Source organism: Lissotriton helveticus, chromosome 7 (genome assembly GCF_964261635.1).
Source record: "Lissotriton helveticus chromosome 7, aLisHel1.1, whole genome shotgun sequence".
Lineage (NCBI taxonomy): Eukaryota > Metazoa > Chordata > Amphibia > Caudata > Salamandridae > Lissotriton > Lissotriton helveticus.
This window is the reverse complement of record NC_136068.1, coordinates 1,521,795,538-1,522,083,895: the sequence shown is the minus strand read 5'-3', so window position 1 is coordinate 1,522,083,895 and position 288,358 is coordinate 1,521,795,538. Positions and strand designations below refer to the sequence as shown.

At 45.5% G+C, this 288,358-nt stretch overlaps 1 protein-coding gene across 1 annotated transcript; it reads right to left on the bottom strand.

The window, feature by feature from the left end:
• Positions 1 to 84,295: 84,295 nt before the first annotated feature.
• On the bottom strand, positions 84,296 to 212,166 carry LOC144770445 (beta-2-glycoprotein 1-like). Its single transcript, XM_078654966.1, has 8 exons — positions 212,067 to 212,166; positions 145,779 to 145,928; positions 124,629 to 124,814; positions 124,077 to 124,188; positions 123,149 to 123,225; positions 112,767 to 112,946; positions 99,043 to 99,240; positions 84,296 to 87,173 (listed from the first exon to the last, which is right to left on the bottom strand). The coding sequence occupies exons 1-8, from the start codon at positions 212,137 to 212,139 to the stop codon at positions 87,109 to 87,111; spliced, it is 1,041 nt and encodes a 346-aa protein (XP_078511092.1). The 5' UTR covers positions 212,140 to 212,166; the 3' UTR covers positions 84,296 to 87,108.
• Positions 212,167 to 288,358: the final 76,192 nt, after the last annotated feature.

Sequence of the window (288,358 nt, the reverse complement as noted above, 5' to 3'; positions counted from 1 at the left end):
TATTCCAACAGGAAGTGTGCTTCTCTTGGGTCATTTATATGCTAAGTTTAGCTGGATCAGGACTCATCTGGTGTGCAAAGGGGCTGCACATTTCTTTCAAACACAAGCGTTCTTTATAGCTTTCAACTGTGTTGGGCCAGAGGATGCTATACTCAGCTTGTAAGTGAGAGCAATGCTCATGCTCCTCCTGTTTTATTGGGCTGCTCAAATTATTGATAAACGTCACCTGTACACACTCTGCAGTGAATGTGCTATGAATAGGCAGTGCTTTGGGTGTGAGTGAAAGAGACTGCTTATTAAAAGTTAATAGGTGGAAAGTTGTTAGAAAAACAGAACTGATGCCAAAGCAGTAAAATCAGGTCATCTTCAATTTAATGTGACTAAAGAGCACACAATGACTGCCACAGTGCCACCATATTTTTGTGGGCCCGCTGCTTCCATCTTTCCCTTAGCCTGTAAAACTACACTGCTTCAAAGTTGGCCTTGCTACAATATTTATGGTTTTGCGGTTTTGCTGGTGGGATGTGCTCACTTTTGGGGTACATCTAAGATGTAAACAAAGACGGACTGTAAAAACTGGCTGCAAGTACTTAGGCCTCAAACAGCCTGAGAGCAAGCTCCCTGCAGGAACACAATCTGCATGAGTGTGTGTGTGTGTCTGTGTGTGTGTGAGTGTGTGTGTCTGTGTGTGTCTGTGTGTGTATGCTAGATCCTTTATTTGCCTTTTCGAAAGAATAGGCATGTGTGGTAGCGAACTGGCACCTCATGTAGTGACTGTGGAGAGTGGAATCTATCTAGATATGTGTGTGTGAGCGTGTGTGTGTGTGGGGGGGTGTCTGTGTGGATTGATGTGTGGGTGTGTGTGTGAGTCTGTATGTGAAAGCGTGTCTCTGTATGTGGGCGTGTGTTTGTAATGTAATAACTGCACTTTCACAATTGCTTTATTAACCTTCCTGGTTTCTCAGATTTGCTTGAAAATGTTTTGTCTTCTCTTTTTTCAAAAATTTCCGAACCCCCCTTATGGGCAGAAAGGCACAAAAAACGAGTGGGACAGAGGGCAGAAAGGCACAAAAACGAATGGGACAGAGGGCAGAAGGGCACAAAAACGAGTGGAACAGGGGGCAGAAAGGTACAAAAAACGAGTGGGACAGAGGGCTTTGTAAAGGCTGTCTCCCAACTGCTGTGCAACTTCTTCTACTCTTAGAGCTGAGATTTTTCTTCTTTTTTTTCAAAACTTTCATGGGGGGGTTATCCCCCCAAACCCCCCCTTAAAGGGTTCGGGCTCGCTCGCTGCGCTCGCTTGCTACGGTGCTGTATGCAAATTACTTTGCGCCCCAGCACTTTCAAATGTCACCCACCGCCGGTGAGTCGCTCCCCTATGTAAGAATGTTTTGCGACCGCAATTGCGGTTGCAAAACACTGGCAAATTACCGCCCTCTTCAAGAGGGTGGTAATGGAGTCGCAGATGGGAAGGGGTCCCTTGGGAACCCCTTCCCCTTCTTGACTGGCTCCAAAAATATTTTTTAAGGGCAGGCAGTGGTCATTTTTTCTTTTTTAAATGCAGCCCATTTTCCTTTCAGGAAAACAGGCTGCATTTAAAAGAAAAAACTGTTTTATTGAAAAGCAGTTCCAGACATGGAGGTCTGGTGAGCCCAGCAGGCCCCCATCCCTGGGAGGGCCAGTCATTCCCAATGGGCTCGCAAATTGCGAGTGACTCATTAATATTCATGAGCCTTGCATTTTGCAACCTCATTGGGAATCACTAACAGTGTCTCTGACACTGTTGTACATTTGCGACTCGCAATTTTTTGCAATATGCGAGTTGCAAAAGTAATTTGTTGTACATCTGGCCCTATGTTCCTAACAGTCTGGCAGACACAAGTGTCAGAAAGCAGATTTGGACATTGACAGTTACTGGGAATATGAAGACAATCTCACAGCCAAACATGACCGCTAAGTTCCAGGCTTTAGAAGATACTAGTTGTGGGGTGGGAGCTGAAGGACTCCATCCCAGAGAATGCCACTTGTTCTGGGTTGGCTATACCCTGGAGAAGGATCTCTGTTTTCTCCCCAAGAAAAGGCAGAGGCAAATTTACTAACTTTTGGCACAAAATAGTGCAGCAAACAAAGTTGCTGTGCCACGTTGCATCAAAGAGAGAGAAAAAAACAGTGCTACATCTACCAAGATATCACACTATTTTTCTCCCCCTGCCACTGACATACTTCAGGCTACCATTCGCCAACACTCATACCCTTGCACCACAGTGCAAAAGTGTGTGCTCTGTCAAACATAGGTTTTGTACTGGAATGAGACCCTCCCAATATAAAAAGTATGGGGCAGATTTACAAGCCCCATTCCGCCAACTTGCGCCATCATTGCGCCACTTTGTTTGACGCAACGGCAGCGCAAACAATGCTGCCAATTTACAATGTGATGCATCTAGGGAGATGCGTCATGCAGTAAAGCCCTGCATCACATTATACCTGCACCAGGCATAATCTAAACAGGGTGGGCGTTCCTATGCAAAAAGCCATGTAGACCTGACGCAGTGAAATTTCACTGCGTCACTCTATGCCTTCACTGCAGCAAAGCCCTACGCCTGCTCAGACCAGGCGTAAGGAATGACGCAGGGCTTTTTGTATGGGACTCACCTATCTATTGTGGCACATTGCTGGAGTTGTGTCACTTTTATGAGCAAACTCCAGCAATGTGTCACTTTTGTGCCAACAGATGCTGCAGTATTTATGACGCATCTGTTAATCTTTGCACCATGGAGCACTGTATTGTAAATACAGCGGGCAGATTTACAAGCCCCTTGCAACACTTTTGCGCCACCATTGCGTCACTTTTGTGACACAGCAGCGGTGTAAAAAATGCAGCCAATTTACAACGTGACGCGTCTAGTTTTGCTAGTCTAGGATTGCTAGTGTGTGTGGTGTGCGCAACTGAGAATCCTGAGGCGGAAGCCGGGATTGAGAGTGTTAAACTGCTATTTGATTTTTTAATACTGCATCTGAATGTTTTTAACTTACACTTTGTAAAATCTCCCCGAATTTTCACTTACCCGATCTTATTTTGTTTGGAGACTGCCTAAATACCGCTGTGTTATAGCGGGTTACTCTCCCTTCCTAAAGACTCGTACTGAGCAAAATCGGCCCACTTTGCCCGTATTCCATCTCCGGACCGCCCCCACCACAGCCGAGTAGGTGCTGCTTGGGGTCCTGCCATCTTGGGTGAGGAGCAGGAGCAGGGCGAGCAGACTAGTGCTAGGCCCCTCCCGCCCTCACGCACTCGCCAGTATAAAAACCCCATAGACTCACACCCCCACTGATTGCTAGTGTGTGTGGTGTGCGCAACTGAGAATCCTGAGGCGGAAGCCGGGATTGAGAGTGTTAAACTGCTATTTGATTTTTTAATAGTGCATCTGAATGTTTTTAACTTACACTTTGTAAAATCTCCCAGAATTTTCACTCACCCGATCTTATTTTGTTTGGAGACTGCCTAAATACCGCTGTGTTATAGCGGGTTACTCTCCCTTCCTAAATACTCGTACTGAGCTAAATCGGCCTACTTTGCCCGTATTCCATCTCCAGACCGCCCCCACCGCAGCCGAGTAGGTTCTGCTTGGGGCCCCGCCATCTTGGGTGAGGAGCAGACTAGTGTTGGGCCCCTCCCGCCCTCATGCACTCGCCAGTATAAAATGGTGCCCTTTCCCAGGAAGCGCAGCGGACGGGCGTAGCGGGCGCGCCGGCGGGGCGCCGAAGGCGCGCCAAAGGCAAGCCCGTCCGCGACGGGCCGGGCCAAGGGCCACAACCCCTAGCCAAACACAAACCATCACCTATAGCTCTACGTCCCTACTACAGCTGCAAGGCTCCATCCCGCCCCCTGTCGCGCCTCATGGAACCCTACTGTAAAACACTTTCTCTGTCAACATTGTCCATATCGGTCCTTTTCCCAGAACCCTGTCCCGACATACCATATGCTTCTCGTAAATTGTAGATCGCTCCCTAAGCACTCCCTAGAGATCTCCCTACTCCTATCCGACATGGAACCAGACGCACTGTTCCTCACGGAAACGTGGCTTCATACAGAATCGGATCCTGATATTATCCAAGCACTATCCACAGGATACCAGATCCTTCGAGCAGATCGTCCAATCGGAAAAGGCGGCGGTCTAGCTATTATATATAAAAATTGCTATAACTTCCGCAGCTCTCCCAATCAACTGTCCAGCTGCGAAAACCTCTCCTTTTCACTAGACTTCTCCCCCACATGTACCTTTTCAGGTATCCTCGTCTACCGCCCTCCCGGCACTGCAGGTCATTTTATCAACAGCCTGCCATCCGCAATAGCTAGCGGAGCCTGCACTCTACCCAATTACACTCTACTGGGGGATCTCAATGTCCACTTGGACGACCCCTTGGATCATGTAGCTGCGGAACTGCTAAACAGTCTCGAGGCACTAGAGCTCTCCCAGCGAGTGCGGGAACCTACCCACTCTAGACCCCATTTTTAGTAATTGTACTAACCTCATTGTCGACACACCTATCCCTCTCCCTTGGTCCGATCATTCTTTGATCCCATTTACCTGGTCCCCTTTAATTTCACACCCCGCTCCACCCCCGGTATTCCGGAGAGACCGCAAGTGGTCAAAACTTAGCCACTCACAATGGGCAACTACTCTAGAAGCCTCTATTCCAGTATGTAATCCTGATCCTACTATAAACAACGACAATTTTAATAAATGGATCACCGAATCATTAGACTGCATCCTCCCAATAACAGATCTTGAACCTAAACATAGCCCAAGAAATGCGCCTTGGTACTACCAGGACTTGCGTAACATGAAGAAGGAATGCAAAAAACTTGAAAGGAAATGGCGTATCGACTATTCACAAGCAAGTAAAAACGCATATCGATCCTCCATAAAACTTTACTCATCTTTCTCTTATGTTCCGGCCCCTACTACCCAAGTGGGCCACAAAGATATAGGCTCGTCCCCATCTGTCTTCCTGGAGACTTTTCCGAAACTGGAGCCTACCACCCTTGAAACCATCATGCTCCAGGTGAAGTCCGGATCCCCCAGCGACCCAGCTCCAGTCCAGTCCCTTCGGACAGTCACCTATCCATTTTGTCCACCATCTTAGATCTGATTAACACCTCCCTATCCTCAGGCACTGTACCATCAAGCTGGAAACAGGCAACGGTGAGAGCCCTTCTGAAAAAGACCAATCTAGATCAGAATAATCCAGGGAACTATCGCCCGATCTCTTTGTTACCCTGGATAAGTAAAGTCGCGGAGAAACACGTGAACAACACCCTTACAGTATTCCTGGAAACTAATAACCTACTGGATGTATCACAGACTGGGTTTCGCCCCATGCACGGGACAGAAACCGCTCTTCTTGGAGCTAGAATGATTGCGGACCAGGGCGGCACTGCGGCCATTATTTTACTAGACCTCAGTGCCGCCTTAGATACCGTAAACCACGACATCCTCCTACACAGGATCTCAGATCTAGGAATAACTTCCAAAGTAATGGCCTGGCTCCAATCCTTCCTGGCAGACCGCTCTTTTCGAGTCTGTGAGGGCAACGTCACGTCGCCCAGCAAGTCACTCAGTTGTGGGGTTCCTCAGGGCTCCTCCCTGAGCCCCACACTGTTTAACATATATATTCGCCCCCTTGCCGAGATCGTCCACCCCTTTGGTGTGCAAATTGTGTCATATGCCGATGACACCCAGCTGGTGGTGACATTGAATCACCCCTTAACCCAGCCGAGTGACCTAAGGGACTGCATGGAAGCAGTTAGCACCTGGATGACCCAGTCTTATTTAAAGCTTAATGGAGACAAAACGGAGCTAATGGTGCTAGGTAACTCCCCGCAAATATCGATTGACTCCATATGGCCACCCTCACTGGGCCCCGCCCCTGAAGCCAAAGACACGATTAAGAGCCTGGGAATCTGGATGGATAAGACACTTACATTCAACCACCAGGCAGGCAAACATTTTTCTCGGAGAAGACCAAAGCGCTAGAGGTAGAGCTCGCAAAGGCCGCAGCTATCCTCCCGACCCAACCTCGGCCGACGAGCGAGGCCTGCATGATAACAGAGAGGGAGACAAAAAGTGAGACAAAAAATAAAGCTAACTGGGACACATTTGAACTATATGACCAGGACAAGATCGCCAAAACGCTGTCCGAAATCAGACCGAATAACCACTATCATGACCCTCTACCTGCAAAATGTGTAAGAGAAATAAGCCACATTGTGGTTCCAATCTGGACCAAAATAATAAATGCTTCACTTACACAAGGGATCCTCCCTGATTGCCTAAAAACAGGACAAGTAGTTCCAATAATCAAAAAACCGACAGCGAATGCATCAGATCCGAATAACTATAGACCAGTAACCAACATCCCTTTACTGGCCAAACTAATTGAGAAATGCGTGCAGAGCCAATTGAAGCAACACATCACCAAGTTCTCCCTACTAGACGAATGCCAATCGGGATTCAGAGCAGGGCACAGCACAGAAACAGCGATCCTGCATATTGTTGATGACGCGCTACAAGCCCTAGACCAAAATCAAGCATGCCTATTGATTCTCCTAGACCTGTCATCTGCGTTTGACACGGTAAATCACGAAGCATTACTGATCAGGCTACAGGACAGGATGGGATTATCCGGAAACGTCCTGAGATGGTTCAACTCTTTCCTAAGAAACAGATCTCAACGATTCCTGGTTAACCAAGCAATCTCACCCCCCTGTCCTAATGCAATTGGGGTCCCGCAAGGCTCAACACTATCCCCAGATCTATTCAACCTGTATGTCGAACCCCTCACAGACATTCTTCGGAAATCAAAGATATCCTACCACATGTATGCAGACGACACGCAAATATACTTAAAGATCGCCTCCCTTGATGACATAGATCTAATCAATGAGACACTAAGGATGGCTTTGCAATGGTTAACTTTGAATCATCTGAAATTAAATGCCCAGAAAACCGAATTCTTGCTTATTTCACCTCCAAGGAGCCACCCTGAAATAAAGGAATGGACCAAATTGGTGACTGCGCTAAACTGCACACCAACCCTAGTCAACTCACCCAAATCACTAGGAATCACATTAGATGAGAATCTCGACATGAAAGCCCACATTAATTCAATGGCGAAAAGTGCCCGCTTCCATCTGAGCTACTTAAGAAAATTAAAACCATTCATCTCAGAGGCAGATCTAAAATTGGCTATACAATCCCTAGTGATATCCAGGATCGAATATGGTTGCTCTACCTTAACTGGCCTACCTAAAACTTCCACAGCACCACTAAAAGCCTGTCTCAATGCTGCGGCAAGACTCATCACTGGATCTAGGAAATTTGATCATATATCTCCCCACCTGAAAGCACTAAACTGGCTACCTTATGAGGCCAGAGTTCAAATGAAGATAGCATGTATTACTCACAAAGCGGTGCACTATAACACGCCAGGATATCTAGCCAAGAAAATTAAGCTATCGGGAGGAAGCAGACCAGGGAGAAGCTCCAAGGAGCTGCTGTTGAGACCAGCCTTCTTCCGAAAGAAAAAGACTTATGACCGAGCATTCTCTGGAGCTGCCCCCAGAGTCTGGAATTCACTCCCTCCAAGCATTAGGAAGATTAAAAATATTGTACTATTCAAACGGGAAATGAAAAGCCTAATGATGAGTAAATACCTTGCCTAGGGAAGCCGACGGATCGCTGGTATAAACTTTTACATCAACTGAAGGGTGGCCTCCTCATGAATACTATCTCTGACAGGAGACTGACGCCACACACAAGCCTCGGCTGTATCCGCCAAACTATATAAACTATATAACCTCTACCTCACCTTATCGATTGATAAGGATCGTGATATAAGCTAGGCCTTTATCACCTCTTATTGCTAATTGCACATGTGTTTGGAATATATATAGTTAGACACCCTTTATAGCCATAGTCTCCGTTATCTCATATTTGTTTGTCGTATATCGATACTGTACTGTAAATGTGTAACCTTCCTCGATGTTAAGCGCTCTGATACCCACGGGTCTTGTTCGCGCTATACAAAACTCTAAATAAAATAAAATAAATAAAATAAACTATCAGCCACCTGCCTTGGTATTCTCAGGCTCATCCGTAAGATCCTCCCTCTCCTCCCCTTCAAGGCAAGACAGATTATGATCCAGGGCCTAATCCTTTCCCGGTTGGATTTAGGGAACGCTCTCTACCTGGGAGCTCCCCTATCAACACTCAAAAAACTCCAGGTAATTCAAAACTGTGCTGCCCGCACCCTCCTGTGCATCCCTCGTCGCCAACCGGTGAGATCTGAATTAAAAGACCTCCACTGGCTACATATCAGGGAAAGAATCGAGTTCAAAAGCATGTGTATTGCCCACCGTGCTTTTTGGAGAAAAGGAGTAACCCTTAATCACACCCTGATCAACCCATACCATCCTAGTAGACAGCTTAGGTCGGCGCACGCCTTCCGAGTTAGCAACCCCAGGATTCAAAGAGCGAGGTGTGGAGGCCGAACCTTCTCCATGAACTCGGCAAGACTTTGGAACTCCCTTCCCCTTTCCCTTCGCTCAGAGCCCAACCTCCTCTGCTTCCGGAAAAAATTGAAAACTCTTCTGTTTAGCAGATAATCATAGTCTCTTTCCTCACCTACACTTGTCAATCTTTAGCACTAGGATGCCTGCGGGTAGCTATCGCGCTCTACAAAAACCAAATCCAATCCAATCCAATCCAATCTAGGGAGAGGCGTCACATTGGATGTATGACGTTATAACGCATACTTTTACTCCGCAGACCATTACAACGCGACTTTTACTCCGCATACCGTTACAACGCATAGCGCCTTGGGGCGCTGGATAGTGGTAAGTATAATTTACTATTCTAACTCCAGTCCCCGTGGACCCTAGGGAAGGTGTTGGATAGTAAATTATACTTATTCCCTATCCTAGAGCGCCCCCCAGCGCAATGCGTTGTAATGGTATGCGGAGTAATGGTCGCGTTGTAATGGGTCTGCGGAGTAAAAGATCCGTTGTAATGGGTGTATACCGTCACATTGCAAAGCCCTGCATCACATTATACCTGCATCAGGTATAACGTGTGCAGGGTGGGCGTTCCCATGCAGGAATACCTCGTAAAAGTGACGCAGTGAAATCTACAAGATTTCACTGCATAAGTACGGTTGTTGTATGTATAAGGTATTCATCCATCCCAACTTATGTAATGTAATATAATTCAATACTTGTAGAGCGTGACTGTCACTCCGTGAGGAGTATCTTGGCGCTATATTGGATGTGAGTGAGAATGAACCGTCAAGATGCTAGATAAGGGAAAGACAAAGTTCATCTGGGGCAGTGAAAAACCATGTCTTCAGAGCCTTACTAAATTGAGTTAAATAGCCGTAAATGAGGTGGGAGCAAATTCCAGGCTTTAGTCCCAAGGATGGCCACTGTTTTTCCTCCTTTCAATTTATATCTAAAAGTGGGGGGTTTAAGCAGATTTGCTGATGATGACCTGAGAGACCTGGTTGTGGTGTAAGGAACACATCGTGCTGCAAGATACTTGGGTCCTAGATTAAGCCTGGCTCTATAGGTGATCAGGAGAATCTTAAAAAGGATTCTCTTGTGCACCGGAAGCCAGTGAAGGCTTTTCAATCCTGCAGATGCTGACCATCTACGTGGGAGTTTGAGCACCAATTGTGCCGCTGCATGTTGTACCACCTGTAGTTTCTTGAAAATAGCTTTATTAGCTCCTGCAAGCAGGCTATTACAGTAGTCTAAACGTAAGAGGATCAGGGCCACTGCCACTGATTTTATTGCTGCCAATTGGAGAAAATTAAAAAAATTGATATGATAGAAGTTGTTGTTGGTTTGTGGAGTATTGCTGATGTAGTTTGATGTAAAAGTGTGAATCAATGTCTGTAAATCAATCACCTCTTGCAGCATTGTCTCTGCACAACCCGTTAGCGAACTTGAGTCCCATGATGCAGCGCAAAGAACATGAAGTAGATTGTTCGCAGAACTGCTTTCCTTGTTCCTAAATGTTACTTTTGGAACAAGCGGGGTAGCAGCAATACTGCGCACTAAAAGGTTCCTATGATAAAATATATAGCTGTAAAGTTTGAGTTTACATATATGGTTGCGATAATTATGGTAAATGCATTGTACCTCTGTGTGATGATTGGCGGTCTCACATGTGCATGTTGGAAGCAGTTGTAGCGAGGAGCTAGGAAGCTAAAGCGGTACTCAGAAGGGAGGAGGTGCAAAGAGCGGCTGATGATGGAGTAGGCAAGCAGCGATGAAAGAGAGGGTGGGTGGACCAAACATGCCCCCTCGGAAAACAGCAAATGTGATGAGATAAGGACAAGATTAACAGGGCTGTTTACTGAAATGGTTCTAGGAGCATCAACACTACAAAGAAACAAAAGGGAACCCTCCCAAATTAGTGCACATATACAAACTGAATTAGACAAAAGTGAATGGTTCGTTTAATAAAATACATAGCTGTAACATTTTGGGATTGCATATATGGTTGCAATAATTTTGGTAATGCATTGTGCATCTTTATGATGTTTGGCGGTCTCACATGTGCATGCAGCTGTCGACTTGCAGCAGTTGTAATAAGGGGCCAAGAAGTCAAAGCAGGATTCAGAGGGGAGGAGATGGAAACATTACATGAAATAAATACGTTTTACTATATCGTTCAAAATTACAAGTGTTACTTGTAATACACAGCGTTCAAATGTATAGTAACAAAAATAATTATTTTTAATTCCTAAGGGACTTTAAGGTTGTAGGCAAACTGTTTTTTGTTTATTAGTATGAGGTTAGAGGAAACAGAATATTCACTCAAGGTTCAGGAAGCACTGCAGTGGGGGGATGGGGCTCTACTTGAGGTTTCCTTGTGGAAAGCGACCACCTCCATCTTGCACTCATGCTCACATACTGAAAAGGTATTTGTTATCATGAAAGGGCAACCTTAACAATAAGAGCATCCAAGGTGATAGGGATCAGTGTTCCATCTGCATTCTTTCCTATGTTCGCAACAATTTTTATCCAAACCGATGCTCACGAGGTTTGCGATCATTGATTTTCCAAAAATCATTAGTATCCTTGAATGGACTCCATGTTCTACAGGTCACTACCCTCTATTACCATGGGAATCCTAGTAGGTATCAACTCTGGGTGCAGCCACTGCACCTCCAAAACAACAAATCTGGGTAAAGGGATTGAGGCAAATAAACCCAACCGGTGAGCTGAGTTGAAAAATCTTCAGACTAAAAACTTTGTTGAATTTGTTTTCTAAACTTCACAAACTTTGTGAGGCGTGAATCTTAAAAAATTGAAAAAGTAAAGCGATAGCTGCAAGCATCCTTTGCAGCATCATGACTGTTTGTCCTGCTAAAAATGTTTTCTAGGGTGATGAGGGGGCTGGTAGCACATGGTAGCTATCCACTTCTACTAATTTACAGCTTCATGGGGCCCATAATGAATGACAGGGGCTAAGGCCCTGATCCCTTTCATCAGGGATGGAAGCCAGGAACCACAGGCACCGGCATATGCAACGTCCTCCCCACCAACAGTGCGTAGGTGAGTTCAGCTGCAGTTTGGGGGAAGATCAGACCAGGGGCCTTCCCATCTTCACTCATCAGTGCCCTGAGGAGTCCAGGCTTGCGACCAGTCTTTCATTTGGGTGTGACTGCCATTTTTAATGCCAACGTTGAGAAGAAGGCTGTTTACTTTTCAAACTGAGCATCCATCTTGACACTTACTCTCCCCAAGCAGAACTGCTGTCAATAAGTTATACCATATTTAAATATAAGGGAAATGGAAATGGAACACAAAATAACCCATCAGGAAATATGTGCGAAATGCATACTTCACTATAGATATTTCAGTTACCACTCTTGTCTAGGCTTGGGAGACATTTTAATGACGCCGGTGTAATTTCAGTAATTCTACATTACTCTTGTGTTATTAAATTACTGAAATTATGTGATTATTCCAGCTTGAGTAATTTGGGGCAAAAATCCTACCCCTGGAGCCTAGGAACAACAAATTAAGAGAGAGTGAGCTGCTGCTGGGTACTGCTATTTGTGTCCTTTAGCATTTAGGGCTATTTTCTTAGTGCAAAATGCCCCCTCTGGCCCATTTTGGACGTGAGGGTGCATTTTGGACTAAGAAAATAGTGAAAAATTCTGAATTACCCTTCTCACACAATTACACATAATTGAGAGTAAGTTTACAGTAAGTAGAAGTAATTACGCTGGAAAAATGATAGCAATTAAGCCCACCCCTACTCTTTCCTCCCTTTTCACCCGAGCTGAATTAGGTTTGCTAACCATTCGGATTTAGAGGACTGGAGCGGTCATATTTAAAATACTGATAGGATTTCAGCTCTTTGGAACGGATTATTGGCTGTCTCTTGGAACTTCAAATTCAGATTGGTGAAAGAAAGTGGAGAGTTGCAACCTATTCTGTATTTGTATCTCTTGAAAGGCAATCAGGTACGCCTTGTGTCAAGAGGTATATTAGCGCAGCTGGACACATACACGGCCAAGGCCGGCTTTCGATATTGGCAAGTTTGTGCCCACGTCCAGGGCGTCGAAATGTAGAGGGCCATGGGAGCTGCCTGAAGCAGTCTCTCCCTCAACTGGCTGCAAAGAAAACATGCATTTGCAATGCAATATGTCTCACATTTGCAAGATTTAAAGCTAATGCTTTCTTAAAACGGGCACAGTGCTCAAAACATAAAGCGCGGAGCCCATTTTGTAAATATTGAAGTTGGCGCAGTGCTAAAACATAAAGCGCAAAGCCAGTGCACAGTAATTAAAAAATAATTATGAAAGCGGTCGCCATGCAAAAATATAAAGTGTAGGCCCGTGTGTATATTTAAGTGATGTGCATGGCGACCCATAAAGCGGGTGCCATGATGATTAAAAAAAACCATTAAATCTGGCGATGTGCTAGGTGCAGTGGTGATAGACTATCAATAGCACAAAACAAAAGAAGTGGTCCCTAAACAAAACACATAACAATTTACAGTGTAACAAAACTGTAGTTAGCTGGTGCTCCTTGAGATACAGTGGAAGTAATGCATCAGGAGTGCCAACCAATAAGGAGCCAGGAAAGAAGAGCGACAAAGGAGTTAACCAATGGAAAGCAGCAGGCCGGATTGCATTCTGTATACTGCTTTCACTAGGTCATGCAGACAGCACATGCGTGCTGTCTAGGCTCGACCTAAAAAATATGTTAAACACTTACGTCCATGCTATATGTCGTCTGCTTTTCTTCTCATCGCAATCCTTTCTCTTATGCTTCTAATCTTCCATCGATTGTTCCAACATACAGACTACAGGTGGGTAGGGGCAGCAGATTTCATTTGCCCAGGATGCCAGCTGTCTAAAGAGCACCTCTGATCGTTTCCATGTGCTCTCTAACTTCTAACTGACAATGCATTTATATAGGGCTTACTACCAATGACAAACCGTTCAATGATCAAGGGGTGCACGTGTGTGTGTGCAGAGTAAGTTGAATCTGTGCAGTGTGACTTGAATCTGTGCAGTGTGCATGGCTGGCCTTTGGTATATGTGATCTGGGCCCACACCAGGACACAGACCTTTAGAGGGGAGCAGGAGCAGCCTGAAGCAGAATTCTTCCCACATGGCTCCAATGAAAAGAGCATTTCTAAACACTATTTCTGGAAGCTGCAGATTCCCCTGTCTGCATTTTGAATAGCTTTTCTTCTCATGGATCTCCTTTTTCTCATCCCCTCACCATCATCTACACTGAAGGATCCAAAATTATTCTAGCGGGCTATACTTACTAATAGCCCATATACATTTATCAGTAATAATAATTCAGTCGGCAATGGAGAAGGTTCAATCGTTTATTCTTAAAATACAAGCCCTGGCAGGGGAGCCTCAGTCTACACGTCCCTCAGAGGTGCGCAGAGGAGACTGATTACATGTTCAAAAATCAAAGCATATATACGTTTCATGCATTCAAGATGACACCCTACAAGGAAAGATGCAACTTGTCAGTATGCCAAGAGGAATACCCATATAAGGCACAAATGATTTGCTAGTAGCCTAGGCCTAAGCTATTCCGGGGGCAGGTCAGCAAGGTGCCTCCCTGTCCATCTGTGTCTCGGGGAGTACAGGAACGGGCACTGCTAGAATGTGCGCATCCCACAAGAAGGGCAGATGTGACCTTGGGTTTCCTTGAGCTACCAGCTAAAAACTATAGTAGGCGGCCTGGCTGCCCTCATAGTTTCGAGCAGAAAGCGTAATCACGTGATTTCGGGGAAACAGCGCTTGCACATAGAGAAACGAAACACAACGGTTCTGGTTATATCAATAGGAACAAATAAGTCAAAAGTTAATCATTGGTTAATAAGCGATTACACTACATTCTGACTACACGATTATATAATTACGAGGTTATATTGAATATATTAGGCCAATAATGCGTGTTATCAAATTTCAATCCCAACAGACGGCCCTTTTGGCCTACTATAGCCAATATACCTAGATTCATTCTACGAAAACTCCTTCATCGATCTGCATGAGGTCTGACACCTCCTTTTGGATCATCTGCTTCTCAACCTTGACCTGGCGAGAAAAGTTCAAAGCAGATGTTATCCTGCTTGCGCAAAACGAGCAGCAGGCCGGGCCACATTGGAGACACAAGCAGCACATAAATATTGCTCCAGCCAGCACCATGAATATCTTCCAACCCCAGGTAGCTAAAAGGCCCCAGAACCAACTGCTAAGGGACCAGGTGCCGTTATCCACATGTGCTTCACTGGCTAATCGATGTAGTTTCTGTATAGCAAGATGTATGGTGGGGGCTGAATCAGGAATAAACACGCAACCAGAGCTGCCGATCACACGACAGGCTCCTCCCCTATCTGCGAGGATGACGTCAAGAACCATCCGGTTCTGGAGCGAACAAGCCTCGTCGCTGCAAGCTCCACAGTAATATTAGTTAGGATCCCAGTAGTAGTCTGGACCACGTTCTCAACTAATCGGGACAAGCGTGTAATACCGAGACTATTGAATAAAGGTCCCCAAAAGGGGGTAAGACCTTTCGCAAAATCTTCGAATTGCTGCAGGGAGGTATCTGTTTGATCAGTACTGTCGGTGTCATAGCTCCTAATATTTCGGCCAACCACTATCCCTTTCTGAACTAACTGATGAGTTCGGTGATAGTCGGGCAGAGCAATATACACAGGAGGGTAGAGAAACGAGAGATAGCAACTTCCTGCCCATCCCCGGGGAAGCCATGTGTATGCATTCTCACCGCAGACGAAATAGACATCGGGTGGGGTAATCATAGGTGGGGTACTATATACCTGTAAAGTGTAGGTGTAATTGCATCTGCTCTTTCCTACCTTAACATGACCTCTTCCCTGAATGCAAAAGGGAGAGGTAGTATTAATGATGGGGATCGGCAAGGCTTTGTCTTTCGTAACATTTCTTTCTTTAAAATGCTGGAAGTACATAGTATCATTAAAAAGTTAAAAATCCTGCATTTCCTCCATTAACCACTTAACATTCTTATAATCTGTATATACATTCATGCAGGCATTGGGGTCCAAAGAGCCCTCTCCCCCATTTCCTGCTGCATCAAATCCTTGATGTTGTTCTATATACTTCAGAATGGCTTCATAATCTTTTTCAGTATATATTTTGGGTTCTGCAACTAGCCAAATAAGACATCGGTAAGGAGATGAATAGCTCGTGCTGGTGCATTACTGAAGGAAGTAACCCACATACCCAACAGTTCGTCTTATTTGTGGTGCTGTGTGTCTGATGCAACATTTCAATAAAAGCATTTTTCATATAGGTTTCTCTGTGTCTAGCCTTGTGAGGGGGCAAAGAATAGAAGAGATGCTCTTCCGGGGCAACAGTAGTTCCTAACAGCTTCTGTACTGGATGCTGAAACTCTAAGTATACAAATACACACATCATAATTACTGTAATGATAACAATAAAAGCAACGAATGCCACCTTCACTCTGGTGGACCATCCGGAAAATAAATGCATATTATCCACATATCGCCGGGGGGCTAGTGGCCTTTCATCCTCCATTGCGAATCGAGCAAAAGGAAACATACTCTCTATAAGTCCAGTTCTAACTCGGTCCCTCTCTATAAGTCCAAACAACTATCTTTGTATCCACAAAGCACGCACGCCACCAGAGGGGATCTTCTTCCCTGTGTCCGTTTTAGAGCCTCACAGGCAGACTCTTGTCATCCATTAAGTGAAAAGGCAAACAACTTCCTTCGTCTGTAGAACAACCGCAGCCCCCAACTTAGTATTTCTTTCTGAACAGAGCTACTCAACACAGTGTTCCAAGCTCTCAACGAGTTCAGTCCAGTGTCTTGCTCAGTACCCCAGTATGTCTATCCGATGTTTCTCAAATAAAGTCTTTCCCTAATTCCTTCCACGAGAGACTGGGGTACTGCGCTTTTTTCGGGGCCGCAGGTCGTAGTTACAGCGACCAGATTGCTCCTAGTCAGAAAACAACTCGGTTGCAGGGGCATCAGATGCATTCGAACCCTGTGATGCACTAGAAATAATGGCCTCCGCTGTTTGAGCCGCCGCCCTGTCACCTGAGGGCAACGCTTCACCTGGCCGCTCCTCCTCTCGGGCTTCTGAAAAAGGTACAAAGCTCTGCAGCGACTCTCCATCCTGGCTGGGAATTCCTTCACGGTTTTGCAAATCAAAGGGCAAAGAGACAGGGAGGCGCTTCAGATGGCTAGCATGGATCCTGTGTTTGCGTCAATGCACCTTCACAGCCGACCGCGTAGCGAGTATCATCTGGTAGGGCTCAGACCACTTCGGTTCCAAACTTGATTTCCGTTGATAGTTCCTCACCAGAACCCACTGGCCTGGTTCCAATCGATGTCCTGGACCCTCTGGTAGTGGCCGCAATGTCTCGGATACCTGTTGATGAATAGAACGCAGATCTTTAGTCAAGGCATACAAGTAGTCCGTCATCAAAGGATAATCAATATCTCTAAAGGACCTGGGCCTAGGGACTCCCCACACATTGGCCGGACGGCCAAAGATTATTTCGTAAGGTGATAACCCCGTTCTTGTGTGTGGTGTTGTTCTCAGAGACAGTAATGCTAAAGGGAGGGCATCGGGCCATTTTAATCCTGTACTAACACAAATCTTGGCCATCTTCAATTTCAATATGTCATTATATTTTTCGACCAAACTGGCTGACTGAGGATGCCTGGCTGCATGAAATTTCTGCCTAATTTGCAGACCATCACAAACACTCTGAACCAGTAAGGAATTAAAGTATGTTCCATTATCAGACCAGAAAATCCGGGGCAAACAATATCGGGGAAAATATTCTTTAACCAAAGCTTTAGCAGTTGCAACGGCGGTGGCCTCTTTGGTGGGGTAGGCTTCAACCCATTTACTGAAAACACAAACCACCACCAGTACATATTTCAAATTATTCACTCTCTCCATCTGTATGTAATCAATTTGTAAAACTTCAAATGGCAAAGATGGTGGTGCAAAATTTCCACTCAGGACAGATTCTCTACCTCCTGAATTGTAATGCAAACACACAGGGCAATACTTAACCACATATACTGCAGTTTTAGGAATATTTGGGTTATTCCAGACTGGATCTAATACTGCACAAATACCTTTTGCTCCTATGTGTGCTGGACCATGAGCCATGGTCACTATAGCATATACCAATGCATTAGGGAGTAACCAACGCTGTTTCTCAGTTCGATCTATCCAACATTCATTCTTATCCAGTTGTCCCACTTCCCGTTCCCATCTCTGTGCCTCATCTGGGGTAGCTTCTTTCTGCAACTCTTTCACGCTTTCAATGGTATTGTCAAACACAGATGTTTCCGCCACCCACCGGGCTGAAGCACTCGGGAACATGGGAGTCATCTTAGTTTGCGCTGTTCCTTTAGCTACCGAATCAGCGTAAGCGTTTCCCTTTCCTGTAGAATCAATAATTCTCTCATGAGCACTGCATTTAATGATGGCAACTTTTTCTGGTAAGGTCAAGGCACATAACAAACGATCAATTAAAGGACCGTGTTGAATTTTCTGACCATGCGTGGTAAGGAAACCCCTTTCCCTCCACAGCCTCCCAAAACTATGGGCAACGCCGAAGGCGTACTGGCTGTCTGTGTAAATATTTACTCTCAAGCCTTTGCTGATCTCACAGGCACGTAACAAAGCTATTAGTTCAGCTGCCTGGGCTGGGTGATGTGAAATCCTAGCGGTCTCCACCACTGTTTTTAGGGTCGTAATGGCATACGCAGCTGTGGCAGTACCATCTGGTAATTTAAAACAAGAACCATCAACATACAGCTCTCTTTGGGGGTCTGGTAAAGGGGTGTCGGTAAGATGTACACGGCCTTTTGTTTCTTCTTCAGTTCTAAATATACAATCATGGGTATCATCTGTTTTAGCATTGGAAGGGAGAGGCAATAATGTTGCTGGATTCAATGTAGCGCATCTTTTAATTGTAATGTGTGGTGCAAACAATGTTAGTTCGTATCCTGTTAAACGAGCACTTGTAAGGTGCTGGGTCTTAGTTCTATTTAACAGAATATCCACAGCATGCGGTACCAAGACTGTGAGTTCTGTATTCAAAACTATACCTTCTGATTGCCGGATGGCCACTGCTACTGCTGCAGTAGCCCTCAGGCAACTGGGAAGGGCTTGTGCGACCATGTCTAGTACTGATGAAAAGAAAGAACAGGGTCTCTGTTTTCCGCCAAAATCTTGTGTTAATACTGAAAGGGAACAACCGTCCACCTCATGCACATAAAGTGAAAAAGGCTTTCGGTAATCCGGGGTACCCAAGACAGGTGCAGAACACAAATCAGATTTCAAAGAGTCAAAGGCTTCTTGACATTCATCCGTCCAGGGTAGGGGTTCATGCACATCTTTGGCAGTCAAATACAACAAGGGTTTAGAGAGAAGTGAATAGTTAGGAATCCATTGGCGACAGTAAGAGGTTATGCCAAGAAAAGCACGGACATCACGTTGAGTACGGGGTACAGACATATTAGTAATTACAGATATTCGTTCTGGTGTTAGTCGTCTCCCCGCTAGTAAGTGGCCAAGGTAGGTCACTTCCTGTCGACAATATTGAAATTTGGAGAGGGAGACTTTATTTCCTTTATCAGCCAAATGATGTAACAATTTCACAGTCGCTTCTTTGCAGCCTTCCTCTGTATCGGAGGCCACCAAAATATCGTCCACATATTGGATAATTGCATTACCCGTAGGCAAAATTAATTCATCCAGGATTGCCTTCAGAGCTTGACTATAAATGCTGGGACTTTCTGTATAGCCTTGAGGTGCACGCGTAAATCTAAAGCTTCGGCCTCCTAATGAGAATCCGAAGATATGTCTGCTATCAGGGTGAATTGGAATGCTAAAGAAGGCGTTCTTTAAATCTATTACAGAAAAATATGGGGCCGTAGGGGGAATCATAGTAAGAATAGTTGTAATATCCGGCACCACTGGGTATTGAGGGACTACTATCTTATTGACCGCTCGAAGGTCAATCACAAAACGATAGGCAGTCTTATAATCAGGGGTACCATCAATTGGTGTCTTTTTCAGAATCGGCAAAATGGGACTATTACAAACATCAGCAGCTGTTTCTTCCACCACCACTCTGTCAATGAGGTCACGAATGATATACAATAAGGCCTGTTCACCTTCTGGTGAAATCTTATACTGGGGAATGCGTGGCATCTGTGCATTTGGTTTCAATGTTATTGACACCGGAGCTATTCTTAACAGACCTACATCGGTGTCCCCTGTCGCCCACAGTGTCCGAGGAATGGTGGCGAATTCAGGGGGCAAGGTCTCATTTTTAGCAAAGTATTGAGCCTCTTTCACAGGTGGTTTCTGCATTGTCAGAAAAACACCATCAGGGGAGCAATAAATACATGCATGTAATTTCTTCAAGATGTCTAACCCCAAGAGGTTTTCACCACAATTAGAAGTTAGAAGAAAGGGTGTATGCATGGAGATGGGACCTATCGTAAAAGGCAGAGGTTTTGAAACGGGGCTCACTACCGGTATTCCTGAGAATCCTACTGATACATTATTTTGGCCAGACAGAGCTGCCCCTGGGACCAGTGTCTGGGCGACTGAACTATTCATCGCCCCAGTATCCAGATGTACCCAACAGTTCTCCTTGTACATAAGGTCCCTCTTGGTCAACTGGTACTGTAATATGGCCCCCGCTCTGTCCATGGCTGTCTCATGCATAATCCCGCTCATCATACCTGTCATGCTGATAAGTCTCATTGTAGTATTGTCTGTTCTGAGGGTCATGAAAATGATTCTTACGAGAACCGTCATGCTGTGACTCCTCCCTTCTCATGCTATTGCGATCTATATTCCCTTGACCCCTTCCTCGTCCTCTACTAGGTCCGTTCCTTGTCAACAACAAAGGGCAGTCTGCCCTCCAATGTCCTTCCTCTTTACAATAGGAACATTGGTTGATCCCAATATTCGGAGGGCCTCTCCTACCTCTTCCTGTCATCTGACCTCTCTGAAATGAGCCTCGCACTCCTCGTCCTAAATTTTTCCCTCTACTGACTTGCTGCAGTAGTACCCTAGTTTTTAGATCCTTAGTCTTCTTCTCTGATTTCTCCTTACTCTCATTTTCTCGATGTTTATAATATTGGGCCATGCTAAGGATAACAGAGGGTGCAGCCGTAGTCCACGTGCTTTCAGCTGATTGAAGACGGGTCATAACCTCAGGGAGCAAATTTGTGACAAATCTATTTACAAATAATCGAATTCCTCCCTCTGTAGAGAGGTCCTGACCACTAAAATCTATGAAAACTTTCTCAAACCGAGTGAAGAAGTCAGACACACTTTCATCCTTTTTCCGTTTACATGCTGTTAATTTATCCCAATCTACTTTCCTAGGAGGGAGAAGAGTCTTCATGTATGTAACAATTTTATCTGGTACGGCTAATATTTCATCCCGGGGTTTCTCACCCGGCTTTCGTTCCTTATCCCAATTTTTCAATTGGTCCCACGTTCCTCCTAGTTCGGGGACATGGTCCGTATCATGTATCTGTCTCCAAATATCCACCGGAATCAGGAGACCAAGAAATAGCTCGATATCAGCTATAGTCATGATAGCGGAATTGGCGGCTTTGGCCAATTCCTTATAAAAAGCTGTAGGATTTTTACGGGGGTCAGGGAGCTCGGCTTTTAACGTAAGGACCTCACTTTGTTTCCAAGGGGTGTAAACCCATCGTTCCTGAAGTCTAGCGTCCACTCGCGCTCTCGTGACATTGCCCCCGTTATCTCTTATTTCAGGTAATTCCGGGAAGAAAAGAGGATGCACCTCTCTCATGGGGCCCCATTCGGCACTCTTTTGGTGCATTTGTTCCCGATAATGTAAAAGCGTCGTCACATTCTGATACACTTCCTCAATTTGGAGATTAAATTTATGAGCATGATCCCTGATATCACGCAGTATTTGAGGAGGTAATCCTTCCTCAAAACACTGTTCCCATAGTGAAATCAATCGGATGGCCATGCTTTCTAGAGCCAGCTGCTGTGCAACGGGTTCAAAGTCCTTCATGGTACTCCAAATATCCTCCAAAGTATAAATAGGATTCCGCATCCACTGGGATGCCTGAATTATAATAGCTCTCCTTTCCTCCTGTCCCAACAGTGACCGAGTGAAAGCTCGCTGATCACTCAAGTCAGACAACGGTCGCTTGGGCGTGGCACTTGGACTAATTGCATTTCCGAGATATAAAGTAGTCTGAGTCGGAGGGGAGAGAAACACTGGGTGCAAGGGAGAAGGGACAGCCGCGTCCGGCTGAAGGGATATTAGGGGTGAGGTAGTTGGTCGAAGAGAAGGAGGGGAAAACAGAGCATCAGGTCCCGATCTAACAGCGGGGGCCATGGCGATCACCCCTGTCTGTGATCAACTCGTACCACAGGCACGGCTGGATACAAGCCTTGCGGGGCGTAAGGAGGAGGGGGTCGGGCTTCCAGCAATTCTTCTAATTCATCTCCTGTCTCTGGTCTAGTCACATAGCTTTTATCGGTCTCCAACCAAAACTGCCTATCCATCCGTTCAATATTTTTTCCACCTTTTCTTTATCGTACGCTACTGCTTTCTGAATGACTGTCTGACCCGATTTCACCCTCCCCAGCTTCTCTCCTCAAATTTGTCGTCTTTTTGCCTCCTTTAACCATAGGTTCAAGGAATCAAACATTGACTGACGACGTTTCTTCATAAATAATTTATTCTGTATATAATTGATCTTTTTCTCATCAAAAGACCCTGTAAGAGGCCATTGTAAATCCGAATTATCTTGAAGCGCTTGAAATTTTATCGCTTTTGAGATAAGCGTTGCTAATAGCACGCTATCTCAGCGATAAAATTCCCCGTTACCCGGCGATAATTATCCTAGTGCTAAGTGCGCTGAGCGATAATTATCGCTGGTCCTTGATGATATGCCCCCAAATGCTTCTGATGAATCCAGAACAGCAAAGTGAGGTAGCAGCTGTCTTAATATTAAAAAAAATGCCTATTCATTGCACATTCAGTGTCATAAACTATGGCTAGGGCCATTGGAAATATGTGGAAAGGGAGGGCCAAATAATGCAAGGCTTATTAAATTATGCGGCAAGAAAAGGCAAAATATGCTGCATAATGTGACTCGTTTTGTGATGTTATTACCTTATTTGTTTGTACACATCTTAACACTATCAGGGCAAAGGTTTTACCTCATTAGAGCCAGTCTGACCGCCAAATACAGCAAAAAAGCAACAGAAAAGTGACAAGTCACTTTTGCGAATGGCCTTCCACTACTCAAGAATCTGTGTTGCCACGTTTTTAATAACTTTTGATCCTTTTGAGCTGGAAACAATTGTTTTTGTTAAAATCTGCAGATTGTGCAGCAGAAGATCGATTATGTGTCAAATGTTCCAAATCCATAATTAGGCTGAAAACGCTGCAGCACGAAAATCACATAATTCTAGTGCTCCTGACTATGGCATTGTTGTGCAGGCATGCAGGTCCTGAATTTGAGTCCAGGCAAGGCAACTTAGACATTCACCCTTCCCAATAGGTAAACTGAGAACTAATAAATTGGGTAAAAGTAATTCCTAAATATTTACATGCAATTGAAAAAAGGGGAGAGGATGTGGTGTAACAGCCAGAGCGGCCGACTTTAGATCTGGAGAACAGGTTTGAGTCCTGTCCCAGGATGATTGTCTCCATTCCAGGGAGGACCTGGCCTGGCAGTTTGGGCTGAACTGTTCCCATATGCAGCTGGGTCAAGACTGATTTGCATATGGCTGGGACTAAACTTATGGCAGTGTGGTGAGCAGAGAACAATTGGTTAAACCCAGATCTGTGACTGGGGGTGAATGTTTGATTTGTTCAGTATTCCGTCTATCATTTGTTGTTTTTGAACTTGAAAGCATAGGAATGGATCACCATTCACGTGCCTACCTACAGAATGCCATGGGCGCTATTTAAAAAAAAGATTATTATTTATTTACCTATCTAAAGTGGTGAGCCTCACTTTGGCCAATCAATTAGCAAAATTGGAAACACGCAACACACTTTTCATAAGAGGTCACAGCAATTTGCTGCCTTGCCCTCTAAAAAATGTTTTAAAAAAGAACAGGGAGGGTTTGGGGGTAATTGGAGAGCAGGTGATCGGCGTGGGCAGGGGTGTACGAGGGAGGAAGTAACACAGGGTGGTAGGAGAAGCACACAAGATAGAAAGCAATATGGGACAGAAGAAGAAGCACACGAGGAAGGCAGCAAAATGGAGCACAGGGTGGCAGGGGAGAAGTGCACTAAAGAGGGAGAGAGAGTGAGCAGCCACTAAGGAGAGAACAAAGACAGAGCATGGTGTTAGTTGGCAGGGGAGAGAAGGGAGAGAATCACGAGAAAGAGAGAGCTGAAAAACACATGCACTCTGATGGAGTGCTTAGGCAGAAAGACAAAGGATCTGATGAAGTTTGTTCTATATATTAAACGTCTTGCATTAACATGAAATTTACACGTGAAGATGCAAATGTTATTTGTAGAAGGTAACTCATACTTAATCATGTTTAGATTGACTATAGTTTATGTAGGCCTGAATTTGGAATCGACACCATTAGTTGCCATCCTTGCTGTGTAACACGTGAACATTTTACTTCTAGGTAATCTGAAATTCTAATTGTCGAACACATTGTTCTTTTTCTTTCCTTCCCATCTGAAGAAATCTTCTCTTTTCTTTTTGATAATGATGGAATATTTTAATGAATAGCTTGGTTAAGAAGACACCTGCAGAGTTCAGTTTGGTATAGTATCTCATCTTGTTACAGATAGTGTAATTCTAAAGTACGCTGAGAGAAGCCTGTCTTGTGAGGAGCCCTGAGATCCTAACAAACACATAATTGTATAATATTGTCTTAAACTGATTAGATAGTACTAATGGGAACTACGTGTATATGTGCAAAATTTGAATTGTGTGTTTTAATGCAGTATAGAGTCGAGTTTAGAGTTATTATAGGCTACTTAGAGAAGAGCATAGTAAGAAATGTAGGGGCATATGTACAAGGAGTAAACTCCGTCTTAGCGGCACTTTTTTGACATTATAGTGGCGATTTTTTCATCACCATGTGTACAAGCTCTGTTAGCAGCAGTTTTCCGGCGAAAACGTCCATAGAAAAGATTGCCACTTCTGTTGGCGATAATGATATGAAAGAGAGGTGTTCCCATGCAAATACGGCCACTAAGCCCACTCCGCTATATTTACAAGGGAATTCTTGAAGGTAGGAGGAACAAAAAAACTGCGTCTAATTGCAGTTGGAGGTAGTTTTTTTAAGACCAGAAAATAGCTGGTCTTAAAAATGGAGATAACACGTGGGGTCTCATTCCAGCAGTTTTTGGTGCTGGACAGTGCTGCAAGCAATGTTGCTGCGCTGCCCTGCGACAAAACTACAGGGCAGGAATGCGCACCATCAATAAGATAGTGCGCATTCCTGGGTCTCAGTCATGAAAAGTGTTGCAACAAGACAGCGTTGCAACACTTTTCACTACACCCTTCTTGCGACACCATGGATGTGCTGTATTCACTGGACAGCTCTCCATGATGCAAGTAATGACAGATACGTGTGGAATCCTGACGTATCTGTATGCGCTAAAGTCTCGCATTGCTGCAGTTGTGTCACAAGCATTCACAACTCCAGCAATACATGTAGCCAGCCTATCCCTGTGGTACTGCGTCACCCTTATGCCTGCCATCAGGCAGGTGTAAGGTACTGACGCTGTGCCTTCTTGAGGGGTGCCACAGTGTTGGCGCAGTTGGAGATCCATCGAGTCCGTTGCACGCTGTGGTGTCATCGTCTGTAGGCGGAGTGGTGGTGCTGAGGGAGTTGATAAAACTTTCATCGGTGGCCTTGATCCAGCTGCGAGGGAGAGCGATGATGACGGTGGTGTACTGTGGGCATGGTGAAGATGTGATGTAGACACTGCTGGTTGGTCCAGGAGAGTCTGGTGGTGTGGCTGTAGTTGAAGTTCCCGCTGGTGGAGGAGATGTGCTTGACCGTGTGTCCTGCTATATGGCTTGCTGCGGTGACTAGCTGCTTGAGTCTGATGTTGGGGAGCTTCCCCAGGAAGGGGGTGGTATTCTGGTCACTGGGGTTGTCCAGGTGGAACTTGAGTTCACCGAGTAGGATGTCGTTGGTGGATGGGAGAGCCTGGGGGTGCAATGAGGTCTACAATTGTATCAGAGAAAGCGGGTCCATGGCCCGGTGGGCCTGCAGGTGAGGCTTCCGTAGAGGATGGGCTTGGGGTTGGTCCAGATCTGGAAGTTGAGGTGTTCCATGGTCACCATTGGGTCATTAGAGTGTGTACTCAGTCGGAGTATTCTTCTGTTGGTGATGGCAATGCCTCCTCCTGGATGGTCGGGTAGTCCATGCGGGTGATTTAGTAGCTGTCAGTGATGGCGATGGCGATGTCGGGTCCAGAACAGAGGTTGCTCCTGGCAGGCGATGTGGCGTCCAATGGTTGATATCGAGGAGGGTGCTGGCGTTGTAGCGGCGGAGTAGAGAGGAAGGGTGCTTGGTGCCGAGCGCGTTCCAGGGGTAGACGCACACAAGCAAGCTTGCCTATGGCTTGCCTTTGGCATGGGAGACATCCATCACAACGCAGGCATTACATCGTAATGCCTTTACAACGCAACCCCAACAATGCAGGTGCCTTTACATCGCATTCCATTATAACTCATTGTGAGGTCAGTAATGAGATATTTTTAAGTTTTTGGGTGGGTATGGGTTTCGGTTGTCGGATATGAAAATTGGGGTGTATTATGGGTTAAAATTTGAATTTGGGGTGTGTTTGTGGGTCAATTATGAAAATTGGGGTGTGCATTTGGGTCAAATATGATTTTTAGAGTGTGTTTTTGGGGCTCAAAGATTAATTTTAGGTTTCAGGGTTTGCTTTGGGGTGCAAGGGTTAGTTTTAGGGTTGCACTCACTGAAGTGGGAATAGTAATATTTACATCTCCGCCATCCAATACCTTCGCTACTGTTGCAATACACCTAGTATTAGTATGCGTTGTAATGGAATGCGTTGTAATGGTATGCGTCGTAAGTTCAAATGTACCATTGGCACACCAGTGATACGCCCGTTGGCATGGCCGCACACCGGCCGCCATTGAGCAGTGCTATGGGGGGACTGGACAGCTGGGAGGTGGGAAACGCCGGAAAGGACACTGGATGGGGTGTGGATGTGGGAGTGTGTGTGTGAGCGGGTGTTGTAAATATTTTGATGAGAGAAATCTTACCACGAGGCCGGGTCCTGTATCTTCGTTGCTCCTGCTCTCCTGATTCTGCTTCCAGGAACAGGAAGAAGGCAGCCAGGCTTCCTCCCCATAGCCAATCACAGCGCTGCATGCGGCATTGGGATTGGTCATTTGTGCCGGGACAAGGTGTTCAGCCAGGGGCTGGAGGGGTGGGCATGTTCTCCATGCAGGCTGTAATGCAGCCTGCATTGCTTACTGGACAGTATGCATGGCAGCTTTGGGCGGCCTGAGTGGGCCGACCAGACAGTCATTGGACACTTGAGTGGGCATGCCACTCCACCCCTGCCCTGCTCTGTGAGTGGAGCAGCCCTAACCACCCTCCCGCCCGCAAAGGAAACATAGCACGATTACATCAGGAAGTTATCATCATGATTTTCCCTCTTCTTGCACTGCTTGAAAGCAGTGGGACAACGCTCTTCCGCTATATCGGATGAGCTGCCACTGCGGGTGCATCTTCTACAGGTGCTAGGCCTGAGCGACTCGACCCCAGGGCCTCCTCCTCTACGCGTCCCACCTTCTCCTTACCTGGACATTGACACTGTGGTGCAATCCGCAGCACTCTCTCCAAATCTGTGACTCAGCCAGCAGGAGCCTCAGCCAGTTGGGATTTCACAAGCCTGGGCACAGCAGTCGCCGACAAGTTCGCTGCTAAACCTCCCCTTGCAGTTGACGCAGCAGGGCCCCCTTATGCGTGAAGTTGTAGCGCTCCCAAAACACAAGTCCGGCGCAGCTCAGGGTCCATACCTCATCAGCGTCCGGCCAGCGCAACATCATCTGGCATTGTGATGCAGAGAGGCGCTGCCCACTGTTGGTAATCCCCTCCGTGCACCCCGGTGTAGTGGTGGATCATAGTATATGATGCAGACCTCCCTACATTGGTGTGCAGGAGCACCTCTACCATTCACAGCTTCAAGGGCCTCAAGGCGGTCTTCTCACACAGGTCAGCAACGTGTCTCCATGCGATCTGCCAGACTTCACCACCAGGTACGGGCAATCGCCGGGCCCTCAAATTCTACCGCCAGAGCTCATTGCCTCCACAGCTCCTCCGCATCCCACTCCAGGCTCAAGACGAGGCATCCAGGCTCCAGACGCAGGTCCAGCAAGGCATCCAGGCTCCAGACGCAGGTTCAGCGAGGCATCCAGGCTCTCATCCGGCATGTTGGGTGGCTTGAGGGGGTTGTTGATGTGTGCTGCACTTGGCCCTGGCTGCTTCATTCTGCATTTCATTCTTTTTTTGCCTATTTTCTATTGGAGGTCGACTGATAGGCTAATTTTTCTAATAGAGGCAAAAAAAAACTAACGTTGGGCTGACTAACGTGTTTTTTGCCGCTAATGGGCTTTTCATTGGTTTTCGCCCACTAACGCCGGGATTCCTATCGCCATCATGCTAATGTTAGCGACAGTTTTCGATGCCGATTTCTGAAACTATAGCCAAGTCGCGATGGCTTGTAAATACGTCGCTAAAATGGTGATAGTTTTCAGCGGTACATGGCGTTAAGAAAACTGCTGCTAACTAACGTTGGCGATAGTTTTCGCCAGTCCTTGTACATATGCCCTTTAGAGTCCTCTCCTGAGTGAGAAACTGATTTTCTTTGTCCTTTCTCTGAGGCGATGCAAAACAGGATCTTCCTCTGATTTGATATATTTTGATTTGCATATTATTGGAAGCACACACATTTTGATTGATAACTTATGCTATACTGATTTTTTTTGCCTTCAGTAAATGATTAACCTTTAATAAAATGTCATGGTTTGAAACATAATTATTCTCTGTCCTTATTGCGGTGCCTAAATGCTCCATATTTATTGAATGTTTCATTTGTTGATCAGCCCCCAGTTCTTAACCTCAATCCATCCAATAGAGCTATATGGTTCCCAAAATTATCAAATAGAAAAGCACTAACAATAGTTCCCAAAAGTGAGCAGTGGAAGGACAGAAGTCGACCAGTCAAGGGGATGGTACAGAGGCTCTAATCCAGGGGAGGGTCAAACTCAAGATGGACAAGGAAAGCCATCGAATAAAAAGCAAGAAAATGAGGGTGACAATAAAACCAAGCAATGGTAAGCAATAGTGGGATGCAAGGCCCTGTGAACTCCTGGTAAGTCCACAATAGATGTTTTTCAGCCAGACATGTTGTGCTGTCTTGCAGCATATAGACTGATATACCTTCAGCTAACATTGCTATTTAATTGAAGTGCTGCAAAGGATCATGTCATTTTCATGTGGGCGGGGCTTCAGCTCCGGATTTTGCTGGAGGGAACGGTGGAGGTCCTAAATGGAAACATTATTGGCTGCTGCCAACCTGGTTACTTATCCTGTTGGGAAGAACAATGAGATGAATCCTCAACCGGACTTCGATCCCACACAAGCCACTATTGGAGATGCTGTTTCATTTATCTCTCCAGCCACAACCCCAGGGAAACTAGTGCCCCAGGTGAAGGAGCACAAGTCAAAGGTAAAATTTTCGAAATGAAAATCATCGGGTGCAGTGGCAAATTGTAAACAAAACGAACTGGACTTTGGCAATAAAGCCATGACACCTCCATCGTGCATTCTAAAAGAGGTTGTATGGGGGAAACGTGGCAATGACATCTTCTGGTGTTAATACACAAGCTAGTCACAACCTGAATATTGTTGCCTCACAAGTGGTCTCTAATCACCATGGGCCTAATTTATGAGGCCGCGCGTCACTTTTACGCCACCGGTTCGTCACTTTTTGTGACGGAAAAAATGCGCCTTGTTGTGCCATATTTACAAAGTGACGCATCTATGCAGATGCGTCACTTTGTAAACCCCTGCGCCTCATTATACCTGCGCCAGGTATAATGTATGCAAGGGGGGCGTATTGACGCAAGGAAGGGTCGTAGAAGTGACGCAGTGAAATCTATGAGATTTCACTGCGTCACTTTTAGGACGCCGTTGCGTCAAAATCTTGCGCCTGCCTCACAGCAGGCCCTTTCACATGGGGCTTGTCCCATGTGAAAGGACGCATTGCTGGAGTTGCGTCACTTTTGTGACTCACTCCAGCAATGCGTCACTTCTGCGCTTACAGATTCGTCAGAAATACTTACATATCTTTAACTCCTTGCGACATGATGCGTCATACATTAAATATGACGCATCAGGAATGTCGCAAGGAGTGCGCACTGAGAAGTGACGCATCGCTGCTTTCACGCAGCGATGCGTAATTTCTCATAAATGAGACCCCATGTTTTAGCAGCTCCTCTTGCTCAAACGCATTTGCTTCCGTTCAGGAGTGTGCTATCACGATGTCCCAAATGATCAGAATATTGTAAATGTTTGGAAAGTTGTGAAGTGTTGCCAAAGTTGAGCAGCCCCCAGAGAATGTTTGTCTGACTCAGCAACAATGTTGTTGTGTGGATGTTTACCGAAGATAACCAATTTGTGGCAAGCTGTGAGGTCCTTAAGAGCCTAGTGGAGAAACTCAAGTGAACCCGCAGAATCCCCACTAATAATTTGGGGCGCGAGGGTGGGTCCCTCTCTCGATTAACACAGCCAGGCGCTAAGTGTGCGGAAGGCTCTGCATTATTACATGTCGTGCTATTAAAACTCTAAAACGTAAGTAAATAAACACAAGCATAGTACTGAAGGGGTGTCCCTTGCTCCGGCAGAAGGGTCTTATGTGTCTTATTGACTGACACATACCTCACATCGATGGTCACGTATGTGCATGTCAAAGGCTCTTTTGTGTGTGGTCGCACTCAAGAACGCCTCATGTTGAGTAATCTTGGGTAAACATGTGTTCTGCCGCATTATAGGTTCAAACAAGTTTTACCTTGAAAATGACGCGCTGTGTGCATTCTCGATAACGCAGCAATGATTAACAGGCAAGAAAAGCGCATTTACAGCTGCAGCGCGTAGGTTCAGCTCCTGGCACACATAGGGCAGAAACTATTAAATCACAAGAAGTTGAAATGTTTCCTGGAGTTTATTCATCTGTGGAATAGTTTCATTTTGATGCTGAAAGAGTGGGGGAATGCAGAGGGGTCTCAAACTTTTGTGGGACGAAGCAGAGGCGCAACTAGAGCCAAATTTCGGGGGGGGGGGGGCGGGGGGAGGGGTGGAGGCTAAGAAAAAATTTCGGGGGTGGGGGCGAACCATTAATCAGTAGGCAGAGTGGAGCTGCAGGGGCTCTTAGACGAGTGAAACAACTGCAAGGCCTAATTAACATTAAAATGGTCTTTTAAAGACCTGTGAAACGTTCGGGTGCGGCTCTGTGTGTGCCCGGGATCTGTCTCATCCCGGGCTGTTACACATGAGGGGGGGGGGGGGCTGAAGCCCGGTGAGTCCATTGGGTGTTGCGCGCCTGGGACGAAGAGAATAACATTCTGTGGTGGGGTTCTCCCGACCAGTTAGCAAATCAAGGGTGACAAGTAATCCGATTTTTTTTAGAATATGCTTTCTTTACCCGTATTTTAACCCTCCAATGCTCATCTCGCTCTATTCTTCTCTTCTCTCTCGATGCGCTTACATCTCTTCTATTCACTCCTCTTGCAACCCTGTTTCTGTCCTCTGCTCTTGCCCTACTCCCTTCACATTTGACCCAGCTGTCAAGGGGTCCAATGTCACGCCATTCCTGACTACTTAGTTAAACACAGGAATTTGCTGACATTGGCAGAAATGTAATGGGACCACACACGCCTTCTTCTTATCTTGAACCACCCACTGACTATGTCTCTCACCTCTTCCCTAACCACCTCCAATGACTCCTATCCGGGCGCAAATATAATAATAGACATACGCTCTTTCTCCCTTAGTGAGAGGTAGATATATTCTGCTTTGCATGGCCACACAACACCATATCATGCTTTTGGTGTCCAATATATGCTAAAGGTTACCACCTTTATGGCAGGGCTCGTATCATACCAGGGTTGGGCATCATTGTATTTTGGCTGCCCGCAATATGCCAAGATTTGCCATACTTGTTCTAGGCGGGGCCAAACTGGCCGTTGCGGGCACCGGGCAATCCCCCGGTGCGCTGCAAGGGTGGGGGCCGGTGTTGGGCTCCAGGGGGCCATTTTTGTTACAGGGTCGTTTATGCAGCAAAGCTGCAAAATCGGCCCTGCAACAAAATCGACCAAAAACTGGCCCCGGCAAAGAGCTCGGTCGCACCCCTTTGGCGCTCAAATTGTGGTGCATTTATCAAAGGCACTGCCGTGGGACCATCAAAGGACTGCCCGCCACACAACAAGAAAACTCGTAATCTGGCGGGTGGTCAGCAGTGTAAGTGTGGTCGGCAGCATGGCGGAACACGCCGCCAAATTCATAATCAGACCCTGAGTAGCAATAATGTCTTAATGTGCTTCCAAGTGTAAGGGAGTTTCTTTTAGAAGAACGGTCCCATCCGGCAGTATTAATACTGCCAGATGGGACAGTTCTTCTAAAAGAAACTCCCTTATGCTTGGAAGCACATTAAGATATTCTGACACAAGACTAAGTAGTCTAACTATCCAAGCGCAGAAATTATAGGAATTCCTTCCGGGTTGGAATTATCACAGGAACTAAGAGAATACTTGAAACTGACCTCAGCCCTGAAGAAGTCGCGGGGTAATCCCCTGTAACTGCTACGAAACACGTGTTGGGTAAGAAGGCTTAAGATCTTTAAAGACATCTGAAAATACAAAGACAAGCATCATTGTGATATTTTATGAAACTTTATGTATTTACTTTTAAATGTTTGCAGAGGATTTGTATATAAATCCAATTAGTTGAACCAGTGATATGCAATTGTAGAGCTTTACGTGAAAATAATGCCAAAAAGCACAAAGTGCCAACTGTGGCTATCTGGTTGCACTAGACTGTGGTAAAACCAGAATTTCATGACAACCATGCTGAGCACAGGCCAGCTACAGGGACCCAATTAGGCCTGTTGAACAATAGTACTTTAAATCCAGGTTGCGAAGAGTTGCAGGTCGAAGATACGTTTTGCAGCTGAGGCGTTGAGAGGTTTTTGTTGGAGATGCATTGTGCAGCATCAATTCTGAGAAGCTGTGAGGCAAGGTCTTGGGTCGTCATTGAGGCGGCCATCTAGGAGATTGTGATGTGAAGTCCTGCGTCGAGGGCACATCGTGCACTAGTTTCGAAGTAGCTTGCGATGCAGAGTCTTGCATTGTCATTGAGGCAGCCTCAACAAGAGGCTTGTGATACGAGGGCCTGTGTCGGGTATGTATTGCGCAGTAGCGGTTCTGATGGCACTGCAGGCTGAGAAGTCCTTGCGCTGAGAAAGTCTGCACAGTAGAAGCGATGCATCGTTTCTGCTCTGGATTGTGCCATGCAGCAAAGGAGATGCATCGGTTCTGCTGGGGCCACAACTTGGCTGGCAGAGCACCTTCAGGCCCCCTTCTAAAGGGCCCAGGACTAAGATGGCACCACTTGGCAGGGTAGGACTCACAGATGGCAGCACAGCACCAGAGTCCTGGTGCTGGGTTCAAGGTTGTTGTAAGCCTGTTATGTTCCTGAGGCTTCTGATCAGAAGGCCGTTCAACTCTAGCCCTTGGAGTCACTCTGTGGTCCTATGTTTAGAGATGCAGGTACAGTCCTCCCTACCCAGGCAAGGAGGCAGCAGGGTAGCAGTTCTTCACAGTAGCAGTTCCGCAGAGTGGAAGTCCTTTCAGCAGCACAGCAGTCCTTCTTCCTGGCAGAGACCACAGGCCCAGAAGTTAACTGAAGAGTTGGGTCTAATGGTCCAACATTTATCCCTGAAGCTTCTAGAGGTTCCACCCCCTTCCTGAGGTGTCAGGCATGCCCACCTGCCCTATGCTGGTCTCATCTTTTCTGGGGTCACAAAAGACTGGTGAGAAACAATTCACAAGAGTGCTCAGGCATTGCCTTTGTAATGTGCAAGTGTGGTAGGTAACAGCTCCTCGTTAACTCAGAGTGACCCATCCTGCCAACACCTATCTTCCCTTTGTCTCACTGTTTAGGAGCAATGCACAAATACAAACTGCCAGCTCCACCTAGCCATGTGACCCAGGATTAGGACGCAGGCACCAAATGGGTAGGACACGAAAATGACAACGTTCTAAATGTAGCGTTTTCAGAATTGTGATTAAAAATCTGATTTTACCATCAAAGAGGGCTTTTAATTACAATTCTTTAGAAATCAAACTCAAACTGTCCACCTGCTCCTAATTGGAAATTACAGATTTTTTAATGTAATAAGGTAACTCCAATGTTATTCTATGGGAGAAGTAGTCCTTACAGTAGGTGTTGGACTTGGCCCTTTTTGCAGGGTCATCCCACAACTTTTTGCCTTTCTCCGGTATTTTTTCTGACCCGTTGTTGGTGGATTTAGGATTTTGGGCACATTATCACTGCAGTTCAGTGTTAAAGTGCACATGCTCTCTATCGTAAACTTGGTAAGATTGGTCTACACCTGATTGGAGTAATTAATTTACCTATTAGTCCCTTCTAAAGTGGTATCTCATATACCCACGGCCAGTAAATTAAATGCTACAGGTGGGCTTGCTCTGCTTGCGACACCCACCAAAGTAGCCTTTCAAACCTGTCTCAGGCCTCTGCCATTGCAGGGCATGTGAACGCAGTTTGCTGCAGCTGGGATGTTGCACATAAAGTGGTTGCCACGTCTGTGACTCCTCTTTTACTACTTATCACTCACCCCTAAGGTAGGCCCTAGCTAGCCCTATGGGCAGGGTGCACTGTAGAAAAAAAGGTGGACATGTGCCTTAACTGTGTGGCATGTCCTGGTAGTGACAAACAACCTATTAGGTTTCTCACTACTGTGAAACTTCTCTCTCATAGGAATGCATTGGGGATTCCCTGATATGTGTTTCAGTGGTAATTCCTGATATAAGAGGAGTATCGTGATCAACTTTGGCATGTTTGGAATAGTGGTGATAAATGCTGCGTAATGGTGTTCGCAGATTTATTATCACTATTTTAGTAATGCTACTTTTAGAAGTGGGCATTCCTGTGTGCTATGATCTTCATGCCTGCCTGTTGTATACTGCATGTCTGGCTCTGGATGACAGGGGCTTGGGAGGGGCAGGACCTCCAGAGGGGCTGGGTGAGTCAGCGCTAGGAGGAATAGGTCCATCTGCATTTGGAGTAGTGGAAGGAGTAGCACCTGAACCTGAATAGGACTGTGCCTGCCTTCCACAATGTTGGCTCTGCCCCCCTGTGGTGTATCTGGGGCCAGAGCCCCCACTAACAATGGGGACTGTTGTGCACTTGTTAAGTGCCCCCAGAACTGGTTTAAACTAGGTCCAAAGCCCTGTGTCAGGGTAGAACAAAGACTTCATGGGTATAAATGTTGGGGCTGTGACCCCATGAATTTTGTGCTTACTTGGAACTTGCTTAGGACTAAGACACTGCGTGGACTGCAGTGTGTGGGGGGTACCACCACATGGACTGACCTGCTGCCTGCTGGGGGTGCTGGAAGGATTCCCCCTCTACTGGCAAGCCCTGTTTGCTGGCCTGCCTTGTGGGACACTGGATATCAAAATTACTTGTAACAAGTATTGTCCTTTATTTAACAATACCATATTTCAATCATTATGAACATTTAATAAATAATTGAATAGCCCCAGTTGGGGAAGGGAAGAAAGGGGAGGGAAGAGTGTGCTCAGGGTGGTGTAAAGTCAAAAGAGAATAAACACAGTCAGGAAGAAAGCAAATTATAACAATCTTTAAATGAGAATTGAAACAAATCAAACTACGAAAAGCCTAAACAATTAAGGCATCCATTGAAACACTGTTAAACTGGGGACATTCAACAGTCACATACATAGTTCAGAGCAATCAGGGGCATGTGCCGGAGGTCCCAAGTGAAAAAGAAGAGCCGTCGACGTTTCGACCCCTAGCTGTAGGCTACGTTAGATCCTTTAACGGGGTCTTCATCAGGACATGTTCAGGAGGAGGGAAAAACAGGAATGGGTGGGGCGGTCCTATCTGTGAAAATTAAAACCAGAGGTCAGACTCAAATATTAGTAAGACCTTATGATCGTCATCCTATTTAACAATGCTGCAGTACAATAGCTCTAATTTACCATGGAGTCCGGGCCCGAACGGGCCTCTGAACGTGGGAATTGAGAGAGACCAAACCAGGGGTTCTGGTCAAACTCAGCGATATTAAATCGCAACAACAGAGGAGGAATAACCAACGTGGAATAAAAACAAGTTGGGAGAAGAGTATTCTGTCATGCAATAATACAAACTAAGTTCAGCATTGGGATTCAACTTACATCAGCTTTAAACAATCAGCCAATTGGTGAGAGTATTGTGGGTTACAATCCCAATTTGTCGATATCCCGAAGGGACAGGCTGCCGTTAGTGTGCGCCGGCTGTGGGTTGGGAAAAGTGTGAAACTGTTTTAGTCAGGTGGTATTCATAGCAGAAGCCAACATTGTGGCGTGTAAATTACTTCGTAACTTACATCAGACAAGCAGAGGTGAGGAACGCAGACTGTTTTAGCACATCGGACGTGGTTCCTGGTATAACTCTGCAACGTTATAAGTCACTGTAGGGATACAATCAAGACCGTGTTGGTAACAAACTAGAAGAAGCTCCCAACCTAGTAAAGAGCATCAAGGCTCCGTGACATACCTTTGAAATGCGCCATTTTTTCTTTCTTTTTCCTTATATTTGGTGGTGGAGTGATATGAGGATAAAGTCACTTCGTGTAACACCACCCTGAAAATAAAGCGAGGCAAGATGGAATAGCTGTTCCGTACGCCACCGTGATTATTAAATCTGCAGGGCTGCTTCACGGAGTTAGAGCCGAATAAGTGGTTAAAACCCTCCGCGGTGATTAGATCCTACAAGGGAAGGAAACCACCAGTCAAAGAGGAAGTGTCGGGTCTCTATTAGGAGTTGAAAAAAAGACGCGATTGCTCGGCGGGAGGGAATGCGCTACTACTTACAAGCACGCGAAAGGGCCGCAGCAGTCAGACACTCGTCTCTGCGGACTCCGCAAGTCTGCTACGCGGAATTAGGGGCGGGGTCAGTACTTGACTAACGTTAAAGACATAGAAGAGTTACTGGATAATAACAGTGGAGCAGCATAGAGCGAAAGCAACTGGTGCTCGGAAGCATGGTATATGCATCAACTTCAAGAAGATTAGAATTGTTAATAAACACAATAATTTACCGGATAGGTATATTACAATCTTAGAATGTTACTCAACTCGAGTAACTCTCTCACAGGAGGTTGCACACGAGTAATTGTTGGAATAGATTAAAATTAATATATCTGAAATAGAATGATAGTTAATGTAGTGTCTAATATATTCCATTATTAGAAAAAGTACAAATAAATCCCCTAATGCAGCTCGTGCACTTCTCCAACATGAGAGTGTAGACGAGCGATATCAGGTACATTTAATGTAATACAATACATCACAAAAGTTCCCTCAAGTCCATATAGAACAACTCGTGCACTTCTCCAACATGAGAGTGTAGACAAGTACATTCGAATATATTTAGTATGGTCAGGTGCACTACCTGGTTTACTCTTGGATTTTTTCCCAAAAATTTTTTGGGGTAAGTAAACTCAGAAAAACATTGGTGCGTTAAACAAAACACAACAACAATAATCAAATACATCAACCAAGTGCTGCCAATTGTGCCAGGCTGCTATCCTGTTCATTGAGCCCATTTTTTATCGAGTCTAAAAGGGACATCCATTTGGATTCACGTGTATTGAGAACTGTCAATAGATTACCCCCTCTTCTCCCTAGGGATACTTTTTCAATGACCAACCATCTCAAGTCAGACACCAAATGTCCTGCATTTTGCCAGTGTTCTACCAAAGGCGCACCTAACACTTTGCATCGCAGTCTACTGCAATGGGAAGAGATACGGGATTTGATTTTCTGTTGGGTTTGCCCACCATATACATGATTACATGGACATTGTACAATGTAGATCACACTAGTCGAATTGCAGTTTGTGTAATGTTTTACGGTGTAAACCCGTCCACCATGGGTAAATGTCTTGGTCTGAATGGTGGTGTCACATGCAGTACATGTTCCGCATCTATAATGTCCCACCACAGGAGGCAAGTTCCATAAGGTTGTAAGAGTTGGTTGACTCACTGGTTCCAGGTATGAATAGACCACCATATCTCGTATATTTTTAGCCCTTTTAAAGGAGTGAAGGGGGAGATGCAGTTGCTTAATCTCGTCTGCTACCAGGGGCCAGTTCTTATTTATGATTTGTTTGACCTCATTGCTACGTGTCGAAAAAGTAGTAACACAGATAATACGGTCTAGCTCTGTTTGGTTGGTGATTTCTGGGTTCAGCAGACTGTCGCGTGGGTTATACCACGCCCGTTTCCTGGCACGTCTAACCATTTGGACTGGGTATCCGCGTGAGATGAGGCGCTCATTTAGGATCTCAGATTCCTTGATGTAATTCGCTCGAGTGGAGCACTTTCTCCTAATTCTGAGAAACTGCCCAACAGGCAAATTATCATTAAGACCTCTGGGGTGGTGGCTCCCATATTGCAACAAGGAATTACGTTCAGTGGGTTTCCTAAAAAGTGTCGTCTGTAAATTATCCTTATCCACATAAATGGAAATATCCAAGAACGGTATAGCCTCATTACTAGATTCCATTGTGAATTGAATATGGGGATTTCGTAGATTGAGCCAATCATGAAAGTCTTTCAGTTGTTGTTTATTGCCCTCCCAGATACATAAGACGTCATCAATATATCTGACCCATAGGGTCAACCTGGTCTGAAAAGGGTTATTGGATGAGAAGACGTGTTCTTGTTCGAAATGGTCCATGAAAACGATGGCCAGATTTGGGGCAAAAGTAGCCCCCATGGCCACCCCCTTGGTCTGCACATAGAATTCCTCTTGAAAGATAAAAAAGTTCTGCTTCATAGCAATGCTTAGCAACTCAATTCTGAAGTCCGTTGGAACTTGGACAGGAGCCGGTCTTTTATCTAAAACCTCTCGCATCACATCCAAAGCATCCTGTTGTGGGATGCTAGTGTAAAGCGATATAATGTCGCACGTCACCAAGAGTGCACTTTCTGGGTCGAAAGGTCTCTCGTCTATCAAATTTATGGTTTGTGTAGTGTCACGGAGATAGGCCCTGGTGTTAAGGGCGATGGGCTTTAGGAAAAAATCAATATATTTACATAGAGGCTCTAACATAGATCCACAGCCGCACACGATGGGGCGACCATGGGGGCTGTCCAGGTTTTTATGTACCTTTGGTAAAGTGTAAATTGTAGCCAATCTAGGGAATTTTTGATTTAGGAATTTAAATTCCTGCTCACTTAAAAATCCTTCATCCAAACCTCTCTGTGTAGTAGCCAGAATTATAAGAGCCAAATCTCTTGAAGGGTCACTTGGTAGTTGCTGGTAGCTGACACCATCTGACAATTGTCTATAGATTTCTTCCTTATATTTAGAAACATCTTGCACAACAATAGCCCCGCCTTTGCACATCAAACCCGCTTGCATTGCTATGAAGCAGAACTTTTTTTATCTTTCAAGAGGAATTCTATGTGCAGACCAAGGGGGTGGCCATGGGGGCTACTTTTGCCCCAAATCTGGCCATCATTTTCATGGACCATTTCGAACAAGAACACGTCTTCTCATCCAATAACCCTTTTCAGACCAGGTTGACCCTATGGGTCAGATATATTGACGGCGTCTTATGTATCTGGGAGGGCAATAAACAACAACTGAAAGACTTTCATGATTGGCTCAATCTACGAAATCCCCATATTCAATTCACAATGGAATCTAGTAATGAGGCTATACCGTTCTTGGATATTTCCATTTATGTGGATAAGGATCATTTACAGACGACACTTTTTAGGAAACCCACTGAACGTAATTCCTTGTTGCAATATGGGAGCCACCACCCCAGAGGTCTTAAGGATAATTTGCCTGTTGGGCAGTTTCTCAGAATTAGGAGAAACTGCTCCACTCGAGCGAATTACATCAAGGTATCTGAGATCCTAAATGAGCGCCTCATCTCACGCGGATACCCAGTCCGAATGGTTAGACGTGCCAGGAAACGGGCGTGGTATAACCCACGCGACAGTCTGCTGAACCCAGAAATCACCAACCAAACAGAGCTAGACCATATTATCTGTGTTACTACTTTTTCGACACGTAGCAATGAGGTCAAACAAATCATAAATAAGAACTGGCCCCTGGTAGCAGACGAGATTAAGCAACCGCATCTCCCCCTTCACTCCTTTAAAAGGGCTAAAAATATACGAGATATGGTGGTCCATTCATACCTGGAACCAGTGAGTCAACCAACTCTTACAACCTTATGGAACTTGCCTCCTGTGGTGGGACATTATAGATGCGGAACATGTACTGCATGTGATACCACCATTCAGACCAAGACATTTACCCATGGTGGACGGGTTTACACCTTAAAACATTACACAAACTGCAATTCGACTAGTGTGATCTACATTGTACAATGTCCATGTAATCATGTATATGGTGGGCAAACCCAACAGAAAATCAAATCCCGTATCTCTTCCCATTGCAGTAGACTGCGATGCAAAGTGTTAGGTGCGCCTTTGGTAGAACACTGGCAAAATGCAGGACATTTGGTGTCTGACTTGAGATGGTTGGTCATTGAAAAAGTATCCCTAGGGAGAAGAGGGGGTAATCTATTGACAGTTCTCAATACACGTGAATCCAAATGGATGTCCCTTTTAGACTCGATAAAAAATGGGCTCAATGAACAGGATAGCAGCCTGGCACAATTGGCAGCACTTGGTTGATGTATTTGATTATTGTTGTTGTGTTTTGTTTAACGCACCAATGTTTTTCTGAGTTTACTTACCCCAAAAAACTTTGGGGAAAAAATCCAAGAGTAAACCAGGTAGTGCACCTGACCATACTGAATATATTCGAATGTACTTGTCTACACTCTCATGTTGGAGAAGTGCACGAGTTGTTCTATATGGACTTGAGGGAACTTTTGTGATGTATTGTATTACAGTAAATGTACCTGATATCGCTCGTCTACACTCTCATGTTGGAGAAGTGCACGAGCTGCATTAGGGGATTTATTTGTACTTTTTCTAATAATGGAATATATTAGACACTATATTAACCATCATTCTATTTCAGATATATTAATTTTAATCTATTCCAACAACTACTCGTGTGCAACCTCCTGTGAGAGAGTTACTCGAGTTGAGTAACATTCTAAGATTGTAATATACCTATCCGGTAAATTATTGTGTTTATTAACAATTCTAATCTTCTTGAAGTTGATGCATATACCATGCTTCCGAGCACCAGTTGCTTTCGCTCTATGCTGCTCCACTGTTATTATCCAGTAACTCTTCTATGTCTTTAACGTTAGTCAAGTACTGACCCCGCCCCTAACTCCGCGTAGCAGCCTTGCGGGGTCCGCAGAGACGAGCGTCTGACTGCAGCGGCCCTTTCACGTGCTTGTAAGTAGTAGCGCATTCCCTCCCCCCGAGCAATCGCGTCTTTTTTTCAACTCCTAATAGAGACCCGACACTTCCTCTTTAACTGGTGGTTTCCTTCCCTTGTAGGATCTAATCACTGCGGAGGGTTTTAACCACTTATTCCGCTCTAACTCCGTGAAGCAGCCCTGCAGATTTAATAATCACGGTGGCGTACGGAACAGCTATTCCATCTTGCCTCGCTTTATTTTCGGGGTGGTGTTACACGAAGTGACTTTATCCTCATATCACTCCACCACCAAATATAAGAAAAAAGAAATAAAAAAACGGCGCATTTCAAAGGTATGTCACGGAGCCTTGATGCTCTTTACTAGGTTGGGAGCTTCTTCTAGTTTGTTACCAACACGGTCTTGATTGTATCCCTACAGTGACTTATAACGTTGCAGAGTTATACCAGGAACCACGTCCGATGTGCTAAAACAGTCAGCGTTCCTCACCTCTGCTTGTCTGATGTAATAGCGGGGCCGCTCTGGCCCCGCCCCGCTATTGTCATGGATTAAGATATGGCTTAACCCAGTTTTAACTTTAAACCACAAGATTATTGGGGATTGTATGGGGCGGGACAATGCGGTGGAGATCGGGTGGCTAACACATATTAAAAAATCTGCAGTATACTTGGGCCGTCCCGATCTATATTTTAAACCAGAGAGCTTGGTGAAAGAGGATATGAATTGGGTTAAAATCCACTATACAAAGAAAAAGGAGGCAGAAAGGGAGGCTAGAGAAATCTTGAAGCCAACTGTAAGGTCCCACTACATGACGATTACATCGCTATCTATTCAACCTTACCTGATGATAGTAAATAAACCTTTTCATCGATGGGTCCTTACAAGATTTCGCTTTAATTTAGCTCACTTTCTCTTAGGAGAATATGAGAAGTGGTGTAAGCCCCACGAAAATGCTCCCTGCAAATGTGATGTCTTTTCTGACCAGGACCTATTACATTTTGTGTTCTTCTGCTCCCTTTTTAAGAGCGGGAGGGAAAAGTTCATCAAACCAATACTGAAAAACCAAAGGTTTATGTAGGTTAAACCAGCCTTATTGTTCCTGCAGCTTATGGAATCCCCAATGGTTATGTATGGGGTAGCTAATTTTCTGATTATGTCTATTCGATCCAGACAAAATAGATTGCGGACAACTATGACCTTGAACCATTAGTAAAAATTAATTATGAACTATGTAAACTTTATACATTTTTCCTTGCACTTAGCACTTTGTATATAGAACTGTAATAACCTTAGAATCTATTAAATTCTGTAGGATTTGCACATTTTTTTCTGCAGCTGTAAAAATGGTTGCTTTCAACTCTGATCTGAAATGATGAAGATGTGTACATTGAATTCATGTTTTTTCCCTTTTTTTTGTTAAAATTTTGTAAATATAGGTTTTAAAATTGTTTGTCTAACTACTTGTGTTTGTATGATCAAAAATTAATGTATAGTATAGCATACTTTTATGATTTTAAAATAATCGAATAAAGTGTATTTGATTCTGATTCTGAATACTCTCACCAATTGGCTGATTGTTTAAAGCTGATGTAAGTTGAATCCCAATGCTGAACTTAGTTTGTATTATTGCATGACAGAATACTCTTCTCCCAACTTGTTTTTATTCCACGTTGGTTATTCCTCCTCTGTTGTTGCGATTTAATATCGCTGAGTTTGACCAGAACCCCTGGTTTGGTCTCTCTCAATTCCCACGTTCAGAGGCCCGTTCGGGCCCGGACTCCATGGTAAATTAGAGCTATTGTACTGCAGCATTGTTAAATAGGATGACGATCATAAGGTCTTACTAATATATGAGTCTGACCTCTGGTTTTAATTTTCACAGATAGGACCGCCCCACCCATTCCTGTTTTTCCCTCCTCCTGAACATGTCCTGATGAAGACCCTGTTAAAGGATCTAACGTAGCCTACAGCTAGGGGTCGAAACGTCGACGGCTCTTCTTTTTCACTTGGGACCTCCGGCACATGCCCCTGATTGCTCTGAACTATGTATGTGACCGTTGAATGTCCCCAGTTTAACAGTGTTTCAATGGATGCCTTAATTGTTTAGGCTTTTCGTAGTTTGATTTGTTTCAATTCTCATTTAAAGATTGTTATAATTTGCTTTCTTCCTGACTGTGTTTATTCTCTTTTGACTTTACACCGCCCTGAGCACACTCTTCCCTCCCCTTTCTTCCCTTCCCCAACTGGGGCTATTCAATTATTTATTAAATGTTCATAATGATTGAAATATGGTATTGTTAAATAAAGGACAATACTTGTTACAAGTAATTTTGATTAATGGTTTTTGATCAATGTTTGTTTAGTTATAATTGTGTTAGTGTGTGCTGTACACAACACGTTCTCCTTGCGGGGACCCCTTTCTCACACATACCACATAACGCCCAGGTCCCCGCGACTGCATGGGTTCAACCCCCCTTTTGTAACGTTGTGGGACACTGGAAACTTGGCACCGGGCTGAGCGCTGTGTTCTGTGATTGCCCTGGTTCGGGCCTGGAACTCGATAGGGTTCCTAAGTGTTTAGCCACTGGCGTGGGCTTGTGTCCCAGCAGCGCGTGATAGGCCCTTTTCTAAATTGCATTTCCAGAACCCAAGGAAGAGGTTCCAACTCTGCTCGTAGCAAGCGCTGTGGCCAGGAAGAAAGTCAGGCAGCATTTAGGCCTGATTGTGAACATCACTAGTTTAGTTCTGACCACTATGCAACCACATACAGTGTTTTGTTATTGGTTCTATTTTTGAGTGACCCTTAAAGTATCCAAGCATTAAGTCTCAGAAGGATAAACCAGCAAGTGAGATGGCAGAATAGGAGTTTGGTATTGAAATGTTGCATACCTACAAAGTAGATCAGCTCAAGCAATTTTGCAAAGATTGTGGCTGTCCCATGAAGAGCAGCTCCAGGAAGAAGGATCTACAGAAAGCCTTAAGGACATGGTGGGAGGCCAAAGAGGCTGGGGAGACAGGTGATGAAGAGGTGGATGAGGATGCACAAGTTAATTGTTTCAGGTCACAGGACCTTCCTGTATCAAGAGTAGCCACTAGGGCTGGCAGCAACCATTCTGCAATAAGTTTTTCCCCAGAGGAGTTGGGGGAAAACCAAAGGATTAGAGATCATGAATTAGAGATTTTAAGGTTCAAAATGAAGCAATTACAAATGGAGAACTAAAAGGCTGCCATGGAGAAGGAAAAGATGGCAGAGAAGAGCAACAACACTTGAGCTTTGGAGGAAAAGAAATTACTTTTTGCTCATGAGTTGAGCATGAGGGAACTCGACATTAAGGCCAAGCAAGTGGAGTCCAGTTCAAACGGTGGCAGTGTACAGCCAGTGCAAGGGAGTAAGGTTTACATACCCAAGGACTTAGTGCAGAATTACCAGGGGGTGAAGATATGTATGCATGGTTTATGGTGTATGAGTTAGCTTTGAGAATGAATAAATTGCCTGAGAAGCGTTTGGGGGCGAGCCTGTGGAAACACTTTGAGGTCACTAAGCGGGACACCCTGCCACCTTTGGAGTAGGCGTGTAACCTGACCTACCCCCACATGAAGCAGGCTTTGTGCTTTAGGTATGGGCTTACACTGGAGCAGTACAGGGAGAAGTTCAGGAACTTAAAGAAGCTTGATTCTCATACTTGGGTTGAATGTGTTAATATGTATAACCGTGCATTTCTAACAGTAGTGAAAAATGAACTTTAGGAGTTTTTCCCTACTTGGACATGTAAAATGTAAAAGTACATGTCCTACTTTTTAAAAACACTGCACCATGCCCTCTGGGCTGCTCAGGGCCTACAAAGGGGTGACTTATATGTCTTTGGGCCTGGCAAAAGGTTTATTTTGTCACTATCAGGTACCCTGAAGTGCACCAGACACAAGATGCACAACTCTAAGATATAGACCAACATAGTAAACAGTCTTAGTCCAGTCTCAGCCATTTTTTAACCAAGTTAATCTGTTTTTCTTTCCTTCTTTAATGTTTTACCAACATGGTAATTCCAGTGTTCAGGTTGATAAAAAATGCCAGTCCAGGCTTATTTCTGCAGCACATGGCGATTAATAATGCATCATTATTCAGCATGTTGACATAAACTCAATGCATTTCTGGAAACAATCTATTTATGTTTTCAGGTCCCTCCTTTACAACTGAGCACTAGCGCATCAGCACGTTAAAGAATGTAAATTGTGTATGTAGACAGGCTGAGTCTGTGTAGTTTTTTTTATGTCACTCTGAGAGTCTGTAGGTTTGTTGCACAACTCCACACTCAAACTTTCATTCAGCTCTTCAGGAAAACAGCACCATATACAATTGTGAGTTATTAGCAATCAAGGAAGCATTTACACATTGAACACATTATCATGAGGGCCTTCGACATACAATCACTGCCTGGACAGATCATAAAAAACTCAGCTTCTAAAGAGAATGATGTGTGCTAATGATGGCATTTCAAATGGTCCCCATGGTTTATCGTGTTTTTCGCTAGCTGGTTCAAGACAGGGAAAGGCTTGTGCCATCCAGGCAAGGGGCAAAAAAGAAAATCAAGTTGAGGATTCCACCTAAGATCCTTGCTTTGCAAACAAAATTACAATTAACCGCTCAATTATTGTTGAACTTGATTAAACTGAAATAGCAGGAATACGGGCAAGAGACTTGGTTCCTGAAGAAAAGAAACTCGAGAAAGAAAGGTCACAAATTATTGGTCAATGAAGATCAACTTTTTCACCCATTGAAGGAAATACAACAGAAAAATTATATTTACCACGAATCGCCCTGGAGAGTTTATCCTGGAGTTTGAAGAATCTAAGAAATAGTAGCCAGAGCATTTTAGTTACCCGATTGAAAGAAAATGGGGGAGGCTTCTATTCAGAACTGTGTGGTTTATGTACAGATGTAATTGACTAATTAGAGAGCCACAGGGTTATTGGCACCACTCCCTACACTGCAGACACCATGGTCTGTCATATCACTGAAGTTCATTGTAGAGTTACCAGTCTCCCAGGGAAACACAGTGCTATGAATTATTGTAGATTACTTTTCCAAACTTTTCCTTACGGCATCATTTTGATAATGTACTTGGCTAAACCTTTCCTAAAAAAAGTGGTTTGAATGAATGGGTTGCCCAAGGTTCTCATAACTGGTAGAACACAGATTACGTCAATTTTTTGGAAGTCATTGCTAAAATAACGGGGAAGGTACAATTTAAATCCTCCAGCTATCACTCCCAGACTAATGGGTAGTCAGAGAGACGCAGTCAGACTATAACCTCTTAACTGCGCTGAACGTTCTGCGCTAGTGCGGAACGTTCTATTGAGCGGGCGGGGCCGCGACAGCCAACGGACGTTCGCAGCACTACTGAGTTAGTGCACGCGACAGACGCTGACCGTCGGCAGCAGCGATGAGGTTAAAGCAGTATTTCAGTTGCTTTAGAGCATTTCATCAGGAATATTGGATTCTTTTGAACATCATTGGCAGAGTCTGTACATAGCAACTCATTGCATTGTTCCCTTGGTTTCTCCCCATTGTTCCGTACATGCTGTTTCCTTCCTTAAATATGGCCCTCCTGTTTCTCTGTGGATGAGATACCTCCTGTAAAGGCTTTATATAATCACTCCCTAATACACCTAAATCTGCAGTACAAAATCTTACAAGAGGTTTGTTTATAGGAAGAGAGTACCAGCACAAACATATTCAGAAAATCAATAAGTGTGGTTATCCATAGAACATTTAGTCATTCAAGGATCACACCCCAAGTTTATCCGCCTTTTGTAGGTCCCTTTCCCATTTTAAAGCAAATCTGTAATTCAGCAGTCAACTCAGATTACTAGACCAATGGAAGATTCACCCAGTGTTTCACAAATCCAAAATCAAACCAGATCAAGGCAGTCAAAGGACCAGGCCACTTCACATCATTACTATAAAGGGTCAACAGGAATTTGAAGTAGAGGAGGACTTAGATTCCTGAATCAGAAAATACATTTACTATACCTAATAGCCTAAAAGGTTATGGATCATGGAAGCCTGCTTCTTTTATACAAACCCACCGTCAGAAAGTTCCCTAATAAATGAGCAGCACCAAAGGGTTGGGTGGGTACTTGCTAAGGTGAGGTGGGCTATTGTCATGATTGAGGGAAAGTGAAGCGTAGGCAAGGTTTAGATACATTGGGGAGAATAATATTGGTGAAAAAGAATGTTAAGATCTTGGAAACTGTGGAAACTGAGTTATGTGAGGAGGTTAGTCTTCCAGGTCAGATAGGGAAGGACAGCCAATCAGATGTGCAATCGGACTGCATCCCGGGTAATTTAAGCAGTCAGGTGGCAGTAGCAAGGTGCTTAGCAGTATGTTTTCTGCTCGCTTAGTTCAATCCCCATTTTCATGTCTTCTTGCACCTTTGTTTTGTTTTACCTTCATCCTACATGTTTCTTCCTTGTTGTGACTTTGCCCCTGAAGCCTAGCATTCAATTTGAGTTTCATCTGCTGTAAGATATATGAGGCAATAGCCACTACTCCTGGGGCTGCAGAGCTTGGGGGAGGTTGTGGGGTACCTCCTGCATTTGGAGAAAAACTGTTGGGGACTGTTAGGTACCTGGCCTACTGAAACAACTGCTTTTGCTCACCGTATGTCTTTGTCTATAGTCACGCTTCCTGTACTAGTGATGTGTGCAATTCCTTTAAGATTTCCAAGGGAGAGACCGCAACCCTGAGCAGTAAACATTAAAGTTAAGATATGATATCTGTTCCACAGATTTATTTTTCTGTATTCTCCAATTCCCATTCCCTCCTTTTACCACTGCTTAATTAGAGCCAGTGGTTGAAGGTAGGTCCCACCAGCACTCATTCTGGGGGACTGGCACTTATTTTATTTAATCAGACATTATCCAGAACAAGAGAGGGACAAATGTACAGGGAGTAAAGATAGAGGAAGAGAAAGATGGAACAATTGTCAGAAAGGAAGAAAACAGGAACCTGCAAGAGTGAGATAAAGGGGAAGGGAGTGCCTGATAGTGGATTAAAAAGGCATCAGGTGGCTTTAGGGCTATGTGCATTCTGACATTAAATAGTATAGAGCGTGGGCTTCTGAGCATAGCTTCAGGCACTGGCACTCATTCTTTTACAAAATAAGCAATGCCTATTACAAAATAGTAGGCAGGAGATACCTTTTCCTCCATTTCCTGTTCTTTCCTGGTGGAGAGTGTTGGACTATCATCGGAATTCCCTCATCCCACACGGCTCCAAACAGAATCGTGAAAGTAGAAGGCTTGAGAGAGAGAAGTCAGGAGTGTATCATGGGAGAGGCAGGAACCATACATTCATGCATGTAACCATGTGAAAAGCTCTCGTAAAGATAGCCCTTGGACAGCTCATATTTTAGGAGGTATCTTCTTAGGCTTATCCTAAAAGAGGCCCTGAGTTCACAAAACCCCAAATGTGTTTCAGTGAACCAACACCACTTCCTCAGCAGTAATGCTGCAGAAGAGAGGGAGAACTTGAGATAAACCGTGTTTCAGGTGAATTTTCTGGATTCCACCATTGAGCAGCAGTTGGTTAACCAAGTCAAGGACTTGTTTGCCTGAATCAGTACCAGAGAACTGCCTGTAGCCCCAGAAAACAATGGGCTGGTTGAGTGTGAAGACGAGAAGAGCAGGAACTGGTAGACACAATCAGTTTGCACATTCATCGTTAGAATCGCTACTGTCTAGAGAAAAAATATGTAATCAAAGTCAAGCATGAGTGAGCACAAAAATATGAGGAGGGAAACATGTTTTTCGTAAAGCAGTGTTCTAGAAATACACTCACAAGCATTGGCAAAACCAAAAGGTTTCGCCTATGGAAATGTATTGGGCTTGTCAATGTTTTTTTACCTGTTGCACAGCAGTTGACCTGCTGCGCAACATGATTTTAACAAAAAAACGAGCTATGATGCAGTCAAAGCTGGCTTCGTCATAATGCTTTTTAGGTCGAGCCTAGCGCAGCGCGCATGCGCTGCACTAGGAAAACAACCTCTTGGAATCGCTCTGGACTTCCGGCCTATGGCTTGCAGTTACGAGCAGTGGCTCACGAGTGCGCACGCATTACTCGCAGGACGCTGCAGCTGCTTTCGCGGCCGCGCATGTTTCTAATTAGCTTTCACTGTTGTGGTTTTTGGAGAAGCCTATTTTTTCACTTTTCTTTTATAATGATGGCACCCGCGCTTAGGCTTTGAACATCTTACCCTAAAGCGCGGGTGTCGCAATAGATTTAAAAGTAAAGAAATAGAAAAAATCTTTACTTTTACAGCAATCGCAGCACCCACGCTTTAGCCTAAGATGTTTAAAGCCTAAGAGCGGGTGCCATCATTGTAACAGAAAAGTAAACAAAAAAGCATGTGGCCGCCATTTTTTTCTATTTGCTTAATTTAGTTACAGGACGAAGCTTGGCTTCTTTGCTCTGCACTGCAGTGGAAATGCGGTGCCTCTTGACAATGTGTGTGGCTTTCCTTATCCTAGATGTGCATCTGTTTGAGCTCACTGGCTCGTATTGGTGCCAGAGTTTCCAAGTGGTGATCGTTGTTTTCCCCCAGCTGTGTTCAGAGCTCATAGTGTCTCCTTCAGTGTGGCTGGTGCTTAGAATGCGATGGTCCACTTGTGTAGGCTCTCTCTGGCTTCTGTGCAGGTTGGTTATGTTGGGCACTTCGTGGCGCTAGTAGAGTCCTCCGTGTCTCACTTTATTCACCTGCTCTGTGCAGTTTGTAGATGGCACTGGTTTGTTTTGGCTTTTAAATGGGGGTCACTGGCGTTCAGTTCTCAATTGTTAGGGTTTCGATGGGCTAAGTGGCACTAGTTTAGCTCCTCAGCTGGATTCACTGGCACATATAAGTCACTCCTTAGCGCCTCGTGTCGGCTCGTTGGCCTGGTAGGCACTAGTTAGCATCTCCCTGGGGCCGCTGGCTCTGGCTGACACTAGTTTAGCACCTGGATGCCTTTAGCTGGCACACAGTTCAGGTCGGGGAGTTCCCGCTCTAAGATGCGCCACGGAGCCCCAGAGGGCAGGGATGGCGCCGGGTGAGAGTTCAAGGCAGGCTGGAGGTCGGTGCCCTCGGAGGAGGCTGTGATGCAATGTGTGATGTGAGGCAGAGGCTGGGCTGCCAGTCCCTCTCGGCCACCTGGTCACCGCATGTTCACATGGGAGCTGCACTGCTAGGGCCCCTCCCCCTGGTCTAGCTGTATGCACTGCTGGGGCCCCCTGACTCCTACCCAACCCTCACCCCAGACCCTGCTGTGTGCAAGATGCCCCCCCCCCGCAGCCCCTCCTCCAGCTAGCTCCTCCTCCCGGGAAGCTGTCAGCAGGGAACGGGAGAATGCAGATTAGGCGCTACAAAGGCCAGCCTGTCCGTTAGAGCGGGTCACAGCCTGTGGGGGAGGGGAGCAGACGGACGCACTGTGTGATCTGTGGACGGAAGCACATTCAAGGACCGGGCGTCAATGGTCACTCACACCCACGGCAGTCACCAGACTCTGCATCATCAGAAGCATATCATGAAATTCAGAATTCACGACTCCGTTGTAAGCCACTATTAATAGCAATCATGTAATGCTGTACATGTATTTGCCTCTATAGCACATAATTTTTTTTGAAGGGCGCATTTGCACTTGGCTCCGGAATTAAAGAAAGTTTGCCACAAGAGCAGAATTGTATTGATGCCCTCAACCCACGTACATTCTACCAATCACCTCCTCTTATTCATGCATTTTTCAGACCTACTATGAATGTTGCTTGGGTAGTAAGAACCGGATCTAAATATCCTTTCACTTTTTAATTGAATATGTAAGACAGTGGTGTGTGCGCATTTTGGCCATAACCTCCAGGTTACATGTCTTAATTCAGGAACGGCAAGACACAAACTTTAATCTGTCAGAGTAAAGGGAAAACAATTTGTTGAGTATTACGATGTCGGCAACGTTTCACTCGTTTTATAGGGAATATGAATGGCAATCGCACTATGCAAATATCATCACTACGCTGCAAAAATTAAAATAAATAAAAAACATTGTCATTCACAACGCCAGTAGCTCTAGCTTTCACAAAGGCGAGACCAATTGCATTGCAGTGTTTAAGCGCATGGGTGGTAACCTTTATTTATTTGTGGTCTGCAACATCACCTACACCGCTAATATGTCGCTTCAGAGCTGAAGTTGAAATTTCTTTATGTTCTTAGCTGCCTAAGCAGAAAGTACATCTGTAGCCACCTCTGAATACTAGACCACTAAAGCCGAAAGGTCACAACATGTGCCTCTGTTTACTGGCAGCTCTTCGCCATCCATAGGCATCCGGCTCACCATGACGCATTCGAAACGAACGAGTCACAACCTCACCACGTGACAAAGTGATAACAACTTCTGAAGCTAATGACACAGCTTTTCTAAAACCCACACATTATTCTGCGCTTTCATTAATCACAGAAACTGTGCGATTATCGAGTTGACACATCTCTACAACTCTGAATTCACTACCCTGCTCCGGGAAGTCGCAACCTTACCTCAAGACTAGTTGAGACAGTCAGGGCGTATTATACATTCCATTTTCATTAAGTAGCATGGGGCCATCCTTGGGTGTATGTGCCTGTTACAAGTGGCATGTGAAATAACACCCAGGATAATGTGCTGCATGGCTAAATACTTATAAAGGCCCAAAGGTGAGACCTATTGGCCATGCCAATGCTTGTTTTACTGTACCATAGCACTTTTCTTATTTTTATAATAACCCATGTTGCACAGCAGCTCAACTGCTGTGCAACATGTAAATAAAACTTTGACAAAGCCAATAGATTTCGCATACACGAAACCTTTTGACTTTGCCAATGCTTGTTAGAACCATGATAATTTTTTTCTGAGAACAACCAATTATAAATCTGCCCCTAAGGATATCAAGGGGAGATTTACTAAGATTTTACCCTGTGTTTGCTTCACAAAAGTGACGCAAAGCAGTGCAAAATCTTTTTTCTGATTTACTTTCTGGAAAAAAGGTGGTAGAAAGTAACACAAAGCAGTGCATAGCACTGCTTTGCATTACTTAGCGCCAAGGGGGCGTCCCATGGGTGGAGCATGGCATTCCCATACAGCCACCCAAGGCTTCTGACGTTACCCCCTATTTACTAAATAAAGCAGACTGGGTTTATGTTATATCTAAGGTTTCAACCTTACAAATTCCCTGTTTCTCTGCCTCTGCTGTTCAGCCAGTGAGTGTAGAATGTTAGGGTGAATGTGATGTCATTGGAATGTTTGGTATGCTGTGAGTGGACTGTCAGTTAGATCCTGGGCTGAGCAGCAGAGAGGATGTTCCTGGTGGGGCTTTGATTACATATATACTGGAAAAACCTATCTAACCATCTAAGAAGAATAAACTTATCATCTGTAACCTATCCAAGTCTTCTGGAATTCCTTACTAGGATGTAAGATGTAACAGTTTAGCATCAGAAAATTGGTCCCTTTTGAAGTAGGTGAAAAGAAGGAAAAATGCTTTGATTTCTCCTTCCTTTTAACCCTTGTGTGTGTGCTGCACTTAGCACGAATACAAAGAGGGAAAAGGTTAAAGTCAGTCTATGGATAGTATTTTGTACTGGAAGGGCAATCCTGCTGTGACTCTTTCACGTTTTTTTTTTTTTTTTTACATAGAGCGTCATTCCAGGTTGATAGTGGTGGCGCTGTCTTTGCTTTATTTGCTGAGCTAAACGCGGCAGCATGTTTCTTTTTTTTACTATGGCTACACCCCTTTTTTTAAATGAGCCAATTCTAAGGATAGGGGCGCGGCTGCCAGTAAATGAGAACACATATCTTCCAATTTTTAGGTCTTGCATAAGACAATGCATGCACTGTCTGTTGCAAGACATATTGTTATCGTATAGTTAGATTAGAGCTTGCCCATTGCTTGCCATTGGTTGGCTCTATTGTTACTCTAATTTGCTTTTTTATTATTCGTTAGCTTCCATAGGATTTGCTTCCTCTTCTTGTGTTCGCCTCTGCCTGGCGTATGGACACATTATGTGTGTCCTTCCACTGCTTGCTTTTCAGGTGCTACTTTTTTTATTTTTTGTTTATTCATTAAATCAGTTTTCCAGCTGTCTCCTGTCTCTTTCTCACTCTCCCTGAGTTTACATCCTCCTTGCACACATTCCCTTGCTGTTTTTGCTTCCCTACCACCTCTTTGTCCATTTGCTTCCCCAGGCTCACCCGCCCTCTGTTATCAATTTGTTTCCACAGCCCCTCCCGCCCACCTTCTGTTGTCTGTGTGCTTCTCAAGCACCAACTGCCCACTCTCAGTTGTCCGTGTGCTTTTCCAGCATCTGTTGTCCTTGTTCTTCTCCAACCTCAACCAACCTTGGTAACCCTACTCTTCCCTACCACCCTCAGTTGTCAGCTTTCTCCACACCCCTGCTGCCCCCTGTCCATTGCATGTGTGCTTCCCCATTTCCCTTCCGCCTTTGCTGCCCCAGACCCGCCCACCCACCATCCTCTGACAGCTTGCTTCCTCAGCCCCTCCCACCCACCATCCATTGACAGCTTGCTCCTCAATACGTCCTGCCCACCCTCCATTTTCCTTTGCTGACCCATGTCCTACCACCCACCATCTGTGGTAAATGGGCTTCCTCATCCTCTGCCACACACACTCCATTGCTAGCTTGCTCCTCAATTCCCTTCTACTGACGCTCCAGTGCCAGCTTGCTCCTCAATTCCCTTCTACGGACGCTCCATTGTCGGCTTGCTTTGCAGCCCCTCCTGTCCACCCTTCATTACCATCTTGCTTCCCCAGCCTCTCCCATCCACTCGCCATTGCCTATGTGTTCCCATTCCCTGTCCGCCCTCCATCCGCTCTGTGTGTTCCCCCAGCCCCTCCTTTGACCTTCCATTGTACATAGTCGGTTTGCTCCTTCAGCACCTCATGCCCACCCTCAGTTGTCAGCTTGCTGTCACAGCCCCTCCTGTCCACCCTCCATTGTCAACTTGCTTCTCCATCCCCTCCTACGGAACCTCCATTGTCACTGGCTTCCCAGCCCCACTCATCCATGCTCCAATGTTCGTGTGATCCCCCTGCCCCTCCCTCAATCGTTGCCTGTATCCTTCAACCCTCTGTTGTCAGCTTGCTGACCCAGATCTGTTGTGAGCTTGATGCATCAGACCCTACCACCAACCTTCTTTTGTCAGCTTGCTGCTCCATCCCCTCCTACCTACCCTCCACTGTCAGCTTGCTTCCCAGCCCCACTCTCCAATGTTCATGTGCTCCCCCTCCTCCAAGCCTTCGTTGCCTGTATCCTCCAACCCTCTGTTGTCAGCTTGTTGCCCCAGCCCCTTTGTTGTCTGTGAGCTCCCTCTGCCCTTCATGCCCACCTTCCATTGGCAGTTTTCTCCCCATCCTTTCCTGCCCTTCATCTGTAGTTCCAACTTTATGCTTTTCATCCATAGCCAGCTTGCTGCCTCAGCCCCTCCTGCCCATGGTCCTTTGTCAGCTCTCATGCTCAGGCTCTAAGCACAGCCTCAGTTGCCTGCTTCAGTCAGGTTACTTCCCCAGCCCCACCCACTCTTCATTGTCAGTTTGCTTCCTCAGTCCCTCTGCCCCTCTCTGTTGTCTGTGTACTTCATCCTTGCCCCCAACCCACTTTCTTCATTTTTTAATTAAAAAAGCTCATTGTCGCGGCCACATTATAGCTCTTTAAAAAATATATATTTTTAGCCATGCTGCACAACAGTCGCGCTGCTGTTCAACATGGCTAAACTCATTGGCAAATCCAATTGCCCCCAATGGCGAGATCAATTTCCTTTGCCACTGCTTGTGTAAGCACGGAAGTCAAAGTTTCCTGTTTGTGCAAAAAAAAGCATTAACTGATTTGCATCTCGGATGTGGATGAGCCTGCATAGGAAAGAGTTCTGCTGATGCATGATTCAGTGTTTCAGTGCTAGGTAGTCTAGGCAGCCTTTGCAGCAGAATGGGGTTGTTTACAGATTAGGAGTTTCCTCGCTCCTATTTTTAACTGATAATTTCTCGGGTTAACAGAAGTGTATTCGTACTCTCGGAACGGCTATTTCAGTGTCAGGCAGGGCTGAAGCATTGGCAATGAATGAATGAATGAACAGAGTCTTATAGCGCGCAACTTAGCCCAAGGGCATCAAGGCGCCAAAGCAGGTCATCCAACACATAGTCAGACAAAGTCGACTTGAGACCCTTACGGGTGAGTAGTCGCGCTTTAACAAACTCCTGATTGATTGATTGATTGATTGACTTTACAAGTACGCTTCAGAAAAGAGCCAAGCTTTTAAGGCCTTACGGAACAGAACGAGCGAAGGTTGCCCTAAGAGCTCAGGGGGAGAGAGTTCCACAATCTGGGTGCTATAGAGGAAAACGCTCTGCCTCCCCATTTCGCTCTTACAAACCTGGGGACCTCAAGAAAGTTTTTTATTGGAGGAACGAAGGGATCTACTAGGGGAGTAAAGATGAACGAGTGACTTGATACCCTCTGGGCCAGTGCCGTAAAAAGCTCCATGAGATAGACAAAGAATTTTAAAAGTGATCCTGGAGTGTATAGGGAGCCAATGTAAGTTCTCCCGGGCTGCCGAGGCTGAAGCAATGTCAGCAGGGAGAGTGTGTTGCTGGAGCCACCATTGAGAATTGCAAGGAATAGGAGCCATGAGTTAACCACAGGTCAGGAGTTGCCCAGGTCCACCCATAGGAGGGACCTTAAAGGAAGTCCAGCCCCTAAACTTAGTATAAGTATAGGAACCCAGTCCCTAGGACTTTAGATTACCCTGGACGAAACTTTGAAACATATATCCTGGACCTTCGACATTCCATTTCGACTGGAAGATGGATGATATCTCCCTTGTGGTCAAGGAGTGACCACCCTGTTCAAACAGGCACCAACAGCCACTTTGCCGGTCTGCATTTTCAAGGCTCTCGCCAGATCCCGAAGAATCTGCGACACAGGACATAGACTTCCAGACATCTCTGACCCCGACCTTCACTCACAGCAAAGCTGAGACCCGTGGTGGACACGAGAGATGTGGGACCAGAACTCCTGGACATCCTGCATTTTGCAAGCTGCCCCCACTTCACGAGGTAACTCGAAGTTGTGCACTGGGGTGCTTGAAGCCCCAGAACCGAGCAACATTCAATCAATAAATCAATCAATCAATTTGTAAAGCACACTATCTACCCATGGGGGTGGCGCTGTGGGAAGGGGGTGCTGCTACTGCTCGAAGAGCCAGGTCTTGAGGAGTCTTCTGAAGGTGAGCAGATCTTGGGTCTGCCGTAGGTGGGTAGGGATGGTGTTCCAGGTTTTGGCGGCGAGGAAGGAGAAGGATCTGCCACCGGAGGTCGTTCGTTGGATGCGGGGGACAGCGGCGAGGGCAAGGCTGGCGGAGCAGAGCTGGCGGGTGGGGGTGTAGAAGCTGAGTCTGCTGTTGAGGTAGGCTGGTCCGGTATTGTGGAGTGCCTTGTGTGCGTGGGTGAGGAGCTTGAAGGTGATCCCCTTGCCGACGGGGAGCCAGTGTAGGTCTTTCAGGTGAGGGGTGATGTGGCTGCAGCGAGGGACGTTGAGGATCAGTCGGGCAGAGGCGTTTTGGATGCGTTGCAGTAGTTGCAGTTGTTTGGCAGTGATTCCTGCATAGAGTGTGTCCCGTAGTCTAGCCTGCTGCTGACGAGGGCCTGTGTCACCGTTCTTCTTGTTTCGGTGGGGATCCACTTGTGGATCCTGCGGAGCATGCGGAGGGTGTTGTAGCAGGAGGAGGAGACGGTGTTGACCTGCCTTGACATGAAGAGTGGGAGGAGTCGAGGATGATCTCCAGGTTGCGTGCATGGTCAGTGGGTGTCATGCCGTTCCCAGCGCTGTCGGCCACCAGGAGTTTTCCCAGGCCGAGGGGGTCATACCGAGGATGAGGATCTCCATCTTGTCTGAGTTCAGCTTCAGTCAGTGCTCCTCATCCATTCATCGACAGCCTTCATTCCCTCATGGAGGTTGGTTTTTGCTGTGTACGGGTCCTTGGTGAGGGAGAGGATGAGCTGGGTGCCGTTGGCGAAGGAGATGATGTTGAGGTCATGCTGGTGGACAACTTGTGCGAGGGGGGCCATGTAGACGTTGAACAGTGTCGGGCTGAGGGATGAGCCTTGGGGTACGCCGCAGATGATGTAGGTGGTTTTGGATCGGAAGGGTGGGAGGCGGACGCTCTGTGTTCTGCCGGATATGAATGATGTGGTCCAGTCGAGGGCCTTCTCTTGGATTCCGGCTTCTTGGAGGCGTGTTTTTAGGGTGTGATGGCAGACCGTGTCGAAGGCCGGCTGCCAGGTCCAGGAGGATCAGGGCTGATCTTTTGCCGTTGTCTAGTTGGTGCCTGATGTCGTCTGTGGCAAGGATGAGGGCTGTCTTGGTGCCGTGGTTTCTTCTGAATCTGGACTGGGACGGGTCTAAGATGTTGTTGTCCTCGAGGTAGCAGGTCAGTTGTGTGTTGACGATTTTCTCGATGACCTTCGCTGTGAATGGGAGCAGGGAGATGGGCCAGAAGTTCTTGAGGCCCTTGGGGTCCGCCTTGGGCTTCTTAAGAAGGGCGATGATCTCGGCGTGCTTCCAGCTTTCCAGGAATGTGGCAGTCTCGAGGGAGATGTTGATGACCTTCCGTAGTTGGGGTGCGATGGCTGCATCTGCTCTGTTGAATATGTAGTGTGGGCAGGGGTCTGATGGTGATTATGATGGAGACCTTGCGTGTCTCGTCGTCGTTGACGTTGGCCCAGGAGGTCAGGCCGTTGATGCGGGTGGGGTTCGTAGGGCTAGTGGGGATTGGTGTTGTCGGGGTGGTCGAGATGTTGAAGATGCCGTGGATGTCAGTGATCATGCTGTGGAAGAAAGTAGCCAGCGAGTCGCACAGTTCCTGTGAGGGCGGGATGTCGTTGCTGTAGGCGCTGGGGTTGGAGAGTTCCTTCACGATACTGAAGAGCTCTTTGCTGTTGTGTGCGTTGTTGTCCAGGCGGGTTTTGAAGGAGGATCTCTTGGCTAATCTGATGAGGAGGTGATGCCTGTGGGTGGCGTTCTTGTGGGCTGTGTGGCTGTCTGGTTTTGGTTCCTGGAGCCATGTCTTCTCCAGCTTCCGGCATGCTTGTTTGGAGGTCAGTAGTAAGCATGGGCGTAAAATCCGCTCCGCTCGCGGATTTTTCGGATTTTCGGCAAATCCGCAATCCGCGAACGCTCGCGAATTTGTCGAAAATCCGTGAATCCGCTCGCGGCGGATTTTTTGCTTGGTTGCGGCGCGCGGCGTGGTGCACGGCGTTCACTTTCCGTCATTTTAGCGTTTGCCGAGTTGTTTTTCTTTGCGAGTGACGCGCCATTTTAGATCTTGCTGCGTGTTCCCGCGGGAGTTTGTCGCCCGCGAATACGTACTCGCGGCTTGCCACCTTGCACAGCACACCTCGCGAGAGTTCGCAATTGCGAACATGTAGTTGCGGCGGAAAGGAACAATCTCGCACTTGCAAAATAGAGATTTTGCAATTTCGCACATGAAAATCACCAGCAAACAGGATAAACCTTCAGAAAATTATGATTTTTATCAGAATCACTCCTCAGGTTGACATTTGCATGGCCTTTTTTTTTGCAAGGAGTCCATTTTGGGGGGGGGGGAGGAAGGAAGTGCCCCACAGTCTCCAACTTCCTGTTCCTGTCCAGCAGGCTCCTCCCAGTGCTTTGTCCATCTCCTGGTCACTTTCATTTGGATCTGGAGCTGGAAGGATTACTTTTTGTGGGTGCTGCTGGATATTTGGATTTGAGGCCTTTTTGACTGTCTTTGGATCCCTTTTGGATTAGAAATCAACTTTCACAAGTAAGTTTGTTTGGGGCATTACAGTTGCTGCAAGTACAATTTTGGAACTTTTTCAGAAAATTAAATAAATTATATTGTGGGTAGCCACAGTATCCAGTAGGACCAGGGTTGGTTATGGGTGCATGATACAACTGTTTTGTTGAATTTAAACACCATTGAGGCCATGGATGGGCTGGGATTGTGCAGATTTTATTGTTTTTTGTCGTTTTTTTGGGCCTGCTGGTGTGGCCCTTTGCCCAGGGGTGGTGAGTGTTGCATGGGCCTAGTCTTTCTGTGGGGTGTCTTCTTGAATTTAAACATAATTGAGGCCATGGATGGGCTGGGATTGTGCTTATTTTATTGTTTTTTGTCGTTTTTGGGGGGCTGCTGGTGTGGCCTTTTGCTTGCCCAGGGGTGGTGGTGGTGCATGGACTGAGTGTGCCTGTGGTGTTGTCTCACTCTCTTTGATGTAAACATCATGGATGGCATTGGATTGTGGTGATTTCTGGCTGTTTTTCTGTTTTTTGGGGGTGTACTGTTGATGTGGTCTGGCCATGTGGGTGGTGGTGGTGGCCATCTTGAGTGCTGGCTGGTACAGGCAACATGTGCTTGGGGTGTAAGGGGGCCATTTTGAGGAGAGGCAGTGTCTGAGGCCTGCACTTATTTTGCCTACTTTTCATCCCTTATGCCCAGGGGTAGTGAGTGTTGCATGGGCCTAGTGTTTCTGAGGGGTGTCTTCTTGAATTTAAACACCATTGAGGCCATGGATGGGCTGGGATTGTGCAGATTTTATTGTTTTTTGTCGTTTTTTTGGGCCTGCTGGTGTGGCCCTTTGCCCAGGGGTGGTGAGTGTTGCATGGGCCTAGTCTTTCTGTGGGGTGTCTTCTTGAATTTAAACACCATTGAGGCCATGGATGGGCTGGGATTGTGCAGATTTTATTGGTTTTTGTCGTTTTTTTGGTCCTGCTGGTGTGGCCCTTTGCCCAGGGGTGGTGAGTGTTGCATGGGCCTAGTCTTTCTGTGGGGTGTCTTCTTGAATTTAAACATAATTGAGGCCATGGATGGGCTGGGATTGTGCTTATTTTATTGTTTTTTGTCGTTTTTGGGGGGCTGCTGGTGTGGCCTTTTGCTTGCCCAGGGGTGGTGGTGGTGGTGCATGGACTGAGTGTGCCTGTGGTGTTGTCTCACTCTTTTTGATGTAAACATCATGGATGGCATTGGATTGTGGTGATTTCTGGCAGTTTTTCTGTTTTTTGGGGGTGTACTGTTGATGTGGACTGGCCATGTGGGTGGTGGTGGTGGCCATCTTGAGTGCTGGCTGGTACAGGCAACATGTGCTTGGGGTGTAAGGGGGCCATTTTGAGGAGAGGCAGTGTCTGAGGCCTGCACTTATTTTGCCTACTTTTCATCCCTTATGCCCAGGGGTAGTGAGTGTTGCATGGGCCTAGTGTTTCTGAGGGGTGTCTTCTTGAATTTAAACACCATTGAGGCCATGGATGGGCTGGGATTGTGCAGATTTTATTGTTTTTTGTCGTTTTTTTGGGCCTGCTGGTGTGGCCCTTTGCCCAGGGGTGGTGAGTGTTGCATGGGCCTAGTCTTTCTGTGGGGTGTCTTCTTGAATTTAAACACCATTGAGGCCATGGATGGGCTGGGATTGTGCAGATTTTATTGGTTTTTGTCGTTTTTTTGGGCCTGCTGGTGTGGCCCTTTGCCCAGGGGTGGTGAGTGTTGCATGGGCCTAGTCTTTCTGTGGGGTGTCTTCTTGAATTTAAACACCATTGAGGCCATGGATGGGCTGGGATTGTGCAGATTTTATTGTTTTTTGTCGTTTTTGGGGGGCTGCTGGTGTGGCCTTTTGCTTGCCCAGGGGTGGTGGTGGTGCATGGACTGAGTGTGCCTGTGGTGTTGTCTCACTCTTTTTGATGTAAACATCATGGATGGCATTGGATTGTGGTGATTTCTGGCAGTTTTTCTGTTTTTTGGGGGTGTACTGTTGATGTGGACTGGCCATGTGGGTGGTGGTGGTGGCCATCTTGAGTGCTGGCTGGTACAGGCAACATGTGCTTGGGGTGTAAGGGGGCCATTTTGAGGAGAGGCAGTGTCTGAGGCCTGCACTTATTTTGCCTACTTTTCATCCCTTATGCCCAGGGGTAGTGAGTGTTGCATGGGCCTAGTGTTTCTGAGGGGTGTCTTCTTGAATTTAAACACCATTGAGGCCATGGATGGGCTGGGATTGTGCAGATTTTATTGTTTTTTGTCGTTTTTTTGGGCCTGCTGGTGTGGCCCTTTGCCCAGGGGTGGTGAGTGTTGCATGGGCCTAGTCTTTCTGTGGGGTGTCTTCTTGAATTTAAACACCATTGAGGCCATGGATGGGCTGGGATTGTGCAGATTTTATTGTTTTTTGTCGTTTTTTTGGGCCTGCTGGTGTGGCCCTTTGCCCAGGGGTGGTGAGTGTTGCATGGGCCTAGTCTTTCTGTGGGGTGTCTTCTTGAATTTAAACATAATTGAGGCCATGGATGGGCTGGGATTGTGCTTATTTTATTGTTTTTTGTCGTTTTTGGGGGGCTGCTGGTGTGGCCTTTTGCTTGCCCAGGGGTGGTGGTGGTGCATGGACTGAGTGTGCCTGTGGTGTTGTCTCACTCTCTTTGATGTAAACATCATGGATGGCATTGGATTGTGGTGATTTCTGGCAGTTTTTCTGTTTTTTGGGGGTGTACTGTTGATGTGGACTGGCCATGTGGGTGGTGGTGGTGGCCATCTTGAGTGCTGGCTGGTACAGGCAACATGTGCTTGGGGTGTAAGGGGGCCATTTTGAGGAGAGGCAGTGTCTGAGGCCTGCACTTATTTTGCCTACTTTTCATCCCTTATGCCCAGGGGTAGTGAGTGTTGCATACTTGCATGTCCCTAGTCTTTCTGTGGGGTGTCTTCAATGTAAACATCATGGATGGCATGGGATTGTGCTCATTTTTCTGTGTTTTGTCGATTTTTTGGGGTGTATAACTGAACTGATGTTCCTCTGTCTTCCATTGCTTTTAGGTGCACAAGAAGACTCAATAGAACCACCAGTGCCAGGAAGAAGTCCTGCAGCGGTGTGTGCAGCATAACGTCACGCGACGTCACGTCTGGACACAGAACCCTCTGCAACTCGTGCAACTGCTGCCTGCTGACCTGCTCTGAAGAAGATGGCCCCAAAAAAAGTAACCCGTAGCTCCTCTAGCAAGAAAGGTGCCAGTAAGGAGCAGAAGAAGCAAGTTACCAAGGACACTGGTGTGCCGCCCGCCCCTTTTTTTGTGAGTAAAAAAAAAAGTATGCCTGCAGCAGCTGCAGCGGGATCTGCTGGGGACCAAGCTGGCAGCAGCACCCCCGCTCCATTGGGCTCAGTGCCACCACCACCACCACGCCAACTTAAGTCCAAGCCCTTGAGTGCTGCAGAGGCAGCCAGTATACTTCTTCAATCACCATCGACCAGTGATGTTGGCTCATCGCAAGAAAGCAGCAGCAATGTCCCTCAATCAACACAGGTTGTTGTAGCTCATCTGACGAGTGTTGAACAACCACAGCGGCAACAACAATCACATGTGCAAGTACAAGCCCAAGTACATGTGGAAGGAGAGGCAGCGCAAGGAGATGCGCATGCAGAGGTGCATGGAGGGTCACAACAAGTGCCCACAATAGTTGTTCCTCCCGAAGTAGGGGCACATCAGGAAATCGACAATCAAGGCGAGGTATCATTTGAGGAAGCCACTCCTCCTGATGATCCTTCATTGTCTTCCACAACCCTAGCAAGGAAGAGATCAAGGGTGGTGTCTACATCCTCTTCAAGCACACCTCCTTCTGATGATACGGATCAAACTTGGGAACCAGCACCACAGCCGTCTGAGAGTGAGGCACACCATGATCCAACAAAGGTACTTAAGCGTAAAAGGAAGCTCGTCCAAAGTCTCAGACTTATGGAGTGTGATGAGGCTCAACAAGAAGTGGCGGATACTGCTGCTGATGAAGACTCTGCCAACGACGACCCAGTCATCATAAAGGTCACTGCAGCCCCAGCGGGCATGCAGCAAACAGACATTTTGACCCTAGCCCGAAGAGCTGCTGCGCGTGATGATGATGATGATGATGTTGTCGATGAGGAGGCAGTGGAAACACCACAATCATTGGAGTTAAGTAGTACACCAACTCGTCCCGCTTCCATATTTCTTTCTGGCAAGAAGAGACCTGCGTCAACCTCGACCTTAATTAGTGGCGGTGAAAGTGGAAAACGTACAAAAGTTGGCCAATCCAGATCCTCCACTTCATCTGGCATTAGCTTCATGACCACCACCACCACCAGTATCGCCGCCTCCTCCAGGTCCCACAGACACTTCAAGTCCCCAGTTTGGGACTTCTTTACTGTTTGTCCCAAAAATCCAAGGTTTGCCATTTGTACCCTTTGTAAGCTTGCAGTTAGTCGTGGTAAGCCAGGTAGCAACTATGGTACCGGCGGCCAGAGTGGTCATCTTGACAGAAAGCACGGTGTCCAATGGTTTGCGCACCTAGCTGCGATCAAGAAAGGCCAAAATCAAGGAAACGTTGATGTTTCATCTGATGTTGACGAGCAGGAAGAAGACGTGTCAAACACTTCCCTTACACCCAGTACCCCTCTCAGCAGCACACCCAATGTGAGGCACACTAAGAGTGTTGGAGCGAGTGAGACACCAACGCACAAAAGTTCACCAGCGAGCAAAATTGGGTCAACGAAGTCATTATCAGCCCGTAAATGCTTGGTCCAGGGCAACATTAGAACAATGCTTACTTCAGAGGTGCCATATGAACGCAACCACCCACTGACGCGTCTGTATAACACTAAGCTGGCTAAAATGCTAGCTGTGGACCTTCTACCTTTTTCTTTTGTAGAAGCGGTAGGTTTTCTTGAATTAGTTGCAACGCTCTGCCCTAAATGGAAGGTTCCGAGCCGGTTCTATTTTGCCAGAGTTGCGGTTCCAGCACTACATGAAGATGTGCTGCAGGCGATTGGGGCAGCTTTGCAGAAGAGTGCTGTTCACACAATACATCTGACAACAGACATGTGGACCAGTGGCCCAGGCGATGATTACATGTGCATCACTGCACACTGGGTCTCTTTTTCAGGTGTTATAGCAAAGCTAAACGCAGGTGTTGACCCGGACCAAGTTTTCAAAGCTGCTCGGAAACATGCAACACTAGCCATGTTTGCCTTGGAGAAAAGTCACACAGCAGAAAACCTTTTGGAAGAGTTTGACAAAAAGGTGTTGTCAATGCTATCCCCCCTAAAACGCAAGATTGGTTATGTTTCCACGGATAATGGCGCCAATGTAGTTAAGGCCATGTCACAGGGTCACCATGTTAGAGTGCCGTGTTTGGCGCACTGTATCAACCTGGTAGTTCAAAAATTCTTGAGTGATAAAGAGAGTCCAGCGTTCGAGGTAATGGCCACCTGCCGCAAAATGTGCAACCATTTCAGCCATTCTTTTAAGGCCCGGAAGCATCTGCGGAGACTGCTACTTCAACGTGGAATGCCAGTGAAAGCACTCATCCAGGAGGTGGCAACACGTTGGAACTCAACCTTCTACATGCTTGAGCGTCTGCATGAGCAGTATACGGTACTCGATCACTATTTCTTGACAGAGGCTACATCTCAGAAGGAGGACCTGCGGATGAGTAAGGCGCAATGGGCCATAGTTAAAAGCCTGACAGACATGCTTCGTCCTTTTGAGTTCTTCACGCGTGCAGTCAGCCAGGAGGACTGTAATTTGGGAAAAGCTATCCCATTGTTGTGCATACTGGAGCACCAACTGATGGCGGTTTCTTCTGAGTTTGAAAAAGATGAAAAAAAAAAAAAACATTTCATTTTGTCTGAGAAATTATTACATCGCCTACGTGGTGATGAACGTCTTAAAAACATCAACTCAGATCAGCATTACATTTGTGCTACTATTCTGGATCCACGCTACAAAAAGGCGCTGGCAGACAACGCATTCTTTCCTTTCGCTGATGCAGATGTTCAAAAGTACAAACATTGGTTAGCCTGGTCAGCCAAGAGGTTTGAAAAAGAACGGCAGGTTATTGAAGGAGAAGCCAGTACATCAGCATCAGCATCAGCAGGCCATCCGCAGTCACAAGAATCCACTTCTGCACCTGTGGCTGGGGCACAAGTGACCTCTCAGCCGTTAAAGACACCGGCAACTGGATCATCTGCACCACACACAATGACAACACTAACAGTGGCTGGGGAGGAGGATTGGCTAAGTTTGATGGGGTATGGTTCTCTAAAAAATGTCACAGGCACAGCAAAAAGTAAGCAAAGTGGAGGAACAGTTGATGACCTTGAGTCGATGGTGCAGGACTATCTGAATGACTCAACAGTGGTCTTTCTTAATGAGGAGCCATTGCAGTATTGGCATGGCAAAAAACAATTGTGGCCACAGCTCTACAACCTGGCTATAAACTATTTGTCTTGCCCACTCGCAAGTGTGTCTTCTGAACGTGTTTTCAGTGCTGCTGGTGGCATTGTAACTGCCAAACGGAGCCGCCTATCGCCCAAAAATGTGGAGCGGCTGACAATGATCAAGATGAATCAGCACCTCATACCACCAGATTACAAAGTGCGAGAAAGCACGCCACATGAAGACGATGAGGACAGCAACGTAGATGAGGGGATTTTTTCTCTGTTCGGTGCCACTGACCTCATCCAGCCTGAATTCGCAGAGTATGATGACGAAATCTTGTTCTTATTCCCTGACACCGAGCCCTGAAAATGAGACAATCAATCAAGAACTTTCTTTTTCGTCCTTATTCACTTTTATTCCTGTGTGCTTTGTGTCTCTCTTTCTTTGTTTTGCACAGTTAATTTAATTCAAACTTTAATCACCTAATCCCAAAAACAAGACCATCATCAGAACTGTCTTCACTTGTTTGCTTATTGATTTGAAGGTACCGCAGTCTACATTCCTCAGGTTCACAAGTTCTGAAGAACATGCTCCTCTATCCTCCTCCTCCAGACTGCGATTTCCCTCCAAGCAGAGTGCTGGATTACGCACAATGAAGAAAGACTCAGCACTTGTGGGGGTGTTGTACTTCTTTGCGGGTGAGTTGACGGTTTTGGGCCCATTGCTGTGAAGCTCTAATAATGGACAAAAGTGTTTTGGACCAAATATGAGGTGGAAATTTCTTGCCGTTTTTGCTGACTTGCTTGCCTTTGAGGTGCTCTTTGGCGGGGTTCCGGGGGTTTGTGTGTAATTTTTGGTGTCTGTCGAAGCACTGCTGCGACAGTCTAATCTTGATTGCATTTGCTTTTCAGGAAATCCGTGGTGGAAAACAGGAGTTATGATGATTGATGATGACCTAGCTGCACAGCGCGTTACTTTGGACCGAAGGCCGAGAGATATTGTAAGTATGAGATTTAGCTTTTTCGCTGTTTGGGGGTGTTGTCGGGTGTTTTTTTGCGGGTGGGTTGGCGCCGGCGGGTCTTGCCTGGGGCATTCCTGGGAAGGTCTAATACCGGATACAAGTGTTTTGGACAAAATCCATAAGGAACAGCCTTTTTTTTGCCATTTCTTCAGACATCTTGCTCAATGTAGCGTTTTGGGGGGCTTCCTGCTGTTCGTGGGTGGGTTGCGGCCGGGGTCTCTGTCGAAGCACTGCTGCGACAGTCTAATCTTGATTGCATTTGCTTTTCAGGAAATCCGTGGTGGAAAACAGGAGTTATGGTGATTGATGATGATGACGACCTAGCTGCACAGCGCCGCGTTTGGACCGAAGGCCGAGAGACATTGTAAGTATGAGATTTAGCTTTTTCGCTGTTTGGTGGTGTTGTGTCGCGTGTTTTTTTGCGGGTGGGTTGGCGGGTCTTGCCTGGGGCATTCCTGGGAAGGTCTAATACCGGCTAGAAGTTTGTTGGACAAAATCCATAAGGAAACACCAGTTTTTGCACTTTTTGTAAGTTAGGGTTCGTTAGGGTTAGCCCTAGCAGCAGGATTGCATGTGTTTAGGGGGGTTCTATTGCAACGCGGTTCTGTTGTTGTAGAGCACTGTTGGAGCGATGCTGGCTATGGATACTTTTGCTTGCAGGCAAGTGGTTTGAATACAATCCACGGTCTGTATTTGGGTCTACTGTTACTTTCAAAGTACGTTTTGTAACCATTTTTCTGCTAGGCATCGTTTTTGGAGATATGATTGGGTTCTTCTACATTTTTGCGACTGGCTTTAGTAAGGGTCTTGGTGGGAGCATTGCTGGGAAGGTCAAATTTTGTTCTAAAACACAGTAGTACACCCACCTTGAGGGGAAAGATCCGCTATAATATTTTGGCCATACTTATTGATCCTTAAAAAGGTGACTCAGACAGAGCACGCAATTTCAAAAATATTGTACTGTCTATTAGGGAAATCAAAGTGTCACTTTTTGAACCACACAGCGTACATACCTTTTATTTATTTATCAGTGGTATTGTAATAGCACTTCCTGTTTTCCGTTCAATAATTACAGGCCGGGTTTCAGTCAACATCCGCCAGGCAGGCAGTGGACAGGGTGTCTCTTCTGTCAGTGGTCACCACCACATTGATGGACGAAGCGTCAGCTGGAATGGAGGAGTGCCGCCAATAAGAGGAATTGTTTGCTGCATGCAACTTACTTACCAATTTCAACAGGACAACTCCAACAACATACGCAATACAGATACAGTATCCATTGTTGTCTTTTATTCTATGAGTGTGACTGCATGTGCTTACCTTTACTTTGTAACCAAAGATTGTCTGTAAACTCTGTATCTTCAATTATTGTTTGTCCATGCTCTGCTTTTTTTTTCTTCTCTCAACAAAACCTACCCAAAAAGAAACCCCCATTCCCATCCATTTTACAAACCCTAACCCTCTTCCCCCGGGCTGTGTTGTTTTGCTTGATGTCTGACTAAAATGACATCAATAATTCCACACACTTGCTGGGGAGGATAAGGTGATAGCAGCAACAGGCTGGTGAAGGAATACGAGGATATCTTCTAGACTTACTCAGCTTCAGTACTATATCTTCTAGTAGTAGTAGCCAATGTCAAATAAATTCAACGCAAGTACTAGTTATACTTGCAATACTTTACCATTTGTTAGGCTACATTATGGCACTGTTCTAGTGTACTGTCACCTGCTATTTTCTCGATCGTACCGTAACCGTTGTAATGCTACAGTAAGGAGTACAAACAAGGTTTCGTTTTCTTTTTTTCCATAGGCATGCAACTGCCACTGTGTCACACCACTAGTAACACCGCAATGAGGAAATGTCACCCGCCCATGAATGACAACGTTAATCCCCATTTCACCTGGAGCCAGCCCTGGGCCTAGCCCTAATTTCTAACACAAATTACAGGTAAGATAAGCGTTTGGTGGGAGGTAGTATAATGGAGTATTATTTCGGAGTAGACAAGAGATTGACGGTTGTACTACTAAAGTCCTACGACTGTTCAGGAAAACAAAGTTACTGTTACACCCCCGCCCCCCACCCACCAGACTGAAAAGCAGTAAAAAACAGGTATGGTCAGATAAAGTAGTTGAAAAATATATTTATTTATCCCTAACAAAATAATCTCCCTCACCCACCCTAACCCCAACGATTGTCTCTGAAACGTCCCAAAACGATCCCAACTCCCAAATCCCACCCCCCAAAAGTCTATAAAAAAAGGGCAAGGGACACTCCACTACTGGAGGGTGCTGGTGCTGGTGCATGATGCGGCATGGGCATCATACTCCTTGCGGAGGGTGGCAAGCTCGGAGCGGAGGCCCTTAACCAAGGTCTTATACCTCAGGACCTCCTGCTCCAGGTTGGACATGCGGACTCGTAGGCGGCGTTGGCGTTCCTTGCAGCTCCTGTGGGGGGCAGCTGGTATTTCGGGTGCTTGGCGGTGGCGGTCGGCTTTCTTAGCCCGGCTCGGTCCCGCTGGTTTAGTCACGGAGGAGGATGCAGTGGTCACAGTCGAAGATGTTGCCCCGCTCGACTGCGTGTCCTCCTCCTCCTCCAGGGCCACCAGCCGCCGATACTCGGCGACTGTGGCCTCCAGCCTCCGTTGCCGGGCCAATCTAGCCTGCTCCCTCCTTGCTGTTGATTTGGAAGGAGCAACTATATGAAGAAAGAAAGACATAGTCTGTAACCAATGCTCCTTATTAATAACACAAAGTGATTGAGCCGAAAGTTGGGTCACAGAGTACAAGTAGCAAATTGAAAGCACAGTACATAACTATTGAGGACAGTATCTATGTAACCTCCCACTTCTGCATCCTTGCTCTAACAGTAGTGGTAGTTTAATGAACTAATTCTACGACCACTATGGACTTCCATTACAGTCGACTATGACAGTACACCAGTCTTATTCTTCTTCTTCTCTCTTGTTTAGGGAAATGGGTACGTTATCTTATGCAAGCCGGCAGAATGACATGGACACAGCACAGTGAAGTTGCACCCGAGAAAAAAAGTTGCACACCATGATGATGGAGACAGACTTGCGTTACTGTACCGGTCCAGTACATGCAGGTGGTGAAGCTATTACTTTTCTATTACGGGTGGCACTGAGAATACTCTGTTACAAGGGCTACTGCTTAATTAATTTACCTTTCACCCTACAGTGCAAATGAGTACTAGAAAAGGAAACTGAAGAAGCTAACTAATTTGATTATCTATCACTTCACATGGGACGTATTTAATGACAGATGAGATGACTTTAGGTGCTTTGCTTAATATTGAGTGAACACAGTGATACACCCACACATGAATGACGTACTACAAGTAAACTAAAGTTATTAAGAGAGGTACGGAGTGTCCACCGTAATAACCAGATATATGCTGTGAATGCAAACGCAATACAAAGTACTGCTACTATTCATGGTAGTATTGGACACATTTACAATTTCTTTTCCTTGCCTTCCCTGCACTGGGACGGACGTGCGGGTGCGGTGGTACATGCTCTTCAAGGTAACACTTACTTCACCTGGCGACCATCTACTCTCTCTAGATACACATTTGCTATGTAAGAGTCAGAGAATACCATGCTCCAGGGATCCATTCATTCAAAGTATACGCACACATACAGTTTCTGTTTCACCCACCCAGGCTGCTGTCCTTCCACCCATCCTTGCTTCATCATTGACCCAGCCATGCACCATACCATATTCTTTCCTTCCCAGCCACCTCTGGGTCCAAGCAAACACATATCGTTCTTCTTTGCCAGCCATCATACAAGTTCGCGTCCCACTTACTTACACCCTTCTTTCGCTTTTCGTTCATCCCATCCATCACGTTCGTCTAAGAACTTATTGGGATTCTTCTCACCAAAAACTTCACAGCTAAGTCGAAGTACATTTCGAGGAGGCTACTACCTGGTTGATTTGTAATTGTAATACACCCGTGCAGAAAGCACACTATGCAGTCTTCAATCTCAATAAGTAAGGAATATATAGCTTACCTGTTTCCGCCACCACCGTTTGATCCCCCACAGGAACGGCCACCAGCTCTTCTACCGCCGCATCCTCCCCAGAGGCCTCCGAGTCCAAGTCCAACACAGCCACCTCCGCGCTGGCCCCGTCACCAGATGTTACACCTACAAAGTACATTTAAGAAAGTTAGAATACACCACTCACTACTATATAATATTTGGTCTAGGAGAAATGTTAAAAAAACAGAATACAATGTAATAATTTGTGACTGTCTACTCCATAGTAAAAATGTCCCATTTTCCAGGGAAGGCTGTTGTCTTGCTGCACTTTTATGCACAACTGATGAATGCTTGCATTTGATTTTTAACACGCACCACTTTTTCTCCTAACAGACAGAAGCTTGACTCCTGAGTCCTAAGAACACGACCAGGATCAAGTTCAAAGTAGGTGAGAGTTCGGCTCGACCACAAGAAATGTGTCCAATTAATCGTCAGCACTAACCACTTTTCCGTTTACAGTTAAATAGTTTTATGACAAAGTAGATTTTAATAAATGTGTTTACTTTTAATAAAGCTTTTACACTTAAATAGACTCTGTGGTTTTTGTTCCTCTAGACTAGAGTGGATGAGCTAAAGGTTTTGGAATTTTTGCAAGCATGAGTGCCTCTGACACTTCTTGACTGTGCTGTGACTCCGTACTACTCTCTTGTCCTGCGTACGATAATCTAGAGATCATTGGGGATCTATAATCGGTGACTTCGGGAGCTGAATGACTCTGCCACACTATCTAGTCAGTAAGGAGACAGTGCATAGAGGTATTGCTGAATATAATGGGAGTCCAATGGAATTGCCAAATGTCCAATCTTAGTTAGCTACACAGACAGACTAATAAGAATAGTCTAGTAATACCACAGGGAGTCATATTCGAGGCAGGATAAGAATTTATATCCAGTCTAGAAGAAGATCAAAGACGATTTAGAAAAAATCGAATGAGGAACGCTAGGAAAAAATAGGTACTGTTTAGTAAAATGTAAACTTACTGGGGCCAGCAAAGGAGCCCTCGCCTGCCCGATCCTTGCCTGCATCCTCAGCACCCTCCTCCTGTGTCCTCTTGCCCTTGGGGGGAGCTGATGTACAACATGAAAGAAAGAAAAACCATAAAACATGGATGAGATTTTTCAACCAAATCAAACATTTCAAAAGAACAATAACAACATATTTTGGAAAAATAGCAAATAGATAGACAACTATTCCACGGGATCTATCTCATGTGGTATACTACGTTATTCGTATTGCCTGATTTGCGGAACGTTGACTTAGAAAGTTCCTATGTAACTCAATAAACAGACTACTAAAGAGGTTTGCCTAGGCCTGGCACTGCAGGCAGTAGTGCGCAACACGTGACAGACAAAGTCCATCCTGCTTGCAGATCAGTGAATACTCAAACTATCAATCCACCCGCCACCACCGCCACTATTTCTTCTGATAGCCATGTGACTGTCTAAAGGAAGGACACTGGACTTCAGTCTGTTGGGGCTGATTTATAAGTCCCTTGCGGAAGTTGCGGCTGATTTTCCTCCATTGTTGCGTGCCTTTTCTGACGCAGCGGCAGAACAAAAGACTCGCCATGGTGTTGGTGCGGCGTATATATTTAAAAAAAAAACACATATGGGCATATGGGCGATGCATCACGTTGTAAAGCCCTGCGATGGCGCGTTCCGGCGCAAGGGAGGGCGTACCTGCGCAGGAACGAATCCTAAAAGTGGCTGAGGGAAATCTACAAGATGTCAATCAGTCATTTTTATGACAATGATGCATGACTCAAACCCTGCGCGCTTGAAGCCGACGTACGGCTTGATGCAGCATTGGGGAGATAGGGTACCCCAGAGCATTGCTGGAGCTGCGCCATCGTTGGCACGCAACTCCAGCAATGCGCTGCCTTTACGGCACAGATGCGTAAGGCTTCTGTGACGTTTTGGGCCAATGGGTGGTGGTGGCATGGCACACAATTACTGCCGCATCCCTGCTACTTTGCAGGGATGCGCCGGTTATTGAAAATATGACCCTTACTGTCTAGCATTACGCAGTTCTTTTCTTTACAGTACACTGATACATAATTTCTCAGGCCAATGAAATGCTTCTGAACACAACATACAAAACAAAGAAGCATAGTAGCAAGCAAGGCTACTGAGAAGGAGAGCAGTGCACCTGAAAATGAAATGCATAGAAGATTTTGAAATATAATTTACCTCAATGTAATCGGCAGCATTATTGCTCTTGGTAAAGAACAAAGATTTGCAAATAACAGAGCAGGATAAAACAGAGTAGTAAATGTACTACTACTACTACTCACCAAGCCCGGGGACCTCTACGCCGAGCGCGTCCAGCAAGTCCCGCTCCCGGTCCATGACATCGGTCCAGCGGTGGGTGGCCTGGTTATATGTGCGCCGGACCCCAGAGATCTTGTACATGGCCCGGCACACCTTCTCCCACCGCTGGCGGCGCTCCCGGATGCCATAGCCGGTCGCGATCTTGCCGCCTCCCAGGATCGTCTTGGGGAGGCGGCGCTGGACATGGAAGATCAGTGCCGCCACTTCCTCCGCGCTGAAGATCTCCCTCGGGACCACTTGCTCCCCCCTTAAACGCCCGCACGGGAGCCGGGCACGGGGTGCGGGACCCTTCCCCTTCTCAGGGTGCTTCCCGGCTCCCTTTACCATGGTCTGGGCAGAAATAAACTTAAATGATAAAGAAGAAATAGAATAGTGAAGAAGAAAAGAAAAGAGTTTAAAAAAGTAGTTTAAAAGTAAATAAAAGCTGCAGAAAACACAAAAATATAGAGCTAGAAAAATAGAGGGTTAGATAATAAGTAAAATTAGATCAAAAAAACTTCAAACAAGCAAAGGATGGCAGAGATTGAGAGAGGATAGAGAAAGCATGCCCAGAACCATAGCAATGAATGAGAAACAAGATGGCCGCGCCCGTTCACGACCGCGTGGGTAAGTTCGCGCGAGATTTTCCTTGCGAGTACGCGCGAACTTGTACTCGCGAGCAGCACACTTTGCGAGATTACACATAGCGGGCGGAAACGGAATTACGTCACGCCAACAAGATGGCCACGCCCGTGTACGACCGATAGGGTAACTTGGCAAACGAATAGCTAGAAGCGCCTCGCGAACACGCGCAAGATCACGCGAATATACACGTCGCAACAAAAACAATTTTGTATTCGCACGTATTCGCGGCTTCCGAAATCGATCTCGCACGGATTCGCGCCCCAAATAACGCGCGAAATTGCAAAAAAAACGATTTTAGCTAAAATGAAAGCAATGAGCAGGTGCAAAAGTTCAAACTTAACATTAGTAACATTCAAGGTAGTGCTTCCTGATGGGCCCCTCCAGAGTTTGCAACAATTCTATGACCCTGCTATGACCCAAACAGCAGGCTCATAGAATAGCACCATAAAGGTCCTGTAAAAAAAAAATTTCACTGCAACAAAAAGCAAATTACAGATAAGGAAGGAAGCAGGTGCCAGCCAGACTGGAACTTTCAAAATTACTGACACATTAATGAAACACAAATTAATTGATGGCAGTTGAAGAAGGGCAGGTGTGCTAGCTTTTTTCAACCACCATAATCTACAGTAATAAATAAACCTAATAGGTGCCTGTGAGGATGTACTAGAGGGTGGCATGGGTGTCCCAGAGGGTGGCAGTGGTGAAACAGAGGGTGCTGTGAACCTGTGATGATAAACCAGACGTAGAAACAACATAGTCGCGGCCGTTGCAAGCCGAAAAGTAAGTTCGCAATTGCGAACTTGTCCCAAAATCGGCGCGAACACGCGCCAACACAAAAAACGGAAAAATCCGCAAATCCGCTAGAGTTCGCAGATCTTCGCGGATTGCGAATCCGTAAATACGCAAGTTCGCGGATTGCCAATCCGCAAAATCCGCCCATGCTTAGTCAGTAGCTCTTCGGTGAACCAGGAGGCTTTCTTGCTGGTGCGGCTCTATGCTGGTTTCTTGAGTGGGCGAGGGTGTTGGCCCAGTCGGTGATCCATTTCCTGAGGTTGCTTGCTGCGTCATCTGGGTCGGTGGGGTCGGTGGGAGGGTTCTGGGCGAGGGTGGTGGTCAGCTGATTCTCGGTGACTTTGTTCCAGCAGCGGCGGGGCAGCTGTTTGGTGTGGTGGGGTGTGGTGGGTTTCTTGAAGATAAAGTGGACGCAGTGGTAGTTGGTCCAGTGGAGTTCGGTGGTGTGTTCGAAGGAGACGTAGGTGCTTGTGGTGAAGATGGCGTCAAGCGTGTGGCCGGCGGTGTGGGTGGGTGCTGTGACGAGTTGTTTGAGGCTGAGGTTGGCGAGGTTGTCGATCAGGGTGATGGAGTTGGCGTCATTGTTCTTCTCGAGGTGGAAGTTCAGGTCCCCGAAGCTCAGAGGCCCCTACTCCATGAGTGACCCGTGGGCCCGCTTTTGCATTTTAGCTTGGTGCGTTTTTACGGTTCCTTGCCCATTGGCTAGTGAGCCCCCCGAAGACTTTTCTTTGAATCTTACTTGCTTTCCTGGTTGCTCCAGGTTTGCTCCAACTTCCCTACAAAGGGGAAGTTCCTCAGACCTTGCTGGTCTGCACCGAAGCCAATCTTGACTTCCTGCGTGGGTTGCGTTTACCAAGGCTTGTTGGGTCCAGTCCGGATACCGACACCGCAGTCAAGTAGATCCTTTGTGGGACAGCTCGAATCCAGCTCCTGGTCATCGTCGATGCCTCCTGGTCCTCGTGGCTGAAGAGACAAGCTTCACATCTTCACCTGAAATCACCTGACATCTGGTGGCATCTTTCTATCGCCGCCCTGGTCACTGGTAAGTGACCCAGACTCTGTCCCTTCTGCTTTCAGGTTCTACAGATCTTCGATCCACCCTTGGATCCACCCGGACACTTTTCCTCTGGTCGCCTGCAGGACTTCTTTGCAGATCTCCATTGAAATCGACGATGAAACCCGACACCAAAAGAGACCTGTGCACCCGGCTTCCGTGGGTGAGGTACCTGGTAGTCTCTGGTAGTCTTGAGGGAATTGGCCCTCCTTGTGTCTAAGTCCAAGAGGGTTCCATCGTAGTTTATTTAAAAGTGTCCTTAAATTGTAAATTTGCAACTTGTTTGTTTCCCATTGAAAGTCAAAGGTAACCCGCGGCTGTGTTTAGTCACTGTACGCGGCTCCCGTGGGCCTCCTACTTCCTAACCTTTGGTTGTTTAGAGCAGCCCCAATGATTCCACATGCCCCAGGCCTGCTTTCTAATTCTCACGTGGTTCTTATACCACTATTTTAGTATTTGGTTTGTGAGGCCCCTAGGGCATAACGTATACTGTGCAAACAACTTATCGTACGCTAATTGAGTAACTTGTATTGTGCTTTTACCTCTGACCTCATAAAGAGTGCAGAGGGGTTGTGTTTAGAATAAATACATATATATTTGATGTATACCGTACCTTGTGTGGTGTCCTTTCATTTGATACTCAAGGGATTATAATTGGTAAAACAACTTGCTTAATACGCTGAAGTCTTAGCCTAATGACTGCTGGTCCATGCTACCACTAGGATAGCTTTCTATAAGGTTGACTTTACAACCACCATCAATAAGGGTCGATTAGACTGGTGCAAGGTACCCACTAGAACTAGTGGACATCATATGCCTGTCTAACTTCTCACATTGGTGTGAAGCGGATGGGATAAAAGCTTGCATTATTTTACCAAATAATCTTGAGAATATCATTTGAAAAATCACATCAAGGTACCGGTAGGTACATATGAATCAAGTCATATAATATATAAGTTTTACTGAACTTAGCAGTTGTAGTTGGTAAGGGCTTAGCACACCCTGACTACAACTTCTAGAGAGGTTCTAGTAGGAAAACAAGTAGTGTAGGTAGGTGTACACACCACACCACACTAGCCATGTCTTTAAGAGCAGGAGGTAGTGCCTCTCTGCCAGATGTCAGTCATGTGCAGACAACTAAGTATGACACTTTCACTTTTCAAGATTTGAGAAGCTTGTGTGTTGTCAGAAAATTAAGATAAGGACAGGGTCCAACCACCCAGCACCTAGTAAATCTTTTAGTGGCAGATGACGTAGAAAAAGCATCAGACCCAGAGGCACAGGGTAGCAGGGAGGGATCCATCCCTCATCAGAAGAAGACCCTAGTGGGATTCCCAACCAGGATGATGTTGCTGATGATGAGGATGCAGACCAGGATGAGGTTGATTAACCTAACCTGGGAAACACAGGACTACCTGCGGGTGGAGAGGGCCTAGGAAGGCCTCCCTTTATCCCTCCATGTAGGCCTATAGATGTGCCCAGACGAAACACCTCTTTCAGATGAAAATGGACATTCTGACTCATCAGTAGGGTCCTCTGCCTTTGCTCAAAGGAGAATGACTTCCCCTCAGAGAAGAGAGCACAAAGCTAGAATGAAAGAGGTCAAGCTTAGGATCAGGAGGCAAGAGATTGACCTGGCCAAAGAGACCCTAACTCTTGAAAGAGAGAAGAAATTGTATGGGCTAGAGCCCACGGGTGGCAGCAATATCCCTAGTGGTAGGGAAAGGTCTCATGACCATAGAAACCTGAACAAGATTGTCCCTTCCTATCAAATTGGGGATGACATCCACAAGTGGATAACTGCTGTTGAGAGGGCCTGCGAAGTACAGCAGGTACCCCAAAGTTAGTGGGTAGCAATCTTGTGGCTCTCCTTTGCAGACAAAGGAGGAGATAAGCTCCTCACTGTTAGAGAAGAGGATGCTGAAAACTACACTGTCCTGAAGAGTGCTCTGATAGATGGGTTTGGCCTAACCACTGAACAGTACAGGTTGCTGTTCAGAGATACCCAGAAGACACAGACTCAGGACTGGACAGATTTCGTAGATTGTGCTGCTAAGGCTCTGGAAGGTTGGTTACTGGGCAGTAAAGTAAGTGACTATACAGGATTGTATAACCTTATAATGAGAGAACAGATTCTTAATAACTGTCAGAACCAGCTATTGCATCAACACCTGGTTGACTCTGATTTGACCTCTCCCCAAGAATTGGGTAAGAAGGCAGACAAATGGGTCAGAACCAAGGTGGTGACCAGAAGAAGCAAGACCAAAAGGGTGGTGAGAGACCAGAAGTCTTCTCAAGGTCCCCAAAAAGCTTCTAATGGTGGGGGGTTCCCAACAATCCAAAAAGAAAGAAGGCCAAAAGAAACCCTGGTGCAAAGTATGTAAGAGTAATACTCATTGGACCAGTGATTGTAACAATAAGGAGACAGCTCCAATCACCATTGCCCCTAAGGCAACTGTTACCCCTAGTTCAGCTCCAAGCGGTGGTTTTCAACAGAAAGGTGTAGGAGGGTTAACCATGGGAACTGATATGGACTCTGGCCTAGTCAGAGTATCAACTCAAGCTGTTTTGTTTTGTGATGGGGACATAGCCATGTCCTCTACTGTGAGTCCCAATAACTTGGGCAACTACAGACAAACTCCTTTGATTAATGAAAAAGTGGCTCAGGCCTACAGGGACAACTGTGTTAGTGTCCCAATGGTGACACCCAGCTTAATGAATCCTGAACAGATCATACTAGGTGAAAATTACCTTGTGACCAATGCTCGCAATGTCACTACCACACACAGTATGGCAGTTGTTAATTTCTCCTGGGGAGGGGTAACTGGCCTCAAGAAGGTTGTTGTTAGCTCAGACCTCAATGTAGAATGTTTGCTTGGCAATGACCTAGAGACTTCAGCCTGGTCTGAAGTGGAGTATAGGACACATGCAGAAATGCTAGGCATCTCAGCACATGTGCTTGCTGGGACTAGGTCACAGGTCAAAAATTGCAACACTCAACAGGGACTGGATTCTGGCATAATGGACCAGTTGCCTACCAGGAAAAGGAGCTGTAGCGTTAAGGTTGTGCCTTCTCCCTGCCTCAGGAAGAGGATCAGCCTTCTGAGGAAGCTGATTGTGAGACCCAAGAAGGAACTGTCCTAGAAGAACTTGAGCCTGATCAGGATGAGTTTCTTGGGACAGGGGGACCTTCCAGGGCAGATCTTAGGCAGGCACAGTTGGACTGCCCTACTCTTGAACCCCTCAGACAGGAAGCTGCTGCTGAGGCTGCAGGGAATGCTAGTGGAACCCACAAGGTTTACTGGGATGAAGGGCTCCTGTATTCAGAGGCTAGAGACCCCAAGCCTGGTGCTTCCAGGAGGCTGGCCATACCTTTGGCATTCAGGGGCTTCCTTTTAATACTAGCCCATGATATTCCCCTTGCAGGACATCTTAGCCAGAACAAGACTTGGGACAGGCTTGTCCCTAACTTTCACTGGCCCCACATGTCAGAAGACACCAATGAGTTTTGTCGCTCCTGTGTCACCTGCCAAGCCAGTGGCAAATCAGGTGGCACTACGAAAGCACCCATTATACCACTACCTGTGGTGGGGGTTTCCTTTGAAAGAGTAGGGATTGACATTGTTGGACCAATGGATCCCCAAACAGCCTCTGGGCACAGGTTTATTCTGGTGATAGTGGATCATGCCACCAGATACCCAGAAGCTATTCTCCTTAGGACCACTACAGCACCAGTTGTGGCAAGAGCACTCCTGTGAGTTTTCTCAAGAGTGGGTTTCCCTAACAAGGTTGTATCAGACAGAGGTGCAAACTTCATGTCTGGATACCTGACTGCAATTTGGAAGGAGTGTGGAGTGAACTACAAGTTCCCCATACCCTACCACCCACAATGCAATGGTCTAGTTGAAAGATTCAACAAGACCTTAAAGGGCATGATTAAGGGTCTCCCTGAAAAGCTCACTCAGAGATGGGACATCCTGCTGCCCTACCTTTTGTTTGCTTATAGAGAGGTCCCACAGAAGGGGGTTGGCTACAGCCCTTTTGAACTTTTGTTTGGGCATCCTATAAGAGGACCCCTTTGTCTGGTGAAGGAAGGATGGGAGTTACCTCTCAAACTTCCCAAACAAGACATTGTGAACTATGTACTTGGTCTCCGCTCCTGCATGGCAGAGTACATGAAAAAGGCATCCAAAAACCTTGAGGCAAGTCAGGAATTGCAAAAGGCCTGGCATGACCAGAAGGCTGTGCTGACTGTTTACCAGCCAGGACAGAAAGTGTGGGTGTTGGAGCCTGTGGCTCCAGCAGCTCTCCAGGACAAGTGGAGTGGACCCCGCACTATTGTTGAGCAGAAGGGAGAGGTAACCTATTTGGTTGATCTTGGAACTCCCAGGAGCCCCCACAGGGTGCTCCATGTCAACAGACTGAAACCATATGTTGACAGGGCAGACATGGGCTTGCTCATGGCTACTGATGAAGGACAGGAGGAAGAGAGTGACCCTCTCCCAGACCTGCTCTCTCAGAACCCTGGTGATGGTTCAGTTGATGGTGCAGCTTTGGCAGGCAGCCTCACTGATCAACAGCAGCAGGACTGCAGACAAGTTCTGCAGGCCTACAAACATATGTTTTCACTGACTCCAAGTCAGACTACCTGGTGCACTCATGAAGTGGACACTGGGGACAGTCTGCCTGTTAAAAGTAAGATTTACCGGCAACCTGATCATGTCTGGGACTGTATCAGGACAGAAGTCCAAAAGATGTTGAAATTGGGAGTCATTGAACCCTCAGAGAGCCCTTGGGCCAGTCCAGTAGTCCTTGTGCCTAAACTTCACACCCAAGATGGAAAGAGAGAGATGATGTTTTGTGTGGACCACAGAGGTTTCAATGCTGTCACTAGGACAGATTCTCATCCAATACACAGGGCAGATGAGCTCATAGACAGATTGGCATCTGCCAAGTTTTTGAGCACATTTGACCTAACAGCTGGCTACTGGCAGATCCGACTAGCTGATGATGCAAAGCCAAAGACAGCATTTTCAACCCCTGGTGGACATTATCAATTTGTGGTAATGCCCTTTGGTCTGAAAAATGCACCTGCCACATTTCAAAGGATGGTGAACCAAGTCCCTTCAGGCCTGGATGACTACTGTGCAGCTTATCTAGACGATATTGCTGTATTTAGCTCCACCTGGGAAGATCAACTGATCCACCTGAAAAATGTTTTGGAGGCCCTGCAAAAGGCAGGCCTAACTATCAAGAATACCAAGTGCCAGATAGGGCAGAGTCAGGTTGTATACCCGAGCCACCATGTAGGTGGATGTCAGGTTCAACCATTGCAGAGCAAAATCCAGACCATAAAGGACTGGACTGCTCCAACCACCTAGACTCAGGTGGGAGCTTTCTTGGGCCTGACTGGGTATTACAGGAAATTTGTGAAGGTGTATGGTTCCATAGTGACACCCCTTCATGACTTAACTTCTAAGAAAATGCCTAAGAAAGTTCAGTGGACAGTCAGCTGTCAAAAGGCATTTGATGACCCGAAGCAGGCCATGTGCACTGCACCAATTCTGCAAAGTGCAGACTACTCCAAAGAATTCATTGTTCAAACAGATGCTTCTGAGTTGGGGGTAGGGGCTGTGCTATCACAATTGAATAAAGATGGTCAAGACCAGCCAGTAGCTTTTATTAGCAGAAGGCTGACCCCTAGAGAGAAACGTTGGTCAGCTATTGAGAGGGAGGCCTTTGCTCTGGTTTGGGCCCTGAAGAAGCTGAGGCCATACTTGTTTGGTACTCACTTCAAAGTTCAGACAGACCATAAGCCCCTCTTGTGGCTAAAACAGATGAAAGGTGAAAATCCCAAACTGCTCAGGTGGTCCATTTCCCTACAGGGGATGGACTTTAGAGCACTAAAGAGTGCCGAGGGGTTGTGTTTTAGAATAAATACACATATATTTGATATATACCTTGTGTGGTGTCCTTTCATTTGGTACTCAATGGATTATAATTGGTAAAACAACTTGCTTAATACGCTCTCTGAAGTCTTACCCTGATGACTGCTGGTCCATGCTACCACTAGGATAGCTTTCTATAAGGTTGAGTTTACAACCATCATCAATAAGGGTCGATTAGACTGCTGCAAGATGCCCACTAGAACTATTGGACATCAAATGCCAGGCTAACTTCTCACACTTTGCACATTGGAAACAACCAGTATAGGCCGGTGCAGGTAAGACCTGGGGGGTGGTGTAGTGGGGCGGAGGGGAAGTCGACAGATGACGGAATAGGTTTTATTTATTGATTTAATTTTACCTATTCCGTCTGTCGACCCACCCTCCCACCCGCCCCACACCGGCACCACCACGCAACCGCGCCACTACACTTACCTGCACCGGCCGCCGATGGAAACAACTCTCCTAATAGTCATGATATTGCATGAGTGCAGACGTCTTAACAACTTACATCCTGGTGTTGATTTACCACAAATAAACAAATAACATACCATGGCATCAACCATGTGTGCAGATGCATAGTGTATAATATGGAGGGGATGAGACGGACATCATGATTCACTTGAGGCTTTGCTTCTCGCGATTCATGGCTCCTACCCAGAATCAACAATTGTATTAAATAGCATGTTGCACTTTGCCTATCTCTATATATACTAATAACCTAAGAAACGCTATTATAACACCTATATATTATGGAATAAAGAAGAGAGCAGCTGCATATTGTTTTAAATCATAAGACCAAAATGTACCAATCATAACATTTTATAAAGCGGGTTATCTCATAAATTTGAGACAGTTAATTTCTGGGAGACCAAATCCGTCAAGATCCAACCAATTGCATTAACAACTCAGAAACCTACTTTTTTAAATAGATTTTTCAATCCTTTCTTAATTTAACAAACAATTTGTTCTAAGATCTTCAATATTAATCACATACATTTCATCCACATCTCCTTATTTTGCACAACCAAGCAGATTCCTTTTTTCAAGAAAAACATTGGATTTCCTTTCTCTTTTTTTACAGCTTTTCCTCTCTTTGTAGCCCTTTTCTTTACCCTGGCATCTCTATTTCAATCTATGCAAACACTGCGTTCATCATTGCTAGGTTTTGTTTTGAAGTTCTCTCCATTCTGAGCTCTTTATAGGTCTACATTGGTTACTAATCTAGCCTCATGATTAGTCTACCACCTACCAGTTCACACGTACCTCTTTCACACACTAACTCTTTTGAAATGAGGTTTAACAAAGCCTTGTCTCACTTTCCTATAATTGCTTAACAATGAGCTAAGCATTTTAGTTAATCCTACCCAAAGTACTGTAGATAAAACTACTCAATAAATTTTATTTTAAACAAAGCCTAAAAAAATACATACATACATACATCACATAGGTGACTGAATGACTGGGAGGAGAGCTTGAGTCTCTGCCAAAGTGTTAACGTCATGGAAAGAGGGAAATAGCTTGGATGCAGCTGCCATACACTTACATTGTCCTCTCCTGCTTAAGCCTGGCAAAATACAATCTCTGCGAGATTGCATGTGTTTTTGAGCTGTTATCTTCCCTGGTTAATTGTACTTCCTCCACCTCCATTTCATTGAGTGATGCCTAGAAACCGGTGGGAATATTTACAATAAAATGTCGCAGAGCGGTATCATGCCAAAATTGGGACCGCCGTGCTCCAAACATTTTTTAATGCTGTGAAGGATTGTATTTACAAAAATACGGTGCACCTCTGCATTTCGCAAGCTCTGGTGCTAAAAAAGCTACCTAGCACCGGCACAAGCACCAGCGCAGGCACCTTTGCGTCATGGTGCAAGGGTGCCTGCTCTGCAATGGTGATTGTTTATGTGCAGGAATGGTTACCTTCCTGCCCATAAACAATCTTGAAAGGCAATTTGCTGTTTCTTTGTGTGCTGAAGAATGCAGCACACAGAGAAAGAGCAAAATACAAGGAGAAATTAAAGATTTTTCCTTGTATCGCCATCATAAGATCAGGTTTTACCTGGCTTTAGTTTTTGGAGTTGCCCCATCCTTGCAAATATGGGGAGCATAAAAAAGCAATGGATGTTGCAGTGGAACGCCCACTGCAACACCCATTGACGGCCCCTTTCACGTCAACTCAGGATCGATAACTCATTAATGGTTTCCAATTGCAGTCACAACTCACTGATAGATTTCTCTTTGATTTGGAAATAGGGGAACACCCATTTTACACCCCTTCAATTTGCAATTCAGAAAGGATAGTAAAAGTCATTTTTAGATCTTTGCACATTCTAAAAATTCCTTTTGCAGTCACAAACTTTATGACTTTGCAAATCACCGGGCTTGCGACCATAAAAGAGTGTTGCATGATATGAGTCTATGCTAATAAATAAATGCATTAATGAATATGAAAAACATTTGCTCTTTTATTGCTTCAGGGTTGTTACTCTCCCTTTTCATGAGTCATATGACCTGTGACACAGCTCACTGCCAAAGGTAATGTTTGTCTCGTGCAGCTTGTTTGATGAGCACCAGGTCACTTACCCCTAGTTCACCTTCAGAGAAGCACAGAGCAAGGTTGATGTTTGAGGACGTTCTGCGTATGTACCCTGGAAATCTAGGAACTGGAGTGCAGTCCCTCACCTCTGCCCTGTACAGAAAACCAATAGTCAGATCTGTGAAGGTTGGAAGGGCCTCTGAGGAAATGTGACTTGGTGGAACCCGGCTTAATATATGTACTCATTTATTAGAAATATTGGAAGGTGGCTCAATTAAATCTGATAAGCCCCCTGCACGAATCATGCATCTATGAAATACCAGTGACTGTAAACAATCAAAGCTCACCACACATATAGTGTTCTCATCCCCGATTTATTTGTACACAACAAAAGTCGCTCTTTGCAAGATCAAGAAAAAAATAAATACATCAATAAAAAACTCAATATATTTTACACTTTGAGCCTCCAAACAACTGCATTGATTCCTCCAGAGCACGAGAATGTGTCCTGTTTTTTCCAGTCCAGTGAACAAAAAAAGAGCTTTCACAACCTTGTACAAGATCAGTTTTAGGGTTTCAGTGCGTCTTCAAGTGCAGGATTCTTAGAGGTAGGAGGCTGAATGGCTGGGTGTATTTTGGATGAGAAGCAGATGGAATGTATCCCAAGAAGTTTCCATGGTTTGAAGAAGTGATTTACAAAAAGGTAAGAAATACATTTGTTGGTTGTGAAATACACACAGTCCATTAACAGTTAACAAGGGTTACCAACATTTTCTCTATCAAACTCAAAAATCCATTGACTACTGCTGCACAGAAGTTTTGAAATATTTCTACACAATCTCTTTCAAATATATTCTTGTATATATCCATCCTGCAAACCTTAGCTGTGAGCCTATTGGTGCAGCTGCGGCTATGAAACACTCAGCAACAAAGGATGTTTAATGAAGGTTTCATATATTTGTGACCTCCTAGCGTTGAGCAATAAAAAGTATGTGGCTCTGTTTTAAAAGAGGGCATCCTCAGTAAAAACTCACTTAAGTGTTAGGCTAGAATTTGGGCAAAATGTTCAGAAATTCTTCTACATTCAGCTTTCAGATATTTTAAATTATCATATTTTCACTAAAATGTTGCATTTGAATCCCAACCAATCAAAGTTATTGAATCTGAACAATTCTAACATTCTAATAATCGCCACTTCTACAGGAGGTTCATGTAAAACTGTGATGTGTTAGTTTTGTGTGGTTGGTTTTATTTCAAGAGCAATGTCATTCAATGTACTGAGGAATGGATAAGCCTTACTCAGTGCGTCAACATCATTACTTAACAGAAGAGCAATCTTCAGCACAACTGATTATTGTTTAATTCTTCCTACTTTCAATCAACCACAGATAAACTTTTTTAACAATACATCTGAGAATTTGGGGAGCTGAAAATGATCTAGTAATATTTTCCAAATCTGTATTAGGGCACCTCCATTTTTGTAGGCTGAGCATCCATTTCTAATATATTCGACTCATTGCACCCCGTGGCTCCTATACACTCTGAAACCTTATAGAAAAAGTATGGTACCAAAATATAACTGCAAAGAAAAGGCCCCCCCCTGGTAGTAATGTGAAGTTCACCTAGACAGGGAAATACATATGTAAATATTCTAGGGCAACTTCAAAATAATGAAAATATCAGAACATGTCGAATACAAATAGTGACACTAGTGTTTAGAAAAATACAAAACAATTTGTTCAAAATTCATACTTCGTTTCTAAATATAAAAACATAATGGATATAGACCTATAGAGACCATGATTTGTTCAACATCCTAACTACAAACATCCATAACACATTCACACTACAATCTAATACTCATGTCAATATATATAATCTGTTTGATAATAATATAATTTGCTTTAAAAAAACTCTAACTATTGACTGATGCATTTGCAGGTGATTCAGTAATTCCTCAGGAATATGTGTGTGATGTCACTGAGTAAGTTAATGGAACTGTATGATGTTGCAGAAGTGCTTGAGTGTGGCCTCCACAGACATCATCAAATGATTGATTGTACTAGAGTAACACACATTCTAGTAGTTGTTGATTGTTGCCCTTAGTGATATCATAGAGATCTTAAAAGTGTTTGATTGTGCTCAACAATGGCAGTCTAGAATGCGTTGGTTGTGATCTCAGGAGGCTGCATTGAAGTACTTGGTACTGCCCTTGATAGACAGCATGGACGTAGTTGCCTTTGCTTTTGAATGACATTATAGAACTGATTGTGTGTGTTCGTGAATGACACTGTAGAAATGGTTGACTGTGGTATTGAATGGCAGAGCAGTAGTTGGCTTGGTCCTGAGTGGCATCATGAAACCGGTTAGTGCTACTTATTGTGATGTCATAGATGTGGTTGATTGTGCTCCTAAGTGATATAACAGAAAGGGTTGGCGGTGGTGCCTAGGGACTCCACAAAAGTTGTTGGTTTTGATCTTGAGTGGCCTCTTACAAATGGTTGCCATTGGTTGAGAGTTGTATCATTGGAGTTGGTTGTAGTCGTGTGTGGCATCACTAACATAGTTGGCACTGGTCTTCAATGACATCATAGAAGTGATGGATGTTGTCTTGAGTGACACCATAGAGTGGTTTGTTAGATTTGTGGATTGTGGTCTTGGGTGACATTAATGAATATAATAATTTGTGGTCTTGACTGAAGATGCACAATATGATTCAATTGGTCATACAACTACAACAGAATACCATCTGGCTGGTTTGCAAAGCGGCATCGTAAAACGTAAGCAAGTCAACAGTAATAAACACAGTTAAGACATGAGGAATGTTGGGAACCCTGAGAAATTGTCTCTGAAACCATAAAACTAGGCTGAAATCCCTAAGACTCACTGCGGACAAAGCTTGAGAGTTCCCAGGTATGCGAATAGTCATGTTAGAAGGCAAGTTGAGGCCAGTGATGGAATGTCAGTATAACATTATGGAATGTAAAGTTTTAAGACTGCAAGCACGTTGGAACCCAGCTCAGTAGAAGGTCTTCTTGCGAGGTCTGGAACCTCAAGTTAGGCTGCCCAGTGTTGCAGGTAAACAATGGCGTAACTCTCTGAGATGGATGTGCGGTGCATGCCTCTGTTTCCATTCTTTCAGCAAGAAACTGTAATGTGCTTCATTTTTCAGCATGCAGCAATTTCTGACACCACTTTCTTTGGAAAAAAATGGTACTGCAGCACAGTGGGTTCTAAAAAAAGAATCAAGAGAAGGTTCATGAGAAAAGAGAGGTGTTTCACAGTTTCGAGGCCAGGGGAAGGCAAATACGCATGTTAGACTATATTCTGGGTTGCAGAAAGTCGTTGCACTAGAAACATTGGAACTTGCAACTAAGGGCCTTTTTTATGAGCCCTTCACGCCGCTGTTGGTTCACTTTTCGTGACACTACGGCGATGTAAAATATGCGCCACACTGTGCCAGATTTACAAATTGACGCAACTAGGTAGATGCCTCACTTTGTAAACCCCAGCGCTACATTATACCTGCTTCAGGTAGAATGTATGCAGGGTGGGCGTTCCCCCGCATCAAAACGTCGTAGATGTGACACAGTGAAATTATGAGATTTCACTATGCCACTTTTAGGACGCCACTGCGTCAACTCCTTACACCTGTTTCACAGCAGGTGTAAGGCGTGACACATGATGTGAAAGGACACATTGGTGGAGTTGCGCCTGTTTTCAGACACACCACAGCAATGAGCCACTTTTGCACCTACAGATACGTCAGGATTCCTGACGTATCTGTAAATACTTGCAACATGGAGCACAGTACAGTTAATATTGCGTATCTATGGTGTCGCAAGAAGGGCGCACTGAAAAGTGATGCATTGCTGTTTTCACGCAGTCATGCTACACTTTTCATAAATGAGGCCCTAAAAACCTAATATAATTGTAGGGAAAATATGTCTGCCTGCATCAGGCATCTTTTGAAGGTCACAAAACTTTATTTCCTGACGATATTCAACAGTGGACTCATTGGCATTTGCTTGCTGCCCCCTTATGTACTATTACAAGCAGCTAACTTCTGGGTACAGACATTGGGAACTATCCATTAAAAAATAAAAACATCCAAGTAGAGGTGGAGATTTACAGCTCCCCCTGGTCGCACTTTTATGTTTTTTCCTTCTCACCAGTACGCCTGTTAGTATCCCTGGAAAGCTGCACCTGGCACAGGTTTCCAGGCTTACTGCTGGGGGTGTCATGTGAAACTTACCAGTTTCATATGCTGTTGTGCGAAATTCTATATAACACAGCAATCCGCAGAGGAAATGGGGCCTCCTATACAAATGCATCCTTATTTTCTCTGCTGTGAAACTTTTTGCCCAATGGAGAAAGCTCTTGACCTAAACCTTCATGAGTTCTGTGGGCGATCCCTTTCTTTTCCGCTCCATACTTTAACTCCTTGCATGCTCATGACGAGCTCAGCTCGTCATGAGGCATGGTGCTCGTGTGCTCATGACGAACTCAGCTCGTCATGGGCCGTGGAACGCTCACACGTGGGGATAATTCCCCTGCTGTGCTGAACATTCCACGAAAACGGGTGTGGCCGTGACGAGCTCAGCTCGTCATGAGCACACGAGCACTGTGCCTCATGTGTTGAAAATGGCAATGTATATGCACATAAGCGGCGTTCATTTGTGTTCACTGTACCCCTTGTTGTAAGCAGAACGGATATCGCGAAACACTGACTGTGTTATCCCGCCAGCATAGACCCATGCACACACATACACGACAGCCATTTTAGGCACCATGGCCTCTCTGCCCGTTTGTTAAACCCCCGGCACCCCTCCCCGCGCGCACTGCTCATGCATCGGCCATAAGACCCTCTCCCTCTGCGTGACCCTGCTCTAGAAGTAACACTCCTGCTTGACCCACACCCCCCATTTCCTCCCAAGAACACCCTTCCCCTCAGCTGACGAGCCCCCCCCAGCTGCACTTGGCCTTTCGACCCGGTCCCAAGTCCTAAGACCAAGCCTCGTGGATGTACACCCCCCCCCCTTTTCCTGCCCAGCATAACAAAACCGTGATACACCGACCGAAGTGCCCGATCTTATCGCCTGCCCAACCTTTGATCTGATCATCCCCTCCTGCCCTCGTGTCCTGTAGGAATGTCCGGCTGAGAGATCACAATCTCTTGTTACATTCAGGAGGGGAGGATGACGTCTGAGCGACTGGTATGGGAATAGGCCTGAAGCTGGGATTCCAAGCATGCTTTTTCCTACTTCAAAGCGTCTTTATTGCAATAAGGAATGTTTGTGCATCATAAACATGTGTATAAAAGACGAAGCCTCAGAGAAACTTGTTAGAGCACCTCCGGGAGAGAGAGCACCTCCTGAAGACACTACGCGAGTGTCCGAAATGACAGGCTCTCCTCATGAGAAATAAAACTCTGTTCTTGTTTTCCTGCTTCCAGCGCCCGTCTCTTTTATTTTGTAATTGTTCAAAGATGGGAACTAAGAGGCGTCCTGCGCCAGCAGCCTGGGCATCAGGTGCGATATGGGCTGACTTTTCCACAATTGGCGTCCCAACGCGGGGTCCATCAGCGACATAAGGTCCGGTAAGAGAGGTCCAGACGATGGGGTGAACATCTAAATGATTGGAGTATACCTGCCTTGAGAGGGCCCTCGTCCGGCTGCCGATTGAATGAACTTCACCGATTCCGAAAGGACCTCTCTCAAGTGACCTACTGTCCTGACTGGAATCCCACAGGAATGCTGCGATAAAAACATGGAGAAAGAGAACAATTGGGCGCTAGAAAAGGGAAGGCGAAGAATTGCCCACACGGTCCGGTCCGGGTAAGGTTAAGTAGGACGTCTTTACGTCCGATTGGTAGGATGGCTTTATCCATCTGATTGATTGATTGATTGTACTTGAAGTATTGGTTCTCTTTGAGACATTTTCTATTTACAAACAGCGATAAATAGGAACGTTCCTCTCTCTTTGCAAATAGTGAAGGATAGGCAGACGTTTGTCCCCCATTGTAATCCGTCATGCCTATCTTTCTCCCACTGATTGTTTGTTATCGATTTTTATCGATTATTGCTCTTTGAGATATTCCCTGTCTACAAACAGGGAAGAATAGAAATATTCTGCCCCCCTTTGCAGATAGTGAAGGATAGGTAATGCAGATTTTTGTCCCCTATTGTAATCCGTCATACCTGTTTTTTCTCCCCACTGATTGATTGATTGTCTGGACATTTATTGTTCAAGGAATAGTTCTTTTGAGGCATTCCCTGTTTGCAAATAACATAGAAAAGAAATATTCTGTCTAATCTTTGCAAGTAGTGAAGGGTAGGTAATGTGGACCTTTGTCCTCCGTTGTAAATCTCTCGTGACTATCTACTCCCCACTGATTGGTAAAATAGTTCCACCCGGACCATTTATTAGAGGTAGGTCATCTGGCTCGACCGGAGGGCACCCCTAATAAATAGGATATATGCAACAATAACGAAGTAATCACCGTATCCTGTTAACAGAAACTTTAGCATGAAACACGCTAGAAAGAGAAGAAAAAAAAAAAAAAGAGGAAAAAAAAGAGAGAAAGAAATAAGAAAGCAAAATCAGTAGGCCACTGATGAGTTTTTTGATTTCGCCACAAATAGGAAAACGTTAGAAATAAGCTCACGATAAAACACATGATTTCACTAGAAATAAGAAACGGTAGAAATAAGCCCGTAATAAGAAAACATGAAAATGGTGAGAGAAGCCAGGCTTGACATCGCGACGGCCACGAGGCAACTAGGCTTCGCCACCTCTCACTGCTCCCAACATGTCTGTCCCGCCTGCCACGCCCCAATAACGGTAACATGAGATAGATACAAGTCAGCAGATACCTACCCCCATTCTGGAAACTCCCCAAGTGCAACAGGTCCGCGGCTACGCCCATCCGGAAGACGAGATCTTCGGCACGTGTAGGGCGGGTCCTGCTGCCAGCCGTCGGTCGGGGAGGTCGTCGCGTAAGGTGGGCCAGAAGAGGAGCCGAGGCCGACGGGATCCGGGCGTCCCCTCTTCTTTCTTCAATAATGGCTGCGACAACATGGGGGGGATGTCTTGCTCATGCCACCGACCCCCCCCCCTCGCATCTCCTGGTCCAGCCACGGCTTGGTAGAAGCTCCCCGTTCGGCCCTGAAGCGGCGCCTTGCAGGCCACCGGGGGGGGGATGTCTTGCCTATGCCTCCGACCCCCCCCCCTCTCATCGCCTGGTCCGGCCATCATGAATGATTAACGCCGAGAAAAACGGCGTGGGGTGCGCTGGGAGGGAGAGGCGGCGCGAACAAGCCTCTCCCACCTCCCCAGGTGGAGGCCCCCAGTGGCACCACCAACGCTCCACTCACCCGACAAGGGTTCGTCCACTCGTAAAATGGCGGTCGACCCTGCAGGAGCGGGCCCGGCGTGAAGGGATGGCCCGGTTGCTTGTTGATTAAGAAATGAGTCCCACAATCAGAAGTGTGCTCCTCGACTTTGAAGATTCTATAAGAGCCACGGGGGCCCCCGACCCCCGCAGACACCCCCGATGGGGAATGACTGCCATGATTGCCCGCGGAACGATGAAAATGTAGCCGCGAGACATCGGCGCTCCCATGCTGGCGCCAGCCTCAGTTTGAATGACTAAAATCCTGCAGACTACAGTTCGGATCAGTTCCGGTGAAAACCCAGTATGACCCGGTAGAAAAAATTGTTGCCTCCCTCCCCCTTTTGACTGATGGTTCATACCGCCGATCCTTTCTGTTGCCCTTTAACGGAACTTTTGGACTGCCGAAAGAGGCTCTGGGCCAACCACGAGTTGGTGGAGATTTTGACTATGCCTGGATCTGCCTGGCTGCCCCCAAAATGGCGCTGGTACAAATGAAACTTTCAACTCCTTGTTGTACCCCGATTGCTCAGCCTTGGTGTCATGAAATATATATGCAGTTTTTAAACACAATGAATTGATATGGGATGAGTGCTAATTATGTGTTCGGACAATGAATTGACATGAGAAGGGTACTGATTGAACATTCGGACAATGAATTGTTGTTAAGTTTTGGCGCATCATGATTATTGAAAGTCTGAATTTCAACACTTATGATACTCGCTCACACTGAAGTTTCGATATGATTTTATTGCACTTGTCGCACCTTTTATTATGAAATAAACGACCACCGACTCCATTAGGTTTTCCACTAATAAGTATCCCCACATGTACAGTTCCAGCCTGCTCCGTGGCCGGCCCATGGGGTTGTAGGCCCGTATTTGTGCACCGACATTCTTATTAAAGATTTTTGGAAAAAGCAAACGTAGTTGTCACGCGTAGATTGGTAAGTTTCGAATAAATGACCACTATTTCCGATATAACTAAAATACAGGTGAAATGGCTCAGCTCGATTAGTTAAGGGTTAAAAAGTATAGTACGCAGAAATATTGCAAACATGAACGGTCCAGGTTTTTGTTGTATGTGTTTTTCATTTTTGTACAGCCTAAAGCAACTGCTAAAGATCCTGGTATTTAGCCTATCCTTTATATGCTACCTGTATCAGGAAAGTTGTTTTAAAATGCCCCTAAGTCGCCCCGAAGGAGTGCCACCTGACCCCCCTGCACGCGATCCGTAATACCACACTTGGGCGACCTATGCTTTCCACAGGCTTCCGATAATCATCTCTCCCACACTAAACGGTCCACCTGGGCTTAAACGCCAAGTTGGCAGGGACTGCGTCCCGTGGAGATAGACCAAGTATGTAGTAAGTAAAAGCCTTTTCGGGTTTATGCGCGCTAATGTGTTTTTAAATGCTGCCCCCGCCCCCCTTCTTTTTCCCTCTTTCTGCAGGTCACATCGGAACGTCAATTAAAGTACGAAAAAAAAAAAATGGTGATCTAGCGGACGAAGAGATGGGAAAAAGGGGTTCGATTATGATGCCTACACACGACGAGCAAACGATACTATTTCTCTCCCTGAACTTAGCGCTTGGGAGGACAGCCTGAAGCGGAAACTACAAAATATGACTTCGCTTGGCACCCCGAATAATACAACCAGGAATGACGTGCACTAATGAATAAATTCCTACGTTTAACTAGATAGGGAAAGTTTAAGGAATATTCCGAGATGAGGTTTACCCAAGTACCCTCCGCTCGGAGGACTAGGAATGTTGCCAGTGTTTAAAATCTACTACCTCCTTTCGCACCCTCATAGACATGAAACTCAAAGCTGCCCCATTGTTCTCACAACTGACACCCACTGTTGCCTCAGCCTGAAAAACACATTAGCCCGACCAGGGTAGTTCTTGACCAATTGCCAAAGGCGTAAGTGTGTGTGCAACCAAAGCCACCAGTGAAGGCAGCCGACGATAAAAGAGAGGAAAAAGGTAAAAAGAGCTTAGGATGTGCAGCATACAGGAAGAGATCATTTTGGCCAATAACTGTTCTATGTTTTGTCTTGGATTTTTGTATATAATACATGTACTGTCTCCCCCGCCTGAGTTTGTGTGTACGTAATGTATGGATCTACGTCGTCCCTCTGCCTGTGTTTCCGTATTACTTGACCCCTGCTGTTCTGTGTTGTGTGCGCACTGAATGGCCCATTATTGTACACGTTTCTCTCTCTCTCTTTCTCTCTCTCTCTCTCTCTCTCTCTCTCTCTCTCTCTCTCTCTCCATGTCATACGTGTACCGAGTGGTTCGTTTAGAGTGCGGACGACTCTCTCTCTCTCTGAGGGTCCCCCTATTCCCTCCTCCCTTATGTGGTAACGTTGTGCCCCACCGGCACAAACTTAATTGGGTCTCTTCGAACACAAAGGTGTTCGGCAAAATTGACAGGAACTAAAACGATTGTAACTTGCCATATTACTACCTCTCCTTTCTGCAAAACGATAGAACCCGAGTTGGTAATGGAAGAAAGGACAGGTAAGACGACTGATGTCCCCTAATCTGGCCTTTTTATAGGGGGACTATAATGTCAATGGTCTTCTGTTTTTCAGTTCGTTAGAAATGCAATCCCCAATGCCCAGATTGCCTCACCTCTCTGCACTTAAGTGCGGATGTCCAAAGCGTCCTCGCTTCTCCCGATTGACCCCAGCTCCCTGTCCAGAGCGTCCTCGCTTCTCCCGATTGACCCCGGCTCCATATCAGCTATCCCCGAAGCGTAATTGATGACCTTGATTAGCCGTCGCTCCCCAAGAAAAGCATGTTTAACCTCTGCCCCCCTCTCATGATGATAACCCCCCTGCTTGCAAGAGTTAGCCGACCCCGAAGGGAAATGTAAGATTGTCAGTACTTGGGTTAAAAAAAAAAAGGGGCGAGTCTCTACCTAAGGACTCGATTTCGAGTTTGATAGAATACACTGTCGATGGGAGTCCGATTTCTCTCCACGTATGCCACGAATGAACGCCAAATAGGCTTACGAATACAGTGGAAATGCCCTCCTACATACTCCATAAGTGATGACTTCTGACTGTGACCGATGAACCTATCCCCCACCTACTTAGGAGTGGGGACGGAATTGAGATGTATAAATGTCTTCTCCTGCCAGTTTTCTAAAACTTGTTTTGTACCCATTCAAAGATACAATCACCGGAGGAGAGGAGCTGGACGTGACGCACAGCCTGGCCACAGATCATGAAGCACGTGTGACCGCGACCAAAGGTGGAGTCGCAGAGCAACGAGACGCGGGACGAGGCACCACTCTCAAACTCGGCAGATGAAGGAATGAAGGGCTGCCTTGAAGCCCTCGATTTGCTGACCCACTCGTGCCTGAAGTCCCCGTCCCTTTTGAGCCTGACTGATGGGCCTGCCTGCTCATCGTCCTTTGCTCCTTTGGTCCCTTGGTGTGTTCAAAGATCTGATCCCACTCCGCCCTCTCTTCCCTCGATTATTCAACAACATCACCCTTTTCGCATAACTTTTGACTCAGAAAAGAAGAGCAGCATTTAGATAGAATAAGGTTTTGCCACGGAAGAAGAAAGACACGCAGGTGCCCAGCATGAGGCACCCCTAAGAAGATCAGTTAGGAAACAGGACTGTGATCTAACAGCAGCGGACTGATCGCACCCTGCAACGCGTAAGGATGAATCCGAGCTGGACCTATAGCTCCACCGCCGGTGCTCAACAGCGCCAACGAAAGAAGACGGACTACCAGAGCCTACCAGTAATGGCTCGCTGTTAAAAAGACATTGTGACGAAGACCCCCCTTCCTGAACTTTCTACCCACCCCTTGACTAATTGCTTGTATCGAACTGAATTCCTCCCTCAACCATTTTGTATTGCTTTCAAAAATGTTTCATCGGTCACTCATGTATTTAGTTTTCCAAAAGTCTCTTATAGCACTGACAAGACCCGAAGGTATCAGAGCACTTTTTATTGTATGTTGATGTCACCGGAGAAAAAGTCAGAACGTGATTCTCTAATGTGTCGGAACCTTTTTCTTGATTGACCCCGACTAAGTATTATGCCGATCCCTAGACTTGTATGAATAACCCAACAAATGTAAAATCATATGTACCGCATTCCGCCAATCGTATCGACTGTATATGGTTACACGCAATCTGCTAGTATTGACAAACGCTATTTTATTGGCCACACATGGCTATGTGTACACTCCGTCAGTTGAGGTAAAATGAACTAGCTTATGTAAAAAAAGCGGCGACTGTTGAAAATGGCAATGTATATGCACATAAGCGACGTTCATTTGTGTTCACTGTACCCCTTGTTGTAAGCAGAACGGATATCGCGAAACACTGACTGTGTTATCCCGCCAGCATAGACCCATGCACACACATACATGACAGCCATTTTAGGCACCATGGCCTCTCTGCCCGTTTGTTAAACCCCCGGCACCCCTCCCCACGCGCACTGCTCATGCATCGGCCATAAGACCCTCTCCCTCTGCGTGACCCTGCTCTAGAAGTAACACTCTTGCTTGACCCACACCCCCCATTTCCTCCCAAGAACACCCTTCCCCTCAGCTGACGAGCCCCCCCCAGCTGCACTTGGCCTTTCGACCCGGTCCCAAGTCCTAAGACCAAGCCTCGTGGATGTACACCCCCCCCCTTTTCCTGCCCAGCATAACAAAACCGTGATACACCGACCGAAGTGCCCGATCTTATCGCCTGCCCAACCTTTGATCTGATCATCCCCTCCTGCCCTCGTGTCCTGTAGGAATGTCCGGCTGAGAGATCACAATCTCTTGTTACATTCAGGAGGGGAGGATGACGTCTGAGCGACTGGTATGGGAATAGGCCTGAAGCTGGGATTCCAAGCATGCTTTTTCCTACTTCAAAGCGTCTTTATTGCAATAAGGAATGTTTGTGCATCATAAACATGTGTATAAAAGACGAAGCCTCAGAGAAACTTGTTAGAGCACCTCCGGGAGAGAGAGCACCTCCCGAAGACACTAGGCGAGTGTCCGAAATGACAGGCTCTCCTCATGAGAAATAAAACTCTGTTCTTGTTTTCCTGCTTCCAGCGCCCGTCTCTTTTATTTTGTAATTGTTCAAAGATGGGAACTAAGAGGCGTCCTGCGCCAGCAGCCTGGGCATCAGGTGCGATATGGGCTGACTTTTCCACACATGGGGGCACTGTGGGCACCCCTCTCCCCCCAGCACAGCGGGGGAATTACCCCCCGCATCGAAGGGGTTAAAAATATGACTTCAGCCATTGGTTGGAACAAATCTCCAACAATACCCAGGGTGGAAATGGGTTGGATCAAAGTTTAGGAATGCCCACAAATGCACACGTTTCTAAACGCTCCCTAACTTTCAAGTCACATCATGCGTTAGAATGCCCCCGTACATTCCATCAGGTTGAATTTACCACTGCAGCTTTCTTCACACTTGTGATTGAGAAATCTGCACTGATAAATGCATTTATGCCCACCCGGCAGTGCTTAGTTTGTGGCGGTGTTTGCAGGTGCTCAACACCAGCACTTATGTTTTAAACGCCAACACTTTTCTGAATACACCATCTTGTGATGCACCCAACCTATTTTTGATCAATGCCCGTCAGAGAGTTTAACAATTCAATATACTGCAGACATATACAATACTATCACTAGCAGGCCTTCGCTAGAGCTTGGGGTGTTCTAGACTGCACTGGGTTAGTTCCCTACCACATGTCTGTGGTGGTTCCTGTCGCCCCTTCTAGTGGCAGGTCAGACCTCAACATAGACACCTGAGAGGCAGGTGTCATAGGTATGTGTGCTGTGTGTCAAATAGTGAGAGACAGAGAGTCTAAAATGTAGACCACATTTCTGATAGAAACTTCTCACTGCAGATTCCACACCTTGTTGTGAATTTCCCAAGGCACCAGACTTGATCGGGATACTTTAACAACAATTGTGCAATTGTCATCATCTTCATAGTGTAATAGGCCATGTTCAGAAAAGCTGTTTTCTGGGACGGGTTGGGCATGATAAAACTATCCGATCCGGGTCTGATGTCGGTGATATCAGTGCCAGTGTGGAGCTCAGACCCATGGCATCAGTATTGGTCCCGTGAAAGGCATCGGGCATTGCGCTGAAGCAGAAGCAGGTGGCAACTTTCTCAATGATGGGGGATGAGTGGGGCAGTCAGCATCGAGGATGAATCTGTCTACGGACCTCTGACAGGCTGGCAGCTGGGATCCTTGGCACCCGAAGGCGCTCCAGCTGGATCTGGTGGGTTACTAAACATTTTCTCCTGAGCCTCACTCAGCTGGTGGAGTTTGTCCGCTGTAGTTGTGCACTCAATAAAAAGTCAGAGCATAACCACTGATGAAGTCCATTCCAAAGAAATTTTTCCTGAGGGAAAAAAGTCTGTCAGAGACAGCAATGTCAGCTCTGGTACCACATCGGTAGGTGCAGATAAAAAGGAATACGATATCAATGTGAAGAATTGGCAGTCGTATAGTGGCTCCAACATCACGTCCGAAACCGACGAACCTGACACAGAGTTAGACTAAGCCATCTGTCTGTGTGTGAGGGAAATGCAATTAGAGTTTCTGGATCCAGGCTGGTGCCTGGGGAAATTAACAATGTGAGCAATCTGAAGTTAGATAGAGTCTCTACCAGGAAAGGGATTACTGAAAGAAAATAACTGGTTCTTCAGACATACTCTACTAGATTTTGAAATTGCTTGCAATGTTTTTCCATCTGGGAGAGTGGAGCAGACATGTCCATGCCACAAACTATGAAATGTAGAATGAATTTTCTGCTACACAATAGCAGGCAATGATTTAATGTTTGGGTAGTCATAGTTTAGAGCACAAAAAGCAAACTAATAAAGTACATCCATATATGTACTTAGGTGCTCCATAAACTGTGAATTATGATGTCAGAACTCATAATCAAATCAATTTGAAACTCACTATCAAATTATAGTGTGAGTTTTGATTTTCCAGTAAATATTTACTGGAGACTTCATTCCCAGGGCCCAGATGTAGGTAAAATAGATTTACCGATTTTAAATTACCGAATCATACCGATTCGGTAATTAAAAATCGGTAAATCTATGGGGTCGAGATGTAGGAACATCCAGATGTTCCTTTTACCGAATCGGTAAATATCTGTATTTACCGATTCGGTAAATACCGATCGGTAATGCCCCATTCATTCCTTGAAGCCCATAGGAATGAATGGGGCATTACCGATCGGTATTTACCGAATCGGTAAATACGGATATTGACAAGGGTGCAGGGGGTGTCACTTTGACACCCTCTAGCACCCCCAAAAAAGGTTCGGGGGCCATATGGCAGGCAGACCTGCCCTAAGGGCAGGTCTGCCTGTCATATGGCACAGGTGTGCATGCACACATGTGCATGCACACCTGAATCGGTATTTTACCATCAAAGTGAAATTGATGGTAAAATACCGATTTTGTAGGCCTTGTGGGACTCAGAAGAGTCCCACCTACATATGGGTGGCTCAGATTCGGTAATTTTACCGATTTGGTAAAATAAAGCCCCCTACATGCCAATCACCTATTTACCGATCGGTAACGGCCGAAAATACCGATTTTCGGCCGTTACCGACCGACCTACATCGGGCCCCTAGTCCTTAAAAATATGAATATCTCTTGAAGTATAAACATGTACCATACATACTCTGCGGATCTCTTACCATCATAGCATGCTGGCAAAGGGAGCTTGCCATCGAAGCACTGGGAGGGCACCTTGTAGCTGCAGCTGCTGTTCTGGCTGCGGCAGAAAAACGTGACTGTTTCCTGGTGGTGCACCAGCCCCTCTGGTACCTCACTGATCCACAGCTTCTTCCCTTTGTACAGCACCCGGCTTCGCTGAGCTGTGATCTTACACCGGTCTGTGGGCAAGGGAGAGCAGAATAAGGACAGTGTGAGCATACCTGTGAATATGTACTGCTGCCTGCACTCAGCATCCAGCCGAGCATGACTGTACAATATGACATTCTAGCTAAAGCTATAATTGGACAGCGCATCTCAATTTTATGGGGTGCTTTGTTATGCAAAGTTATGCTATGGTATGTTATGCTGTGTACATTATGTTATTCTAAATATTATGCTATGTCATGTTATGCTATGTTATATGTAAGCTGTCGGGTTTTAGGTTTACACCTATAATAACTAATAAAACCCCACCAAAAGGAAAATAGTCCTCACCAGTGTAAACACATAAGCACTGAAAAAACACCTTCGCAACCACAAACTAAATGCCATTCAAAGAAAGGAAAAGGTGAGTGAAAGAGTCATTTTTATCTCTTCCTGAAGGAGTCATTACAATGTAACTTTGTTACATTAGGTAGCAGCAAGAAAGACTGGGCTAACATTATTCTGCTTGAGTTTTGTTGTTTAGGGATGTCACTAAAATAATGTTTCTTCTTCCTTTTGTTTTTTTTTCAGTTTTGCGATCTTTGGTTTAATGATGCAGGGTTTAAAATCATGTTTTAGGTCTTATTTAATTATTTTATATTCTATAGAGAATCAGGAAATACATTTGATTCTTTCACTGCTAGGTAAAAGGTCTGGTTCATACGAATCTTTCCCAATATGTACCATTACATTTACCCACAGACAAAGAATGGGTGAAACCCTTTGATACATCAGCCCCCTTTTCTAGCGAGTCATTATTGATAGTAGGTGAATTGCCAAACTCCCTAGGCTTTAAACATTCAATGCGTGACAGGTATATGTGACAGGAGTGCTGTCATCGAGCATCTGGTATAGCTGGGAATGCTGCTGCTAAAAGTTCTTACCAAGTTCAACCAAGATTGGAGGATATTGTTTGTATGTGCAGTAAGTCAGCTACTTATATGAAAAGGTGGTGTGTGATGACCTGTCAACATCAATACCTGAGTTGAAGTTGTTTGCTGTAAGAGATCCTTTCCATTTGCAAGATGGTATGCTGAAAGCATCCTTACAATCATCAGAGTTAATGAAAAATGGCATTGACTTTGTAGTCCATTCTGGTGCACTGTTTCATTAAACGGGGGAACTAAAACGCTCATATGTCTCATTTTGTGCTTTGAGTAGCATCAATGAAAGAGTAATCCAAACTGTGTAATTTAGCCAGTGATTCTCAGTCCTAGAGGCCGTGAATGCTATATTTTCCATTTGGTGAACATTTACAGAATTTGTGCACAGTGATGAGGCAAAGGTCAAGAAATGTGAGGACCTTCTTTGGTCGCATATTTATACTGATGTGAAAAGAAGTACACTCTACTGCATTCTTAGATTTTTACAGGAAAACATGATTGCTGTAGTGAACATAATAAACAAATATAGTCTGAAAACATCCTTGTCTACTAAGCTTTCAGTTTAGTTAGTGTAGATGAGAAGCATCTCCTTGTGAGTTGGCTATGCAACACTTTTAGTGAGTTTGGCACTGCAACATGTTCCATGTTAGGATTCATGCCACTTGGTAAGCAAAGAAATGTTGAGGAGGAATTCAGGAAATTTTAATTTTACAGTACATGAGAAATGGCTGGCAATGATGAATAGAAATGTCCTTCACCAACCTTGGCATTTGAAGTCAATTAACTCTCGCTGATGTACTCTGTACAAGTTCTGGATCTTTTCTGTAAATGGGAATTTTCTCCAGACTTTGTAAAGAACTGCTTAATTTTTGACCACTTTAATAACTCGGGGCATATGCGCCCAGTTTAACGCATATTTTGCAGAACCCGTCCCAGAGAATCACAATTTCAGGATCACCAGTATTGGCAAGGAAAGCTATGTCAGTGGCCAGAGTTAGCAAATTGTTTACTGGCTGTTTAGGCATTGCCTGTCTCAAGTGGCAAGGTTGAGAGGGCCTTTTCACAGATAAATGTTTACCTGGGAAGGAAAGAGCGAGTGTGCATGACCAAAGACTCACTATATTGTATAGTACACTACAATACATTTGATTTAAGAAAAATGCATTTGAACCTCATACACCATGTATGCACACTGTCTATACACATGCACTGTCAAGAAAGCAATAATAATAAAAGCAAAACGTTCCATATACACCGTAAAAACACTATTTCTATTGTTTAAAATGGAGAGAAAATGTGTAACCACTGATAAATACTGTTTTTTAAGGTTTTGAAAACACTGAAAAAACCCCATCAGAATTGACCAAAAATAGAAACTGAAAACAGGAAAGCCTAGTGATATGTTATGTTATGTTGTGTTTTGTTATGGGTCATGTATAGAGTATAACATTCCCCACCAATGTATCCTCTTAGTGCCGGAGACTTATGCTGCCTGACCCAGCACAGCAGTATGGAGTGACATCACAACCTGGGTCTAAAGAGAAGGGTTTTCAGGGCGTATCTCAAAGAGAGATGATCACTGGTTAGTGTGCCCTGATGGGGAGAGACTTTCAGAGGTAGCACTTGCTGCCTGTACACACTTGGTTCTACCGCCAATGCTCTCATTTGTAAACCTGGGAATCAGGAATAAGAGTATTCTTATCCTGAGAGCAAAGAAGTTTAGATGGTGGAGTTGTGTTTCTGTAAGAAAGGCTAGGTCAAACATGCAGCCTTGAGAGCTGGCTCCTGTTGAACAACTGGTGCAGTGCCCAGAGGTAAGGGGACATATTTTCTCTAGAGCAAATCCAGCTTTTGTGTATCATCACCCCAGATTACTTTCTGAGCACAATTTATGTCGGCTTTGGAACTCTGTGCACTTTATCACTGCTGAACTGTAGCATAGTGAATAAGCTTCCCCTCTATAATGTGCTGTACATTGGCATTACCTCTTTCAGCTGTTAAACTTCCCAATAAGTCCATTGTAAATGGTGCCTTAAGTGAACCTATGGCATGTAAAGTTAAATGCCATATGTGGACTGCCGTGTGTACTTACACCACCCACAAGTATGACAAAAATATAATTCTGCCAGGAGCAACAATGTTCTCTGGTTAGACTACAGTTTCAATGCACTGCAGTAGCATATAGCAGGGGAAATGCCTTTGCCATTTAGCAAATGCCTATTTTTATGTATGTATGTATGTCATCCCTAAAAGGTGCCTTCTAGACCCTCAAGGAAGGATGATAATCTATATAAAGGCCAATGGGTGTTAATTGCTGACCATGTAGCAGGGACTAGCTATCTGGCTGTGACAGGAACAGTTGGAAAACCAAAGCACAGCTTCAGCATGATCTCTTTTGACTTGGTGATGCCAGGGAGGCATTTTCCTATTAATTCCCAGGACCCTCCTGCCCATCCCTAGTCACAATAGAAGAGAAACCCAGTTCTTCCACCCACCTATCACACTTTTAAAGCTGGAACATACATCTTTGGCTGGGAGAGATACAGACTCTGGCTGAGAGGACAATGACAAACCTCTGGGCCCAGGAAAGGCTAATTGGTGATATATTATGTGTATTTAGAAAGCACACTATCACTTGCTGCTGATCACTTAGAAAGGGCTATCTATTTGGGAGTGGACAGAAACAGTTGGTAGAACAAAGGGAAGATTTAGCACTATCTCTTTGGACTTGGGGATACAGAGAAGGGTTATTCCATTCATCCCTAGGACTGGACATCCTAGTCACTTAGGCTCCTGGTACAGTAAAAAGGAAAAATAGGCTCGACCCTATCAGGGAGGGGAGTCACCAAGAAGCAGAAGACAGGCCTTCCTGGTGGTACAGGAGCGTCTGAGTAATTTTAAAGTAAGATAAAGAGGAAGTGCTTCAATACACTTGTTAGGACTGGTTGGTAGAATTCCTCCAATCATTGACTAGTGCTCATGCTAAATATGGCACTTCCATGACCACCTCCTCTGAACATTTCTGGACCTGGGAAGACTCAATCTGAAGAAGAAGACACTGTTGAAAGAAGAATCCTTACTTCTGACTCTGGCTCCTGCTGAAGAAGGACTCCCACAAGGACTCAAGAACCCCTGATTAGAGATTAGAACTGCTCCCCAAAGGTCATGTGGTTCGCTTTCTGTTTGCCTTCTTCAGGGACACAAAAAGCAGAAGTACTATTGACTCCCACAGGGCACAGCTGACTAAAGAGGAAGCTAAGGGCTTGATTTATAACAATAGTATCCATCGCGCCAACATAATGGTCCGTCCGCAAACTTTAAAAGCAGGTAGACCTTTGTAAGGTGGCTGCAGAGACTACTCTATCTTCTCCGTGGTCAAACTTCTCGAACGGTCCATCAAAGTAAGGGCCGTTGGAGAATTTGCTATATGTCCACTTGACATATAGCTGTCTTTTACTGCCCTTCCCTGGCAGGAAAACCCTGGTGGTAAGTGGTAGTAAAAACTTAAAATGTCCCTCTCACTAAGCAGCTGAGTTATGTTAGGTATTATTGTCATATGTTGAGGCAGGATACGCTTCTCAACTTTCCTTCAGGTGATTTCCTGACACAGAATGTTCTCCCAAAAAGTGCCGGACATGTTGGGGCACAAAGCTATTGTCCCTCACCTCAGGTGAAAGGTTCTCGGTGTGTTGGGGTGCCACTGTTCCCCCACTGTTTCCCCACTGCCCTGTGTGGCCCTGAGGGACAGTGCCTGGCTATCTCCGAGATGAGTGAGAAAGACAACGGTACACACTAGTCCACTGGCATCATAGGATTGATCATAATGCAAACAGCTTCCAGATGAAATCCTTCTGCAAACTTTCAACTGTGGGACTCATGTCAGCAAAGTTCATCACTGCTCAAAGGTAAAACCATGATGCTCAAAAACATGGAATTGTTTGTGTGACCCTTCAGAAGATTGTAGCAAAGTACCCGAACAATTCAGGAATAAAGACAATCTCACTGACCATTTTTATTAATAGTTTGTTCCACTCAGATTGTTTCCCATCTCTAAAAAATTCCTCACTTCAAACCCATGTAAGTCTGATCTAACCTTGAGTATTCAATCTCAGCATGAGCCTGCAGCCCTTTCAAGCTGGTGTAAGAAAAGTGGTGGAGCAGCCACAACAAAAGAATTGACTGTTAGGACGAACAAATTCCATTGCACGGTAATGGACGTCTTCTCCTCCCCTGAGTGTCCCAGCTGTGGTGATATTTGGACCGTGGTATTGACTTTTGGTCATAAGCGTACACAGGTCATGCATGCGCACCATAACCTGGCCTGTCTCCTGGAATGTGTTCTACTTAGACAGGGAGGGGTGTCCAAAGTGGTGGATGGCTACAGATTCCCCGGAGTTAAGAAGCATGAGCACAGTGGTGGCAGCATACTGTGTTTTAAGTTTTCGTGATCAGTAAAGTGAACAGGTCCTTTTGACCTGTGTCTAGGGAGTGGCGCTTTCTGGCCAGCTAGTTAAAGTTCAAATGCTGTGTGCTTAACTCACCCTTGGCCCCCATTGACTTGTTTGCAGTGCTGGGAATTATGTGCGCCTGTGAGAAGGTACAGTGCATCAGTAAACAGAGCGCATGATAACGTGAATGTGCTGGGATATTGTGTGCCTTTAAAAAAGGTCAGTTCATCAGGAAATAGAGAGCATGGTTACAATTGCAATTCGGGACACATGTGCCTCTGAGAAGGTATAGTGCATGATGAAGTACCACGTGTGGTTACATGCATGCTTGGGGATATATGTGGACCTAAGAGCTGATACCGCAAGTAGGAGAAAGAGCGTGGTGTTGTGTGAGCGCGCTGGCATGCATGGATATCTATGCAAGGACACAGTACATTGGAGGCTAAGCACATGTATATGCGTGTTTGCAAATGGACATGACATATGGAAGACCCTGGGCTCTACTTTGGGAGACCCAGGGTTTCATGGAGGATCAGGGAGAGGAAGAGATTTCCTCCAGACAGACTTATAGATTGCTGCATTCCTAAGAACTGGGTAGGACACACAGAGGAGGAAGGAAAAGCCAGCCTATCTGGAGCAGATCAATAGGGGCTTTATATTATAAAAGGAGATCACTTCACAACAGGGCCTGGGCACATCTGAGGAAGGAGGTGGAGCTGATAATAGAGTCATAAAGAGGAGGCCTTGGCCCTTTAGCAACATTTTTGATGCACATATCACTGATATCCAGGTACGAAACTCTAGTCACTCCCTTGGCCTGTGCTTGGGACTATCACGATTGGACACTTTCCTGCTGTGATGGACTACCCTCTAGCGGAAGATTTGCCACAAAGAAGGGAGCACTTCAAAGTGGGCAACCCCAAGAAGACGAACTTCAAAGACACTGAACCACAATTGTGTCTGGAAATGGATTATATAGAAGGGAGCTTGAGACTCCAAAATTATCAAACTGCACCTGTATATCAGTGTGGAAAGCTTAGCACAAGTTCTGCCTGTTGTGACCAGGACTGGAGACCATGGGGTCCATTAGGATGGCGGGCGGGCTTTGCCCGCCTGCCACCCTAACGGAGAAGTGGACCGCCCGCTAACAGTGCGGGGGTCCCGAAAATGGCATTAGGATGCACCCGCCACACAGGCGGGTGCATCCTGTATGTTTACCATTGCGGCGGGCGGAGCAGGAATCTCCGCCCACCGCAATGGTAAAAGTGCACGTTGTGCTTTTCAAAGTGCAACATGACAGGCACCGCGCAGTGCCTGCCATGTTGCACTTTGAAATCCGGGTGTGGGGGTACCATAGGTACCCCCCATATGCACCCCCAAGCCACGGACTCCCAGGGGGCCCGCAAGGGGCCCCCACAGGGAGTCTCCGCATGCCTTTCCGTGGCGGCATTGCCACCACGGAAATGCATTGTGCACAGCCCATAGTAATACGGCGGGCAGTGTCTAAAAGACACCGCCACCATGTTACTGGTGTTCCGCCCCGACCGCTAGGCGACCGGGGCGGAAAACAGGCAGGCGGTATTTCACACCGCCGCAGTCCCTCCTGCCATCCAAATCTGGCCGGGGGGGAATTGGGCTGATGATGTCGGGCGGATTGCCGTCGCCAGGCTGCCGGTAGCCACCGCCAGCCTGGCGGAGGAAATCCGCCCGACATCGTAATGGACCCCTATGGGTCTGCCATGCTGCTTTAGGGGCAATCACCCAAGATTTTCAGTAACATTCGAGGCAAACACAAGGAGATGATGGATGGAGCACTGAAACCTTTCAGACACTCACCCCCAGTCACAGATCTGGGTTGAATCCATCATTGTTCATTAGCTCACTTCACCACGTCAGTTCAGACCCAGCTATATGCAAATCAGTCTCCCTATGCCTCATGGGAACAGTCCAGCCCGACTGCCAAGCCAGGTCTTCCCTGAACTGGAAACAAGTATCTTGGGATCAGTAACATTCACCTGCAGTCTGTAGCACTAGCTTCTGCCTGACCCATGACCAGTGGATCCTGTGAGGTTAAAGAGATCACTTGGATGGGGCAGGATCCTGAGGGCATTCTGTTTTGTGGATCTGTGGACCTGAGTGTAAGATTCTGGTATGTTGGGACCACCGCAGTGTTTGAGCATCCCTTGTCCAAAGTCCATAACTCACTTGCCACGTGTAGGCTGCAGAGAAAAATAAGGGTTACCGCCATTGGGGATGCAAGAGAAGGCGGGCCGGTGCCAGATATAGCGATATGACCCAAAGTGGGCCGTCACTATATTTGTGCTGCCCACAACCCCAATATGTTGGGTGTGGGCTGTGGTTGAGAGAGAGGGCTCTCACCTTGTACATGCTGCTGCGACTCTACCTGAGTATCAGGCGAAAGGAGGCCATGAAAGAGAAAGAGTGTGGTTCCCCTGAATCCACATGCAGCTGAGAAGAGACCACTGGCTTTGACCCGTGGAGAGTGAGAGCAACTGCTTCAACTCCCCTGTCTAGGAGCATCCAAGACTTGCTCCCAGGAGAGTCTTACCGCATCGTCAGAGCAGCGAGGATGGCAGCCTCTTTGACCACAGGTCCTGCCATCCGAGCACAGTCAGGATGTTGAGGTGTGCCCATGGACTCTGAACTGCCCTTCTGCAAGTACGAGTAAGATTGACAGTTGAGCCACTGGGTCCTGGTGAACTTGCCACACATGAATAGGGAATAACCATCAGCCATGTGCAGAAAAGTGGGTGACCCAGTAACACTAATGGGCTTTCCTCAAGAAGGCTAAGTATATTAGTTGCAACTTGTTGTATTGCACTTTGCATAGCAGATAAATACTCCTTTTCCATAAAATGAAGTATTTAACTTGACAATAATTTAATGGGGTGGCTGGATGCATTTCGAGTTGTGAATCTATGCCTGCCTTACACCTACCTCCTCCCTGAGAAGTCTTGGACTACTCAACCCATGCTACCACTGAGAGTCAGGTGCTGAAGGTGTACTTGGCTCAGTTGGTCAGAGCCTGTAGTAGACAGGGCCCCAGAACATTAGGACACGGTTGGACCCAGATACTCCTGCTTGCCCAGAGTTTCTCTGAAAGGGGTTTTGATAGTGACTGAGGGAAACAACCATGCTGCTTTAAGCATTGGACTCTGATATTTGCCTTCTCCTTCCTGCTGCAGTAACGTATGTTCCTCAATCTGAAATACTATGGTGGCTCTCTACTGGTGCAGCTTAAACATTGTAGAAATAACTAAGGACCTCATTTTGAGTTTGGCGGATGTGATTTACTCTGTCAGGACAACAGGGTAAAGTAGCCACCCACCAAATTTAGAGATGTCTACAGGCTCCACAGACATCTCTTGCATAGGCAGGAACCGCCATCATGGCAAAATTTCAATGGTTTTTTTTATTTTCAAAAACAAAATCCCGAAGCTGGATTTTGTTTCTGGGATTTTGATTCTGAAAATGAAAGAAAAAAAAAACCTTGCCATTGTAGTTTTTTTCCCCATGGCATTGGTGTCATTTTACAGTTTGCACTGCCACTTACCACTAGGTTTTACATGTCGGTGACGGACAGTGAAGACTTGCCCATTTGTCCGCCCACTCCAAATGGGCAGGAGGGCAAATGGAAACACCTCCAACAGCCCTTTGTCAGGCCATTGGAGGTGTATGTCAGAAGTGGAGACAGAGTATTCTATGTTGCTGATATGCTTAAGATCCGCCTGACTCTAAATGAAGTGGACGGACCTTCCTTTTGACCGGGAGGATGCTCCCTCGCCTATGCAATGTAGTACCCTGTCAGCCAAACTCGAAATATGGCCCAAAGTCCTTAGGTAATTTTACTCACTAAAGCAAAGCTCCAAGTTCTATACACTGCAAATCGGCCTAAATGTGGGGGACCTTCTTATTTGATATTTGATATTTATTGACACTTATAAAGCGCGGCTATCGCTCCGGAAGGAGCATCTTGGCGCTAAGCGATCAGAGAGCCAGCGTGGCGAGGAGTGTATCAGATGGCTGCAAGAACTGCTGAGTCGGGCTGGAGGAAAATCCAGGTCTTCAAGAGTTTCCTGAACTGGCTTTCTGAGGGGACGTGCCTAAGGTTAAAGGGAAGACTGTTCCATACCTTCGATGCCAGGAATGAAAAAGTTTTGCCACCTTTTGTTTTTCGTTTTATTCTAGGCACTACAATCAAATTTGCTTCAGCTGACCTCAAACAGCGCGATGGAATGTAGCGCTGAAAGCGCTTGGCTAGATAGAGATGGCCGGTGTTCCTAGTGGCTTTGAAGACCGTGATAAGGAGTTTAAAAAGGACTCTCTTGTGAAGGGGAAGCCAGTGCAGCGTGTTGAGGGCTGCAGAGGCCGAGGACCTTTTTGGAAGTTTAAGAACTAATCTGGCTGCAGCATGTTGAACGCTTTGTAATTTCTTTAAAGAAGACTTTTTTATTCCCGCCAGGAGGCCGTTGCAATAGTCCAGCCGGGAAAGGATTAGGGCCACCGCGACTGTTTTCCTGGCGGAGATAGGGAGGAAGTCGAAGAATTTTTTCAGCTGTCGAATGAGGTTAAAGCAGCACCCAGCTGTGATGCGTACATGGTCATCGAAACTCAAGGAGGAGTCAAATTGGACACCTAAATTGCGGGCCGAAGGTACCGCACAAGGCGGTCCTTCAGAGTTTTGAGGCCACCAGTCCTTTGGTGAGAAAAGGACGTCTTTGCCTAGTGGAATTATTTCAGTTTTTGCGCTGTTGCATTTTAGGTGGTTAAGATTGAGCCAGGAAAAGACTTGGGAGAGGCAGTTCTGGAATCTAAGAGCTGTGTCGGGGTATTTTTTATCAATGGTAACGACGAGCTGAGTGTCGTCAGCGTATGAAGTAACAAGGATGTTGTGGGATTCAATCAATGTTAGGAGGGAGGCCATATATAGATTGAAAAGGAGGGGGCTAAGTATGGATCCCTGGGGCACCCCGGATGTGACGGGTCTTTCGCTGGAAAGAAAAGGGCCAAGTGAGACTGTTTGTGTTCTATTGGATAAAAATGATGTAATCCATATTAAAGCAGTACCAGACACACCAATCTCGCGCATTCTGTTAATGAGGATAGCGTGAGAGATGGTGTCGAATGCTGCGGTTAAGTCGAGTAGGATGAGTACGGCATGTCTTCCGTCATCCTGCAGGAACTTGATGGTGTCTGATAGCTCAATCAGTGCAGTTTCTGTTGAGTGGCCAGGGCGAAAACCAGATTGCTGTGGATGCAGGATGTGATTGTTTTCCACGAAGGCTTTTAATTCCTCGTGGACCAGCCGCTCGGTGATTTTGCCTAGTACAGGAAGTAGAGAAATGGGGCGCATATTAGATAAATCTGTAGGGGATTTGTTTTGTTTTTTCAACAGGGGCTTGACTATTGCCTTCTTCCATTCAGCAGGGACAATGCCAGTGCTTAGGGAGTCATTAATAATGGCATTGATGGAAGGGTTGACGGCCTCGATGAGGTGGTGAAGAATAATCGGAGGGCAGGAGTCAGTAGGTGCTCCTGACTTGCAAGTCATGATGGCCTTCTGTGTCTGTAGCAGGGATACCGCAGTAAAGTTGTCAAGTGAAGGTAGTATGGGGCCGGCATCTTGCGTATGAATTGAGGGGGGGGGGAAAGTCTTTGTGAATGGTGTTTATTTTGTCAATAAAAAATTCAGCTATTTGATCGCAGAGTGCTTGAGATGGGGGAATTTCCGTTGTCAGGGCCTTGGGGTGGGTGAAGGACTTGACTATATTGAAAATGGTCTGTTGTTTTTGTTTAGCTTCTTCGATAGCTGAAGTAAAAAACTCCCTTTTGGCTTTTTTTATATTGGAGAGGTATTGTTTCCTCTGTAAGATGTAGAGGGATCTCGAAGTATCATCATAGGTTTTCCTCCACTCTCTTTCCAGGACCCTGCATTTAAGGTGGCATTCGGCGAGGGTCTGGGTATACCAAGGGGCATTGGGTTTTCTTACACGACGGGCTGATTTCAGGCTGGTTGGGTTGGAGAAGGATGTGACCATTTTGTCAATCCAGAAGTGAAGATTTTTAGAATCTAGAGTTACATCTCTGACAAGAGTGGGAAGAGGGGCAAGGGGCCGGGGATTTAACATAATACGTTCCGCTACTTTCTTCCAATTAGTCGGGAAGGGTGCGGGAGAGCGCATGGTGTTGGGTTGCGCTAAGTGTTGTGTTGTAATGGAAAAAGGGATAAAACAGTGGTCCGTCCATATTTGTGGGATCGGGGGCGAGACAGTTAGGGCAGTCAAGTTAGTACAGATGCCATCTAGCGTGTGGCCGGCCCGGTGTGTTGGGGGGGAAACCAGTTGGGTGAGGCCAAAAATGTCCAGGGAGTGTTGGAAACTCAGCGTGTGGGGGTCTGAAAGGGATTCCAGATGGAGATTGAAATCACCAAGAAGGGTGAAGGTGGGGTAGTGGGTCAAGAGTGTGGCAAGGGTCTCGTCCAGGGAATCCAGAAACGAAGAGGCATTCCCAGGGGGGCGATAGACGAGTCCACCTGAGAAAGAAGTGGATGGGTTGATTTGAATAACAAATCCTATACCCTCACAGTGCTTGATAAAGGTCAGATCAAATGCATGGCACGTGAGGGACGACCTGACGATAATGGCTATACCCCCACCCCTACCAGAGGGTCTGTCACGCATAAGGATGAAAAAATCAGTGGGGAGGGCGGTTGCTAAATCGGGGTTAGATGCGTCGTTTAGCCACGTTTCGGTAATGAAGATGGCGTCGAGGCCACGCGACAGTATAAGATCGTGAATTTCCTGCGCGTGGCATGTTAGGGATCTGGCATTGATCAGGCCACAGTTGAGAGTGACAGTTTTATGTGGAGGGGGGGGGGGACAGGGGAGAGATTGTGTCAGGAGGTCCTAGAGATGCCCATTTACAGAGGCGGCATGAAAAAGGGCCCCAGAGATGATCAGTTAAGAGGTGCCCCTTACAACTCCTGAGTAATATCTTCATCCAGTCCCACCGGCTAATTAGGGGTGAGACAATAAGGGAATCTTCTGTTCTCTGTATGTTAGTTCATATAGAGCATGTTTCACTTTTAATGTTTCATGGCAGTCTTGAATCTGTAACTTGCCGTAGGTTTCTTACAGAGGTTCATCTATAAAGTGTCCATCTTTGAAGCTCAGGGGTTTGCCACATTTCGGCCATGATGTGCCAGTAGGTCTTAGCAGAGGCTTTTTGGGATCAACATACGTACTGCAGGTGTTGTTGCTGCCTTGAGTCTCCTAATGCCTCCCCTGGACCCAAAAGTCAAGCCAGAAACTCTGTAATTACTGACCATCCTGATCATGCAAAGTATTCTTTACATTTACTTACCAACCTTGTAGGTAGTTTTATAATAGATCCAATTGCTTTGTCCTACAGGGGCTCGTTCTGGTTAATCTTATGTAGAAAACTCTCCTTTTTAGAGGTTAAAGTCATTAAAAGCCATACAATTATATGATGTAATTTAACTTTAAGACAGTGGGATGGAATGGGGGTGGCGGGAACGGGGGGGTGAAAAGAAAAGTATAACACTTACCTCTGCACAGCAGCCGTCTCTGACTCCTGAACACAGCAGCTGACTCCTGGAAGCAGGAAGCACACAGGCTCCTCTAAGCCAATCACAACAGTGCTGTCACCAGCATAACAGCAGCATCGTGATTGGTCGGAGCAGTCTGGTTCAGCGCTCAGACAAGGAGTGGGAGCCTGTGCATGTTCTCCACCCATTCTGTAGAATACAGCCAGGAGGAGAACATGCTATAGCGCATGACTGTTTGGCCAGCCCTAGACGGCTGGCCAAACTCATGCGCAATTAAGTGCACATATTTCCTCCTCCCCCTGCTCTGACAGCCCCGCCCTAACTTGGCTTGCACTGAAAAATAAAATGATAATAACATTGTGTTATTATAATTGTTTTTCCCTTTTTTTGCACTGCTGAAAAGCAGTGGGATGGCGCTCCTCCGCCTTAGCGCTGAGCTGTCCCTGCTGCAAAAAGTATCAGTTCTAGTGGTTGTAGACAGTTCAGAGGCCATCAGCCTGCAGAACACAAAGAATGGTCAATGTATCGCTGCAGATTTAAAATCTAAGAACCCCCCTTGCCTACACAATACCCGCTTTTACCTCTACAGGCAGGGCTCGCCGACCACTGGCCATTTGCTTGGCAGGACACTTTGTTGGCCCCGTCCAGGAAGAAGTTCCTCTTGCACAAGTAGTAGATGACTTCGTACACTCTGTACTGTGGCTTCTCAACTGCTACCAGGTACCCATTGGTGATCTCACCCGGAGGGGAGCAGAACAGCTCTGAAACAATGCGCAGAAATGTATGAGGGCGAATCTATGACACTTTCATTTGTACATCTGTGACCAACGGCATACAGTTATAAACATAGCCCTGACTCAGAGGCCAACATTTTTTGCTGCATTAGTCCACACACATATAGAGCATCCACCCTTTATACTATCTTCAAGCTTCGATCAGCCCTTTGTATTCAGTACAAGTTTGATCTATCAGCCATAGGCACTTTAGTGGTCGGGTTAGCTACTAGTGTTTATCAGAGCATAGGCAGTGCCTGATTTTGCAATATAAAAATGCCAGCACTCACCATCCCAGAGTACTAAGCTCGCCTTGATAGTATTACATCCCCTTCTTACTCATCCTTTCGAACAAAACAGTTGCAGGTACTCAGTACCTGACAGTACCAGCCCATTTAAAGCACTGGGTACAGAGTCACAAAGCATGTCACAGAATAGGGCCTCGTTACTTGTGCCTAAGATTGCATCAATTATTATGTATCGGGAGGACTGGTGCCGACATGCCAGCAGTGTGCAGTTGTTGTACAAAGTTCTTTTTTTTCTAATTGGACCACATATAATTCACATGAGGGCTAATTAGAAAAAAAGGGTCTATTTTAACACATATACTTTTGTTTATGCCGGGAAAATGAACGCTGCTAAAATAATGCCTCACAGACCACATTTATTGAATGGAAGATGTAATGGGTATTTTGAAGATGAATGAAGCAGCCATTTGCATTACAGTTTCTGTAGCTTCATCTATGGTAAACCAGCACAGGACCTTGGAAAGACAATTTAAGCAAAAAACGTTCCCTTTGCCTTGCCACCAGCCAGATGGGAGGCCCGTTCAAAGGGAAAATGAGACACAGCACGCTGGCTTCTTAGCAGCTTCCTGGGGAGATTTTGAATACCATACCCAATCACTACGATATCCAAGAACACAACTACAAGCCTGAAAAGCTTCGCATTGACATCGTTGACAGAAAGCCTGACCCTCGCCCTAAATAAGTCTGAAATCAAGATACTTCTTTTGAATTACCCAAAGCTGTGCAAATTATGTTCCAGAAAGTTCTCTTTACAAATAAGAGCTTAGAAGTCCACTTGACATGGAACTCAAAGCTGTCTCCCTCATAAAATTCACTATTATAGCCAGAGTCAATTGAACACTTGTGAATCCGGCCAATGATAGAGATAATTGTGTAATATATCAGGGACCCCCTGGAAAGGATAAAAATCCTGGGACAGGGAAATTGTTCAGTGCGAAAGTATATACCCAGGCCTACAATTGTAAGGACAACCAAGGCTATTTCAACAACAAACTTAAAAAAGGGGTGAACACACAAAAAGAGTTTTTTTCTGATATTTAAGAATTTAATTCTAGTGATAAAACAATTGATCAATAACATATAACAAAACAGATATATTCAATACACTTAATACAATATTTTCATTAATAAATTTCTTAAAAACGATATATGTTCTGGTTAATGTGCAGGTTTACGGATAAGGTCTTCCCAGATATTGTTGGGGGGCTGCTTATTTCAACGCGTTTCGACACGTGGTTGTGTCTTCATCAGGAAATTATTTATACAGCCAATTCTCTAAAAAGAACAAAACATATTTTTAAAACATTTAAGACTGTGTGTTTAAGAGACAAAGCAATATGTGGTTACATAGCCTGGTATAGTCGGAAGATAAACATTATTTTATAATGCTGAAGTATTAGTTTTCTTGCATCTGGACCTTAGTTCAAGGAAAACAGAACTCTATATGCATATATCTTCATGATAATCGATATTTCTATATACATATAATTTACACAGATACTTGATGTATTTGCTCGATACATTTCATTGCGTCTTTTAAATTTGTGCAGAAAGACTCCCTCTATGCGAATTGGAGAAAGAGGAGAAGAGGAGGGGAGAGAGAGAGAGAAGAGGAACAAGAGTGATGATTTCTACAGAATTAAAGTAGCCCTATTTAACAGAATTAGAATTGTTCTAATATTTTAAAAAATAGAGACTTTTCTTCTAAAATGATTTGTATCATACATAAACACTATATGTAGCTATTTTTGACCAATGCTTGTTCCCAAGGAGCATGCAGTTTTTGTATGCATATGTTTCAATGTGGTCTTGCTGTAAGTACTTTGAACATATATGCATAGTTGTACTTGATTTTTACTTTAGAAAAGCTAGTTTGTTTCCAATCACCTAACTATTAGTTTTGAATATCTTACCTAGACTTTCTTTTTCCGCTTTTTTAAAAATTTCAGAACGATGAGGGCGAAGAGTGAGGCACCTTTCTTTACCTTTGCAATCGAAATTGGTATGTGAAACCTATAGGAAAACCGGGTTCTGGCTTTAGATCAATCTTTCACGATGGGTTGGTCAGAAGGTTAAATTTGCATAAACTCGTTCTGAAATCTCACTCAATATTTTACATAATAACGTGTTACCTGGGTTTAGCGGTTTCACTGCATACATCCCACTCTTCTGTTCGGACAATTAAAACATACTATGCTCTTTAAAAACAAGTATTCTGAAATAAAGGTAAAAATACCAACTTTGATAACTAGTCTCTCTTTTTTTGTGACTAAATTCATTATTTTTGTACGAGCATGATCTCAAATCCCTTTTAAAAAAAACCCACATCATGTTAATTTTTCCGTTTTGTTTTAAAGAACATCCATTTGTTTGTGCATTTTATTCAAAACTAATAACAGGTAAGATCTAGTAGTAAGTCAATTCCTTATTTACCCTTACAAAGAATTACTGAAAGAAAAACATTACTCTTGGCGGTAATGAAAATATATGCGCTGTAGTTTTACCTTCTTTGATTATTATGTCAGCGTTATGGATCCTTTGCGTTATAGATCCTTAGCGTCATAGATGTTTAGCCAACTAAAAGCGCCAGCATGGGACGTCGTGTGCAAGATAAAATCCTCTCTTTGGGTAACAGTAATTCTAAGAAAACATAATCATTATGAATATACTATAATAGGGTAATTTTATGTTTCTTTTCTACATTTTACAAGGGAAAAACGAGTTTGTACCTTTTTTTAAAAAAATGGGATTTAATCAATCCTGTCTGTTCAATTTCATGAGCAGATAGATAAATGAAGCAGCATTTTCATGTTCTATTATTTCCAAATTCTTCTAAAAACTCCTGATAGATAAGCGTGTTCTTATTAGAGTAGAAGTTTTCAGCTGCAAAACAGAGGGGTACAAAAAGGTGCAGGCAAACTGTTAATTAGTTTCCCTTGTATCGGTGTTTATAAGCATTTTGAGAGGGAATGGACGCTAGAGCTCTTCCTGTTCCTAAAGTCTTACCAGTTAGGATGATGACAGACTTCTGTCTCACAATATCTATCTGCTCATGAAATTGAACAGACAGGATTGATTAAATCCCATTTTTTTAAAAAAAGGTACAAACTCGTTTTTCCCTTGTAAAATGTAGAAAAGAAACATAAAATTACCCTATTATAGTATATTCATAATGATTATGTTTTCTTAGAATTACTGTTGCCCAAAGAGACAATTTTATCTTGCACACGACATCCCATGCTGGCGCTTTTAGTTGGCTAAACATCTATGACGCTAAGGATCTATAACGCAAAGGATCCATAACGCTGACATAATAATCAAAGAAGGTAAAACTACAGCGCATATATTTTCATTACCGCCAAGAGTAATGTTTTTGTTTCAGTAATTCTTTGTAAGGGTAAATAAGGAATTGACTTACTACTAGATCTTAGCTGTTATTAGTTTTGAATAAAATGCACAAACAAATGGATGTTCTTTAAAACAAAACGGAAAAATTAACATGATGTGGGTTTTTTTAAAAAGGGATTTGAGATCATGCTCCTACAAAAATAATGAATTTAGTCACAAAAAAAGAGAGACTAATTATCAAAGTTGGTATTTTTACCTTTATTTCAGAATACTTGTTTTTAAAGAGCATAGTATGTTTTAATTGTCCGAACAGAAGAGTGGGATGTATGCAGTGAAACCGCTAAACCCAGGTAACACGTTATTATGTAAAATATTGAGTGAGATTTCAGAACGAGTTTATGCAAATTTAACCTTCTGACCAACCCATCGTGAAAGATTGATCTAAAGCCAGAACCCGGTTTTCCTATAGGTTTCACATACCAATTTCGATTGCAAAGGTAAAGAAAGGTGCCTCACTCTTCGCCCTCATCGTTCTGAAATTTTTAAAAAAGCGGAAAAAGAAAGTCTAGGTAAGATATTCAAAACTAATAGTTAGGTGATTGGAAACAAACTAGCTTTTCTAAAGTAAAAATCAAGTACAACTATGCATATATGTTTAAAGTACTTACAGCAAGACCACATTGAAACATATGCATACAAAAACTGCATGCTCATTGGGAACAAGCATTGGTCAAAAATAGCTACATATAGTGTTTAAGTATGATACAAATCATTTTAGAAGAAAAGTCTCTAATTTTTAAAATATTAGAACAATTCTAATTCTGTTAAATAGGGCTACTTTAATTCTGTAGAAATCATCACTCTTGTTCCTCTTCTCTCTCTCTCCCCCCCCCTCTTCCCCTCTTTCTCCAATTCAAATAGAGGGAGTCTTTCTGCACAAATTTAAAAGACGCAATGAAATGTATCGAGCAAATACATCAAGTATCTGTGTAAATTATATGTATATAGAAATATCGATTATCATGAAGATATATGCATATAGAGTTCTGTTTTCCTTGAACTAAGGTCAAGATGCAAGAAAACTAGTACTTCAGCATTATAAAATAATGTTTATCTTCCGACTATACCAGGCTATGTAACCACATATTGCTTTGTCTCTTAAACACACAGTCTTAAATGTTTTAAAAATATGTTTTGTTCTTTTTAGAAAATTGGCTGTATAAATAATTTCCTGATGAAGACACAACCACGTGTCGAAACGCGTTGAAATAAACAGCCCCCCAACAATATCTGGGAAGACCTTATCCGTAAACCTGCACATTAACCAGAACATATATCGTTTTTAAGAAATTTATTAATGAAAATATTGTATTAAGTGTATTGAATATATCTGTTTTGTTATATGTTATTGATCAATTGTTTTATCACTAGAATTAAATTCTTAAATATCAGAAAAAAACTCTTTTTGTGTGTTCACCCCTTTTTTAAGTTTGTTGTTGAAATAGCCTTGGTTGTCCTTACAATTGTAGGCCTGGGTATATACTTTCGCACTGAACAATGATAGAGATGTGCCAGCCCTTGAATGGACTTTCCATATTGTTAAACAAGCCAAACAAAGCACCGCTGCCTCCCTGCACCAACCTATGGATGACGTCTCGGGATGGTCGGGCACATATCACAACGATACAGGCTACATTAAAGCCACCCCAAAGCCTTCAAACTCATCCTTATATTACCCCCTGAGTCCTCTTCATGAACCACCCTCATATCAAGCTCACACTCGGCTCCCCCTAAGCATCACCTCTTATCTACATGGTAACCACACTGAAGTTCTGGAAAGACCTCAGCGATCTGATCAAGCTCAACTGTCCTCTGGAAAGCAGCCTTCACATAAAACAGGATCTCATCAACATCGTCTCTGCCCAAAAGCGCGACCTGTACCCAGTAAACAATGAGTCAAGGTTAACAGCCATACAATTGGATTTACAAGATTCAGCAATTACACTGCCATAGTTTAGGACTCCCTCCTCCACAGATCTGAAAAACATTTATAGAAAGGTTAATAGCAGTGTCTCGTTAAAACTAGTCCACACTGCCGCGTTAACCTGCAAAGAACTACCTATCCCAGTAGATTTAAGGATCAAGTATTTAGTGGCCCACACACAATCAACCATAACAACTTCTTCATCTCAGCAGAGATCGACCATCTTTATGATACACGACTACATTCTTGGTGTCAACTCCTTGTATTGACCCTCCAACTGCAGTCTGTGGCCAAAAAAACATGATCAGAGGAGACTTTCACTTTTGACTCCATGAAACGTAAACAAAATTAGCAATGGATCAAAAATATGCTGGCTCCAGAATTTTGCCAATTAAAGAGTGGCTGAAAATTCGCAATAAAGTACACTCTCACCAAAGCGCACACACACAACATACAAACCTTAACATGATGATTCAATTCCAGATATGTTTGGAACATTCGCTTATGACCATCCTCTTCTACGAGCTCCTATACTGCTCGGTACTGACAGCAGGGTGGACACACGCGTTACTCTAGTTAGATACTTTTAGAAATATCAGCTGTGTGCAGTGTGAGGAATCCTACACAGTAAGACGAAGCCAGTGATGACGCAGACTCTGCAGTCAGGCTAGAAAATCTTGACCACAATATTCACCACGCTAGCCTAGCTTACAGACAAAGAACAAGGAAACCAAGCTGAGCATCGAGGCCAATATCACACTTATTTGAAATGAACCAGTCACAACTTGGTATGCCACAAGTCAGTGACTGAATAAGAAATGACTCCCTATCAGACTCCCTATAATCTTCTTCAGGACAACAATCTGACCCAATTCTGCTCAGAAGAAACACACAATAAGGGAGCAACCTTAGATGCCATTATTGCTCAAAACGACGCAGTTATGATCGACCACGTCCTCCCCGTGGACTGGTACGACCACCACAACATCCTATTCCATATCAACCAAAAGGCTCTTCTCCAGCCCCCCCACACTAGACCCTCCAAATGGCCCCGAAATCTATTGCAGATTCCCCTAACGGTCCTAGGGGAAAGGATACGCTCGCACCTCCTTAGCTCCCCCATCACCTCTACTCAACCGAACTCACCTCGCATTACATCTCAATTATGACTGCCATTCTGGATCATATAGCCCCCTTGAAACTGAAAAAAACCCTGCGAGCACTCTATCAAGATCATGGTGTAACACCGACATCAACTCCGAAAGGAGACAACTAAGAGCCACAGAGAGACTTCGGAGAAGCAATCCTTCCAACATTCACCGCGAGCAACTCAAAGTAGCTCGCTGGAAGTATAAAAAACATATCCAGAATGAAAAAACCTAATTTTTCTGCACTGTGGTAGACAACGCAAAGAACAGTCCCAGGGAGCTCTTTAACATCATTAGACAACAAACCTCCAAGCCTGCTACCTCCTCAGTACAAGCCTCCAAAGAGCTCTGTGACAACTTCGCAAACTTCTTTGAGGTCAAAATCAACAAGATCAAGCTCTCACTGGACATCAACATCAATCCTCTCAGCAAGATCTTCTCGCCTGGGACCAAGGACTCCACATCCAAATCCCATTCAAAATCCTGGAAATCTTTCATCCCTATACAGGAAGATGAGATTGTCAACCTGATCTCCACATCTAAGCCCGCCTCTCACGCTCAAGATCCTCTTCCGCCACAACTGACCAAAAGCTTAAACTCTCCATTGCCCCGCTCTGGTGCAAGGTCATAAACAGTTCCCTGAGATCTGGAGTCGTCCCTGACTGCCTCAAAGTCGGGCAAGTCATGCCATTGCTAAAAAAAGCAGGCCTAGACAAAAATGATCTGAACAATAACAGACCAGTCTCGTACCTACCTCTTTTATCCAAAACCTTAGAAAGATGCGTGCTCCTGCAACTAACTCCACACCTGGATAGCCCAACCTCCTTGATGCCCACCAATCGGGCTTTAGAAAAGGCTGCAGCACGGAAACCGCAATCCTCAAAGTCATTGACGACATCCACAAATCACTGGATGCAGACATATGCTGCCTTCTCATTCTCCTAGATCTATCAGCAACTTTCAACACGGTCGATCACAACCTCCTCATAAAGGCACTTCAAGAAAGGGCAGGTCTAGATGAGGTGGTCTTACAATGGTTCTCCTCCTTCCTTTACATCCGCACCCAAACAATAAAAATCAAAAACTTTACGTCTGACCTATACCTGGGAGTCCCCCAAGGGTCAGTGCTCTCCCCACAACTTTTCAACATTTACATGGAACCACTCACAACCCTACTCTGAAAACCTAACATCCCCTTCCACCTGTATGCTGACGACACACCGATCTATCTGGAAACCACCTCCATTGATGACATTCAGAGACTCAACGACACGCTCAGAGAAGTCCAACACTGGTTGTCAAGCAACCACCTAAAACTTAATCAAGGCAAGATTGAAATACTCCTCATCTCAAACAAAGAAGAGAATCTACAAATTACGGAATGGCTATCTGCGATCGATACACTCAACTGATACATCACCCTGGCGGACTCTGTAAAATCATTCGGCATCACCTTAGACCCGAAACTCAAAATGACCAATCACATTAAGAACTCTGCCAAGAGTGCCTTCCTCAACCTGAAGCTACTCAACAAAATAAATCCTTTCATCCCATCCAAGGACCTTAAACAAGCTACCCAATCACTGGTAATATCTAGATTAGACTACGGGATCGCAGCCCTCTCAGGAACATCAAAGGCGCACGTCGCCCCCCCCTTAAAACAACGCTAATTGCAGCAGATAAAATGGTCACAGGAGTGAAAAAATTTGACCATATCTCATCCGCACTCAGAGAACTGGTTCCCAGTTGAACTACGTGCCAGTTTCAGAACAGCCTGCCTCACACACAAAGCGCTTCACACAGGCAAACCCGAATACCTGGCCTCCAAACTCAAAAAAGCTGGTCAGACCAGGACCCTCCGGAGCTCAAACACTCTACTACTCATCCTGTTGAAAGCACGAAACCAAAAACCGCAGCCCGGTCCTTCGCGGGCAACACACCCAAAATCTGGAACGTTATCACCCCCCACATCAGAACTATCCCCTCCTTCGCAAAATTCAAAGGACAGCTCAAAAATCTTTTCCTAGATCGGTCCCTAGCGAAGGGACATGAGACACAGAAACGCTGATGACATTACTCTCTGGATGGGTGTGTGACTCTAGACTATGACACACGGCAAAGGCACTACTATTCTTCATTGACCCTGCTTACTTACCCACTGTAACCCATCGTTCATGCCTGATACTGTCACTTGTATTGATACTTTCACTGTATCTACTGTTCTTGTATGTTTGGTCTTTTGCAATTTGACTGTTGTAAAGCGCTCCAATACACTCGGGTCTGGCCGCGCTATATAAAACTTCATAATAAATAAATAATAAGACTCACAAGAGATGGTACCAAATGTCAGCCAGGAAGGCAAAAAGGCCTACTCCTGAAAAGCATAAGAAGGGCCTCCTTTCAGATAAGGCAGACCTTTAGCAAGGATACCTCACATCATGCTTTAAAAAAGCTTAGTGCATTAAGCACTAACTCCTTAGATCTAAGTAGACCTAAAAGTCAAATGTTCAGATTCTAGCAAGGGTTATTGATTTTTTCATATTTCCCAGGTCAGTGACGTGTACCAGGTTAAGCTGAGCTTTAATAACTGCATCGCAAATGTACATCGTCAAAGAATTTGTATAAAAGAGCGTTCTAATAACGGGTATATAATATTACAAACAAATGATTCTTTCTCTTAAATGTGAACCAGGAACTATAATTCACACCCTCAACCAGGCAAAGTTAGGACCTGGGCCAATTTTTGACTGGGGGATCCAGATTTTTTGGTGATGGTGTAGTGCACCCAAACAGTGTATCAAAATGATTCAAAGATTATCTCATTACCATATGGATTAACACCTGTAAATCAGAACCACCTCAGGAGTAGGATTCTCCTTGTAGCCCGACCTATTAGGCACCCAGTTTGCTAGAGTAATTAGTACAGGAAGGTTAAATATGAGGTCAAAAAGTCCCTCATCCCATTAGAAAGCATTCTTGCTTCATGTAAGCACGAATACATCATATTGTGATAAGTTCCTCTCTATAAAGGTAAGAGTTCCAATGAGGCCTTTCCACCTGGATCCCTATAGAGAGAGATGAAGTGAATGCTGCTAAATAATATGGACCCAGTGAAAGTGTACACAACAACTTACAGCGGATAGGCATGATAGCAGTCATTGTGGAGGAGAAACAAGCGACACCACTGCTTGGCTGTCAATAAAGGGGACACGGTCCTCTCATCTCTCCGACTAGAGGGAACTGTGCCCCTCCTCCAGAAATATTAGAGGGACGGATGCTAAAATAGTGATATTTGCCATCATTTGGAAAAGGGAGGAGGCCTAAGCGTCTATGAAGCCAAACACAAGAGACTTAGAAAGACTCCTGTTTATGCAGACATGAGTGAGAATCAAAGCAACTTACGTCTACAAGTGGGTGCAGCGGGGGACCAGGCCAGGTTCTCTTGACATGTACTGACAGCAGATCCTTCCAGAGCATACCTGTGACATGTGAAAAGGGTAGCATATGTCAGTGAGTACGTTCACTTGTCGGAAGACCAGAGCTAGACATGAACTTCACGGTACACATTTGATCAATTCTTCCCCCCCATTCCCCCCACACGGTTTGTTCATGTGGGGCCTACACAAGTCCTAGCTTCCATTTCAAACTTGCCCTGTTTCACCCACCCTCCATTGACTACTTTTCAGCATTTGAGGAACAGTTTAATGTTGCACATTCGTTTGTGGCACATGCAATGTGCTGAACAACAGCTATCTGGCCTATTGTTTTTTAATGTTCAGAAAACCTCTACACCCAACTGATTACCACTACCACATAACCACATTGACATGTTCATTAATCGATCGCTGAGGAGCAAGGGAGTAGGCAGGTCAATATGTCTTCTTTTCTTTGCAGAAATGAATTGACTGTAATCTCAACTCAGATATACACCTTTAGGGTGGATTCTGTTCTGCGTTTTATCATTTATTTGGATTCTGTTTAGACCATGATCAGTTTTGGGGATTTAGACTCATCCCAACCAAATCAGGGTAAGAGTTGGGATTAAACTGAGTGTACTCCATACTAAATGCACTATATCCTGACCTCTGATTGGTTGATCCCTGTTCAACAATGTGTATAAGTTATTACTTCTGCTTAGCTCCGTTTCGACTCCAGAGAGAAGTATTAGTGAAAAACATCACAATTTTCTTTGGGCTGGTTGTCCCAATACTCTACTTCGACTTTGTTCCATCTATATGAGGTCCTCCTAATGCCCTTCTTCTTCCCTGCCCTTGAAAACAGTGTCAATGTCCATGTCTACTGTCTACTTCCTGTCGCAGAGTTCACTCACCCTTCCTTGCAGAAATATTGGACTGAACTTCCAACCCGGAATGAGGAGCCGGTGTAAAATCCACTCTCAACCCTCGCTGGAGGGTCGCAGGAGGCGGGCACATTTAGATCCTCTGTAGGAAAAAAACACACGCCATCATACATAGGACATTGAATCAAAGGACAGATTAGACATAGTTTTCCACTCTTGACAAATACATGGTCTCTTAACCTGGGAACACATGCAATGCTAGATTTGTTCCAATAATGTTTTCTAGAAGGAATTACTTTCTGGAATCTGGCACCTCCTTGAAAGTGTAAAGAAAATCTGTCTGTCCAGTAGCATGAAAAGTACCTAGGCTCTCCAATATGTAGACATTGAATCATCATACAGACATTCCAGCAACTAAAGAGATCATAGTGTGGTCATTTTGAAGTTGGGGGCAAGAGCTTTGGTCATGAAGGATGAATGTGTCATAATGTCAAGTAATATTGGCATCTACTCTGTTGAAGACAAAAAAATCTCCACTTCCCACTTGTCTATATTGAAATATGGCATCACACAAATTCGTACCTTCACAAGGCAATGCCTGACTCCATTTTCTGTCTCCTTGGCAGCGAATGAGTGCTGCTTCCTGACCGTCAGCCATCTTGAATCCCGAATGGCAAGCCACTTTCATCTGAGCTCCAAAGAACTTCGATTGGTTCACCAAACTTGTATCCGCATTGTCAAGTGTCAAGGGCCATGGGCAGCTGCGAGCTAAAAATGCAAAGAATAACACGGTAGGTGGCTCTGTTTACCAAGTGCACCTCTGCAGTGACCTTTGTGGGCCTCTTTGTTTCTGTTCAGTGCTGCACCGCCTCCAATACACATATTTAATCAATTACGCAAGCTGTCCTAGGCTGACTCTGAACCTTAAACAGCACAATTATTGCTTTATTTTGCATGTAAATAAGATCAGTGGCTGAAGTATTAATTTCTGAAGGCCTTTGAGCCACCAAAACCTCAGGCTATGAGTACCCATCTCATACATTTAAATTCGAGGGTGCCATTCATCAAAATCTTCAGAATGCGTTTTATGATTAGGGTGGTAGTACAAGTTGTAGTCCATGGCAGAGGTGGGAACTGGCCAGCTTAACTCGACTGAAACTAGTAATAGGGTGGTTGAGATATCTTGCTCAAAATTATGAGGAAACGTGCAAAAGGATGTCATAATGTAACATGACGAGGTATTAATTTGTTTGATTATTATTTAGTAATGTAATCATCGTGCACACTTAATTTAAACTCGGCATATTGCCCATAGTCAATCAAGAGAATTCATGAAGGGACACATCAAGTGAACTGTGTTGTTGAAAATGATATAGAAATGCCAATAAAAAGAGTTGACAAAAAAAATGAAGGGACACATCAAGCTTAAGGCAAGAGACATACAAATAGTAGGCCTGGGCGAAGCACTACGCTCCGCTCGCGGAGTTTGCGAAGTTTTTGCAACTTCGCACTACGCGAGCGGCACGTAGCACAGTGCGAACATGCGTAGTGCAGCGTAGCGTGGTGCAGTGCTCATTTTTTGCTTGTTCGCGGTCCTGAACGTCATGTTCGCGACCGCGAGCAAGCAAAATGACATCCCGGCGAGATTCTCAACGCGAGGAGGTCAGGTTTCTCATTGTGAGTGGTTGCGCATGCTCGCGACCGCTCTCAATGAGAAACTACCTGTTCGCGTTGAGAAAGCTGCCGCTCGAGTAATAATCTCCTCGAGCAGCAGAAAACTACAGCTCGCACTGTGCAAGATGCGTTTTCAATGCTTGCACAGTGCCGGATGCTTGTCCGCACTGTGCAATCATTGAAAACGCATCTTGCACAGTGCGAACATGCTACTACGCAGCTCGCGTAGTGCTACGTGAAGTTCGCGTAGTGCGAAGTGCACTTCGCGTAGCTTCGCGTAGCGCTACTTCGCGAACTACGCCCACCGTCAAATAGAACGATGCAGTTCATGTTTTTGACAGTCAAGTCACACGACAACCCCCCGTCTCTGGAATTCATACTGCAATGCAACTCTCAAATCAATAAACATTCCTGCAGTGCCAAAATGAGTACTAACAGTCCGTGTGGTGAGTAAGTCGTCACAATACATTCTGAAGAACAGAGCCTTTAGTTTGCTCTTAGATGGCATCAGAAATGTCTTTCTAATTCCTCCTCTGTTGATTAGAGTAAAAGACTTGAAGCACATGTTCTTGTTGAAACAATTGCTAGTAACCTGGACTGGGAACTTAGAAGGCTGTACTGACGTGTATAAGTTTGAAGGTCACCACTTATATAAGGAGAATGGCCCCATGGGACTGATTTAACGATAAAACAGAAAGTCTTAAACTCAATTTGTGGTGGTAATGCCAGCAGGTGGCCCTCCCATTGCACTAGTGCTCAAACTTTCCCAGTCCTGGATTTACCTACTGGCTGATTTTAAGATAGCTTGATGGTAATATGAAGGCCTTTAGCATGTGCGAGTGGGGCTTACGCCAAGGGCGTTCCAGTCCCCCTACGACTTAGGTTCAAAGAAAAGTGTGTTTAAACACTTTTGCACGAACACTGCTGGCATCCTTGCCTCATTTGATGTGTTTATCTTTTCATGGCTCACCTTAATCTTGCCATCACTTACCTTCCTCCTACTCCTCCAACATTTTAAGTAGATAAGTAAATAAAGTGGAGGTGGGGCCCAAAATGTGGTTTTGCACATGGCACCCGGGTAGTTTCACCAGCTAAAACGTATGCATCTGATTGAAAGCCTAAATGAAGGACCACAAGCTAGGGCAGACCATCTGAGAACAGTTTACTACTCAATGTTGTCAGATGGATGACTCTTCTTGTTTAGACAATGTATAATCAAAGACTCAGCTGGGAAAAAATATCAATACTAGAGATCTTTCTGATTTATTCCGCTAAGGAGACACTCAATTAATGGCAAAGTATTTTCGGTCATGAACGGTTTGCAAAGAGGTGGTGAAGGTGGATGACACAAACAGCAATAATTAATTCTTTGATTCATCTTCAAAGGAAATGCAAACATTTACTCTTCAATCCAGCTTTTTTAATAGTCAATCAATGCCCCTCAAGGAAGACATCCTTAGATACGATTGCAAAATCTCGCTTTATTCTACTCAAGTGACTCTCACATCCTCTAACAAGAACCGGGTCAGTGTTTCTTCTTACAAGACCTTCTTGATTTGAGCTGCACCCCCTTGGAACTCTGCCTCCTTTTTGTCAAGATACAAAAGACATGCGCCTCTTTCACAAAAATCTTAAAAACCTGGTGCCATGTACAAGAGTTTTTTTCTAATTTCTTGCCATTAGTGTTTGACCAGTCACCCATCTTACTCTAACTATGAAGATTTCTCTGCAATGTGCAACTTGCAAATCCTATAAATAAAAGCATACACATGGGTTGAGATGTCCAATAGAATTGAATGTTGGGTCCGACCCAGTATAAAGGACCCGAGCATTTCTTCTCTATGTGCAAATTAAAGATGGATAAGAAGCTCCACGTGGCCAACCATACCAAATGCAGCGGAGGGCTCCAACAGCCCAAGTGTCACAACCTTTAATGGATTTGGATCTGGCTGAGGGTGCACTGCTGATATGTTCCATAATGTACCCCAAAATAGGCCTGGGTAGTCGCCTAACATTTCACCTACATTTTCCCTGCCATTGTACTACATAACAGTTTTTGGTATTGACCTTTTACCTAGTTAAGGTGCTGCATAAAGGTTGTGTGGTTTTCCCAGAAAACTAGCCTCATATATTATGCATGAGGATTCTCTGAATCACAGCAGGATTACCATCTTCTGGATAATAACTATGTATAAGGGTCATCCTTTCTGTCATCCTCAATCGACATGACACATTAAGGTAGAACCCCTAAGGGTACCTGTTGGGTATATATACACCATATCTTTGCTGGGGCAGGTAGAGGAGAAAGACTTATATGCTGACACACTGAAGCAAGACGCAGAGGTTCCTGCACGCAGACACTCCAGCTCACAGTGGTCTGCTATCGCTCGCGGGGTGTCCATCTCGAGACCAAGACGGGGTCCCATAGTCTCTCACTTCAGGGAATAAAGTTAGCTTCAGCGTAGGGGATTCTAGGCTCTACACCTACATACATGCTAGGTTGCACATAGAAACATCTAGTTAGGGTTGCATTGTAGGAGTACACATTTTTATTGCCATGTATATATATACCTGTCGGTATTCATTGTTTTAGCACTAGGGTAGGAATCTACCATCCTTTTACTCTATTGACGCTTATAATCATTTATATCTGCTTCTGTCTTATGATTGTTTCAGTGCACCTATTTCACACCAGTAGACGCTGGTTTAATACATGCTTTTTGAGAAACGTCCCCACCGTTTATTTTGTGTATCTCTCTGAGACAAAGTGAGCACGAGTAACTGGGCGAAAAATACTGTTTTGTTTGCACGATCCCTGATGGGACAGAGTTGTCATATTCAATAGTTGCCAAGAACTATTCTCTTCTTGGTAAAAGGTGTTTATAGTGGCACTGTGAGCTAGCTAGTATATCAATCAATCAATCAATCAGTGACACTTACAGAGCGCGCTACCTACCCGTAGGGTCTCAAGGCGCTTAGGGGAGGGGGGGGTGCCGCTACTGCTCGAACAGCCAGGTCTTCAGCTTCTTCCTGAAGGAGAGGTGGTCTTGGGTCAGGCGCAGGTCGGTCGGGAGGGAGTTCCAGGTCTTGGCGGCCAGGTAGGAGAAGGACCTTCCTCCTGTAGTTGCTCTTCGGATGCGGGGGACGGCGGCGAGGGCGTGGTTGGCTGAACGGAGGTGGCGTTTGGGAGCGTAGAAGTTGATCCGGCTGTTGAGGTAGCTCGGGCCTTGGTCGTGTAGGGCTTTGTGTGCGTGGGTGAGGAGGCGGAAGGTGATTCTTTTGTTGACGGGGAGCCAGTGAAGGTCTCTCAGATGTCCGGAGATGTGGCTGTGTCGTGGGATGTCGAGGATGAGTCGTGCTGAGGCGTTCTGGATCCGCTGGAGTCTCTTCTGGAGCTTGGCGGTGGTACCGGGCGTTGCCGTAGTCCAGTCGGCTGGTGACGAGGGCCTGGGTGACGGTCTTCCTGGTCTCGGTGGGGATCCACCAGAAGATCTTCCGTAGCATGCGTAGGATGTTGAAGCACGCCGAGGAGACGTTGTTGACTTGCCTGGTCATGGAGAGGGAGGAGTCCAGGATGAAGCCCAGGTTGCGTGCATGGTCTGTCGGTTTGGGTGCGGTGCCCAGGGCAGGAGGCCACCAGGAGTCGTCCCAGGCGGAGGGTGAAGAGCCCAGGATGAGGACCTCCGTCTTGTCCGAGTTCAGTTTCAGGCGGCTGGTCGTCATCCACTCGGCTACCTCTTTCATCCCTTCGTGTAGGTTGGCTCTGGCGGCGGCGGGGTCGTTGGTCAGGGAGAGGATCAGCTGGGTGTCGTCGGCGTAGGAGATTATACTGAGGTTGTGTTGGCGTGCGATGGCCGCGAGGGGGCTCATGTAGACGTTGAAGAGAGTGGGGCTCAGAGATGATCCTTGAGGGACGCCGCAGATGACTTCGGAGGCCTCTGACTTGTACGGTGGTAGGCGGACTCTCTGTGTTCTTCCGTCGAGGAAGGAGATGATCCATTCCAGCGCCTTGTCCTGGATTCCGACGTTGCTCAGGCGCTGTACCAGGGTGCGGTGGCAGACAGTGTCGAATGCCGCGGAGAGGTCTAGGAGGATGAGGGCCGCTGTTTCTCCGTTGTCCATCAGGGCTCGGATGTCATCGGTGGCGGCGATGAGGGCGGTCTCGGTGCTGTGATTGGCTCGGAAGCCGGACTGTGAGGGGTCGAGGGATCCATTCGTCTCGAGGAAGGCGGCCAGCTGCTTGTTGACGGTCTTCTCGATGACTTTGGCTGGAAACGGGAGGAGCGAGATGGGGCGGTAGTTCTTGAGTTCGGTGGGGTCCGCTGTTGGTTTCTTGAGTAGAGCGCTGAGTTCGGCGTGCTTCCAGCTCTCAGGGAAGGTGGCGGTGTCGAAGGATGTGTTGATGATGTCTCGCAGGTGGGGTGCGATGACGGCGTCGGCCTTGTTGAAGACGTGGTGAGGGCAGGGGTCGGTCGGTGATCCGGAGTGGATGGAGTTCATCGTGCGGATGGTGTCTTCGGTGCTGATCGGGGTCCAGGCGTGGAGGGTGGTGGTGGGGGGTGGTTGTTCGGTCATGGTGTGCGTTGGTTGTTTGTTGAAGCTGTTGTGTATGTCCGCGATCTTGTTGTGGAAGTAGGAAGCGAGGGAGTCGCAGAGGTCTTGCGATGGGGTGATGTCGTTGTTTCCTGCGCTGGGCAGGCGAACATACCTTGTGAGGGTTTCTTGAATCAGTCTGGACACCTATCCCACAATCTATGTTGTCAAAATGCACAGATCCTATAAAGGTTTATAGGAACTACACAACACTGCTACCCGACTGCCAGAGCACACAATAGTACTGTGCACCCTGACAATGGCTATAGCAGAAACAAGAAAAGGAGAAACACTGGTATAGGTTCTATCACTAGACTAATGTACAGATACCACCCTACTGGTATACAGAAGGAGGACTGGCACTTAAGATTGTAAAGACATATGGAGTGGAGGTTAAGCCTACAAATCAGCAAGATTATGAGTGACCTTGAGTTGGACGACTTTCATTACATACATGGAATCAATCACCCATAAAGGACATGAGGTGAGCCATGCTCTTGATAACTTCATGAAAAGAGAAGGAGTTTGTATTTCTCAGTCTTCAAAGCACATTACATTGTAGGATGTGAATCATAGACTAGAATTTAGAATTTAGAATTTTAGTATTTATTGTAAGTTAAAAACTTACAATGTTAAAAACTTACATTTCTAAGAGAAGCCTTGTTTACATAGACTAGAATATCAACCAAAGGGGAAAACTAGAACACAGCAAATGGGCACTCGAAGAAGGAGCTGGGTGCTTTCTAGAAGAGAGTTGTGCTTGATCAGATCACTGAGGGCATTCCAAAGGGAAGGACCTACAACATGCACAGTTGCCAGGCAAGGTGTGTAAGCCTTCCAGTTCTTTCTATAATAATTCTAGTGATCACTGGAAAGCAAAAATGTTTTGTTTCCTGTTGCTATCTTGCATTAGGAACTCACTACAGGGGTAAACTGAAGACACCTCCATCTTGGAACAGTGATCATAATGACATAAATGTTTCAAACACTCAGGAATAACTGACTTCTATAATCTCCAAACTCTGCAAATGTTTTCTTCATGGTATTGATCTTAAATAATGCGGAGAGATTGGCTCAACAAAGAATACTGATCATCCATGCTACTCTATGTTTTCTTTTTTATCTTATTTTATACTGGTTAGTAGTGAAGGTGTCCCCACCCCAGGAAAGGGCCCGGGGGTTTAGAAGAGAATCAGCAGTGAAACCGGTGAATCATGAAAGGAGCATGCACAAAAGAAGGCAGGTTCCCATGATTGATCAGGAAGCCAATACCCCTTCAAATCAAGTAGATTATTATTATCAATTTGTAAAATGCAGCGTTCACCTAACAGGCATCTTGGCACTATCAGAAACCACCAGCCAACTACGAGATTGACCATTCTTATTTTTTTTTAAGATAAAAAGCTTCATAGGTTATCTTGTTTATGTTTGAAAGAGCCACGTTTTTAGGTTCTTCCTAAAGCTCAGAAGATTTCAATTTGTTCTGAGGGAGGTTGGCAGCCTGTTCCAAAGTTGCGCTGCCTTGACTTGGAAGGCTCTCCCACCTAGGTATTGTAGTCTTTTAAAGGATAAGTTGACAAATTGGCTACATTACTTGGATTCCAAATCAGTCAGAAGCGTTAGAAGCAGTAGCATTGCGTAGCAATAGCTACTACTATGAACCACAAAATGATGACCCTCTGTCTAAAAGGAGGATGTTGCTCAGTGACAAAAAAACTGCACTCTCATGGGACGTGCACGTGCTTTGATCCTGTGGCAGAAATGTTTTAAAGGAAAGCAGCTTTAAATGGGAGGAGGGAATAGTGTGGTGGGTGGGCAATTAGGGAAAATGTGGTGTTTCTACTGTCAAAAATCTGACTTTAACTATAAGGATTATGTAAAGGGCCTCGTTGGGTTCTCTCTCACACTGTAGGCGAATAACAACCTAGACCTAGAGGTATCATTTAATTAGTAATTTTATAAAGCTATGCAGGTTGCTTTGCTTCAGAGTGATGAATGTTTATATGGCAAAGAGGTTAACGTCAGGCAGGGTTTGGGTTGGAGTCTGATTGGGTAAGGTCTGGCGTACAACCCCAATCAGGTACCCTCTTCAGAATGAAGTTTACCTCTCCTGAATAAAGTTTAGTTAGAATCAAGTTTGAAGAGTTCAGTTTTCAGGTGTTTTCTGAATCACATGTAATTTATGCATCTCTCGGTTTTGAGTTTAGTTGATTTGAGTATTGACCCCGGAGCGCCCAACGATCTACCCCTATGTCCCAGATGTTTGAAGGTAGAAATATGTGACTGGTATTAACTGAAAACCCAAACCGAGTGAGTGTGGAGACTTCTATAATGTACCACACGTCTCTTGATGCTTACTTTCTGTTCTATTCTATCCCAGAGGACATTACACTGGTGGTCAGTTTATCCCTTAAGTTGGCAGGTACTGGATAAAGAGTGATTAAGTATTTTTGCGAGTATCAAGTGATTTTGATAAAGGGGAAAAGCTGGGAGCGGAGGTCTCCAGGATCAGTGGGCAGCAACCTAGGAGCCCCTTACAGACAGTACAACACACTGCTAGCATTCCTTTTCACGATTGCAATGGTTTACTTCGTGGTCACACAAAGGAGACAACGGGATCTGACATAAAGAAGGCCTTCCAATAAATGGTATGCAGCGGCCTTCTGCAGGACAGGACCCTGACAAGTGGTCACCAACACTGGCTGAGACTCTGCCATTCAAAACCCAGCGGTTTCCTCGACTAATGAAAGGATCTTGGGAACAATGGGGCATATGTACAAGAACTGCTGCTAACTAGCGTTAGATGATCAGCAAGCCCATACCCCTTCAAATCAAGTAGATTATTATTATCAATTTGTAAAATGCAGCGTTCACCTAACAGGCATCTTGGCACTATCAGAAACCACCAGCCGACTACGAGAGTGACCAGTTAGCGTCAGTTTTCTTAACGCGCCCTATCACCAAAAACAATCACCCTGGTAGCGATGTATTTACAATACTTCGCTACACTGCGATAGTATCAGCTAGCCACGGTGAAAACTGTTGCTAACACCAGTGTCAAGGCGATAAAAATGTTGACGTTAGTAAGAGAAAAGTGACGAAAGGCCCATTAGTGGCAAAAGAAAACTCAGATTAGTCAGCCCAACGTGACTTTATTTGCCTCTAGAGGCAAAAATAGCCTATACTTCCACCTCCAATGAAAGATAGGAAATATAACCAATGGAATGCAGAATAGAGCAGCCAGGGCCAAGTGCAGCACAGAGCAACAACCCCACCAAAACCCCAAACAGCCAGGAGGACCTGCCTGAGTCCCAGGGAAAGAGGAAATGCAGATTCAGGGCTACAGTTATGAAACAAGGCGCATCCCTGGGACACACCAGTGATGCATCACTTCTCATAGCGCCCTCCTAGCAACAGCACGGCAGCCATAACCTTGAAAGCAGGGACAACCTCCAGGGCCCAGAGGCCTCGCTAGGCCTGCATCTGTGACCCAGAGTGGGAGGCAAAGGTGCTGTGGAGTTGCTGTGCCGTGGCGGTAGACATTGAGGCATCGTCGATCACCTTTACCTGGTGGTGAAGTTTGGCAGGTCGCATGGAGACACGTTGCTGACCTGTGTGAGAAGACCACCTGGCGCACCTTGGAGCTGTGAATGGTACATGTGCTTCTGAGCACCAACGTAGGGAGGTCTGCATTGCAAACCAGGTTCCACCACTACACCGGGGTGCATGGAGGAGATTACCAATGGTAGGCTGCGCCTCTCTGCATCACAGGCCGGAGGATGTTGCACTGGCCGGATGCTGTGGAGGGTGAGAACCCTGAGCTGCGCCAAACTTGTGAGGTGGGAGCACTGCAACTTCATGCCTAAGGGGGTCCTGTTGCATCACCTGCATCGGGAGGTTCCCCAGCGGACTTGGCGGTGACTGCTATACCCAGGCTTGTGAAATTCCACCTGGCTGAGGCGCATGCTGGCTGAGTTACAGATTTAAAGAGAGTGTACTGAATTGATCCCCATTATCAATGTCCAGGTGAGGAGAAGTTGGGACACGTAGTGGAGGAGGCCCTGGGGTGAGTAGGGCCCAGGCCTAGCGCCAGTGGGTGACACACACCGTGCCTTGAGCAATCCCTGCACTGCGGCTAACCTACATCACCGAGGGCACTGCACAAGACTGTTGGGGGACTCCACTACCTGGCTCAAGTCGCTGAGATCAGCCATGGTGGCAGTGGGTGCTAGGGGCAAGGGGGGCTGGTGTGGCCCAGGCCCTTGGGCATGCAGCTTGATCCACCGTTACTCACTGGGGAAACTGGGGATCACATATCTGGTTGCCACCGTTAGTTCGGAAGAGGCAACTGGGTGGTGCGGCTTTCCGTGCCCCATGCTTTTGCCTGTACGGGGGACAAACGCTTAGTGGACTTCCTCTTCTCACAGCATTGCACCGTCTGGTTGCCGCTGCTGCTGTCCCAATCTGATGCTACTGGTTCCTCTGAACCGGAGGTCAGGTGTTTCAGTCCCTCCTCCACCCGCAGGCTCCTGCCTGCGCCTCATCCCTGGTGGTCCAGTTGTAGAGCATCACTGCTCTGCAGCTTGACAGCCCTCTTGTGCCTCTTTTATGCTGTTCCTGTTAATCTTGCTGCTCTTCTCCGTTGCTTTTCTACCTTTGTCTTTTTTTAATCTTTGCTTTGTTTGGCTTTGTTTTTCCTGTGCTTTTTTGCAGTTCCTTTTTCCCTATCCTTTCCTTTGTTGGCGCTGTAATCCCCGGGTCCCCGCCCCCTCCAGTGTCCTTTCCGGCGTTTCCCGCATTTCCCGCGTTTCCTACCTCCCAGCTGTCCAGCACCCCTGCAGCACTACTTAATGGCGGCCGCTGTGAGGCCATGCGCAGCGGGTGTGCCACTGGTGCGCTGAAGGCAAGAAACAGGCAATCCCGTCTCCGTCCATCTGCCCCGTACATCCCCAGCATCAGGGACCCTGCCTCTTGAACCCTCCACCACTATGACGTCAGCACCCTCATCGGCCTCAACCCTGGATGCCACGCTACCTGCCATCTCGCATCACCAAAGAATACCCTTGCACCCCGCGCCTGCCAAAACTACAAATGCACCTCCTGCCACATCCGCACACCAGCGCCTCAACTGCATCCTCCTCAATGTGCGATCCCTCCACAAATACACCACAGAAATCTGGAACCTCCTCAATGCCACCTCTTCAGACATCACCTTCTTCACTGAAACCTGGACTAACCTCTGCTCTGGACTAGACATCGCCATTGTCTACTCCAATGGCTACAAAATCACCTACAAGGACCACCCCAACTGTCAAGGAGGAGGCATTACCATCATCTACAAAAGCACACTCTGACTGACCACGCACTCTAATGACCCAATGGCGATGATGGAGCACCTCCACTTCCATATCCTACCCAACCCCAAAACCACCCTCCACAGCACCCTCGTCTACAGGCCCCCCAGGCCATGAATGCCCATTCACCGATGCCATTATACACCTCATCGCACCCCAGGCTCTCTCATCCACCACCTACATCCTACTCTGAGACCTCAAGTTCCACCTGAGCAACCCCAGTGACCAGAACACCACCCCCTCCTGGGGAACCTAGCCAACATCGGACTCAAGCAGCTAGTCACCGCACCAACTCACACAGCTAGACACACGCTTGAGCCCGTCTTCTCTGCCAGCGGGAACTTCAACTACAGCCACACCACAGAACCCTCGTGGACCGATCATCATTGTATAATTCACGCCTTCAACACGCCCACCCTACACCACCGCCATCATAGCCCCAAGTCACAGCTGGAACAAGGCCACCAAAGAACTTCTCGTCAACTCCCTCAGCGCCAACGCTTACAGACGCCAAAACCGCAGCACGCAACCTCCACCGATGGATCTCCGACTGCGCCGACACCCTAGCTTTCCTTAAGAAAAGACCAGGCAAACAGCACTCCAAGAAGCCCAACTGGTTCACTCCCACCCTCCACTAGTTCAGACGCACCTGCAGACAACTCGAATAGAGATAAAGCCACAACATCAATCAACTCCGCAACACAGTCACCCTTGCACCATGGCGCATTGGTGCATGGCAGCCATTGTGCGCCATTGTATGGGAAAAAGACAGGGGGGGGGGCTTAATCCTAAGCCCCTTCCGGCAGTTTAACGCCACAGTTGCATCATTTTCTTGACGGACTTGCAGCGTGAATCTTGCACCACATTGCAAAATTTTTCATGAATGGGTCCAGGAATGCGTCTTATCTTATTGATAGGGTGCATCCCTATCCTTTTGTTTCGGCGCAGGGCGGGGCAGCGCAGCAATGTTTCTTGCAGCACTGTCCAGCACCCAAACATCTAATATGTGGACCCAAGTGTTTGCACCAATTTTAAGACCAGCTGTTTTCTGGTCTTAAAAACTGCCTCTAACTCGACTAAACAGCAGTTTCGGGGGTTATCGCTGTATGGGAATTAAATTGTAAATAGCCCAAAGTGGGGTTAGCAGCAGTTTTTGCACCAGAACGCCCACCGTGCAACTCATTTTCGATAAGTCCTACTAACAGAAGTGGCGATCTAAAAGATTTGCGTTTATGCCAAAAATAAGGCGATAAAAGAAAGGCTGCCATAACGTCCAAAAATGATCTCTACCACAACATTAAGTTTTTGTACATATGCCCCAATGTGTGTAGTGTCATTGGACATTCTCAAATTTACAATGGAATACTGTGCTTCTGCCCCACTCTAAATTAAGCACTTAACTCCCGAGTTCGCCCGATGGGTTACTCCAACACAAAATGGTGATGCTGATTAGTGATCTTTACAGACACCTGTGATGCAACCCACGCAATAAATCTGTGGACTACATGTTGTCTATCGCTTATATTGGTGAAACCTTTATACAAGGACTTTTGAGGAGCCCGGAGGACACTTCTCATATCGAGCAGTGCTACCTTCAGCATTTTCCACTCCCTTAGTCGGGGGGAGATACTCCGGGGCACCTTACAAACTCTTACATTACCAATAACAACGCAGTGCGTCCTTCTATACCCTTTTTGAAACGTCCTACTTTTCTGACTCATTTTGGAACAGCACGCCTACAAATATGGATGAAATTATACGTTTAACAGATTCGAGAGCAGAAACTTTTGCTTACACCAATGAGGAAGCTGCCAGAATTTACGCACTCATCAATGAAGAATCCACAGAGCTATCCACTAATCGCACAAAGGAACAGAACATAAGACAATTGTTATACCTTTCTAAAAAGGAAATAAATCAACGCCTGCATGCAAGCACACTGGTCAAGTACCATAGGGCACAGAGGATTCCAAGGGGTCTCAGGATACCACTTAAACCGTCGCTATGTAAAAATGTTCAAAGATTTAAAGATAGATGGTACGCAATCCTTAACAAGTGTAGCTTGGATTTAATATTGTTGATAATCGAGGAATTATCTAGTATTTTGGAAGAAATATCCAAGGAAATATCCCTAGTTAAAACGGAATTGGAAAACAGTTACACTCCACAGGAGTTAGCTAAGATTCTCGAGGACATCAATCAACAGCTTTCTAGACACACAACGGAAGTAAGTGAACGTAAAGTGAGAAAACTAAGGCGAGATACCATTGATTATAAGATGGGAGAAGTCTACACGTGGGCAGAAATTTATGCCAAACGTCGTCAAAACAAACCCTACTCTGCCAACACAGAAACATCATCATCAGAAGATGACACACTCAATCCACAAGGGAGAAGAGGACCGTTTCCCCCTCAAAAAGCCACAACTAACATTCAAACTACCTCCACTAGCTCTGAAACCCCGTCTACCTCAACGGAGCCTTTTTTAGAGGTTGGTCCAGAACAAGAAGACCCAGGAGGGCAAAAAGAAACAAGCATTGGAAATGCAATAGGTCTCGCAGCATTAGAGTTTGTGCTTTTAGAATTGTTTATGGTTTTTTTTTTTAAATCTTTAGCATTTTTGTTTCCTGTAGGCAATGCCACATAAATACAAAATGTGTCATTTACAATACCAATAGGTCAAACTTTCCTAATGCGAGACCTATTGCATTCACCCTCAACCCCTCACCCTCACACAGTGCAATAGGTCTCGGAGCATTTGAGTTAGAGCTTTTAGATTTGTTTATGGCTTTTTTTTCTTTGTAATTCTTTAGCATTGCCTACAGGAAACAAAAATGCTAAAGATTTAAAAAAAAAAACCATAAACAATTCTAAAAGCACAAACTCTAATGCTGCGAGACCTATTGCATTTCCCTGAGTGATGCTGTGGTGGTGCGATAGATAGAGTGAGGGCAATAGATAGATAGATAAATAGATAGAGTGAGGGTGATAGATAGAGAGATAGAGATAGATAGATAGATAGATAGAAATATATAGATAGATATAGAGAGAGAGATAGATAACTAGAGTGAGGGCGATAGATAGAGTGAGGCAAATAGATCGATATATTGATAAATAGATACAGAGTGAGGGCGATAGAGTGTGGGCAATAGATAGAGTGAGTGCGATCGATAGAGTGAGTGCGACATATAGATAGATAGAGTGAGGGCGACAGATTGATGTGTGTGGTGTGTGGTGTGTGTGTGTGTGTGTGTGTGTGGTTGTGTGCGGTTGTGTGTGTGCGGTGTGCGGTTGTGTGTGTGGTTGGTTTTTTGTGTGGTTGTTTTTTTTGTGTGGTTGTGTGCGTGGTGTGGTTGTGTGTGTTTGTGTGGTTATGTGTGTGTGTGCGTGGTTGTATGTGTGTGTGTGCGTGGTTGTATGTATGTGTGTGTGCGGTAGGAGAAGGATACATGTGGAAGAGAGCAGCAGATCTGCACAGAAGAAAAGAACAGGGAGTTGGAGAAGGGGGCGGGGTGGAAGAGAGCAGCAGATCAGCCCCGGGAGAAAAGAACAGGGAGTTAAAGATGGATGCAGGGTGGAAGAGAGCAGCAGATCAGCACAGGACAAGAGAACAGGGAGTTAAATAAGGATGCGGGTGGAAGAGAACAGCAGATCGGCCCAGGAGAAGAGAACTGGGAGTTAAAGAAGGAGGCAGGTGGAAGAGAGCAGCAGATCAGCACAGGAGAAGAGAAAAGGGAGTTAAAGAAGGCGGTGGGGTGGAAGAGAGCAGCAGATCAGCACAGGAGAATAGAACAGGGAGTTAAAGAAGGAGGCGGGTGGAAGATAACAGCAGATCACCACAGGAGAAGAGAACAGGGATTTGAAAAAGGGGCGGGGTAAAAGAGAGCAGCAGATCAGCAGATCAGCACGGGAGAAAAGAACAGGGAGTTAAAGAAGGATGCAGGGTGAAAGAGAGCAGCAGATCAGCACAGGAGAAGAGAACAGGGAGTTAAAGAGGAGGTGGGATGGAAGAGAGCAGCAGATCAGCACTGAGTGGTATTTGGAGTGTATGTTGCATTGAGTGCAGTGTAATTATGTTGTAAATAATGATGTGGCACTGAGTGGTATTGTGTGGAGTGTATGTTGCATTGAGGAGAGTGTAATTATATGGTGTAGTTATGTGGCACTCAGTGGTATTATATGAAGTGTATTTATGTTGCATTGAGTAGAGTAAGTATGTGGCGTGTAATTATGTGGTACTGAGTGGTATTATGTGGAGTGTATTTATGTTGCATTGAGCGCAGTGTAATTATGTGGCTTGTAATTATGTGGCACTGAGTGGTATTTGGAGTGTAAGTTGCATGGAGTGCAGTGTAATTATGTTGCAAATAATGATGTGGCACTGCGGCAGAATGGGTAATGCTGTTACACAGCTGAGCCCATGTACAGAGCCTGGGGCACAATAAGGTGGAATGAGGCACCGTAAGGAACAGTGAGGTGGAGTGAGGCGGAATGAGGCAGAGTGGGGGATGCTGTTTCACAGCTGACCTGGGTCCCTGGTCTCTGGGATGTCAGTCTTGCCAGGACGATTGCTCCATATGGACTTGGTCAAAGATGCAACATACCAAAATGTCTCTGGTTGGATACATATAAAAACTTATTGTTGATAAAACGTTCTGCAATGACGAACAGCACAGTTTCCCTGTGTTTTATTTGGGGCATGGGAAGGAGACCGGAAATTGTGAGAAGTTTGCAAACCGTGTATGGACGCTTTTTTAACAAAATATAATATAGGAAAGTGAAAGGGCGATGTTTATTTTGACTCAGACCGCGGGCGAGGCTTCTCCAGTCACTGATGCAGTTAAAACTCGCAGAGCGGAGTGGTTGAACACGAGAAAGCTCCTCATTCTTTGGCGTCCCACCTCACACGCTGCAACCCAATCCCCGGGAAGAAAAACAACAAAAGTCTGGTTACTCGAGCCTTGGGTTCCCAAGTAGTGCAAAGCAGGCCTTCTAGCGCTTCAAAGTCTAGTCAACACTAGCCATACAATTATAAAAATAATAGCAAAATTAATAGCTTTGTCATTCACAATGCCAATAGCAAATGTGACACCTATAGTATTTGTAATGCAATATGTGTTGTATTTATGTGAGACTTGGATATATTGATATTACAAATAACAATGGCTTTTTTTAAAATAATAATAATAATACTTAAATAAAAGTTGTGTAGAGAGAGAGAGTGCGAGAGAGGTGTGTAGAGAGAGAGAGAGATAGTAAGAGTACGCGAGGTGTGTAGAGAGAGAAAGATATGCATATAGAGAGAGAGAGATGCATATAGAGAGAGAGAGGTGTGTAGAGAAAGAGAGAGAGAGAGGTGTGTGGAGAGAGAGTTAGAGAGAGCGATGTGTAGAGAGAGAGCTTGTGCTCTCCTGGCTCCTCGGGTCGGTTTAGTGTTAACACGTAATTGACAAACCCATCGTCAAGCAGGATGCCTCTGTCTATGTTGTTGCCCACTGGCGCCTGTTGTCTGTTTCAAGCAGAAGAGCTGGAGAAGGCGGATGCACATGCTGCTAAGGGAGAAGGGAGGGGGTACCCCCATAAGAATGGCTCTGTCTGCCTTGTCCCCAGTGGCGCCAGTTGTCGGTTCCAAAGTAACACTTGCTAATTAATAATTGTAGCAGAGAAAATGAAAAAAAACGACACAGATGTGTACCAACAGAGTGTAGAACCGGTATTTCTGTAACAAAATGCACAACCACGCAAATGTTTTTCCCTTCAGTAAATACTTAATGTAATAAAAGCGCTTGTTTTTTGAAAATTACCTTGCACCTCGCAAACAGAATTCCTTAATGCACGCGCTCTATATATTGTGGAACAAGCATACTAAGCCCTGTTGAGTTTTCAAACCACATGTAATATAATTGGGCATGTATGAAAATGAACTGTGCTTCCCTTGTGTACTTGTACACAAATGGAAAGGAGTAGTGCGAAATAATTCCAGGCTGTATCCTGAAAAGCGATCTTTACAGGTTATAGGTTGAATCCCTTCAATCTTGTACGTTTGTTTCGGTACGTTTGTTTCGCTACCAAGTGAAATGTTGGTGGTTTGCATGTAAGAAGGGATAGATGTTATATTTGTCTCAAAATACGTAGCAAAATAATTAGATGTATTAATTTAGTGTAAACTTTTAAAGCTTGTAGAGATTTCCCTGCATTGGGTTCTTCATTATGCGCCGTTAGTTATTGTCACACCTCTCGGTTTTAGTAAAAAAAAAAAAAATTTCATCCACCCCAGAGACTTAATTGCAATTAAATAAAACTTCTAAATTCACCGATGCACAGAGACATACAAACGCGCAAGCACAGATGAAAAAAAAACATGCAAACACAGACCAGGCACACCTTTGGAAACCCATCCACTTGCAGCCGTATACACTGATGTATGCAACTACACATGCATGCAGCGACCAGCACATACAAACTTACACACGCACATAAATATACACACAAAAAAAGCATGCACAAACATATAGGGCATTAGCAATTTACACACACATAAACAAGCACACATATGCAGGCACTCCTACATACCTACACATATTCACACTCAAACACACATGCATGGAGGCATGCTCCCGCACATATACACGCACACGCTCTTGTCTGTGAAGCGACTTTAATGAAACATTTATTTTAATCCTTCAAAAAATGCAACATTTTAAAGTGCTAATACGGTGGCAGCATGTGGGAATGCCCTCTGTGTGGGAGTACACATACTAAACGTGGTTAGTGGGCATGTGAAGCGTACGCTGTGTGGGAGGCGGGTTCAAATAAAGGCATGGACACATGCTCCCGCACATATATACAAACACTCTCTTGTCTGTCATGCGACTTTAATTAAAAATTTATTTTAGCCCTTTAATAAATGCAAACTTTTACATTGCTAAGACGGTGGCAGTGGGTGGGCATGTCCTCTGTGGGGGAGTACACAAAGTAAACGGGGCAGTGGGCGGGTGGAAGCGTCAGATGTGTGGGAGGTGGGTGCAACTAAAGGCACTAAGGCATGCTCACGCACATATACACTCACACGCTCTCGTCTAAAATGCGTCTTTAAATAAATGTTTATTTTAAGACTTTATAATTTTAAGACTTTAAAATATTTAAACTTTGACAGTGCTAAAACGGTGGCAGCGGGTGTAAATGGCCTCTGTCTGGATGGACGCAGGGGCAGTGGGCGGGTGGAAGCGTCCGCTGTGTGGGAGGCGGGTGCAAGTAAAGACAGGGCAGCTGGTGGAAATAAAACTGCTAAAATGAAATGGAAGAAGGGAGTAGGTGCATGCGAGATGGTAGCGTCCGCTGTGTGGGAGGCGGGTGCAAGTAAAGACAGGGGAGCTGGTGGAAATAAAACTGCTAAAAGGAAATGGAAGAAGGGAGTAGGTGCACGCGAGATGGAAGCGTCCGCGGTGTGGGAGGCGGGTGCGAGTAAAGACGAGAGCTGCTAAAAGGGAAACTGCTGAGAGGGATTGGGATAAAGGAGGGGGTACATGCGAAACAAGACGGAGGGAAGAGAGGGGAGGGGGGAGGAGAAATGCGAGGGGCCAGAGCGGGTAAAATAAACAAGACGGAGGGAAGAGAGGGGAGGGGGGAGGAGAAATGCGACACGGCGGGAAGGGGCAGGCAGGATGACTCAGGGGAGGGGGCGGAGCGGGGCAGAGCGGCATGTGGGTGTGAAGAAGCCGGGCCTTTGAAGTGAAGCTAAGCTTCACTTCAAAGGTGTCGGAGGAATGCGGGCGGCTGTGCACGCGCTTTTAAGCTCAATGCACATGCGCATTGAGCTTAAAAGTCACGGGCACTGCAAGGAATCGCCACGATTCCTTGCAAGTTAGATAAAGAGTCGATGAGCCCCTATAGTCTCGCTTGCTCGATGCGCATGCGCATCGACAGGCGAGACCTAAAAACCAAAGAACCTCCACAAACCCGAACTGTGAGCCGACACTGTAGCAGTGTCATAAAAGGCACAACAATCAATCATCCCATGAAAGGGCACCAAATCAAAATAAGAGCGACAGCCACTTGTGATACATCCAACGTTATATACGGATTGAAGTGCCCGTGCGACAAAATGTACGTTGGACAGACCGAGAGAAAGCTTAAAACAAGACTAACGGAGCATAAGTCTAACATAATAACCAAACAAATCAAATCCACCATAGCGCAACATTTTCTTGAAGCAGGCCATGGCATCAGCCAATTGCGCTTTTGCGCATTGGAAACCATCATCAAAGAACCAGGCAAAGACAATCACAACGAACTCCTGAGACGTGAAAATTATTGGATTTTCACATTGTCCACCATGAAACCACATGGACTTAATGACCGCGTCGAATATACTTGTTACCTATAACCCCATTTTTGGGATTTTCCTGAGTGCGACCATTGGTTAGCCCTGTATGATACATCTTATTTATGGTTCATTTATTTTTTTCATACACATTGTCATATATGTTTCACAGGTTTTATCTCCATTTAATCACGTTTATTATTACGTGTATAAATTTTTTTTCCCCACCTTATTATTTTATCAGGTTTACATATAGCCATATATTTCATGTGATTTAATGATTACTTTTGTGTATTGCCTGGGCATATTTTTGTTATTAGTCCCATTTTCAACATGCCGGCACTTTTTCCATACTTGTATCACAGCTCGTCGTGATGAGTCCTTTGTTTCTGTTTATGCACCGCACTAACACCAGCATCTTACGTAACTTAGCATCCGACAGCCTTTATCCGCTTCCGGGAATTAACTATATGCTTAAACCCGGCACCCGAACGTGGAATCTTTCTAACTCTCAACAGCACGTCACGGTAAGCCTTTTGTAAACTTGCACCCGCCGTTTCTACTTTCTGGTATCTAAAACACGCTGACGGTATTTCACCTCACCTTTTGGTGCACATTTATTACGCATGCTGCACACACGTTTTTACGCGTTCAATTCAACTTTGGGGTCAATATCCTATCACTGCCCTTACACTACGGCATGGATTAAATTCACCAGGTAGTCGGCACACGTTCTTTAGAGTAATTTCTTTCTACTTTCACTATACCTTTTCCCGAGCACTTATTTTTTCAGCCTTGCACTGTGATGATTTTTATATTAAGTTCGTTTCCTTATACATACCTCGTTTTTCTTTATTGACAGACATTTATCCCCTGGAAGAAGGCATTTATACAATGCCGAAATGCATTGGGATTTATTTGAGTGCACTTTGTAAAACTGAGAGATTCTTCTGAATTAAAGAATTCCTTGTGAATACAACAAGATGAAACAGCAACAATAAAAGCACATATGGATAAAATCACTTGAATCTATCGCTTATATTGGTTAAACCTTTATACAAGGACTTTTGAGGAGCCCGGAGGACACTTCTCATATCGAGCAGTGCTACCTTCAGCATTTTCCACTCCCTTAGTCGGGGGGAGATACTCCGGGGCACCTTACAAACTCTTACATTACCAATAACAGCGCAGTGCGTCCTTCTATACCCTTTTTGAAACGTCTTTGTGCCAAGAGCAGGACCTATTGGTCCTCGACTGTCGTCAACCTCAATTATTGTCAGACAAACATGCACTAAGGGCCATGCTTCTGTATTTTTTAAAGATGTGTGTAAAGGGTTGGAGACACTCTTGGCAATCGCCACGGAAGGCAAAAGATAAAGTCAACATGAAGATCACCACTCATTTCACAGAATAAGGTGAGTAAAATCTCTTCGATGACTAAGCAAGCATCTCCCCTATACTTCCAAGTATCTTGTCAATCCCAGAGATCTCATGGTTTCCCAGTTGGCAAGCTTTGTCCTTCGCATCCTAGGACTTGTAGCGATTGTTCTGCAAAAAGCATAATCACGTGAACGTAAAAGGTAAAGCAAGACTGGATGAGTGACGCATACTTGAAATGGGGCAACTTGGCGTTCTTTCAATCAATGACCCACTTTTAGAATTTACTTTACATTTATGTTTGTAAACAACAACAACTACCAAAGTTCTCTGGTTCATGAGAGTCAAGTTGCAGAAGTTGACCATCAGAAGAGTAGACTGAGCTGGGCATGTCCACCACTCTGGCCCTACCTGGCATAACGCAGCTCATGCCGCAGTCGCCATCGCACATGCAGCGTCTCTTCCCCGAGCAGTCTCTATCCTGGAGGCAGGACCTTAGGCACGTCTGGCCTCTCCCGGCAGTCAGGTCCTCTTCTCGAGGCGGGCATGCTTCTGGCACCTCTGTAAGGGGCAAAGAGATACCTTCGGTGAGTCCTACCATGATATACAGGAATCAGCTGGTTAAAGGCTTTGTTGTAGTTAATGTCAAATGGTCAGGTAACAATTAGAAAATGGATGATTATTTCTGCAGGTAAAATTTTGTGTAATTGACAACTGTACTTTCGTGCAATTGCAGCATTAACAAATATTGCACATTACTCCTCTGACAAAAAAATCCTAATTCAAACTGAACTAAGGTGCAAACTCTACACAAAAGCTCGATTTTGTTCTGCTAAAGGAAAACGAATTAGACCAATTTGAAAACACCCTATACTTTTTTAAAACACTAACATTAGGATCAGTGGCGGCTCGCAGAGGAAGTGCTGTGGGGCGGTGAGGCGGGCGGGGGAGGGGTAGGGTGAGGGGGTAGTGGAGTCAGACATACTACGGCAAGGAGTAAAGTAAGTAAATAAATTAAACTATTTACCTTGCTGCCGCAAACGCAAGGTAAATAGTTTTATTTATTTACTTACTTTACTACTTCCCGTCGTATGTCCAACTCCACTACCCCCTCACCCTGCCCCTCCCCCGCCCACCCCACCCCACCACCCCGCAGCACTCCCTCTGCGAGCCGCTACTGGTTAGGATATGAATAGTACAAGCGCAGGACCCTGCAGCTTTTTAAGCTGTGATTCATTGATTGACACTGTATTGTGGACAGGATGTGGTGCAGCTGCCAGAGCTGCACCACATGGGAACTGCAGAGCCTGGGTTGAATCTCGGCATGGGTGCACCATCTTGTGATTCTGGGCAAATCACAATCTCACCATACCCTCACAGGGGATAAGCCATGCTATATAAATAAACTAACAAACAAAACCAACAAAATCTAGCTCATGCTTTGTTGTCTGAGGTGACACTCAAGCTCACACTCTGGAGCATATTTACAATGGAATTGCTGAGTGTGGCATTAAACACAAAATGCTAACACCACGCTTCGCCATTCCGAAAACACAGGGATGAGCCGTATTTGCAAAGATACAGACATGCCTGAGTTTTCCCTAGAGCTGGTGCTAAATTAAGCTGCCTAGCGCCAATGCAGGTACCCATGCATCATGGTGCAAGGGTGCCTGTGATGAAGGAATGATTGTTTATGTGCAGGAAGGAAGACCTTCCTGCACATAAACAATCATTCCTTAAACACAGGCACCCTTGCACATGTGCAGGAAGACTTTCCTGCACATAAACAATCACAAATGGTGATTTCAAACTTGTATATGTACTGCTTTGTGCAGTAAACATAGAAGTTTCAAATCATCATTTTTTTAATGATTGTTTATGTGCAGGAAGGAACACCTACAGTTGTTGCTTGCCAATTTTCCCCAAATTGCCTTCTTCATATCAGCTAACTGGGTTGCAGACCTCACAGGGTACTCATTCAATTCTTCTCCCTATCAGGAGGAGCCATTGTATTCCATGGATGAGGGCCATCAATGTGGCTTAATTTTTTTAATGTCTCTGGCGCATTGGAAATAATTTATCAGAATGTTATCTTTGAAAGTCTGTCACTCTTAGCAGGTATCAGAAAAACAGCATTATCATTGTTCACCTCCTGTCTAGAAAAACACGCCCATCAGATTAAACTGGGACCATTTTTCTACATATCTTGCAGCATCACATGTTGGTACCCGTGAATCAGCTATACCCCCAACTCTATAAAGCACATACATCGTACCACCTGCTTTCATACTGGATTCCTATAGGGTCACCTGTTAAGTGTCTGCTCAGCGGGATCCTATGTCTCTTGAAAGCTCTCGGAAAGTTTCTTAAATCTGTGCTTATGCTGGTTATCTCCTGTCGTAAGTAGTGTAACAGCCTCTCAAACAAATCATCTCACGAGCTTATGCTTGGTTTGAAATAAAACAACTACAACATGCCTGCACTGGAATCTCTCCACTGGCTCCTAGTAAATTAAAGAGTGAAATTCCAGTAGTCTGTCTTGTCGAGAAATACTTACGTGATCAAGTGGCTAACCAACTGGCCATGTTTTTTGCTCCCTATCTTCTCACAAGATTCTTAACAACTGGTAAACATAGAGGCATATTTACAATTAAATGGCTCAGCCTGGTGCCGCAAGCAATTTTTCTGCACCGAGCTGCGTCATTTAAAAGATACAGGAATGTGCTGAATTTTCAAGAATACGGCACATGCCTGTTCTCTTCCCTCCGCCAGCGCACAAGCAGCAGCCGTGTGTAAACGCAGGCACTCTTACAACATGGTGCAAGGGTTTCTGTGTTGCAGGAATGATTGTGTTTGTGCAGGAAGGGACACCTTCCTACACAAAAACAATCATTAATGGCATTTTGCTCCTTCAATGTGCGATGCGGATTGCCAAACACATAGAAGGCGCAAAAAACAAAGAGAAATAAAAGTATTACCCCTCATTGTGCTACTTTAACACTTCCCCTGAAAATACATTAGTTTTTGGCGCTACCTCAGGTTTATGAATCCTTGTAAATCAGGGGCAGTGTCAAAAAGCCATCGGCGTTGCGTGGGAACACCCACAGGAACACCAATTTCACGCCCCTTTGACACGGTACTGTGTGAAAGAGGGTCATATTTGCAGGGCTGTCTAAAGCCAGCAAAGTGACTTTACATGGCCTTGTAAATGTGGGCCAGCACTTAGCGTAAAACAAAAGACACTTCGGTGGTGCTAGGGGCTTCTAAACATGCCCCATAGATTCCTGTTTATTTTGCTGACTTGCTACAAGAAGTTCCGATAAAGGACTCTGCCTTATTTACAAGAAAGTTATGCAGCGCGGCACCAAAAGTAATTTGACTGCGCCGTGCTGTGTCACTTCCAAATCACAGGTAGGTGTCACATATACAATAATATGAGGAATCACTGAGCTCTCCCCTGAGCTGCACCATGGTGTAAGGGTATCTGCGTTTTAGGGGGGATTGTTTTTGTGCAGGAAGGAAAACCTTCCTGCATAAAACCAATCACGAGATGTGTTTTCCTCGTTCACATAGAAAGAGGAAAAATTGAAGAGAAATAAAAGTATTTCTCCTCTATGCGCCTCCCTTCTCCTCCCCTTGGGAGGCGTAGGATTCTGATGCATTACTAGGCTAATGGACCATTGTAAATCTGGAATACAGCAGAATCTATAGGTGCTACTTGAAAACACGCACAGCAACACCCATGGCATGCCCCTTTCACGCAAAGTGCTGAGTGAAAAGGGTCTGTATTATTTACAAGGCCATGAAAACCTACTCTCCACATGCACTGGTTTTCTCTGTGGATGTTTCTATCGCAGTCAAACTGACATCTGATGTATTTAAGCTGAGGTGGTTGCTGAAACCCCATATCCTCGAGCAGTCGTATGATTAGACTTCCATGCGCTTGCTCCTACTTTGGACAAAGGCACCATCATTTAGGTACTAAAATCAAAATCGCCTTTAACTTCTTTTGTTCAATCGGGTTTGGTATATTTTTCTCCAAGGCTATACATCGGCGCGTTGGAATTATCAATGGATCCTACTATCTAATGTTCCCTCATTACCCAGAACTTGGTCCGATCTCCCTTTTTCACGCAACCAAGGTGCTCTGCAGCAATCGTAAAGCGGTTGCAGCGCTTCAAGACAAACTTCAGTTGAAACAAATACATACGTCGGCTGTGGGTGAATATTTTTGCTGCAGTTTCCTAAATAACCACACGGCGGCAGCAGCAGCTCTGAGCTCAGCCAGAACTGTATTTTTAGCGTGTTCATTTGTGCGGATTCCTTGGGGACACTTGGTAGATAATGAAGCGCACATTTTTTGCTGACTCTGTAGACAAACTTTGTTGAGCTGTGATCATCATTTAACAATGTTTGCCAAAGGAAACCCCGGACCAAATTGTCTGGAACAGAGGAGAGAAGGGGCTCGAAGGCAATGAAACCCCTCTTGGGTATACTGCCGAGGAGAGAGATGGGATACAAGAAAGTGGCGGTCGCACATTACAGATGTAATTACATTAGGGGAGAAGACAAAGAGGATAGATAGGGAAGGGCCATGAAATACAAGAGGGCTATGAATATAGTAGAGAGGAAGAAAGGGAAACGTGATAGAAATGTTTATATGAATGCCCACTTGGTATAATAACATCAGAGGATGGATGGGAAACATTTACAAAGGGGGGTGCATGGCCGTCATTTAGGGGGCGCCAGGAGTCACAGCTGAGACCCCTAGCTTGCGCCTTGCGACCCCAGACAGTGCCTTTGTGACCCCCAGGCCTCAGGCGTGGCAAAATCATAAACAGGAACACAAGAGCAGCTTGTTCCCATGGGCGTCGGTTGGCGTTCCACTTTCCTTATTTTCTGTCAGAATTTTATTCCACTTATAGTGAATAATACATTATTCACTATCAGTGTAATAAACAATGGAGCACAATTAGGTAGAATACGACCTTCCCTGAGATAAGTAAAATATGCTTTCAAATGTATTTTGTGTTCGTGCTTGAGGGCTGTAGCGCCTTCCTCAGGCATATAGATTACACCACACACACAGGAGCTTCATTTGAGCATTACTTTATTCTCTAGCATTCATGCACCAAGTGACCATTACGTCATACTTCCTGAACCACACCCCAACCGCCAGATTCATATCTTACGTAGTTCTTGTCCTGGAGTATGCCTTGAACCATCAGGGTCCTAGTACGCATCGTATTGATATACTACAAAAATGAATTTGTGCATGTGTGAATGTTTGTGTATGTGTATGTGTAAGCATGTGTGCGTGAATGAAAGTAAACGTCAAATGGCATGAGATGTCACTTCCACTATCCCTGGCATTTAGGTGAATTCACGCTCATGGGAGGATGAGGGGAGATGTAATAAAGAGAATCAAATAATACAGGAAAACAGGTACACTGGAGGGACAGGGCGAACATGCCAGACATATGTAGATATCAGAGTGGTATGCCTGCAGTGGAGTTGGAGGCATGAGGTATGATAAAATGGTGTGAATCCGTTCAGTAGTTGCTGAGAAAATAAAAAAATAAAAGTTTCGATATATAGAGACGCGGTGGGTCCGCGGACACTCCCGGCCACAAGCTTTATTCTAATTGGCTGTCAACACTCCAAACCAGGAAGTGTTGGCAGCCATCTTGTCCCTCGGTAACAGAGGCACAAGAAAACAGGGAAACAAAGGTGAAAAAAAAGAAAAGGAAGCAGGGTAGAAACACCCTGACCCCCTTGGCCCGCTCAGGGGTCCCACAAGGACCCCCAGGGCCAACAAAAGCATTTAAGAAAAAAAAAATAGCGAGATTCGTGCACCCAGTGCAAATTTCGGCCCAAAATAAAAAAATAACGAAGAGCGGGCTCCTGCGCTTCGTTATTATTAAGCCCCCGTGTGGGTCAAGTCCCAGGGGCATGAAATAATGTAATTGCCAGGGCCCAGAGAAGGGCTTTCCTTAAATATTTGCGGGGGAACACGGCCCCACCACAGCCCCGGGGACCGCTAACCCCCGGGGCTTGTTTTTTTATGTGTGGGGGGCCTCCAAGCCCCAGGGACCGCCACCCCCGGTGCTTTTCTTAAATATTTGTGGAAGGCACATGACCCCCCCGCAGCCCCAGGAACCGCCACCCCCGGGGCTTGTTTTAAAAAAAAAAGAACCTGTGTGGGGGGCTTGAGCCCCCCCCACACGCCCTAGGGACCACCACCTCCCTGAAGCTGTGTACATGTTGGGAGGGGGGCGACACGGCCCCCTTCCTGGAGCCCTTGATGGCCCTGGGGACTGCCACCCCCCAGGAGCAGGCTCCTGCAGTGTCCCGGGGTGCCCACGCTTGGGACACTGCTGCTTGCAATGACAGGGAAACCTGCTCTTGCTTCAATGAAGCAAAGCAGAATTGCTTTTCAATAAGGGGAGCTGAATGTTAGCAGCTCCCCTTATGGAAAAGCAATGCTGGCTCCCGCAGGAGGTGGGGAGCCGACGGGACCATGGGGGAATTGGGGTCCCCCCACGCTCTCCAACGGATAGGGCTAGAGTGGCCTCGGAGGGGACCACGCGGCCCTCCTCCAGTACAATTGTTTTTTTTTAAAAGGCAGGCCGGCCCCGGGGAATGGGGTTCATGGGGCCATAATTGGCCTGGGGAGGGGGTCCACACGAAAAAGAAATTAAAAAGCAATGGCCAGGCCCCGGGGGATAGGGTCCCCGGGCAGGAAGTGGCCCGGGTGGAGCCCCCTCTCCCAAAGAAGAAATAAATAAAAAAAAAAAGTTGGCCCGGGGGATGGGGTCACCGGGGCCAATAGAGGCCGCAGGAGGGGGGCCACGCAGCCCCCCTCCATAAAAAAATTAATAAATGTGGCCAAGCCCCAGGGGATGGGGTCCCCGGGGCCAGAAGTGGCGTGGGAGGGGGGCCACGTGGCCCCCCTCCCAAAGAACAAATAAATAAAAAATAAAAAAGGCCGGCCCTGGGGGAAAGGGTCCCCGGGGCCAATAGAGGACTCAGGAGGGGGGCCACGCACCCCCCTCCATAAAGAAATAAATATATGTGGCCATGCCCCGGGTATAGGGTCCCCGGGGTCGGATTGGCCATGGTAGGGGGGCCCACACGGCCCTCTTCCCGTTCCGATTTTAAAAACATTTTTTAAAAAGGGGTCAGGCCCTGGAGGATGGGGTCCCCAGGGCCCAAAAAAAGCAAAAAGAAGTTTTTTAGGTGGGAAAGTAATTCCTCTTCAATCCTGAGGGTCCCTGGGGGCCAACTAGCCCACCATGTACCTCCAGTAAGCGCCACTGCGCTGCTTTGCCGAGAGGTGGTTCAGGCCACGCCCCTTTTTACACCTCTCTGCAATGCACCTCTGTGGGGCTTACTGGAGGTACCTGGTGGGCTGGTTGAACCCCAGGGACCCTCATGGTTCAAGGGGACTTAATCCCCCAACTTACAACGCACCAGGGGGCACGTTTGCAGAGTGGTGGAGAAAGGGGGCATGGCCTTTGTCTACCTCTCACCATTTCCACTGCGTGAGGCTTACTGGAGGAAAAAGGTAGGCTAGTTGGCCACTGGATGATGTCATCAGTGATGTCATCAGTGATGTCACTGACCATGTCATGAGTGATGTAATATGTGACGTCATCAGCAGTGCATTGCGGGGGCAAGAGTTATAGTTACCTAAATTAACTATAATGGGGGAATTTCTCTGGTTTTGTACGAGTGAAATGTCCAACTAATAATAACTTTCCCTAAAACCTATATATATATATATGTGATCAAGCCTCCCTGGAGGCGAAACGCGTCATGGCGGCAGCGCTGGCTTCACGTTATTAAAAATCACCTTGCACCAGCACTTCTGGGTCGACTCTTTGTTGCTGGACACTGTTGGCAAACTGTTCTTTTGCCAAAGCGACAACTTTTGGAATATATATATATATATGTATATAAAAAATCGCTCCAATTCTTAGTTCCTTGAAAAGAATTACCGCACTCACAGAGGGCATTCGTGACCTTTTTTATTTTCAGCCTCTGAAGAAACGCGTTTCGGCATCAACCCTTCTTCGGTGTTCATGACACATTGAAGACGGCATGCTAATAAAGGTTTGTTGACATACATAGAAGTCAAGAAGGGACAAATACCCCATAGCTAGAATGAGCGCCATATTGGAATTCATTACTGCATATTCACGAAGCACACATGTAAATCAGAGATGAAAATTACATAGTTGTGTTTGCGCAAAATAAACATCACATTAATCATAGTGCTATACACTTTGTGCAATGTAAAGGGGGTGAACATGAGACATATATATATATATATATATATATGAAAATAATGTTCCTGTTCCACCAATGGAGGACGGAAACACACCAGGTACGGACCTCCAACCAGCCTCGTTACTGCAGCGAATAAATAATCCAATAGACGATACAGATCCTCAAATAGGTAGCAGAGTAAGTTTATTATTTTAAATTAAAGGACAAATGTCCATCCGACGACGCGTTCCACTCCTCAAGGGAGCTTGCTCATATATATATATCCTGCTGGCGATAGCCATTAAGTAGTTATAGTTAGGACCAAAGTTTTCATATCAAAAGCGTTTTTGTTTTGCCAATAACATTGGCACCGCTTGAGGAATCTTCCCAAAATTTTCACAAAACTTCCTTTTCCATTTCACCTGCTGTGTTGAAAGTTTCCGGGTGATTTGTCGAATGCGGGCCGAGAAAAGATTGGGTTATGTCTATGGGGATTTCTCCTTTTTTGAACACGACTATAGCCCGAATCGCTGAATGGCTGAATAAAATTACACAAAATTTGCCAGAAAGCGAGATGTTGGTTCAGAAAGTGTGCTTTTTGTTCAATAGTTTCAGAGACATTTAGGTTTGAAAGATATTGATATCTGAGAGCCCAAATCCCTACTGAAATTTGATTGGCTGCCAACACTTCAACCAGGAAGTGTTGGCAGTTATCTTGGCGCCAATATACATGATAGCACCTCATTGAAATACATTGTGATTGGCAGGTTTTGAGGGTCACAAAAAAGAGAACGCATAAAGGGTAATAACAGATTTTAGTTTTAATATAAATTATTTGTTGATGGTACCATACTAATTTTAGAAATTGTGGCGCGTTCTAAGGTGATTTTACCCTGTGGAAAAGCCTTCTGCAGGTATTTCAAGAATCACATTTGAGAGAAAACTGTTTTCTTATGCTGTCCCGATAGAGGTTATGGAAGGTGCTCCAAAAGCTGAAATGTGAGCATATTTTCTGTAAATTCACGCTATCTTTCTCAGCCATATGAAAATGAAGTCTGACAGTTGATTTCCTCGTGTTTTACTGTAGCATCCCAGAGTGTTCTAAAGAACAACTAGAGCACCAACGGTGTAACGCTATTTGGGGGCCCCCAAGACTACCACCAGCAAGTTACAGGTGGTGCAGAACTGTGCAGTGAGGCTCCTTTCTAACATCCCCAGAAATCTATCAGCTAAACCGGCTCTGATGGGACTGCACTGGCTGCCCATCACAGATCGAATAGAATTTAAGACGTTGTGCATAGCACACAAATCTCTGTGGGGCACTGGTCCCCAAATACATAACAATCTGTTGTCATTCTTTTGCCCACCACGGACCTTGAGATCTTCCAATCAACTCCAAGCCACAGTCCCTAAGATTAGGAGGACGAGAACTGGGCGGTCGCCTGTTCTCTTGGAACGTTTCCACTCTATGGAACTCCCTCCCCATCACAATTCGGGTAGTGACCCACCATCTCGAATTCAGGAAGAAACTAAAAACCTGCTTCTTCCAGCACTTGTAGTGAGACTGGATATATATAGTTGTAGTCTAGAGCGCTGGGACACCTTTGGGTAGCCATGCGCTATATCAAGAATGCATAATAATAATAATATGATAAAAGTATGGCACACCTGAATCCATGTTGATAGAATCAAACTGGTAAAACTACTTAAAACATTTCATTTAGAAAGGAACAAAATTAAGAGGTTCAGTTTGTCATAGAAATTACAGTTAGTGCTGTAGAAAGAAAATTATGACACATTTTAAGTGAGTTCTCAAATATCTTCCTCTTCTATTTTATTAAAACATTCTAAACATGCAGACTGAAACATGCAATTTCAACACCAGCAGCAGACTGCCCGTTAACTCCCTGGTGATCAGCAGTTTTACTGCAGTGTTCTATTGAGCAGCTAGAGTGCAAACATTCTGAATTTATGCCAAAGGTGTGGCACATATGAACATCATCTTGATGGAATCAAAGTATAAAACTAAAAGCATTTTCTACTGAGGATACTGCAGTAGATGATGAAATTAGGGAGCTTCATAACAAATAAGTCTCTCAAGATGGCCACCGGAGAAAAAAGATCCCAAATATAGCACAAATATCACTCAAATGAAGCCTAAGTGTGGATCAATAACAGAAGTGTGGAAAACCCTTAATTATTTTATTTTTTGCAGCTTTTTATAGCGCAAACTTGACCCAAAGGCAATAGAGAGCTTTACATGAGCATCAGTTATATTACACAAGGGCACATTCATTTTAGTTTTAGGCATGGGGAGATAAAGTGATTTGCCCAGAATCACAAAATGTCGAGCTGAAGCTGAAACTCGAACATGGTTCCCCAGTTGCAAAGTCTGCAGCTCTGACTGTAACAGCACATTCTCTCCCTTAAGTGTAACATATAATCAAGTGATAAACTGGATAAAAAATACATAAAGATAGTAAATTATTTACAAGTGTTTTGTTGCAATTTGAGAACTCAGAAAATATGTCTTCGTTTTAGTTGTTTAGAGCACTAACCATAATTTCTATGGGAATAAGACCCTCTCATGGAGGAGGGTGCAGAGGCAACAAGTTGACCACGTCGTGCAGGCAGGATGGGCAGTGGCAGCAAACTGGATCATGGAGGGCAGTGGCAGTACAACCAAACATACCAACAGACCCGATTCAGGCAGGGGACTCCCAACAAATTTAATCCCAAAAGACCTTTATTTTATTTATCTCCTGTCTAAAATCTCGTCTTTTTCCATGTAAGTCAATAGGGAAAATCTATTTCCCAGTTTTTTTTAATCAAAATCTTCCTTTTATCAAGTTCAAAATGTCCGCAAGTTTGGTACATTGGATCACAGTGGGCAGGAGGAATGGGGTTGGGACACGGACTCGGATAAGAGAGGGCAGGAGGGAGATAGGCAGGGGTACCAAACTAATCTTACCGAGCAGGCATCAGAGTTTGCAGCAGCACAATAAATCACACAGGGCAAGCAGGCAGCAGTGCAGCAAACAGACCATAGAAAGCAAAAGAATAGGGACGGAACAGGGCTATGCACATGGACAACAGAGAACAGAGGGGAAAGAAGCAAGGGCAGCAAGCTAACCATAGCGGACAGACAGGAGGGACAGTTGTAGCATAACGGACCATGAAGGGCAGGAGGGAGGGGGCAGGAGAATGACAGCGGGTCAAACAAGGCAGGACAGAGGCAATAGGGGTTTGCACATGGAAAAAGAAGGACAGAGGGCAAGGGGGCAGGGCAAGCTGACCATGGAGAGCTGGTGGGATGGGCACTGAAAGCATAGCACACCATTGAGGTCAACAGTGAGACTGTAACGGCATACACAGAGACAATGGAGAGAAGGTGGGAGGAGGTAAAGGACAGCAAGCTAACCACACAAGGCAGATGGGAGGGGCTGCGGCAGCAAAGAAGACTATGCATGGCAAGCGGGAGGGTTAGTGGCAGGACAACGGCCATGGTGGGCAAGAGGGCGGGGGCCGCTGCATGCACAACAGACCATGGAGGACAGAAGGGAGGTTCAGCCGTCTCACCATGCTAGGCAGGTGGGAGGGGCAGTGGCAGTTTAACAGAACACTCAGAGTAGATAGGAGGGTGGCAGGTCCATAGAATATGGTGAGCAAAAAGGAAGGGGCATGGACACAGACATCAGAGGGCATGGGAAAGTAGAGTAGGGACTGCAAGCTAAGCACAGAGGCTAAGCAGGAGGAAAATGACGATGCATAGAATTGGGGAACAGAGGGCAAGAGGAGTGGGCAGGGACATCAAGCTAAATGGAAGGCAAACGCAGCACATTAGACCATGCAGGGCAGGAGGGAGGGGCTGGTGCATGTACTCAGACAACAGCAGGTAGAGAGGAAGGATTGGGCAACAAGCTAACTGTTTAGGACAGGCAGGAAGGGCAGTGGCAGAACAACAGCCACACACTGCTCTAATGAGGGAAAAGGGTCATGGACAATTGATGGTAAAGAGGTGGGTGGGGCCAGGAGCAGTATGCAGCAGCACAATGCCAGGCCAAGACCTGCGTTCAACTTCACCCCCACTGTGCATTGCAATGGGAATTTTACTTCACTTTAAAAAGCCCTTAGAAATTCACTGAAAAATCCCACGTCACACGGTCGAAAGCTTTCTCCGCGTCGAGGAGGATCATGGCCATGTCTCCTCCCGTGGCAGCATGGGCATCGAACAATGCTATTGCTCGCCTTATATGATCCGTGGTGCCTCGACCTGGCACAAACCCATGCTGCCACGGGGAGACTAAGCGGCCAATGATCCCCCCCAATCTTTTTGCCCACACCTTGGAGTATAACTTTGTGTCCGCATTAATAAGAGAGATCGGTCGATACGAACCTGGACTATTCTTGGGTTTGCCTAAAGATAGTAAATTATTTACAAGTGTTTTGTTGCAATTTGAGAACTCAGAAAATATGTCTTCGTTTTAGTTGTTTAGAGCACTAACCATAATTTCTATGGGAATAAGACCCTCTCATGGAGGAGGGTGCAGAGGCAACAAGTTGACCACGTCGTGCAGGCAGGATGGGCAGTGGCAGCAAACTGGACCATGGAGGGCAGTGGCAGTACAACCAAACATACCAACAGACCTGATTCAGGCAGGGGACTCCCAACAAATTTAATCCCAAAAGACCTTTATTTTATTTATCTCCTGTCTAAAATCTCGTCTTTTTCCATGTAAGTCAATAGGGAAAATCTATTTCCCAGTTTTTTTTAATCAAAATCTTCCTTTTATCAAGTTCAAAATGTCCGCAAGTTTGGTACATTGGATCACAGTGGGCAGGAGGAATGGGGTGGGACACGGACTCGGATAAGAGAGGGCAGGAAGGAGATAGGCAGGGGTACCAAACTAATCTTACCGAGCAGGCATCAGAGTTTGCAGCAGCACAATAAATCACACAGGGCAAGCAGGCAGCAGTGCAGCAAACAGACCATAGAAAGCAAAAGAATAGGGACGGAACAGGGCTATGCACATGGACAACAGAGAACAGAGGGGAAAGAAGCAAGGGCAGCAAGCTAACCATAGCGGACAGACAGGAGGGACAGTTGTAGCATAACGGACCATGAAGGGCAGGAGGGAGGGGGCAGGAGAATGACAGCGGGTCAAACAAGGCAGGACAGAGGCAATAGGGGTTTGCACATGGAAAAAGAAGGACAGAGGGCAAGGGGGCAGGACAAGCTGACCATGGAGAGCTGGTGGGATGGGCACTGAAAGCATAGCACACCATTGAGGTCAACAGTGAGACTGTAACGGCATACACAGAGACAATGGAGAGAAGGTGGGAGGAGGTAAAGGACAGCAAGCTAACCACACAAGGCAGATGGGAGGGGCTGCGGCAGCAAAGAAGACTACGCATGGCAAGCGGGAGGGTTAGTGGCAGGACAACGGCCATGGTGGGCAAGAGGGCGGGGGCCGCTGCATGCACAAAAGACCATGGAGGACAGAAGGGAGGTTCAGCCGTCTCACCATGCTAGGAAGGTGGGAGGGGCAGTGGCAGTTTAACAGAACACTCAGAGTAGATAGGAGGGTGGCAGGTCCATAGAATATGGTGAGCAAAAAGGAAGGGGCATGGACACAGACATCAGAGGGCATGGGAAAGTAGAGTAGGGACTGCAAGCTAAGCACAGAGGCTAAGCAGGAGGAAAATGACGATGCATAGAATTGGGGAACAGAGGGCAAGAGGAGTGGGCAGGGACATCAAGCTAAATGGAAGGCAAACGCAGCACATTAGACCATGCAGGGCAGGAGGGAGGGGCTGGTGCATGTACTCAGACAACAGCAGGTAGAGAGGAAGGATTGGGCAACAAGCTAACTGTTTAGGACAGGCAGGAAGGGCAGTGGCAGAACAACAGCCACACACTGCTCTAATGAGGGAAAAGGGTCATGGACAATTGATGGTAAAGAGGTGGGTGGGGCCAGGAGCAGTATGCAGCAGCACAATGCCAGGCCAAGACCTGCGTTCAACTTCACCCCCACTGTGCATTGCAATGGGAATTTTACTTCACTTTAAAAAGCCCTTAGAAATTCACTGAAAAAAACAAAGGTTAAGGGGATGTTATAGTTAGATTCAAGTTTTACTTGTAAAAAAACATGTGAAATTCAGCAGTTATAGCTGAGCTAACTATAACTCGCAGCCCCGCAATGCTTAGGTAATGACCTCACATATCACATCACTCATGACATGGTTGTTGACATCACTGATGACATCACTCATGACATCTCAAATGACGTAACTAATGATATCACTGATGACATTATCCAGTGACTGTGAGTGTATTTCTTGTATTTCTTTAGCAGCAAAAGGCCATTTTAAATGTTAACATATATTCACCCGGGTTCCTAGGGATACTGGATTGCCCCATTTGTTGTTTCTATCTTAGCAGAGGTGAGCCACTTGTCAAGTCTTTGATCCAGCCCTCTTGGCCTTCAGAAGCAATAATCTGTAAGGAAACTCCATCTATGCGTGTGCCCTCAGCTGCACCCTGCTTTTCATGCTTCTGTCATGCCAACGCATGCTATTTGAGGCTGCAGCTTCGCAGAGGCCTGTACTGCTGGGCACAGTGCCTCCCCTGCAAACAGATGGGAAGAGAGGGAAAGAGAGGGACACTCTTCCTGTGCCTCTGCTGTAGCAGGGCTGGAGGCGAAGTAGCTGATGAGATGCTCTGAGTCTCCATGGAAGTGGGGGAGGGTAAGTTACTTCTAGGTGCTGGAGGGCAGATCTTACCTTCAAGAGATAAAGGTTCAATCAGGGGAGACTTGGGGTAAAAGTAAATACATCAGCAGTTATGCTCTTTAGATGATAAATCCAGAATAGGAAGCATGTCTAGCAAAGTGGTATTGTATCATGAAGCTAATTCACATATGCTTCTATTTTTTATTGTTGTTGTTATTTTCGCTTTGCAGGATGCCTATCCTGAGGTATGCTCAGAGTGACAGCTAGGGAGTACTGGACCGAAGGAAATGGGGGATAGCAACATATTTTACGTTGAGTACATTAGTCCTTTGAGAACAACAGTTGTTTGCAAAAAAAGTGACCAATTCTGGTGCAATGTGTGGTTATGCGATTAACTTTCCAGTGCAAATGCTTATTTGAGTTGATAAGTAGCACTAGTGATTTATGCTAATATGCGCAGACAGGAGTTCAGTAGGTGGAACATGGGTGTTCCAATGAAACCGCCCGTGGATTGTGAAGCAAAGCCCTACTTACTAAAACAGGAAGAAAGGGCTTTATTCCAAACATAAATACCTCCTCGAGCTCGAGGCTGGCCTGAAATTTGATAAAAATGTTCTTTCCCAAAACAATTCAATATAAAGGTATAAACCCAGGCCAAACAGAACAAAAAGGCACAAACAAGGCTATTTAAAACAACAAAATGTATAAGACCAAGCACAACAAGGTACTATACTGATGTATAAAAATGTTTTAATTATACTGATAAAAAAGGATTAAACACATACAATTATATGCATATATTTTGTTTGATACATTTGATACAATAAAAAACTTAATTGCTTTTCTTATAAAAAAAGAACATTAGTTATAATGGAAACACTGTAGTGGTGTTGTAGTTATTTCAAAAAGGAGCGTGGGAGGCTGTTTTATGTCAACGCGTTTCGACACGCATTGGTGTCTTCATCAGGACAAAATCTCATCCAGCCAAATTTCTAGAGAGAAAAATACTTTTAGATTCCTCGAATACATAGTACCATGTGTTTATAAAACCAGTTTTAAGTTTTTCTTTCTATTCTAGAGACAGCATGTTATTTAACTGAAATACATGCCTCAAACAGAACCGGTAAGCGTTTCTCTGCTAGAGCCCTAGGAGGTTTACTCCTCCAATTTTATAAAGAAATCCACTTTAACTAAGGTGTGTAACACTATGATTGCATTTTAATGTTTTGCAGTCATACGGATATTCAGACAAGAAAAAGCGGCTGTGGGGTAGTGACCTCGAGAATAGCGCGGGATGAGACGAGGTCAGCCTCATCTTTCTGCACGTCCGTGAGTGCTGAATAAATAAGATCTTTGAAGACAGATTACACAGAAAAATAAAAATACTCGCAAAGGTAAACACAAGCTACACTTCAAATAGAATTTATTAGGAATAGTATTTTAATGCTAGGATAACATGGTGGGCTCTCCCCTAAATGTAACCTTTTGCTTGCAGTTTGTTCAATTTTTAAAAGTTTACAGCTGTCAAACCTAGACGCATTTAGCTGGCGGTTTCAAGTTTCCCCGCCTCAGACGCCGAAGTCATCGGCTGCAACACACGTGTTTTTAAAGGTACATATTTTGAAATTTATCAAGTGCGGTTTAGCGCAACCGAGAACAGACAGCATAACGTGAATGCCTAACTCCTCTCTTAGCGTATATTTCCATCCGAAATAATGCATTGTGCAGTTATTTAACCTGCTGCGGCCGTTTACATAAACGAACCTCTTTTATAATCATGTAATGCTTGTGAGGAGAAGTGCCATATGTAGGTACTATCCAAACGCCCGAATATGGAAACATACCCAAAGTATCTTGATTGTGAGTAAATCGGAATAAAACATCTTTAAGCTGATAAGTGCACGTTTTTCCCACAACAGAATATTGGCTTTTAAAAGAACATATCGGGTTTTACCTGTCGCCAGAAAAAATGGGATGTGTGCAGTGAAATCGCAACTCGAAGGTAATGCGATAATATGTAAATAATATACGTGCTTATGCAAATGAGGGGTTTAAAATGAAAACTTTTAACAGCAATTCGATTAAAAGCCAGGAATCGCGTTTTTTTGCAGATTTCACATACCTATATGACAGGAAATAAAAGGTGCCCCGTTTTTTCTGTGCCTCTGATTATGAAATACACAGAATGCGACTGAAGTCATTATAGGTAAGAAATGGAACTTGCTACATATAAGTATCAGAGTCACGTTCACAATATAAGCTGGATCGTGCATTTGGTAGCATAAAAAAGCATAAAAATGGAAAGGTAGCTACGATACATCTAAGCGAGTTTCCAATACCTGGAATGTAGGCAAATAGATTGGACCTCAGTGTAGGTTTTGACTCATAAAAAGTTGTCTCCACAAAATAGTTAAAACAAAAAACACGTTTATAAGAACAAAAGCTCGATGAATAATTAGATGTTCATTTTCTGATTAGTCACTATATTGTAGGAACCCAGTAGATTAGAACATCTGGAACCTTGAAACCTTGAACATTGCCCTATAATAGTTATGGTGAAATAAGCTGGTTCCAAAAATTAGGTTGGGACCTTAGAAATAGGAACTCCCCTTTTTGTTTAATTAAAACTAACCCCAATAGTTACACCAGTTACTATAATAATAGATGGTCTGTTAACCCCTGACTACTTCATTTCACCCCTTCTTCTCTCTCTTTTCTATGATTTTGAAAATACATCGAACTAGTGCTATCATGTAACAGATTGTATTTATTAAATTTGTTAAAATTTACATCCAGGAATCAAGTGTACGATGAGACAAGATACATCATCATTTATTCTTATGTGAGACCTCAATGTGATAACTTCAACTTCAGCTTTATGACTGAATGTATTGCTCTTTACAAACCTGGCTATTTCAGTTAAATAACATGCTGTCTCTAGAATAGAAAGAAAAACTTAAAACTGGTTTTATAAACACATGGTACTATGGTACTATGTATTCGAGGAATCTAAAAGTATTTTTCTCTCTAGAAATTTGGCTGGATGAGATTTTGTACTGATGAAGACACCAATGCGTGTCGAAACGTGTTGACAGAAAACAGCCTCCCACGCTCTTTTTTGAAATAACTACCATATCATTTGTCTACTCTCTTTCTTTTCATGCAATGCAGCACAGCAACCTTTTTTGCTGCTCTGTGTTGCATGAAAACGTAGCCAATTTTCCCCAGGACCTATAACGAATATATGGCGTTACAACACATGCATTTACAATGCGGTCAGTAGAACGACTGCGTCGTTACCACTTGTACCATTACAACGCAAGTCATTACAAAGACTTGCTGCAGGAGGTGCTCTGGAGCTTGGAACAGTATAATTTACTATTCCAACTACAGTCTGTGCAACAGTAGGGAAGGTGTTGGATTTAAAATCCAACACCTAAAGCCCCCTACAGCAAGTTGTTGTAATGACTTGCGTTGTAATGGTATGCAAGGTAACAATGTGGCCGTTGTACTGATTGCATTGTTATGGCATTGTGTTGTACCGACAGCATTGTAAATGCTATTTCCCCCTTTAACTACTTCTGGAAACTAGCTGAAATCGCTGTTAGCATGAGCTGAAGCCATTTTGTTTGTGGCAGCCATTTTGCCTGAGCATTGAGCCAGAGCACTGCTCATGCTCAGAAGGGCCTGTAGCTGCTAGAATGCACCTGTTCTTAAAGTAACTGTCAGGCTATTTTAACTAATGTCAGCAACTCTGTTACTCCTCCTACTTTGTTGACTAAGTATTTTCTGTTAGTCCTTATAGGTGAAAAACTATTCTTGTGTATACTTATACCGCCTCTTTTTGAGTCCTCATGCTAACTCAGCTACAAATTGGGCATAAAAGGCCCATGGTTTCTGTACTCCATGGACTACCTCATACAGTGGCTGGAGGGTACCGTATTGACGTAGTCTCCCTCATGAGAGGTTAATAAATGTATTCTCTTTAATATTACAGCTTCCGTGCCAATCTCTTCTTTGTTGGTTTAAGGACCTGTGCATCAGTGAGCCCCTAAAAAGGCTTTTTTATTCCACATACTGGGGAGGGCATTCTCAGTCTTGACCAATACCATGTACAGTTGGCACTACATATGCACCAGGATAATAAATTGCCTTACATTAACCCAATCCCCCATCAGATGGTCAATCCGTGGTCTGGGTTCAACCTTGGTGTGGCTTATAGAAGATTTCAAATTGTCCAGTTCAACTTAGAGACATCCCTGAAGCCATATACAATTAGTGTGTGACTCAAACGGTTATGAGCTTTGAGAGGCTTGCAGCTCCCCTGTATTTTCCCCATCCTGATGTACATGATTTTTACCCATGTTGATGAACATGTTTTTTTACATTCTGATGTTCATGATTTTTGCCCATCTTGATGTGTATGATTTGTGAATTTTATCCAGAGGGCTTTGATCTATGGAGCTGTCTTGATGGCATGATGATGCAGCTCCAAAGTTATTGGAAGATGATAAATAGTGCATTACAAGACATAATAATAAAGAAAAAGTCCCATTCCCGGTAGGCCCGGGTTTTAGCTAGATTAGAGCATCCAGAGAACCCCCAAGTAAAGCAAGAAAGCATACTGAATGCCTCACTTAAAATTCTGAAGGAGCCATTGCAGCTTGGCCTTGTCTCACTAGGGTGAGCACAAGATGAATTGCTAGATGGCTGATAAAGATCAGGGGATGCATTGCTAAATGTTTGATGCAGTTTAGGGGTTCCATGTTAGAAAGCCTTATGTGCAACCCGTTGAATATTCTAAGCGTGCCAAGGTTAGTCTTGTGATAAGATGACTGAACAGCAGAGAAAGAACAGAGACCAGTCCCTTTGCCTTACAATCTTGCTGATGTTTCAAACACATCTGATCCCTATTCAAGTGAGGCAGTTGGGGATATAATGGCTTATTCTTAAACATACTTGTCAAAGATTAATTTGAAAACAGAACTTTGAACATTGCAACAGGAATTAATGAGTGCGTTTGGGACATAGCTTATTGTGGGTCAAAAAATAAAGAAACATTATGAAGTTACAGAACGGCTACGGAGTTAAAAAGAGATGCTGCTTCTGGGCTTCTCTTTCAGAGTAGCCTTCGTTCAAAAGCCCAAATACACGCGCCAGGCGCAAGATGCCTCTCGGTAGAAGAGCGCTATACAAGTTCATTTTCATTTCTTGCCTTCCCTGCCTCTTGTTCATAGCTGAACACACTTCTTAGAACCCTAAGTTTCCATTGCCAACCATGTAGGTTTTGACACAAATACTCATGTTTGTTAGAGAAGACTTTTCATTCATTGGACAGTGTCTAGAATTCGAAGTGTGGCTTCCAAGATAATAAAAAAGCATTAATTTGCATAACTAGAATCCACAGCCCTGTGGCCTGATCCCAAGCCGGCTTCATTTATCATGCAATGTGAGTGAGACAGACTGGACTTGCTGAGCATCATTGTTTGGGCTATCATTTGCCCAAAGTAATAGTTGCCCTACCTGCCATTCCCATATTGACATGTAACTGTTTTGTCCTACCATGCCAGCTTGGTTTGCAGAACTTCATTCCATAGCAGTACACATTTGTGGTGTCTTCAAAATAACCAGGACAAACAGCTAGTGTCCTGTTCATCCCGTCTGAGTAGGGACTTGCCTCCCAGAAGCGACTACTTGACAAGAGCATCACGAGACAAAAGAGCAGGTTGATTTGGCTCTGTTGCCTTCTTCACCTGCTCCTGACTTCCACAGGGCTCCTGTACAGAGCCCCTGTATAGAGTATAAGCTTTGTGTACTTGATTCAGATAAAGCACGCGCCTCACAAGCCAAAGTGTCTTCCTTGAATTTTAGCACTGGCCTTCCCCAACATTATAACTTTAAGGAGTGTATTCAGTGTTATCTTTGAAACAGATTCTGGACATATGTCCCAGGCTACCACAGGCAACTGAACTAAACCACCACAGAAACAGAAAATACAGAGGGCAATAAGTCAATCACACTAGTCGGCAAAGATGCACCGCAAACTAGGCAAGAAGGAATGCATCTCATCTGCTCTAAAGTTACTGAACTGGCTCCCAACATATCAGTAGAATCAAAAGCTATACTTTGTGTAGTCTGGATAGAGCTTTTTGGTTTAGGAGACCCAAATACCAACACCCATTATATCCCCTCCCAAAGCCTGAGATGCAGGCACACTTCCATGATTAACAACCCTAGGTTAAAATAAAAGATCTTGAGAGTACAAGGTATCTTTCTCTGGGAAACCCATCTCCAATCTGACATTTGGACCACCATATACTTGCATATACGTATTTTTATTTTTATTTAGCACAGTATTAAAAATGACTGTAGCCTGACTATGCTCAGTTTGATGGCTACCCTCACTATAAACATTTCAGTAAATACAAATCAAAATTGTTTAACCAAAGTCTAATCCGGCTTCTTCCACATTACACAAAGCTTGATGAAGACGAATGCTAGTGAATGCCATGGTTTACTATGTCCAATGTGTCTTAAACACAGATTCAGGCATTTTTGGAGTTGAGGACATTAATCATTGGGACCAAAAATTGCAAAGTATCATCCGTGGAGTCAGCCACACGGAATACCTTGGGAATTTGTTGACTCTGTCGTTTATTGAGCAGTACATGGGAGCCAAACACACAACCCTAGCCCAACGTTTAGTATCAAAAACAGTAGCAACCTTGGCCGATGCCCGGTGGAGCTGTCATATGCATCTATAGATGAGTCTGTCCTTGGTTTCACCCCCTCAGACGTCACCTACCCAGCCGGTCATCTGACACTGTTTTCCTCGTTTCCCCTTGGTGTTTCCCTTCCTCCTCCTCCCTCTGTGATTCTTTGATTTAATGATGCCAACTATGTAAAATGTAACTCTGGGCGGATACCAAAACTATTTGTACTTACCTCAGTGCACGAGCAACCTTGGCCGATGCCCGGTGGAGCTGTCATATGCAGCTATAGAGGAGTCTGTCCTATGTCTCACTCCTTCGGCCGTCACCTATCCAGCCGGTCATCTGACACTGTTTTCCTCGTTTCCCCGTTGTGTTTTCTTCCCTCCCCCTCACCTCCCTCTGTGATTTTTTGATTTATTTGAGGTAACTATGTAACCTGTAACTCGCTGACACTCATGTAAAGCGCTCTGATACCTCCGGGTCTAGCCAGCGCTATATAAAACTTTTCAAATAAAATAAATAGGTAGGTCTGTTATATGTTGCAGGTTTCCTGCACTCCTCTGGTACACACAGTACACATAGCACATTAAATGAGGGTTTGTCCTGTTGGAATGGGTTTAGTCCCATGAATGATACAAACGCATACCCATCTACAATCTGGGAAGTCATTAATCTGCTTTCGGCATAATCGCGAGTGTTAATTTTATGTGCACCATAAAAATGTGTTCATAAAACGTGAGCTGTTCTGTATTATAAAATAATATACATTACACTTGATTCTGAGTATCAAGAACTGGAATGTTGAGGAGAAAGACAAGTGGATCGAGAGTTACTTGCTCGACTACCAAGGGTGCTGCTAAGCCTCATCCGATGGGATATCACTCCTCTGATTACACATCTCTGAACTCGCGTCACTGAGGTCCCTGAGGAAGCCTTAGATAAATCAAACAAGATTACAAGTGTCTATATCCAAAATCCTTACTAGGTCCCGGTGACCATCTGGAATTAGATCAGAAATAACGCAGAACACCTGTGCAGATCCAATCTTGCCAAAATCATGATGAAGAGAGAAGCACTGGAACTGTGCTTTTAGCTAGCTGGACCTTTTCCTCAAGAGGTAGCAGCACATATAAGTTGTGATCATAGTCACTTTAGACGCATTGTCCATTAATTTGCCATTGCAGGCAGGTGAGTGCATTGACATTTAAGAACCCTAGTTTGGATGCAGCTGTGACTCCTACTCCCACTTTTGCACCCTCACTAGCATGGTCGGTTACCAAATATATTTGAGTCCAGCTATTTTGGAAGTGCGAATAAACAATCTGGGCCTGGTGATTGCACACTCTGTGGATCATTTTCATGTGCCACTCTGACTCCACAGCCACTATTTCCGGGCTTGTCTGGGTTCAATTTCAGCCATTCACCTCTATCAACAAGAGCCCTTCTGCCAAGGAGCTTTGTAAGGAAGCAATATCTGCACTGCGCATGCATGAGAATGAGACATCTTCCGTCTGCGATCAACAGCGCTGCGGTATCGATGCTTGCAGGGGCCTCTGTCAAGAGATGAAGCAGACGTTCAGCCAGGCCCATAGGAATGAATGGGGAGTCATTCCTTATTTGCGATTAGCAATTTGCTAATCGCAAATAAGGAAGCTGTAGGAATCGCAATTTGTTTTGCGATTTCTACATGAATCCCGTTTTGCGAGTCTTTAATAGCGATTCCTTAATAATCGCTATTAAGGACACGCAAAACGGGACATTGATGAATCTGGCCGATAATGCCTACCTTGGCAAAGTAGCATTTTACTTTAAAGTAAACTCTGTATTTCCCTAGACACAAAGCCATTGCCCTAAATCAAAGACATTGTGGAATGCCATTATTGTGCTAATGCCTCATGTCAGACTGGTGTTCAGACTGACATTTTTCTATGCTAGGGTTCATTTGAAGGAACTGGTAAAATGGCCATGACAGTGACATTTTGGAATGTGATGAGAAATAAAAGCTCAAATACCAGAAAGATGAGTCATCGTGATAGAAATCATCATCTTTCCAAACTGATTGAAATTGAAAATGTTTATTTCATTAAAAAAAACAATACCCCACATTATATCCCACATAATCATGTTATACAATATTCAAGCTCACTTTCAGAAAAGACTGGTAAACTCACCTTTTCAAAATAAGCAGCCAGGGCTAACTGCTTCAATAATTCAACATAAATGCTCTCTCATCAGTTGATTTAATGCATCTTTTGTTGCAGTTTATAAAGTGTATCCTCACTCATGTGGCTAATTTCACACTCAACAGCATTGGCAATGTCAATAGGCCTTGCTTTAACCCCTTGCATGCGCGCGTCGTCCAACAGCCGTCACAAGCACTACCTCAGTGGTGCTGCGCACGTCCAACGGCCGACGCGGCCCTGCTCACTCTTCAGTACTCCCGCACCGCGGCGGAATTTGGGCTGCGGTAAAGGAGTTAAATGAGCGTTGTATGGTAATGTGAAGCATTACAAGTAGTTAGCATAGGAATGGATATGTATTTGTGTGGAAGGAAATATATAAAATAATATTGTTTAAGATTAAAAGGTCTAGTGACCTTTGCAGTTTCAAGCCAGACATAAAAATCCATGTAGGTTAATGACTGCCCAACTCCCACCTGTGCTACTGCCAGACAAAAACACCATACATGTTCTAGTTAGCTAAGCATGTGAATAGTTTTGCAATGTCATTTCTGTGCCCATAAATATTCGAACTTAAGTAGCTGGATAAATAAACAAAATGATCACAGCTGCGTGGAGGGAATGCACTTTTTTTGGTGGAAGCACACAACGCCTGCCCAATTAAAAAAATATACTCCTAGATCCCAACATATGGGTGGAGCAAAAGCCCCTCTCTAGTGTGCCTCACTTAATTGTCTTGCAACAGCTATGCTGTCAAGTCAGACCATAAAATTCCACAAATATATAAATACATTTCACTAAGAAATGTTCACGAACACAATCAGTCTTCTGCAAATTTCAGTACCTTCTGCCGTCATTATCAATGCATAAGATGCTTCTAAACATTTCTGATTCCAAGAAGACCAACGTGCTGCCAACAGCTTAATACAGAATGTAAAATAATAAGGCAAATCTGTTTCATATTGCGGCCCCACACATAACATCCTTGGAAGCTACTACCACACCTCCAAGTCTCACCCTTCATAACACTAAAGCACTAACTCCAGGAAGAGTAAACACAGGTCCAGACCCCAGGGGGATACTAGCAAAAACACATAAAGATTGGGGTCGCAGTTAAATCATCTGAAGTGAGGCTAGAGCATGAGGCCGCACTCCCACCTCTTGGCCCCGGTCCCACTAGACCCCTATAGATTCTCTGACACACACATGCACACCATTTACTTTTCTATTGACACTTTCAATATTTCAACAGCTGTGCATTTCTTCTTTACTTCCTCTCCTATAGAATGCTGATTGCAATTGTCACATACAGGACCATTGCTCTATGCGCTCTGTAGAGAGGCCATGGATTGGATGAGTATATTCCGAACACTTTTATGAGCAACTGACAGGGACTGAGAGAAACTCACACAGCTTTCAGCCTCAGTGCCAGAGCACTCATTGTGCCACATCTTCAACACCCACCCACAAACTGACTCCACCCAGACACCTAGATATTGATATTGATATTATTTATGAAGCGCACAAATGCCTGAAGGCTTCTTGGCGCCTAGAGGCGACCATTGCTGGGGATCATTAAAATGTATAATATCAGTGTGATTAATTACGCCGATGACGCCCAGCTCATTGTGTCCCTGGATGGTGACCAATCAGATTCATTGGAAAGCTTTCATGCCTGCATGTCTAAAATGGCAAAATGGCTGAAGGGCAACTCGCTTCAATTCAATAGTGAAAAGACAGAGATTTTACACTGCAAAGTGGGAAAGATCTCTCAAGGATTGCGGAATGAGTTCTGGCCAACAAACACAAACGGCTCGCTAGCACCAGTAAACTCTGTACGCAATCTGGGGGTCAGCTTTAATGAGAAAATGAACTTGGAGTCCCATGTTAACAAAGTATTAGGAGCTTGTTTTACTCTTATTCGAGGACTGCGTGAAATACTACCTTTGCTGCCTATCCAGGCAAGAACCACAGTAGTCAGGAGCATTATTTTAAGCTGTCTAGATTACTGTAATGCCCTGCTTCTGGAATCCCCGGGGTATCTGATTGGCAGACTCCAGAGTGTCCAGACAACTGCAGCTAAGCTTTCGCTGAACTGCCCACGTCGCTCCTCGACAACACAGGCTTTAGCGGAGCTTCATTGGCTCCCAGTAGCGCAAAGGATCTTGTTTAAATCCTTGTGCGTAACGTTTAAAGCACTTCATGGGCAAGGACCAAAGCCGATCCAAGCCAGATTTCAATGGTACGTACCCACTCGTAACCTTCGTTCTGCATCTGCCTACTCGGTCAGGATACCAAGGACAAAGAGAGCAACCATGGGGGGAAGAGCTTTAGTGTGGCGGCTGCCCGCCTTTGGAACAGCCTTCCCTTGGAAATTAGGAGCATTCAGAACCTAATGCCGTTCCGCAAGAAAATAAAGACCTGCCTCTTTCCCAAACTCTGTTCCCTGAGTCTTTAACTCTATATCAGTGGCGCCCACCTAGCTCCTCTGTCTAGTATTCCGGTCCTTTTTGCTGTCTTAGCGCCAGGATGCCCGCAGGGTTACAGTGCACTCTATAAATGGTAAAAATAAATAAATAAAATAGAGGCAACTCAGTTTTCTGTTAACACTCAGTCGCGGCTGGTGCAGGTAAGAGTGGTGAGGCAGTGGGGCAGGGTGGGAGGGAGTGGACAGATGATGACGAGGGAAAATAAAATTTGAAAAAGAGAAAAACACTTACCTTGCAATCGCTGCATTGCCGACTCAGCAGGGGCAAGGTAGGTGTTTAAAAAAAATATATATATTTTCCTTTGTCATCTGTCGACTTCCCCCCCACCACACCCCATCCTCGCCCCACATCTCTTATCTGCACCAGCCGTGACTGTTTACACTATACAAGAGTGATGATTGAAGGAAAAATTAAAATGCGGATATCAAAATCTGGAAACAGAAAAAAAATTGAGAATGCAAGATAATGTGAAACTTTCGAAATGTAAACAGGGATTGCATCCCTGGCGAGTATTAACACTGATTTCCTGGTGTTTTCACTTCTAAAGTTAAGGACATCATTATAGGGCCCGCCCGGTAAGCACTCATGTCAAAGTCAGTTTTTAATTACTGCCGGTGTTGACACTGGCAGAACTAATCCCCTTGAAAGCTCTGACCATGCCACTCACTTGTGAACATAGGCAGTGCTTTAAATGGGCCGGTACTCACCGGTACTGAGTACCGGCACTTCTTGGATTTATCACTCTGAGTACCGGCACTTCTCTTCTGCCGAGGAGAGTACCGGTACTCATGAAAAGGTAGGCTTATTAGCTGCAGGTGCTGGTGAGCAGGAGCGGAAGGTGTCATTGGCAGTCAAGGCGCCACTTCTGTATCCCCGATCTGAGCCCCAGCTGAGCTATTCAGCAGGGCTCATTTCAATAATTGCCGGGTGCTCAAAATCACGGTGTGTTTGACAGAGCAGGGTCCGTTCAGGCCCTGTGCTGTCAATCACAGTCACACCATCCTCTGCATTTGACAAACAAATATCAGATGACAGAGATTTCCGAGGCAGTAGTGAAAAAGAGCATGATACGAGTCACAACAAGGTTTGAATGTGCAGGGTGGACAGACGGAATGGTAAAAAACTGAATGATGGGTGAAAGCCTGAATAAACGACAGAATGTAAAGATTAAATGGTGGACATCAGCAGGTAAATGGTAGGATGAAAGGATGAATGGATAGATCTATGGAAGAGACAAGAGATATCGTCTGGGGAGGGTCATGATGATTTGCTTCATTTGCTTGGTGCCGTAAGAGCTTTGGTGCAACGTGGGGGTATTTTCAGTTTCTTCCTACTCAGTGCTGAAAAATATATGGTTTTGTTACAAACAACAGCAATTAACAGTATGGCATTAAGAAGGTGCATCTATTGCAAAAAAAGGAAATGTTAACATATTATAGCATTTCTCTTTCATTCTGTGTAAGGAGTTAACTTGCTTTGTTTATATAAACAAATTTTTCATGTGTTTTATTGTGTGCTGTAAATAATATAGAAGTCATGAAGTATCATCATGTCTTGCCTTTAGCCCCGCCCCTTCACTACACCTCTAGCTCATTTTAATGAGTACCTGCACTTATTTTTTCCCATTTAAAGCACTGCATATAGGGGCCCACGCTGGCCAGGCGCCAGCACTCTCGTCAGTCACAGCTCTGCCTCATCCTCGTGGCACCGAGCCTTCCCGCGTGCTGGAGCGGCGCTGCTTTCTAATTGGATGACTGATGATGCAGTCATCCTATTATAAAGCAACTTGGCCATTGACAACCTGGAGCCCTCTCCGGCCGGGAATCCAGCCTTTGAATCCCATGCTCTGCTGGAGCCTGGCTCTGCTGCTTTTATATCCGTTCCCGGCGCCTCCCCACCTTCCACCGAGAGGAAACAGAGCAGGAACACCGGCACATTTAAAGGAAGCTGGAGCATTCTGGCTTTAAAATATCATTGCAGCATGTGAAGGCCTAAAGAGCCCCCTCACTCCTCTGGGCCCTGGCGCCTGTACACCGGTTGCACCACTTGCAGCGCCACACCCCGACATCTGACCCTGCAGAGCTGACGTAGGTTAACCCCTTACCTCCACCTGCATCAGCTGAGCCGACATAACTCCTTGACCAAGAGGCAGATTATGCACTTAACTTAATTAAGAAGGTTTATCCCTTTTACAAACAGCTCTGGTGACAGCCATAGGCCAGAGAGCCTATTCAAAGGAGCAGGTGAGTGAATACACTCATGAAAACAGAGGGCAGCTCCATTTTGAAAAGTTACTTCTATACCTCGCGACTAATGAGCTTAGTGGGTACAAATGGCCATATTTACAATGAAAGTGACTCAGTGTGTGACGCAAGTCATTTGGCTGCGCCGCACTGTCACTTTTAAAGCACTGGGATGTGATGTATTTACAACAATATGACGCATCCCTCGGCTTTCCTCTACACTGGCGCACAATCGGCTGCAATGCGCCGGCGCAGGCACCCTCGCAGCATAGTGCAAGTATGCATGCGTCGTGGGGAGATTGTTTTTGTGCAGGAAGGGATACCTTCATGCCCCTTACACCCAAAGTGTTGCGTGAAAAGGGGCAATATTTACAAGCACACGAAAAGCCACGCAGGGTGGCTTTACGTGTCCTTGTAAATATCGGGCAGCAGGTTGGGCCGCCGGTGCGCCACTCAACTTGATGTACCGGCAGCTCAAGAGGCTTGTAAATATGCCCCATACTAGTTTTCTCTAAATGTACCTTAGGTCCCTCATTTAGAGTTGGTCGGGAAGTAGGAAAAAACGTACAAAATGTCTAAGAAATATGTGTGGTTGTTTTTTGGGAGAAACCTAGTATTCTTATGATAGCCCAAAATTATTGGGCTACATTTCCCGAGGTCCACAAGGAATGATAAAACACACACACATGCATGCACACACACTGCCTTATTTTACATTGTACGGCAATTTATTAAGCACTATACATCTACATATAATGTGAATAATAATGATTGTAAATATTGTCAGGAAGTAGTATATACATTATGGCAAAGGTTAGATATGCTTCAATCAAATTGTATCACACATCTTTAATTCGCCTAATCCCTATATGAGTTATTACCAGAGTGTAACAGCATATATTTATTAGTTAATTTGCATATGCCAAGTGGTATAACGCTTCGCTGCATAACTTATCATGACATTGGAACTGAAGTCGGAACTCATATTTGAGCATCGCTCCAGCAATGTCTCTATGTGTCTACTCTGCCCCAAATACCAGTATCTTATAACTCTTTCTAATGCATGGTTCTCTATGGCGCAAGAAGGCGTCAGGCTCACGTTTAGGAAGTACACAGAAGCTTAGTGTAATACATCTCTTCTCCTTCAAGTAGGGACTTACAAGGCTAATACTACTCTCAGACACGTTCCAGTTGCTGTGATTATTAAAGAGCTTCAGAAAATGAAAAAGTTGCCTTCTCTCATCTGTTAACTTAAAGCTCAGAAATCGAACCAAATAAATGTATTTTATTCGTTGGCACAATTAGCATGACTTTGGTTAGAAAAGAAGCAAGCCTGTTTCTTAGATCTTATACTTTCACCAGGCCAGGCACTCCATGGATTCAATGCCCTGCTAACATAAAGCAAGGCCTGTAGCCTCATAGGAACACACAGAAAGTGCTGTCTCTATTAATTCATCGAAAAATATGGTAATGTCACTTCTTTGCCTTGGAAATCCATATTCATTGGCACCCATTTAGAGATGCAGGAAACATGTGCATGCACTTTCTGTGTATATTAGATCGCATTCTACTCTAAAGTTACAATAAAATCACATTTAGTGGTTATGGACATGCAATTGCTAGAAACGCAGTAGTACAAGATAGGTTCACGATACTCCTGATGAAGTCTTTGACCTCTTACACTCATAACGATCTCACCCAAGGGTTTGAGGAGCACCATGTTGTGCTCGGTTCCACAATCTAGTCTGGGCTTGTCTGGTCGACAAGTACTGGAAGGAGATGGTGAACGCGGAAACGTCAGAACCTACTTTTAGGAAGTGATTAAAAACGTTGTTATTCACCATGTAATCTGACTTGCTCTTGGATTAGCACCGGTACACTCCTAGGAGCATCTGTGCGCTTTATAAAACAGTTTAATCATGTTTCATCAACTGAACCCATCAGTTGTACCACTGCGACGTTTGATTTTTGTGCACATATAAACCCCCTGCAATATCATATACTTTTGTGCCGAATTATAGTGACCAGAAATCTACAGTGGTCCTGAATTTATAGTGCAAGAGTTCTGGCTCATAACATCACTTGTAACAACTTAAAAATGTTTATGGATTCCATGAAACCGAAGCATTGCACCCCATGGTGTCAGCACAATCTGGATAGCAATCGACCTTTGCCCACCATGACAAGACATAGCCATATGCGATGGATCTGATGGCCCAAAATAAAGTTTGTGGACCCTGGACCCAAAATAAAGTTTGTGGACCCTTGACCCTGCGCTCAGGCAGGTTGCTCCCCCAGGCCGCACAGCTCCACCAGTGTGACGGTGTGTCTACTGCTTGACACCGCCGCTGCCGCAGGTTGAAGGCCCCTCTTCCTCGGTTGGCCGGTACTACCGGTTTGTGTTCTTACTGCCCTGTGGTATTTTGCATTGCAATGCATTACTGCCATGTGTTTTTGTCTCCTTTCGTTTTTTTCCTCCATTACATGTGCCCCCTGTTTTTGCCTTCTGTGACCTTTGCCTTCACCCGTACTGTATTGCTGCCCTGTGTTTTTGTCTCCCTTCGCTTTTTTCCTCCATTACCTGTGCCCCCCTGTTCTTGCCTTCTGTGACCTCGCCTTCACCTGCTTTCCCTACACTGCATCCCCTGCGGCCCCACCCCCTGCTAGCCCAGTCACTGCCCCGCTCCCCCTCCCAGCTGCTCCTCCCTCCCACCACCCATTATATGGCGGCCGCTGAGTGGCCACGCAGCAGACGGACGGAGCGGACGCGTGCAGCGGCCGCGCCGCTGGTGCACCAAAGGCGCGCCTAAGGTAAGCCCGTCTGAGCCCATCCGCGCCTGGACCGCGCCCAGCTCCAGAACCCCTGGTCCCCACAAAAGCCACGACGCATAACACCGCTACAATGCCAGCACCCTCCACGCACTCAACGCTGGACGCTCATGCACCTGCTTCCTGGCCGCCCCAAAACGCACACAAGGACCCTTCTCCCGCCGGAACTGCAGCCTCACCTGCATCTGACCTGCAAAGCCACCCACCGGGAAAGAACGCAACCACATCAGATGCATTCTTCTCAACACCCGCTCCGCCCACAAACACGCCATTGAACTCTGGGACCTACTCGACTCACCCTCCCCAGACGTCGCCTTCCTGACGGAGACCTGGCTGAACCCCTCCTCGGCACCCGAAATCGCCGTAGCCATCCCGGACGGCTACAAGATCACCCGCAGGGACCGCACCAACGGAATAGGAGGAGAAATCGCCATCGTCCACAGGAACACTCTCAGAGTCTCGATCAACACTGACGACACGCTTAGCACCGCCAAACACCTGCACTTCCAGGTCCATACCGATCCCAACACCACTCTCAGAGGAACCCTCGTCTAAAGACCCCCCCGGACCCCGACCACAGTTCAGCGACTCCTTTGCAGACTTCATCAGTACACACAATCTCGCCTCCACAAACTACATCCTTCTCGGGGACCTGAACTTCCACCTCGAGAACAACACCAACACCAACTCCACCACCCTGATCGCCAACCTCGCCAACCTCGGGCTCAGGCAACTAGTCCCAACACCCACCCACTCTGCCGGCCACACATTTGACCCCATCTTCTCCACAAGCTCCCACGTCTCCATCAACCACACCACCGAACTCCACTGGACTGACCATCGCTGCATCCACTTCACCTTCCAGAAACCCACCACTCACCACCACACTCAACAGATTCCCCACCGCTGCTGGAGCAAAATCACCGAAGACCAGCTAACCACCACCCTCGCCCGGAGCCCACCCACCGACCCCACCGACCCTGACACCTCCGCCCGCTACCTCAGACAATGGAAACCTCCCAACAGACACACCAGCAAAAATGCCAACTGGTTCACTAAGGACCTCCAGGCCTCAAAGCAAACCTGCCAAATGCTAGAGAAGAAATGGCACCGGGAACAGACACCGGAAAACTACGCAGCCCACAAGAACACCACCCGCAGACACCATCACCTCAACAGATCCGCCAAAAGGGCCACCTTCAAAGACCGCCTAGACAATAACGCACACAACAGCAAATAGCTATTCTATATCGTGAAGGAACTCTTCAACCCCAGCTCAAACACCAATGACATCCCACTTACGCAAGACCTGTGCGACTCCCTTGCCACCTTCTCCCATCACAAGATCACAGACATCCCCGACAGCTTCAATGTCACAACCTCCTGGACAACCACTGAGACCTCCGTCCCACGGCCACCATCCGCACCGATCCCCTGGTCTCCTGGACCAACATAAACGACAACGTCACCATCAAAATCATGAACACCATCCACTCCGGATCTCAGTCAGACCTGTGCCTACACCACATCTTCAACAAAGCCAGCACCTCCATCGCACCCCATCTCCGAAAAGCCATTAACATCTCCTTCGAGACAGCGACCTTCCCGGAGAGCTGGAAGCACGCCGAGATCAACGCCTTACTCAAAAAAAAACAAGGCTGACCCCAAGGACCTAAAGAACCTCCTGCCCATCTCCCTGCTCCTGTTCCCGGCAAAGGTCATCGAGAAGACCGTCAACAGACAACTGACTTGCTACCTCGAGGAGAACAGTATCCTGGACCCATCAGAGTCCGGGTTCCGCAGCAACCACAGCACCAAAATTGCCCTCATCACCGCCACCGATGACATCAGGGCCCTGCTGGACAACGGAGAAACCTCGGCCCTCATCCTCCTGGACCTGTCAGCGGCATTCGACACTGTCTGCCACCACACCCTACGCACATGCCTCCACGACGCAGGGATCCAAGACAGAGCTCTGGACTGGACCACCTCCTTCCTCTCCAGCAGAACCCAGAGCGTCCACTTCTCCCCTTTCTGCTCCGAAGCCATCGAGATCATCTGCGGCGTACCCCAGGGCTCATCCCTCAGCCCGACATTGTTCAACATCTACATGGCACCGCTCACCCACGTTGTCCGACTGCACAACCTCAACATCATCTCCTATGCCAACGACACCCAGCTGATCCTCTCCCTCACCAACGACCCCCTCACTGCCAAAACCAACCTCCACGAAGGAATGAAAGCCGTCGCCGAGTGGATGAAGAGCAGCCGACTGAAGCTAAACTCGGACAAGACGTAATTCCTCATCCTCGGCTCCACCCCCTTGGCCTGGGACGACTTCTGGTGGCCGATCGCACTGGGAACAGCTCCAACACCCGCCGACCACACACGCAACCTTGGGTTCATCCTCGACTCTACCCTCTCCATGACAAAGCAGGTCAATGCCGTCTCGTCCTCCTGCTTCAACACCCTCCGGGAGATCTACAGGTGGATCCCCACCAAAACAAGAAGAACGATCACCCAGGCCCTCGTCAGCAGCAGTTTGGACTATGGAAAAGCCCTCTACACAGGAGCCTCGGCCAAACTCCTGAAACAACTTCAACTCATTCAAAACGCCTTTGCACGCCTAATCCTCGACATCCCTCACCGCAGCCACATCACACCCCACCTGAGGGCTACCCGTCAACAAGAAGATCACCTTCAAGCTCCTCACCCACGCACACAAGGTACTCCACAACACCGGACCAGCATACCTCAACAGACGACTCAGCATCTACACCCCCAACCGCCAGCTCCGCTACGCCGACCTCGCCCTCGCCACCGTCTCCCGCATCCGAAGAGTGACCCCCGGTGGCAGATCGTTCTCCCACCTCACCGCCAAGACCTGGAACACCCTCCCCACCCTCCTACGGCAGACCCAGGACCTTCTTACCTTCCGAAGACTCTTCAAGACCTGGCTATTCGAGCAGTAGCAGCCTTCCCCACCCCCAGCGCCTTGAGACCCTCACGGGTGAGTAGTGCGCTTTACAAATGTTCTAATTGATTGATTGGACATAGACAAGACTGGCAGGGCTATTTTAGTTCTAAAATATGTTTTTTTGAGGTAATGTTGCTTGATGAAAGGAGAACTAACTGATAAAGGTGTCCATTCGACATCTTCTGAAATAAAAAGGGATTTAAGAGAAATTGTATTACACACAAAACCACTGGTTTAGGTCATCCTAAAACTGATGCTCAAGTGGAAATATTCAACAAGGGCCTCAAGGTGTGCTTGCCACTGGGCAACTACAGTAGTGTACTTTTGAAAGATGCAATCATGGAATAAAAGTACTAAAGACACATTATAGTCATACTTTCAGCTATTAAGAGGGAGTAAGGCTGGTTCCGAATTGTTTCAGTGGCGATGCAAACCAGAAGTGTGGGTGTGCTGTCTATCATAGATTAGGAAGCAGTAAAACATAAGGCCACGTGCCATGAGAAGCAAATGAAAATTAAGGAATATAATGAAAATGAACTGTGAGCAAATGAACGAGGCTTCTGGGTTGCTGTAACGGCCATTGTTAGAAATGGGATTTCTGGTTGGCTGAGGCTTCAGACAAAGCCAGGCAGAAACCACCACTCTAGTCAGGGTAAGGGGGAAACACACACTGTTGATAACCCCTGCTCACCCCTTTGGTAGCTTGGCACGAGCAGACAGGCTTATCCCCAAGGCAATGTGTAAAGTATTTGCACCAACACCCTCAATAACACTGTGAAACACCACAAATGGACTCCACACAGGTAGCTATAAAAAAATAGATATCTTTATATGAATTTAGGCAAGACCAAAATAACGTAAATCCAACATACATAATCAGCTCTTCTTTAGGAATGTCTTTGATAAGGTTTCAATAGTAATCTGTGTTCCCTCAAGCACAGTTTCAATGTCACGTTCCTTTTCTGGATTTTATTAATAAATCAAGCTAGACGGTGATCTTAATACCGCAGCCTCTTGTAACACTTCCCACCTTCTTGTGCGGTAGAAGCAGGGACTAGGAGGCTCAAGGGGCAGGGAGCCTGCTTTGCCGATGCGCTCCTCTCAAGGACTCCCAAACCGTTTATTCCACACTTGCCACAGCTGCGCCGCTCACGGCTCCCTCTCCCCGCGTTGGCATCGATTTCCAAAACCGAAGTCAGTTACCTTGTGCATGCGCGGAAGGGAGGCCGCCACTTTGCTGGTTGCTCCGGACGGTTCAGATCCCCTGGTGTCTCCGGCTCCGATTGCAGTGCTAGGGGCTGGCCCAATCTCAGTGCAGCTCCAAGGCCCTAGTCACGAGGCACCTCTTCCTCCAGCTGGGCCAATCCCAGCGTGAACCTGCTGATCGAGCCTCAGGTTGCCAGGCACCTCTTCCTCCCTCTGGGCCAATCCCAGCGCGGTGGATAGGTGACGTCGTAAGGTTTCCGGGCCTGCCGCGGTGAACTCGGGGAAAGCTTCCTTGGTTTCCTAGCAGCCTCTACCGCTAGGACCAATTACAGTGCGGTGAGTACGATGACGTAGGCGGACTCTGGGTCCGCAGCAGTGATCTCAGGATTTCCACGGTCTCGTACCTCCCGGGCCGGCGGTGGTGATCCCAACCTTGCCACGAGGCTTTGGGCAAGACGGGTGCTGGTGAAAACAAGGTGCCGGCCCTCCACACTTCTACACTGGCACACAGATGCCCGTGCACGTCAGGCAGGCGGCACGAAGGGCCCACGCCGGCTCAGGAATTACAGTGCACGTCAAGCAGGCGGCACAAAACTGGCGAATTGTCTTCTGGGAACTTTTACAACCCTGTGTTCCCTAAACAGGAGGCCAGCTCTACTTGGGGCCTTGGAGACTTGGTTGCAGACACAGCACAAAGTCTGGTATTCAAGCAGGTGGGGGGGGGGGAACAGCACACAGCAAAGTCCCCTTTCCTCTTGATGGCAGAAGTCTTCTTCGGCAAACTTTTGTGTTCCTGAGTTTTAACAGGAGACCAGCTCTCTTCTGTCCCTTGGAGACGCTCAGGAAACAGCACACAGCAAAGTCCTTGGTTTTCAAGCAGGAGGGGGGACACAGCAAAGTCCCTTTTTCTCACCCTTAGTAGATTCAGCAAACTGCAGGTCAGCCCTAGAACACACAGCAAGGGCAGTCTTCCTTTTCCAGTCTCTTCAGTTGATCTCCTTGGGCAGAGGTTCCTCCTTGGTTCCAAAGTAGTCTAGTTTACAGGGGTTTCAGGTCTTACTTTTATACCCCAAAAGTCTTTGTTCTCCGTGTGTGAGGGGTCCAGGATCCAGTCCCAACCGGTTCTGGGTGCCCTCTGCCAGGGCAGGTCTTCTCCCTTTGGTAGTGTGGGCCAGGGCTATTAGACGCACCGCAGGAGGTGGAGCCTATTCAGGCCCAGGTGCAACTCCTCCCACAACTCTAAGTGTAGATAGGTCTATTCAGCCTAGGGCTGACCCCCCAGCCTCCTGCAGCCACCCCTAGCCCCTGTCACTCACAAACCAGACAGTCAATACACAAACAGGCAGAGGCACACAGAAAGGTTGAACAGGAAAATAGCCACTTTCTAAAAGTGCTATTTTCATACACGGAATTTTAAAACCATCTTTCCTAAAAGATGCGTTATCAAATTCTGAGTTCAGGGATACCAGACTTCAGCTACCCATCTTGCTCCTATGGGGAGATATGCAAGAACACATGGGACACAGCATTCCCCATTCTATCCTATGGGCAACGAAATTGGCAGTATTTCACTATCGGGACATGTCAATCACACTAGTACATGTCCTACTTTTCACATACACTGCACCCTGCCCGGGGGGGTACCTTGGGCCTACCATAGGGGTGTCCAATGTGTAAGAAAAGGAAAGGGTCAGGCCTGGTCAGTGTGTACACTGGTCAGGACAGTATGGCAGTTCACAGACTGCGCACAGGCACTGCAGTGGCAGGCCTGAGATACCATTTTAGGGCTACTCATGTGGGTGGCACAATCAGTGCTGCAGGCCCACTAGTAGCATTTGAATTACCAGCCCTGGCACACTCAGTGCACTTTACTAGGGACCTTACAGGTAAAACAAATATGCCAATCATGCATAGCCAATCACAATAACAATATACAAGGAGAGCATATGCACTTTAGCACTGATCTGCAGTGGTAAAGGGCCCAGAGTCCTATTGCCAACAACCACAGGTCAGGAAAAACAAGGGAGGAAGAAGCAAAAAGTTTGGGGATAACCCTGCAAAAAGGGCCATTTCCAACAGCCATGATTCAAGGTCCACTTTGTGGAATGAAAGATTTTAAGATTGCTGAAAATGGGGCAAATATTATTGGAATTCGTCATTTTGTGGAAGTGGATGTGTCAATATGTACAAAGGGGGAGATGTAAGTGTGGCCAAAAGGGCGGGTCTTGTGACCAAGCCACTGGCAGTGGAAAGCCAGACAAAAACACACACATATTCAATTGAAATAAATGGATTGTTGCCTTCCATCACAAATCATAACAGAAGGCAAAGTATATCGGTATTGATGGTGGGCTCTGACCATTTTCAGTTATTTTATACTGCTCGTGCCCCAGGTCACCTAGCCCTAAACTGCTTGGAATAATGTGAGTGTACAAATATATTGTGCTGATATGAGGCAATTGTGCCCGAGTGAAACACATGGCCTATAGTAGGTAGATCTATGTGTGCGCTATATGTGCAAACTCGTGCTACCTTGACGATTGCTAGAATTTTCAGTAAGATAGTGCAGTACAGCAATGCCTTGCACAGGTCTCTGTGAAACCTTAAGGTCATATGTTTTAACCTAGTGGATCCATTGAGCTTTGCATACTTGTGTAGTTGATAAAAAAACAGTGCTTAATTTGAACCAGTGGTTTCTGGTGCTTGGCACCAGCACGTAATTGTCAACACCAGCGCTTGTAGCAGTCTGCCACTTGGTGGCGCTGTCTACCTAATATAAAGATGAGCCCAACAACAGTCATTGATTAATTCAATATGTATTGAAAATATATATTAAAAAATGACTATTGACTGCCACACAAGCCATTTATATAGCATTGGGGGCCAGGAATAGTCTGAATTGTCACAATTGTGGGACTATGATGATTGGTAATTGTGTTGGTATTTCATGAGCATATGCCAGTTTCGAGTATGATTGCCAACTGGCTGCATAAGCATTTCTGTTCTGAATCCTTGTTACTCAGTATGTCAGTCCAACTGGTTCAACAGAGTCAACTCATGACTACAGCTCCCAGAACACAATCGGTTGTGAATTGAAAACGGAAGATTGGACTATAGTGTCCTGGTGACATGGAGAGAAATGGCCATGCTGTGCGAGTGTGAACCATACTTTTATAAATGGAAAAGGTGTTTTATTGAAAGGTACCACTCTCTTGAAACAGAGAGCACAAAAGCTGAAAGAGGATGGGATCACGTTAATCAACTAATAGCCTTCTCGCCATATCTGAGAAATGTTCACTCCTGTTAAAAACCTGAATGGACGCTTCATGCACGCTCACACGGCCTGGACTGGAGACAACAGTAGTGACAAACATTCACTTTAAACAAGATATTAAAATGAAATCAGTTTTTGTGTTGCTTCATCTAAACTTGAAACAGGAAGTAGTGACCACTGGAAGCTAGTGTAGACCTTATCTAGGGTTAGTAAGGACATGCTCACATACTTGTTATGAAGGGAAGTAGTTAGGGTGTCTTGATCTCTGGCTGGTTTGTAGAATAGTAAAAGGAATGTACATCATGTAAAACAGTCACATTTAACTACATCCCACTACTCACTTCTAGTGCTTGGAAGAAGTACCCATTTGTAAATCTGGTGTAACAGTGTGTTATGCATTAAGGAAGATGCCCCGTGGACGCTCTAACAGGCTATTGGCAGCATTAAGCACCTTTTGATGCATGGGGCATCACTGGGTCGTCTTATTGTGTCAACCATAGCCCTGTACAAACTCCTGTTTGATTCTGTGGTGCCTGCTGGAGCACGAGGTAAAGGAACCACAAGAAGTAAACAGTCTTCATTATTTCTATCCCTGCTACTTTCTAGATGCCACCACTGTCTGAGGGAGCAAAGGCAGTGTCATGGTCCAATAGGGTAGGTAAGGGGTAGCAGCTGCTACTCCTGACTACCTCCAGTTGATGTGGATGCAAAATATGTTTTACACCTTTTTTCCACTGATGTATATATCTAAAGTTTAAGGGGTTTAGGTGTAAGCCAAATGTCTAGAACTCTCCAAGGGGGTCCTAGTGTCATCCCACTTGCTCCTCATTGCCTGCAACCACTACTGGCATCACTTAGAAGGAATACATAATTTGAAAGCATTGAAAGTGTACATAAACCATAGAAACTTGCAGCTGACTTGGAAGATGGCATCCTCTTTGTTTCAGATGTTGAAGAGTCTAACCCACCGATATTAAATTCTATTGCAAGATATTCTACTGTTTCTGGTTATTCAATTAAAATAAATAACACAATTGTTAAAATAAACTGTATCAAAGCAATGATGGAAGAAAAAGCCTTGAGTTGAGCTAAAAGCCCATCAAAAGATTAACGGCCACATGCATCATTGTTGGTATTTGCGATTCCTAAATTGCAAAAATTAAGGAATCGCAATTTAGAAATCGCAAATACCTATGCATTAAAAATTCACATTTTTTTTTGCGATTCCTTATTTTTCCTTGTTTGCGATTCCCAATTTTGCGAATTGCAAATAAGGAATCCCTTTACATTGATTCCTATGGGCCTAGAGGCCCATAGGAATCAATGGGAAGGCAGTCTCATTTTGCGATTAGTAATTAAAGAATCGCAAAATGAGAATGCAATTTCTAGGGTGCGTGGGGGTCCCCCCCCTGCACCCCTGAAATGTAACATACAGTCCATTTTTCACACATACATGCCCAAGGGCATGTGTGAGTGTAAAATGAAAGTGTTAAAAATGCACTTTTGTGCATTTTTGAAATTTTTCTTAAATTAGCATGAAGGTTGACTTCATGTTAATTTAACACTTCTAATCTGCGAATTCGCAATTTTTTTAAGATGATGCATTGCATTTAAGAAATCGCAAAATTGCGATTTCTTAAATGCAATCGCAATTTAAGAAATCGCAAATAAATTGCGATTTCTTAAATTGCGAAAAAGCCAAAAAGGTTAATGCATCCCAAAACAATGAATTGCATTCGCACCGTTTGCGAATGCAATTCACTTTGATGCATTTGGGCCTTCGGGCCTTATTTCGATGCCGGTCAACTTTCTGACCGACATGGAAGGTTTACATGCCAATCACCGAATTACAATGTCGGCAGTCGGAGTGTAAATGGGTCAAGGAAACTGCCTCAGTTCCGACGATCTCAAGGAGCCTGTTGGCCAGCCGGAAACCACTCAAAATCCCTTAAGGATGACATTTCCGCCGTCGGGGTTATGATGTCGGTTTCCGACAGCCTTTCCATGTCAGCCTTTCCGACATGGAAAGACTGTCGGATAGTGACTTTGGGGGGGCCCTAGCAGGGCCCCTTTTTCCCTGGCCCTATGGTTGTGGCCATGGGGGGCACCTATGGTGTCCCACTTCATATCCCTGCAGGGATGTGGAAAAACTTCCATTCTACAATGGGAGCTTGCGCTGCGGGCAGTTTCGGACCGTCACACGAGCTCCCATTATAAAATGAAAGCTTGCAAGCACATCATGTGCGGTCGCATCCTAATTGCGGTGTCGAGACTGCCGACCGGAGGCTAGTCAGTTCCACATCCGAAGCAATGTCGGTCGGAGGCAACTCTGACCAACATCAGAATGAGGTCCTATGTTATCCTCCTTGAATCAGATGATAAAGACACAATCGGCAATAAAGCTAAACACACAACTCAATACCTTACTGTTCTGACAGAATCTTAGTGGCCAAAATATTTAATTTGGATGGGGAAGATAGAGACCTTTAAAATGACAATCACACCATCAACTATTCCTTTTCAATTCTCCATCAAAAATGTTCCCGCCTCCTCTCTGAAATCGAAAACAATTAAATATACAACTCTATATCTGCCTTTGTACACGTGAAGCAGATTACTACACATGGCATTAAATGATTTAAAAAATACCACTCTTTAGAAGGACTCCAAGGACTCCAAAAATAAGCATTACCTTTAAAAAGTTGTTATATTGGATAAACTAGATAAATAAACACATAGCTCAGTTCACTAAAATTTCCCCCACCCTCTGCGGAACAAAAACTTGTTTTTAAGGATTTAATCACATGACCATGATTGGAACAATTGATGAACTCGGACAGTGTTTATAGCAGATTTATGGGAAGATGGTAACACTTTGTCATTTGCCTAAATATGCAAAAAAGATAGTACTCTCAACTCTGAAGTGTACCATTTCTTAATGTTTATATCAAACATGGCAAAGATAAAACAGAAAAATAGCCACTCATCACTTTTAACACACTGTTAACTTGTGTTCAAGTATTTACGAATAATCTGGCAAAATCAGGATCTTTACATTTTTACAGGGAAAATATCTTCCAAACTAAAGCAGTCTCGGTATATTTACGTGCCCACCATGGGCCTTCGACAAAATGCTCAACATAGGTCTGCACAAAAATGACACTTCCTGGCACTGCAATCCAGAGCATGGAATACCATCCCATCAAATATTTAGATGATCGAAAGTATTCCAATATTGAAGTGAAACCCAAAAATGAACTAACTTTAATTTTCGAAACACTGCTACTGATCGTGGCTGCATGGTCATATGTCAACCCTAGTAGCCAAAATTAATATAAATCAGCCTACCTTATCTTGCGTTGAACATAGCGTCCAATAAATGTGTTTCAAATGGAAAAACTCTGATTAACTACCATATCACACAAGGTGGGTCAACGTATATTCCGCTAGAAGATGTAATACTATTTAGTCGGAAACTGTGAGACATGCTATATCATTACAGAAATCCAAACTACCATGAACTGAAGAATTCAGAAAGACTACCAAACATCCTATTCACCAGGGATTACACATTGCTGTCTATGTTCATCTTAACTTCCCTAATACCGAACTTTCCTTTCTTTTGTTTTTCATTCCTCTCTCTATTGCTCTTTCATCTACCAGACAGCACAAGGTGTGTGGTTGCGAAAAACCTATTATAATCTCAACAAAATCTTAGGGCCTCATGAGAAATTGACAAAGGGCAGCACCGCACGTTTTCTTGCCCCGCTGCCCTATGCCAATATGAAAAGGCAGGAATGCACTGTATTTATCAAATACGGTGCATTTCTATCCTTTCTGCCTGTGCAGCGCACAATTTGCTGGCAGCTTCAAAGTAGGCACCCTTGCAACATGGTGCAAGGGTGCCTCCGTTGCATGCAGGATTTGCTTTTGTGCAGGAAGGGGGAAGAGGAAAAAACGAGGAGAAATAAAAATATTTCTCTTCGTGACACTTGCTTTGGGGAGGCGTAAGGTTTTGGTTCTGTCCCAAGTTTATGCGATTAAGTGAATCCGGGGCAATGTCCAAATCCATGGCAGTAGCGACTCCTCGAAGGAGTTCTGCGGGTCAGTGGAGTGGGGCGGGGGAGGGGCAGAGTAGGGGGTAGTAAACTCCGGCATACAGCCAAACGGAGGTAAGTAAAGAAATAAATAAATGAAACAAATTACATTGCGCACACTGCAGCGCCAAATGGTCATGCAGCCCGCGCAATGTAATCCGTTCGGCCGTATGCCGGAGTTTACTACCTCCATCCTGACCCTTCCCTGCCTCACCACCATGCAGCACTCCCTCGAGGAGCCGCTACTGATCCATGGGTGTTGCGTGTGAAAACAAACTACAACGCTCATGGAACACATCCTTGCCGCAGAGTAAGGCAAGGCAGCGACTTGAGCTGCTTTGTCTTACTCCATATCTGGGAGGTCATGCAAAGCCATGCAGAGTGGCTGTGCGTTGCCTCTTAGATATGATTGAGAAGCCTGTGCTGATGGAGCATCAAAAAAAGTGACACTCTGGCAGCGCAATCCTCTCATTAATAATCCCCTTGCTGCACTTAGGTCCCATCCAATGCCTACCGACTTTATAGTCACCCTCATTTGCTTGCTTTTTATTCAATTGCTTGACTATATCTTCATGTGGTTGCCCTCCCCTGGAGCATGGTCTGTTTACTATCCTTTTGAATGGCTGACTTGTATCCTTCCATTATTCACATTTAGGGAACTACTTTTTTTATTTTTAGGTAAGCACTCCATGACATTGCATGTGTTTTCCAGCTCTCTCTCCCATGTGACTCTGCCACAGTCAAATATCTGGCCCCCCATGCTCCAGATTGCTCACTCTTGTGTGCTGCTTGTTCTCTAACTCGTGTGCTTAAACTACCGACAAATCCCTTGACACTCTGTGTTACCCTCTCCCTCATGTGCTGCTTTTCTCTTCTCCTCCACTCACCTTCATATTTATTTAATGTCCCCCCTCCCGCTCCATTGTGCTTCCACACTGCCACCCATTTAACCCTCCCCCGTCACTAATCCTTCTTGCCCACTCCACGTTGCATCCTGCCAGCCTCCACGCCTCTGATCAGTTTTTAAATTATTTAGTGGTCCCGGCAGCAATCCTACCACTTACAGCTCTTGTATTTACCAATCCAAGATGTGTCTGACTTTTGTTCTTTGCAAATGCTGCATAACATCGGGAATAAAGCACTGTCAAAGCCAAAAAGGTGAAAAAGAAGAGACCTATTGCCTGTGGAAATGTTTCTTTCTATCTGATGCTTCACACGAATGGTCATTTTATGATACTTGAACATTATACCTAAAACCAAAGAAACATTATGTTTTTTATAACGAAATAGTGAACGGGGACTTGGATTGCCATGGCACTCTTGATATGGCACTGTTAGTGCTATTAGGTGTGTTCAAGGTCTGACTGGGACAGAAAGTGGGGCTGGGCACCAAAATAAAAGTGACCTTGATTAATGAATGACATAGCTAAAACGAAAGTGGTCCATGTTTGCCAATTGGGGCTGTTTTGAACTTGCAAAGGCATGCTGTTTAAGTGTTGTGCAACATCTGGAAGAATGCACGGAATTACGCTTGTTGCAGGCAATGTTTGTTTTAATATCAGAGAAATCAACAGTAAAAACAGGCCCAGAAGACCATACCGGCCCACACGCTGACCTGTCAGACCAGCCCATCGGGCACTACCTAAGTGCCCTATAGGGCAGCCCGATCCTGAGTGCCTGCCATGGAGGACGAGAGCAGCCGGCTCTATCACAACTCTGCCTTGCCAGGGACAAAGAACCGAGGGGAAGTGACTTCCCTGTAGAGCTCTCCTTGCGTTTTTAATCTGTGTAATGGTGCTTCAAAGGCAAGGGAGCATTCAAAGTGCTGCAACTGGAAATAATCTGCACAGCTTGAGGGGAGCCTCAGCTTTGTTGCTGCTGTGTGGGGATCGTTTCCTGTGCATGCAGTAAAGCTGCAAGGCTATTTCGATGCACGACCGAAGCTGGGGCTGAGCTCCTGCCTGGCCTCCTATTAGGATTTTATATACAAGCATATTGCCTGACGTAAATTACATGTCCTACATGTAGGCAATCAAAATATCATCCCTTTGTGTGTAGATTATATTATTAACTACAGTGGGTTGGCATTTATGTAAAAAATATTTAAGCCACAATATTTATGCCAGACAATTGAATGACGTTGAAATGGTGGTATTACACCTCCTGGCACTCGTTTTCTGATGAAACAGCTAACTTGACCATTCCGGCCCTTTTCCTGCCCTGGGCGATTTCATACTGGCTAACGACAGGACACCGAAAGAAGTGGAAGATAGATGATGCCGGAATATTAAGCATGTCGGGAGAACTAGACCGTGCTCTTAGTCAGAGTAACAGTACGAAACTTCATTTAACCTATATCTGAATACCTAAACTGTGGTGTATGCTGTTTTCGCGTTTATTTGTATTTTTCTTTAATTTCAAAGAAGTTTTTATTAGGATTTTGTATGAGCAGGAAAGTACAGCTGAAAATATTTAGAAAAAGCAATCCATGGTGGGGTACTGTTAGACTTGGCCATTTTTGCAGGGTCATTCCAGAACTTTTTGCATACCTCCTCTATTTTTAGGTCTCGGACTAGCGTACACTGCGCAGCAGTGTCGCGCAGCCGAGATTTTATGTTTACAGTATTGGGGGCTTGAACCCACCCCTCTTCTCCTTTGGCTGGCTTCCTAAACGGAGGCCAGCCATTGGAGGAGAGGGGCATCACTCAGTTCAAGATGGCATTCGGGGGGGGTGTTTTTCGCGTTCTTTCTCTCCCTGACATTATCGTAACAAAGAACGCCCCTCATCACGCTGCCTGCACGCTCAAGTCGGCTCTCTGATTGGTGTTCCTTATTAACGAATCAGAGGGCCGACTGGCGCGTGCAGGCAGCGTGAGCAGACTCTGCCTCGCTTTTCTTGTTTTCGTTGCTTTGCCCTTCCTACTCAGACATGCACCTCTGTTCTTCCCTGCAGCGCCATCTTTTTTCCATTTCACCTATGTAAAGGACACCCATCCTCGTTGTATACCTACGTCTTGTGTTTCGTGTAGGTCCATGTATGTCCCCAATTGTAGTATTTCTTCTACAGCCTAGGTCATCGCCTCGGATATCAGGTCATACTTGACATATATAACGCTAAGAGCTTTTGTATTGCGCACTTCGAGCGTTTGAAATCTCCAGGTACCTAAAGGGCGCCGCTGATGATTCAGGCTCCGCAAGGAAAAAGGATCAAGCAAGAAAACGCATCGAGAGAGTCCATTTTGTGGATAATTGGGAGCTGTAATGCCCGAGAGATTAGGCTGTGAGAAGCGGGGACGGAGAAGGCGTCAGCGGTTCAGCTTTTATCGTCGGTGGACAGGAGCCTCGCGCCTGCAGCTTGACGCCTTTCTGTGTCACTCTGACATTCCCCGGCTGCCTCTTGCTGCACCAGCATTCGCTTTTCAGATCACTTGAATGTGCGAACAAGGCAGACACTTTTCTCTCATTACAAATGCAGCACACAGCTGTATGCTGGGACCCAGTTGTGTAGGAAGACACAGCAGTGCACTGACATTTCCCTCTAAAATAGGAAGATGCATCTCTATATAGTAGCAGCAGCTCCAACTTCTCTGGGGCGCTATCTATGCCACGCTCGTGGGCCAGTGCAAAATCAGGTAACGTGGGCAGCCTCAGGTCTATTAGGTGTCTACAGACAGCTCTGTTTTCACAGCCCTCATGCTATCAATGCTTTGCAAAGATGTAAAAAAAGTAAAGTACAAAGAGAGTGTGCTTTGCATCAGCCCCTCAGCTATTAGCTTTTTTGATGGTTTTCATTGCTTGCCAGTGCACGGAGGATCTGTCTGTTAAGGACAGGCATTTTGAGGATGCTTGCAGTGTCCCTTTTGTGTTTCCGTTTTGATCACGTGACATAAGTGACACTTCACTCTTATTGGACTCTAGATGTGTCAAGTCGCTTGTAACTGAGACTGAGAGTATGGTCTTTTACATGTTTACTTTATGTATTTGTGGTTTTATATAGCGTAGATTACTTTGCTTGAAAAATGTGAAATTACTGGTTTATGGATTTTTTTTGTTTGGAAAGTGCGTGCAGTTTGGATGTTGTACACGGTCGTAAAGAATTATTATAATTTCACTTTGGAGGTCTGAAAATATTTTGTTGAATTTATAGCTTTTGTTTTGTTCAGAGGTAAAGTTAAGCGCACAGGAAGGCTTTTTAAAGGTGCAACAGATATACCGGCTTTTAGTCAAAGTATCAGCAATGCTAATTTGTTATTTTGTTTGCATTTTAGATTCATCATTTACAATGCAACCCTAATCTTCTTACTTCTTTCCTTAACACTGTTCTTTGAGGGTGAATACTAACTCTGCTAATGGATTCTGTTCAGCAATGAGTCACCCAACTATTACCAAAGACTTCCCATAACAAAAATTCATACCGATTGGCTTTGCCAATGTTTTCATCTTCAAGTGACAACGGTGTGCCTATCTGTGGTACGTCATGAAATTTCATACTGGTCGGGCAAAAATACCAGCTCAAATTGGAGTTTGCAAGGTCAAGGACTTCCTGGAAAATTATGAGAAAATGAGACCAAATAGTACAGTTTACAGTGATGACATGTTTCAAATGGTTTGTCTAAAGTTGTAGATTTTACATACTTTTTTGAAGGAGTACACATGAAAAATGCAGATACTTAATGGTCTCCAAAGAGAGTTCGACTCTTCACAGATTGGGCTCTCTGTGTCTGTGTGTGGGGCTCTGTGTGTGTGTATGTGTGGCTCTGTGTGTGTGTGGGGGGGATCTGTGTGTGTGTGGAGGGGGCTCTGTGTGTGTGTGGGCTCTGTGTGTGTGTGGGTCTCTGTGTGTGTGTGTGTGGGGCTCTGTGTGTGTGTGTGGGGCTCTGTGTGTGTGTGGGGCTCTGTGTGTGTGGGGGGCTCTCTGTGAGTGTGTGTGTGTGGGGCTCTGTGTGTGTGTGTGTGTGTGGGGCTCTGTGTGTGTGTGGGGGGGCTCTCTGTGTGTGTGTGGGGCTCTGTGTGTGTGGGGCTCTGTGTGTGTGGGGGTGCTCTGTGTGTGTGTGGGGCTCTGTGTGTGTGTATTTGGGGGGCTCTGTGTGTGTGCGTGTGGGGCTCTGTGTGTGTGTAGGGCTCTGTGTGTGTGTGGGGCTCTGTGTGTGTGTGTGGGGGGCTCTGTGTGTGTGGGGGTCTCTGTGTGTCTGTGTGTGGGGCTCTGTGTGTGTGTGTGTGTGGCTCTGTCTGTGTGTTTGGGGCTCTCTGTGTGTGGGGGGCTCTCTGTGTGTGTGGGGCTCTCTGTGTGTGGGGCTCTGTGTGTGTGTGGGGGGGCTCTGTGTGTGTGTGCACATGCAATAGGTCTCGCATTTGCGAGAGATTAAGCTATTGGCATTGTAAATGACAATGCCATTTATTTATATGTTTTAAAAACAAAAACATAAATAAAAAGAATGTCATGAGCAATGCCATTAGCTCTAATTTTAACAATGCCGAGACCATTGCATTGTAAATGCTTGTTTCTTACCTGTTGTTGTTTATTTTATGACTCTGGGCACTTTATCACTGCTGATCAGTGTTAAAGTGCATATGCTCTCTATTGTAAACTTGGTAAGATTGGTCTACACCTATTTGGCATATTTAATTAACCTATTAGTCCCTTGTTTTGAGCAAAAAAGGGGTACCACTGAAAATGAGAATACTTATCCTAAATCAGGGCGGAAGTAACATTTGAGTGAAAAACATTTAGGAAACAGAATATTAAGTGGACCATTAAAATATCTGCAACAATATAGATAACAGATGCAATTACAGTGTACAAATATTTTTATTTTATTTAGAACTGTAAATATTTGTTCTCATTTTTTTGCCATTATTTAGTGCTGAAAAATCAATATTTATATTTCATTATTTATATACAACTTAAAATACAGTACATCTCATTTCATTTCAAAGGTACGATTCTTTAATGACCTAATCCTATTCACACTTTCCTCCACATTCAAGCACTATAGATCGATACATACCGACACATACCTAATTTTGTATAACATGTGTTCAATTTAGATTAAAGCTCTAATTATCCATTTAGTACATAGATGTCACTGATGACTAGATTTGTACATGATTTGCATCATCGCTTAATGTCAGATTTTTTAACAAAGTGCTAAGGATAGTTTTTCACAAGTGGAGATAATGTGTCTGTTTTATTCAATATCATCATGACTGAAGTCTGTAGTATCCACAATGTTGGCTAGGCATGTGCCAACTTTCACATACGGCTGCCGGTTCAGTATTTCTGTTTGGCTATAATGGTCAGTCCACAGATGGACTATAATGGTCAGTCCATCATGTGGCTGGCGGCTCAATGTTCCTGTTTGCAATGCGTAGGCATCGGGTCATATAAAACGCCGGAAGTCTGCATGCAGGTGCAGCAGAATCCACCATCGGATAGCCCCTTATCAACGCATTTTAGGGCCAAGCTGCTTTTATTTGTCAATTGTGACTGATGCCTTTCAAGAAGATTCATATTGGTGCTTTAATTACTTGCACTACGTCAAGCATTTGGTCAATCGCATCAGTCACTTCTCGATCCAAGGATTTGAATAAAACATGGCTTCCTGATGAAGGCTTAAAGTCGAAACGCACATAGGATACTACCGACTTCAGCCATGTCGATATTGAATTTAACAGGCACGATATGCCCACTGGTTAAAACCTATCCTTAGCACTTTGTTAAAAAAAAACAACATTAAGCGATGATGAAAATTATGTACAAATCTAGTCATCATTGACATCTATGTACTAAATGGATAATTAGAGCTTTATTTCAAATTGAGCACATGTTATACAACATTAGGTATATGTAGATATTTATTGATCTATAGTGCTTGAATGTGGAGGACAGTGTGAATAGGATTAGGTCATTAAAGAATCGTACCTATGGAATGAAATGAGATGTACTGTATTTTAAGTTGGATATAAATAATGAAATATAAATGTCGATTTTTCAGCACTAAATAATGGCAAAAAAATGAGAACGAATATTTACAGTGCTAAATAAATAATAAAAATATTTGTACACGGTAATTGCATCTGTTATATATATTGTTGCAGATATTTTAATGGTCCACTTAATAGCCTTTTAGTCCCTTGTACAGTGGTATCCCAAATACCCATGGCCAGTAAATTAAATGCTACTGGTGGGCTTTCAGTGCTGCTTGTGCCACCCACCTAAGTAGCCTTTCAAAGCTGTCTCAGACCTCTGCCACAGTAGGGCCTGCACTCGCAGTTTACTGCCGCTGTGACGTGGCATGTAAATTGGTTCCCACGTCTGCAACTCCCCTTTTATTACTTATCAGTCACCCTTAAGGTAGACCCTAGCAAGTCCTATGGGCAAAGTACTGTGTAGGTAAAAGGTAGGACTTGTGCCTTCACTGTTTGGCATGTCCTGGTAGTGACAAACAACCTATTTGGTTTCTTACTGCTGTGAGGCTGCCAGCCGCGGCCGGTAGTAGGTGTAACTGCAGGGCGGTGACGTGGGGAGGGGGAGGGGCAGGGTGGGGGTTAGTAATGTATGCATTACGGACTTTAACAGGTAAGTAAACATATAAATAAATAAAACGAATTTCGTTGTGTGCACTGCATCATCAAATGCGATGCAGTGTGCGCAACGAAATTCGTTTTATTTATTTATATGTTTACTTACCTGTTAAAGTCCGTAATCCATACATTACTACCCCCCCCCACGTCACCACCCTGCAGTTACACCTACTACCGGCCGTGGCTGGAGGCTGCCCTCTCATATGGATGCTTTGGGGATTCCCTGATATGTGCTTCAGTGGTAATTTCTGACATGAGGGGGGCAGTGTGACAGTGTTTGGTATGTTTGGAACAGTAGTGATAAACCCTGCTTTTTGATGCAAGCAGATTTGTTATTACTATTTTAGAAATGCCACTTTTCGAAGGGGGCATTTCTGTGTGCTACATGTCTTTGTGCCCTGCTTGGATGTGTATTGACCATCTGGTTCTGACTGACAGGGGAGAGAGGAGGTGCATTCACTCCAGCCAGTCCCTGAGGGGGTTGAGGTGTGTCCTGACCTGCCTGGGAGACTCAGCGCTAGTCTGAATAGACCGTAGCTGAATTTAGAGTAGTGGGAGGAGTTTTGCCTTACACCTGAATAGGCCTGGGCTGCATTTGGAGTGGTGGGAGGAGTAGTACCTGCCCCTGAATAGAGTTGTGTCTGCCTTCTACAATGCTGTCTCCACCCTCCTGTGGTGTATATGGGGCCAGGGCCTATACTGTGAATTGGGGTATTGTGCACTTTAAATATGTTTTAAAGTGCCCACAAAACAAAGACATGGGCACTATATGTAAAAGGGCTGTCACTCCATGTGAGGGAGAAGACACTGCATGGACTGTATCTATAGGACTGCTGTGTGCCAGGAGGAACCGCTATTTGGGACTATCTGCTTGTGAGACTGACCGTCTGCCTGCTGAGTGGCTTAAGGGACTGCCACTCTGCTGGGTGACCCCATGGGCTGGCCTGCATGTGCCCTGTTCTCTGTCCCCAGTGATCTCTTGAGGCTTACTAGCCTGCCCTGTGGGAGGGAGAAATTAGCGCCGGGCAAGCGCTTTATTTTTACAACAAGCACGTGGTGAGCGCTTCACTTCAAAAACCTGGGAGGAGTGTTTTTGACTCAGCTCCCTGATCAGCGTGTGTTGAGAGCGCTGTTGTTGTGGTTTTAAAATAGTTGCAGTGCTGGTTGCTTTTCCAGTACTATGCGGCATGTACCGATTAAAATACAGCAGGGGTCTCTGCTGAAGTGGCCCGTGCTATGAGGACCAGACAGAGGTGAGTGGTGATGGCTGGATGTGTTGAGAGAGCCCGAGAAGTGAGCTCACGCTCTAACGTGCGGCCTTAGATCCAAAGTCAGTGAAGGAACCTACCCGGCATTATTGTGCCAGAAGGAGGGCTGCTCTATACCCTCAATGGAGCTGGGAAGAGTTGCGGCTCGCTGCAGTCCAGCAGGCAGCCCCCACTGCCACCAGAAGCCAGGCAGAAAAAGCCAGCCGCATGGCTGAGCCTGGGTGTAGGCGGGGCCAAGCGGGACCGTATTCCCAAAGTAAACCAAAGACAGCAGGACCAACAGAGAGTTTTCTCCGTGCCCTTCCCCTTTCATCTCCAAAGCGGAGCAGCTGCACCACATTGTTGCGGGCCGCCCCGGGTTCAGGAGTCTGGGTGGCAGGCCCTGGCCTGCCACAGACTTTTGCCTACAGAGAAGAGCAAAGTCGACGGAGAATTCGCTGCATGTCCCACCGCAGCAGCACAGATTGGAGCCGCTGCAGCGCGAGGTTGTCGGGTGAGTGATCCGCTTCACTTGGGGTCCCTGCCAGAGGAGGCCGGTGCGGAATCCTCATCCTTCCCTGAATTTGGCAGGCAACAGCATCTCATGATCGCGGGCAGCTACCATGGGGGCGACTCTTGTTTCTTTTGACTCTGCACCATGGGGCAGATCCTCGACGGAGGCCCCGGTACTGGGACCTACCACATATGCCCGGATAGACACGCCCGACAGCTGGCGGCCTATGAGGTGGGCACAAAAGCAGAGCATCATCCTGCTTTTGGAAGGGCAGATGTGCAAGGGGGTGCCCAGGAATTACGGCATTCCCGGGTGTAGGTGGGCAGGTGGCCCAGGAGCCTACGGGTGAGAGACAAAAGTACTGCATTCCCTACTGGAGGCCCAGGAGTGAGGGGCCCTATCGCCTGAGGAGGATGGGGTAATATGCATATGGTACTGTGTCTTGGTGATTAGTGGATTTACCTATCACCTGCTTAATGTGTACTGTAATGGTGGTATGCTTGATGTGGGCATGATATTTCCATAATGTGTGCACTCTACTAATACTTACTATAGTGTACTGCTGATGATGTTGTTTATGCCTAAGGCTTTACGCTAAGTGCAATCATACCAGTAGTTACTGGTAACCCTAACTGTAATATTTATGACAGTGGCCTGATTGGCCAAGTTATTTATGTAATCCCTGTGAAGTCATGACAAGTGCCTGGTGGCTGAGTAATATATGTGGTTGTGATCTAATGTGGAACGAACAAACTCCAGCTTAACATCAGACGTTCACCTACTCTGCAATCTTTCAGGAAGAGCCTCAAGACATGGCACTTTGGGTGAGACGGGGCTGCACGATTCTCCTCTCCCCAGCGCCTTGAGGGCCTCATCGGGGAGTAGCGCGCTTCACAAATATCTGATTGATTGATTGATTGATGTGTTTTTATGAATTATACAAAGGATATTTTTTATATATCCTTGTGTGGAGTCTCTTTTGTGGTGTTCCTAGTGTGTCACTGCTGTGTGAGTGTGCTGCGCAACCGCTTTACACATTCCCTCTGGGGTAAGCCTGATTGCTCTGCCAAGCTACCAAGGGGGTGAGCAGGGGTAATCTTCGGTGTGTAACTCCCTTGCCCTGACTAGAGTAGTGGGTTCTGCCTGGCTTAGGAGCATACCCTGGCCAACCAGAAACACCATTTCTAACAGGTACCAAACGGTCATATGGATACAACAGAGTAATACATGATGAATGAGCTTCATTTAACATCGGAGGACAGGTCTAATGGAATATGTGTGGGAAAATGAAGTAATATTATCTGTTGTTTGTATGGTGAGAGAGTGAACCAGGTTAGTGAGGCAGGTGTGTGGGGTACCCTAGTTAATAGTATGATGAGTGGAGAGCAAGAGAGACAAAGATAGAGATGAAATAGAGAGCAGAAGAAGAGGAGAGATGGGGTGTTGCAGAGGAGCAGTTGGGTAGGGAACGGAGGGGGCGGGGGGGTGAATGTCTACTCTAAACACTACTGCATTTATTTGCCTTTTGATGTATTTGTGAGAGAGGAGAATGTCTCAACCTGTGCCTCCTTGTCTTGAAAGCAGGTTGGTAGCTTCATATATGGAATACTATGATGTTGTGAATCAGTGTCAGTTGGTAGTCAGTTACGGCCTAACTCCTGCTGAGTGAAGTACTGTTTATCCTGAAAACATTACTAATATAGCAATATAGCCCATTGCCAAAAATTATAACTGCTTATTAGAGTCTTTCTTTATGATTTGTAGACCTGAGCCGCAGGCAAAGACCTATAACACATGAGAGGGCGTTTGACAAGCATTATAGCCTGAGACAGAAGGGCTATAATGCTATTAAAACATTCCACTACTGAGTAAAATGTTGTAAAATCAACAGGGAGAAACAGAAATATGTCATTTGAATGTTGGAGCAGAAGGTCTGTACCAGCCATTATTAACCCTGAGCCAATCCACTGTCTTCACTGGGGCTCACAGCATTCCAATGTTCTAATATAGACTTAGAGCCTGCCATAGCGGACTCTATTGGCCATTAATGGCCCGCTCAAGTATTAAAGGCCCGAGCCGAAGACAAGGGCCGCTAACAAGGGAGCGGACCTTTAATGGCCAGTAGAGCCCACTACAGAGGGCTCTAAGGCTATTAGACATTCTCCCACTAGACACCAGAATGTTCTAATTAGCAAAACAAAGAAGTCACAGAGTCCCAGGGGGTTGAAATTCCTTTGTGCTTCCTGATAAGCATGGGCGTAAAATCCGTTCCGTTCGCGGAATTTGTGGATTTCCTGCAACCCTGTAAGTGCTTCCTGAGTGGCGCCTCCAGAGTTGTTGCCTACTTGCAACTATTCTCTGACCCTTCTCTGACCCTCGAAGCAGGGTCAGAGAATAGTTACAAGTATGGCACAATGCTCCAGGCTGTCACATAAATTAAACCACAACAGGAAGCACTTACAGATAAGGAAGAAGGTGCCGGACTTGAAGCTCAAATTCAGTAACACATTAACCAGTCCCCAGTTGAGGCTGGGCAGGTGTGGTTTCTCCCCATGATCTATAGTAGTGAACCAGAGGGTGGCAGTGGTGAACCAGAGGGTGGCAGTGGTGAACCAGAGGGTGCTGTGATGAACCAGAGACATCACAGACTTCATCAGCCCGCACGCCCTCCCCTCCACCGACTACATCCTCCTCGGGGACCTCAACTTCCACCTGGAGAACAACAAGGACCGCAACACCACCGCCCTGCTGGAAAACCTCGCCAACCTCGGACTCAAGCAACTGGTCAACACCCCCACCCACTACGCCGGCCACACGCTTGATCCCGTCTTCTTTTCCAGCAAGTACATCACCTTCAGCCACGCCACCGGACTCCACTGGACCGACCACAGCTGCGTCCACTTCAGCTTCAAAAGATCCACGACCCACCACCACCCGCAACAGGTACCTCACAGGAATTGGAGCAAGATCACCGCAGACCAGCTCACCACCTCCCTCAGCCAGAGCCCACCCGCCAACACAACGGACCCCAACGAAGCAGCCCGCAACTTCACACAGTGGCTGACCGCCTGCGCCGACGACCTCGCGCCACTAAAGAACCCTCCCAGCAGACCCAGAAGCAAGAAGGCATCCTGGTTCACCGACGACCTCAAGGACTCCAAGAAGACCTGCCGCACCCTCGAGAAAGCCTGGCTCCTCGACCGGACCACCGACAACATGACCGCCCTCAAACACGCTACTCGCAAGCACCACCAGCTCATCCGCACCACCAAGAAGAAATCCCTGAAGGAACGACTGGACAACAACGCCCACGACAGCAAAGAGCTCTTCACGATCGTCAAGGAGTTCTCCAACCCCAGCACCGGCACCAACGACATCACTCCGTCACAAGACCTCTGCGACTCCCTCGCCTCGTTCTTCCACCGCAAGATCGCCGACATCCACAACAGCTTCGGCGCCCCACCCACGCACCCAACCATCGAACCAACGCCCCCCACCGCCACCCTTCGCACCTGGACCACGGTGACCACCGAAGACACAGCCCGCACGATGAACACCATCCACTCCGGATCACCGACCGACCCATACCCACACCACGTCTTCAACAAGGCCGACTCCACCATCGCACCCCAACTCCGGAACATCATCAACGCCTCCTTCAACACCGCCACCTTCCCGGAAAGCTGGAAGCACGCCGAGATCAGCGCCCTCCTGAAGAAACCTACAGCGGACCCCACCGATCTCAAAAACTTCCGCCCCATCTCGCTCCTCCCTTTTCCTGCTAAAGTCATCGAGAAGATCGTCAACAGACAGCTGACCGCCTTCCTCGAGACGAACGGATCCCTCGACCCCTCGCAGTCCGGCTTCAGAGCCAACCACAGCACCGAGACCGCCCTCATCGCAGCCACCGACGACATCCGGACCCTGCTCGACAAGGGGGAAACAGTGGCCCTCATCCTCCTGGACTTCTCCGCTGTGTTCGACATGGTCTGCCACCGCACCCTAGTCCAGCGCCTCAGCAACATCGGTATCCAAGAGAAGGCACTGGAGTGGATCATCTCGTTCCTCGCCGGAAGAACACAAAGAGTCCGCCTCCCCCCGTTTCGCTCCAAGGCCACCGAAGTCATCTGGGGCGTCCTGCAAGGATCTTCACTCAGCCCCACCCTCTTCAACATCTACATGAAACCTCTCGCAGCCATCGCACGCCAGCACAACCTCAACATCATCTCTTACGCCGACGACACCCAGCTGATCCTCTCCCTCACCAGAGACCCCGACACCGCCAGAACCTGCCTACACGAAGGGATGAAAGACGTCGCCGAGTGGATGAAGGACAGCCGCTTGAAACTGAACTCGGACAAGACGAAAGTCCTCATCCTGGGATCTTCGCCCTCCGCCTGGGATGACTCCTGGTGGCCCCCAGCCTTGGGCACCGCACCCAAGCCAACCGACCACGCACGCAACCTGGGCTTCATCCTGGACTCCTCCCTCTCGATGACCAGACAAGTCAACGCCGTCTCCTCATCGTGCTTCAACACCCTGCGTATGCTTCGCAAGATCTTCCGCTGGATCCCGACCGAGACCAGGAAGACTGTCACCCAGGCACTCTTCACCAGCCAACTGGACTACGGAAACGCCCTCTACGCCGGAACCACAGCCAAGCTACAGAAAAGACTCCAGCGCATCCAGAACGCCTCCGCCCGACTCATCCTGGATGTCCCCCGACGCAGCCACATCACCAGCCACCTGAGGAACCTGCACTGGCTCTCCGTCGACAAGAGGATCACGTTCCGGCTCCTCACCCACGCACACAAGTCTCTCCACGACCTGGGCCCCAAGTACCTCAACGACCGCCTGACCTTCTACACGCCCACCCGCCAGCTACGGTCCACCAGCATCGCCCTCGCAGCCGTACCACGCATCCGAAGAGCCACCGCCGGAGGAAGATCCTTCTCTTACTTGGCTGCCAAGACTTGGAACTCCCTCCCCATCCACCTTCGGCTGACGCAGGACCATCTCGCCTTCAGGAAACAACTCAAGACCTGGCTGTTCGAGCAGTAGCATACCCCTCCCCCCAAGCGCCTTGAGACCCTCCTGGGTGAGTAGTGCGCTATACAAATGGCAAGATTGATTGATTGATTGATTGATTGAACCAGAGGGTGGCAGTGGTGAACCAGAGGGAGCTGTGATGAACCAGAGGGTGGCAGTGATGAACCAGAGGGTGGCAGTGGTGAACCAGAGGGTGCTGTGATGAACCAGAGAATGGCAGTGATCAACCAGAGGGTGGCAGCCGTGAACCAGAGGGTGGCAGTGGTGAACCAGAGGGTGGCAGTGGTGAACCAGAGGGTGCTGTGATGAACCAGAGGGTGGCAGGGGTGAACCAGAGGGTGTCAGTGGTGATCCAGAGGGTGTCAGTGGTGAACCAGAGGGTGCTGTGATGAACCAGAGGGTGACAGTGGTGAACCAGAGGGTGGCAGTGGTGAACCTGAGAGTGGCAGTGATGACCCAGAGGGTGGCAGTGATGAACCAGAGGGTGGCAGGGGTGAACTAGAGGGTGCTGTGATGAACCAGAGGGTGGCAGTGATGAACCAGAGGGTGGCAGTGATGAACCAGAGGGTGACAGTGATGATCCAGAGGGTGGCAGTGGGGAACCAGAGGGTGGCGTGATGAACTAGAGGGTGGCAGTGATGAATCAGAGGGTGGCAGTGGTGAACCAGAGGGTGCTGTGATGAACCAGAGGGTGGCAGTGATGAACCAGAGGGTGGCAGTGGTGAACCAGAGGGAGCTGTGATGAACCAGAGGGTGGCAGTGATGAACCAGAGGGTGGCAGTGGTGAACCAGAGGCTGCTGTGATGAACCAGAGGAAGGCAGTGATCAACCAGAGGGTGGCAGCCATGAACCAGAGGGTGGCAGTGGTGAACCAGAGCGTGGCAGTGATGAACCAGAGGGTGACAGTGGTGATCCAGAGGGTGGCAGTGGTGAACCAGAGGGTGGCAGTGATGAACTAGAGGGTGGCAGTGATGAACCAGAGGGTGGCAGTGGTGAACCAGAGGGTGCTGTGATGAACCAGAGGTTGGCAGTGATGAACCAGAGGGTGACAGTGGTAAACCAGAGGTAGCTGTGATGAACCAGAGGGTGGCCGTGATGAACCAGAGGGTGGCAGTGGTGAGCCATAGGGTGCTGTGATGAACCAGAGGATGGCAGTGATCAACCAGAGGGTGGCAGTCGTGAACCAGAGGGTGGCAGTGGTGAACCAGAGAGTGGCAGTGGTGAACCAGAGGGTGCTGTGATGAACCAGAGGTTGGCAGTGATGAACGAGAGGGTGGCAGTGATGAACCAGAGGGTGAAAGTGATGAACCAGAGGGTGGCAGTGGTGATCCAGAGGGTGGCAGTGATGAACCAGAGAGTGGCAGTGGTGAACCAGAGGTTGTCAGTGGTGAACCGGAGGGTGGCAGTGGTGAACCAGAGGGTGCTGTGATGAACCAGAGGGTGGCAGTGATGAACCAGAGGGTGACAATGATGAACCAGAGGGTGGCAGTGGTGAACCAGAGGGTGGCAGTGGTGAACCAGAGGGTGGCAGTGATGAACCAGAGGGTGGCAGTGGTGAACCAGAGGGTGGCAGTGATGAACCGGAGGGTGGCAGTGATGAACCAGATGGTGGCAGGGGTGAACCAGATGGTGCCAGTGGTGAATCAGAGGGTGGCAGTGGTGAACCAGAGGGTGGCAGTGATGAACCAGAGGGTGGCAATGATGAACCAGAGGGTGACAGGGGTGAACCAGAGGGTGGCAGTTGTGAACTAGAGGGTGGCAGTGATGAACCAGAGGGTGGCAGTGGTGAACCAGAGGATGGCAGTGATCAACCAGAGGGTGGCAGTCGTGAACCAGAGGATGGCAGTGGTGAACCAGAGGGTGGCAGTGATGAACCAGAGAGTGACAGTGGTGATCCATACGGTGGCAGTGGTGAACCAGAGGGTGGCAGTGATGAACTAGAAGGTGGCAGTGATGAACCAGAGGGTGGCAGTGGTGAACCAGAGGGTGCTGTGATGACCCAGAGGGTGGCAGTGATGAACCAGAGGGTGGCAGTGGTGAACCAGTGGGAGCTGTGATGAACCAGAGGGTGGCAGTGATGAACTAGAGGGTGGCAGTGGTGAGCCATAGGGTGCTGTGATGAACCAGAGGATGGCAGTGATCAACCAGAGGGTGGCAGTCGTGAACCAGAGGGCGGCAGTGATGAACCAGAGGGTGGCAGTGATGAACCAGAGGGTGGCACTGGTGAACCAGAGGGTGCTGTGATGAGCCAGAGGGTGGCAGTGATGAAGCAGAGGGTTACAGTGATAATCCAGAGGGTGGCAGTGATGAACCAGAGGGTGGCAGTGATGATCCAGAGGGTGGCAGTGGCAAACCAGAGGGTGGCAGTTATGAACCAGAGGGTGGCAGTGATGAACCAGAGGGTGGCAGTGATGAACCAGAGGGTTGCAGTGGTGAACCAGAGGGTGTTGTGATGAACCAGAGGGTGACAGTGATGAACCATAGGGTGACAGTGATGAACCAGAGGGTGGCAGGTGTGAACCAGAGGGTGTCAGTGATGAACCAGAGGGTGGCAGTGGTGAACCAGAGGGTGGCAGTGATGAACCAGAGGGTGGCAGTGATGATCCAGAGGGTGGCAGTGGCAAACCAGAGGGTGGCAGTAATGAACCAGAGGGTGGCAGTGATGAACCAGAGGGTGGCAGTGATGAACCAGAGGGTTGCAGTGGTGAACCAGAGGGTGTTGTGATGAACAAGAGGGTGACAGTGATGAACCAGAGGGTGACAGTGATGAACCAGAGGGTGGCAGTGGTGAACCAGAGGGTGGCAGTGGTGAACCAGAGGGTGGCAGTGACGAACCAGAGGGTGGCAGTGGTGAACCAGAGGGTGGCAGTGATGAACCAGAGGGTGACAGTGATGAACCAGAGGGTGGCAGTGATGAACCAGAGGGTGACAGTGATGAACCAGAGGGTGGCAGTGGTGAACCAGAGGGTGCTGTGATGAGCCAGAGGGTGGCAGTAATGAACCAGCGGGTGACAGTGATGAACCAGAGGGTGACAGTGGTGAACCAGAGGGTGTCAGTGGTGAACCAGAGGGTGTCAGTGATGAACCAGAGGGTGGCAGTGGTGAACCAGAGGGTGGCAGTGATGAACCAGAGGGTGGCAGTGATGAACCAGAGGGTGGCACTTCTAAACTGCCCGGGAGCCCTGTGGGTGTGAGCCCCTGCGCAGCTGAGCTGCCCAGGGGTTGTGAGCCCACGCGCTACTGATCTGCCCCGGGGCCCAGTGGGTGTGAGCTCCCGTGCTGCTAAACTGCCCCGGAGCCCTCTCAGTGTGAAAATCATTCGTGCTCAATTGTCTGGGAGACCTCTGGGTGCGAGCACACATTGTGCTAAGTGTCCCCCTGCCCCCAGTACATATATACCCGTACCGCACAGCACCATTATGCTCTTGCACCATGAAGTCTGGTGCCTGGATGCTCCTGATCTATGTAGGTGGTACCACCGTCTGGTGCAGTCAAAATGTAAAGTCATAACTTGCTACACAGCACCAATAATCACGTGTCCCCCCTGCCACCGGTATGCGCATGTACCAGGCGTGGAGCACTTGCATGCCACTGCACCCTATTGCCCAGCGCCAGCATATGCCTGTACGGGGCAGTTTAGTATGAGATGGGACATTGTCCAGCAGCAGCAGCTGCATGCGCCTGAACCCACTGAGCAGGATCAGAATGGCTTTGTACCAACACGCGCAGCAGAGCTATCTTGGACATCTGAAGGATTCTGGGGTCCTGTGCCAAACGTATTTTTGCATCCATGAGTTTCCCGAGCGCCATCCCCGTGTAGCTCCTGTGACCAGGAGGCTGCTTTCTCCTCATCTGCTGCTATGCTCGGTCTCTGACCCTTTATAAACAAGATGCATGTGAACTCGCATAGAAACCCCGCCCGTTTGGACCTATCCACCACACACTAGCGGTATGAAACGTCTTCCCGCCCGTCCCCACTATAATGGCCAGCTCACTCAAGGGACCTCGGCGCCTTTTGGCACACTGGCAAAGTTACAGGCACACGTGGTCACATATTTGTGCAAATGGCACAAAAATCCGCGAGTTTGCAGGAAAGTTCACGAACTCGCCAACTTTATTTGCAATTTCGCACGAATTCGCGGACCGCGAATTCGCAAATTTCACCCATACTTACTTCCTGAGGCCTTTGTCCACAGCTGTTGCCGTGAACAAACATTGGAATGTTTATACGCCTTGTCACCCCACAACTGCTCCTCCTGGGTGATTTTATCACTCTTATATGGCCAAAAGGTGACAAATGAGCTGTCTCATTCAGACCTCTAATGTCCCCTCGACATGGATCTCTGCATATCATTCTGATTGACCACTAAGGTATCACACTTCTGTAGACCACCTACACATCCCCCCTGACTAGGTTTGGGCCTAGACCGGAGGCTCGGGTTTCCTCTGCTCTTACAGCTGGTAAGATAGCTCAGTGGTTTTGGTGCCTGTTTCAGAGATCTTTGTGTAGGTAACAGTAACGAACAAAAACAGGGCTAATTTAGACTTTCATCCTTGCACATTTATTAAAATGAGTACAGTTAAGCTGAGTAATAACAAGACCTGAAATTGAAGAAGAAAATTACACGTCACTTTGTGGATAATGCTATTTAAATAGGCAAAAACGTACCCCTATGCCTTTTAGGATATCAGTCTAAAATCCCAAAAAGTCGTTGCCTCAGCAAGGGTGGTCGTACTGAGGAAATGTCAGTCAAAAATATAGCGCCAACCTCAGATGAGTCACCTCTAGCAGCTTTGGAATCATTGCGGGTAGTCACTTGGAACACACGTAAACATGTTGCGTTATGGGTCTCGTGCACGTGCGGATTAAGGGCGCTGGCAAGTGTGTTGTAATGACACAAGCCTAGCAGATTGGCCATTATGTGCTGCAGCACCGCTCGGGTGGTTGTGAGATGAAGCAAGACAACATTGGCCTCTTTGCTGGAACTTGCCATTATTTAATTTCACTTTTTCTGTGGTTATTCGTTTCTTTGGCTTGTGTGAGGAAGTACCTGCCCTCTGCCCCAGACACCAGCTACCCGTCCGCACAGATCACAGCCACAAATCACTAGGTGAAGATGCGTCACTTGTGACCTGTCACAGAGGTTAGATAGAGAAGGAAAAAAGACTATGACACGAGCCGAGCCTTATCATAGAATAACAGCAGAGGGGCCACATCAGCAAAGGCTCTAACCTTGCCCTAGGCCTGTGTCTAATCATATGTACACAGAAGAGGCGGGGAGGGGGCTTAGGAGCGGAGGGTAAGGGAGGTAGGAGGGTGTCTTCCAGCTCACCTGATGGTTCCCTGCTACACTGAACACATTTAAAATGTGCTTAAGCACTACAGAAGAGTGACTGTGACCAGTAGAGGGGGGAAGTTGGGATTATTGTAAGGGCTTTAGAAACCATAAATCAGATTTACCAAGAGTCAAAAATAACATAATGCTATGTTATGCGAACACCAAAAATCTTTGCATTGTCAAGGGTCAGTCTTGTCATATATATTAGTTATTACAAACATTACACGTATTACGTGTGAAAATATCTTACACTTCTTTTGATAATTGTGTCTGTTTTCATTTGACTCTAATACACTTTGCAAATCGGCTGCATGTGACTTTAGTGAGCTGGTTTTCTGTGGCACCCTGGACGTACTTGCGCCATTCCATGTTTCACACAATTTGCATCCATTATCAAGGGTTTCACACAGTGGGGTGTTTTACAGGCCCGTTGCATTGCTCTTGCACCATGCAACTTGGTATAAGAGCAATGCAGCACAAAAAAGAGATTATGAAGCCACATATGGCCATCTTGCGTGGCCCAGACTGTCTTCATAAATCTTGAGTGAAGCAACACAGCGCAAAACGCTTAATCTGCAACAGGAATGTATTCCACAGGGGTTGCGTGGGTGTTTTCTTGCAACTCCTATGTTTTTTTTACGCATTCCCGGCTCGCCGTGGATAGATTTTGTTAGCTTTATTTATTTTTTTATTTATTTTGCATACTTATAACGCGCTGGGAATCGACTCCCTGAGGAGTATCTCCGCGCCTTTTTGGCAGCATCTGAGACCAAGGCCTGCTCTAACAATATTAAGTGAAGACTTAGTGGGATTAATAGTTGAACAAGAAAGTTTTTAATTTTTTCCTAAAAGGAAAGTGTTCCTTACAGGTTCTAATGTCATAAGGAAGATCGTTCCAACACTTTGGTCCAGCTTTGTTTATCTTGTTCTTACAAAGAACAGAATTTTCAAGCTTCAATATATTGAAAACAGGCACATACATTCTCCCAACACAGGAAGTTTGACAACTGGCCCTGTGGCCTTAAGTCAACTTCATTTGCTGCCCATGAGCAAGTGCACCAACTTCAAAGCAGTATGTGCAATGCATCATGTATACTACTCTCAAAGTTCCAACTTTTTAAGAAGGTAAGATCCGCGGGACAACACCTCTCAAAAACACCCCAATTTAAATGGAAGAAATGGGATGATAGAGCCTTAAATGTTCAAAGAGTGTTGTGGAGACCGAGTAAGGAGTGTGTGTCAAGGGTATACAGGAGACAGTGCTATGTTAGCCATCCTGACACCGGCAATGTCACCAGTCCTCACACATACTGCCTGCTACCATCTCTGGAGGTCCGCAGTCACTGGCTCTGTTCTCTACATGGAAGACACTGGCTGCATTCTACAGGGGAGAGTCATTAAAATCCGTTCTTTTGATTAAACTCTTTTTTATTTTGTTCATCAGTTTTATAATCTCCAGCTTCAGGTCATTACAGTTCATTTTATTGTCTATGCAAGACATTGTTGCATTCACCTTTATTGATTAAAGGATGCACCCCTTATCTTTGTCATCCAGAACTGCATCAGCAGCTTCTGAGGTCCTTGAGTGTAGCCACCAGAGACCTTTTTCCATGATGATGGGTCTGGTTTTGTTCAAAATACATGGATGGCCGTGCGCCACAAAAGTTAAAGTCCATTCATATACAAATCCAACTCCAAGTTGTATATAATCCAGAACATCTTTATTTTTCATTGATAGCAAAAGACAACCAACGCGTTTCGTTCACAACACGTGAACTTCATCAGGGCAAGTAGAATTGCACATCCGTCAAATATGGTATTCGGTTTCCTAATTCCCCTCATTGCAAACCCGGTCCCTCAATTGTATTAGATCCCCATATCTCCTGCTGATATGAATAATTCAGCGAGGGTCGGATATTATGTCTCCATCTACTAGCCATGATGAATTTCATGTGTTAGGAACAAAATGTGTTGGCTGTCTATGCTATCATCAATGACAAATAAAGTTGTTCTGGATTACATACAACTTGGAGTTGGTCTTGTATATGAATAAAAGTTAACCTTTGCGGTGCACCGCCATCTATGTATTTTGGATTCTTTTTGACCCTCTGGTCGCACCTTGAGAGCGGCAGGTGCTTTTATTTGGTGCTTGCAGTAAAATTACATTATTGGATAGATTGGAGAGGTGCGATATCCTGGATGGCTCGCTGCTCTATTTTGCGTGTGATGTGGCCCTGGTTTTGTTGTGAAGAATGATTGCTTTTTGATAGATCTTTGGCTCCCTTTCATTATTTTCTTTCACATCCCTCTTGAACCTGATAGCGTATGTGCCAGTGTCACCACTCTTTCAGGTAGTTTCTCCATATCTTTTCTATTAACCTGTGTAAGAAGCCTTTGATTTGGTACGTAGCTGTCTATAGGAGTTATTCCTTAGAGAAAGACCCAACCCTTCTCCCGAGGTCTGTGCGTCCCTTTGGGGAGTAGGAGTCCTCTGTACCTCTCTGTTTGCTATTCTTACTTTTGATTCCTTCAGGGACCCTTCCTGGAATAGCCTTCTACTGCACTTCAATCCAACACTATCCCTTTTTCCAGGGGGCAGAGCAAGATTCCACTACTCTTTAGCATGGTCAAACCTGTTGTTGCTAAATAGCTCATTTACAATGAACAATATGCCACTAATATGGCATTGCTGCACCTTTCCGTAGTCTAGGGTATGACTTCACAAACAGTTCCCTTATAGAGTGGAGTCACGTTTTGTGGAGTTCTGCATTCAGTGGGGTGAGTTTTAATAAGTTGTACGTTTTCATTTTAGTGAGTTACACCAGAAGGCTGAATTACTTTGCTTACATAGTTCCTTGGTTAGTTTGGGTTCATCCTTCTGTACACAACATCTTATCATCCCACTGCCCTTTTTCCTGCTAATATAGACCTCTTCAACATATAGCTTCTCCCATCCATCGACCTTTACAATGTAAAGCCTTTGTTTTGTTGACTATGATCAATCTCCTCAATAGAAAAACTATTTTAATTGTTGACTTTGAACACAACAATGCTGTTTCCTTTCTTCTGTTAACCAGGGCTTCTACAATGTACGACCTCTTCTGGTTGTTGACAAAAAACAACTCCTATAATGGAAAGCCTCTTCCATCAGTTTACAAAGAACTCTACGATGTACAGCCTCTCCCATATCTTGGTGAAGACATCCCTATATATTGTACAACCTCTTCCGTCTGTTGAACAAGACCTTTGCAATGGACAACCTCTTCCACATGTCAACCCAGAGGTCTGAAAAGTAGAGCACCTTTGTAGCTGCAAACAAATCCACACAGCACCCACCATAAAAAGGACACAAAAAAACAAGCCCATCCATCCATTACCCTGCCTGATGCCAATACATGTACACTGGAAAGTCTCCAGCTTTAAATGACAGGTGGAGGCGAGGCTATTTAGTTCACCACCAAGGGTCCCAACTTGATAAAACTATGACTGCTTTTGACAGCTCACAATGGCAATCACTTACGGGAAGACAGTAACAAAGTCCAACACCACAGATCTCTGATCCACCTCTTCCCCCAACCTATACCTGTTCAGGACCACAAACTTTGAATAAGATATCTGAGAATGGACAACCCAGTGCAGTAACCTGCTAAGTGGGCTATGAAAAGCCGGCTTACAGAAAAACATAAACTGCACATCTATCTCTTACACGTGTTCATCTATCGCACTGGTAAGCCCTGTGTCCAATACCCTCACGTAAGTTGTCATCACACATAGTAGAGAAACACATCCCACATAGGATGAAAACAAAGACAGCAACATTCCAACCACATACCCTACAAAGTGTAGCGTGCTACCAATGTAGGCAAGTGCTTCAGCTCCCCTCATAAAGGTAGTGAGGGCTATATAAATGTTGCTCTGATGATGGTTTTCAGAGAGCCAGACAAGTATCCCTTACCTTGCCCATTCGTTATAGAGATGGTGAGGAGGATGGAGCTAAGGGAAAGAAGAAAACTGACGCAACAAGACATGCTCCTGGTTCTTTGGATGACCAACAAGCTGAAGGACTTCACATTCCCAAACTCTGAAATCTGGAATATTTGTAACAGAGGGTAGTTAATGAGTGACTGCAAAGGGGGCTGGCTGGAGCGCGCTGGGGAGGGGTTCATTGACAGGGCATAGGAGGAAGACGTGCCAAAGGCCATGCTGACAAGTGGGCGACATTTACGGTTTCCTGGTGGACCTTGGATCCACGTAGGAATGTTTTTGGTCAGTGTGTATTCAGAAACATCAACAGGCGCCACGTCACATTGCTGAGTACAGAGGGAAGGTCACACAGAACATCACAGGCTTCTTGTAAGCTGTGGAACGGACTCCCCCATTAAAGGGACTGTCCTGAGCTTTTTGAGGCTACCTGTGTACTGCTTGTGTTTTTCTGACTATCTTGGTGTGATGTCACAGGGGCCCTGCATGGCGGAAGAATCTGCATTGAATAAGCAGCTCATCAGAGACAATTCCCAGGCAACTCTTCACCTGCCCTAATGACCTTTCAGAGACCCCACGCTCTCGGGGCAGCCCCTGAACTCTATAAAACACCCAGTGTAGTTTTAGGAGCCGCCATGCTGTGTGTGAATTGTGCAACTGTTCGCCAACTATCATTGCGGTGGCATTAACTTTGCAAAGGAAACTGCCTTTTCCAAAGTAGGGGGGCACCGGAACTGCTCATGAGATACTTGAGAATATGAGAGCTTTCTGGACACTTTGTGGCACGAGGCACTACATTCTTCATGGCTAATGATGAGCATTAGTTGAAAAGGTATATCAGCCACAACGCACCATGATGTAGTGCAGGTTAAGGGTCTGTGCTTCTTGTGGTTCTATTATAGAAAAAAACGTATTCTTTTTAATAGCGCTTCGTACCACAATTTTTCAGTTTCTAAGCACTGTAAGTAACTGACTCCCTAATTACAAAATGTAATAGAACGCTAGAGGGCAGCAATGGAAGCATGAAAGATTGAGTTTTCTATTCTGGGGGTCTTAATCTTCTAATCACACCAGCAAGTGTTTAAACCATTGGACTACATTGCATAGAATTTATGTACGCTGTGTTCATAGAAAGAGACAACTTGGAGCGTGTTGGTGAGTTATTTTTTCTGCAGTGTACAAGAATGACATTTCAACTTTATCTACAATGTTTTCTTATTGAACACGGGGTCACAGTGTTCCAGGGCCCCCCTGGGTTGATTTCCCCCCATTTGTCAGAGCGGAAGTCTTTGTTTTCATCATACTCTTCAACAATTGCGAGGGATACATTCTCGAGTTAAAACATATATTTTGTACTGATTGCTCGATTAGCTGTGTCAAAAAGTCTCTAATAAGAGTAAAGTGCACCCTTTGTCAAATACAAGCTGTGCTGCTCTGGTATCTAAGCAGTGAACGGATTGCACAGTAGCTGTGAGGAAGAGGCAGAGGGGACAGGCTTCCCCCAAGGTGTTCAAGAGATTTACAGAGCGTGGAGACTTCTTGGAAGTCAAATAGATGTAGCCCTGGGTAGCAATTAACTTGCACTTTGGTACTCGAATCACAGCCTTTGGTAATCCTCCTCTCGGTGGTCATGACTGCAGATGCTGCAATGAAAAGAAACAAGGGTTTCTAAGAGTCAGTTTTATCTCCTACGTGGCTGAGTTACTATTATGCAGAAAGTGTCAGAATGAATGCCCGAAATAAGCCATGGTTGGGCCACTATTACACAGGGATAGCTAGCATGTTACTAAGAATTGCGGTGAGGCAGGGATGCGTGCAGCGCCTCGCTTCCTAGGCTTCTCCTTCCTCTGGCTGCCCCTCTAAGTGGTCAGTCATGTGGAGGAGGAAATTTTGACCTTGATGGTTGACTTACATCAAAGCTATGAGACAGCCAATCATTCCCCAATTGCTGATCCCACAGAAAGCTGGGTATACACACTTGAGTTAAAATCGAAGGTGCCTGTCTTCGGGTACCCAATGTGCACCACTTGACCGAACTGAGGCACCTCTTCTCTAACCCTGGATGGAGTTTTCAGCACTCCGCGTTACCGGAGCTTGCAGAGTTCCAAAAAACTCCTCTTAGAGCAGCGGAGCGGGGTTTTTTCGCGCTCGCATTCACCAACGTCAAGTTGGTGAGCGCCAGCAAGGAAAATCCACCTCCTGGCGAGATTTTTCCTTGTTCGCGATCGTTAACATCAAGTTGGGGAGTGTGAGCATGGAAAATAAACCTCCTGGCGAGATTTCTCAATGCGGGGGGGTCAGGTTTTTCATTGCGAGTGGTCGCCTATGCTTGTGACCACTCGCGTTGAGAAACTGCCCATTCGCATTGAGAAAGCTGCCGCTCGAGTAAAAATCTATTTGAGCTGTAGAAAAGGAAAGAAGGGACCACTTGTGCTGTGCAAGGAGCCTTTTGCAATGATTGCACATTGCGGACAAGCATCCAGCACTGTGCAGTCACTGCGAACAACATTTTTCAATGGAACTCCGCCGCTTGCGGCGTTCCGCGTGGTGTGACGGAGTTTGTTTGCCACTTCGCGGAGTTCCACGTAGTGCAACTCCATGAACTCCGCCCAGGGTTACTCTTTTCTAGGTTGGCAGTGGGAATGCAATGGACCAATCTCCATCTTCAACAACATTGGGTGAACCAGTCAAAGGCCCCCATGGTGGAGGTATCTCTGCAATTTATAATTACATTTCCTGAAATCCTTTTTGAGAGTTTATCCTTGTTTTAAGATGGAATACATGTTTTAAGTTACCTAAAATTAGAATTCCTAAATATGCTTAATCTTTAACACACCACATACCATCAAAATTTCATCTAGCTTCTTAAACACTATGGGGCTCATTTATGAAGTTTGACACAGAGCAGCACATTGCAGCAAGTCACCTTACTGTGCGGCACTGTGTGACAGGGAAAGGGCACGAATGCTCCGTATTTAAGTCAATATGCTGCAATCCTGTCCTTTCCCTTGTGCTGGCGCCCTCTTGACAGTCTAGCACCAAGGCTGGCACCCTTGCACCATGGGTGCCTATGTTGCATGCAGGATTGTTTTTGTGTGTCTCAAAAAGCAGCACACATAGAAAGAGAAAGAAATGGGGCCATGGGGGTCAAAGCATCCCCAAAGGTTAGTGTACTGTTTTGTTTCTATTTAACCGATCAACATACACACGGATCTGATCCGTGGTTCTCAAGCTGCAACCACGGTTGGGTTACTGCCATGCATGGATAATCCTTTGTAATGTTTCTACAGCTAGCATGCAAATATTTTGCCTTCAGCATAGAGCCATGCTATCAAGCGATAACGTCCAGGTTTATGACCATCATATTTCCTAAAAATTGCCTAGAGTGATCCCATTTCAGAACAAATAGAATTACTCCCAATAACATAATTTAATTAAATGAGGGCACCAGAGATAAAGCAATTGGGCCCACAGGCACCCAAACAATTAAAATTCAAAATTAAAATCTCACACCAGTCAACGTAATATGTGATCTCACAAGTTTATGGGGCTCAGTTTCATAGGCCGCCTCCTTTTGTATGACAAACAATTTAATCTCATGGTCCTCACAGACCTGTGCCCACCCCCTGCCTAGCTACGTTTACTTACATGCATCCAGAAATGCTTGCCATCTTTTCTTGAAATTACTGAAAGTATTTAGGAACATATACAGGATGTATTTGCCTTTGCCTGTTTCACACGCTGTGTTTATACTTTGTCTTTATGTTATTAACCAAGAACTAATTAAAGTTTTTTTGTCTTTGACTAAGATTCATTTGTGAGCAAATCTTTAAATTGCTATATAACTAGGTCATAATTTGCACCCCAAGCAGATCATTAAGGGACCTATTCACAAAGGTAAATACACTCACACATATATAAATATATGTATGCACTACCATGCTTCAATTCGTTTTGCAATTTAACATAATTTAAATTGTATAAATATATGTATGTGTGTGAGCTAAACAAGTACATATAAACAATTTTAAATTGCAAAACTAATTGGAGCATGGTAGTGTGTTCCAGTACAAGTGTTTGGTCATGTGTGAAGCTTGACACATTTGAACCTGTTTTTACAGCTTAAGCTATCCTAGTAATTTTAGAAGTGTATTTTATAAATGTCAATAGTTTATATTTTTGGGGAGTGTGTGTTTTGTTTTAGCATGGCCCTTCCCACCCCTCCTTAAATCTCCCTAACCCCTTCCCACTCCCAGTATAGGAACTATTCCCCATTTTCCCACCACTTAACCTGGTCCTTCTCACCTTTGCTACTAATTAATATACCAATGTGTGTAGAGCTTGCCGCTGCAGTCCTGGGGAGCTCTGTACTGGAAAGATAGGAAGGCAGAGACAGAGGTCTCTGGCCATTGGTTAGGGAACTGCACATTGTAGTTCATGAGCAGTATTACTTTGCATTCTTCAAAAGCAATTTGTGAATTAGGCCCTTTGTGTTTTTTGTGCACATGCACTAAAGATTATTTATTTTGTTTGACGTAACCAACGTATTAAATGTTGCTCTCTGCTTTACTATCTGCTTTTCCGACAAGTGTAACTTTCATATAGGGATCAAATATTTTTCGCACCACTAGTGGTATTTCTTGGGGAACCTGTTCCTCAAGACCGACCTAATTTTTTGAGGATAATCAACGCTTTCCTCACAAATCATAATAGTAAAAAAGCTGCAAGATAGAAAATGGTGCCGCAGCATCAACATGAAATGAATGATCGACTAACTTGCATGTGAATTAAAATGTATATTTGGCTGACTCTCTGCAGCAAAGAGTCCATTTAGCATGCATACTCACGCTTTCCAGTTCTGTAGTCAAACTCTGCCCTCTTCTTGATCTTCTCCTATTGGGAAAAATAAGGCTGGGATGGACCACATTGTGTTCTACATTAAACAACAGAAGCCCCTTCAGGTGATAGAGAGATGTCCTTGTTAAATACCACAGCAACATTTAAATGAACCAGTTAATTTGTATTTGGCGTTCTAAGAGTTCTGGCTAGCATCTGCAATTTTGGCAATACTGTTCATCTCTACATTCAAGATCAAGTTATCATTTATCTGTTCTAACAAACAAAATACAAGATCATCTTTTAAGAAACAACAGTAACACAGCGCAAGAAATAAATTACATTGCTAAAAGTGTAGAGAGACTGGTTGCTTCTTTTAAAACCTTAAATGAAGACTCTTCAGTTATTGAACTAGCTGTTTTTTCAACAAAAACTTTCCATGATAGAAGCAAACTGGACAAGTCAAAAATGCCATCTGATATCAAGATGTATACATTAAATAATAACAGCTTTAAGAACAAGTGTAGATGTCCCCATTCTGGGTCTAGGAATCACAGCAAAATAGGGTACTTTTCAAATGTGTACATGAAATCTGTGCCAAGGACAGCATCATTAGTGCAAGAAGTATACAACAATACATCTGTCCTGTGTGTTTGGGGCGAATGTTTTAAATTGTGTCACCAGGATGTGTGTGCATCTGCTAACATTCATGCTGCAGGGTGCAGTGTGCAGGCTGTTGTTTCCTTGTTTGATAAGGGATTATCTCAGGTAAACGTGTGTAAATCTACGAATAATTATCAGAAGGATCCATAGTCTTTTGTTTCCTTAGAGCTAGTGAATGTTGCAACTATTAATAGTGAAAGTTACACCACTTTCCTGAAGTGTAATAATATGATAGGTGTGGTAAAGAGTAAATTAGAGGAATGTGATTTGACTCTGCTGGTACTCATGATAAAACATTTAAGATAGCCATCAATGAGATTAAAGTAGGTGGTAAGAATGTAGATATTATGGTGGATTCCGGTTCCTCTTTTACTATTTCATCAGATGTTTATATATTGATATATTAGATATTGGAAATTAATGATGTATTAGCAAGTGTAAAGGCAAAGATAAATATGATAGAGCATTTTGTAACCACCATTTCTTTTACAGCAAGGTGCATCATAGGTAAAACTACACTTTGCCACCATAGACAAGATGTTTTGGGGTGGCAACCTCAAGGCAACAGGGGATTTTCATTAAATGCCAATGCTAAAAACCCTGTGTTTTATGTAGATACGGAAATACGTGCATACTGTTTGATGGTGGAATATGATCACCTGGAAGGTTTGCTATATTTAACATAAGTCCTTTGTTCACAAAGTATTGGAAAACGTGGGCTTCTCACACAACTTTCAGTGTAAGGAGAATTATGTGCCCATTAAACATACATTCAGACATGTGCCTAATAGTGCAGGAACAGAGTTGTCAAAATCGATTTTCGACATATGTTCAGAACGATGATGCTCTATGGGTGTCTGCTACTGTACTTGTATGAATAAATCAGGAAATCTGAAAACGTGTGGACCTAAGATCTGTTAATAATCAAATTGTAGCTGATAGTCATCCCCTACCATGTATCCATGAATGTTGGTGATGCGGATAGTACAATTTTTTCTATCACCTGTGATCGCCAATGAGTTTATTACCAAATTGAACTTACTGACCAATATTTTATTAATCCAGGTATACTAGAATTCTATTTTGATTTGCCTCTGCAGCTTCAGTTTTCGAAAAGCTAATGTGTATACTGTTGGGAAAATCAAAGGGGTGGTAGCATTTCATGATGTCATCTTGAGTGTTGCTGATTCTGTGGAGAAGCTGAGCTGAGTTTCAAGGGAATACAAATATCAATGAAGGTATTTTTTTAGGAGAATTTGATTCAGGCTATTGAGAGAGTAAGTCCCCAAACAACAAAGATCAGCTAAGATCCTTTTAGGCTTACATACGTTCTATTCAATGTTTGCTAACCATCTTCGGCATTTGTTGCATTGTTAAGATTTAATGTATTACTTATAAATGAGTCAAGCTTTGGTAGTCTGAAACACTCTGCATTCACCATGTGTAGGAAAGATATTGTGGAGGATACTCCAGTTAGTCCTTTTCACAGTCTGCAAGATACATAATTGCTGTGAATGCTATCTTTGATGGTGTCATACTCTGCATTCATCAGCTCAAATAAGTCACTATGGCAGTTGTCTGAAGATCATTAGCTAATACTGAGTCTAACTATTCAAACATTGATAGAGCAGCACTAGCATGTTCACAGAGTGTTCAACATTTTAATACTTTTGATTGGGATTTTAGAACTGGGACAAATCATAAACACGTATGGTCCTTGCTTAATGTAATGTTACAGGAAAGGCATTTATTTGACTTCTCAAAATCTTGTCTATATTGTACGAGTATAATGTTTTTGTATCGCATATTCCTAGAATATTGAATATAAAAGCATAGTGTTTTTCTAACCTTTCTATGGTCAAATTCAAATCAGTTGAACAAGATTGTGTGGAAGATTGTATTGGCAAGACTATTGAAGATGCCATTCATAATGCAAATCAAGATATCTGTGAAAAACTCTTGACTGATACCAGGCGACAAGATGTAATTTTGAATAAAGTCAATGAGTATGTTTGTGTTGGTTTGTTGAAATCTAGTTTGTGAGCTGAACATCATCTGCGCCATCTTGTCCATTTCCTCAGACACACGCACAAATATGCACAGCAGCCATTTTAGGTGCCATGGCCTCTCTGCCTACTGCCGATAGCCAGCGCGTCTCACCCCCTCACTCCCCGGCCTCGCAAGCACACACCCCCCCCTTGACAGCCCCCGGTCTCTCCTGCTTGGGCCCTAAACGCAACTCCAGCGCGACCCTGCCTCCGAGCCACATCCCGTGCTGAACCCCCCACACCCTTTCATCTCATTCATAAAATAGGCCCTTTGATTACCTCTTCTTCCTTGCCCGATTGTTCGGCCTGTTCCCAGGCCATCACTTAGCCCAGCAGATGCAGTTTATTGCCCCTACAGTAGGACCTCGCCTCACTTCAAAGGAGCGGGTATTAATCACTGCCCTCACACCCCAGATCCGATCGATTACCCGCATTTCTGTTCCCAGCGGAATGTCCAGCTGCGCGATAGCCATCATGCTGAGATTAGGGGTGGGGACTCCTACTGTAGATATGTGTGGGAACGGGCCTGAACCGGGGATTCCAAAGATGCCTTTTCCGTACTTCAAAGCAATACCACGGATGTCACAAATGTAATAAAGCCATAAAACTGTGTATAAGAGGCCAGGCCTCAGAGATGCGGTTAGAGCACCTCGAGAAGATACCCTGTTGTCTGATTTTATGTGTTCTGCTCCGTCGGAATAAACTCCTGTTTCCTGCCTTCCAGTCTCCAGCGCCTGCCTCTTTATTTGATAAATTGTGAGTTGGGTGAGAAGCGGCTAACGCCGGGCAAACCTTGAAAGGGATAATCAACCCGATCTGCCTGAACCCTTTGTTTAACAATTGGCGTCCCAAACGTGGGGCCCATCTGCGACACGTGGATCCAGAGGGAGAGGTCCTGACGACGGAGTGAACGACTACAACGATCGGGAAGTGCACCTGCCCGATAGACCTTCGTCTGGCAGCCGATCATCCGAACTTCACTGGTTCCGAACAGACCTCTCTCGAGTGATCTACGGTCCTGACTGGGAACCATCAGAAGTGCCGCGACAGAAGATAGAGGACGATCGGGCGCTGGAATCGGAAGACAGGAAACTGTCCATGCGGTCCGGGTAAGGTCGTGTAACACGACAAACTGTGAAATATTTGATTGATTGATTGGAAAATACTAGTATTACTCTCCGAATTGTTGGTTCTCTTGGAGATTCTCTGTCTGCAAACGGAGAGGAATAGAAAGTATTCTCTCTTCCTTTGCAGGTAGTGAAGGGTAGGTAACGCAGGCTTTTGCCCCCGTTGTAATCCGTCGTGCCTATCTTTCTCCCCCACTGATTGATTGGTTGCCCGAACATTGTTTGTTCGAGGATAGCTTTCTCGAGAAATCTCTGTCTACAAACAGGGAAGGATAAAAGTATCCTGTCCTCCTTTGCAGATAGTGAAGAATAGGTAACGCAGGCTTTTGCCCCCGTTGTAACCCGTCGTGCCTATTTCTTTCTCGCCACTGATTGTTTGATTGAACGGACATTGATTGTTCGATATTGGTTCTGTGGAGGTATTCTCTGCTTACAAATAACGTGGAATAGAGATATTCTGTCTAGTCTTTGTAAGCAGTGAAAGGGTAGGTAGCGCAGGCTTTTGCCCCCGTTGTAACCCGTCGCGCCTATTTTATTCCTCATTTGATTGATTGATTGTTTGTCCGAACATTGACTGTTTGGAATTGGTTCTCTCTCTCTGGGTATTCCCTATTTGCGAATACTGTAGAATAGAAATATTCTGTCCAGTCTTCGCAAAGTAGTGAAGGATAGGTAGTGCAGACTTTTGTCCCCATTGTAACCCGTCATGCCTATCTTCTCCCCATTGTTCAGTAGTTGGTTCAGCCCGGACCGCTTATTAGAGGTGGATCATCCGGCTCCTCTGGAGGGCAGCCCTAATAAGGACATGTTTTTAAAGTATGGACTAGTCTCCGTAGCTTATAGTAAGTTATGGCATAAATATACTAAAAAGGATCAGGAAAGTCAGTGGCCACTGATAGGATCCTTCGATGACGCAAAAATAAGTGTGCTGGAAACAGCCCTTTGTAACAATAAAACAATGCCCACTATGCTTGATAGTTTCGGCATGTGGCGCAAAGAAACAGAACAACGAAAGAAAAGAGAAGAAGCAAGAATAGGAAAAGAGTTACGAAAGGCAGCCCACCTGACCGCTAAGAAGCTAGAAGAAGAAATAAAAGAAAGAAAGGAGGCCAGACAAAAGCAGGAATCTGAGTCGGCAGGCCAATGCCCTGTTAGTACCCCCTCTACGCTCTACCCTGAGCTACCCTCCAAACAACGGGCGAACGATGAGTTACTGCTAGGTCCTCCGATCATCTACATGCCCCCCCCATATGCCCCCTCCCAACCTCTAGTACACCACCTGCCAGCTCCGAGTGCAAATGAGAATGACCTTGGAGCTGGTACCCCAGCCCTCACGGCCTCCGCACCGACCGCATTAGTAACGACATCAGATGAGCTCGAGACTAGCAAGCAGCCACCAGCCAGACTGAGTAGATTGAGCAAAGATGAGCGGGATGGAATTGACAAGATAGTAAAGACACTGGTAGAACGGAAGGAGAGCGAAGAATACACGATAGATATGCACAATTCACATGCCGGTAGTCACAGACGGCATTTCGTTTTACGGTTAAGCTACCACACTCTGAACGCATATGAAGATAGGTATCAGAATCAGGGTCCTGCTAAACTGACAGCTTTATATAGAAAAGTCAATGTTGGAGACGAGGCTGAGCATGACGTGACGGACCTCTTCATGCAAACGCTTGAGGTTTTCCGCCACCTCACGGAACAGAAACCAGAAATTAAGATTACAGTCCCTGACACGACTGGGTCCTCATCAGAAGTAGCCACCACTATAATGCCTATCAGAGAAGCCGCCCCCTACTGGGTTCCCCCGCGAGGTCAGGGAACAAACGACGATATCAACCACGCAGATGAAAAGGGGAGGGTTGTGTACAACTGGGTTTATCAACCATGGGATCGGCAAGATATTTTAACTTTTAGGCAAACCCTGCCCGATTTAAGAAAGAACCCAACAGCATTTTATACCGAACTAGGTACAGCCTTGGGTTCAACAATAATGACTCTAGCGGACATTGACTTGTTTTTCGGGCTATGTCTGCCGGCTGACGTGTGGAAGCAAATCCGGAAAACCGACCACACAGATCTGTTCGGACATACCTGGAATCAACTCAGTGAACTAGATAGACAGCGAGAGCCCGGAAAGAAACCTGTAAAAGACATACTGGAACTCCCGGACAAAATAGTTCAGAAGCTGAAGACATTGATCCCAGAGAAGAAGGTAGACTGGTCGATAGTCACGGCTTGCCGCCAGAAACCCCAGGAAGACGTATCAGAATACTTCTCCCGATTTGAAACAGTGTTCTCCGACTACAGTGGCCAAGACATGACCACTGCAACCGGACAACACCTATTCGTGCAAAACTACGTAAAGGGTCTATCGCAAGAGGTCTCCCAAAAGTTACAGACGAGCGAGAGTAGTTGGGGGGCCTCCAAACCTGCAGCTATCCTTTAGATGGCTCAGTACTACGAACACCAAAAGAACGAGAACGATAGGGCGACAGAGAAAAAGAAAAAGGACTTGAAAGAACGAGTGATGATTGCTCAATTGCAAGGAGTGATGACAGGAAGGGAACAGTATAGAGGAAACTACCAGTCGAATGCCCCTAGAAATCCACCCCATAGAGACCGCACACCCACACCCGGCGCTCCACGAACAGACCTCGATGAGAACCAGTGTGCGTTTTGCAAAGGATTTGGCCATTGGAAGTCTCAATGTCCGGTTCTCCTGGAAATGATTAAAAATAAAGAGACGAGGGACATGACGAATGGCCCCAGGACTAGAGGGCAGGGACGAGGGCACACCCACGACACCAACAATGACAGACCTGGCAGACCGAACACGTTTGACCGTCCCCGACAGAATCAGTGCCAACAGTCTGACTGCGACAATGCCCACGACTTTGCATAGGACTGCCAAGGGCAAGGAAGGGATCCAATCGAGCTCTATGTTGACCAGCAAGGTCCTTATGTCACCGCTAAGGTCCTAGGTACAAAGTCTCCATTCCTGGTAGACACTGGCGCGACACGTAGTGCGTTATCTAAACGACTGATTCCAAGGGCACCCTTGTCTGGCTCACACATAACATCAATAGGCTTTGATGGAACGCCCTCCACTAACCCCTTATCCGCACCGGTCTCCTTCGACTTGGACAGTAACCCCACTGACACGACGTTTCTGCTTTCCTCCAATACCCCCGATGCCATTATGGGACTTGACTTACTGAAACATTTCCGAGCTACTATCAGGTGTTCACAAGACGGAGTTCGAGTCATTCTGTACGATAACCCGACTCTGCTCAGACCTCATCCCGCACGACACATGTTCTCCATCTCTGACACTGACGCATCCTTACTTGACTCTCTACCTCTGTATCTGTGGGCTAAAACTGACGCTGATGTAGGACGAATGATGATCGACCCCGTGCGCATAACTGTTCGCCATGATACGATACTCCCAAAACTCCCACAGTATCGGATATCGCCCGAAGGTGAGAAGGCATTGGTAATGATAATCCAGTCCCTGGTAGAGGCAGGAGTGGTAGAGGAAGTAGTCAGCAATATTTGCAACAGCCCTATCCTACCCATTGTGAAGAAGCAGGGCGAGGGAGATGAGAAAGCGTACCGCTTCATCATCGACCTTCGAGAGGTCAACAAGGTAGTTGTACCTCAGTACCCCGTAGTCTCAGATATCGCCACTATTCTGACCCTGATTCCTTCCACAGCCACCACCTTCACTGTAATAGACCTCAAGAACGCTTTCTTCTCCATCCCCATCCACCCAGACAGCCGCTACCTTTTCGGCTTCACGTTAAAATCCCGCTCATATAGATTTTGTAGAGCTCCCCAAGGTTACACTGAAAGTCCCAGCATCTATAGCCAGGCCCTCAAGAGACAGCTGGACGCCGTTCAGCTACCGGAGGGAGTGGTGTTGATACAGTACGTCGATGACATCCTTTTGGCGGTCGACACCCCTCCACTTGCAGTCACAGCCACCATCCAACTCCTGCACTTCCTCGCGGAAAATGGCCACAAGGTCTCCAAGAAGAAGTTGCAATTCTGCCAACCCCAGGTCACCTACCTAGGCCACCTCTTGTCCAAAGACGGGAGAAAGCTTACACCCGATCGAATTCAGGCCATTCTAGAAACCCCTGTCCCAAAGACCCAGAAACAAGTCCGCTCCCTGGTAGGCCTCACCTCCTTCTGCCGGCAGTGGTTGCCAAATTTCAGCCTCATTGTAAAGCCACTACTTTCCCTACTAGCCAAAGATGTCCCCTTCCCACTCCCTTGGACCCCCGAATGCCAATCCTCCTTCAAAGAACTTCGAGACGCCCTTTGTTCTGCGCCAGTCCTAGGAACCCCCGATTACACCAAGCCCTTCTCTCTCTACACTCATGAAAGGGAGGGGTGCGCTTTGTCTGTCCTAACTCAAACTATTGGCCCCAAGCAACGACCATGTGCCTATTTCTCTGCCACCCTTGACCCCGTAGCGAGAGCCTTGCCTGCCTGCCTTCGAGCCGTAGCTGCCGCTGCTGTCTCTATCCGACAAAGTGAGGGGATCGTACTCTCGAATTCCCTCACGGTATTAGTGCCCCATGCTGTTGACACCCTCCTAAACCAGACTAAGACGCAACACCTGACTAGCGCACGACTGACCGGATACGAACTGACTCTGCTTGCACCCCACATCACACTGAAAAGATGCACCACACTGAACCCAGCCACCTTGTTGCCCCTGCCCGAAAACGACCCAAATGTCCCCCCATACATGACTGTGTGACCCTCACAGACGAACAGACTAGGAGTAGAGTTGACCTCCGAGACACCGCCTTCACAGACCCTGACGGAGAGCTATGGGTAGACGGCTCTTGCATAAAACTCCCCGATGGCACCACCTCAGCTGCCTATGCAGTTACCACAGCCCGAACTATAGTTGAAACCGCCCGCATCACGCAACGATCCGCACAGGCGGCAGAACTGATTGCCCTCACACGAGCATGTATTATAGCGACAGGGACTACGGCAAACATTTACACGGACAGCCAGTACGCCTTCGGAGTGGTTCACCATTTTGGACTCTTGTGGAGAGAAAGGGGATTCCTGACGTCCCACGGCACGCCCATCCTCCACGGAGATCTAGTCTCTGCCCTGATTGAAGCAGTTCTCCTCCCCAAACGATTAGCTGTAATCAAATGCCAGGCACACAGGAAGGTGACAGACTTAGTCGGACAGGGAAACGCACTGGCCGACATCACCGCCCGAACCACAGCTGAGAATAGGACGACGACACGCATGTATGTGACCAGGTCACAAGCAGAAAAATGGACTGACGCTAGGGAAACGATTAGGGACATCCAGATGGCCAGCTCACCACACGAATTGACTGAATGGACACGGGTGGGAATGAAAGACGATGAAGGCTGCTGGCGGACAAAGGACACTAACAAATGGTTGCTACCCAATTCATACCTGATCCCCATACTGACTATGGCTCACTCCCCTGCACACATAGGATCTGCCCCCATGACCGAACTCGTCTCCAAGGTCTGGCACAATGACAAAATCCCTGACTCAGCCAGACGCCTGGTCCAGCAATGCCTTATCTGCCTGCAACATAACCCTGGGAAAGGAACTGTGGTACCCCGGGGAGGGTTTGGGGTCCCCGACCATCCTTTTGAGGTCCTCCAGATGGACTACATCCAACTAGAAAGATGCCGAAGCCTGAAGTATGTATTAGTCATTGTGTGTGCTTTCAGCAAATGGGTAGAAGCCTATCCAACCCGTGATAACACTGCCATGACCACTGCCAAGGTACTGCTGAAAGAGTTTTTCCCTCGCTACGGTCTTTGTCGAATTCTATGGAGCGACAACGGCCCCCACTTCATCGCTGAAGTTATCCAACTAATCTTGAAAGGGTTGGGTGTAAAACAGAGGTTTCATGCAGTCTTTCACCCCCAATCTGCTGGCTTAGTTGAGCGACACAACGCCACTCTGAAACTAAAACTGTCGAAGATAGTGGCCACCACAGGACTTAAATGGCCAGATGCCCTCCCACTGGAATTGCTATCGATGCGCTCCACTCCCACTAAGCACCATTTGACCCCCTACGAGGTTGTATTTGGGCGACCGATGAACCTCTGGACTGCCCCTAAACCGACCTCCATTCACGACGTCCCGGACGTCCTACTGTCTGATTACTTGTGCAAATTGACTAAAACATTGTCTGTCATTCATCAGCAGGTGCAGCAGGCCATCCCCGATGCTTCCAGGGGTCCGGGTCACGATATCCAACCGGGGGATTATGTGCTGATCCGAAATTTCCAACGGGCAAAGAGTCTGGAACCCCGGTGGACGGGCCCCTGGCAAGTACTGATCAACACCCGGACGGCTCTTCGAGTGGAGGGGAAACGACACTGGCTGCACGCACACCACTGTAAGAAGGTCTCCTCGACCCTGGCCACGACAGAAAACGTCAGCACCCAAGAAGAACTGCTGAACAAAGACCGGCCATCACTGAACTGTTATCCTGATACCGAGGCACTTGAACTTGCAAAAATCTCTGATCCCACTGTGCCATCCAGGGAAGGGTATTTCCTGCGTCAAAGGGAGGGAGCTTCGGCTAAGTAGACCACAGACTGAGTTGAACCTCAGAACGGTAGCCTAAACACAACCAAGGGTTACCCGGAGAGAAGCTAAACGAAGTGTGCGGTTCTGCCCACTACCGAGCACCTCGAAGATGATGGAAGCGCCAGATAAGAAGATGATGGAAGCAACCAGAAATACCCACTACCGGAACCCAAAGACTGACAGTATACACAAATCGAAGACAATTGCCCTTTTCATTGTCCTCCTCTTTTGCCTCCTCCTCATGACTTCCTTCTGGATCGTGGAAGAGAGCGCACCCGCTCATCAGATATTGCTGACCACTGCACAGCCAACCACTATGAAAGAGCATCGCCTGATCTCCCTTTCGCCTCAGCTCCGAGAAAGGCGTAAGGAGTTCTGGAACAATTCCTTCGTGCAACTGTTGCACCAACACAACCTTGCCGCCAACACCACCCACTGCTGGATCAGCGGGTTGCTCCCGCATGCCACCGGACACTCCATCCCTTTCATCCCTTCCCCTTTCTCGGTTCACGGCTCCTGCCTTGCCTGGTTGATTCTCTTGCAAGAGAGCTACAAGGACAACGCCACTTCAGGTCAAACAGTGTCACACTTCTACCATGGGTTCTGGCTGAACAAAACCGGAAGAACATCTGCTCCCTTCTGTCCTTTGACCTCTGGTCCCTCCTTCCAGATGGACATCCCTGCCAAAGAACGAGTCGAAATGCAGGTGTTCCATAATCCAGCCAGACCCACCTTCTCCTACCTACGGAAACGAACTGCTGCCACACTGACTGTGGCCCTGTCTGTTATCAACGTCACGGGCCTCGTGTGCCTCGAAGGCCTGGAAACACAGCTGGTGGGCCACAGTTCCTGCCGCATCACCAGAACATTGGACTCGATTGATCCCCCCTCCTTTGTTGCTTCTCCGAATATGTACTTTGTTCGTGGCACCAAAGCTTACACTTGGCTTCCAAAAGGTTGGCCCCAGCAAACCATCACCGGCAGAAGCGCGCAAGAGACATTGAACAAGCCGATTCCACTGGAGCACAGTTCCTGGATGCAGTGAAGGGACTTGTCCCTCTGTGGGGCCCAATGGCAAACAGCCGCGCCATCCGACACCTGACCCAGGCAGTAGAAACGACCATGAACATCACGGCGGGCATCCTCACTAACAATACGGCCGAGCTTCAGGCAGTCCGCCTGGTGGCTCTTCAGAACCGCCTTGTTCTAGATGTGGTTCTAGCCGACCGTGGAGGAGCATGTCGCATCATCGGGTCTAGCTGTTGCACCTACGTGCCAGATAACTCACCCTCAGTCTACAAAGCAATCGAGCACCTCCACAGACTTTCCTCGGAGGTTCACCAGGAGCAGGAAGGATGGTCGCTTGGGAGCTGGTTCTGGGGTACTTTGAAGGACTGGGGATGGAGGTTGTTTACATTCATCTTGATACCGGTCGTGGTACTGTGTGGGTGTTGCCTAGGTATTCAATGCTTGCCACCTTTGTGTTCACTCATTGCCAACTGCATGTGCCCTAAGACTTTGGACTTTGGAACTGAACATATGAGTCCCCTCTATGAAGTAGAAATACGTGGCCTTATGGGGATAGATCCGAATTGACAAGTTGGCGAGACATGTTAAAAGGGAGGACTGTTGAAATCTAGTTTGTGAGCTGAACATCATCTGCGCCATCTTGTCCATTTCCTCAGACACACGCACAAATATGCACAGCAGCCATTTTAGGTGCCATGGCCTCTCTGCCTACTGCCGATAGCCAGCGCGTCTCACCCCCTCACTCCCCGGCCTCGCAAGCACACACCCCCCGCCCCCTTGACAGCCCCCGGTCTCTCCTGCTTGGGCCCTAAACGCACCTCCAGCGCGACCCTGCCTCCGAGCCACATCCCGTGCTGAACCCCCCACACCCTTTCATCTCATTCATAAAACAGGCCCTTTGATAACCTCTTCCTCCTTGCCCGATTGTTCGGCCTGATCCCAGGCCATCACTTAGCCCAGCAGATGCAGTTTATTGCCCCTACAGTAGGACCTCGCCTCACTTCAAAGGAGCGGGGATTAATCACTGCCCTCACACCCCAGATCCGATCGATTACCCGCATTTCTGTTCCCAGCGGAATGTCCAGCTGCACGATAGCCATCATGCTGAGATTAGGGGTGGGGACTCCTACTGTAGATATGTGTGGAAACGGGCCTGAACCGGGGATTCCAAAGATGCCTTTTCCGTACTTCAAAGCAATACCACGGATGTCACAAATGTAATAAAGCCATAAAACTGTGTATAAGAGGCCAGGCCTCAGAGATGCGGTTAGAGCACCTCGGGAAGATACCCTGTTGTCTGATTTGACGTGTTCTGCTCCGTCGGAATAAACTCCTGTTTCCTGCCTTCCAGTCTCCAGCGCCTGCCTCTTTATTTGATAAATTGTGAGTTGGGTGAGAAGCGGCTAACGCCGGGCAAACCTTGAAAGGGATAATCGACCCGATCTGCCTGAACCCTTTGTTTAACAGGTTGGTCTAGAGAAAAAGATCTTGTGCCTGAACTACAAATTGTTTGGAAAGCGTGGAATGTATTTTCTGAGGAATCAGGTTAAAGCTGTGTTCTGACCATATTAGGAGGATGAATATCTTGTTTTGTACAACAATGTGCCTTAATTCAGTTTTAGAATTTCTGGATGCGTATTTTCGAGTCAAAGGTATTCCCAGCTCTATCACTTCTGACAATGGGGCTGAATTTACATCATCAAAGTGGTTTTGAAAACGTTGGATTAAGAGATAAATGTACTACCTTATATGCTCATAAAATGAATGAATCTTGGAAAGGTTGTTGAAGATGTTTAGTAAGCTTTAGAAGCAGTGCTGCATTTTCAAAACATGGTCATATCGTTGCATGCCACATACCACTACTGGTTTTACTCTTTTTTAATTACTTAAAGAGAAAAAGCCTTGAACAGGTTTAAGTTCTCTTTGACTACCAACCCTTTACAGTTGATGTTTCTTAAGAACTTGTATAAACCAGATCCATTGAATGGTTCTAGCAAACAAGAGCAGTGTTAAAGAAGAATATGCAAAAATGTCCGGTACCACTTAAAAATTGAATTTTGGTGACTTTGAGAAGGTCAAAATTTAATTCAATTCAGATATGTAGACTAGAGCTCATGGCTACCTGAATATGGTATCCCAGTGCTACCGAAATAGGAACAGAAACAAGGAGACATCATCTAGAAGAGCAAGGTCTTAAGTCTCTTTCTGAACAGCGCATAAGAGTTGCAAAGGCGAAGAGTGCGAGGCGAGGAATTCTGTATCTTTACCCCAAGAAGAACAAGCATTTGCAATGCAATAGGTCTCGCATTTATGCAAGTTTAAACTATTGGCATTCTAAATGACAATGCCGTTTATTTGTGTTTTAAAAACTAAAACAAAAATAAAAGGTATTGTTATTTGCAATGTCAATAGGTCAAACACACGTACATGCAATACCTATTGTATTGCAAATGCTTGTTGGATTTATTTTTAACAAGAAAATCCTCATCTAATCTTATTTCTCAAAACTTCATTAAATGGTAATGAGACCTTTCAAAATCTGGATGTGTAGAGTGGATCAAATAAAAGCCTTGAGTGATCAGCGTGATGCCCTCTCCTCCATTTTGATGGTGGATAGTGGATGCTGAATAACCTTTCCATTCGTCTTCATGTGGGAGACCATGAGGGAGTAAGTGCAAGTTACTCACTGTAGTGACTTACACAGCTGCCGTTTGATATTAACCCCTGTGTTGGTGCTGTTCCCTGCTTGTTTCTTCTTCCTCTACAGTAGGAACCGAAGACAAGGAAGAAATATTCGAGTGCAGGCTCCCAGGTTAACAAAGGACCTGAGCACAACAAAAAGACCCAAGGCCTTCTTCTATCTCCTGCTGCCCTTTAAAAGCAGGGAAGCCAAAATAAATTCCCTGCTGCACCTAGACAGGCATGCCTACAACCCCACCCTTGTCCGCTGCCACACACACAGTACAGGTACGCCTCTGACACACATGGAGGTGAAAGGCTATGAGGGTGGAAAGCTGCCAGAACCTTTTAACCAGGGAAGGCTGGTGCGCAGTGAATGAGACGGGTAAAGATCTGCATTTCACTAGAAGCTTCAGTGACATCATCACCGGTTCCACAAAGTGTGGCCAACAAGAACAACAGGTACTCTCTCAAAGAGGGGGGCACTTTAGGTGTCCCTCAGCCCCAAAAGCCATGCTGTGGGTGTGAAGCCAATAAACGTAGAGGGTCCTTAAGGGGCACACACAAATGTCTTGCTCACTGAGGGAGAATCAAAACCTACAGTGACGTCACAGGAGATGAGTTTGGACCAGTGTTCTCCAGGGCCACGTGGGTGCTCCAAAGTTGTGCAGGGGGCATGGCAGGGGTATTAGTGCGTGCTTCACAAGACAACTAAAAGAGGGACAAGGGAAGGTGATAGAAACGGGGCCAGCCACAGGAGGACAAGGGGAGGACAGGAGAAGTATCGGTGTGCAGGGGAGACATAAGGGCTGGAAAAGAGAAGGGCGCAGAGAGGAGGGTGTTTTGATGCACAAGAGAAAAAGATGCCCGGCTAAATAGGAAAAGAGGAAGGAGGAGGGAGGAAATAGAGAGACGAAGGAGAGACATCTGGGGCACAGGTAGAAGCTACAAAGGGGGTGGCTCTGGGTCTTGGAGCAAGAGAAGGATAATGCACGAACAGAAGAGAATGAGAGAAAGAAAGAAAGACAGGATGGCAGAGGAGAGTCAGTGACTGAGTGCTGGGTGTCGAGAAGAGACACAAGGAGGACGCGAGCGAGATTAAAGAGTAGGAAGAGAGAAGTGAGGGAGTGAGTGCATGAGAGAGAAAGCACAGGCAAAGTAGCAGGTGCGTGAGAAAGGTAGGAGTGCACAAGGTAGAATGAGACAAAATAGACATCTCAAAGGGAGGCAGGGTCTAGGGGGAGGGAGAAGAGACACACCCATGTCATAGGTATGTAGGGAAGGGGAGCAGGGGTTTAGAGAGAGAGAAGACACAGAGGTGACATGGGCATACTAAAGAGCAGGCAGCTAAAGGAGACAGGAGGATGAATGGGTGAGTGAGGTGAGGGAGACAGAAGGAGAATAGCACAGAGACCCAGCTCGCACCGCTGTCTTCATGTCTGTGAAGGAATATCACATCCCTCCAGTAACACCGCCGTGTGAACAGGTGCCCCTCGCGCCTCTGAGGGTCTCTCATGCTACCAGGTAAGGAGAGCTCTGTGCGCGTGTGTGCATGTGCGCGTGTGCCAGTTCACGCAGTGGCAGCGATGAAAAAAAGTGATGAAATTAAGCACACAGAAGCCAGTGCTTCCCGGCACCGTCATAGGTGTAACCTGATTATAGCAAACAGAGACAGAGCATCTACCAGCGAAAATGAAATATGGTTAAATATAGCGCGTTGGGGCTTTGATCCAATTGACTTAATGTGATCTAACCTCACAGAAGCTGGCTTGTCAAGCAGCTTTGAAGAATGTGATCTTATGGAGCGCACAGATTTAGAAGATTAAAAGCAGTGAAAATCATGCAAGGTAATATCGCATACAGAGGTGAAGGCTTTCAGGCACTGACCTGAAGGTTATCATATAGCAAATAGAGGCTGGTACCGTGAGGCACTGAAAAGGAGATGTTCTTAGAGAGCACAGAGCGTACACGTGCACATCGCATTTCCGGGTGCAGGGAGCTGATCTTAGAGAGCACAGAGTGTACACATGCACATCGCCTTTCCGGGCTCAGAGAGCTGATCTTAGAGAGCACAGAGCGTACACGTGCACATCGCCTGTCAGGGCGCGTGCACATCCCCTCTCCCCCTTTGGAAGCTAAATCGACAACAATAATCCTCGCCAAAGCGATCAGCGCATGCGCTGCATCGCTAGGCGAGACCTAAAAAGGACTGTCCATCCTGTCTCGCCAATCTTACTCTAGAGATAATGTCCAGGTTGCCATCACCCGACCGAAGCTCTTGTTTGAGAATGAAAGGGTTGATCAAGAGAATTTAATGCTCAAAGGACCAGCCTGCTGCCTGGCTTTAAACACATAGTATAGTTAGTGCCTTATACTTCATGGTTGTAGCTAAAGGCAGCCAATGCAGTAGACAGATATGTTGATAGACCGAGGGGCTTAAAGGGGCATGGCAAAGTAAATCGGCACTGGCGTTCTGAAGGATTTGCAGCCGCTTTATCCAGTAATCCATGGCTCCCAGATATAAAACATTGTCACAGTCCAGTGAGAAATGATGAGGGCCGGAGCAACAGTCTTTTGGGTCTCTGAAAATTAGAAGCCGAAAGAGCTTCTTAAGAATCTGAGCAGGATAAAGCAGCATGCAGCTACCTTGGTAATTTGCTGCTCTATAGTCAGTTTATTATCCAGCTAAAAACCCAGATCCTTAATCACTTGCTTTGGCTGGCTTCGGACAGTTGCTAGATCCTCTGACCAACAGTGAGGACCCCACAAGTTGGGCTGGTTACCTAATAGTAAATGTTCCGTCTTACTTCCATTTAATTAAATAGTAAATTCACAAGATGGCAAGGAGGAATCAATATATATAAATACTCTTCAATAGGGGACTATAAATTCTCCTATAATTAGTACAATGTCCTATCATTCATTTTCATTTTTGTTTAAACAAAAACCAATCACATACCGCAATACACAAGATTACATATTTTAATTATTGTAATCCGGAATTACATCATCCAGTTTTTAAAGATTATTTCCAAAAACACTATATACATATATACACACACATATACAACAATTATATACTGTAGTGTAGTTCCTATATTCCGAATAGGCTCTGCGCATTGGAATAATATATCCTATAGATATGACGTAGGACTTAGGTCAGTAGGTCTCTATCGAATATACTAAACTTAATTGTGAGTGCCAACTAACTCAGAAGTCACTAGAAACTTTCTTGAATACACAAGAAGGGATTCATATCTAACAACCGCATAAACACGACAACTTTGTTTCCCAAGGACTGGAAAATATCTTCAGAGTCATAGAAACAATAGATAACTATTTTAATCAATCGTGCATGCTTCGTTTCTACAGAGTTGCAGAGAAATAGTGAGACGGACGTTTTCAATAAAAGGTTTATTGAACAGTCTTCTTTCTCATGCAAGAGAGGTGAACTACTACAATCGTTAGACAGAATGCAAAGTATAATGCGTACAGAGAGAATAGTATTATAAAATAATACTGTAATAGCATTGTATGGTTTCTAAGCCATATAAAAATACATACATAAATAACACAGGCTAAAATACTCAACTGGTGCTTCTAAAATACGCCTACCCCAATGTACCTAACCTAGGTCTAGTACGAGGGAAGAAGTAAGTATGGTTTAGCATAGGTTTTAGATCTGCCAAGATTTGCCAAAGGCTTCTCTAGGTTCTAATCAGCTCCATACCTTAGAATGAAGGAGGTTTGGTATCGCTGTCTCAGGACTCGATTTCCCAACACCCCTCACGAGGTGTGTAAGAAACACTGGAGCTGGATTCTTGGCAAAGGAGGACAGCTTCTTGTCAGTACATCAGCTGGAGAGTCAGCTTCCTTCGGCACTTGCTGTAGCGAGCTGCGTCGGGCAAGTAGGTTGTCGAACTTCACCGAACCACAACGTGCTTTGCTATAGCAAGCGAAGGTTTATTTATACCTTGAAGGTGTTTAGGAATGCCAGCTTTGACGTAAAGTCGAGCATATGAACGCCATGGATGAACCCCTAAGGAATAGTTGTTCATGCATAATAATGAGTTTCTTGGAGAAATCAATATCCAGGCTAGGGGAAATCCCTTCTGCTTAAGAGTCTGGTTTTCCAAGAAATCGTTGTGACGTTGATGAACGGATGGAAGTAGCCATGCCTGTATTTGGGTAGCATGGCTAAATAAGGGCTTGATTTCTATGCCTATATAAGGGCAACATGGATTGTACCTATATAAGGGCATGAATCGGGAAAATTCATTCGGAATCTAAAACTCCACACAACACCCACTCCACTTTCTTATGTACGACATTACTAAGTTCTGAACACGAAAAAACATATCTAAACATGATGTGTTAAAACCCACCCAAAACACATAAAAATGTGATGGTACTGGTTGTACACAAAAGCGCATTGGTGCTTTACGCATTAAAGCATTGTTTCATTCTAAGCATATATGTTGACACTTGTAAATGCTATCTGAATGAATCATGAAAATATACATTTATGAAATGGCTCATAAATACAGAAGAAAAAAAACCGAAACCTTTTCATGTCAGATTTCTTAAAACTGTTCGTGAATGTGGACAAGGTCAAATATTGTCTCTGGAAGTTTTTTTTTTCCAAAGAATTCTTGTTCTCTATGAAGAGTTTTACTTTAAGCAGATTACTTTGTGCCAAAAAACGGTAAAAATACAAATTTGGAAAAGAAAAAAGTTAATCGTAGAAAAAAGAGTCCCAAAGTTAGAACTTTGTTTTGAAAAATGAATGTCGAATTCAAAGTCTCTCAGAACACTGTGTGTGCCAAATCAAAAGTCAGTGTTATTGTTTGGAGAAAACATCAAATCTTCTAAGTCTGTAAAAAATGTGTCTACAATTGTAGGTGAAAGTTGGATTACCTCGTTGAGAAGATTAACCGCACATAGATGTGAAGCATCGCCATCAGCATTGGTCGCATTACCAATGTTCGTAGTGGATGATACCTGTGTGCCTGTTTCCTCTCGCACCTCACCGTCAGAATGTTGCTTCTGAGAGATCTCAATGAATGCCTTCATCAGAATTGGTAGGCGCTGGGGACAACACTCCTCATGGGCCGTTACCGGGCCCAGCAAAGTATCAACATCCGTTGGCATGACTGATGGGAGTGTGAGACATAAGTCTAACAAGCATTCTTCTCCGCATAGCAGGCAGTGTAGAACAGGTAAAATGCAATCTTGCCAGATTGATCTGAATTACAGAAATCATGTAGTATTTAATTCTTGTAAGCGAGTTAATGCGCTCACGACACTACATCGCCAGTAGAGTTGTCTCCATGGAGAACTGGGTGTCGCTGGTGAATTGGCCTGCCATATCGCAGCAGTAGGAGTAAAAATAGTATCCCTGCAGCGAGTCCCAAAATGAGAGGCAGTCCACCAAACACTGAGTGCACAAAGTTTGGAAATATTCCTAGGACTGCTTCAAAAGGTGCTAAGAGCCCAGAAAATACGGTCTTAAATACATGTACAATACCGCTCGTATCAAACATGTTTAAGATACGACTTAACATTTCTGAGAAATGTACAGGGCAGTTTGTAGTTAATAGGGCATGTATCTCTGCAGAAGTCCTTGCGACTTGCAGATCATAGGTTTCTTTGGCCGAGGTCAGTGGCACAGGTTTTTGCAAAAGAATGGCTTTCATTCTGCCTACAGTATCAATTCGTATAGAAGAGATGTTCAGTGAAGGCCATAATGGCAACTCCCTGTCTACCTTTGGAAACAATACTTGCATACAGCAAGTGACCCTGGCTGACACAGTTACTAGATAGGGTAAACCTGGCAACATGCCACAGCAGCTGTGATCGTTCAACATGAGGTAACTTCCATTGGAAAGTTGTTCAAAAATTGGATCAATCACCACAGCTGGTGAACCTTGCAGGTGGCAGGATAGGTTGGTAGAGGAACCATCGCAGGCCCCGTGTAATTTAATACCCTGACAAAGGAGAGAACTGCTTTGTGCGTTTTTACACTTCTCTTCCCCCACTCCAACACCTGTGTGTGTACGGTAATTCCCAGGATGTCTTGATGTATTCTTTACCCACCCTTTCATATGTGCCTGCTGGTATATGTTTTAGGCAATACTGAAAATGGAAAATTGTAACAGGCAGAGTGATTGTTCCATGTATATTCCATTCACTGGCTGGCTTTTCAGTGACTGTAAATGGCAATCTTTCCAGTTTTTCAATGCTCAGCACCCTATAGTCTGCTCCCCTTTGTGCCAATTTGATCTGTTTATCAGTGAGATTGAATTCTGAAAACAGTGATGCGGTATTGATTAAACGCCAAGGCACATAGCCTGAATGTAGGTTTTTCAACGTCCAGCATGATAGAACGTAATTGCGACTGACCATGTTGCAACATGACCAAGTCCTGTTCCATGATGTCTATGGCAGAAGACACAATGCTATCCAATGAATATATCCTGGACGACAGAGTCGTTAACCCATTGTCAACCACAGAGAGAGTTTTCTCTAAATTAATACGATCAATTTCTCGTATTCTTTCTGCAGTCTCTGTTTGCGTAATCTTCCACGCTTCATTATAAGCAGCATAGTTACCGGCATATATAAAATGTTTATGACGCGGTGTTCTTGGTCCTAGCAAGAATTCCCAAAGATCAGCATCATCTTTAAGGAAAGATAAGTGTTGTTTCACATCCTTAAGTGTAGATCTATGTAACTATTCAAGGCACAGTTTCCCTACACCGTATGTTGTTACTATTCCAGGATGCCGTCTTTGAACATATCTTGGGTCTGGCCTAGTGAATGTGAAACCCTTTGTTTTGTTCAGGAATCTATCTTGACAGTTGTTTGTGTCTGTGGGCCAGATCAACCATTTATTCCAATCTGGATCTTTTCTGTTGTAATGCAAAATAGCATGTACGTCGACCTCCCCCTCTGAAGTGTTACTATCAGGTGTAGGTGTAGTTATGGATGGATTGTTCAGTTCTTTTATCTTGGCTAACCCAACACAAGACGTTTGTTGGACAGTGTCATTCAAAAACATAATTTGCTCAGGGATGATACAGGCTCTAAACAAAGATTCTACACCCTGGACCTGCCAATCTTTTGTGCCCAGACAGTTTTCGTGTCAATGTTGTCTTTCCAAAAGTCCAAGCCTTGTTTAGACAACTTAGCATAAAAGGTTGCAAAATAAATTTGTTTGGTATTTGTCAACATACTTTTCATATCTGTTTTATTGACATTTCTAAAGTAAAATGTTTCAGCATTGGATACATTGAACCATGAAAAGTACGGACATTTTCTTGCAAATGTTTTTGAGCTATCCTTTGGTGGTGTAGGACAATGTTCCCATTGGTTATACATTAATACATTTCTAGGATTTGCAGATTTGTGCAAGAAATGGTGACCATAATGATTATAACAATACATTTGTTCATAGTCTGAGGAACCTTCTAAATATTCATGATTTGTGAATACTGCAGACATTTCTAAGTCTGACATCATATTATTAACCGTCTCAAAGTCACAATCATCAGAAAAGGAACTAGATAAAACAAAGCCCCTTAATGAAATCTTGAATTGGTGTAGAATCTTCAACAGCTCCGACGGGCCAAAAATGTCATAGTCAGTTCTGTCCCAAGCCATACCCCCAGGTATAGGAACGGCTGTGATATTCACTGACGACAAGTCTCTTTGTTCAAGATGGGATGATTTGTGTGGCTTGAGTAGTAAGTTGATGTTCTTACTTGCTGTGTCCATTTTGACATATCTTCCATTTATCAGCATTCCCAAAGTTATCACCAGAGTCAACCAAAGTAGAAGAAAAAGCACACCTAACACAATCCAAAGTTCAATCCATGGTGAAACCAGATAAGTATTTTCCAGGTGATGAAAAAGGTCTGTTGCTTGTTCTTTGAAAGTTCTTTTAGCTGGCATCGTTTCAGGTTCGCTTGGATCCTCAGACAAGGTATCAAAGTTAATGAAATAGCCAGAGGCAGTTCAGCAAATGGTGGGGTTTGCATCCGGATTCAATGAAATCTCTGGAACCACTCAATCCCTTGTTACATTTGTGTAGTCAGATGCTACTTCATATGTAGACAGGAGTTTCTTGACAAAGTGTTATTTGGGTTTCAAGAGGTACAAGTTCCATAGCTTTGTTGCTTAGTCCTTCATTTCGCACTGCAGATTCTTCAAAGGTGATGAGTCTCTCAGTTTGAACCTCTTGGATAGTAGCTAGATTAGGGCTCGTGCTACATTGGCAGAGTCTGCTTGGCCTACTGCTTATGATCGGCCACATAATCTGGTTTGACCAGGTCGATTGTCACAAACCTGTTCTGCTTTTTACCAGCAAGGGGAGGCAGTAATACTAGTTTTGATCTGTGGATTACTAGGATAGGTACTGGTTGTCCGTAAGAAGGCCCAAATTCCTTCTTGTCCGCGATCTTCTCTCTGACTAGATCCCCAAGCTTAGGAATTCAGACAGGCCTTGCTGGGAAGGTTGGTTTTTCTTCAGTGGTGGTTGGCTTCCGGAACAGGTTACTTTGTTTAGTTCTTATTTCATTTAAGTCCTGTATAACAGCCAAACGGTCTTTGATATCAAAGGGTTTTTGGTCTACCACTGAAGTCTGACAATCGAGGTCCGATACTAAAATTCGGGTCCCAAAGAGGACTTCATATGGAGTGATACTCCCTAGAGAACTTCTTGGCAGATTGTTAAGACTACGTTGGACACTTATTAGATGTTTGACCCACCCGTCACCCGAACCTAATACCCTAGATGTTATAGATTCCTTTATGTCACGGTTTTTTCTCTCGACAATCGAATTTCCCTCAGGATGGAATGGACTAGAGTACCGCAATGCAATACCCAATTTGGCCATGGCCTCCTTGTAAGCTCGAGAGCTAAACACAGGACCCTGGTCAGAATGTAGCGTGCCGACTGCGTATGTGCCGATAAAGACTCGCAAATCTTTTATAACAGTTCGAGCGTCAGCCGAGTGCTGAGGCCACATCCAAATGAACCTTGAGCACGAATCCACTGCGACCCTGATATATTTATAGTTACCATCCCTCTGTAAGGGACCGCAGTGATCTAGGTAAATGCAAGCTAATGGTTTATCTGAAATTAACTGGGGCATCTGCGCAGGACGTTTCACTGTAGAGACTTTCATCTTTTGGCATATTTCACATTCCAAAACATAGTTTCTGGTTTGTTTCCTCATGCGTGGCCACCAGTATCTCTGTTTTAATAATGATACTGTGGCTGAAACACCTGCATGTGCAGAGGCAAGCCTTTCATGTGCTGCTAAAATTAGTCCTAATCTATGTTCCATGTTTGGAATTACCCTATTCCCCACTCCATGGATTTGAGCAAACGGAACATTATTCGCATCAGTTATATATGAGTGTTTGAGTGGAAACCCTTTAGGTAATGTTTTACCACTGTCTTTGCTTGTGGCATTGACAGCTTGCATTATTTCGACATCTATTTTAGTTTTTGAATGATTGATTACAGCTATGGAAGCCGCTTGAACAGCTGCCGTCGCGGATTCATTAGCCAATGAATTCCCTTCAACGTGAACGCCATCATGTTGATGACTCAGCGTATTTATCACGTGAGTGTCTTGTAGTCCTTGTCGTAACTGAACTAGTTGTTCCTAAAGCAGTTTATGCTTGATTGTGCCACCTTTGAACCATTTTGAATCCAGTTTTGCAAGTATTCATTGTTAGATTGAACACAATAATATGAATCGCACACTATGAGTGTGAGGAATTCGTAATCTGTATAAGTGCCATCTTGAAGGCTTGTAGTTCAGCTCGCTGAGCTGTACAATTTCCTAGAGATTGAGTTTTAGTGACCATTGGTCGGAATTTTCCATCGCTCCAGTGACCTTTAATGATCGCGCACGCCGCACTATAGGCTTGTTTACCCCCCGTAGCGGGGAGCTGATCCGTCAGTATAAATTATACATTCATACTGCTCTAGAGGCAGAATTTCAGTGGGCAGAGGACATTCTTGTTCGTATTGTAGAAATGCTTGTGTCTTCAAATATGGGTCAAAAACGTACTCAACGTCTGTTGCAGCAAGAGAATGAACCCATTGTATCCATCTCTGATGTAAAGCTTTTGCATTTGGAATGCTTGCTTTCATCACTGCCTCTAAGGCAGGTACAGAAGTTACGACCATAATGCTCTTACCCTGTGCGAGGTCTCTCTCTTTAGCTACTGCAGTTTGAACCGCTGTCAGAATGTTTTCTGTTGAAGTGAATTTCATTTCAGCTTGTGTGTACAAGTGTGATTTGTAAGCTATTGGTACTTTTCCACCTTCGTTAAAAGTTAAGTTTGTGAATCCGCATTGTCCTGTAATGATTCGGATCACTAAGTTGCGTACGTTTACGAGTGTTTGCAAATGTTTAGTTGCTAACATATCTGTTTGCAATGAACGCAAAATTTCAGTGTGTTTTTGTGTCCAATTAACTGTTCTGAAATCAGGTTTGATTAGTTCGTAGAGAGGTTTAACCCTTTCTGCGTAGTTTAGAATTAATGTTCTTCCGAAATTTAGGAAACCTAGAATCAACTGTAAGTTTTTCAGCGTTTTTGGAGGTTGGAGCTGCGCACATTTCTCGAGGAAGTTGGCTGCCAGGCTTTTGCCTTCCCTTGAAAGTTCATATCCTATAAAGAGGACGTTTAAATGGACAATTCTAGATTTTTTAAAATTGAATTTGTAACCCTCAGAGGCGAATCCAAGTATAATGGTATTAACCCTGTTCAAGTGCCTATCCAAGTCATCGTCTATTAGATAGATGTCATCGACATATGACAATGCTTTGTCATCATAAGATTGTAGTAACTCTGTTACCCTTGCTGAGAATAACCCAGGACTATTTTTGAATCCCTGTGGGAGACAACAGAAGTGACCCTGTGTCCCCATAATTGAGAAAGCGGTCAAATACCTATTTTCTGGTGCAATGTTTTGACAGAAGAAACCGTTAGAAATATCTAATATGGTTTTATATTTTTTACACACAATGTTATTCATTAATGCTGCACTGTGTACATTTTTTATTGCAAAAGTTTAGCAACAAGAGTCTGTAATCCAAAACTAGACGATATGTATTGTCTTGTTTGGTGCAGGAAACAAAGGATTGTTCATGAACGAGGTGCATGTTTCAATCACCCCCTGGTATTCAAGTTGATCTAAGATCTCCCTGATCTGTTTTTTAGCTTCTTGCTTAACTGGGTACTGCCTTTGTGCGTTGGTTGATTCTTTAGTTGGATTTTATGGTGAGGTGAGTCCTCATCCCATCCTACATGATTTTTGTATAATGCAGGAGCCTGGGCTACTGCCTATTTCCTGGCATAGGTATATTGTAAATTAATTGGAATGTGGTTAGAGAAGGCTGGCATAATGATGTCTTCGCCATGTGGGCACTCCATGACAAATTGTGGTGGCCAGTCTTGTTCAGCTAGAAGAATGTCATAACCCTTAGAGAGTTGCTCCAAAAAGAGTGCTTTTATCTTTCTTGGTATGTCTCCCTCCATCCGGAGTGTTATTTCATATAACTTATGTGGAGAACCAACCCTGGTATCTGCAGATTCAACTTGAATGTACTCATTCAAGTTCACTGTCTCCAGATGATCCTTCAAGTTCTTGCGAGCTATGGTGACTTCTGCTGCGCTGTCCAACATTGTCTGAGCCCTTTCCCCGTTCTTGAGTTGTGTCCTCAAGATCCTCGGGATGTCTGATTTTTAGACCTGCTACCTTCTTTTTGGTAAATTGAGGTTTCTCGTTTTTCAGAACGTGTTGATCATCTTTGAACTTCACGCCTTCTTCCTTGTGTTCTGACCGTCCTCTTCTTTCAGGTTTTTGTGACGAAGTCTGAAAGGTACGAGAGGAGCATTTAGCAGTATCTTGATATCTAGCAGGTTTTCTCAAATTATCCCTATTCCTGAGGTTATACCTCCTTTCAGAGGGCTCCTTTTGAGGAGATCTACCTCGGGATTCAAAATGCTTCTCTTTAGAAGTTTGTTTAGTGTTTTCCCACTTCTTTTTAGAAGGAGTAGGAGTGTTTTTAGTAAAGACCTTTTCAGGACTTTCAGACAGTTGGGGTTTAACTGGTTTTCCACCCAGACTGTCTGTGCCTAATTCTTCATAGGATTTTTCAATTATTCTGGCAAGTTCTTGTGGTTGCTCAGTTACATCAAATTCCCTTAATTTCTGGCGGATCGTCACTGATGCAGCTTCACCTTTAATATTAGCTAATATTATTGCTTAGACCTGTTTGAAATCTTTTAGTAATTTCATACCTAAATTTAAAGCAGGCTCTGCCCCGTATTAGTTTTGAATCTGTTTCAGGACGTCAGGTATTACCGTCATTGACGGAACACAGTGTGTTTTAGTGTAGATTGCAGCGAAGACTGTACTCCAAGTGTTGCAGTCCTCCAGATGTGGTGCGATCCCCATTGGTAAACATATTGTTAAAATTCTGTGTTTCTCATGAGGGGTAGTATTAGGAAATACTGCTTTAATTTGAGTAATTTTTTGAGCTATCCAGAATGGAATGTGTTCCCTTTTTGCAGGTAACTTACCAATGACTGAGTGTAAAGTCTGTGGTGTAATTTTTAGTGTATTCCCCTGGTGAGGGGTATGTTGTAGAATCATTACTGCAGGTTGGACTGTGAGAGTCTGCATGACATATTGAACCAATTGTCTATAGATTTTGATTAACTCTTTAAGTTGAGTTCTTAATTCCGCATCTGACATTTCTTCAGTATCAGGATGTCGTGTATAACTGGCTGAGACTGGCCATGTTGCTCGTGGTCTCACTAGTGGACCGAGCCTGGTAATACGATTTATATGTTTTAGGGCGCTTTTAAACCAGAGCTCATGCTCCTGGTTAGTTAGTGGAATTTCAATATCCTCGAACAGAATGTATCCCTCCGATGGTTCATCTTCTTTGTAGAAGTGAAAGACATGTGTTACTGGATTTGCTTTAGGGAAGACTATCCATGAATAGAATACCTCTGTCTGGTGACATTCATGTGCCTCTATCACAAAAACTACCCTAACACCTCTCGATGTTTGGCCATTTTTTATACGTTTTATAGTGATGGCTTTCCTTAAACTCATAGGAATGCATATAGCATCCTCGTCGGTTTCATTAAAACCTGTTGTGTTAAAAGCTGCATCGGCGGGTTCAGCTGCAGCTCCACTATTCTGGGTGTTGTTGCCGTTATTCGACATTGTTTAATGAAAATTGCAGAGCAAGTTTCAAGGAAACAAAGATAAGGTGCACAATATTTTGGAACACTGTATCCTTCTACGTTGAACAAACCAAAAAGCTAATACATAGAATTTTCGTCCTACTCAGATATGGCTGATATTATCCCTTTACCCACTCCAGACGTATATTGGAGTATTACGGAAAAGGGGTCTCTGAGAAAAGCACGACTGAGTTACTTTAGTGTCTAGCGTTAAATGAGTTCCTTACCAAATGTAGTGTAGTTCCTATATTCCCAATAGGCTCTGCGCATTGGAATAATATATCCTATAGATATGACATAGGACTTAGGTCAGGAGGTCTCTATCGAATATACTAAACTTAATTGTGAGTGCCAGCTAGCTCAGAGGTCACTAGAAACTTTCTTGAATACACAGGAAGGGATTTGTTTCTGACAACCGCATAAACATGTCAACTTTGTGTCCCTAGGACTGCAAAATATCTTCAGAGTCGTAGAAACAATAGATAAGTATTTTACTCAATCGTGTATGCTTCGTTTCCACAGAGTTGCAGAGAAATAGTGAGACGGGCGTTTTCAATAAAAGGTTTATTGAACAGTCTTCTTTCTCATGCAAGAGAGGTGAACTGCTACAATCGTTAGACAAAATGCAAAGTATATTGCGTACAGCGAGAATAGTATTATAAAATAATACTGTAATAGCATTATATGGTTTCTAAGCCATATAAAAATACATACATAAATAACACAGGCTAAAATACTCAACTGGTGCTTCTAAAATACGCCTATCCCAATGTACCTAACCTATGTCTAGTACGAGGGAAGAAGTAAGTATTGTTTAGCATAAGTTTTAGTTCTGCCAAGAATTGCCAAAGGTTTCTCTAGGTTCTAATCAGCTCCATACCTTAGAATGAAGGAGGTTGGTATCTCTGTCTCGGGACTCGATTTCCCAACACCCCGCAAGGAGAGTCAGAAACACTGGAGCTGGATTCTCGGCAGAGGAGGACAGCTTCTTGTCAGTGCGTCAGCTGGAGAGTCGGTTCCTTTGGCACTTGCTGTAGCGAGCTGCGTCGGGCAAGTAGGTCGTCGAAGAAATAGTTGTTCATGCATAATAATGAGTTTCTTGGAGAAATCAATATCCAGGCTAGGGGAAGTCCTTTCTGCTTAAGAGTCTGGTTTTCCAAGAAATAGTTGTGACGTTGATGAACTGATGGAAGTAGCCATGCCTGTATTTGGGTAGCATGGGCTGTGCCTAAATAAGGGCTTGATTTATATGCCTATATAAGGGCAACATGGATTGTACCTATATAAGGGCATGAATTAGGAAAATTCATTCGGAATATAAAACGCCATACAACAATACAAATAACATAAAAAACATACAACATTCCTATATAAATCACAAATTATGAACAAAACTTCATCAATTCCTTTCACCTATTCCATACAGGAAATACACTCCAAGGTAGTCTTATCAACACAATCGGTTCTATTTTCTCCAGAACCTAAATCTCAAGATTGTGCAAAAGAATAATACATTTCCAGATTCAATCAAACAATGTCATCAGACTCCTCGTATTATAATGTGTTGATGCGGATGCGTTTCGACCTCCAAAACAACCTTGATCTCCTCAGGACAAGGGTGAGGGAAATGCTTGTGAGAAATAAATCCATATGCCAAAGGTGATCACCAGGCAAGTCGAAATAATCGTGGGGAAGGGTATATGGCTCCAACTTTAATCATGTGCCACATCCAACTATTAGAGAGAGCACTCGAATCAGCTCAATCGTTCACCTCTTCCAATACCCGATTCAAATCTATTCTCTTTCACAGGACTACCGTGAGTAAATCAATCGGAACAATCCATCGTAGTACCGGCACAAATATAAGACAATTGCTGTGCATCCAATTCGATACTTCCTTAATACAGCGGACCTGGTCTGAGAAAGTTCTATTTCCGATGAGGAAAATGCGATGGTTTGAGTGTCATCAACATAAGGGTAAAGAGACAGGCCATGATCTTCCACTATGTCTGCTAAAGGACGGACCTAAATATTAACCAAAGTTGGGCTTAATGATGAACATGTTTGGTGTCTTGGATATAGGACGGAAGGTTACGAACAAGGGGTCCCAAAATAGATCAACGTATTCTGCTAGTTTCTCAGTGGGTCCCCCTATACCGGATATGATGGGCCTCCCAGGAGGGAATGGAAGATCTTTGTGTACTTTCGGTAGGGTGTATAAACAGGGGAACGTAGGTTTAAAGACTTTTAGATAAAGAAATTCGTCTTCATTGAGTAGACCCTCCTCTTTCTATTGGAGAAGGTGTCTATTAATCACTGTGGTAAGGGAAGCCATAGGGTTGTGATCTAGTGGTTGATAGCACGTGTTGTCATTAAGTTGCCCAAGTATCTCATCTTGATAATCTTTCTTGTTCATAACCACAATGTTCCCCCCTTTGTCCGCCTCCCTGATAACGATGTCTTGGTCTTTGGTTAGGGTATTGAGAGCGGCCCGTTCCCCTGGTGTTAAATTATCTCTGAATCTGTAGGTATGATGGTTTCTTACTTTGTCCATTTTGTCTATGTCTTCTAGAACTCTTTTGTGAAAATTGTCTATGGAATTCCCTCCTGGCAAAGTTGGGATCCATTTGGATTTGGACTTCAGTCCACTAGCAATACTGTAATCGGACTCAATATTCAGTTCTTCAAGTAATCTCTCCATATCGTAGGGAGTGTGTTCATCATCAGTTAAGGAGAGTAAAAGCCGAGTAGCATGCATATCATTGATTGTTAAAGTACTAGGGTCAAAATCAGTAGGAATGTTCTTGGGTTGTTTATTCGACAGATTTCTATTAGAAAAATGCTTCTTAAGCTTCAAATTCCGCACAAACTTAAACAGATCAATTTTGAGTTTACAAATGTCAGTGTAAGCATATGGATTGAAATTTAAACCTTTACTTAGAAGGGAGATGGAGGTAGGAGACAGTGGTTTAGAGGATAAATTAATCACTTGGACATCCCCTCCCTCGTTTTCCACTATTTCGGATTGTTCCCAGATCTGAGTTTCCTCCTGTATTCGTCTACGTTTCCCCCTTCTGCCCCTGCGGGTTTTGGATTTTGTAAACGATTGCCTTTCCTGATCCGTTGTATCTCGCATAAAAAAGGTGTGCTTTCGCTGTCAGTTCTATTTGTGTCATCTTCGCTGACACTGATGGTACTAAGTGATGTGTTACTCGAAGAGGCAGAACTCGCCTCTGCTTCTACAAGTTTGTCTTTACTTTTTAGTGTGGATTTCTTGATCATAAAGTCATACTTCCTATCATAAGTGAAGATTCTGCCCTCTGCATAGTCAGCCTCGTCTCTCTTTAACTGTCTGGCTTTGCGGTTCTTAATCTCATTCTGGTGTTTCAGTAGAATTTCATCTAATGTGGTGTAATTCTTTACTGTGGATTCAGGACGGTTCAAGTCCTTAATCTCCTGTTCAAGAGTGGCAATTTCGGCTTGGAGTTTCGTAACCTTTCGGTCTGAACTCTCAATTAAAATGTCCATGAGGGTGTAAGAGTTGTTGGTGAGGGAATCTTCCCATTTAACTAGGAGATCACCATCTAGGTCGTCATAAATAGGAAAGATCTGTGCCCTTAGACCCCATGGTATGCGTCTAAGTCTTACATATTGTTTCAAGGTGGTGCCATCCCACCATCTTGAATTCTCCTGTTTTTTTAATTTCTCCAATTTAACAAACTTGTCTCTGAGACCTTCTTGCTTGGTGACACTAGGTGTGCCGCTAGTGGCAGCTCTGTGTGTTGACATACCCTTAGCAAGGTTGTCAAAGAGTTCCTCTGCTGCTTTGTCTCTGTTCATGATATAGGATGGGAAGTGCCTATCCCTAGTGGTGTGTAAGATCACTGCGCGGCGGCCGCCCCCCTCCAACAATAATATACAATATAGAACAGGGTATTTAGCGGATGAGGGAAATACTGGGCACACAGCTCACTGGAAATACGCAGTAGCTATGGTGAAGCAAAAGGTGCAAATGGGTTAGAGGTAAGACCCTAAACCTCTCAAGGTTGTGTCAAGTGACACAACGTAAACAATCAAAACAGGACCCACTGCACACTGTAATGAGGGTTAGAGCAAATCAGATGTCTCAATGGACATTAAAGTTCGGTTTCAACAATGGACATTAAAGTTTGGTTTCAGCAGTCAAAAAATGGGGACACCAGTGTTCCGGCTCCTCTTTTAATCTTCAAACAATGCCAGCCGACACGTGTTTCGTCGCAGGGAAACACCTTTTCCCGCGACTCATCAGGGCTGGGGAGGATACAAAATTACAGGATGGAGTACATAATGTTCAAAAAACAGCAATGATGCACACTCAGTTGAGATTATCATCGGTGCGGTCGTGCAGTGTAAGTGAGAGAATATGATCATGCAAAGAACACAAGTGGTGGATGCATATTACACCAACCCACATGTCACTGTGAGCTCATCTGATTATTCGTGTATATGGAGGGCTAATGGACGGTGAATTTATAAGTGTTTGTGAGAAAACAAAAAGTGGTAACTAAAGTGCATTCACCGAAGGCCGTGGGAAGACGGTAAGTGCAGGGTACTGTGAAGAAATTACGATATCATGGGATCAGTGAAGTCTATATTGGTCAAACCGACCGGGGGTCGAAGTCCCGTCAATAATTCCAAAAGATTGGTAGTGTACATCCTACCTGTTGATGGTCTATGTGGGACCAAAGGTCTGTAATGCCACAAAACGGAAGGAGACAGAGAAAAGAACAATAAACCATAAGGTTGTGTTCAAGTGAGCTGTGAGCTATTACGTAATAGTTACACAGTGAGTGATAATTCAGATTATGTACAGGAACTCACCGCAGTGCCGGTGATAATTCCGTCCCGGCCCTGCTCGAGACCGGGTTCGTCTTAGTACAAAATCAGTTCTTAGGTCTAAGAATAAAAGGTTTCCAGCGAGTAACCGAAGTTGCTAGGATAAAGGGAAATGCAACCGATTAGGGTTAGCAGTGATTAGGTCAGGGGTTAGTCTCTGCGAAAGGATTTCACAAAAAATCATACATTTGTGGTCCATTTAAGCTCACCTTAGTTTAATAGTAGCACTTGTTAAAGTAAGGATCCAATCGCTAATTCCAGCTAGATTTCTAGTCCACGTGTGTTGGGTGCAGACACATGTAGTTTTCTTATGCGTGACACCCTTAGGGATGAAGAAAATACGTCCACGTAGCATAGCGGGAGATAAAAAATAAAAAAGGGGGGGAAAGGAGAAATTATAGTTTTCACCCTTGCCCGGTATCAAAACAAATATTAAATATCAATTCGAGTGCATGGGCCTGCAATTGGATTAGTGTTTAGAAAGTTGAGTTAAGGAGACTTTCTTATAACATCAAAGCAAAACAAGTTCACAGAATTCGATCCGTCCTGTGACGGACAATAGATCCCGAATATGTCAGACCATTTCGCTGGGAGATCTCGAATTAGATTATGGCAGGAGAGTTACCTGATGTCGGTAACACGGGAAACATCCCCACACTCCCACCTTAGAAGGAAAACTGTATAGGAAGAAATCTTGACCCGTAGTGCGGGATGCGACGCCGACAGAGTAAGTATGCTCAATGGTAGTTCCGGGTACAGTCACGTGTTCTGACGACCCGGAAGTGTATTAAGTACTCCAGAGCAGAAGCACCCGGATTCAGGTAACTAGTGCGTCAACTCGTAATCAGGAAGTGGATTTAGTAATCCAAAGCAAAAGACCCGGATTCAGGTAACTAGTGCGTCCACTCGTAATGCGGATTGTGCTTAGATGTGGTTGGAATAACATGCGCTGTGTAACAACGGGCCGAAAAGAAGTAGCATGCATAAAGATCCGATGATAAGTGTATAACACGCTGTGAGTATAAAGACCCGGTGTTGCATACAATCATGGGAAATATTGAGCATGCAACATGTCACAAAATATTTAAGGCAATTTCTAGAGATCACGTTTTGGTATACATAACTGTGACATACGCAACCTTATTTTTACTCATACTTTTTGCCAAGATTAATGGAGCCTTAAAATGATTCTGTCTGCGTTCACAAGTGCAGTAAATTTCTATACTATTTGCAATCATAAATCGAATTCTGGTTTTACAATACTTCATTAGTGGACAAATCAAAATCCCATAAGGCAGATAAAAAATAATATATAACTGATAGTAATTAAGCTTCGAATTGCCTCTATCACGGAGGAGTCCGAAACTTAGTGACCTCACGTACATTAAATTGAGAATTCGTAAATTACGTTGCGTGGGATCAAATTAAAATCACAGAACCTGTTAGTAAGATGGAAGACCACAAGTTCATGTAACAATGACAATACAAAAGACATTTTTATACATTTTTAGCTGTTTGTCTCTAGGTAATTTACGGTGTATTCGAATTAATCACCAAGGAAATATTGCATCTCCTGGTCGAAATTCAAACCCTGGTCAACGGATCGAAGACGAAGAATCCAAGTGGCCTCTTGTCGTCTGAGCTTGAGTTCCCTGTTGCCACCTCTGACACCTAAAGGGACAGTATCTATCCCATAGAAGGACACTTGTTTATCGACACTCTGATCACAGCATGCAGCCGCATGCAATGCTACTGGGTATCTAGGGTCCTGCTTGTGGATAGCTCTGATGTGTTCTGCTATTCTCTCTTTCAGTGGGCGAATGGTACTACCTACATATATCTTCTTGCAGACACATTCAATGATGTAAACTACGAAACGTGTAGTGCAATTAATGTTTTCTTTGATGGTATATCTGTTACCTGTTGTATCATAGAATTCTTTTGTCTTATGCTTAGCCCATCGGCACATGGACCAAAAGCCACATTTGAAAAAACCCAAATTTTTGGTTGTGAGCCAGTTGGATGTGGCTTGCCTGGGAGTAGTAGGACTAAGTCTGTTTCTCAAAGTTCTCCCTCTTCTGTATGTAATTTGTGGATGTTCTCCTATAAACTCTTGGATGCTCTTGTCGGCTCTTAGGATGTTCCAATGTTTTGTAAAGCTCCTGCGCAGCAGTCTGTCATGGCTATTAAATTCAGTTATCAATCGAATTCTTTTGGAGCTAGTTTCAGTGACTGCGTGCTTCTTCTTGAGTGTGTCTGCTCTAGTGATTTTCTTAACACGGGTGGTAGCTTTGTCAAGAAGATCATCAGAGTAACCTCTTTTTTTGAAACGTGTTTGCATTTCTCTCAAATTCTGCTCAAATTCTCTGTCATTGCTACAATTCCTACGTGCTCTTAAAAATTCACCATAGGGGATGGTGCTGATTTGGTGAGGAGGATGGGCACTCTTTGCATGCAAGATCGCGTTACAGGCAGTGCTTTTTCTGTACAATCTGCTGTTGATTTTGTTGTCGGAAATGTAGATTTCTAAGTCGAGGAATTCAACTTTTTCTGTGCTGGAACTGATGGTGAAACTCATATCCCAAGTATTGTTGTTCAAATGTTTGTGGAAATCCATTAGAAGCTCTTGTGAGCCAGACCAGATTAAAAAACAATCGTCTATGTACCTCCCCCAGAAAACTATGGAATCCACGAAAGTAGCACCCTTCATGGTTAAACGCCACCTTGTGCATCGGGCACCCTTTCACGCGATACTTAGTAAGTGAGGGGTGGGCAGTGGGTGTTGGGGTGGGAGTTCCACTGCGACACCTATTGATTTTGACGCTGCCCCATATTTACAAGGGTGGCGTAAATATGGGGCAGCGCTAATTTTAAGAACGGGTAAAACCTGGTCTTACCATGGTGCAACGAGGAGAAATGTTTAATTTCTCCTATCTTTTGCAGTTTCCATGTGTGCTGCATTATGCAGTACACATAGTAACAGCAAAATGCTGTTGATTGTTTATGTGAAAGTGTCCCTTACTGTACATAAACAATCATTAAAAAAAGGAATCTTTGTAAGTTCTATGTCTACTGCCTTAAGCAGCACACATAGAAGTTTCAAAACACCATTTCAGGTTTGTTATGCTCTAGAAGGGACACCTTCCTGCACATAAACAATCATTCCCCTCAACACAGGTGCCAGCATTGGTGCTAGGCTGCAAAATTAGCGCAAGCGCAGGGGGAATGCAAGACTGCATCGTATTCTTCTAAATACGGTGCAGCTCTGTGTTTCAAAAGTGGCAGAGTGAGGTGTTAAGCCAAGGAGGCTAATGCCTCGCTCAGCCACTTCCTTGTAAATATGCCTCTGGGTTTTTAAGATAATACCATAGAATACTCAATGCTTTTGGGACCTTTTCACAAGATAAAGATGTATTCATCAGATCAATAAGGATGGGCGAGAGAGTAGTACTCGGTAGATTTAGCTTGTCCAGTGGCAAAAGGTCAGTTGGAGAAGCCGACTTGATAGCTTTACATAAAGCCATGAACATTGTGGCCTCCAGAGGCTGGAAGGAGGCCATACGCTCTATAGGTTCAACCATTCCAATAGCTATACTGGTGAGAATGGCAAAATTATCGAAGCTGGACTACATGGAAGCAACCCGATGGCAAAAACGTCAGCCAATTCATTGCAATAATGTTGTTAAGGAGCAGACGTGTAGATACATTTGCTGGAGCTAATAAGGACTTTTCAATCTAAAAAATTTCTTTGTGGGCATTACTAGCCGTAGCTATTTTCACTGAATACTAAGCAGCACATGCAGACTTACGAGCCCTATGATATATTCGTGTGGCCTCCATCAGCCTCTCTTTATCTTCAGCTGCGTAATGCTGCCAAACACGCTCTAGGCGCTAATGTTTTTACTTTACAACTAGAGTAACCTCTGTAATCCAAGAGGCAGGAGGACATAAATTGCTTCATGAGTGGGTCCGTTAACTATATGTTGAAGGCCCAGAGCACTGAAATCTCCGATGAGGGTAGCAATGGTGCAGTTTGAGCTATCGAGATGAATATTTAAAGCATTTAAAATGGTGAATTCGGCGCATTTAAGAATATAATGGGATATTACCTCTTCCATCCTTACATTCCAGCTACCATCTGGGTCTGGGCCACGAAAGATTAAGGAGCCAGAAAAAGTAAAGTTCTTGGAAATGCCTCGGGAGAAGAAAACATCTTCACAATCTGAAAAGGCCAGGTTAACAGTCTGGCTTGAAATGTTTGATTTAAAGATAATGGCAAGGCCACAACCCCTTTTCCAGTTTTCGTCTTACATGGTTATGCAATAGCCCGTAGGAAGGGCAGATTTAATGTCAGGCGTAGAATGCTCATGCAGCCAAGTTTCTGTGAGGAATACAGCGTCGGGCTTATAATCCAAAATAAAATCAGACATATATAGTTGCTGTTGTACAAAAAATTCACTTTGTGAGGAAAAGGGAATCAACATTTTTAGACTTGCTAAAACTGCCCGTTTAGGTAAACTATCTCTTTTGGTAAACCATGGTACCTGCTGGAGGTTGTCCAGCCTAGCCAGCTTTAGAAGTAATGTTCAAGATTTGTGTTCTCTGGTTTGTGACAAACCTGGCTATGCTGATGCAGGTCAAGATTCTGTTAATGCTGCCAGTTCCACCAGGTCTAATGATTATTGTCTGTTTGCTCAAGAATCACCCTACAGTATTCATGTATCTACTTCAGGTTCAATTAGTTAAACTCAGGTGTGCAAATTCTTCTCCTGTTAGTCAAGGTTATTCTGCCTTAACTTCACCTTAATCTGTTTTAGGAAGCAGTAGCTGCTGCTCGAGGAAGCGTGTGCTACCTAGTAAATTTCAAGATTCTGTCATGGACAATCAATAATGATGTATTCTTCTTCACGTTAAAGGTGAGGGAAAGTGTTGAACCTACCGAATTGTCATCTGCAGTCTGCAAGTAGAATGTTTCCTATTGTAATGTCCTGTTACATTCTATATCCCTGTATTCTCTGCTGTTAAATTATTTTTTGTATTCTATCAGTTGGTTCCTGCTGTCTGCCTGCCTTTAGGTGCAGCTCTTTACATTAAAGCACTTACCTAACATTTGTGCGAGCCGCTAACATATTTACCTGATATTTGTGTGTGCCAGCTTGAGTACTACATGCACATTAAAGATTAGAAGCTGTTTGATCCCAGTCTTAACTGTCACCTTTGAGTGAGGCATCCATTGATCCATCTGAAATAGCTCATCAACTCAATTTACGTGATCCAAGTGAAGAAAAGCAAGATAACCCAAAGATGCCTAATGCATAATCCCCTAGCAGGGGCAGACAATATTTTGGTCCACACACAACAACCAAGGAGTCCGTTCACAAGATAAGATAGTTCACACAGGTCTTTGTTCCTCAAATCTTTTTTTCTTTTTAATTGCTCCTGGGAGCCAACGCGTTTCGTCCAATTGAAAGACTTCTTCAGGGCTGCAAAACATAGATAATATACACAAAATTATTTTAAATTCTTTTAAAAGCATATTTACAATGGCATTTCCTCAGTTTAACTCATCTATTTACATATTTACATTATTCACAGAACCAAATATTCAACTAAGTACGAGTCCATACTCATTCTGCAAATACAATAGCAAAGCTATCTGTACAATCCATGGCAATGTAATAACAATCAATCTCTATTAGTTCAAAACCTTACACGCCCAGTAGATGACAGAAAGACAGTATGGGAAACTTATCATATAAGTACTGTGTTTTACTACTGACATGACCTATCTTCACATTCTTCTTTAAACTTCATTTTCATTGAGAGAGGATATTCAATAATCTGCCTGTATTTGTCTGTTGTGGAAGGTTTCACAACATAGGAAGCTAAAAGGGTCTGGTTTCCTTTGGTCAACACACCACATGGTTACAAACCTTCCCACTCCATAAATAAGTGTGGTACTGTATCCTAGATCCCTTTGTTTGTAAATCATTTCCCCTTGCAGGGGAAACAATGACAAGTTGCACTCCGTAAATGTGGCGCAGAAGTGCAATCCCTAATGAGCCCAAATCTCAAAGATATATTTTTGTAAAAGTACTTTTATGGCTGCAAGACATTCATAAAAGATGACCTTGCAGGCGTTGATCCATTTACTTCCACATAATATTATCCAGTGGTTGAATAATATCACAATAAAAGTGTAGTTTGCCTGAAAGTTTGGGAACACCCACAAACACATCAGTTTGTGATCCTATATAAAAACCTGTCAAAACATTGCCATCCTGGAGATGGTCAAAGATCTGCACTAGTAAAGGACTACAGTAATCTCTTTCCACATTGGGAAGGGGAATGGAACAGCCCCAGCTACAAGAAAGAGAATGTAGGTAAGCAAATAAAAAAGAAAAAAGGTGCAATTGCACAGCTTTGCCACTGTTGCACTGATTCTGCAGTAAGCAGAATTCTGTGTTAGGAAGACAGGACGTTAGAGTTTAAGGACTGGGTCTCTCTCTACGGAGTCAATGCCTGTTGGCCCAATCCTGGCTTGCTCACAGTGCCTCACCTGAACTTCTAACCTTCGCAGGAGAACAAGTGATTTTGGAAATCTCGAATATGACCCTCTAGTGCCCAAGGGAACCGTAGAAACAGATCCTCCCTTTCATTACTCACTTATTACTGTTGTATGCCCTTAGTAGACATAAGAAAGACACAGAGAAAGTTTCCAATATGTTTATTGAAACTATTGTAGTCTACTGTGAGGCAATTGTGCTGTGATCATTAGGCAGATGCAACTAAACAAAGTAATTAGCATTACTAACAGACTACACAGGACAAACACCCCCACCATGGCAAATTATATATCTGTCTAGGTCTACCCTTACTGTGAGAGCACTGGGCTATATTTGCAATCTCTGGGATTGGCCTAGCACCTCATAACTGGTGTATGCAGTTAGGTGGTTCGCATCATGAGTGTAAACTTAGTTTACGCAGGGCTACGTGTCAGGCACTGCTGCTGTTCCAGAACAGTTGTTTGTGCTGGAATCCTCGTCTCTAGCCCCTAAAGGGGCGGTACACAGTTTATATGAGAAAACTATTGTGCTGGAGAGGCAGCTGTGCACCCGTGTTCTGTCTAAACTTTAGGAGCTGTTGCTGAATGTGCAAAGAGTACAGTACACTATGTTGTTATGTATTCCCTGCAACCTTGTACAAAGTGTGTAGACGGAATCCCAAGAGAAATCCCTGAAAAAAAAACAACATATACAGCGTATTCTCAAAATAATTTTACAAAAACAAATATTTTATGTGTGGCTATGCACCGCTAGCACAGGCAGCCTAAAATGTCTAAAAGGTAAAACTAAGGGCAAACAAAGTGGGCCCAGAAGGTAAATGTAGGAGAGTAGGGTCTGCTATCCTATGGTCACCCCAAATTTTTGCTTTTTGCTTCACTGGTTTTCGACTACTGAGGCTGTGGGCCTGCTGATCAGACCCCCAGCCTGCTGTTCTCTCACTAAATTAATAATACATGTGCTATAGGCACATACCACAATTGGAAATGAACTCCTTGTCAGCCCCTGTCTAATGCACTATAGGTGCCCAGGGCATAGGGGCCACCAAGGCCTACCAGGGGCTGCAGCATATCTTTTGCCACCCCTGGCTGGTTCTTAAATTGACACAACTGGCTGATCACTCAGCTGGGGTAAGGTGGTGTAATCACCCCTTACTTAGATATAGTATACCTATATCTAAACCTATATCTGGACACATATAAAACCTGTGAGCCACTCCTATGGAAGGCCTCATCAATCCTGGAGGCAGAGTGCGTGGTTTAATGTGAGATGGAGCTCTAGCATGAGCTGAGCCTGTCTGCAGCTGTCGGGAACAACTCCCTAAGCTGTTTCAGGATAATGCCATACCATATACTCTTAAGTGCCTTATAATCCTCGCGGTTATATAGCAACTCTGGTTTGGCTTTATCAAAACATGTCGTGTAAGGTGTCATACGATTTGGAATACTATCCCCTCGCCAGTTCTGGCGACGGGGATAGCATTCCACCCCTCTAGAGGGGTAAGACATGTTACTTTACTTAAATGCGGTTAATTTCTAAAAGGACCTTAGATCCACAAAATGGATGCCTCTGCCACAGACAAGAGTCTGACCCCCTGAAGCTGACCGAAACTCAGCCAAATGGGGCCTGGACAAAGGGTTTCCTGTCGCAGGGGGGTGTTACCACCCTCCAGACAGGAGATAGTGGATTGTAGCAGGGAGGTTTGAAAGAAACCAGACACTGCCTGGGGCGCACAAGGCTGCCCCTTGCATAATCCGGCCAAACCGGTTCTGGGGCACTCCAGCCCTCGTGCCAGGGCGGCCTGGATCAAAGGAAGGGGGTGTATCCACCCACTTCCTGGGTCCCACCCATAGGAGGGGACCTAGCAGGTAATCCAGCCCCCAAAATTAGTATAAGACTGGGAGCAGTGCCAATGCACTTCAGATTATCCTGATGAAACATAAGAAACGAAACTCTGGACCCTTCGACATCCTACTCGACGTAGAAGCCCGAAGAATCTCCCTTGTGGTCATGGAGTGACCACCCTGTGCAAACAGGCACCATCCAGCCATCGACGTCTACTTTGTTGCAGTTCCCGCCGGAACTCGAGCGACAGAGATTGACGAGATCAGGCTTGCCTGCTTTCCAACAGCCCGATCCACAGTCCCTGCAGAGCTGAGACCCGTGGAGGCGACTGGAAGCGTGGGCATGCCATCTTGAATTGACCACGAGACGCTGACCGTGCAGCCCACGAGTGACCCTCGAAGCTGTACACCGGGGTTTGAGAAGCCCCAACCCTGAGCCACTCTTGCACCGAAGCTCACCCTTCTACACTCATCGAGTGCTGCGTGGGGCCCTTCTGCTACTTTTGGCTCAACGCGTTGGCCCGGTCACTTGCCAGCCGGCTAGTGGCCCCTGTGCCGACGAAAACTTGAAATCGACCTGCGAATCTGGTTGCTCCAGATCTGCACCAGCTCCCCTGAAAAGCAGCCCCCACTCTGACCCTCCTGGTTTGAGTGAGAAGCAATCTCCCGGTTCCGCGTGGATTGCTTTTGCCAAGTGTTGTTTGCTCCAATCCTGAAGTCGACAGCGCAGACGGCGAGAGCCTGCGTGGGACAGATCGTGACCTGCTCCTGGACGTCGTAGATGCCCCAGAGCCCACGTGACAGTGGAGAGAAGGTCCTCGACAACGACCTGATTGCGCCCGACATTGCCTGGTTCCGTCCTGGTTCCACCCTGGTCACTGCTGAGTGACCCAGACTCTGTCCCCTCTGCTTTCAGGTACTTTTCGACTCGAGTCCACCCTTGGACTCCACCGGACACTTCTCTTTCACCCCGCCTGCAGCCCTTTCAGCTTCAAGCACCAAGAGCCTGCGTGACGAAACCCGACTCAACTTCGACCCTGTGCACCCGCTTCCTGTGGGTGAGGTAACTTCGCTCCGCCGGTGTTCCCACACTGGTACACATCTCTAGGGTCTGTGTCTTAAGTTTTGTTCCTCTAGGTACAGCGGAAGTGTCCTTAAACTTTAACTTTGCAACTTTTACGCACCATTGGTTAACATTGGTGCATGCGTGCGCTTTCCGCACTGCTCCCGAATCCCGTGGGCCTCTCCCGACTTCAGCACTGCTTGTCCCGACTGCTCCCAGCGATTCCCTAGGCCCTAGGCCTAACCACTGTTTGATTGGTATCTCTTATACCACTTGTTTAGTATATGGTTTGAGTGGCCACCCGCCCTCATCCATAATTGTGCAACTTTGTATGTTTAAACTGTGCTTTTGATTTAACGCTTGTGCCCCTTTATTCATAAAGAATACTGGGGATTGTTTTTAGTAATAAACACATATATTTTTATAATATATACTTGTGTGGTGTCCTTTCATTTGATATTACAGGATTGTATGTGGTAAAACAGCTCGCTTAACACGACCTCTTAAGTTAAGCCTTTAGGCTGCTTAGTCCATGCTACCCCTAGGATAGCTTGTCTAACAAGGTTGACTTACAACCTGACACCATAAGGGATTGTTTGGTCTGATAATAGGTGGTTCCAGAATTGGAAACATCACCTATCAGGCCAACTTCTCACATTGGTGAGCAGCGGTGCGGATTTGAGCTTGCTGTTGTTTTACCATTGCAATCTTTTATCAAATTGAAAGATCACATCAAGTACCTCTAGGTACATATAAAATCAAAAGCTTAGCATACTTAAGTTCTACTGAACTTAGTAGTTGTAGATAAAAGGGAGTAGCACACCCTGACTACAACTCACTAGCAAGGTACAGTAGGGAAACACTTAGTGTAGGTAGGTGCATCACTTACACCACACTAGAGTCATGTCTGACACAGGAAAAGCCTCAGGGTCTGCTCCTGTGACAGTTGACCTTACCAAGGCAACTTCCAGCTATGACAAACTAACCCGAAAGGACTTGATTGCCTTGTGCATATCAAGAGGGTTAAAAAGGGGCAGAAGTCCCACCTGTCCTATCCTGATAGCCATTCTAGAGCAGGATGACTTAGAGAAGGGAAATGAACCTCCCTTAGAATCAGGAGAAGGAGTGAACCCCCCTGTAACTGATACCACTCCAGAGGAGGAAGAAGAAGAGGAAGGGGAGGAGGAGGAGGACTCAGATGTAGAGGACCCAGAGAATCAGGATCAGAGGGGTAGCCAGGTCCAAGTTGCCAGGCTTAACCAGGCCAACTTAGACCTACTGGGGAATGGAGAGGGCCAGCACCTCCCCAGATCCCACCATGTCATTCTCCCAGGCAACAGAAGAGTGAGATCTCCCTCAGGGGACTCTCATATTTCTAGTGCCTCAAGAGAATCTCAGAGAGGCATGACTGCTTCTCAAAAGCTAGAGCATAGGGCCAGAATGAGGGCTGTTAAACTCCAAATAGAGAGGGAGGAGGTAGCCTTGGCTCAAGCTAGACTTGCCTTGGCAAGAGAGCAGAAATTGTGTGGCTTAGATGCCACTGGTGGCAGCAATATTCCTAGAGAAAAAGACAGGAGCTATGATAATAGAAACCTGACAAAAATTGTGGCCCCCTACAAGGAAGGGGATGACATCCACAAATGGATGACTGCTCTTGAGAGAGCCTGCATGGTACAGCAGGTTCCTCAGGATCAGTGGGCTGCAATTTTATGGTACTCCTTTTCTGAGAAAGGGAGGAACAGGCTCCTCACAGTTAGACCTGAGGAGGCCAAAAACTACTCTGTCTTGAAGAGTGCTCTTATTGAAGGGTTTGGCCTAACCACTGAGCAATACAGGTTGTTGTTCAGAGACACCCAAAAAGCACAGACTCAAGACTGGACTGATTTCGTAGATTGTGCCACTAAGGCTCTGGAGGGTTGGTTGCAGGGAAGTAAAGTTTCAGACTATACAGGATTGTACAATCTTATAATGAGAGAGCAGATCCTTAATAACTGTACAAACCAGCTGTTGCATCAATACCTTATTGACTCTGATCTGACCTCTCCCCAAGAATTGGGAAAGAAGGCAGACAAGTGGGTCAGAACAAGGATTAAGCAGAAACCCCAGAACCAAGGTGGTGACCAGAAGAAAACAGACCAGAAGGGTGGAAATCAGAAAGATAAAGAAAAAGACCAGAAGTCTTCAGGCCCCCAAACTAATAGTAAGGAGGGTGGTTCCCAAAATGGAAACAAAAAGAAGAAGAATAATGGCCCAAAGAAGCCTTGGTGTAATAACTGCAAATCAGTTTCACACTGGGGCAGTGAATGCACCAAGACAAATCCAGTCCCCACCACTGCAGCTCCTAAAGCACCTGCACCCCCTAGTACAGTTAGCAGTGGTGGAACACAGCCAAAGGGTGTAGTAGGGTTAACCCTGGGTACTGAAGTAGGATCTGGCCTAGTCAGAATCCCTACTCAGGCAGTTCTCCTATATGATGTGGACCTAGCTTTGTCCACTACAGTGAGTCCCAGTAACCTGGGCAAATATAGGCAGACGCCTTTAATCAATGAGAAACTGGCTCAGGCCTACAGGGACACATGTGCCAGTGTCACAATGGTGACACCTGACTTTGTGGACCCTGGGCAGATTGTACTAGGTGAGAGTTGCCTAGTGACCAACGCCAGCAACTCCACTACTTCCCATAGTGTGGCAGTTGTGAACTTCTCCTGGGGAGGGGTAGATGGCCTAAAGAAAGTTGTTGTGAGTGCAGACCTTCCAGTAGACTGTCTGTTAGGCAATGATCTTGAAAGCTCAGTTTGGTCAGAAGTGGAGTACAGGACTCATGCAGAAATGCTAGGGATGTCAGCTCATGTCCTTGCAGTGACAAGGTCTCAGGCTAAGAAATGCCTTCCTGAACCAGTGGTGGATCTTGGAACAATAGACCAACCACAACCCAAGAGAAGGAGCAAGAGAGGAAAGGCTGAGCCTTCCACCTTGCCCCAGGTTGAGGATCAAGTTTCAGAGGAAACTGATTCTGCAGTCCAAGAGGAGACTGTCTCTGAGGAACTTGAACCTGACCAGGTTGAGTTTCTGGGGACAGGGGGACCCTCAAGGGCAGACCTGAGGCAGGCTCAATTAGATTGCCCTTCCCTTGAACCCCCCAGACAGCAGGCTGCTGCTGAGGCTGCTGGGGATGCCCAAGGTACCCATACTGTGTATTGGGATGATGGACTCCTTTACTCAGAGGCTAGAGACCCCAAGCCTGGCATGACCAGGAGGTTGGTTATACCTCTGAAGTTTAGGGGGTTCCTCCTTACCTTGGCCCATGATATTCCCCTTGCAGGACACTTAGGCCAGAACAAGACGTGGGACAGGCTTGTCTCACACTTTCACTGGCCTCACATGTCAGAAAATGTCAAGGAGTCTTGTCGCTCCTGTGTCACTTGCCAAGCCAGTGGTAAGTCAGGTGGCACAACAAAGGCCCCCCTAATACCACTACCTGTGGTGGGGGTTCCCTTTGAAAGAGTTGGAATTGATATTGTGGGTCCAATGGACCCCCAAACAGCATCTGGGAACAGATTTATACTGGTGGTAGTGGATCATGCCACCAGGTATCCAGAGGCTATTCCCCTGAGGACCACCACAGCACCTGTGGTGGCAAAAGCCCTCATTGCAGTTTTCTCAAGAGTGGGCTTTCCAAAGGAGGTGTTATCAGATAGAGGCACACATTTTATGTCTAGCTATCTGAAAGCAATGTGGAAGGAGTGTGGAGTAAACTACAAGTTTACCACCCCCTATCATCCACAGTGCAATGGGCTTGTGGAGAGATTTAACAAGACCCTAAAAGGCATGATAAAAGGATTACCAGAGAAGCTCAGGCGGAAATGGGACATTCTTTTACCTTGCCTGCTCTTTGCTTACAGAGAGGTCCCACAGAAGGGGGTTGGCTACAGCCCTTTTGAACTTTTGTTTGGCCACCCTGTAAGGGGCCCATTGTGTTTGGTGAAGGAAGGATGGGAGTTACCTCTCAAAAAGCCTAAACTAGACATAGTGGACTATGTACTTGGTCTCCGCTCCAGGATGGCTGAATACATGGAAAGAGCATCCAAAAACCTGGAGGCCAGCCAAGAATTACAAAAAGCTTGGCATGACCAAAAGGCTGTACTGGTAGAGTTCCAACCAGGACAGAAGGTGTGGGTACTGGAGCCAGTGGCCCCAGCAGCACTCCAGGACAAATGGAGTGGACCCTATCCTATCATTGAGAAAAAGGGAGAAGTCACCTACTTGGTTGACTTTGGAACACCCAGGAGCCCTCACAGGGTAATCCATGTGAATCGTTTGAAAGCATTTGTGGACAGGGAGGACATGAGCTTGCTCATGGCCACAGATGGGGATCAGGAGGAAGAGAGTGACCCTCTCCCAGACCTGCTTTCTCAGAACCCTGATGATGGTTCAGTTGATGGAGTAGCCTTGGCAGGCAGCCTCACTGACCAGCAACAGAGGGACTGCAGACAAGTTTTGCGGGCCAACAGGCATTTGTTTTCACTCACACCCAGCCAGACTGACTGGTGCACCCATGTGGTGGACACTGGTGACAGTCTGCCTGTGAAGAATAAGATCTACAGGCAACCTGACCATGTCAGGGATTGCATCAAGGCTGAGGTGCAAAAGATGTTGGAGCTTGGAGTGATTGAGCCATCAGAGAGCCCATGGGCCAGCCCAGTAGTCCTTGTGCCAAAACCTCATACCCAAGATGGAAAGAGAGAAATTAGATTTTGCGTGGACTACAGGGGTCTCAATGCTGTCACTAGGACAGATGCTCACCCCATTCCAAGAGCAGATGAGCTCATTGACAGATTGGCTTCTGCCAAGTTTCTGAGCACATTTGATCTGACAGCTGGCTACTGGCAAATCAGACTAGCTGAGGAGTCAAAAGCCAAAACAGCATTCTCTACCCCTAGTGGACATTATCAGTTTGTGGTAATGCCCTTTGGTTTGAAGAATGCACCTGCCACTTTCCAAAGGTTGGTGAACCAAGTCCTTACTGGGTTGGATGACTTTTGTGCAGCATATCTAGATGATATTGCTGTCTTTAGCTCCACCTGGGAGGATCACCTGATCCACCTGAAGAAAGTTCTGGAGGCCCTGCAAAAGGCAGGCCTGACTATCAAGGCCACCAAGTGCCAGATAGGGCAGAGTAAGGTTGTATACCTGGGCCACCTAGTAGGTGGAGGTCAGGTTCAGCCACTGGAGAGCAAAATCCAGGCCATACAGGACTGGGCTCCTCCAGTTACCCAGACACAAGTCAGAGCCTTCTTGGGCCTGACTGGGTATTACAGAAAGTTTGTGAAAAAACTATGGGTCTATAGTGACACCATTAAATGACTTGACATCCAAGAAGATGCCAAAAAAGGTTCAGTGGACAGTTAGCTGTCAGAAGGCATTTGATGACCTGAAGAAGGCCATGTGCTCTGCACCTATCCTGAAGAGTCCTGACTACTCCAAACAGTTCATTGTACAGACAGATGCTTCTGAGTTGGGGGTGGGAGCTGTGCTCTCACAACTTAATCAAGATGGTCAAGACCAGCCCATTGCTTTTATTAGCAGGAGGCTGACCCCCAGAGAGAAACGTTGGTCAGCCATTGAGAGGGAGGCCTTTGCTGTGGTTTGGGCCCTGAAGAAGTTGAGGTCCTACTTGTTTGGAACTCACTTCCTAGTTCAGACAGACCATAAGCCCCTCTTGTGGCTCAATCAGATGAAGGGTGAAAACCCCAAACTGCTCAGGTGGTCCATTTCCCTACAGGGGATGGACTTTACAGTGGAGCACTGCCCAGGAACTGACCATGGTAATGCAGATGGTCTCTCCAGGTACTTCCACTTAGAACATGAAGACTTATCTGGTCAAGGTTAGTTTAATGTCCCTGCGTTGGGGGGGGGGGGGTTGTGTAGGAGAGTAGGGTCTGCTATCCTATGGTCACCCCAAATTTTTGCTTTTTGCTTCACTGGTTTTCGACTACTGAGGCTGTGGGCCTGCTGATCAGACCCCCAGCCTGCTGTTCTCTCACTAAATTAATAATACATGTGCTATAGGCACATACCACAATTGGAAATGGACTCCTTGTCAGCCCCTGTCTAATGCACTATAGGTGCCCAGGGCATAGGGGCCACCAAGGCCTACCAGGGGCTGCAGCATATCTTTTGCCACCCCTGGCTGGTTCTTAAATTGACACAACTGGCTGATAACTCAGCTGGGGTAAGGTGGTGTAATCACCCCTTACTTAGATATAGTATACCTATATCTAAACCTATATCTGGACACATATAAAACCTGTGAGCCACTCCTATGGAAGGCCTCATCAATCCTGGAGGCAGAGTGCGTGGTTTAATGTGAGATGGAGCTCTAGCATGAGCTGAGCCTGTCTGCAGCTGTCGGGAACAACTCCCTAAGCTGTTTCAGGATAATGCCATACCATATACTCTTAAGTGCCTTATAATCCTCGCGGTTATATAGCAACTCTGGTTTGGCTTTATCAAAACATGTCGTGTAAGGTGTCATACGATTTGGAATACTATCCCCTCGCCAGTTCTGGCGACGGGGATAGCATTCCACCCCTCTAGAGGGGTAAGACATGTTACTTTACTTAAATGCGGTTAATTTCTAAAATGACCTTAGATCCACAAAATGGATGCCTCTGCCACAGACAAGAGTCTGACCCCCTGAAGCTGACCAAAACTCAGCCAAATGGGGCCTGGACAAAGGGTTTCCTGTCGCAGGGGGGTGTTACCACCCTCCAGACAGGAGATAGTGGATTGTAGCAGGGAGGTTTGAAAGAAACCAGACACTGCCTGGGGCGCACAAGGCTGCCCCTTGCATAATCCGGCCAAACCGGTTCTGGGGCACTCCAGCCCTCGTGCCAGGGCGGCCTGGATCAAAGGAAGGGGGTGTATCCACCCACTTCCTGGGTCCCACCCATAGGAGGGGACCTAGCAGGTAATCCAGCCCCCAAAATTAGTATAAGACTGGGAGCAGTGCCAATGCACTTCAGATTATCCTGATGAAACATAAGAAACGAAACTCTGGACCCTTCGACATCCTACTCGACGTAGAAGCCCGAAGAATCTCCCTTGTGGTCAAGGAGTGACCACCCTGTGCAAACAGGCACCATCCAGCCATCGACGTCTACTTTGTTGCAGTTCCCGCCGGAACTCGAGCGACAGAGATTGACGAGATCAAGCTTGCCTGCTTTCCAACAGCCCGATCCACAGTCCCTGCAGAGCTGAGACCCGTGGAGGCGACCGGAAGCGTGGGGCACGCCATCTTGAATTGACCACGAGACGCTGACCGTGCAGCCCACGAGTGACCCTCGAAGCTGTACACCGGGGTTTGAGAAGCCCCAACCCTGAGCCACTCTTGCACCGAAGCTCACCCCTCTACACTCATTGAGTGCTGCGTGGGGCCCTTCTGCTACTTTTGGCTCAACGCGTTGGCCCGGTCACTTGCCAGCCGGCTAGTGGCCCCTGTGCCAACGAAAACTTGAAATCGACCTGCGAATCTGGTTGCTCCAGATCTGCACCAGCTCCCCTGAAAAGGAGCCCCCACTCTGACCCTCCTGGTTCGAGTGAGAAGCAATCTCCCGGTTCCGCGTGGATTGCTTTTGCCAAGTGTTGTTTGCTCCAATCCTGAAGCCGACAGCGCCGACGGCGAGAGCCTGCGTGGGACAGATCGTGACCTGCTCCTGGACGTCGTAGATGCCCCAGAGCCCACGTGACAGCGGAGAGAAGCTCCTCGACAACGACCTGATTGCGCCCAACATTGCCTGGTTCCGTCCTGGTTCCACCCTGGTCACTGCTGAGTGACCCAGACTCTGTCCCCTCTGCTTTCAGGTACTTTTCGACTCGAGTCCACCCTTGGACTCCACCGGACACTTCTCTTTCACCCCGCCTGCAGCCCTTTCAGCTTCAAGCACCAAGAGCCTGCGTGACGAAACCCGACTCAACTTCGACCCTGTGCACCCGCTTCCTGTGGGTGAGGTAACTTCGCTCCGCCGGTGTTCCCACACTGGTACACATCTCTAGGGTCTGTGTCTTAAGTTTTGTTCCTCTAGGTACAGCGGAAGTGTCCTTAAACTTTAACTTTGCAACTTTTACGCACCATTGGTTAACATTGGTGCATGCGTGCGCTTTCCGCACTGCTCCCGAATCCCGTGGGCCTCTCCCGACTTCAGCACTGATTGTCCCGACTGCTCCCAGCGATTCCCTAGGCCCTAGGCCTAACCACTGTTCGATTGGTATCTCTTATACCACTTGTTTAGTATATGGTTTGAGTGGCCACCCGCCCTCATCCATAATTGTGCAACTTTGTATGTTTAAACTGTGCTTTTGATTTAACGCTTGTGCCCCTTTATTCATAAAGAATACTGGGGATTGTTTTTAGTAATAAACACATATATTTTTATAATATATACTTGTGTGGTGTCCTTTCATTTGATATTACAGGATTGTATGTGGTAAAACAGCTCGCTTAACACGACCTCTTAAGTTAAGCCTTTAGGCTGCTTAGTCCATGCTACCCCTAGGATAGCTTGTCTAACAAGGTTGACTTACAACCTGACACCATACGGGATTGTTTGGTCTGATAATAGGTGGTTCCAGAATTGGAAACATCACCTATCAGGCCAACTTCTCACATTGGTGAGCAGCGGTGCGGATTTGAGCTTGCTGTTGTTTTACCATTGCAATCTTTTATCAAATTGAAAGATCACATCAAGTACCTCTAGGTACATATAAAATCAAAAGCTTAGCATACTTAAGTTCTACTGAACTTAGTAGTTGTAGATAAAAGGGAGTAGCACACCCTGACTACAACTCACTAGCAAGTACAGTAGGGAAACACTTAGTGTAGGTAGGTGCATCACTTACACCACACTAGAGTCATGTCTGACACAGGAAAAGCCTCAGGGTCTGCTCCTGTGACAGTTGACCTTACCAAGGCAACTTCCAGCTATGACAAACTAACCCGAAAGGACTTGATTGCCTTGTGCATATCAAGAGGGTTAAAAAGGGGCAGAAGTCCCACCTGTCCTATCCTGATAGCCATTCTAGAGCAGGATGACTTAGAGAAGGGAAATGAACCTCCCTTAGAATCAGGAGAAGGAGTGAACCCCCCTGTAACTGATACCACTCCAGAGGAGGAAGAAGAAGAGGAAGGGGAGGAGGAGGAGGACTCAGATGTAGAGGACCCAGAGAATCAGGATCAGAGGGGTAGCCAGGTCCAAGTTGCCAGGCTTAACCAGGCCAACTTAGACCTACTGGGGAATGGAGAGGGCCAGCACCTCCCCAGATCCCACCATGTCATTCTCCCAGGCAACAGAAGAGTGAGATCTCCCTCAGGGGACTCTCATATTTCTAGTGCCTCAAGAGAATCTCAGAGAGGTATGACTGCTTCTCAAAAGCTAGAGCATAGGGCCAGAATGAGGGCTGTCAAACTCCAAATAGAGAGGGAGGAGGTAGCCTTGGCTCAAGCTAGACTTGCCTTGGCAAGAGAGCAGAAATTGTGTGGCTTAGATGCCACTGGTGGCAGCAATATTCCTAGAGAAAAAGACAGGAGCTATGATAATAGAAACCTGACAAAAATTGTGGCCCCCTACAAGGAAGGGGATGACATCCACAAATGGATGACTGCTCTTGAGAGAGCCTGCATGGTACAGCAGGTTCCTCAGGATCAGTGGGCTGCAATTTTATGGTACTCCTTTTCTGAGAAAGGGAGGGACAGGCTGCTCACAGTTAGACCTGAGGAGGCCAAAAACTACTCTGTCTTGAAGAGTGCTCTTATTGAAGGGTTTGGCCTAACCACTGAGCAATACAGGTTGTTGTTCAGAGACACCCAAAAAGCACAGACTCAAGACTGGACTGATTTCGAAGATTGTGCCACTAAGGCTCTGGAGGGTTGGTTGCAGGGAAGTAAAGTTTCAGACTATACAGGATTGTACAATCTTATAATGAGAGAGCAGATCCTTAATAACTGTACAAACCAGCTGTTGCATCAATACCTTATTGACTCTGATCTGACCTCTCCCCAAGAATTGGGAAAGAAGGCAGACAAGTGGGTCAGAACAAGGATTAAGCAGAAACCCCAGAACCAAGGTGGTGACCAGAAGAAAACAGACCAGAAGGGTGGAAATCAGAAAGATAAAGAAAAAGACCAGAAGTCTTCAGGCCCTCAAACTAATAGTAAGGAGGGTGGTTCCCAAAATGGAAACAAAAAGAAGAAGAATGGCCCAAAGAAGCCTTGGTGTAATAACTGCAAATCAGTTTCACACTGGGGCAGTGAATGCACCAAGACAAATCCAGTCCCCACCACTGCAGCTCCTAAAGCACCTGCACCCCCTAGTACAGTTAGCAGTGGTGGAACACAGCCAAAGGGTGTAGTAGGGTTAACCCTGGGTACTGAAGTAGGATCTGGCCTAGTCAGAATCCCTACTCAGGCAGTTCTCCTATATGATGTGGACCTAGCTTTGTCCACTACAGTGAGTCCCAGTAACCTGGGCAAATATAGGCAGGCCTACAGGGACACATGTGCCAGTGTCACAATGGTGACACCTGACTTTGTGGACCCTGGGCAGATTGTACTAGGTGAGAGTTACCTAGTGACCAACGCCAGCAACTCCACTACTTCCCATAGTGTGGCAGTTGTGAACTTCTCCTGGGGAGGGGTAGATGGCCTAAAGAAAGTTGTTGTGAGTGCAGACCTTCCAGTAGACTGTCTGTTAGGCAATGATCTTGAAAGCTCAGTTTGGTCAGAAGTGGAGTACAGGACTCATGCAGAAATGCTAGGGATGTCAGCTCATGTCCTTGCAGTGACAAGGTCTCAGGCTAAGAAATGCCTTCCTGAACCAGTGGTGGATCTTGGAACAATAGACCAACCACAACCCAAGAGAAGGAGCAAGAGAGCCTTCCACCTTGCCCCAGGTTGAGGATCAAGTTTCAGAGGAAACTGATTCTGCAGTCCAAGAGGAGACTGTCTCTGAGGAACTTGAACCTGACCAGGGTGAGTTTCTGGGGACAGGGGGACCCTCAAGGGCAGACCTGAGGCAGGCTCAATTAGATTGCCCTTCCCTTGAACCCCTCAGACAGCAGGCTGCTGCTGAGGCTGCTGGGGATGCCCAAGGTACCCATACTGTGTATTGGGATGATGGACTACTTTACTCAGAGGCTAGAGACCCCAAGCCTGGCATGACCAGGAGGTTGGTTATACCTCTGAAGTTTAGGGGGTTCCTCCTTACCTTGGCCCATGATATTCCCCTTGCAGGACACTTAGGCCAGAACAAGACGTGGGACAGGCTTGTCTCACACTTTCACTGGCCTCACATGTCAGAAAATGTCAAGGAGTTTTGTCGCTACTGTGTCACTTGCCAAGCCAGTGGTAAGTCAGGTGGCACAACAAAGGCCCCCCTAATACCACTACCTGTGGTGGGGGTTCCCTTTGAAAGAGTTGGAATTGATATTGTGGGTCCAATGGACCCCCAAACAGCATCTGGGAACAGATTTATACTGGTGGTAGTGGATCATGCCACCAGGTATCCAGAGGCTATTCCCCTGAGGACCACCACAGCACCTGTGGTGGCAAAAGCCCTCATTGCAGTTTTCTCAAGAGTGGGCTTTCCAAAGGAGGTGTTATCAGATAGAGGCACAAATTTTATGTCTAGCTATCTGAAAGCAATGTGGAAGGAGTGTGGAGTAAACTACAAGTTTACTACCCCCTATCATCCACAGTGCAATGGGCTTGTGGAGAGATTTAACAAGACACTAAAAGGCATGATAAAAGGATTACCAGAGAAGCTCAGGCGGAAATGGGACATTCTTTTACCTTGCCTGCTCTTTGCTTACAGAGAGGTCCCACAGAAGGGGGTTGGCTACAGCCCTTTTGAACTTTTGTTTGGCCACCCTGTAAGGGGTCCATTGTGTTTGGTGAAGGAAGGATGGGAGTTACCTCTCAAAAAGCCTAAACTAGACATAGTGGACTATGTACTTGGTCTCCGCTCCAGGATGGCTGAATACATGGAAAGAGCATCCAAAAACCTGGAGGCCAGCCAAGAATTACAAAAAGCTTGGCATGACCAAAAGGCTGTACTGGTAGAGTTCCAACCAGGACAGAAGGTGTGGGTACTGGAGCCAGTGGCCCCAGCAGCACTCCAGGACAAATGGAGTGGACCCTATCCTATCATTGAGAAAAAGGGAGAAGTCACCTACTTGGTTGACTTTGGAACACCCAGGAGCCCTCACAGGGTAATCCATGTGAATCGTTTGAAAGCATTTGTGGACAGGGAGGACATGAGCTTGCTCATGGCCACAGATGGGGATCAGGAGGAAGAGAGTGACCCTCTCCCAGACCTGCTTTCTCAGAACCCTGATGATGGTTCAGTTGATGGAGTAGCCTTGGCAGGCAGCCTCACTGACCAGCAACAGAGGGACTGCAGACAAGTTTTGCAGGCCCACAGGCATTTGTTTTCACTCACACCCAGCCAGACTGACTGGTGCACCCATGTGGTGGACACTGGTGACAGTCTGCCTGTGAAGAATAAGATCTACAGGCAACCTGACCATGTCAGGGATTGCATCAAGGCTGAGGTGCAAAAGATGTTGGAGCTTGGAGTGATTGAGCCATCAGAGAGCCCATGGGCCAGCCCAGTAGTCCTTGTGCCAAAACCTCATACCCAAGATGGAAAGAGAGAAATTAGATTTTGCGTGGACTACAGGGGTCTCAATGCTGTCACTAGGACAGATGCTCACCCCATTCCAAGAGCAGATGAGCTCATTGACAGATTGGCTTCTGCCAAGTTTCTGAGCACATTTGATCTGACAGCTGGCTACTGGCAAATCAGACTAGCTGAGGAGTCAAAAGCCAAAACAGCATTCTCTACCCCTAGTGGACATTATCAGTTTGTGGTAATGCCCTTTGGTTTGAAGAATGCACCTGCCACTTTCCAAAGGTTGGTGAACAAAGTCCTTACTGGGTTGGATGACTTTTGTGCAGCATATCTAGATGATATTGCTGTCTTTAGCTCCACCTGGGAGGATCACCTGATCCACCTGAAGAAAGTTCTGGAGGCCCTGCAAAAGGCAGGCCTGACTATCAAGGCCACCAAGTGCCAGATAGGGCAGAGTAAGGTTGTATACCTGGGCCACCTAGTAGGTGGAGGTCAGGTTCAGCCACTGGAGAGCAAAATCCAGGCCATACAGGACTGGGCTCCTCCAGTTACCCAGACACAAGTCAGAGCCTTCTTGGGCCTGACTGGGTATTACAGAAAGTTTGTGAAAAACTATGGGTCTATAGTGACACCATTAAATGACTTGACATCCAAGAAGATGCCAAAAAAGGTTCAGTGGACAGTTAGCTGTCAGAAGGCATTTGATGACCTGAAGAAGGCCATGTGCTCTGCACCTATCCTGAAGAGTCCTGACTACTCCAAACAGTTCATTGTACAGACAGATGCTTCTGAGTTGGGGGTGGGAGCTGTGCTCTCACAACTTAATCAAGATGGTCAAGACCAGCCCATTGCTTTTATTAGCAGGAGGCTGACCCCCAGAGAGAAACGTTGGTCAGCCATTGAGAGGGAGGCCTTTGCTGTGGTTTGGGCCCTGAAGAAGTTGAGGTCCTACTTGTTTGGAACTCACTTCCTAGTTCAGACAGACCATAAGCCCCTCTTGTGGCTCAATCAGATGAAGGGTGAAAACCCCAAACTGCTCAGGTGGTCCATTTCCCTAGAGGGGATGGACTTTACAGTGGAGCACCGCCCAGGAACTGACCATGGTAATGCAGATGGTCTCTCCAGGTACTTCCACTTAGAACATGAAGACTTATCTGGTCAAGGTTAGTTTAATGTCCCCGCGTTTGGGGGGGGGGGGTTGTGTAGGAGAGTAGGGTCTGCTATCCTATGGTCACCCCAAATTTTTGCTTTTTGCTTCACTGGTTTTCGACTACTGAGGCTGTGGGCCTGCTGATCAGACCCCCAGCCTGCTGTTCTCTCACTAAATTAATAATACATGTGCTATAGGCACATACCACAATTGGAAATGGACTCCTTGTCAGCCCCTGTCTAATGCACTATAGGTGCCCAGGGCATAGGGGCCACCAAGGCCTACCAGGGGCTGCAGCATATCTTTTGCCACCCCTGGCTGGTTCTTAAATTGACACAACTGGCTGATCACTCAGCTGGGGTAAGGTGGTGTAATCACCCCTTACTTAGATATAGTATACCTATATCTAAACCTATATCTGGACACATATAAAACCTGTGAGCCACTCCTATGGAAGGCCTCATCAATCCTGGAGGCAGAGTGCGTGGTTTAATGTGAGATGGAGCTCTAGCATGAGCTGAGCCTGTCTGCAGCTGTCGGGAACAACTCCCTAAGCTGTTTCAGGATAATGCCATACCATATACTCTTAAGTGCCTTATAATCCTCGCGGTTATATAGCAACTCTGGTTTGCCTTTATCAAAACATGTCGAGTAAGGTGTCATACGATTTGGAATACTATCTCCTCGCCAGTTCTGGCGACGGGGATAGCATTCCACCCCTCTAGAGGGGTAACACATGTTACTTTACTTAAATGCGGTTAATTTCTAAAAGGACCTTAGATCCACAAAATGGATGCCTCTGCCACAGACAAGAGTCTGACCCCCTGAAGCTGACGAAACTCAGCCAAATGGGGCCTGGACAAAGGGTTTCCTGTCGCAGGGGGGTGTTACCACCCTCCAGACAGGAGATAGTGGATTGTAGCAGGGAGGTTTGAAAGAAACCAGACACTGCCTGGGGCGCACAAGGCTGCCCCTTGCATAATCCGGCCAAACCGGTTCTGGGGCACTCCAGCCCTCGTGCCAGGGCAGCCTGGATCAAAGGAAGGGGGTGTATCCACCCACTTCCTGGGTCCCACCCATAGGAGGGGACCTAGCAGGTAATCCAGCCCCCAAAATTAGTATAAGACTGGGAGCAGTGCCAATGCACTTCAGATTATCCTGATGAAACATAAGAAATGAAACTCTGGACCCTTCGACATCCTACTCGACGTAGAAGCCCGAAGAATCTCCCTTGTGGTCAAGGAGTGACCACCCTGTGCAAACAGGCACCATCCAGCCATCGACGTCTACTTTGTTGCAGTTCCCGCCGGAACTCGAGCGACAAAGATTGACGAGATCAAGCTTGCCTGCCTTCCAACAGCCCGATCCACAGTCCCTGCAGAGCTGAGACCCGTGGAGGCGACCGGAAGCGTGGGGCACGCCATCTTGAATTGACCACGAGACGCTGACCGTGCAGCCCACGAGTGACCCTTGAAGCTGTACACCGGGGTTTGAGAAGCCCCAACCCTGAGCCACTCTTGCACCGAAGCTCACCCCTCTACACTCATCGAGTGCTGCGTGGGGCCCTTCTGCTACTTTTGGCTCAACGTGTTGGCCCGGTCACTTGCCAGCCGGCTAGTGGCCCCTGTGCCGACGAAAACTTGAAATCGACCTGCGAATCTGGTTGCTCCAGATCTGCACCAGCTCCCCTGAAAAGGAGCCCCCACTCTGACCCTCCTGGTTTGAGTGAGAAGCAATCTCCCGGTTCCGCGTGGATTGCTTTTGCCAAGTGTTGTTTGCTCCAATCCTGAAGCCGACAGCGCCGACGGCGAGAGCCTGCGTGGGACAGATTGTGACCTGCTCCTGGACGTCGTAGATGCCCCAGAGCCCACGTGACAGCGGAGAGAAGCTCCTCGACAATGACCTGATTGCGCCCGACATTGCCTGGTTCCGTCCTGGTTCCACCCTGGTCACTGCTGAGTGACCCAGACTCTGTCCCCTCTGCTTTCAGGTACTTTTCGACTCGAGTCCACCCTTGGACTCCACCGGACACTTCTCTTTCACCCCGCCTGCAGCCCTTTCAGCTTCAAGCACCAAGAGCCTGCGTGACGAAACCCGACTCAACTTCGACCCTGTGCACCCGCTTCCTGTGGGTGAGGTAACTTCGCTCCGCCGGTGTTCCCACACTGGTACACATCTCTAGGGTCTGTGTCTTAAGTTTTGTTCCTCTAGGTACAGCGGAAGTGTCCTTAAACTTTAACTTTGCAACTTTTACGCACCATTGGTTAACATTGGTGCATGCGTGCGCTTTCCGCACTGCTCCCGAATCCCGTGGGCCTCTCCCGACTTCAGCACTGCTTGTCCCGACTGCTCCCAGCGATTCCCTAGGCCCTAGGCCTAAACACTGTTCGATTGGTATCTCTTATACCACTTGTTTAGTATATGGTTTGAGTGGCCACCCGCCCTCATCCATAATTGTGCAACTTTGTATGTTTAAACTGTGCTTTTGATTTAACGCTTGTGCCCCTTTATTCATAAAGAATACTGGGGATTGTTTTTAGTAATAAACACATATATTTTTATAATATATACTTGTGTGGTGTCCTTTCATTTGATATTACAGGATTGTATGTGGTAAAACAGCTCGCTTAACACGACCTCTTAAGTTAAGCCTTTAGGCTGCTTAGTCCATGCTACCCCTAGGATAGCTTGTCTAACAAGGTTGACTTACAACCTGACACCATAAGGGATTGTTTGGTCTGATAATAGGTGGTCAATGTAAAGAAAAACTGAAAATTGGATAATACACGCAGGGAGAGGTGACAAAGGGAAAGCACAACAATCAATTAAAAAACAAAGGATTGTATTTATTTTTGAATGTACATATTCATAATAAAAACATTCTAATTCAAAAACATAAAAACCGAATATAACCGAAGAGATGATCTCTTCCAACGGCTGCGGGACGCCAACATACATCCTGAACATGGCGCCCGCGGGTTGATGTTACCGTTCGTCCTCAAACACATTCGTATTGACGACATTGTCAAGGGACGCCAGCTAATATCCGATATGCGGCTCCCGTGTTGTAACATTACCTACTAATTTTCGTACCGAAGATTGACGGAGGCTTTTTCGAGTACTTAAACGCATTGCCCGACACTGCACCACACTCGTATCGAAGAGTTAGTGAAGGGAGGCCGGTGAATATCCTGAATGTGGCCCCTCTGTTTGTGTATTTTCAAACACTTTGTACCGAGGATTGACGAAGGCTTCTTTGTGTACCCAGGCATACTTTCCTGTTCGCGTCCCATTTTATAACAAGTTCAGTGGAGTGAGATGTGATTCCACCCAGGCGATAGGAAAGTAAAGATACAAGATTTCCATCCGGCCTTGATGTTTTAATAAGGAATACTAAGAGAACCCTCATCACATGTTCTCTCGGGTCAGATTTTAAGGTGGCTCCTGAAGAAGGCGTTTTCTTTAATACGCCGAAACGCGCGTCGATGACTATATTTGTCTGCCACTGTTTTATGAATTTTTGTATAATTGTGTTATAAACATATTGTTTGTATTTGATTTATTGTTCACATAAATATTCGGTTTTTATGTTTTTGAATTAGAATGTTTTTATTATGAATGTGTACATTCAAAAATAAATACAATCCTTTGTTTTTTAACACCTTGGCTGCTAGGGGGTTTTCCCGCTGGGCGCTGAATCCTCCGTTTTCCCATTGTTCATGACAAGGTCAACTCGTCATAAGCACAGGGCAGGTAAAACCCATGACGAGTTGACCTTGTCATTAGCACTGAAGGGGTTAATTGATTGTTGTGCTTTCCCTTTGTCACCTCTCCCTGCGTGTATTATCCAATTTTCAGTTTTTCTTTACATTGATTACTTTCCCTGTATAACAAATTCAGTTACATAACAGGGGGTCCTTGTTACCTACGCCAACTGATAATAGGTGGTTCCAGAATTGGAAACATCACCTATCAGGCCAACTTCTCACAGTAAATCACTACACCACCTTTCCCCGTACAACTTCCAGGAGCATGCCCGAAAACTGTGGCTGGTGCAACTTTCCAGATGTACTACTGGAATGCTTGTGACTTGACAAATGTGGTACACCTCAACCCATACAAAGGGTACAGGTTTATATTTATGATTTTTTAAAAATAAAAGGGGTCAATGTAACTGGGCAGACTTCTCTAAGTAGCTGGTTACTTTAGCAATGGTCCAGCAGAGAATCTTTATTTAAGCTCCACGTTTGTCACTGTTATGCCTTCCCCAAAATGCTAGAATCGGCGCTGATAACCAGTTCCATTGAGCAAATCTCAGAAGAGACATGGGGGCCTATTTGTGAGCAGGTTTGCTTTGCTCTAGCACCACGCCACGTGGTGCAAGAGCAACACAAACCTTACATTTGATTTAGTAAGCCACGCAAGGTGACCTTGCATGGCCCTCAGTGGCTCCATAACTCTGGAGTAAGACAACGCAGCAGAAATTGTTGTGTTGCCGCACTCTGCCCTGGGAAGGCATTCCTTGGGCACTGCGTGGGGGTTCCCATGCAGCTCTCATGGTTTTTGACACACTCCCAGATTTACCATAACTGATAGACCTGGGAATGCGCTGAAAAGGTATGCCTTCCTAGGAGAGGTGTTACGAGGAAAAATATCTTTATTTCTCGTTGTTACTTCCTTTTTCTATGTGTGCTGCATTCTGCAGCACACAAAGAAAGAGGAATATACCTCTCAGGATTATTTATGTACAGGAAGGTGCCCCTTCCTGCACAAAAACAATCTTACATGCAACGCAGGCAGCCTTGCACCAAGGCGCAAGGGTGCCTATGTTGGTTCTAGGTTGCCAAAAGGGCACCATCACAGAGGAAAAGGCAGGAAGGCGCTGCATTGCCTTAAGTATTCCTGCCCTGTCATGCAGAGCAGCAAAGTGACTTGCTGCGCTACATGTCATGTCATTCTCATAGAGAGGTCCCATGTTCTGGAAAAACCCCTCGTCTTCTGCTGCAGTGGATTATCTTATCTACTCAACAAACATGACATTTAGTAGGAAAACCTTTCCATTTGGTTCATAACTTCTTGATCTTGCTTTGATTGTAGAGATTTTAGCATTCAGCATTTCGGATTTGGAATACATCACTTAGCTACCCTCATGCGTGTCAATAAGTCCACCTTATTACGTTACATTCATCCTTACAATCTCTTTTTGTTTGCTGGGACCCTAACATCTAGTTCAGGATGTAGAGTTTCATGATTCTGTATGAGTCTTTAGTACGTCAGGGTATTCCCTGAATTGTACCAGAGAAAGAGGAAAAGGAGGACATAATGACTCCATACTCTCTTCAACCTGCTTCCTTTCCCCTTGCCCTCCCTCTTTGGCCTCTCACCATCCAGAAAATCCTCATAGTTTTCATGGAAGTACTTGCCTGGGGAGAAGAAAAGGAGGGCATAAGGACTTCATGTTCCCATCACCCAACCATCTTCTTGCCTGCCCTGAGTCTAGGCCTCCAGTTCCTCCAGGGTTGTCTCTGTTCTTGATTGAACACTCTCCTGTTGGAGGTTGGTTCTTCTGGTGTCAAGTGGCCCATAAGGACATTGTCGTTTTTCACTAACTTCGCATGAGCACGTTGCAGCTTGCCTGCTTCTTTTGCGCACGTTACTACACGTCTTTATTTTTCCAATATTTCAATGACTGCTTTCATATGAGAACTCATCGCTATGTTCACACTCTACATGTTCCTGGGATTTTGATTGAACATTATGTGCAAGGTCGAACAACATGCCCCCTGTTATTTTGTTCTGGTCAGACCTTGGCCTTTGACAAAACATACCAATGCAGCTGTTGTTTGGATAACATACTTTTGTTTTTAGTGGGGTGCACGAATTAGGTGGGATACCCTTGGAGAGTGACCTTTCCAGGAAGAAGGGCGAGACAGCACCTATGTTGTAGATCCACCAGCTATAGGCTAAGGTATGAGGTCTGCTCACAAAGCTTCTAACGTATAACAATACTTCTTCTTAGCAAGGGTACGGAAGTTAGGCTCCGTTGTCTTGTTATGATGACCTCTCCCTTCATCGATTTATGGATTGGCTGCTATGCTGACTATATTTGTACTATACATTTTTCTGCTTGTTGTGGCACGTATAATGCGTGTTAAGGCACGTTAGTTAAAATAAATATTTTAAACTGTTTCGAGTCGCAAAGTCATTACAACGCAAAGGCATGCGTGGTAAAGCCATACTCACAGTAAAAGTTTGCAAGGTAAGTTAAAGCCCTACCCCTACACTTACACAACACACTACTCCCACCCCTACACTACCCCTAACCCAAAAACACTACCACACTACAACACTACCCCTACACCTACACAACACACTACTCCCACCCCTACACTACCCCTAACCCAAAACACTACCACACTACCCCTACCCCTACCCTAAAACCGAACTCACTACACAAACAATACTACATTACCCTAAAACCTAAATCACTACACAAACGCTCCTACAGTACATTACCCTAAACCCTAAAACACTACACTACCCTAAACCCTTACACACTACACTACCCTAAACCCTAAAACACTACACTACACAAACACTACTACACTACCTTAAAACCTAAATCGCTACACAAACACTACTACACTACCCTAGAACCTAAATCACTAAACTACATAAACACTACTACACTACCCTAAGCCCTAATACACTACGCTACCCTAAAACCTAAATCACTACACTACATAAACACTAATACACTACCCTAAACCCTAATACACTACACTAAACAAACACTACAACACTACTCTACCCTAAAACCTATATCACTACACTACATAAACACTACTAGACTACCATAAACCCTAACACACTACACTAAACAAACACTACAACACTACACTACACTACCCTAAAACCTAAATCACTACACTACATAAACACTAGTACACTACCCTAAACCCTAATACACTAAACAAACACTACAACACTACACTACCCTTAAACCTAAATCACTACACTACATAAACACTACTACACCATCCTAAACCATGTAATGGTATGTGTGGTTTTACCACACGTTGTAACATCGCATGCGTTGTAACACATGCGATGTAAAAGCAACGCGTGGTAAAACCCGCGTTGTAATGGCTGTTCCCCATCTGGGAGTGTTGTGAGCTGGTTTGCCTAATCATTTGCTTCTCTGTGAGTGAGTAGGAGAGCAGATAAGGCACTATAGCTAGTCAGTCCAGGGGTCATGGGCACTCAGGTAGTAGGAAGACCCAGTCCCTATACACCAAGGCCCCATAATCTTGCGCATAGTTCTGTGTTTATGGAGAATCCCTGCAACACTGCCTGTTCCCCTTATTTAGGGAAAACATAAAACAGTAAAACGGTCATGTACGGGAGGGTTTTTGTTTATATATCAGTGCCCCAAGCTGTGGAACTCCTTCCCAGAACAGCTGAGACAATGTCCCTCACTCACAATCGTTTGAAGAAAGCTAAAAACCCCGCTGTTCTGAAGTCCCTATTTGATGCTAGCGCTGGGAAACCTCCATGGAGCAGCTGTGCACTTATAAACTTTCCTAATAATAATACTTTTAGGGAGCCCTCTCCTTCTCAGTTCTGGAATGAAAACATGGTGGGTATGGGAGCCATAACAGGAGCAAGCAGCAGGACTGGTACTTCTGAAGGTTACGACCTGCTGGTCCTTTAAACGTATTCAGTTGGTTGGCATAAGTGTGATCTGACCACATTCTATGCATGTGGTTGTTGACTCTATGCCTCCCTGATCACACCTCTCTTCCGGAGCAGCTGACAAGCAGTATGGCTGTATGAAACTGCATCTCATGCCCACAGGGGATTAGTAGGCACTCTACCTCGTCACAGGTGTATAACAAGTGGTTGAACTTGCTTTTGCTGTAACGCACAATGAAAAAAAGGCACCAACATACAACAATGATCAATGTGTGCTATAATGTGCCAAAAATCCGAATTCTGGGAGTATCAAATAGTTCTAATACATTGTACATACAAGATTGTAAGGAGGGCGGTACCATAGATTCATGCCTCCCGGGGGTACTGAATTCCAACCTGATTTACCAAGAATCATATATATAAAAAAACATCACAAGTCATCCATTCTCTCTCAGTCCCCATCCAACTTCCTCCTTGTGAAACCCATGGTAGCGCCAGGGTCCTGCCTCAGTCTCCTACTGTACTCTGGCTGACACCTAACACTTACTACCCTTTGAGAAGCACTTTGGTAGCAACAGCAGCGTCCCATCTCACATTTCTTCATCCAAATATTCACATCAGCATGGTGCCACATAGAATTGTCACCTAATACCACTGAACTCTTCTTTTCAACAGGAGTCTTCACAGCTTCCCAGAATATTGAGTGCTGGTCTCTGCTACCTGAGTGGACTCAAACAACTTTGAAATCATTTCTATCAACCAATGCCTGTGTAAGTAGTCAATATTTTCACGTCCAAGCCCAGTATCAAATGTACATGATTCAGAGCCCTGCTCGGAACCACATCTATGACAGCATCCTCTTCCCTCTAATGCCACACTGCATCCACACACTTCCAACTATGGGATTGATTAGGATCGTGGGTGGATCGCCACCACCGGCACGGCGGTGATGATCCCCCCACCGGCCCAGCGGTGGCGATCCCCCCGCCATCGCAACCCGATTTACCCCCGCCATATTATAATGGCGGGGGGTATCGCGGCGGACGGAAAGTGCCTCAGCCGCTTTTCCGCCGGTCAACAATCGTTCCGATTGCCGGCCGGTCGGACTTGGGCCACAATATGATGGTGGTGCCTAGCAGGCACTGCCATCCATATTAGGATGTGTGGAAATCAAGACCGTTCCATGGCAGCGATGCCACCATGGAAAGGCTGGCAGGGATTAACTTTGGGATCCTGTTGCGGGCCCCCATTGGGGGCTGCACTTTTGGGGTACCCATAGTATCCCCTACATTGCCCTGCACAAGGTGGCAGGCACCCCGCTGTGCCTGCCACATTGTGCATGGCAATGCACAACATGGCATTTCACCATTGCAGCAGGTGCTGCAGCCAGCAGGACCCGCCGCAATGTTGAGAATGTCATATCAGAATGAATTCATTCGTCAATATTTACACGTGTAGTAGATTACGGCTGTCAAAATACAATGTAATGTAATGTAATGTACACTTGTATAGCGCGGCTGTCACCCCAAGGGTATCCTGGTGCTTAAATTAGCAACCAGCAAGGACAGAGCAAGGTAATTAGAGATCTAATATCTAGGGAACAGTCTAGTTTTCAGTTCCTTCCTGAAACGTAACAAGACAATACAATATGTAAATAAAATGTGAAGTTTGTGACAGTTGTGCTCTGTGCTCAATGAGTGTACAGTATAGACAGAGTGATCAGGGTTTATATACATAGGAGGGGGGGAGAAAAACATGAGGGTTTAGCCAGACAAGTGTGTTAGACAAAAGACTCTGTAGGTATATCTGTTTCCCTTGGTGTGCAGAGCCTTGTTCAGCCTTGGCCTTATGCAATTGTCGACGTTTCAAGCCGTGGTGTGCTTCGTTAGGTCGTCATGTGGGTCTTCATCAGGCCGGGGGGGTACAAAGACAAAGACAGCCCTCTGTCAGCCAGACAGCTTCTTGGCTAGAGCGGCGGCTGCCTGCCAGTAGAATCAGGGCCCTGGCGTAGTGATTTCCTAGTAAGTAGAACTATGGGGGACAAGCAGGCATCCGTCCTGCAAGGTCGCTGCAACAAGTCAGTGGACTGGGGGAGAGAAACCTTCATGTCCCCCCCCCCTCCTATGTATATAAACCCTGATCACTCTGTATATAAATTAATTCTGATATGACATAAACAGTAGTTACTACCCTTGAGTCAAGACTTTTATTGTCTGTTCTATTCAGGTGGTTGAGATACTTATGGGAAAGTTATAATCTTCATAGTTGTGTGACTTCAAGTGCACTGCAAAGCAATTGGTTCATACCCTACAGAACCACTTTTTGTTTATTTATTCATACCCAGGTTCTGAGAGACACAGGCTCACCCCATTTTTGTTTAACTGCAATGTTGAGAATGCCTGATGCGACAGCCGCGTTGTTGGTCGCATCATGATTTGGGTGGCGAGACTGCTGCATGGCTGGCGGGCGGTCCCATTTCTGCTAAGGTGGAGGGCGGACTAAGTCCGCCCACCATCCTAATCACCCCTCTGAATGCATGACCCAGCCTGCAATAAGATAGACAATATGGAGCGCCACGGTGCCACAGCATGGGAGCTATGCAAATGGCAAATAGCAAAGATAATTATGGCACCAAAATTCTAGGTTTTGCTCACCTCCCCATGCCAAACACAGACCAAATTGTAGGTGGGTTGGGCACATCCTAACCAAGATGAGTACTCCATCAGTGTTTCACCAGAATATGGAGGACAAAAACATCATGCGGCCAAAATACTGAGGCCTACATATGTGTAATTACCTTCACAGTATTTTGGTTCTTGATAATAAGGCCTTGATCTTTTTTCCCTTAATATTTTTTCCTCAATATTTTGACATACAATCACTCCTTCTTGATCTCTGTTTCTCCGCGCAGCGTAAGCTGACACCAGTCTGATGTTAGCTGGCGATGGAGGGCAATTATTTAGAGCAAGGTGTGTGAGATTACAGTCTTAGAACTATTGGTCCAGCCATCACCGAGTAAATTACAAAGATACATTGATATCAATGGCAAAGATAACATGGGGACATAATTACAAGCCCTCAGCACCACCCGAGCATCACTTTTTTTATGCTCCGGTGGCGCAGCGCCATTTTCCATATTTACAAGGTGGTGCTAACCCCTTTGCGTGGCTTAACGCCCCCTCGTAAATATGCCCTTTTCCAACGCAGTCCTCTGTGGCAAAGGTTAGTGCAATGGGTGCTGCTGTGGGAATTCCACCGCAACACCAATTGCTTTATGACACTGCCCAAGATTTTCAAGGCTGAGGCAGTGCCAAAAACGAATGCCAGGAAGAACGATGATGGATTCAACCCAGATCTTTGACGGGGTTAGTGTCTCAAAAGTTTCAGCGCTTTCCCCATCATCTCCTTGTGTTTGCTTTTATTCCATCACCACTCACATGTAAACCCAACACTGCAGGAGCGAAGTATGTCCCATTCCACTACCCTTGCCTTAATCACAATTGCCTATGTACATATATAAGGGCAACCGTAGAGAAAGGCACCGAGAGAAGGTGGGGAAACAAGGGAAGGGAATTGGGGAGAGGAGTTGGCCTAATGGCTAGGGCGGTCAACCTCTAATCTGGGGAACTGGGTTTGATTCTCAGCAATGATGCTGAACATCCTGTGATTCTGGGTAAATCACTTAATCTCTCCGTGCCTAACAAAAATGCATGTGCCCTCATGTAATGCAACTGATGCTATGTAAAGCGCTCTGATACCCGATTTGGGTGAAGTTTGCGATATATAAAACTCTGTAAAAAAAAAAATCAAGGTGTGGACCCTCAGTTCTTTGCTCCCCCTCTCAGGTGGTCAATGGACCACAGGTTAAGAACAGGCAGCTCTTTAAAAAAGGAAGACAATAAGAGAGTTGTAAGCAGAAGGTACTGAAGAGTACAACAGTCACACTCCAGTTTGTAGTTCATGGCAGTGTTTTCCTTCTCTTAACCCTTTTTGTGTGGGCACCTTGCCCAAAGAGGGTAGTCAAAATAATCCAGAATCCACTCTATGCATTTTTAGAGTAGTGAACACCAGCAGTAGTCTCAGGGAACACATAGAAACTTAAAGGTCCATAGTGTATCAAGTACCACCTTCTCAATGCGGGAGAAAAACCCAATGTAGCAAAAACCCGCTCTTATTATCTAGAAAAATAAGGGATTCTCTACGCTACGTAAAAGCGCCCAAGAAACCCACAACAAGAGGAATAGGTTGTAAAAAATGTGTTTGTCGCAGAATAGTAAAAACGGGGAAAACAAATTAACAGCCCCATACCTCACCAGCGTGATGTGGGTCCCTTGCTCACTTTCCCTCTGTATTCATGCTAGCCTGGATGATGAGGGGTGTTACCCTAAAACCGGTCCCAGGATTCTTGTTTTCGGTCCAGGGAAGACCTGCCTTGGCAGTTTGGGATGGACTGTTCCCATGAGGCACAGGGTCAAAACTAATTTGCATATATGACTGGGTCTGAACTAGGGTGGCAAAGCGAGCTAAAGAACGATGATGAATTCAACCCAGATCTGTGCCTGGTGGTGAGTGTTTGAAAAGTTTGAGCGCTCCACCCAACATCTCCTTATGTTTGCTCCATCAAACAGTCAGCCAAGCCCTCGCAAATCCAATCTAGTCTGTGACTTTACCTCCTTACCATAACTCTCTGGACTTTCCCCATTCTTTGATTTAGAATGCAAAGATTTTCCACATGTTGGTACCTCTTAAATGCTGGCCCAATCCTTCTATAGAACACTTATATTTAGCCCAGTTAACACATTTTGTTCCACAAAGGGGTTCCTCAGGGCTGTAAAAACGTATACATGTCCAATAATTAAAATACAAACCTATTCATAAATTCATTATATACATCAATTTCATTAAAACCTCAACCCCTTTCTTCACACAGTACAAAATTATTATTATCTCCCCTTCTGCAAGACTAATGCGGAAGACCAGAATCAATAACCCAAGGCCCACCACAAAATTATAACAATAAATACATACATATTACACAGAAAAATAACCTGTTTTAGTTCATCATCTGTGACAAGTAGATACTCAAATACATCCTAGAATTCATATTTGTTGCAATGTCACATAATTCTGAACTCTTGGAAGGAATGACACTCACCAATGGTTATGGCAGGGTACTACCTATTTTGATTATAAGAATTACTACATAAGTAGAGGATCCACAACTGAATTTATATTTGGATATAATTTGTGATAAGTGAAGAAAATATGAAGTGAGAAGAGGGGGGTTTGGGTTTTAATAAAGCTGACATGTAAAATGTATAAATAGATTTGTATTGTAATTATTTTTACAGTTCCTGTAGAACAAATTGTGTTGGCTAGTCTGATCTATCTGTGTTTTAAAGATTGATTGTGAAATGTAATAAAGAAGACTAAATGAACTGTAATAAGAAGACTGATGTGAAAACCAGACTATTGGTGGATCCCTCAAGATATGAGTGTTGTGATATATATGTCCTGTCTGCAAGACCAAATGTCCAAAGTATGAGCATACTTATGAATCGTTTTGTGTTTGAAGAACTCAATTGATATATTAATAATAGTTGTTCCGCAGACAAAACCTTTTTAATGATTTTGACCAGGTTTTGAAGACAAGGTAGAGGCTTCTCTCAGATGAGTATGTGTTGTTTATTTGATTAGGTTCTGGAGTAACTGAACCAAGGAGAGGTGGAGCACCACTGAATATTGTTCTACTTATGGTATGTGATTTATTTATTTATTTTATAAAGTTTTATATAGCTCGAACAAGATCCCGCAGGATATCAGAGCGCTTTACAATTGGATGGAGGGAAGGTAATTAATGCAATAACAGAATCAGATAAATATACCAAACAGAACAATTACAAGACAAAGGGGTCAAAGGAGAATAATACAATAACTGGTATATAGTGAGCTAAGAGGGGAGCAAACGATAGGTTAAAGAAGAGTAGCATCCAATGAAGGCCTTAAGGTTGTAGGAACAGTGACTTCGAGCAGATGATTCTAACCCATTAAGGTAAGAACTTGTTCATAATGAATCTTTTGGCTTCCAAATTGAAAGCAACCGTGGAGGAGATTCTGCGTACTTCCGGTGGAAGAGAGTTCCAGATCTCCGGGGCAGCGCCGGAGAAGGCTCTGTGGCAAGTTCTTTTTTTGCAAAAGATCTGTGGTTTCAAGAGGAAAGTGTTAGCACTTCTTAAGGGTCTACCACCTCCGGATAATTCAAGCTTATGTGCTAGGTAACTGGGGGTTTTGAAATGGAGGGCTCTGTGCAACAGACAGGCAATCTTTAGCTGAATTTGTTCTTCGTAGGGCAACCACTTAAGGGATTTTAGGACTGGAGATAGGTGCGCATATCTTTTGGTACTCGTAGCCAATGTGGCTGCAGCGTTCAATGATGCCCTTAGTGTGGCCAAGGTATATTTGGGGTGGCCACAGAGCGTAGCACTGTCATAGTCTAGTCTCGGCAAAACAAGCGCTTGGATCACCTGCTTGAAATCAGTTTGTGGAAGGAATGGTTTGATATTTCTGAGTATCCTCATCAGGTAATTAGCTACCTTGCATACATTGCTGATATGATTCTTCATGTTCAGATGCTTGTCCAGGGTGATTCTAAGAGATTTGGCTGAGTCGATAATGAGGGGGGTGTAGTTGAATGCAGTGAGGTGATTCATCCAAAGGTCTAGTTTGGGGATGTGATTCGGAGGAGAAATGAGAAGGAATTCTGTTTTGGAGGTGTTGAGCAGGAGGTGGTACTTGGTTAACCAGTTTTGAGTAGACATATGATTGAGTGGATAACCATAGTTGCCTGTCTCAGAGAATTACCTTCAGAGAAGCATCAAGAAAAAGAAGGGCACGCAGAGGAAGGGACCCTTCTTTCTTTGCTTCTTCTCTCTCTCTTAGTGGCTGCTCACTTTCAGTTCCCCTTCTTCCTCCCAGCAGGCCCCCCGTCATTAGGCTCATCTACTGCCACCAAGCACTTTACATGGCACAAGATATGAAAATGAATTGATATTTAGTAGTAAAGAGCGACAGGGTTTTATGATCTTTAAAATGTGAAAAGACAGTCATATCAATCTGTTCTAAGCTTCTCCATGTCAGTCTCCTGTTCTATGTTCCTCCATTTCGCTCTCCTGTTCAAAACTCCCCCTTGTCAGTCTCCTGTTCTAATCTCCTCCATGCTAGTCTCCTATTGTAAGCTCCTCTATGTCAGTCCCCTGTTCTTAGCTCCTCTATGTCACTCTTCTGTTTTAAGCTCCCCTATGCCAGTCCACTGTTCTAAGCTCCTCTATGTCAGTCTTCTGTTCTAAGCTCCTCCATGTCACTCTCCTGTTCTAAGCTCCCCCATGTCAGTCTCCTATTCTAAGCTCCTCCAAGTCAGTCTCCTGTTGTAAGCTCCCACATGCTAGTCTCCTATTGTAAGCTCCTCTATGTCAGTCCCCTGTTCTTAGCTCCTCTATGTCACTGTTCTGTTTTAAGCTCCCCTATGCCAGTCCACTCCTCTAAGCTCCTCTATGTCAGACTTCTGTTCTAAGCTCCTCCATGTCACTCTCCTGTTCTAAGCTCCCCCATGTCAGTCTCCTATTCTAAGCTCCTCCAAGTCAGTCTCCTGTTGTAAGCTCCTCTATGTCAGTCTCCTGTTCTAAATTCCTCCATGTCAGTCTCCTGTTCTAAGCTCCCCCAGGTCAGTCTCCTGTTCTAGGCTCCTCCTTGTCAGTCTCTTTGTTTTACATTTCGACTTCAGGCTGATCTCAGCATTGCAATAGTTTTCAGGTAAGAGGAGACACCATCATGTGCCTAGGGGTATGCACATATGATTAAATTACAATTCTCACATAATAGGCCAAGCCTGCTGTGGGATCATACTGCCATCATCTGAGCTGCTATCTGTATATAGCTCTCTTTCTGGAGGTGAGTAGGTGGGTATGGCTGGTTTTAGGAACTCTCTAATGCCACGAGCCTCACAGGGTCCTTGACAGATTGAACCAAAATTCAGGTTCTTGCCTTGGCCTTTGCATCTTTTCAGCAGGACCTGTAGAAAGGTTCTGACATTATAGCTGGGCG

Coding starts and splice junctions, on each gene's coding strand:
- LOC144770445 (XM_078654966.1), bottom strand. CDS start 212,139: ATGTCTTGTTGCGTCAGTTTTCTTCTTTCCCTTAGCTCCATCCTCCTC. Junction 123,226..124,076: donor CAATATTTCTGCAAGGAAGG/GTGAGTGAACTC, acceptor CACATGTCACAG/GTATGCTCTGGAAGGATCTG. Junction 87,174..99,042: donor TTTGCCAGCATGCTATGATG/GTAAGAGATCCG, acceptor TTCTTTTTTTAG/AACCCACTGTGCTGCAGTAC.